Source organism: Oncorhynchus clarkii, chromosome 33 (genome assembly GCF_045791955.1).
Source record: "Oncorhynchus clarkii lewisi isolate Uvic-CL-2024 chromosome 33, UVic_Ocla_1.0, whole genome shotgun sequence".
Classification (NCBI taxonomy): Eukaryota; Metazoa; Chordata; class Actinopteri; order Salmoniformes; family Salmonidae; genus Oncorhynchus; species Oncorhynchus clarkii.
Genome location: NC_092179.1, coordinates 33,775,958 through 34,064,315, shown reverse-complemented (window position 1 = coordinate 34,064,315; position 288,358 = coordinate 33,775,958). Strand labels below are relative to the sequence as shown.

The following is a 288,358-nucleotide window of genomic DNA, read 5'->3' as shown; positions in this document are numbered from 1 at the left end:
ACAACCCTATAATGACAAAGTAAAAACAGGTTTCTAGAATGTTTGGCTAATTTATTCAAAATATACAACAGAAATACCACATTTACATAAGTATTCAGACTCTTTGCTGTCAGACAAAAAATGTAGCTCAGGTGCATCCTGTTTCCATTGATCATCCTTGAGTTGTTTCTACAACTTGATTGGAGAACACCTGTGATAAATTCAACTGATTGGACATGATTTGGAAAGGCTGTCTCCACCTGTCTATATAAGGTCCCACAGTTGACAGTGGATGTCAGAGCAAAAACCAAGCCATGAGGTCGAAGGAATCCCAACATATCCACCCATACTGCCCGTCTCACCTGCTCTGACCCACATGTTCCCAACATATACACCCATCCTGCCTGTCTCACCTGCTCTGACCCACATGTTCCCAACATATCCACCCATCCTGCCTGTCTCACCTGCTCTGACCCACATGTTCCCAACATATCCACCCATCCTGCCTGTCTCACCTGCTCTGACCCACATGTTCCCAACATATCCACCCATACTGCCCGTCTCACCTGCTCTGACCCACATGTTCCCAACATATACACCCATCCTGCCTGTCTCACCTGCTCTGACCCACATGTTCCCAACATATCCACCCATCCTGCCTGTCTCACCTGCTCTGACCCACATGTTCCCAACATATCCACCCATCCTGCCTGTCTCACCTGCTCTGACCCACATGTTCCCAACATATTCACCCATCCTGCCTGTCTCACCTGCTCTGACCCACATGATCCCAACATATCCACCCATCCTGCCTATCTCACCTGCTCTGACCGACATGTTCCCAACATATCCACCCATCCTGCCTGTCTCACCTGCTCTGACCCACATGTTCCTAACATATCCACCCATCCTGCCTGTCTCACCTGCTCTGACCCACATGTTCCCAACATATCCACCCATCCTGCCTGTCTCACCTGCTCTGACCCACATGTTCCCAACATATCCACCCATCCTGTCTGTCTCACCTGCTCTGACCCACATGATCCCAACATATCCACCCATCCTGCCTGTCTCACCTGCTCTGACCCACATGTTCCCAACATATCCACCCATCCTGCCTGTCTCACCTGCTCTGACCCACGTTCCCAACATATCCACCCATCCTGCCTGTCTCACCTGCTCTGACCCACATGTTCCCAACATATCCACCCATCCTGCCTGTCTCACCTGCTCTGACCCACATGATCCCAACATATCCACCCATCCTGCCTGTCTCACCTGCTCTGACCCACATGTTCCCAACATATCCACCCATCCTGCCTGTCTCACCTGCTCTGACCCACATGATCCCAACATATCCACCCATCCTGCCTGTCTCACCTGCTCTGACCCACATGTTCCCAACATATCCACCCATCCTGGCTGTCTCACCTGCTCTGACCCACATGTTCCCAACATATCCACCCATCCTGCCTGTCTCACCTGCTCTGACCCACATGTTCCCAACATATCCACCCATCCTGCCTGTCTCACCTGCTCTGACCCACATGTTCCCAACATATTCACCCATCCTGCCTGTCTCACCTGCTCTGACCCACATGATCCCAACATATCCACCCATCCTGCCTATCTCACCTGCTCTGACCGACATGTTCCCAACATATCCACCCATCCTGCCTGTCTCACCTGCTCTGACCCACATGTTCCTAACATATCCACCCATCCTGCCTGTCTCACCTGCTCTGACCCACATGTTCCCAACATATCCACCCATCCTGCCTGTCTCACCTGCTCTGACCCACATGTTCCCAACATATCCACCCATCCTGTCTGTCTCACCTGCTCTGACCCACATGTTCCCAACATATCCACCCATCCTGTCTGTCTCACCTGCTCTGACCCACATGATCCCAACATATCCACCCATCCTGCCTGTCTCACCTGCTCTGACCCACGTTCCCAACATATCCACCCATCCTGCCTGTCTCACCTGCTCTGACCCACATGTTCCCAACATATCCACCCATCCTGCCTGTCTCACATGTAGCTCCTTCCTCATCCTTTGAATATCTCCAGTGTTTGTAATATTTTATGCCATATAGCCCCATACTCAACTGGTGGACCGCGGACCAGATCCGGACCCAGAACAGGGTCAATACGGACTGCTGTTTTTTACTGTTTTTCTCGGCCCTTCTTCGACACCTGGTATTATATAAACACACATAAGACATGGAAGCATGCGTAGAGTTGCAGGAAATTAGCTTTAAAAAAGCAAAAAATATATCTGCCCCATGGAAAATGTGTAGAATTGTGGGAAATTGTCTTTAAAATTGCAACATTTTCTCTCCTCGAACAAAAGGGATGTGAACAGTTTGGGGTCACATGAGTTGCTAGGTGGGGGTTTGTTACTATGCTGATAAATTAGATTTATCAGCATGGGTTGCGAGGTAGCAATGGCACTGTTTCCACCAAGGAAATTTGTGTGACGGACCTTCTCAAATGGTACTTGAGTACCCCTTCAATATGGCTTCAAATTGTACTATTTCCCAATTTTGTTCCATATTTAGATAATAAGAGTCTTTTGATTCATCCACTGTCTTAACGATGGAGGATCATTTGATTCATCCACTGTCTTACCGATGGAGAGTAATTTGATTCATCCACTGTCTTACCGATGGAGAGTCATTTGATTCATCCACTGTCTTAACGATGGAGGATCATTTGATTCATCCACTGTCTTAACGATGGAGAGTCATTTGATTCATCCACTGTCTTAACGATGGAGGGTAATTTGATTCATCCACTGTCTTAACGATGGAGAGTAATTTGATTCATCCACTGTCTTACCGATGGAGAGTCATTTGATTCATCCACTGTCTTAACGATGGAGGATCATTTGATTCATCCACTGTCTTAACGATGGAGAGTCATTTGATTCATCCACTGTCTTAACGATGGAGGGTAATTTGATTCATCCACTGTCTTAACGATGGAGGGTAATTTGATTAATCCACTGTCTTAACGATGGAAAGTCATTTGATTCATCCACTGTCTTAACGATGGAGGATCATTTGATTAATACACTGTCTTAACGATGGAGGGTAATTTGATTCATCCACTGTCTTACCGATGGAGAGTCATTTGATTCATCCACTGTCTTAACGATGGAAAGTCATTTGATTCATCCACTGTCTTAACGATGGAAAGTCATTTGATTCATCCACTGTCTTAACGATGGAAAGTCATTTGATTCATCCACTGTCTTAACGATGGAGGGTCATTTGATTCATCCACTGTCTTAACGATGGAGGGTCATTTGATTCATCCACTGTCTTAACGATGGAGGATCATTTGATTCATCCACTGTCTTATTGATGGAGGATCATTTGATTCATCCACTGTCTTAACGATGGAGAGTCATTTGATTCATCCACTGTCTTAACGATGGAAAGTCATTTGATTCATCCACTGTCTTAACGATGAAGGGTCATTTGATTCATCCACTGTTTTAACGATGGAAAGTCATTTGATTCATCCACTGTTTTAACGATGGAAAGTCATTTGAAACCCATTGGGTATCTCGCCGCGCCCCCAAATGACCCGTCTTGAAATATGCAGATAGACGGATTAAAAGTAAACTTCTGACAGGCATCTTTCCACCTCCACCCATAACTTATAGTTGTATATCAAGAAAATTAGATCTGAAATATTTTAGACATCCGCAATGTTGAGGGAATTCTATTTGAGTCAGAAAACATTACTCATATGATAGGTAAGATATCCTCACTAGGGTACTTGGGACACTAGCATCCCACCTGGCCAACATCCAGTGAAATTGCAGTGCGCCAAATTCAAAAACAGAAATACTCATTATAAAAATTCATGAAACTTACAAGTGTTATAGATCGGTTTAAAGATTAACTTCTTGTTAATCCAACCGTGGTGTCAGATTTCAAAAAAGCTTTACGGCGAAAGCAAACCATGCGATTATCTGAGAACAGCGCCCAGCAGAACAATAATTACAAACAGTAACCAGCCAAGTAGAAGAGTTTTACAAGGCAGAAATAGAGAGAACATTAATCACTTACCTTTGATTCTCTCTTTATATCCAAAAACCTCAGTTTTGTTTGCGTGTTTTCTTCAGTAATCCACAGGCTCAAACACAGTCACAGGCTGAAGAAAAATCCAAATAGTATCCGTAAAGTTCATAGAAACATGTCAAACGATGTTCATAATCAATCCTCAGGTTGTTTTTAGCCTAAATAATCAATAATATTTCAACCGGACAATAACGTCGTCAATATAAAAGGTAAACAAGAAAGGCGCGCGCTTGGGTCTCACGCATGAAAAAGCTCTGGGACACTGTAGTGTCCACACATTCAGAGAGGTCTTACTCCCTCATTTTTCAGAATACAAGCCTGAAATAATTCCTAAAGACTGTTGACATCTAGTGGAAGGCATAGGAAGTGCAATTTGAGTCAATGGATACTGTAAAGGCATTCAAAATAAAAATAAAAAATGAAAATAAATCTTACTTCCTGGATGGATTTTTCTCAGGTTTTCGCCTGCCAAATCAGTTCTGTTATACTCACAGACATTATTTTTAACAGTTTTTGAAACTTTAGAGTGTTTTCTATCCAAATCTACCAATTACATGCACATCCTAGCGTCTGGGCCTGAGTAGCAGGCAGTTTATTTTGGGCACGCTTTTCATCCGGAGGTGAAAATAGTGCCCCCTACCTAGAGAAGATACAACATCCTGCAGAGAGCCAATCCACCTGACAATCTCTTAGAAAAAATATAAACTATTGGAAGCAAAACTAAAAAATAACTGATATTGGCACAAGGTGGAGGAGTGTTGGAACATAACTAATGGAATTACAGTTAATGACAATTTATGATTATAAACTAATGTACAGAATTGATTATACAAGAGACAACATTCACAAATTCCAGAGTACAACGGCAGAGTCATGTCTGATGTGTAAAACGAATAGTTACTCAATGATTCATGCCTTCTGGGATGCTATTTAGCAGCTGGTGTTTCTAAAAGCTTCCCTCCTGTTGTTTATGTGGTTTAGCTGGGACATACAGTATTCCTGCTAGTAGAGCTGACAGCCTGGTAACTGTGTCAGTATTCCTGTTAGTAGAGCTGACAGCCTGGTAACTGTGTCAGTATTCCTGCTAGTAGAGCTGACAGCCTGGTAACTGTGTGTCAGTATTCCTGTTAGTAGAGCTGATAGCCTGGTAACTGTGTGTCAGTGTTCCTGCTAGTAGAGCTGATAGCCTGGTAACTGTGTCAGTATTCCTGCTAGTAGAGCTGACAGCCTGGTAACTGTGTGTCAGTATTCATGTTAGTAGAGCTGATAGCCTGGTAACTGTGTGTCAGTGTTCCTGCTAGTAGAGCTGATAGCCTGGTAACTGTGTCAGTATTCCTGCTAGTAGAGCTGATAGCCTGGTAACTGTGTCAGTATTCCTGTTAGTAGAGCTGACAGCCTGGTAACTGTGTCAGTATTCCTGCTAGTAGAGCTGATAGCCTGGTAACTGTGTGTCAGTACTCCTGTTAGTAGAGCTGATAGCCTGGTAACTGTGTCAGTATTCCTGCTAGTAGAGCTGATAGCCTGGTAACTGTGTCAGTATTCCTGCTAGTAGAGCTGATAGCCTGGTAACTGTGTGTCAACAAACCACAAAGCTCTGATCCTTCTTTTGTCTCCAGCAGAAAGGTTCTCCAGCAGGCAGGTGATGTTGTTTTCAACAAACTAGTCTAACTGGCCGTCTGTCTGAGCGCTTTAAACCCTGCAGCTTCCCTCCATATACTTCTATATCTCTGGGATCAACTCTAATAGTCTGAACAGACAGAGGAACATATCAGGGGGTTTTGTTACGGAATTACACCTGTACTTATGGACTTATGTAGCGAGCAGTGAACAGGCCGCCTGTGTGTGTGTTTAGGTAGCAGGCAGCCTGTGTGTGTGTTTAGGTAGCAGGCAGCCAGTGTGTGTGTTAAGGTAACAGACATCCAGTGTGTGTGTTTAGGTAGCAGGCAGCCAGTGTGTGTGTTTAGGTAGCAGGCAGCCAGTGTGTGTTTAGGTAACAGGCAGCCAGTGTGTGTTTTCGGGTAACAGGCAGCCTGTGTGTGTTTAGGTAACAGGCAGCCTGTGTGTGTGTTTAGGTAACAGGCAGCCAGTCTGTGTGTTTAGGTAGCAGGCAGCCAGTGTGTGTGTTCAGGTAGCAGGCAGCCAGTGTGTGTGTTTAGGTAGCAGGCAGCCTGTGTGTGTGTTTAGGTAACAGGCAGCCAGAGTGTGTTTAAGTAGCAGGCAGCCAGTGTGTGTGTTTAGGTAGCAGGCAGCCTGTGTGTGTGTTTAGGTAACAGGCAGCCAGTGTGTGTGTTTAGATAGCAGGCAGCCAGTGTGTGTGTTCAGGTAGCAGGCAGCCAGTGTGTGTGTTCAGGTAGCAGGCAGCCAGTGTGTGTGTTTAGGTAGCAGGCAGCCAGTGTGTGTGTGTGTGTGTGTGTTTAGGTAGCATGCAGCCAGTGTGTGTGTGTGTGTGTGTTTAGGTAGCAGGTAGCCAGTGTGTGTGTGTGTGTGTGTGTGTGTGTGTTTGTGTGTTTAGGTATTTTACAGCCAATGTGTGTGTGTGTGTGTGTGTGTGTGTGTGTGTGTGTGTGTGTGTGTGTGTGTGTGTGTGTGTGTGTGTGTGTGTGTGTGTGTGTGTGTGTGTGTGTGTGTGTGTGTGTGTGTGTGTGTGTGTGTGTGTGTGTGTATGTGTGTGTGTGTGTTTAGGTATTTTACAGCCAGTGTGTAATCTCCACCTGCTACTCCAGAGACTGTTGGTGGACAGCTGTCCAGACTCTCACTGCCAGGAGATCTGTTTTAATTCTGTTTTAAGTCTGTTTTAGTGACTGTGTCTAAGGGACTGCTGTATGCTGTGCTCTATGGGACTGCTGTATGCTGTACTCCATGGGACTGCTGTATGCTGTGCTCTATGGGACTGCTGTATGCTGTACTCCATGGGACTGCTGTATGCAGTGCTCTATGGGACTGCTGTTTGCTGTATGCTGTGCTCTAAGGGACTGCTGTTTGCTGTATGCTGTGCTCTATGGGACTGCTGTATGCTGTACTCTAAGGGACTGCTGTATGCTGTATGATGTGCTCTATAGGACTGCTGTATGCTGTGCTCTATGGGACTGCTGTATGCTGTATGCTGTGCTCTATGGGACTGCTGTATGCTGTACTCTAAGGGACTGCTGTATGCTGTAAGATGTGCTCTATAGGACTGCTGTATGCTGTGCTCTATGGGACTGCTGTATGCTGTACTCTAAGGGACTGCTGTATGCTGTATGTTGTGCTCTAAGGGACTGCTGTATGCTGTGCTCTATGGGACTGCTGTATGCTGTACTCTAAGGGACTGCTGTATGCTGTGCTCTATGGGACTGCTGTATGCTGTGCTCTATGGGACTGCTGTATGCTGTGCTCTATGGGACTGCTGTATGCTGTATGCTGTGCTCTAAGGGACTGCTGTATGCTGTATGCTGTGCACTAAGGGACTGCTGTATGCTGTACTCTATGGGACTGCTGTATGCTGTGCTCTATAGGACTGCTGTATGCTGTGCTCTATAGGACTGCTGTATGCTGTGCTCTATGGGACTGCTGTATGCTGTGCTCTAAGGGACTGCTGTATGCTGTGCTCTATGAGACTGCTGTATGCTGTGCTCTATAGGACTGCTGTATGCTGTGCTCTAAGGGACTGCTGTATGCTGTACTCTAAGGGACTGCTGTATGCTGTTTTCTAAGGGACTGCTGTATGCTGTGCTCTATGGGACTGCTGTATGCTGTGCTCTATGGGACTGCTGTATGCTGTGCTCTATGGGACTGCTGTATGCTGTGTCTAAGGGACTGCTGTATGCTGTATGCTGTGTTCTAAGGGACTGCTGTATGCTGTGCTCTATGGGACTGCTGTATGCTGTATGCTGTGCTCTATGGGACTGCTGTATGCTGTACTCCATGGGACTGCTGTATGCTGTACTCTAAGGGACTGCTGTATGCTGTATGCTGTGCTCTATGGGACTGCTGTATGCTGTGCTCTATGGGACTGCTGTATGCTGTGCTCTAAGGGATTGCTGTATGCTGTACTCTAAGTGACTGCTGTATGCTGTACTCTAAGGGACTGCTGTATGCTGTACTCTAAGGGACTGCTGTATGCTGTACTCTAAGGGACTGCTGTATGCTGTATGCTGTGCTCTATAGGACTACTGTATGCTGTGCTCTATGGGACTGCTTTATTCTGTGCTCTAAGGGACTGCTGTATGCTGTACTCTAAGGGACTGCTGTATGCTGTATGCTGTGCTCTATAGGACTGCTGTATGCTGTGCTCTATGTTAGCAGGGCAACAAGGTTAAGGGTTAAGGTTCAAACAGAAACAACTCAACAGTTCAGGCATTAATTCAGAGCGGTTCAGGTTTAGGATTCAGGTTTAGGGTTCAGGTGTAGGGTTCAGGTTTAGGGTTCAGGTGTAGGGTTAAGGTTTAGGTTTAAGGTAAGGGTTAAGGTTTAGGGTTAAGGTAAGGGTTAAGGTTTAGGGTTAGGGTTAAGGGTTAGAGTTAAGGTTTAGGGTTTAGGGTTTAGGGTTAGGGTTAAGGTTTAGGGTTTAGGGTTAAGGTTTAGGGTTTAGGGTTTAGGGTTTAGGGTTAGGGTTAAGGTTTAGGGTTTATGGTTAATGTTTAGGGTTAAGGGTTATAGTTTGGGGTAAGGTTTAGGGTTAAGGTTTAGGGTTCAGGTTTAGGGTTCAGGTTTAGGGTTAAGGTTTAGGGTAAAGGTTTAGGGTAAAGGTTTAGGATTAAGGTTTAGGGTTAAGGTTTAGGATTAAGGTTTAGGGTTAAGGGTTAGGGTTAAGGTTAAGGGTAAAGGTAGGTGTTTAGGGTAAAGGTTTAGGGTTAAGGTTTAGGGTTAAGGTTTAGGGTTAAGGTTTAGTGTTAAGGTTTAGTGTTAAGGTTTAGGGTTAAGGGTTAGGGTTAAGGTTAAGGGTAAAGGTAGGTGTTTAGGGTTAAGGTTTAGGGTTAAGGTTTAGGGTTAAGGTTTAGTGTTAAGGTTTAGTGTTAAGGTTTAGGGTTAAGGGTTACAGTTTGGGGTTAAGGTTAAGGTAGGTGTTAAGGTAAGGGTAAAGGTTTAGGGTTAAGGGTTATTGTTAAAATATATCCAATATCCTAACCACCAACCCTGTCCACAAAGCACTAGCAAGCCCCAAGCCTACTTGATGGTAATAGTGCTCACCGTTGCCCCTATAGTGGCCGGTTTTGAAGGCGATTCTCGACGTCCTGGGGATCTGGATGGACGTTAGATTTCTCCTTTGAACTGATGCGACCTGGCTGCGCAGGGAGTTCACCTGAGCCTAGAGCTGAGAGGGGGTGGGGGCAGTAGAGCTGAGAGGGGGTGGGGGCAGTAGAGCTGAGAGGGGGTGGGGGCAGTAGAGCTGAGAGGGGGTGGGGGCAGTAGAGCTGAGAGGGGGTGGGGGCAGTAGAGCTGAGAGGGGGTGGGGGCAGTAGAGCTGAGAGGGGGTGGGGCAGTAGAGCTGAGAAGGGGGGGTGGGGCAGTAGAGCTGAGAGGGGGTGGGGGCAGTAGAGCTGAGAGGGGGTGGGGCAGTAGAGCTGAGAGGGGGTGGGGGCAGTAGAGCTGAGGGGGGGTGGAGGCAGTAGAGTTGAGAGGGGGGGGTGGGGCAGTAGAACTGAGAGGGGGTGGGGCAGTAGAGCTGAGAGGGGGTGGGGCAGTAGAGCTGAGAGGGGGTGGGGCAGTAGAGCTGAGAGGGGGTGGGGGCAGTAGAGCTGAGAGGGGGGGTGGGGCAGTAGAGCTGAGAGGGGGTGGGGCAGTAGAACTGAGAGGGGGTGGGGCAGTAGAGCTGAGAGGGGGTGGGGGCAGTAGAGCTGAGAGGGGGTGGGGGCAGTAGAGTTGAGAGGGGGGGTGGGGCAGTAGAGCTGAGAGGGGGTGGGGCAGTAGAACTGAGAGGGGGTGGGGCAGTAGAGCTGAGGGGGGGTGGGGGCAGTAGAGCTGAGATGGGGTGGAGGCAGTAGAGTTGAGAGGGGGGGGTGGGGCAGTAGAACTGAGATGGGGTGGGGCAGTAGAGCTGAGAGGGGGTGGGGCAGTAGAGCTGAGAGGGGGTGGGGCAGTAGAGCTGAGAGGGGGGGTGGGGCAGTAGAGCTGAGAGGGGGTGGGGCAGTAGAACTGAGAGGGGGTGGGGCAGTAGAGCTGAGGGGGGGTGGGGGCAGTAGAGCTGAGGGGGGGTGGAGGCAGTAGAGTTGAGAGGGGGGGTGGGGCAGTAGAACTGAGAGGGGGTGGGGCAGTAGAGCTGAGAGGGGGTGGGGCAGTAGAGCTGAGAGGGGGTGGGGGTAGTAGAGTTGAGAGGGGGTGGGGGCAGTAGAGCTGAGAGGGGGTGGGGCAGTAGAGCTGAGAGGGGGTGGGGGCAGTAGAGCTGAGAGGGGGTGGGGTCAGTAGAGCTGAGAGGGGGTGGGGGCAGTAGAGCTGAGGGGGGGTGGAGGCAGTAGAGCTGAGAGGGGGGGTGGGGCAGTAGAGCTTTGAGGGCGGTGGAGGCAGTAGAGTTGAGAGAGGGGGTGGGGCAGTAGAACTGAGAGGGGGTGGGGCAGTAGAGCTGAGAAGGGGGGTGGGGGCAGTAGAGCTGAGAGGGGGGGTGGGGCAGTAGAGCTGAGGGGGGGTGGGGCAGTAGAGCTGAGAGGGGGTGGGTGCAGTAGAGCTGAGAGGGGGGGTGGGGCAGTAGAGCTGAGGGGGGGTGGGGCAGTAGAGCTGAGAGGGGGTGGGTGCAGTAGAGCTGAGAGGGGGTGGGGGCAGTAGAGCTGAGAGGGGGTGGGGCAGTAGAGCTGAGAAGGGGGGTTGCGCAGTAGAGCTGAGAGGGGGGTGGGGCAGTAGAGCTGAGAGGGGGTGGGGCAGTAGAGCTGAGAGGGGGTGGGGGCAGTAGAGCTGAGGGGGGGTGGAGGCAGTAGAGTTGAGAGAGGGGGTGGGGCAGTAGAACTGAGAGGGGGTGGGGCAGTAGAGCTGAGAGGGGGGGTGGGGCAGTAGAGCTGAGAGGGGGGGGCAGTAGAGCTGAGGTGGGGTGGGGCAGTAGAGTTGAGAGGGGGTGGGGCAGTAGAGCTGAGAGGGGGTGGGGGCAGTAGAGCTGAGGGGGGGTGGAGGCAGTGGAGTTGAGAGGGGGGGGTGGGGCAGTAGATCTGAGAGGGGGTGGGGCAGTAGAGCTGAGAGGGGGTGGGGCAGTAGAGCTGAGAGGGGGTGGGCAGTAGAGCTGAGAGGGGGTGGGGCAGTAGAGCTGAGAGGGGGTGTGGCAGTAGAGCTGAGATGGGGTGAGGCAGTAGAGCTGAGAGGGGGTGGGGCAGTAGAGCTGAGAGGGGTGGGGCAGTAGATCTGAGAGGGGGTGGGGCAGTAGAGCTGAGAGGGTGTGGGGCAGTAGAGCTGAGAGGGGGTGGGCAGTAGAGCTGAGAGGGGGTGGGGCAGTAGAGCTGAGAGGGGGTGTGGCAGTAGAGCTGAGAGGTGGTGAGGCAGTAGAGCTGAGAGGGGGTGGGGCAGTAGAGCTGAGAGGGGGTGGGGCAGTAGAGCTGAGAGGGGGTGGGGCAGTAGAGCTGAGAGGGGGTGAGGCAGTAGAGCTGAGAGGGGGTGAGACAGTAGAGCTGAGAGGGAGTTGGGGGTAGTAGAGCTGAGGGGGAGTGGGGGTAGTACAGCTGAGGGGGGGGGGGAAGTAGAGCTGAGAGGGAGTGGGGGTAGTAGAGCTGAGGGGGGGGGGGGCAGTAAGGATGAGAACAGGGAGACATATGTGGTATGTGTGTGTGGCTGTGATAACAGCCCCTGTGTCAGTGAGTAGTGGACTGGAGCAGGGGAGGAGGAGAGAGGGAGGGAGGAGGTTTCAGTGAGTAGTGGACTGGAGCAGGGGAGGAGGAGGAGAGAGGGAGTAGGTGTCAGTGAGTAGTGGACTGGAGCAGGGGAGGAGGAGAGAGGGAGGGAGGAGGTTTCAGTTTCATCGGTCATTGGCCCAAACTGAATGTTTTACTTAATCTTTATTTAACTACACAAGTCATTTAAGAACACATTCTTATTCATGCTCGGCCCTCCTATGTTGAACATAATAAGCGTCTCTCTATCCACCGGATGTGTACCAAACTCACTAAAAGTGGTAGTAATAAAGCCTCTCCTGAAAAAGCCAAACCTTGAACCGGAAAATCAACAACAAAAAAGATTGGCTCTGCATCTGTCATCGTGCTCCTAGATCTTAGTGAAGCCTTCGACACCATCGATCACCACATTCTTCTGGAGAGATTGTAAACCCTAATTGGTCTCCAAGAACAAGTTCTGGCCTGGTTCAGATCTTATCTGTCGGAGAGATATCAGTTAGTCTCTGTGGATGGTTTGTCCTCTGACATATCAATGGTAAGTTGTGGTGCTCTAGTAAAGAACAAGTTCTGGCCTGGTTCAGATCATCTCAGTCGGAGAGATATCAGTTAGTCTCTGTGGAAGGTCTGTCCTCTGACATATCAATGGTAAGTTTTGTTACTCTAGTAAAGAACAAGAAGGCCCACAGACTGTTAAAGCTCCCAACTCACTGCTTTACTGACAACGTTTCCATCTGAAACGGATCTTCATCCGGTCAAACAAACAAACCGAGTTTTCACATCCCAAAATATACACATTTCACCTCTTGACACACAGTGGGTGCAAAACAAATGTGTTTCTCTCTAATAATTGGATCAATGAGATGGACACATGTAGTATTTACAGAAAATAATATATATATATATACACAACATGACCCCCGCGGGTGATCTTCAGACGAGTCCCCAACATCAGTCACATGGTGCTGAGGTCTGATCTTCCAACAGTGAAACACAGTACCTTTCTAGACAATGTGCCGGATGGTAACTATAGATGTGGTCAATGTACCCCGTGTAACTTTACCAACAAATGCACAATGTTGAATCACCCTATCACGGGCAAGACAGTCTCCAGTCTCCAGTATCTATGCTGCAATAGTCTATGTGCCGGGGGGCCAGGGTCAGTCTGTCTTATCTGGTGTAATTCTCCAGTCTTATCTGTTGTCCTGTGTGATCTTAGATACGCTCCCTCTAATTCTCCCATCTCTCTCTCTCCGTCCTCCCGAGGGCCTGAGCCCTGGGACCGTGTCGCCGGACTACCTGGCCTGACGACTTCTGGCTGTCCCATCCTGACCTCTCCACCAGAACCCCCCCCTCCCCAGAACCCTGACCTCTTCACCTTCACCTTCACCAGAACCCCCCCCCCCCCCCAGAACCCTGACCTCTTCACCAGAATCGCCCCCCCCCCAGAACCCTGAGCTCTTCACCAGAACCCCCCCCCGAACCATGACCTCGTCACCAGAACCCCCTCCCCCAGAACCCTGACCTCTTCACCAGAACCCCCCCCCCCCCCCCCCCAGAACCCTGACCTCTTCACCAGAATCGCCCCCCCCCCAGAACCCTGAGCTCTTCACCAGAACCCCCCCCGAACCATGACCTCGTCACCAGAACCCCCCCCCCCAGAACCCTGACCTCTTCACCAGAACCCCCCCCCCCCCCCCGAACCCTGACCTCTTCACCAGAACCCCCTCCCCCAGTGCTACAGTTGCTGGCCCAGTGCCAGTGTCTTGATAGATGTGGAGGGTCAACTCCTTTAGTCGGCTTGATAGATGTAGAGGGTCAACACCTTTAGTTGTCTTGATAGATGTGGAGGGTCAACTCCTTTAGTTGTCTTGATAGATGTGGAGGGTCAACACCTTTAGTTGGATTGATAGATGTGGAGGGTCAACTCCTTTAGTTGTCTTGATGGATGTGGAGGGTCATCTCCCTTAGTTGTCTTGATAGATGTGGAGGGTCATCTCCTTTAGTTGTCTTGATAGATGTGGAGGGTCAACTCCTTTAGTTGTCTTGATAGATGTGGAGGGTCAACTCCTTTTGTTGGCTTGATAGATGTGGAGGGTCAACTCCTTTAGTTGTCTTGATAGATGTGGAGGGTCAAAACCTTTAGTTGTCTTGATAGATGTGGAGGGTCAACTCCTTTAGTTGTCTTGATAGATGTGGAGGGTCAACTCCTTTAGTTGTCTTGATAGATGTGGAGGGTCAACTCCTTTTGTTGGCTTGATAGATGTGGAGGGTCAACACCTTGAGTTGTCTTGATAGATGTGGAGGGTCAACACCTTTAGTTGTCTTGATAGATGTGGAGGACAACACCTTTAGTTGTCTTGATAGATGTGGAGGGTCAACACCTTTAGTTGTCTTGATAGATGTGGAGGGTCAACTCCTTTAGTTGTCTTGATAGATGTGGAGGGTCAACTCCTTTAGTTGTCTTGATAGATGTGGAGGGTCAAAACCTTTAGTTGTCTTGATAGATGTGGAGGGTCAACTCCTTTAGTTGTCTTGATAGATGTGGAGGGTCAACTCCTTTAGTTGTCTTGATAGATGTGGAGGGTCAACACCTTTAGTTGTCTTGATAGATGTGGAGGGTCAACTCCTTTAGTTGTCTTGATAGATGTGGAGGGTCAACTCCTTTTGTTGGCTTGATAGATGTGGAGGGTCAACACCTTGAGTTGTCTTGATAGATGTGGAGGGTCAACACCTTTAGTTGTCTTGATAGATGTGGAGGACAACACCTTTAGTTGTCTTGATAGATGTGGAGGGTCAACACCTTTAGTTGTCTTGATAGATGTGGAGGGTCAACTCCTTTAGTTGTCTTGATAGATGTGGAGGGTCAACTCCTTTAGTTGTCTTGATAGATGTGGAGGGTCAAAACCTTTAGTTGTCTTGATAGATGTGGAGGGTCAACTCCTTTAGTTGTCTTGATAGATGTGGAGGGTCAACTCCTTTAGTTGTCTTGATAGATGTGGAGGGTCAACTCCTTTTGTTGGCTTGATAGATGTGGAGGGTCAACACCTTTAGTTGTCTTGATAGATGTGGAGGGTCAACTCCTTTAGTTGTCTTGATAGATGTGGAGGGTCAACTCCTTTTGTTGGCTTGATAGATGTGGAGGGTCAACACCTTTAGTTGTCTTGATAGATGTGGAGGGTCAACACCTTTAGTTGTCTTGATAGATGTGGAGGACAACACCTTTAGTTGTCTTGATAGATGTGGAGGGTCAACACCTTTAGTTGTCTTGATAGATGTGGAGGGTCAACTCCTTTAGTTGTCTTGATAGATGTGGAGGGTCAACACCTTTAGTTGTCTTGATAGATGTGGAGGGTCAACTCCTTTTGTTGGCTTGATAGATGTGGAGGGTCAACACCTTTAGTTGTCTTGATAGATGTGGAGGGTCAACTCCTTTAGTTGTCTTGATAGATGTGGAGGGTCAACTCCTTTTGTTGGCTTGATAGATGTGGAGGGTCAACACCTTTAGTTGTCTTGATAGATGTGGAGGGTCAACACCTTTAGTTGTCTTGATAGATGTGGAGGACAACACCTTTAGTTGTCTTGATAGATGTGGAGGGTCAACACCTTTAGTTGTCTTGATAGATGTGGAGGGTCAACTCCTTTAGTTGTCTTGATAGATGTGGAGGGTCAACTCTTTTAGTTGTCTTGATAGATGTGGAGGGTCAAAACCTTTAGTTGTCTTGATAGATGTGGAGGGTCAACTCCTTTAGTTGTCTTGATAGATGTGGAGGGTCAACTCCTTTAGTTGTCTTGATAGATGTGGAGGGTCAACTCCTTTTGTTGGCTTGATAGATGTGGAGGGTCAACACCTTTAGTTGTCTTGATATATGTGGAGGGTCAACTCCTTTAGTTGTCTTGATAGATGTGGAGGGTCAACTCCTTTTGTTGGCTTGATAGATGTGGAGGGTCAACACCTTTAGTTGTCTTGATAGATGTGGAGGGTCAACACCTTTAGTTGTCTTGATAGATGTGGAGGACAACACCTTTAGTTGTCTTGATAGATGTGGAGGGTCAACACCTTTAGTTGTCTTGATAGATGTGGAGGGTCAACTCCTTTAGTTGTCTTGATAGATGTGGAGGGTCAACTCCTTTAGTTGTCTTGATAGATGTGAAGGGTCAAAACCTTTAGTTGTCTTGATAGATGTGGAGGGTCAACTCCTTTAGTTGTCTTGATAGATGTGGAGGGTCAACTCCTTTTGTTGGCTTGATAGATGTGGAGGGTCAACACCTTTAGTTGTCTTGATAGATGTGGAGGGTCAACTCCTTTAGTTGTCTTGATAGATGTGGAGGGTCAACTCCTTTAGTTGTCTTGATAGATGTGGAGGGTCAACACCTTTAGTTGTCTTGATAGATGTGGAGGGTCAACACCTTTAGTTGTCTTGATAGATGTGGAGGGTCAACACCTTTAGTTGTCTTGATAGATGTGGAGGGTCAATACCTTTAGTTGTCTTGATAGATGCACAGGTCAACTCCTTTAGTTGTCTTGATAGATGTGGAGGGTCAACACCTTTAGTTGTCTTGATAGATGTGGAGGGTCAACAACTTTAGTTGTCTTGATAGATGTGGAGGGTCAACACCTTTAGTTGTCTTGATAGATGTGGAGGGTCAACAACTTTAGTTGTCTTGATAGATGTGGAGGGTCAACACCTTTAGTTGTCTTGATAGATGCACAGGTCAACTCCTTTAGTTGTCTTGATAGATGTGGAGGGTCAACACCTTTAGTTGTCTTGATAGATGTGGAGGGTCAACACCTTTAGTTGTCTTGATAGATGTGGAGGGTCAACACCTTTAGTTGTCTTGATAGATGTGGAGGGTCAACTCCTTTACCTGACTCCCGATTTGATTTCTAGAAAAACAAACCCTTTTATCTGATCTTCCCTGTTTTTGTGTTGCTCCACCTTTTTGGTTTGCTTCCGGTCATTAAGTGTGGTGTGTGTTTTTCTTTAGGTTGCCTCTAAGTGAGCAGATTTACTGGGTTTCATGGTGGGTGTCTTTTACGTCCCAGTTGTTGTTGCTAGTCAGCTTTCAGTGGACGCCCTCATGAAAACCCCTCCTAAAACTCCACTTGTTTGGTTCTGGTTGTTGGTCAGTGACTCTTTGTTCCTTCGTCCATCTGTCTGAGAGTCTTTTTGTCTTTCTTGCTGGGGAATGTTACAAGATATCACAATACCTCTCTGTTTTACATTGATGTTGAACCTTCTGCTCTGAGGCCCTGGAGGCATTAGGCTCATTTAGATGTTATTGGGATCCCCATTAGCTGTTGAAGAAGCAGCAGCTATTCTACCTGAGAGCATGACCAAATACAGAATGCTAATGGCCAGGAAAACAACACTAACAATGTGTCTCTTCAGTCTGCGTTGTTCCTTGAGGTGTCGTTTTATCGGTTTTAAACTGATTTTATTGCTTGCCTGAGTAGGTGAGGTGGAAGAGAATTCCATGAGGTCATTAGTCTACACAGTACTATGTGTCTCCCAGTCTGCTCTGGAATTGGAGACTGTGAAGAGACCCCTGAATGCATGTCTTGTGGGATATGTATGGGTTTCTGAGTGACAACTGGCTGAACAGGAAATTCTGGACTTTCAACACGTCAATACTTATTACAAAGACCAGCAGTGTTGCAGTCGATCTCCACTCTGAACCAGGAGAGACTGACATGCATGTTATTGGCCCTCCATGTAATTGACATTGGCCCTCCATGTAATTGACATTGGCCCTCCATGTAATTGACATTGGCCCTCCATGTTATTGACATTGGCCCTCCATGTTATTGACATTGGCCCTCCATGTTATTGACATTGGCCCTCCATGTTATTGACATTGGCCCTCCATGTTATTGACATTGGCCCTCCATGTTATTGACATTGGCCCTCCATGTTATTGACATTGGCCCTCCATGTTATTGACATCGGCCCTCCATGTTATTGACATTGGCCCTCCATGTTATTGACATTGGCCCTCCATGTAATTGACATTGGCCCTCCATGTTATTGACATTGGCCCTCCATGTTATTGACATTGGCCCTCCATGTTATTGACATCGGCCCTCCATGTTATTGACATTGGCCCTCCATGTTATTGACATTGGCCCTCCATGTTATTGACATTGGCCCTCCATGTTATTGACATTGGCCCTCCATGTTATTGACATTGGCCCTCCATGTTATTGACATTGGCCCTCCATGTTATTGACATCGGCCCTCCATGTTATTGACATTGGCCCTCCATGTTATTGACATTGGCCCTCCATGTTATTGACGTTGGCCCTCCATGTTATTGACATTGGCCCTCCATGTTATTGACGTTGGCCCTCCATGTTATTGACATTGGCCCTCCATGTTATTGACATCGGCCCTCCATGTTATTGACATTGGCCCTCCATGTTATTGACATTGGCCCTCCATGTAATTGACATTGGCCCTCCATGTTATTGACATTGGCCCTCCATGTTATTGACATTGGCCCTCCATGTTATTGACATTGGCCCTCCATGTTATTGACATTGGCCCTCCATGTTATTGACATTGGCCCTCCATGTTATTGACATTGGCCCTCCATGTTATTGACGTTGGCCCTCCATGTTATTGACATTGGCCCTCCATGTTATTGACGTTGGCCCTCCATGTTATTGACATTGGCCCTCCATGTTATTGACATCGGCCCTCCATGTTATTGACATTGGCCCTCCATGTAATTGACATTGGCCCTCCATGTTATTGACATTGGCCCTCCATGTTATTGACATTGGCCCTCCATGTTATTGACATCGGCCCTCCATGTTATTGACATTGGCCCTCCATGTTATTGACATTGGCCCTCCATGTAATTGACATTGGCCCTCCATGTTATTGACATTGGCCCTCCATGTTATTGACATTGGCCCTCCATGTTATTGACATTGGCCCTCCATGTAATTGACATTGGCCCTCCATGTTATTGACATTGGCCCTCCATGTTATTGACATCGGCCCTCCATGTAATTGACATCGGCCCTCCATGTTATTGACATTGGCCCTCCATGTTATTGACATTGGCCCTCCATGTTATTGACATTGGCCCTCCATGTTATTGACATTGGCCCTCCATGTTATTGACATTGGCCCTCCATGTTATTGACATTGGCCCTCCATGTTATTGACATTGGCCCTCCATGTTATTGACATTGGCCCTCCATGTTATTGACATTGGCCCTCATGTTATTGACATGTAATTGACATTGGCCCTCCATGTTATTGACATTGGCCCTCCATGTTATTGACCATGGCCCTCCATGTTATTGACATTGGCCCTCCATGTTATTGACATTGGCCCTCCATGTTATTGACATTGGCCCTCCATGTTATTGACATTGGCCCTCCATGTTATTGACATTGGCCCTCCATGTTATTGACCATGGCCCTCCATGTACATTCCAAATGTGCTGCATCTTTTCTAGGTCCTTTTTTGCCGCACCTGACCGAACAACTAGGCCATAGTGTAGTTGATGAGGAGACAAAACCAGAGCTTGTAGGACTAGTTTGGTTGGCTAATGTTAAAAAAAACATTCCTCCTAATGCAAGACAATGCTAGACCTCATGGCTAATGTTAAAAAGCAGAGCATCTCTTTATGACAAACAAACCTCTCCCCATCTTTACAAATATATATTAAAAAGCAGAGCGTCTCTTTATAACAGACAAACCTCTCCCCATCTTTACAAATATAAATTAAAAAGCAGAGCATCTCTTGGTGACGGACAAACCTCTCCTCATTTGTACAATAATATAATTAATCTTCTTTGACAACGTCAGTTCACAATCTAAGGTAACACCAAGTAATTTAGTCCTCTCAACTTCTTCAACAGCCACACCATTCATTACTAGATTCAGATGTACTTAGGGAGTGATTGGTACCAAATACAATGATTTTGATGTTAAATATGTTCAGTACCAGTTTATTACTGGCCCCCCATTCTAAAACTGACTGCAACTCTTTGTTTAGGGTTGCAGTGTTTTCACTAGCTGCGGGTGCTGACATGTATAGTGTTGAATTCTCTGTGTACATTGGCTTGCGAAAGTATTCACCCTTATTGGCAGTTTTTATATTTTGTTGCCTTACGACCTGGAATTAAAATATATATATATTTTTTTTTGGGGGGGGGGGGGGATTGTATTATTTGATTTACACAACATGCCTACCACTTTGAAGATGCAAAATATGTTTTATTGTGAAGCAAACAAGACATTAGACACAAAAAAACTAAAAACTTGAGTGTGCATAACTATTTACCCCCCCCACCCAAAGTCAAAACTTTGTAGAGCCACCTTTTGCAGCAATTACAGCTGCAAGTCTCTTGGGGTATGTCTCTATAAGCATGGCACATCTAGACATTGATATTTCTGCCCATTCTTCAAGGCAAAACTGCTCCAGCTCCTTCAAGTTGGTTGGGTTCCGCTGGTGTACAGCAATCTTTAAGTCATACCACAGCTTCTCAATTGGATTGAAGTCTGAGCTTTAACTTGGCCATTCCAAGACATTTATTTAAGATTTTCCCTGTATTTAGTGCCACCCATCATTCCTTCAGTTCTGACCAGTTTCCTAGTCCCTGCAGATGACAAACATCCCCACAACACGATGCTGCCACCACCATGCTTCACTGTGGGGATGGTGTTCTCGAGGTGATGAGAGGTGTTGGGATTGCGTCAGACATAGCGTTTTCCCTGATGGCCAAAACGCTCAATTTTAGTCTCATCTGACCAGAGTACCTTCTTCCATATGTTTGACAAACACCAAACATATTTGCTTATTTTTTATTTAAGCAATAGCTTTTTTCTGCCCACTCTTCCGTAAAGCCCAGCTCTGTGGAGTGTACGGCTTAAAGTGGTCCTATGGACAGATTCTCCCATCTCTGCTGTAGAGCTTTGCAGCTCCTTCAGGGTTATCTTTGGTCTCTTTGTTGCCTCTCTGATTAATGCCCTCCTTGCCTGGTGGGGAGTTTTGGTGGGCGGCCCTCTCTTGACAGGTTTGTTGTGGTGCCATAGTCTTTCCATTTTTTAATAATGAATTTAATGGTGCTCCGTGGGATGTTCAAAGTTTTGGATATTTTTGTATGACCCAACCCTGATCTGTGCATCTCCACCAGTTTGTCTCTGACCTGTTTGGAGAGCTCCTTGGTCTTCATAGTGCTGCTTGCTTGGTGGTGCCTCTTCCTTAGTGGTGTTGCAGACTCTGGGGCCTTTCAGAACAGGTGTATATATACTGAGGTCATGTGACAGCTCATGTGACACTTAGATTGCACACAGGTGGACTTTATTTAACTAATGATGTGACTTCTGAAGGTAATTGGATCTTATCCAACCACTTTTTTTTTTTTTTTTTTAAACAAGTAATTATTTTCATTTCACTTCACCAATTTGGACTATTTTGTGTATGTCCTTTACATGGAATCTAAATAAATATCCATTTCAAATCCAGGTTGTTGGGCAACAAAATAGGAAAAACGCCAAGGGGGGTGAATATTTTTGCAAGGCACTGTGTTTGTGTAAGGCTAGTGGTAGATCTAGTAACAATAGAGAAGAGTAAAGGACTAAGACAGCTCCCTTGTGGAATACCACAGTTTCCATGCTTTAAGTTAGAGAAGCTTCCATTAACCAAAACCCTCTGTGTGCTGTTAGATGGATCTCTACCCATGACATAGCAGAGAAAGCAGAGAATCCATAACACTTAAATTTTTCTCAAAAACAGGTTATAGTCAATAATATCAAAGGCTGCAGGGAAATCTAACAGCTCCCACAATCTTCTAATTATCCATTAATTTCAGCCAATCATCAGTCATTTGTGTCAGTGCAGTACATTTTGAGTGCCCTTCTCTATAAGTGTGTTGAATGTCAGTTGTTCAATTGTTCACAGAGAAATGACACTGTATGTGGTCAAACACAATCTTTTCCATGAGCTTGCTAAGAACTGTCAGCAAGCAGATTGGTCGGCTGTTAGAGCCAGCAAAGGGAGCTTTACAATTTTTGGGAAGCTTTTTTTTCTTCATAATGACTTTAGCTTTTTGTTCTTCTTTATTCAGCTTGGCAAGTCAGTTAAGAACAAAATCTATTTTCAATGACGGCCTAGAAACAGTGGGTTAACTGGTCTAGGAACAGTGGGTTAACTGATCTAGGAACAGTGGGTTAACTTCCTTGTTCAGGGGCAGAACGAAAGATTTTTACCTTGTCAGCTCAGGGATTCGATCTTGCAACCTTTCGGTTACTAGTCCTGGCCCTTCTTTGGACACTGTGTTAACTAACCTCCAAACGAGCTTCAATGCCAGACAACTCTCCTTCCGTGGCCTCCAACTGCTCTTAAATGCTAGTAAAACTAAATGCATGCTTTTCAACCGTTAGCTGCCCGCACCCGCTCGCCCGACCAGCATCACTACTCTGGACGGCTCTGACTTAGAATACGTGGACAACTACAAATACCTAGGTGTCTGGCTAGACTGTAAAAGCTCCTTCCAGACTCATATTAAACATCTACAATCTAAATTAGATCTAGAATTGGCTTCCTATTTCGCAACAAAGTCTCCTTCACTCATGCTGCCAAACATACCCTCGTAAAACTGACCATCCTACCGATCCTCGACTTCGGCGATGTAATTTACAAAATAGCCTCCAGTCCTCTACTAAGCAAACTGAATGCAGTATATCACAGTGCCATCCGTTTTGTTACCAAAGCCCCATATACCACCCACCACTGCGACATGTATGGCCCTCGCTACATATTCGTCGCCAGACCCACTGGCTCCAGGTCATCTATAAGTCTATGCTAGGTAAAGCGTCGTCTTATCTCAGCTCACTGGTCACGATAACAACACCCACCCGTAGCACGCTCTCCAGCAGGTCTCACTGGTCATCCCCAAAGCCAACACCTCCTTTGGCCTTTCCTTCCAGTTCTCTGCTGCCAAAAACTGGAACAAATTGCAAAATCAATGAAGCTGGAGACTTATATTTCCCTCACTAACTTTAAGCATCAGCTGTCAGAGCAGCTAACCGATCGCTGTAGCTGTACACAGCCCATCTGTAAATAGCCCACCCAATCTACCTACCTCATCCCCATATTGTTTTTGTTTACTTTTCTGCTCTTTTGCACACCAGTATTTCCACTTGCACATCGTCATCTGCTCATCTATCACTCCAGTGTTAATCTGCTAAACTGTAATTACTTCGCTACTATGGCCTATTTATTGCCTTACCTCCTCATACCATTTGCACACACTGTATATATACTTTCTTTTTTTCTATTGTGTTATTGACTGTACACATGTTATTTCCATGTGTAACTTTGTAACCATTAGGCTACCTGCCACCTTCTACACACTAACCACTGTGCTACCTACCTCCCCTACACTCTAACCACTATGCTACCTGCCGTCTCTACCCTCTAACCACTGGGCTACCTGCCTCCCTAACACTCTAACAACTAGGCTGCCTGCCTCCCCTACACTCTAACCACTAGACTACCTGCCTCCCCTACACTCTAACCACTAGACTACCTGCCTCCCCTACACTCTAACCACTAGGCTACCTGCCGTCTCTACCCTCTAACCACTGGGCTACCTGCCTCCCCTAAACTCTAACCACTAGGCTTCCTGCTGCCACTACACTCTAACCACTAGGCTACCTGCAGCCCCTACACTCTAACCACTAGGCTACCTGCCTCCTCTACACTCTAACCACTAGGTTACCCTGCCTTCCCTACACTCAAACCACTAGGCTACCTGCAGCCCCTACACTCTAACCACTAGGCTACCTGCCTCCTCTACACTCTAACCACTAGGCTACTCTGCTGCCCCTACACTCTAACCACTAGGCTACCCTGCCTTCCCTACACTCTAACCACTAGGCTACCTGCCGCCCCTCCACTCTAACCACTAAGCTAACTGCCGCCCCTCCACTCTAACCACTAGGCTGCCTGCCGCCCCTCCACTCTAACCACTAGGCTACCTGCAGCCCCTAGACTCTAACCACTAGGCTACCTGCAGCCCCTACACTCTAACCACTAGGCTACCTGCAGCCCCTACACTCTAACCACTAGGCTACCTGCCCCCCCCTACCCTCTAACCACTAGGCTACCTGCCGTCTCTACACTCTAACCACTAGGCTACCTGCCGCCCCTACCCTCTAACCACTAGGCTACCTGCCCCCCCCTACCCTCTAACCACTAGGCTACCTGCCTCCTCTACACTCTAAACACAAGGTTACCTGCCTCCTCTACACTCTAACCCCTAGGGTACCTGCCGTCCCTACCCTCTAACCACTAGGCTACTTACCTCTTCTACACTCTAACCACTAGGCTACCTGCCTCCTCTACACTCTAACCACTAGGTTACCTGCCTCCTCTACACTCTAACAACTAGGCTACCTGCCTCCTCTACCCTCTAACCACTAGGATACCTGCCGCCCCTCCACTCCAGAGAGAGTGACTAAATCATTCAATATGGTTACTGGGCTGTCTGATCACAATCTGACACTTCTAGCCAGAAAGCTGTCTAAGAGCAGGTTTAACCTCTCTACTGTTAGAAAGCCGGATCAACTCAGAATACCTAAGAGTGAATTAAACTATTTTGAAAAATCAATTAAGGGAATAAACTGGAATGATCTCTTGTCCTATACAGACGTGGAAGCTGACAGTCAGGTTGTTCTATCCACAATCCAGACTACAATAAATGGCTTCCTAAAGAAAATCAAATCCAAACCTGGCCAAAAGAGCACTCTTCCTTGGCTAAATGGAGAAATCTGGAAATTGATGAAAGAACGAGATTATGCTCTAAAAATAGCCCTAAAATCTAAATTAGAGCATGACAGACGTAGGTTTACCATGTTGAGAAATACGGTGATGAAAGAAATTAGACAGGCCAAGGCAAACTTCTTTATTAACATAATTGGTGAAGCAAAGGGAAATTCTAAATTGATATGGGAGAATCTAAAAAAGTTAACAGGGAAAGACCATAGTAACACTGCAAAAAGACTAGAAATCATGGTGAATAACAATCTAACACAGGATGCAGTCGAAATAGCAATAGCCTTCAATTCCTACTTTATTGACTCTGTCAGGGCACTGACACAGAACCCCTCCATTTGTTTCCTGGGCCCAGTGCTAGTGAATGACACTCAACCTGTCTTCATCATAAGGGAGGTTTCTGAGTCAAAGGTGAACAAGGTGATTAGCTCACTAAAGAACTCTAAAGCCAAAGATGTGTTTGGGATGGACTCTACCTTTCTTAAAAACTACAAAGAGTCACTCATTGGCCCCATTACTAAGGTCACCAACACATCTATTGGTCTCGGTGTGTTTCCAAGGGTATGGAAGTCGGCCATAATAACGGCCATCTTTAAATCAGGCGACCCTGCTGACGTGAGTAACTACAGGCCCATTAGTATACTACCTGTGGTGTCAAAGGTTGTTGAAAAGTGTGTAGCAGAACAACTGATTGCCCACCTCAACAACAGCCCCTTCACATTACACTCCATGCAGTTTGGCTTCAGAGCGAAACACTCCACAGAAACGGCCAACTGCTTTCTTCTGGAAAATGTGAAGTCCAAGATGGACAAAGGGGGTGTTGTGGGGGCTGTGTTTCTGGATCTAAGGAAGGCTTTTGATACTGTTAACCATGAGATTCTCATCACAAAATTGTCCAAGTTCAACTTTTCCCCTGATGCCTTGAGATGGATGAAATCATACCTTGAAGGCAGAACTCAGTGTGTCAGAGTGAGCAATGAGCTGTCGCCCACTCGTAGCTATGATGTGGGCGTGCCCCAAGGGTCAATACTGGGGCCCCTCCTGTTCAGCCTGTACATTAATGATCTGCCTTCTGTCTGTACTGGGTCTGAAGTTCAAATGTATGCAGATGATACAGTGATATGTGCATGCAAAGAGCAAACAACAAGCTGCACAAGAACTCACTACTGTAATGGTCCAGGTTACAAAGTGGCTCAGTGACTCGTGTTTGCATCTCAATGTGAAAAAAACTGTTTGCATGTTCTTCACAAAGAGGGCAACAGATGCTACTGAGCCAGATGTCTATGTGTCAGGGGAGAAGCTCCAGGTGGTATCCGATTTTAAGTACCTTGGCATCATACTTGATTCCAACCTCTCTTTTAAAAAGCATGTGAAAAAAGTAATTCAAATAACCAAATTCAACCTAGCTAATTTCCGATTTATACGAAATTGTTTGACTACAGAGGTAGCAAAACTGTACTTCGAAACTATGATACTCCCCCACTTAACATACTGCTTGACTAGTTGGGCCCAAGCTTGCTGTACAACATTAAAACCTATTCAGTCTGTCTACAAACAGGCTCTCAAAGTGCTTGATAGGAAGCCCAATAGCCATCATCATTGTCACATTCTTAGAAAGCATGAGCTCTTGAGTTGGGAAAATCTTGTGCAATACACCGACGCATGTCTTGTATTCAAGATCCTTAATGGCCTGGCTCCCCCTCCACTCAACATTTTTGTTAAACAGAAAACCCAGACATATGGCAGCAGATCCACAAGGTCTGCCATGAGAGGTGACTGTATAGTTCCCCTAAGGAAAAGCACCTTTAGTAAATCTGCATTCTCTGTGAGAGCTTCCCATGTCTGGAATACACTGCCATCAGACACACATAACTGCACCACATATCACACTTTCACAAAATGCTTGAAGACATGGCTAAAGGTCAATCAGATTTGTGAACATGGTCCCTAGCTGTGTGTTGCCGCTTTCCATGTTGTCTGTTGTCTGTAGCTTGTGAGGTGTGGAAACACTTTGTTGCTTTTATGAATTTTGTCTTGCTGCTTTTTGTTTTATGTTGCTCTGTCTGTATGCTACGTCTTGCTTGTCCTATGTTGCTCTGTATGCTATGTCTTGCTTGTCCTATGTTGCTATGTCTTGCTTGTTCTATGCTGCTATTGTCTATATTGTAATTGTTTTTAATAACCTGCCCAGGGACTGCGGTTGAAAATTAGCCGGCTGGCTAAAACCGGCACTTTTACTGAAACGTTGATTAATGTGCACTGTCCCTGTAAAAATAAAAATAAACTCAACTCAACTCAACACTCTAACCACTAGGTTACCTGCCTCCTCTACACTCTAACCACTAGGCTACCTGCCTCCTCTACACTCTAACCACTAGGCTACCTGCCGCCCCTCCACTCTAACCACTAGGCTACCTGCAGCCCCTCCACTCTAACCACTAGGCTACCTGCCTCCCCCTCAAACCACTTGGCTACCTGCCGCCCCTACCCTCTAACCACTAAGCTACCTGCCGTCTCTACACTCAAACCACTAGGTTACCTGCCGCCCCTACCCTCTAACCACTTGGCTACCTGCCGCCCCTACCCTCTAACCACTAAGCTACCTGCCGTCTCTACACTCTAACCACTAGGCTACGTGTCTCCCCTACCCTCTAACCACTAGGCTACCTGCCGCCCCTACACTCTAACCACTAGGCTACCTGCCGCCCCTCCTCTCTAACCACTAGGCTACCTGCCGCCCCTACCGTCTAACCACTAGGCTACCTGCCACCCCCCCTACCCTCAAACCACTAGGCTACCTGCCTCCCCTACACTCTAACCACTAGGCTACCTGCCGCCCCTACCCTCTAACCACTAGGCTACCTGCCGCCCCTACCCTCTAACCACTAGGCTAGCTGCCGTCTCTACACTCTAACCACTAGGCTACCTGCCACCTCTACACTCTAACCACTAGGCTACGTGCCTCCCCTACCCTCTAACCACTAGGCTACCTGCCGTCCCTACACTCTAACCACTAGGCTACCTGCCACCTCTACACTCTAACCACTAGGCTACCACTAGGCTACCTGCAACCAAGGAAGAGTAACTGCTGCCTTGGCAGGAACTAATGGGGATCCATAATAAACCCCAGGAAGAGTAGCTGCTGCCTTGGCAGGGACTAATGGCGATTCATAATAAACCCCAGGAAGAGTAGCTGCTGCCTGGGTAGGAACTAATGGGGATCCATAATAAACCATAGGAAGAGTAGCTGCTGCCTTGACAGGAACTAATGGGGATCCATAATAAACTCCAGGAAGAGTAGCTGCTGCCTTGGCAGGAACTAATGGGGATCCATAATAAACTCCAGGAAGAGTAGCTGCTGCCTGCCTTGGGGATCCATAATAAACCCCAGGAAGAGTAGCTGCTGCCTTGGCAGGAACTAATGGGGATTCATAATAAACCACAGGAAGAGTAGCTGCTGCCTTGGCAGGAACTAATGGGGATCCATAATAAACCCCAGGAAGAGTAGCTGCTGCCTTGGCAGGAACTAACGGGGATCCATAATAAACCCCAGGAAGAGTAGCTGCTGCCTTGGCAGGGACTAATGGGGATCCATAATAAACCCCAGAAGAGTTGCTGCTGCCTGGGTAGGAACTAATGGGGATCCATAATAAACCCCAGGAAGAGTAGCTGCTGCCTGGGTAGGAACTAATGGGGATCCATAATAAACTCAAGGAAGAGTAGCTGCTGCCTTGCCAGGAACTAATGGGAACCCATAATAAACCCCAGGAAGGATCCATAATAAATACAATACAAATCTAAGTAATAATATAGCCATATTAACAACTGTGCAATGACATGTCTTGAATGGCCTTTTGTGTTCAAAACTTTGGTAGCTTTCATCTTCCTAGCTGAAATAATACATGTAATAAAAATATTACATAAATGTCCTAAAGCTAAATATACACAAATAATACATTATCTGATTAAATCGCTTCATAAAAAGGGGCACAAGACAGGGATGTCCCCTCTCCCCCCTCCTGTTTGCACTGACAATTGAACAGCATAAAAAATGAAACAGGACCCAAACGTAACAGTTCTACGTCAGTGGCGGTCAGTGCCGTGTAAGATGAGGGAGGACCATTTTTTTTTCATGACCATGGCCTTCACCCAGTTCAATATAACAGTGATAGGTTTAGGCTACTACATGATACTCTAATGTTCCCTATACCCATCATGAGGTTGCTACAACCTAGCCTATGGATGACAGTTTACAACATAGGTGCACACAGATCGAGAGAAACATTTTAGGTGACAGACACATTCAATACCACCTTACACACTCTTACCTGCATCTAGCTGATCTAGGCTGTAATCATTAGTCCAACAGCTGCAAACGAGAGTTTCTATTGGACAAATTCAGGTATGTTTGGTCACAGCCGGCCATGACCGGGAGACCCATGAGACGGCGCACAATTGGACCAGCGTCATCCAGGTTAGTGAAGGGTTTGGCCAGCCGAGATTTCCTTGTCCCATCGCACTCTTGCGACTCCTTGTGGCGGGTCGGGCTCCTGCAAGCTGACTTCGGTCGCCTGGACAGTGTTTCCTCCAACAAGTTGGTGCGGCTGGCTTCCGGGTTAAGCGAGCAGTGTGCCAAGAAGCAGTGCGGCTTGGTAGGGTCATGTTTCAGAGGACGCACGGCTCTCTACAGAGGGTAGTGCGTACGGCCCAGTACATCACTGGGGCTAAGCTGCCTGCCATCCAGGACCTCTACACCAGGCCGTGTCAGAGGAAGGCCCTAAAAATTGTCAAAGACGCCAGCCACCCCAGTCATAGACTGTGCTTTCTACTACCGCATGGCAAGTGGTACCGGAGTGCCAAGCAAGTCTAGGACAAAAATTACTTTCAACAGTTTTTTCCCCCAAGCCATAAGACTCCTGAACAGGTAATCAAATGGCTACCCAGACTATTTGCACCGTGTTCCCCCAAACCCCTCTTTTTACGCTGCTGCTACTCTCTGTTTATCATAAATGCACAGTCACTTTAACTATACATTCATTTACATATATACATACTACCTCAATTGGCCTGACCAATCAGTGCTCCACTGTAAGTAAGCATTTCACTGTTGTATTTGGCGCACGTGACAAAGAAACTTTGACTTGATTTAGGGCAGCGATTGGTTATCATGAAATTGGGGAGGAAAGAAATCTTCCGATTCTCCTTCATTTTTGAAGAAATTAATTTGTTCAAAACTGTTCAACTATTGTCTTCCTCTCTCTTTGAGCCAACTACTCACCACATTTTATGCACTGCAGTCCTAGCTAGCTGTAGCTTGTGCTTTCATTACTAGATTCATTCTCTGATCCTTTGATTGGGTGGAAAACATGTCAATTCATGCTGCAAGAGCTCTGATAGGTTGGAGGACGTGCTCCGGAAGTTGTCATAATTGCTGTGTAAGTCTATGGAAGGGGGTGAGAACCATGAGCCTCCTAGGTTTTGTATTAAAGTCAATGTACCCAGAGGAGGATGGAAGCTAGCTGTCCTCCGGCTACACCATTGTGCTACCCTACAGAGTGCTGTTGAGGCTACTGTAGACCGTCATTGCAGAATACTGTGTTTTAATCAATTATTTGGTGACATGATTTTATTTAGTATAGTTTTATCTAAAAATCACTACTTTATAGATAAAAATCACTGAGGAGTTTGGTCCTCCCCTTCCTGTTCTGAGTTGCCTCCACTGGTCTACTCATTGGTAAACATGATGGTCTGGCGATAGAAACAGCTGACTAGTGGTGTCTATTCAGCAGCCTGATGGTCTTGGGGTAGAAACAGCTGACTAGTGGTGTCTATTCAGCAGTCTGATGGCCTGGGGGTAGAAACAGCTGACTAGTGGTGTCTATTCAGCAGCCTGATGGTTGAAACAGATGACTAGTGGTGTCTATTCAGAAGTCTGATGGTCTGGGGGTAGAAACAGCTGACCTAGTGGTGTCTATTCAGCAGTCTGATGGTCTGGGGGTAGAAACAGCTGACTAGTGGTGTCTATTCAGCAGCCTGATGGTCTGGGGTAGAAACAGCTGACTAGTGGTGTCTATTCAGCAGCCTGATGGTCTGGGGTAGAAACAGCTGACTAGTGGTGTCCATTCAGCAGCCTGATGGTCTGGGGGTAGAAACAGCTGACTAGTGGTGTCTATTCAGCAGTCTGATGGTAGAAACAGCTGACTAGTGGTGTCTACTCAGCAGCCTGATGGTCTGGGGGTAGAAACAGCTGACTAGTGGTGTCTATTCAGCAGCCTGATGGTCTGGGGGTAGAAACAGCTGACTAGTGGTGTCTATTCAGCAGTCTGATGGTAGAAACAGCTGACTAGTGGTGTCTACTCAGCAGCCTGATGGTCTGGGGGTAGAAACAGCTGACTAGTGGTGTCTATTCAGCAGTCTGATGGTCTGGGGGTAGAAACAGCTGACTAGTGGTGTCTATTCAGCAGCCTGATGGTCTGAGGGTAGAAACTATTGGCCAGTCTGTTAGTTTTAGTCATGATGCTCCTGTACTGCCCATGTCTGAGTGATGGACGTGGGGAGAACCGTGGCTCGGGTGGATGAGGTCACTGATCTTCTTGGCCTTCCTGTGACACCTGGTGTTACCACCCTCTGTAGAGCCTTGAGGTCAGCGGCGGTGGAGTCGCTGGACCTGGCTGATGTGTAGGAGAGCAGTGGTGTGGAGCAGCAGAGTGTGTGTGTGTGGTGTGTAGCAGAGTGTGTGTGTGTGTGGTGTGTAGCAGAGTGTTATTGTGTTGTAATGAACCAGTGTGTTATGTAGGGTGGATGTTCTGAGGGGTAACTTCCTCTATAATCACATTTAATCATATTTATTCTAATGATCGTCATCAACTAACCCGTCAGCTCAGAGAACGTCATCAGAGCAACATCTGTCCCCAGCATTAGGTTAGGACCGAGAGGAGGATCCGTCATAAATTATCTTTATATTAAAATGACTGACTGTATCAATCTGATGAAGGAAACAAAGTGTTGTCTATCGGTTGGATGGCTTCAGTCTGTATTTAGAAGGGTGCTGTACAGTAGGAACATTCCTAGTTGTTATCACACTGTCTTTCTCATTTTAAAAAACTGTTCCTCACTCTCATTCCGAGAATCAGGTCGAGAGTCAACAACTGTGGCAGTTCTGTGTGTAGCTAATAGTATTACCATGTTCAATCTACTCAGTCCTGCATCAGTACTGTATATCTGTGTGTCCTCCACAGGAAGGTCCTCACTACCTCATGCTACTGTCCTAATGTATTCCTTATTAAAAGGTATCAAACGGAACATTGGGATAGCATTATACCAACATTGAATTGAAAAGGTATCAAACGGAACATTGGGAGAGCATTCTGCCAACATTGAATTGAAAAGGTATCAAACAGAACATTGGGATAGCATTCTGCCAACATTGAATTTAAAAGGTATCAAACGGAACATTGGGATAGCATTCAGCCAACATTGAATTTAAAAGGTATCAAACGGAACATTGGGAGAGCATTCCGCTAACATTGAATTTAAAAGGTATCAAACGGAACATTGGGATAGCATTCTGCCAGCATTGAATTTAAAAGGTATCAAACGGAACATTGGGATAGCATTCTGCCAGCATTGAATTTAAAAGGTATCAAACGGAACATTGGGAGAGCATTCTGCCAACATTGAATTTAAAAGGTATCAAACGGAACATTGGGAGAGCATTCCGCTAACATTGAATTTAAAAGGTATCAAACGGAACATTGGGATAGCATTCTGCCAACATTGAATTTAAAAGGTATCAAACGGAACATTGGGATAGCATTCTGCCAACATTGAATTTAAAAGGTATCAAACGGAACATTGGGATAGCATTCTGCCAACATTGATTTTAAAAGGGATCAAACGGAACATTGGGATAGCATTCTACCAACAAGAATTTCATCCGTTGGAATGAAGGCTACCTATGACTTCATTTCCACTGTGGGGATTCATCAACTTCTACTGAACTAGAACAATGGTTCCCAAATGTACTATTGTCCCGTACCCCTTCCAACATTCAACCTCCAGCTGTACCACTTCCAACATTCAACCTCCAGCTGCCTACCCCCTCTATTCAACCTCCAGCTATCTACCCCCTCTATTCAACCTCCAGCTGTCTACCCCCTCTACTCAACCCCCTCTATTCACCCCCCCCCCCCATTCAACCTCCAGCTGTCTACCCCCTCTATTCAACCTCCAGCTGCCTACCCCTTCTATTCAACCTCCAGCTGCCTACCCCTTCTATTCAACCTCCAGCTGCCTACCCCTTCTATTCAACCTCCAGCTGCCTACCCCTTCTATTCAACCTCCAGCTGCCTACCCCCTCTATTCAACCTCTAGCTGTCAACCCCCTCTATTCAACCTCCAGCTGCCTACCCCCTATATTCAACCTCCAACTGTCTACCCCCTCTATTCAACCTCTAGCTGTCAACCCCCTCTATTCAACCTCCAACTGCGTACCCCCTCTATTCAACCTCCAGCTGTCTACCCCCTCTATTCAATCTCCAGCTGCCTATCCCCTCTATTCAACCTCCAGCTGTCTACCCCCTCTATTCAACCTCTAGCTGTCAACCCCCTCTATTCAACCTCCAGCTGCGTACCCCCTCTATTCAACCTCCAGCTGTCTACCCCCTCTATTCAATCTCCAGCTGCCTACCCCCTCTATTCAACCTCCAGCTGCCTACCCCCTCTATTCATCCTCCAGCTGTGTACCCCCTCTATTAAATTTCCAGCTGTGTACTCCCTCTATTCAACCCCCTTTATTCAACCTCCAGCTGCGTACCCCCTTCTATTCAAAATCCAGCTGCTTACCCCCTCTATTCAACCCCCTCTATTCAAACTCCAGCTGCCTACCCCTTCTGTTCAACCTCCAGCTGCCTACCCCTTCTATTCAACCTCCAGCTGCCTACCCCCTCTATTCAACCTCTAGCTGTCAACCCCCTCTATTCAACCTCCAGCTGCCTACCCCCTCTATTCAACCTCCAGCTGTCTACCCCCTCTATTCAACCTCTAGCTGTCAACCCCCTCTATTCAACCTCCAGCTGCGTACCCCCTCTATTCAACCTCCAGCTGTCTACCCCCTCTATTCAATCTCCAGCTGCCTACCCCCTCTATTCAACCTCCAGCTGTATACCCCCTCTATTCAAGCTCCAACTGTCTACCCCCTCTATTCAACCTCCAGCTGTCTACCCCCTCTATTCAACCTCTAGCTGTCAACCCCCTCTATTCAACCTCCAGCTGCGTACCCCCTCTATTCAACCTCCAGCTGTCTACCCCCTCTATTCAAACTCCAGCTGCCTACCCCTTCTATTCAACCTCCAGCTGCCTACCCCTTCTATTCAACCTCCAGCTGCCTACCCCTTCTATTCAACCTCCAGCTGCCTACCCCCTCTATTCAACCTCTAGCTATCAACCCCCTCTATTCAACCTCCAGCTGCCTACCCCCTCTATTCAACCTCCAGCTGTCTACCCCCTCTATTCAACCTCTAGCTGTCAACCCCCTCTATTCAACCTCCAGCTGCGTACCCCCTCTATTCAACCTCCAGCTGTCTACCCCCTCTATTCAATCTCCAGCTGCCTACCCCCTCTATTCAACCTCCAGCTGTATACCCCCTCTATTCAAGCTCCAACTGTCTACCCCCTCTATTCAACCTCCAGCTGTCTACCCCCTCTATTCAACCTCTAGCTGTCAACCCCCTCTATTCAACCTCCAGCTGCGTACCCCCTCTATTCAACCTCCAGCTGTCTACCCCCTCTATTCAATCTCCAGCTGCCTACCCCCTCTATTCAACCTCCAGCTCCAACCTCCAGCTACCCTCTATTAAATTTCCAGCTGTGTACCCCCTCTATTCAACCCCCTTTATTCAACCTCCAGCTGCGTACCCCCTTCTATTCAACCTGCAGCTGCTTACCCCCTCTATTCAACCCCCTCTATTCAAACTCCAGCTGTGTAACCCTTCCAACATTCAACCTCCAGCTGCCTACCCCTTCTATTCAACCTCCAGCTGTGTACCCCCTCTATTCAACCCCCTCTATTCAACCTCCAGCTGCCTACCCCCTCTATTCAACCTCCAGCTGCGTACCCCCTCTAGCACCAGGATCAGCATACTCCCAAATGTTGTTTTTTGCAATCATTGAAAGCCTGCCACACACAATACAATACATTTATTAAACATATGAATGAGTTTGTCACAACCCGGCTCGTGGGAAGTGACAAAGAGCTCTTATAGGACCAGGGCACAAATAATATAAAGGGCATCAGTGTCTTAACAGCGCGATTTGCCAAGGCAAGAAACTCTGAGCGCAGCCCTATCCAGAAATCTGGCAGTGGCTCATGATTAAATAACATTTTCACAGAACTGCTTGTTGCAATTTGGATGAGGCTCTTTTGATCAGATCTCGGTAAGTGGACTGGAGGCTCTCTTGATCAGATATCGGTAAGTGGACTGGAGGCAGGGCATGAAAGGCATAACAAATCCAGTTGTTTTTGTCATCTGTTTCAGGAAAATACCTGCGTAATTGAGCACCTAACTCACTCAGGTGCTTCGCTGTATCACATTTGACATAGTTCGTAAGCTTGAGTTCATTTGCACACAAAAAATCATACAATGATGGAAAGACCTGTGTGTTGTCCTTGTTAATGCAGACAGAGAAGAGCTCCAACTTCTTAATCATAGCCTCAATTTTGTCCCTCACATTGAATATAGTTGCGGAGAGTCCCTATAATCCCAGATTCAGATCATTCAGGTGAGAAACAACATCACCCAGACAGGCCAGTCCTGTGAGAAACTCATCATCATGTAATGAAAAATGTTTTTCATGCTGTCACGCATTCCCTTGGCAGCAAGAGCCTCTAGGTGGATGCTGCAGTCTACCCAAGAGCCTCTCGGTGGATGATGCAGTGTACCCAAGAGCCTCTCGGTGGAGGCTGCAGTGTACCCAAGAGCCTCTCGGTGGATGCTGCAGTGTACCCAAGAGCCTCTCGGTGGATGTTGCAGTGTACCCAAGAGCCTCTCGGTGGAGGCTGCAGTGTACCCAAGAGCCTCTCGGTGGATGCTGCAGCGTACCCAAGAGCCTCTCGGTGGACGCTGCAGTGTACCCAAGAGCCTCTCGGTGGATGCTGCAGCGTACCCAAGAGCCTCTCGGTGGATGCTGCAGTGTACCCAAGAGCCTCTCGGTGGATGCTCCAATCTACCCAAGAGCCTCTCGTGGATGATGCAGTGTACCCAAGTGGAATCGGTAGCAACTGCTTGCACGCACATTACCACTCCACTATGTCTCCCTGTCATGGCTTTTGCTCCATCAGTACAGATACCAACACATCTTGACCACCAAAGGCCATATGATGTCACAAAGCTGTCCAGTACTTTAAAAATATCCTCTCCTGTTGTCCTGGTTTCCAGTGGTTTGCAGAAAGAGGATGTCTTCCTTAATTGACCCCCCCATAAACGTAACAGATATATACCAGGAGCTGTGTCAGGCCCTCCACGTCTGTTGACTCATCCAGCTGTAACAGATATATACCAGGAGCTGTGTCAGGCCCTCCACGTCTGGTGACTCATCCAGCTGTAACAGATATATACCAGGAGCTGTGCCAGGCCCTCCACGTCTGGTGACTCATCCAGCTGTAACAGACATATACCAGGAGCTGTGCCAGGCCCACCATGTCTGTTGACTCATCCAGCTGTAACAGACATATACCAGGAGCTGTGCCAAGCCTGTTGACTCATCCAGCTGTAACAGACATATACCAGGAACTGTACCAGGATCGCCATGTCTGTTGACTCATCCAGCTGTAACAGACATATACCAGGAGCTGTGCCAGGCCCTCCTCGTCTGTTGACTCATCCAGCTGTAACAGACATATACCAGGAGCTGTGCCAGGCCCTCCTCGTCTGTTGACTCATCCAGCTGTAACAGACATATACCAGGAGCTGTGCCAGGCCCGCCACATCTGTTGACTCATCCAGCTGTAACGCATATAATTCACTGGCTTGTATGTGAAGCAGTAATTGTTTCAAAACATCTCCTGCCATGTCACTGATGCGTCGGGAAACAGTGTTGTTTGATGGAGCCATTGTCTGTATAGTTTTTTGGGGCCTTTTCCCCCAGCATTGTCCCAGCCAACAGGAAGAATGAAGTCCTCCACAATAGTATGGGGCTTGCCTGTCCCAGCCACTCCTCCACAATAGTATGGGGCTTGCCTGTCCCAGCCACTCCTACACAATAGTATGGGTCTTGTCTGTCCTAGCCACTCCTCCACAATAGTATGGGGCTTGCCTGTCCCAGCCACTCCTCCACAATAGTATGGGGCTTGCCTGTCCCAGCCACTCCTCTACAATAGTATGGGGCTTGCCTGTCCCAGCCACTCGGTAGCTCACCATATAAGACGCTTCTAACCCCTTCTTATTAATGGTATCTGTTGCTTTTATACATGTCTTACTACTCAAAAGTCTTGATTTTCACTCAAAAAACTCTTGTGGCTAATTTTTCAAATTGACATGTTTTGTTTCTAAATGTCTTCGCAAGAGTGAAGGTTTCATTGAGTTGTGAGATAGCACTTTAGCACATATAAAACACTGTGGCTGAGGAAAGGCACTACTCCCAATATCAGTGAACCCCAAATCAATGTAGTTCTTGTCATATTCGTGCTCTTCGATGGTCCAACGTCCCTGTCTGTTGTTCGGTGCTTTCCTGGGTAAGGGGCAGTAGCTTGGTGTTTTCCTGGGTAAGGGGCAGTAGCTTGGTGTATTCCTGGGTAAGGGACAGTAGCTTGGTGTTTTCCTGGGTAAGGGACAGTAGCTTGGTGTTTTCCTGGGTAAGGGGCAGTAGCTTGGTGTTTTCCTGAGTAAGGGGGGCAGTAGCTTGGTGTTTTCCTGGGTAAGGGGGCAGTAGCTTGGTGTTTTCCTGAGTAAGGGGGGCAGTAGCTTGGTGCTTTCCTGGGTAAGGGGGCAGTAGCTTGGTGTTTTCCTGGGTAAGGGGCCAGTAGCTTGGTGCTTTCCTGGGTAAGGGGGGCAGTAGATTGGTGTTTTCCTGGGTAAGGGGGCAGTAGCTTGGTGTTTTCCTGGGTAAGGGGGCAGTAGTTTGGTGTTTTCCTGGGTAAGGGGGGCAGTAGCTTGGTGTTTTCCTGGGTAAGGGGCAGTAGCTTGGTGTTTTCCTGGGTAAGGGGGCAGTAGCTTGGTGTTTTCCTGGGTAAGGGGCAGTAGCTTGGTGTTTTCCTGAGTAAGGGGGGCAGTAGCTTGGTGCTTTCCTGGGTAAGGGGCAGTAGCTTGGTGTTTTCCTGGGTAAGGGGGCAGTAGCTTGGTGTTTTCCTGGGTAAGGGGCAGTAGCTTGGTGTTTTCCTGAGTAAGGGGGGCAGTAGCTTGGTGCTTTCCTGGGTAAGGGGGCAGTAGCTTGGTGCTTTCCTGGGTAAGGGGCAGTAGCTTGGTGTTTTCCTGGGTAAGGGGCAGTAGCTTGGTGTTTTCCTGGGTAAGGGGGCAGTAGCTTGGTGTTTTCCTGGGTAAGGGGCCAGTAGCTTGGTGCTTTCCCGGGTAAGGGGACAGTAGTTTGGTGTTTTCGTGGGTAAGGGGCAGTAGCTTGGTGTTTTCCTGGGTAAGGGGACAGTAGTTTGGTGTTTTCGTGGGTAAGGGGCAGTAGCTTGGTGTTTTCCTGGGTAAGGGGCAGTAGCTTGGTGTTTTCCTGGGTAAGGGGTCAGTAGCTTGGTGTTTTCCTGGGTAAGGGGGGCAGTAGCTTGGTGTTTTCCTGGGTAAGGGGCAGTAGCTTGGTGTTTTCCTGGGTAAGGGGGCAGTAGCTCAGTGTTTTCCTGGGTAAGGGGCAGTAGCTTGGTGTTTTCCTGAGTAAGGGGGGCAGTAGCTTGGTGCTTTCCTGGGTAAGGGGGCAGTAGCTTGGTGCTTTCCTGGGTAAAAGGCAGTAGCTTGGTGTTTTCCTGGGTAAGGGGGCAGTAGCTTGGTGTTTTCCTGGGTAAGGGGCAGTAGCTTGGTGTTTTCCTGGGTAAGGGGCAGTAGCTTGGTGTTTTCCTGGGTAAGGGGCAGTAGCTTGGTGCTTTCCTGGGTAAGGGGGCAGTAGCTTGGTGTTTTCCTGGGTAAGGGGGCAGTAGTTTGGTGTTTTCCTGGGTAAGGGGGCAGTAGCTTGGTGTTTTCCTGAGTAAGGGGGGCAGTAGCTTGGTGCTTTCCTGGGTAAGGGGGCAGTAGCTTGGTGCTTTCCTGGGTAAGGGGCAGTAGCTTGGTGTTTTCCTGGGTAAGGGGCAGTAGCTTGGTGTTTTCCTGGGTAAGGGGGCAGTAGCTTGGTGTTTTCCTGGGTAAGGGGTCAGTAGCTTGGTGTTTTCCTGGGTAAGGGGGGCAGTAGCTTGGTGTTTTCCTGGGTAAGGGGCAGTAGCTTGGTGTTTTCCTGGGTAAGGGGTCAGTAGCTTGGTGTTTTCCTGGGTAAGGGGCAGTAGCTTGGTGTTTTCCTGGGTAAGGGGGCAGTAGCTTGGTGTTTTCCTGGGTAAGGGGCAGTAGCTTGGTGTTTTCCTGAGTAAGGGGGGCAGTAGCTTGGTGCTTTCCTGGGTAAGGGGCAGTAGCTTGGTGTTTTCCTGGGTAAGGGGGCAGTAGCTTGGTGTTTTCCTGGGTAAGGGGCAGTAGCTTGGTGTTTTCCTGAGTAAGGGGGGCAGTAGCTTGGTGCTTTCCTGGGTAAGGGGTCAGTAGCTTGGTGCTTTCCTGGGTAAGGGGCAGTAGCTTGGTGTTTTCCTGTGTAAGGGACAGTAGCTTGGTGTTTTCCTGGGTAAGGGGGCAGTAGCTTGGTGTTTTCCTGGGTAAGGGGCCAGTAGCTTGGTGCTTTCCTGGGTAAGGGGGGCAGTAGCTTGGTGTTTTCCTGGGTAAGGGGACAGTAGTTCGGTGTTTTCCTGGGTAAGGGGCAGTAGCTTGGTGTTTTCCTGGGTAAGGGGCAGTAGCTTGGTGTTTTCCTGGGTAAGGGGCAGTAGCTTGGTGTTTTCCTGGGTAAGGGGTCAGTAGCTTGGTGTTTTCCTGGGTAAGGGGGGCAGTAGCTTGGTGTTTTCCTGGGTAAGGGGCAGTAGCTTGGTGTTTTCCTGGGTAAGGGGTCAGTAGCTTGGTGTTTTCCTGGGTAAGGGGGGCAGTAGCTTGGTGTTTTCCTGGGTAAGGGGCAGTAGCTTGGTGTTTTCCTGGGTAAGGGGGCAGTAGCTTGGTGTTTTCCTGGGTAAGGGGCAGTAGCTTGGTGTTTTCCTGAGTAAGGGGGGCAGTAGCTTGGTGCTTTCCTGGGTAAGGGGGCAGTAGCTTGGTGCTTTCCTGGGTAAAAGGCAGTAGCTTGGTGTTTTCCTGGGTAAGGGGGCAGTAGCTTGGTGTTTTCCTGGGTAAGGGGCAGTAGCTTGGTGTTTTCCTGAGTAAGGGGGGCAGTAGCGTGGTGCTTTCCTGGGTAAGGGGGCAGTAGCTTGGTGCTTTCCTGGGTAAGGGGCAGTAGCTTGGTGTTTTCCTGGGTAAGGGGCAGTAGCTTGGTGTTTTCCTGGGTAAGGGGGCAGTAGCTTGGTGTTTTCCTGGGTAAGGGGCAGTAGCTTGGTGTTTTCCTGAGTAAGGGGGGCAGTAGCTTGGTGCTTTCCTGGGTAAGGGGCAGTAGCTCGGTGTTTTCCTGGGTAAGGGGGCAGTAGCTTGGTGTTTTCCTGGGTAAGGGGCAGTAGCTTGGTGTTTTCCTGAGTAAGGGGGGCAGTAGCTTGGTGCTTTCCTGGGTAAGGGGGCAGTAGCTTGGTGCTTTCCTGGGTAAGGGGCAGTAGCTTGGTGTTTTCCTGGGTAAGGGGCAGTAGCTTGGTGTTTTCCTGGGTAAGGGGGCAGTAGCTTGGTGTTTTCCTGGGTAAGGGGCCAGTAGCTTGGTGCTTTCCTGGGTAAGGGGGGCAGTAGCTTGGTGTTTTCCTGGGTAAGGGGACAGTAGTTTGGTGTTTTCCTGGGTAAGGGGCAGTAGCTTGGTGTTTTCCTGGGTAAGGGGCAGTAGCTTGGTGTTTTCCTGGGTAAGGGGTCAGTAGCTTGGTGTTTTCCTGGGTAAGGGGGGCAGTAGCTTGGTGTTTTCCTGGGTAAGGGGCAGTAGCTTGGTGTTTTCCTGGGTAAGGGGGCAGTAGCTTGGTGTTTTCCTGGGTAAGGGGCAGTAGCTTGGTGTTTTCCTGAGTAAGGGGGGCAGTAGCTTGGTGCTTTCCTGGGTAAGGGGGCAGTAGCTTGGTGCTTTCCTGGGTAAAAGGCAGTAGCTTGGTGTTTTCCTGGGTAAGGGGGCAGTAGCTTGGTGTTTTCCTGGGTAAGGGGCAGTAGCTTGGTGTTTTCCTGGGTAAGGGGACAGTAGCTTGGTGTTTTCCTGGGTAAGGGGCAGTAGCTTGGTGTTTTCCTGGGTAAGGGGCAGTAGCTTGGTGTTTTCCTGGGTAAGGGGTCAGTAGCTTGGTGTTTTACTGGGTAAGGGGGGCAGTAGCTTGGTGTTTTCCTGGGTAAGGGGCAGTAGCTTGGTGTTTTCCTGGGTAAGGGGGCAGTAGCTTGGTGTTTTCCTGGGTAAGGGGCAGTAGCTTGGTGTTTTCCTGAGTAAGGGGGGCAGTAGCGTGGTGCTTTCCTGGGTAAGGGGCAGTAGCTTGGTGTTTTCCTGGGTAAGGGGCAGTAGCTTGGTGTTTTCCTGGGTAAGGGGGCAGTAGCTTGGTGTTTTCCTGGGTAAGGGGCAGTAGCTTGGTGTTTTCCTGAGTAAGGGGGGCAGTAGCTTGGTGCTTTCCTGGGTAAGGGGCAGTAGCTTGGTGTTTTCCTGGGTAAGGGGGCAGTAGCTTGGTGTTTTCCTGGGTAAGGGGCAGTAGCTTGGTGTTTTCCTGAGTAAGGGGGGCAGTAGCTTGGTGCTTTCCCTGGGTAAGGGGGCAGTAGCTTGGTGCTTTCCTGGGTAAGGGGCAGTAGCTTGGTGTTTTCCTGGGTAAGGGGCAGTAGCTTGGTGTTTTCCTGGGTAAGGGGGCAGTAGCTTGGTGTTTTCCTGGGTAAGGGGCCAGTAGCTTGGTGCTTTCCTGGGTAAGGGGGGCAGTAGCTTGGTGTTTTCCTGGGTAAGGGGACAGTAGTTTGGTGTTTTCCTGGGTAAGGGGCAGTAGCTTGGTGTTTTCCTGGGTAAGGGGCAGTAGCTTGGTGTTTTCCTGGGTAAGGGGTCAGTAGCTTGGTGTTTTCCTGGGTAAGGGGGGCAGTAGCTTGGTGTTTTCCTGGGTAAGGGGCAGTAGCTTGGTGTTTTCCTGGGTAAGGGGGCAGTAGCTTGGTGTTTTCCTGGGTGAGGGGCAGTAGCTTGGTGTTTTCCTGAGTAAGGGGGGCAGTAGCTTGGTGCTTTCCTGGGTAAGGGGGCAGTAGCTTGGTGTTTTCCTGGGTAAGGGGGCAGTAGTTTGGTGTTTTCCTGGGTAAGGGGCAGTAGCTTGGTGTTTTCCTGAGTAAGGGGGGCAGTAGCTTGGTGCTTTCCTGGGTAAGGGGGCAGTAGCTTGGTGCTTTCCTGAGTAAGGGGCAGTAGCTTGGTGTTTTCCTGTGTAAGGGACAGTAGCTTGGTGTTTTCCTGGGTAAGGGGCAGTAGCTTGGTGTTTTCCTGAGTAAGGGGGGCAGTAGCTTGGTGCTTTCCTGGGTAAGGGGGCAGTAGCTTGGTGCTTTCCTGGGTAAGGGGCAGTAGCTTGGTGTTTTCCTGGGTAAGGGGCAGTAGCTTGGTGTTTTCCTGGGTAAGGGGGCAGTAGCTTGGTGTTTTCCTGGGTAAGGGGCCAGTAGCTTGGTGCTTTCCTGGGTAAGGGGGGCAGTAGATTGGAGTTTTCCTGGGTAAGGAGACAGTAGATTGGTGTTTTCCTGGGTAAGGGGCAGTAGCTTGGTGTTTTCCTGGGTAAGGGGCAGTAGCTTGGTGTTTTCCTGGGTAAGGGGGGCAGTAGCTTGGTGTTTTCCTGGGTAAGGGGCAGTAGCTTGGTGTTTTCCTGAGTAAGGGGGGCAGTAGCGTGGTGCTTTCCTGTGTAAGGGGGCAGTAGCTTGGTGCTTTCCTGGGTAAGGGGAAGTAGCTTGGTGTTTTCCTGGGTAAGGGGACAGTAGTTTGGTGTTTTCCTGGGTAAGGGGCAGTAGCTTGGTGTTTTCCTGGGTAAGGGGCAGTAGCTTGGTGTTTTCCTGGGTAAGGGGTCAGTAGCTTGGTGTTTTCCTGGGTAAGGGGGGCAGTAGCTTGGTGTTTTCCTGGGTAAGGGGGCAGTAGCTTGGTGTTTTCCTGGGTAAGGGGCAGTAGCTTGGTGTTTTCCTGGGTAAGGGGCAGTAGCTTGGTGTTTTCCTGGGTAAGGGACAGTAGATTGGTGCTTTCCTGGGTAAGGGGCAGTAGCTTGGTGCTTTCCTGGGTAAGGGGTCAGTAGTTTGGTGTTTTCCTGGGTAAGGGGCAGTAGCTTGGTGTTTTCCTGGGTAAGGGGCAGTAGCTTGGTGTTTTCCTGGGTAAGGGGCAGTAGCTTGGTGTTTTCCTGGGTAAGGGGACAGTAGCTTGGTGTTTTCCTGGGTAAGGGGCAGTAGCTTGGTGTTTTCCTGGGTAAGGGGACAGTAGCTTGGTGCTTTCCCAGGTAAGGGGCAGTAGCTTGGTGTTTTCCCAGCTAAGGGGCAGTAGCTTGGTGTTTTCCTGGGTAAGGGGCAGTAGCTTGGTGTTTTCCTGTGTAAGGGACAGTAGCTTGGTGTTTTCCTGGGTAAGGGGCAGTAGCTTGGTGTTTTCCTGGGTAAGGGGGCAGTAGCTTGGTGTTTTCCTGTGTAAAGGACATTAGCTTGGTGTTTTCCTGTGTAAGGGACAGTAGCTTGGTGTTTTCCTGGGTAAGGAGGCAGTAGCTTGTTGCTTTCCCGGGCAAGGGGCAGTAGCTTGGGGCTTTCCTGGGTAAGGGGCAGTAGCTTGGTGTTTTCCTGGGTAAGGGGCAGTAGCTTGGTGTTTTCCTGGGTAAGGGGCAGTAGCTTGGTGTTTTCCTGGGTAAGGGGACAGTAGCTTGGTGCTTTCCTGGGTAAGGGGCCAGTAGCTTGGTGTTTTCCCAGCTAAGGGGCAGTAGCTTGGTGTTTTCCTGGGTAAGGGGCAGTAGCTTGGTGCTTTCCTGGGTAAGGGGCAGTAGCTTGGTGCTTTCCTGGGTAAGGGGACAGTAGCTTGGTGTTTTCCTGGGTAAGGGGGCAGTAGCTTGGTGTTTTCCTGGGTAAGGGGACAGTAGCTTGGTGCTTTCCTGGGTAAGGGGCAGTAGCTTGGTGTTTTCCTGGGTAAGGGGGCAGTAGCTTGGTGCTTTCCTGGGTAAGGGCAGTAGCTTGGTGTTTTCCTGGTTAGGGGGGCAGTAGCTTGGTGTTCTCCCAGGTAAGGAGGCAGTAGCTTGGTGCTTTCCCAGGTAAGGAGGCAGTATCTTGGTGTTTTCCTGGGTAAGGGGCAGTAGCTTGGTGCTTTCCTGGGTAAGGGGCAGTAGCTTGGTGTTTTCCCAGCTAAGGGGCAGTAGCTTGGTGTTTTCCTGGGTAAGGGGACAGTAGCTTGGTGCTTTCCTGGGTAAGGGGCAGTAGCTTGGTGTTTTCCTGGGTAAGGGGGCAGTAGCTTGGTGTTCTCCCAGGTAAGGAGGCAGTAGCTTGGTGCTTTCCCAGGTAAGGAGGCAGTAGCTTGGTGCTTTCCTGGGTAAGGGGCAGTACTTTGGTGCTTTCCTGGGTAAGGGGCAGGATGCTTGGTGTATTCCCAGCTAAGGGGCAGTAGCTTGGTGTTTTCCTGGGTAAGGGGCCAGTAGCTTGGTGATTTCCTGAGTAAGGGGCAGTAGCTTGGTGTTTTCCTGGGTAAGGGGCAGTAGCTTGGTGCTTTCCTGGGTAAGGGGCAGTAGCTTGGTGCTTTCCTGGGTAAGGGGCAGTAGCTTGGTGTTTTCCCAGCTAAGGGGCAGTAGCTTGGTGTTTTTCTGGGTAAGGGGCAGTAGCTTGGTGCTTTCCTGGGTAAGGGGCAGTAGCTTGGTGTTTTCCTGGGTAAGGGGCAGTAGCTTGGTGCTTTCCTGGATAAGGGACAGTAGCTTGGTGTTTTCCTGGGTAAGGGGGCAGTAGCTTGGTGCTTTCCTGGGTAAGGGACAGTAGCTTGGTGTTTTCCTGGGTAAGGGGGCAGTAGCTTGGTGTTTTCCTGGGTAAGGGGGCAGTAGCTTGGTGCTTTCCTGGGTAAGGGACAGTAGCTTGGTGTTTTCCTGGGTAAGGGGCAGTAGCTTGGTGCTTTCCTGGGTAAGGGGGCAGTAGCTTGGTGTTTTCCTGGGTAAGGGGGCAGTAGCTTGGTGCTTTCCTGGGTAAGAGGGGCAGTAGCTTGGTGTTTTCCTGGGTAAGGGGACAGTAGCTTGGTGCTTTCCTGGGTAAGGGACAGTAGCTTGGTGTTTTCCTGGGTAAGGGGACAGTAGCTTGGTGCTTTCCTGGGTAAGGGGGGCAGTAGCTTGGTGCTTTCCTGGGTAAGGGGTCAGTAGCTCCGTGTTTTCCTGGGTAAGAGGGGCAGTAGCTTGGTGCTTTCCTGGGTAAGGGGGTAGTAGCTTGGTGTTTTCCTGGGTAAGGGGCAGTAGCTTGGTGCTTTCCTGGGTAAGGGGGGCAGTAGCTCTTCGGCTGCAACAGATTCACAGCTGTCAGTGTCCATGCTAGCTGGCCTAACAACAAATGTAGAATTACTGATGCTGGAATTGGATGTGGTCGTGGAAGCAGAACAACTTGTGTCGTCGACATGTGCAGGTGTACTACTGCTGGTAGTAGCAGTACTAGTATCAGTAATACCAGTAGAGCTGGTCTGTGTCTCTAACGACGCAGGTCTTTATTTTTTTTAACCATTTATCCATTTTCAAGCAAACGGAATGAGCAACAGCTACATTTGGCTACATAAGTACCGTTAGTGGAATTCCCGCGAGAGAACAACGGTTAATGTGATTGGATGTTAGTTATTTGACTAGGATACCTGGTTAATGTGATTGGATGTTAATTATTTGACTAGGATACCTGGTTAATGTGATTGGATGTTAGTTATTTGACTAGGATACCTGGTTAATGTGATTGGATGTTAGTTATTTGACTAGGATACCTGGTTAATGTGATTGGATGTTAATCATTTGACTAGGATACCTGGTTAATGTCATTGGATGTTAGTTATTTGACTAGTATACCTGGTTAATGTGATTGGATGTTAAGTATTTGACTAGGATACCTGTATTTGACATTGTGTTGTTATTTCACTGAACACTAGATGATTTGATTTTTGACAGTGAAATGAGGCTGATCAGGCAAGAGGAAAAATGTCACCCAAATGTATAGCCCCTTCGGAAAATAGAAATGGACTGTTTGAAAATGTCAAGAATGGTTACATTTCTAAAAATAAAATACAAATAATTTTTTGTTTTTTTATGTGAATCACATCTTAATTTGGCATACCCCCGACGGCATTGCATGTTCCCCAGTTTGGGAACACCTGAAGATAAAACAACAGAATGCAGAGCTGATATGGAGGAGCCCAACCACTTCATCCCCCTCTTCCCCCTCTCTCTCCTTCCCCTCTTCCTCCTCTCTCTCCTTCCCCCTCTTCCTCCTCTTCCCCCCTCTCCCTTTTCACACTGTCTCAGTTTCACTCTCTTCCAGTTCCCAGGGGTAAGCTTCCTCCTCTCTGCTATGGCCCTGCTTCAGAACAAGAGGCTGGGTAACCTCAGGAGCTCCCCCCCTTCCGACCCCCTACCCACACCCTGTATCACTTACTACAGTACATTAAGACTACTGAGGAGTGGGGCAACAGAGACAGACAGAGAGATCTTCAGATCTCTGCTAAGGTCAGCAAACTAGACCAGGTGAACAGACTATTGTCCTCCTCTAAAGACATGATTGTCTCTCCCTCCCTCCCTCCCTCCCCCCTTCCCCCCCTTCCTCCCTCTCTCTCTCTCTCCCTCCCTCCCTCCCTCCCTCCCTCTCTCCCTCTCTCCCTCCCTCCCTCCCTCCCTCCCTCCCTCTCCACCTTCTCTCCCCCTCTCCCCCTCCCAGTATATAGAGCACTATGTTACATATAGAAAGAGTTTATCAGTGTAAAGTGAATTCTGACCTCGTAACTAACCTCCCAGGAGTATAGACTGTTCTCCATAAAACACCTGGGTCATGTTCAGTGTTGACTGACTCCATAAAACACCTGGGTCATGTTGACTGACTCCATAAAACACCTGGGTCATGTTCAGTGTTGACTGACTCCATAAAACACCTGGGTCATGTTGACTGACTCCATAAAACACCTGGGTCATGTTCAGTGTTGACTGACTCCATAAAACACTTGGGTCATGTTGACTGGCTCCATAAAACACCTGGGTCATGTTGACTGGCTCCATAAAACACCTGGGTCATGTTGACTGACTCCATAAAACACCTGGGTCATGTTGACTGACTCCATAAAACACCTGGGTCATGTTCAGTGTTGACTGACTCCATAAAACACCTGGTTCATGTTGACTGACTCCATAAAACACCTGGGTCATATTCAGTGTTGACTGACTCCATAAAACACCTGGGTTATGTTGACTGGCTCCATAAAACACCTGGGTCATGTTGACTGGCTCCATAAAACACCTGGGTCATGTTGACTGGCTCCATAAAACACCTGGATCATGTTCAGTGTTGACTGACTCCATAAAACACCTGGGTCATGTCCAGTGTTGACTGGCTCCATAAAACACCTGGGTCATGTTGACTGACTCCATAAAACACCTGGGTCATGTTGACTGGCTCCATAAAACACCTGGGTCAGGTTGACTGACTCCATAAAACACCTGGGTCATGTTCAGTGTTGACTGACTCCATAAAACACCTGGGTCATGTTCAGTGTTGACTGACTCCATAAAACACCTGGGTTATGTTGACTGACTCGATAAAACACCTGGGTCATGTTCAGTGTTGATTGACTCCATAAAACACCTGGGTCATGTTGACTGACTCCATAAAACACCTGGGTCATGTTCAGTGTTGACTGACTCCATAAAACACCTGGGTCATGTTGACTGGCTCCATAAAACACTTGGGTCATGTTGACTGGCTCCATAAAACACCTGGGTCATGTTGACTGGCTCCATAAAACACCTGGGTCATGTTGACTGACTCCATAAAACACCTGGGTCATGATGACTGATTCCATAAAACACCTGGGTCATATTCAGTGTTGACTGTCTCCATAAAACACCTGGGTCATGTTGACTGACTCCATAAAACACCTGGGTCATGTTCAGTGTTGATTGACTCCATAAAACACCTGGGTCATGTTGACTGACTCCATAAAACACCTGGGTCATGTTCAGTGTTGACTGACTCCATAAAACACCTGGGTCATGTTGACTGGCTCCATAAAACACTTGGGTCATGTTGACTGACTCCATAAAACACCTGGGTCATGTTGACTGGCTCCATAAAACACCTGGGTCATGTTGACTGACTCCATAAAACACCTGGGTCATGATGACTGACTCCATAAAACACCTGGGTCATATTCAGTGTTGACTGACTCCATAAAACACCTGGGTCATGTTGACTGACTCCATAAAACACCTGGGTCATGTTCAGTGTTGACTGGCTCCATAAAACACCTGGGTTCAACCCATAGTTACAGAGCCAGAACCAGAAGTGTTTAGAGGATATTAGAGGTTATCAGAGACATGTTTAGAGGTTGGTAGAGACGTGTTTAGAGGTTGGTAGAGACAGGTTTAGAGGTTGGTAGAGACGTGTTTAGAGGTTGGTAGAGACTTGTTTAGAGGTTGGTAGAGACAGGTTTAGAGGTTGGTAGAGACGTGTTTAGAGGTTAGAGACGTGTTTAGAGGTTAGAGACGTGTTTCAAGGTTAGGCGTGTTTCAGTCATATTAAGAGATCTCATCCCTTAGTGGCCCTCACCCTAAACATCTTGAGCAGTGCTGTCGTATTCACTCCCATCCACCAGGCATGTAACACGCACTTCGTTCAGATTGACTGATCGGACTTCTGGAAATAGAAAATACATTCTTTCCCATCGACAGTCAGCAGAGCCGTGTTCCCCACTGCTTCCATGGTGGTAGTAGTGGTCCTTAGTGGAGCTCCAGCCTGTTTAAGACTTCAGACAGAGAGGCAGTAAGGCTGGGGACAGAGGTCCACGAAGACAGAGAGGCAGTAAGGCTGGGGACAGAGGTCCACTAAGACAGAGAGGCAGTAAGGCTGGGGACAGAGGTCCACTAAGACAGAGAGGCAGTAAGGCTGGGGACAGAGGTCCACGAAGACAGAGAGGCAGTAAGGCTGGGGACAGAGGTCCACGAAGACAGAGAGGCAGTAAGGCTGGGGACAGAGGTCCACTAAGACAGAGAGGCAGTAAGGCTGGGGACAGAGGTCCACGAAGACAGAGAGGCAGTAAGGCTGGGGACAGAGGTCCACGAAGACAGAGAGACAGTAAGGCTGGGGACAGAGGTCCACTAAGACAGAGAGGCAGTAAGGCTGGGGACAGAGGTCCACGAAGACAGAGAGGCAGTAAGGCTGGGGACAGAGGTCCACTAAGACAGAGAGGCAGTAAGGCTGGGGACAGAGGTCCACGAAGACAGAGAGATGCAGGTTGTCTGAATACAGGCTGAAGGGCAGAGATGGTGTAGGGGGGTAGAGTGGGGGCAGAGATGGTGTAGGGGGTAGAGTGGGGGCAGAGATGGTGTAGGGGGGTAGAGTGGGGGCAGAGATGGTGTAGGGGGTAGAGTGGGGGCAGAAGGTGATGTGATTGGAGGAGTGGGGGCAGAAGGTGATGTGATTGGAGGAGTGGGGGCAGAAGGTGATGTGATTGGAGGAGTGGGGGCAGAAGGTGATGTGATTGGAGGAGTGGGGGCAGAAGGTGATGTGATTGGAGGAGTGGGGGCAGAAGGTGATGTGATTGGAGGAGTGGGGGCAGAAGGTGATGTGATTGGAGGAGTGGGGGCAGAAGGTGATGTGATTGGAGGAGTGGGGGCAGAAGGTGATGTGATTGGAGGAGTGGGGGCAGAAGGTGATGTGATTGGAGGAGTGGGGGCAGAAGGTGATGTGATTGGAGGAGTGGGTAGCTCTCAGAGTATAGATATTTATTTCTGGGTGTTTTGTTTTTTAATTGCCTGCCTCCTTCTACATCTCTGCCTCTTCAGAGGGCTCTATCTCTGTCAGTCAGTCAGGGTACAGCACCATCTCAGCCTGTCAGTCAGTCAGGGTACAGCACCATCTCAGCCTGTCAGTCAGTCAGGGTACAGCACCATCTCAGCCTGTCAGTCAGTCAGGGTACAGCACCATCTCAGCCTGTCAGTCAGTCAGGGTACAGCACCATCTCAGCCTGTCAGTCAGTCAGGGTACAGCACCATCTCAGCCTGTCAGTCAGTCAGGGTACAGCACCATCCCAGTCAGTCAGTCTGTCAGGGTACAGCACCATCTCAGCCTGTCAGTCAGTCAGGGTACAGCACCATCTCAGCCTGTCAGTCAGTCAGGGTACAGCACCATCTCAGCCTGTCAGTCAGTCAGGGTACAGCACCATCCCAGTCAGTCAGTCTGTCAGGGTACAGCACCATCCCAGTCTATCAGTCAGTCAGGGTACAGCACCATCCCAGTCTGTCAGGGTACAGCACCATCCCAGCCTGTCAGGGTACAGCACCATCCCAGCCTGTCAGTCAGATGGATGGATGGATGGATGGATGAAGGGGATTTAGAGGTATAGGTCTTTCTGTACTGACATCCACCCAAGCTGTGTTCAGAGCACCGAGGCACACTCCCTTTAACCCCCCCCCCCCCCCCCCACACACACACACACACACACACACACACACACACACACACACACACACACACTCCTGAGCTGGGTGTGTCTCTATAGTGAAAAGCTCCATAATTGGAGACTTCCTCTTGGGGACGGCTTCTCTACGCATCACTCTGTAATCCACAGGAAATAATCTGGAACATAAATCACACTATCCTGCTCTACTTTTCTCTCTGCTCATTCACCATCTCTCTCTACCTCTCTCATTCACTCTTTCGTTCTCTCTCCAATTCACTCAGTCCCCCCCCCTTACGCTATAATTCTCCCTCTCTCTCTCTGATTCACTCAGTCCCCCCCCTTACCCTATAATTCTCCCTCTCTCTCTGTGATTCACTCAGCCCCCCCCCCCCCCTTACCCTATAATTCTCCCTCTCTCTCTGATTCACTCAGTCCCCACCCCCCTTACGCTATAATTATCCCTCTCTCTCTCCAATTCACTCAGTCCCCCCCCCTTACCCTATAATTCTCCCTCTCTCTCTCTGATTCACTCAGTCCCCCCCTTACGTTATAATTCTCCCTCTCTCTCTGTGATTCACTCAGTCCCCCCCCTTACCCTATAATTCTCCCTCTCTTTCTGTGATTCACTCAGTCCCCCCCCCCCCCTTACGCTATAATTCTCCCTCTCTCTCTCTGATTCACTCAGTCTCCCCCCCCTTACGTTATAATTCTCCCTCTCTCTCTCCAATTCACTCAGTCCCCCCCCTTACGCTATAATTCTCCCTCTCTCTCTCTGATTCACTCAGCCCCCCCCCCCCTTACGCTATAATTCTCCCTCTCTCTCTCTGATTCACTCAGTCCCCCCCCTTACCCTATAATTCTCCCTCTCTCTCTGTGATTCACTCAGTCCCCCCCCCCCCTTACCCTATAATTCTCCCTCTCTCTCTGATTCACTCAGTCCCCACCCCCCTTACGCTATAATTATCCCTCTCTCTCTCCAATTCACTCAGTCCCCCCCCCTTACGTTATACTTCTCCCTCTCTCTCTGTGATTCACTCAGTCCCCCCCCCTTACCCTATAATTCTCCCTCTCTCTCTGTGATTCACTCAGTCCCCCCCCCCTTACGCTATAATTCTCCCTCTCTCTCTCTGATTCACTCAGTCTCCCCCCCCCCCTTACGTTATAATTCTCCCTCTCTCTCTCCAATTCACTCAGTCCCCCCCCTTACGCTATAATTCTCCCTCTCTCTCTCTGATTCACTCAGCCCCCCCCCCTTACCCTATAATTCTCCCTCTCTCTCTCTGATTCACTCAGTCCCCCCCCTTACGCTATAATTCTCCCTCTCTCTCTCCAATTCACTCAGTCCCCCCCTTACGCTATAATTCTCCCTCTCTCTCTCTGATTCACTCAGACCTTCACTTTCTCTCTCTGCAGTCCTGCACGTATGCAGGGATTATCGCCCCCTCTCACCCACACAGCAGGACTGGCCCTGAGCAGAGAGATATGAGAAGGGGGGTGTGAGATGGAGGAGAGGACTGTAGTGTATATGATGTGTGTAGCCCGTTGGGTTAGGGTTTATCTGTCTGTCCTAATGTAGAGATCATCTATCAGAGAGGTGGTGGTGGGCCGTAATCCCAGCGTGACATCGCAGGGAACACTTCCTGCCTTCCACTCCGAAGAGACAGAGCGGTTAAACACGCTCTGATCGGAGAGGTGGTGGTGGGCCGTAATCCCAGCGTGACATCACAGGGAACACTTCCTGCCTTCCTCTCTGAAGAGACAGAGCGGTTAAACACGCTCTGATCAGAGAGGTGGTGGTGGGCCGTAATCCCAGCGTGACATCACAGCGACATCACACAGGGAACACTTCCTGCCTTCCACTCCGAAGAGACAGAGCGGTTAAACACGCTCTGATCGGAGAGGTGGTGGTGGGCCGTAATCCCAGCGTGACATCACAGGGAACACTTCCTGCCTTCCTCTCTGAAGAGACAGAGCGGTTAAACACGCTCTGATCAGAGAGGTGGTGGTGGGCCGTAATCCCAGCGTGACATCACAGCGACATCACACAGGGAACACTTCCTGCCTTCCTCTCTGAAGAGACAGAGCGGTTAAACACGCTCTGATCGGAGAGGTGGTGGTGGGCCGTAATCCCAGCGTGACATCACAGGGAACACTTCCTGCCTTCCTCTCCGAAGAGACAGAGCGGTTAAACACGCTCTGATCAGAGAGGGTGTGTGTGTTCACGTGTCTGCTGTTCAATCCCACTAGTTGGTTACGACTCGTGATGTTAACCCAACAGTTCTGTAACGACTTCCTGTCTCTCTATCTGAGGGTCACAATCTCTGAACCAAGGCCTCCTAGTTCTAGCCTGGGTTCTAGTTTTACACTGACAGCAATTGAGTTAGAGCACAAACAGGTCAGGGACCGGGCAATCCTCGTTCTGTTTCAGACCTGGGACCAGGCTATCCTCGTTCTGTTTCAGACCTGGGACCAGGCTATCCTTGTTCTGTTTCAGACCTGGGACCAGGCTATCCTTGTTCTGTTTCAGACCTGGGACCAGGCTATCCTTGTTCTGTTTCAGACCTGGGACCAGGCTATCCTCGTTCTGTTTCAGACCTGGGACCAGGCTATCCTTGTTCTGTTTCAGACCTGGGACCAGGCTATCCTCGTTCTGTTACAGACCTGGGACCAGGCTATCCTCGTTCTGTTTCAGCCCCGGGACCAGGCTATCCTCGTTCTGTTTCAGACCTAGGACCAGGCTATCCTTGTTCTGTTTCAGACCTGGGACCGGGCTATACTCGTTCTGTTTCAGCCCCGGGACCAGGCTATCCTCGTTCTGTTTCAGACCTAGGACCAGGCTATCCTTGTTCTGTTTCAGCCCTGGGACCAGGTTATCCTCGTTCTGTTTCAGACCTGGGACCAGGCTATCCTCGTTCTGTTTCAGACCTGTGACCGGGCTATCCTCGTTCTGTTTCAGACCTGGGACCGGGCTATCCTTGTTCTGTTTCAGACCTGTGACCGGGCTATCCTCGTTCTGTTTCAGACCTGGGACCGGGCTATCCTCGTTCTGTTTCAGCCCTGGGACCAGGCTATCCTTATTCTGTTTCAGCCCTGGGACCAGGCTATCCTCGTTCTGTTTCAGACCTGGGACCGGGCTATCCTTGTTCTGTTTCAGACCTGGGACCAGGCTATCCGCATTCTGTTTCAGAACTGGGACCAGGCTATCCTCGTTCTGTTTCAGACCTGGGACCAGGCTATCCTTATTCTGTTTCAGCCCTGGGACCAGGCTATCCTTATTCTGTTTCAGACCTGGGACCGGGCTATCCTTGTTCTGTTTCAGACCTGGGACCAGGCTATCCTCGTTCTGTTTCAGAACTGGGACCAGGCTATCCTCGTTCTGTTTCAGACCTGGGACCGGGCTATCCTTATTCTGTTTCAGACCTGGGACCGGGCTATCCTTGTTCTGTTTCAGACCTGGGACCGGGCTATCCTTATTCTGTTTCAGACCTGGGACCAGGCTATCCTCGTTCTGTTTCAGACCTGGGACCAGGCTATCCTAGTTCTGTTTCAGACCTGGAACCGGGCTATCCTTATTCTGTTTCAAACCTGGGACCGGGCTATCCTTGTTCTGTTTCAGACCTGGGACCGGGCTATCCTTGTTCTGTTTCAGACCTGGGACCAGGCTATCCTCGTTCTGTTTCAGAACTGGGACCAGGCTATCCTCGTTCTGTTTCAGACCTGGGACCAGGCTATCCTCGTTCTGTTTCAGACCTGGGACTGGGCTATCCTCGTTCTGTTTCAGACCTGGGACCAGGCTATCATCGTTCTGTTTCTCACGTCAGTTTGTTGTTTTCCTTCCAGTCCTGATTTAGACTGTCCTAAATGGTCCTCTATTGACCAGAGCCTGTGCACTATGAAGGGAATAAGGTGCCATTTGGGATGTGGGCCTACCTGACTGTATCATCCTTATCTGATGTAGTAGCTACATAGCTTGCTAGTGGAACATGTATTTTCTTGGGAACGACAGAGCTGATGGAGAAAACAGGGCTGATGTGGTTCATTATGGTCACAGAATGTAGAAACGAGGGGGAGAAGAGAGAGAACCAGAGAGAAGCTGGACGAGGTTCAACTATGTGTGTGTGATTACTCAACTGAAACAAAGACATCTGGCCCTGAGCCAATACAGCTGTCAAACAACCGAACCAATCAGACGAGGAGCCCTAGGATCCCTGCCTTGATATGAACTGTTCAGATCATTTCCAGGTTTTTCTTCTCTCCCAAGGAAGCATTTTGTGTTTTTATGAAAATAGTTTGTTTTGTTCACAATGAAGTGTTAATTGAATCCAAGCGTGGGTTCTGTGACTCTCTCTCCGTGCAACAGCAAGATTATCTCTGTCTAACGCTGGAAACAGTTTTAATAGAACATAATGAATTCCTAGGTTTGGCTTCAACAACTAGTCTAGAAACCCCCAGCCCCTCTCCCTGCCTCTAATATATACTATAGTCTGTAGAAACCCTCAGCCCCTCTCCCTGCCTCTAATATATACTATAGTCTGTAGAAACCACCAGGCCCTCTCCCTGCCTCTAATATATACTATAGTCTGTAGAAACCCTCAGGCCCTCTCCCTGCCTCTAATATATACTATAGTCTGTAGAAACCCTCAGGCCCTCTCCCTGCCTCTAATATATACTATAGTCTGTAGAAACCCTTAGGCCCTCTCCCTGCCTCTAATATATACTATAGTCTGTAGAAACCCCCAGGCCCTCTCCCTGTCTCTAATATATACTATAGTCTGAAGAAACCCTCAGCCCCTCTCCCTGCCTCTAATATATACTATAGTCTGTAGAAACCCCCAGCCCCTCTCCCTGGCTCTAATATATACTATAGTCTGTAGAAACCACCAGGCCCTCTCCCTGTCTCTAATATATACTATAGTCTGTAGAAACCACCAGGCCCTCTCCCTGCCTCTAATATATACTATAGTCTGTAGAAACCCCCAGGCCCTCTCCCTGCCTCTAATATATACTATAGTCTGTAGAAACCCTCAGCCCCTCTCCCTGTCCCTTACTAGACACTGCAGTCTGTAGAATCCCCCAGCCCATCTCCCTGGCTCTTACTAGACACTACAGTCGTTAGAAACCCCCAGCCCCTCTCCCTCCCTGCCTCTAATATATACTATAGTCTGTAGAAACCATCAGGCCCTCTCCCTGGCTCATACTAGACCCTACAGTCTGTAAAAACCCCCAGCCCCTCTCCGTCCCTTACTAGACACGACAGTCTGTAGAAACCCCCAGCCCCTCTCCCTCCCTGCCTCTAATAGATACTACAGTCTGTAGAAACCCCCAGCCCCTCTCCCTGTCTCTAATAGATACTACAGTCTGTAGAAACCCTCAGCCCCTCTCCCTGTCTCTAATAGATACTACAGTCTGTAGAAACCCTCAGCCCCTCTCCCTGTCTCTAATAGACACTACAGTCTGTAGAAACCCCCAGCCCCTCTCCCTGTCTCTAATAGACACTACAGTCTGTAGAAACCCTCAGCCCCTCTCCCTGTCTCTAATAGACACTACAGTCTGTAGAAACCCTCAGCCCCTCTCCCTGTCTCTAATAGACACTACAGTCTGTAGAAACCCTCAGCCCCTCTCCCTGTCCCTTACTCAACACTACAGTCTGCAGAAACCATCACCCCCTCTCCCTCCCTGCCTCCTACTAGACACTAGTCTATAGACCCAACCTCAGCCCCTCTCCCTGTCTCCTTCTATACACTAGTCTATAGACCCAACCTCAGTCCCTCTCCCTGTCTCCTTCTAGACACTAGTCTATAGACCCAACCTCAGTCCCTCTCCCTGTCTCTAATAGATACTACAGTCTGTAGAAACCCCCAGCCCCTCTCCCTGTCTCCTTCTAGACCCTACAGTCTGTAGAAACCCCCAGCCCCTCTCCGTCCCTTACTAGACACTACAGTCTGTAGAAACCCCCAGACCCTCTCCCTATCTCTAATAGATACTACAGTCTGTAGAAACCCCCAGCCCCTCTCCCTGTCTCCTTCTAGACCCTACAGTCTGTAGAAACCCCCAGCCCCTCTCCGTCCCTTACTAGACACTACAGTCTGTAGAAACCCCCAGACCCTCTCCCTGTCTCTAATAGATACTACAGTCTGTAGAAACCCTCAGCCCCTTCCCCTGTTTCTAATAGGTACTACAGTCATTTTAAAACCCTCAAAACCTCTCCCTGTCTCTAATAGATACTACAGTCTGTAGAAACCCTCAGCCCCTGTCCCTGTCTCTAATAGACACTACAGTCTGTAGAAACCCCCATCCCCTCTCCCTATCCCTTACTCGACACTACAGTCTTCAGAAACCATCAGCCCTCTCCCTCCCTGCCTCCTACTAGACACTAGTCTATAGACCCAACCTCAGCCCCTCTCCCTGTCTCCTTGTAGACATTAGTCTATAGACCCAACCTCACTCCCTCTCCCTGTCTCCTACTAGACACTAGTCTATAGACCCAACCTCAGCCCCTCTCCCTGTCTCCTTGTAGACACTAGTCTATAGACCCAACCTCACTCCCTCTCCCTGTCTCCTTCTAGACACTAGTCTATAGACCCAACCTCAGTCCCTCTCCCTGTCTCCTAGACACTAGTCTATAGACCCAACCTCAGCCCCTCTCCCTGTCTCCTTGCAGACACTAGTCTATAGACCCAACCTCAGCCCCTCTCCCTGTCTCCTTCTAGACACTAGTCTATAGACCCAACCTCAGTCCCTCTCCCTGTCTCCTAGACACTAATGTCTCTAAACCCAACTAGGGTTTAATATTTTCCAGAGAATCTACCAATTGCAAGTTATTTTGGGATTTCCCTGTTCAAACCTGAAGCGCTATTTAAAAGCATATAATACAGGGAAAAATAATCAGACATGATTATATCAAATGGAGAAATATACTCATTAATCTAATGGTTGCATGTTGCATTTATTACAATGTAATACAGTTCTCCCATAGTGACCATACTATTCTGTTGGTGTAGTCTGGTTTAACAGGCCTATGGAGCCCTGCTGTCCCACTGGGGAAACATGATTACAGTCTAGTGAAATTCACTGTCGATTTAGCCTTTAACCTTTGACTACAAGATGCAGCCTGGTCCTTTTCTCTCCTCTTGTACCTGGCTACTGGGGGAATATGGGAAGTTCATCATGAAAAACAGATTGTTTCTGAGTACCTATAGTGAATTGTATGTAGGCCATATCTAATTGTAGCAGACTGGTTCTCAAGACCCAGCCAAACAAATGTATAATAGCATTTTACACACACATTTAGGCTATAGGCTATGTAAAATAATCTGGTAGGCCTAACCTTGCAAACAAAAGAACAAACAAGTCATTTTTATAGACTATAGGCCACACCTGTTTAACTTTCATTTTTCCTGCATTGACTCATAAAAAGCACAATGCTTCAGCGCTTCCCGGACTCTGATCTTCCTCACAAATTGGCCACTTTTGACCTCCCACAGAGGGGGCCTGGACTCAGGCAGTTTCTGATCTTCCTCACAAATTGGCCACTCTCAGCCTCCCACAGAGGGGGCCTGAACTCAGGCAGTTTCTGATCTTCCTCACAAATTGGCCACTCTCAGCCTCCCACAGAGGGGGCCTGGACTCAGGCAGTTTCTGATCTTCCTCACAAATTGGCCACTGTCGGTCTCTTACGAATGGGGCCTGAACTCAGGCAGTTTCTGATTTTCCTCACAAATTGGCCACTGTCGGTCTCTTACGAAGGGGGCCTGAACTCCGGCAGTTTCTGATTTTCCTCACAAATTGGCCACTGTCGGTCTCTTACGAAGGGGGCCTGGATTGTGGCGAGAACCTCAAACAGGGGCTGCAGGTATTTTGGTCTAATTGTTGCTTCAGGCTGAATTTTGAAGGTTGAGGGTTCGCCGACCACCACAGACGAGGTCCCACTTCTTGCTTGTTTCATTACACTATGTTCTGTTATAATCTCCACCCGGCACAGCCAGAAGAGGACTGGCCATCCCACATATGCTCTCTCTAATTCTCTCTTTCTTTCTCTCTCTCGGAGGACCTGAGCCATAGGACCATGCCCCAGGAATACCTGACATGATGACTCCTTGCTGTCCCCAGTCCACCTGACTGTGCTGCTGCTCCAGTTTCAACTATTCTGCCTTATTATTATTCGACCATGCTGGTCATTTATGAACATTTGAACATCTTGACCATGTTTTGTTATAATCTCCACCCGGCACAGCCAGAAGAGGACTGGCCACCCCACATAGCCTGGTTCCTCTCTAGGTTTCTTCCTAGGTTTTGGCCTTTCTAGGGAGTTTTTCCTAGCCACCGTGCTTCTACACCTGCATTGCTTGCTGTTTGGGGTTTTAGGCTGGGTTTCTGTACAGCACTTTGAGATATCAGCTGATGTACGAAGGGCTATATAAATACATTTGATTTGATTTGATTTTGATTTGATCAATGATCAGCTAGGGGAAAAATCTGATTTCCAACATTGATGCCATATTTATAATTAAATTAAATATATCCAAAGAATTTCCCCACCAACAGGTTTCTGAGCCAATGCATCACACAACCAATAAACAAAGCATGATGTCTACTGGAACTTTAATATCATGGTTTGTATTTGTACCTTGTAGGCCCATCGAAGGCTTGGCAATCTCCAACAACAGACAAAAGGCTGTGATGACAGTCTGCAGGTAAAAGGCTGTGATGACAGTCTGCAGGTAAAAGGCTGTGATGACAGTCTGCAGGTAAAAGGCTGTGATGACAGTCTGCAGGTAAAAGGCTGTGATGACAGTCTGCAGGTAAAAGGCTGTGATGACAGTCTGTAGATAAAAGGCTGTGGTGACAGTCTGTAGATAAAAGGCTGTGATGACATGATGACAGTCTGCAGGTAAAAGGCTGTAATGACAGTCTGCAGGTAAAAGGCTGTGATGACAGTCTGTAGATAAAAGGCTGTGATGACAGTCTGCAGGTAAAAGGATGTGATGACATGATGACAGTCTGCAGGTAAAAGGCTGTGATGACAGTCTGTAGGTAAAAGGCTGTGATGACAGTCTGCAGGTAAAAGGCTGTGATGACATGATGACAGTCTGCAGGTAAAAGGCTGTGATGACAGTCTGCAGGTAAAAGGCTGTGATGACAGTCTGCAGATAAAAGGCTGTGATGACAGTCTGCAGGTAAAAGGCTGTGATGACAGTCTGCAGGTAATAGGCTGTGATGACAGTCTGCAGATAAAAGGCTGTGATGACAGTCTGCAGGTAAAAGGCTGTGATGACAGTCTGCAGGTAAAAGGCTGTGATGACAGTCTGCAGATAAAAGGCTGTAATGACAGTCTGCAGGTAAAAGGCTGTGATGACAGTCTGCAGGTAAAAGGCTGTGATGACAGTATGCAGGTAAAAGGCTGTGATGACAGTCTGCAGGTAAAAGGCTGTGATGACAGTCTGCAGGTAAAAGGCTGTGATGACAGTCTGCAGGTAAAAGGCTGTGATGACAGTCTGCAGGTAAAAGGCTGTGATGACATGATGAAAGTCTGCAGGTAAAAGGCTGTGATGACAGTCTGCAGGTAAAAGGCTGTGATGACAGTCTGCAGGTAAAAGGCTGTGATGACATGATGACAGTCTGCAGGTAAAAGGATGTGATGACAGTCTGCAGGTAAAAGGCTGTGATGACATGATGACAGTCTGTAGATAAAAGGCTGTGATGACAGTCTGCAGGTAAAAGGCTGTGATGACAGTCTGCAGGTAAAAGGATGTGATGACAGTCTGCAGGTAAACGGCTGTGATGACAGTCTGCAGATAAAAGGCTGTGATGACAGTCTGCAGGTAAAAGGCTGTGATGACAGTCTGCAGGTAAAAGGCTGTGATGACAGTCTGCAGGTAAAAGGCTGTGATGACATGATGACAGTCTGTAGATAAAAGGCTGTAATGACAGTCTGCAGGTAAAAGGCTGTGATGACAGTCTGCAGATAAAAGGCTGTGATGACAGTCTGCAGGTAAAAGGCTGTGATGACAGTCTGCAGGTAAAAGGCTGTGATGACAGTCTGCAGGTAAAAGGCTGTGATGACATGATGACAGTCTGTAGGTAAACGGCTGTGATGACAGTCTGCAGATAAAAGGCTGTGATGACATGATGACAGTCTGCAGGTAAAATACACATGTTTAGTAGATGTTATTGGTCTCATACACGTGGTTAGTAGATGTTATTGGTCTCATACACATGGTTAGTAGATGTTATTGGTCTCATACACGTGGTTAGTAGATGTTATTGGTCTCATACACATGTTTAGTAGATGTTATTGGTCTCATACACGTGTTTAGTAGATGTTATTGGTCTCATACACGTGGTTAGTAGATGTTATTGGTCTCATACATGTGGTTAGTAGATGTTATTGGTCTCATACACATGGTTAGTAGATGTTATTGGTCTCATACACATGGTTAGTAGATGTTATTGGTCTCATACATGTGTTTAGTAGATGGCATTGGTCTCATACATGTGTTTAGTAGATGGCATTGGTCTCATACACGTGGTTAGTAGATGTTATTGGTCTCATACACGTGTTTAGTAGATGTTATTGGTCACATACACATGTTTAGTAGATGGCATTGGTCTCAAACACGTGGTTAGTAGATGTTATTGGTCTTATACACATGTTTAGTAGATGGCATTGAGCCTCTGGTCCAAATGGAATGAAACATTCAAATCACAGGGCCATTATTCAAATGACATTTTAACTGCCTCCTAAAGTAGAATTGTATACTCACTTGAAAACAACATTCATTGTATTGTAGTGTTGTAGGATAGTCTAGGTAGGAGAACTGTATTGTAGTGTAGACTAGTCTAGGTAGGGAGAACTGTATTGTAGTGTTGTAGGATAGTCTAGGTAGGGAGAACTGTATTGTAGTGTTGTAGGATAGTCTAGGTAGGGAGAACTGTATTGTAGTGTAGACTAGTCTAGGTAGGGAGTACTGTATTGTAGTGTTGTAGGATAGTCTAGGTAGGGAGTACTGTATTGTAGTGTAGACTAGTCTAGGTAGGGAGAACTGTATTGTAGTGTTGTAGGATAGTCTAGGTAGGGAGTACTGTATTGTAGTGTAGACTAGTCTAGGTAGGGAGAACTGTATTGTAGTGTAGACTAGACTAGGTAGGGAGTACTGTATTGTAGTGTTGTAGGATAGTCTAGGTAGGGAGTACTGTATTGTAGTGTAGACTAGTCTAGGTAGGGAGAACTGTATTGTAGTGTTGTAGGACAGTCTAGGTAGGGAGTACTGTATTGTAGTGTAGACTAGTCTAGGTAGGGAGTACTGTATTGTAGTGTAGACTAGTCTAGGTAGGGAGTACTGTATTGTAGTGTTGTAGGATAGTCTAGGTAGGGAGTACTGTATTGTAGTGTTGTAGGATAGTCTAGGTAGGAGAACTGTATTGTAGTGTTGTAGATTAGTCTAGGTAGGAGAACTGTATTGTAGGGTTGTAGGATAGTCTAGGTAGGAGAACTGTATTGTAGTGTTGTAGGATAGTCTAGGTAGGGAGTACTGTATTGTAGTGTTGTAGACTAGTCTAGGTAGGGAGAACTGTATTGTAGTGTTGTAGATTAGTCTAGGTAGGAGAACTGTATTGTAGGGTTGTAGGATAGTCTAGGTAGGAGAACTGTATTGTAGGGTTGTAGACTAGTCTAGGTAGGGAGAGCTGTATTGTAGGGTTGTAGACTAGTCTAGGTAGGAGAACTGTATTGTAGTGTAGACTAGTCTAGGTAGGATAACTGTATTGTAGTGTTGTAGGATAGTCTAGGTAGGAGAACTGTATTGTAGTGTTGTAGGATAGTCTAGGTAGGGATAACTGTATTGTAGTGTTGTAGGATAGTCTAGGTAGGGAGAACTGTATTGTAGTGTAGACTAGTCTAGGTAGGGAGAACTGTATTGTAGTGTAGACCAATCTAGGTAGGAGAACTGTATTGTAGTGTTGTAGGATAGTCTAGGTAGGGAGTACTGTATTGTAGTGTAGACTAGTCTAGGTAGGAGAACTGTATTGTAGTGTTGTAGGATAGTCTAGGTAGGGAGAACTGTATTGTAGTGTTGTAGGATAGTCTAGGTAGGAGAACTGTATTGTAGTGTAGATTAGTCTAGGTAGGGAGAACTGTATTGTAGTGTTGTAGACTAGTCTAGGGAGGGAGAACTGTATTGTAGTGTAGACTAGTCTAGGGAGGGAGAACTGTATTGTAGTGTAGACTAGTCTAGGTAGGAGAGCTGTATTGTAGTGTTGTAGGATAGTCTAGGTAGGAGAACTGTATTGTAGTGTAGACTAGTCTAGGTAGGGAGAACTGTATTGTAGTGTTGTAGGATAGTCTAGGTAGGGAGAACTGTATTGTAGTGTTGTAGGATAGTCTAGGTAGGGAGAACTGTATTGTAGTGTTGTAGGATAGTCTAGGTAGGGAGAACTGTATTGTAGTGTAGACTAGTCTAGGTAGGGAGTACTGTATTGTAGTGTTGTAGGATAGTCTAGGTAGGGAGTACTGTATTGTAGTGTAGACTAGTCTAGGTAGGGAGAACTATATTGTAGTGTTGTAGGATAGTCTAGGTAGGGAGTACTGTATTGTAGTGTAGACTAGTCTAGGTAGGGAGAACTGTATTGTAGTGTAGACTAGTCTAGGTAGGGAGTACTGTATTGTAGTGTTGTAGGATAGTCTAGGTAGGGAGTACTGTATTGTAGTGTAGACTAGTCTAGGTAGGGAGAACTGTATTGTAGTGTTGTAGGATAGTCTAGGTAGGGAGTACTGTATTGTAGTGTAGACTAGTCTAGGTAGGGAGTACTGTATTGTAGTGTAGACTAGTCTATGTAGGGAGTACTGTATTGTAGTGTTGTAGGATAGTCTAGGTAGGGAGTACTGTATTGTAGTGTTGTAGGATAGTCTAGGTAGGAGAACTGTATTGTAGTGTTGTAGATTAGTCTAGGTAGGAGAACTGTATTGTAGGGTTGTAGGATAGTCTAGGTAGGAGAACTGTATTGTAGTGTTGTAGGATAGTCTAGGTAGGGAGTACTGTATTGTAGTGTTGTAGACTAGTCTAGGTAGGGAGAACTGTATTGTAGTGTTGTAGATTAGTCTAGGTAGGAGAACTGTATTGTAGGGTTGCAGGATAGTCTAGGTAGGAGAACTGTATTGTAGGGTTGTAGACTAGTCTAGGTAGGGAGAGCTGTATTGTAGGGTTGTAGACTAGTCTAGGTAGGAGAACTGTATTGTAGTGTAGACTAGTCTAGGTAGGATAACTGTATTGTAGTGTTGTAGGATAGTCTAGGTAGGAGAACTGTATTGTAGTGTTGTAGGATAGTCTAGGTAGGGAGAACTGTATTGTAGTGTTGTAGGATAGTCTAGGTAGGGAGAACTGTATTGTAGCGTAGACTAGTCTAGGTAGGGAGAACTGTATTGTAGTGTAGACCAGTCTAGGTAGGAGAACTGTATTGTAGTGTTGTAGGATAGTCTAGGTAGGGAGTACTGTATTGTAGTGTAGACTAGTCTAGGTAGGAGAACTGTATTGTAGTGTTGTAGGATAGTCTAGGTAGGGAGAACTGTATTGTAGTGTTGTAGGATAGTCTAGGTAGGAGAACTGTATTGTAGTGTAGATTAGTCTAGGTAGGGAGAACTGTATTGTAGTGTTGTAGACTAGTCTAGGGAGGGAGAACTGTATTGTAGTGTAGACTAGTCTAGGGAGGGAGAACTGTATTGTAGTGTAGGATAGTCTAGGTAGGGAGTACTGTATTGTAGTGTTGTAGGATAGTCTAGGTAGGAGAACTGTATTGTAGTGTTGTAGATTAGTCTAGGTAGGAGAACTGTATTGTAGTGTTGTAGGATAGTCTAGGTAGGAGAACTGTATTGTAGTGTTGTAGGATAGTCTAGGTAGGGAGTACTGTATTGTAGTGTTGTAGACTAGTCTAGGTAGGGAGAACTGTATTGTAGTGTTGTAGATTAGTCTAGGTAGGAGAACTGTATTGTAGGGTTGTAGGATAGTCTAGGTAGGAGAACTGTATTGTAGGGTTGTAGACTAGTCTAGGTAGGGAGAGCTGTATTGAAGGGTTGTAGACTAGTCTAGGTAGGAGAACTGTATTGTAGTGTAGACTAGTCTAGGTAGGATAACTGTATTGTAGTGTTGTAGGATAGTCTAGGTAGGAGAACTGTATTGTAGTGTTGTAGGATAGTCTAGGTAGGGAGAACTGTATTGTAGTGTTGTAGGATAGTCTAGGTAGGGAGAACTGTATTGTAGTGTAGACTAGTCTAGGTAGGGAGAACTGTATTGTAGTGTAGACCAGTCTAGGTAGGAGAACTGTATTGTAGTGTTGTAGGATAGTCTAGGTAGGGAGTACTGTATTGTAGTGTAGACCAGTCTAGGTAGGAGAACTGTATTGTAGTGTTGTAGGATAGTCTAGGTAGGGAGAACTGTATTGTAGTGTTGTAGGATAGTCTAGGTAGGAGAACTGTATTGTAGTGTAGATTAGTCTAGGTAGGGAGAACTGTATTGTAGTGTTGTAGACTAGTCTAGGGAGGGAGAACTGTATTGTAGTGTAGACTAGTCTAGGGAGGGAGAACTGTATTGTAGTGTAGACTAGTCTAGGTAAGGAGAACTGTATTGTAGTGTAGACCAGTCTAGGTAGGAGAACTGTATTGTAGTGTTGTAGGATAGTCTAGGTAGGAGAACTGTATTGTAGTGTAGATTAGTCTAGGTAGGGAGAACTGTATTGTAGTGTTGTAGACTAGTCTAGGTAGGGAGTACTGTATTGTAGTGTAGACTAGTCTAGGTAGGGAGTACTGTATTGTAGTGTAGACTAGTCTAGGTAGGGAGTACTGTATTGTAGTGTAGACTAGTCTAGGTAGGGAGTACTGTATTGTAGTGTAGACTAGTCTAGGTAGGGAGTACTGTATTGTAGTGTAGACTAGTCTAGGTAGGGAGAACTGTATTGTAGTGTAGACTAGTCTAGGTAGGGAGTACTGTATTGTAGTGTAGACTAGTCTAGGTAGGGAGTACTGTATTGTAGTGTAGACCAGTCTAGGTAGGAGAGCTGTATTGTAGTGTTGTAGGATAGTCTAGGTAGGAGAACTGTATTGTAGTGTAGATTAGTCTAGATAGGGAGAACTGTATTGTAGTGTTGTAGACTAGTCTAGGGAGGGAGAACTGTATTATAGTGTAGACTAGTCTAGGGAGGGAGAACTGTATTGTAGTGTAGACTAGTCTAGGTAAAGAGAACTGTATTGTAGTGTAGACCAGTCTAGGTAGGAGAACTGTATTGTAGTGTTGTAGGATAGTCTAGGTAGGAGAACTGTATTGTAGTGTAGATTAGTCTAGGTAGGGAGAACTGTATTGTAGTGTTGTAGACTAGTCTAGGTAGGGAGTACTGTATTGTAGTGTAGACCAGTCTAGGTAGGAGAGCTGTATTGTAGTGTTGTAGGATAGTCTAGGTAGGAGAACTGTATTGTAGTGTAGATTAGTCTAGGTAGGGAGAACTGTATTGTAGTGTTGTAGACTAGTCTAGGGAGGGAGAACTGTATTGTAGTGTAGACTAGTCTAGGGAGGGAGAACTGTATTGTAGTGTAGACTAGTCTAGGTAAAGAGAACTGTATTGTAGTGTAGACCAGTCTAGGTAGGAGAACTGTATTGTAGTGTTGTAGGATAGTCTAGGTAGGAGAACTGTATTGTAGTGTAGATTAGTCTAGGTAGGGAGAACTGTATTGTAGTGTTGTAGACTAGTCTAGGTAGGGAGTACTGTATTGTAGTGTAGACTAGTCTAGGTAGGGAGTACTGTATTGTAGTGTAGACTAGTCTAGGTAGGGAGTACTGTATTGTAGTGTAGACTAGTCTAGGTAGGGAGTACTGTATTGTAGTGTAGACTAGTCTAGGTAGGGAGTACTGTATTGTAGTGTAGACTAGTCTAGGTAGGGAGTACTGTATTGTAGTGTAGACCAGTCTAGGTAGGAGAGCTGTATTGTAGTGTTGTAGGATAGTCTAGGTAGGAGAACTGTATTGTAGTGTAGACCAGTCTAGGTAGGAGAACTGTATTGTAGTGTAGACTAGTCTAGGTAGGGAGAGCTGTATTGTAGGGTTGTAGACTAGTCTAGGTAGGAGAACTGTATTGTAGTGTAGACTAGTCTAGGTAGGATAACTGTATTGTAGTGTTGTAGGATAGTCTAGGTAGGAGAACTGTATTGTAGTGTTGTAGGATAGTCTAGGTAGGGAGAACTGTATTGTAGTGTTGTAGGATAGTCTAGGTAGGGAGAACTGTATTGTAGCGTAGACTAGTCTAGGTAGGGAGAACTGTATTGTAGTGTAGACCAGTCTAGGTAGGAGAACTGTATTGTAGTGTTGTAGGATAGTCTAGGTAGGGAGTACTGTATTGTAGTGTAGACTAGTCTAGGTAGGAGAACTGTATTGTAGTGTTGTAGGATAGTCTAGGTAGGGAGAACTGTATTGTAGTGTTGTAGGATAGTCTAGGTAGGAGAACTGTATTGTAGTGTAGATTAGTCTAGGTAGGGAGAACTGTATTGTAGTGTTGTAGACTAGTCTAGGGAGGGAGAACTGTATTGTAGTGTAGACTAGTCTAGGGAGGGAGAACTGTATTGTAGTGTAGGATAGTCTAGGTAGGGAGTACTGTATTGTAGTGTTGTAGGATAGTCTAGGTAGGAGAACTGTATTGTAGTGTTGTAGATTAGTCTAGGTAGGAGAACTGTATTGTAGTGTTGTAGGATAGTCTAGGTAGGAGAACTGTATTGTAGTGTTGTAGGATAGTCTAGGTAGGGAGTACTGTATTGTAGTGTTGTAGACTAGTCTAGGTAGGGAGAACTGTATTGTAGTGTTGTAGATTAGTCTAGGTAGGAGAACTGTATTGTAGGGTTGTAGGATAGTCTAGGTAGGAGAACTGTATTGTAGGGTTGTAGACTAGTCTAGGTAGGGAGAGCTGTATTGAAGGGTTGTAGACTAGTCTAGGTAGGATAACTGTATTGTAGTGTAGACTAGTCTAGGTAGGATAACTGTATTGTAGTGTTGTAGGATAGTCTAGGTAGGAGAACTGTATTGTAGTGTTGTAGGATAGTCTAGGTAGGGAGAACTGTATTGTAGTGTTGTAGGATAGTCTAGGTAGGGAGAACTGTATTGTAGTGTAGACTAGTCTAGGTAGGGAGAACTGTATTGTAGTGTAGACCAGTCTAGGTAGGAGAACTGTATTGTAGTGTTGTAGGATAGTCTAGGTAGGGAGTACTGTATTGTAGTGTAGACCAGTCTAGGTAGGAGAACTGTATTGTAGTGTTGTAGGATAGTCTAGGTAGGGAGAACTGTATTGTAGTGTTGTAGGATAGTCTAGGTAGGAGAACTGTATTGTAGTGTAGATTAGTCTAGGTAGGGAGAACTGTATTGTAGTGTTGTAGACTAGTCTAGGGAGGGAGAACTGTATTGTAGTGTAGACTAGTCTAGGGAGGGAGAACTGTATTGTAGTGTAGACTAGTCTAGGTAAGGAGAACTGTATTGTAGTGTAGACCAGTCTAGGTAGGAGAACTGTATTGTAGTGTTGTAGGATAGTCTAGGTAGGAGAACTGTATTGTAGTGTAGATTAGTCTAGGTAGGGAGAACTGTATTGTAGTGTTGTAGACTAGTCTAGGTAGGGAGTACTGTATTGTAGTGTAGACTAGTCTAGGTAGGGAGTACTGTATTGTAGTGTAGACTAGTCTAGGTAGGGAGTACTGTATTGTAGTGTAGACTAGTCTAGGTAGGGAGTACTGTATTGTAGTGTAGACTAGTCTAGGTAGGGAGTACTGTATTGTAGTGTAGACTAGTCTAGGTAGGGAGAACTGTATTGTAGTGTAGACTAGTCTAGGTAGGGAGTACTGTATTGTAGTGTAGACTAGTCTAGGTAGGGAGTACTGTATTGTAGTGTAGACCAGTCTAGGTAGGAGAGCTGTATTGTAGTGTTGTAGGATAGTCTAGGTAGGAGAACTGTATTGTAGTGTAGATTAGTCTAGATAGGGAGAACTGTATTGTAGTGTTGTAGACTAGTCTAGGGAGGGAGAACTGTATTATAGTGTAGACTAGTCTAGGGAGGGAGAACTGTATTGTAGTGTAGACTAGTCTAGGTAAAGAGAACTGTATTGTAGTGTAGACCAGTCTAGGTAGGAGAACTGTATTGTAGTGTTGTAGGATAGTCTAGGTAGGAGAACTGTATTGTAGTGTAGATTAGTCTAGGTAGGGAGAACTGTATTGTAGTGTTGTAGACTAGTCTAGGTAGGGAGTACTGTATTGTAGTGTAGACCAGTCTAGGTAGGAGAGCTGTATTGTAGTGTTGTAGGATAGTCTAGGTAGGAGAACTGTATTGTAGTGTAGATTAGTCTAGGTAGGGAGAACTGTATTGTAGTGTTGTAGACTAGTCTAGGGAGGGAGAACTGTATTGTAGTGTAGACTAGTCTAGGGAGGGAGAACTGTATTGTAGTGTAGACTAGTCTAGGTAAAGAGAACTGTATTGTAGTGTAGACCAGTCTAGGTAGGAGAACTGTATTGTAGTGTTGTAGGATAGTCTAGGTAGGAGAACTGTATTGTAGTGTAGATTAGTCTAGGTAGGGAGAACTGTATTGTAGTGTTGTAGACTAGTCTAGGTAGGGAGTACTGTATTGTAGTGTAGACTAGTCTAGGTAGGGAGTACTGTATTGTAGTGTAGACTAGTCTAGGTAGGGAGTACTGTATTGTAGTGTAGACTAGTCTAGGTAGGGAGTACTGTATTGTAGTGTAGACTAGTCTAGGTAGGGAGTACTGTATTGTAGTGTAGACTAGTCTAGGTAGGGAGTACTGTATTGTAGTGTAGACCAGTCTAGGTAGGAGAGCTGTATTGTAGTGTTGTAGGATAGTCTAGGTAGGAGAACTGTATTGTAGTGTAGACCAGTCTAGGTAGGAGAACTGTATTGTAGTGTAGACTAGTCTAGGTAGGGAGTACTGTATTGTAGTGTAGACCAGTCTAGGTTGGAGAGCTGTATTGTAGTGTTGTAGGATAGTCTAGGTAGGAGAACTGTATTGTAGTGTAGACCAGTCTAGGTAGGAGAACTGTATTGTAGTGTAGATTAGTCTAGGTAGGAGAACTGTATTGTAGTGTAGACTAGTCTAGGTAGGAGAACTGTATTGTAGTGTAGATTAGTCTAGGTAGGGAGAACTGTATTGTAGTGTTGTAGACTAGTCTAGGTAGGGAGTACTGTATTGTAGTGTAGACTAGTCTAGGTAGGGAGTACTGTATTGTAGTGTAGACTAGTCTAGGTAGGGATAACTGTATTGTAGTGTAGACTAGTCTAGGTAGGGAGTACTGTATTGTAGTGTAGACTAGTCTAGGTAGGGAGTACTGTATTGTAGTGTAGACCAGTCTAGGTAGGAGAGCTGTATTGTAGTGTTGTAGGATAGTCTAGGTAGGAGAACTGTATTGTAGTGTAGACCAGTCTAGGTAGGAGAACTGTATTGTAGTGTAGACTAGTCTAGGTAGGGAGTACTGTATTGTAGTGTAGACCAGTCTAGGTAGGAGAGCTGTATTGTAGTGTTGTAGGATAGTCTAGGTAGGAGAACTGTATTGTAGTGTAGACCAGTCTAGGTAGGAGAACTGTATTGTAGTGTAGATTAGTCTAGGTAGGAGAACTGTATTGTAGTGTAGACTAGTCTAGGTAAGGAGAACTGTATTGTAGTGTAGACTAGTCTAGGTAGGGAGAACTGTATTGTAGTGTAGATTAGTCTAGGTAGGGAGAACTGTATTGTAGTGTAGACCAGTCTAGGTAGGAGAACTGTATTGTAGTGTTGTAGGATAGTCTAGGTAGGAGAACTGTATTGTAGTGTAGATTAGTCTAGGTAGGGAGAACTGTATTGTAGTGTTGTAGACTAGTCTAGGTAGGGAGTACTGTATTGTAGTGTAGACTAGTCTAGGTAGGGATTACTGTATTGTAGTGTAGACTAGTCTAGGTAGGGAGTACTGTATTGTAGTGTAGACTAGTCTAGGTAGGGAGTACTGTATTGTAGTGTAGACTAGTCTAGGTAGGGAGTACTGTATTGTAGTGTAGACTAGTCTAGGTAGGGAGAACTGTATTGTAGTGTAGACTAGTCTAGGTAGGGAGTACTGTATTGTAGTGTAGACTAGTCTAGGTAGGGAGTACTGTATTGTAGTGTAGACTAGTCTAGGTAGGGAGAACTGTATTGTAGTGTAGACTAGTCTAGGTAGGGAGTACTGTATTGTAGTGTAGACTAGTCTAGGTAGGGAGTACTGTATTGTAGTGTAGACCAGTCTAGGTAGGAGAGCTGTATTGTAGTGTTGTAGGATAGTCTAGGTAGGAGAACTGTATTGTAGTGTAGATTAGTCTAGATAGGGAGAACTGTATTGTAGTGTTGTAGACTAGTCTAGGGAGGGAGAACTGTATTGTAGTGTAGACTAGTCTAGGGAGGGAGAACTGTATTGTAGTGTAGACTAGTCTAGGCAAAGAGAACTGTATTGTAGTGTAGACCAGTCTAGGTAGGAGAACTGTATTGTAGTGTTGTAGGATAGTCTAGGTAGGAGAACTGTATTGTAGTGTAGATTAGTCTAGGTAGGGAGAACTGTATTGTAGTGTTGTAGACTAGTCTAGGTAGGGAGTACTGTATTGTAGTGTAGACCAGTCTAGGTAGGAGAGCTGTATTGTAGTGTTGTAGGATAGTCTAGGTAGGAGAACTGTATTGTAGTGTAGTAGTCTAGGTAGGGAGTGTTGTGTAGACTAGTCTAGGGAGGGAGAACTGTATTGTAGTGTAGGGAGTACTGTATTGTAGTGTAGACCAGTCTAGGTAGGAGAGCTGTATTGTAGTGTTGTAGGATAGTCTAGGTAGGAGAACTGTATTGTAGTGTAGATTAGTCTAGGTAGGGAGAACTGTATTGTAGAACTGTATTGTAGTGTAGAGTCTAGGGAGGGAGAACTGTATTGTAGTGTAGTCTAGGTAAAGAGAACTGTATTGTAGTGTAGACCAGTCTAGGTAGGAGAACTGTATTGTAGTGTTGTAGGATAGTCTAGGTAGGAGAACTGTATTGTAGTGTAGATTAGTCTAGGTAGGGAGAACTGTATTGTAGTGTTGTAGACTAGTCTAGGTAGGGAGTACTGTATTGTAGTGTAGACTAGTCTAGGTAGGGAGTACTGTATTGTAGTGTAGACTAGTCTAGGTAGGGAGTACTGTATTGTAGTGTAGACTAGTCTAGGTAGGGAGTACTGTATTGTAGTGTAGACTAGTCTAGGTAGGGAGTACTGTATTGTAGTGTAGACTAGTCTAGGTAGGGAGTACTGTATTGTAGTGTAGACCAGTCTAGGTAGGAGAGCTGTATTGTAGTGTTGTAGGATAGTCTAGGTAGGAGAACTGTATTGTAGTGTAGACCAGTCTAGGTAGGAGAACTGTATTGTAGTGTAGACTAGTCTAGGTAGGGAGTACTGTATTGTAGTGTAGACCAGTCTAGGTAGGAGAGCTGTATTGTAGTGTTGTAGGATAGTCTAGGTAGGAGAACTGTATTGTAGTGTAGACCAGTCTAGGTAGGAGAACTGTATTGTAGTGTAGATTAGTCTAGGTAGGAGAACTGTATTGTAGTGTAGACTAGTCTAGGTAAGGAGAACTGTATTGTAGTGTAGACTAGTCTAGGTAGGGAGAACTGTATTGTAGTGTAGATTAGTCTAGGTAGGGAGAACTGTATTGTAGTGTAGACCAGTCTAGGTAGGAGAACTGTATTGTAGTGTTGTAGGATAGTCTAGGTAGGAGAACTGTATTGTAGTGTAGATTAGTCTAGGTAGGGAGAACTGTATTGTAGTGTTGTAGACTAGTCTAGGTAGGGAGTACTGTATTGTAGTGTAGACTAGTCTAGGTAGGGAGTACTGTATTGTAGTGTAGACTAGTCTAGGTAGGGATAACTGTATTGTAGTGTAGACTAGTCTAGGTAGGGAGTACTGTATTGTAGTGTAGACTAGTCTAGGTAGGGAGTACTGTATTGTAGTGTAGACCAGTCTAGGTAGGAGAGCTGTATTGTAGTGTTGTAGGATAGTCTAGGTAGGAGAACTGTATTGTAGTGTAGACCAGTCTAGGTAGGAGAACTGTATTGTAGTGTAGACTAGTCTAGGTAGGGAGTACTGTATTGTAGTGTAGACCAGTCTAGGTAGGAGAGCTGTATTGTAGTGTTGTAGGATAGTCTAGGTAGGAGAACTGTATTGTAGTGTAGACCAGTCTAGGTAGGAGAACTGTATTGTAGTGTAGATTAGTCTAGGTAGGAGAACTGTATTGTAGTGTAGACTAGTCTAGGTAAGGAGAACTGTATTGTAGTGTAGACTAGTCTAGGTAGGGAGAACTGTATTGTAGTGTAGATTAGTCTAGGTAGGGAGAACTGTATTGTAGTGTAGACCAGTCTAGGTAGGAGAACTGTATTGTAGTGTTGTAGGATAGTCTAGGTAGGAGAACTGTATTGTAGTGTAGATTAGTCTAGGTAGGGAGAACTGTATTGTAGTGTTGTAGACTAGTCTAGGTAGGGAGTACTGTATTGTAGTGTAGACTAGTCTAGGTAGGGAGTACTGTATTGTAGTGTAGACTAGTCTAGGTAGGGAGTACTGTATTGTAGTGTAGACTAGTCTAGGTAGGGAGTACTGTATTGTAGTGTAGACTAGTCTAGGTAGGGAGTACTGTATTGTAGTGTAGACTAGTCTAGGTAGGGAGAACTGTATTGTAGTGTAGACTAGTCTAGGTAGGGAGTACTGTATTGTAGTGTAGACTAGTCTAGGTAGGGAGTACTGTATTGTAGTGTAGACCAGTCTAGGTAGGAGAGCTGTATTGTAGTGTTGTAGGATAGTCTAGGTAGGAGAACTGTATTGTAGTGTAGACCAGTCTAGGTAGGAGAACTGTATTGTAGTGTAGACTAGTCTAGGTAGGGAGTACTGTATTGTAGTGTAGACCAGTCTAGGTAGGAGAGCTGTATTGTAGTGTTGTAGGATAGTCTAGGTAGGAGAACTGTATTGTAGTGTAGACCAGTCTAGGTAGGAGAACTGTATTGTAGTGTAGATTAGTCTAGGTAGGAGAACTGTATTGTAGTGTAGACTAGTCTAGGTAGGAGAACTGTATTGTTGTGTTGTAGGATAGTCTAGGTAGGAGAACTGTATTGTAGTGTTGTAGACTAGTCTAGGTAGGGAGAACTGTATTGTAGTGTTGTAGGATAGTCTAGGTAGGAGAACTGTATTGTAGTGTTGTAGACTAGTCTAGGTAGGAGAACTGTATTGTAGTGTTGTAGACTAGTCTAGATAGGAGAACTGTATTGTAGTGTAGACCAGTCTAGGTAGGGAGAACTGTATTGTAGTGTAGACTAGTCTAGGTAGGGAGAGCTGTATTGTAGTGTAGACCAGTCTAGGTAGGGAGAACTGTATTGTAGTGTAGACTAGTCTAGGGAGGGAGAGTTGTATTGTAGTGTAGACTAGTCTAGGTAGGAGAACTGTATTGTAGGGTTGTAGACTAGTCTAGGTAGGGAGAACTGTATTGTAGTGTAGACTAGTCTAGGTAGGGAGAACTGTATTGCAGTGTAGACTAGTCTAGTTAGGGAGAACTGTATTGTAGTGTAGACTAGTCTAGGGAGGGAGAACTGTATTGTAGTGTAGACTGGTCTAGGTAGGAGAACTGTATTGTAGGGTTTTAGACTGGTCTAGGTAGGATAACTGTATTGTTGTGTAGACTAGTCTAGGTAGGATAACTGTATTGTAGTGTAGACTAGTCTAGGTAGGGAGAACTGTATTGTAGAGTAAACTAGTCTAGTCTAGGTAGGAGAACTGTATTGTAGTGTTATAGACTAGTCTAGTCTAGGAAGGAGAACTGTATTGTAGTGTAGACTAGTCTAGGTAGGGTGAACTGTATTGTAGTGTTGTAGACTAGTCTAGGTAGGGAGAACTGTATTGTAGTGTAGACTAGTCTGGTCTAGGTAGGAGAACTGTATTGTAGTGTTGTAGACTAGTCTAGGTAGGGAGAGTTGTATTGTAGTGTAGACTAGTCTAGGGAGGGAGAACTGTATTGTAGTGTAGACTAGTCTAGGGAGGGAGAACTGTATTGTAGTGTAGATTAGTCTAGGTAGGGAGAACTGTATTGTAGTGTAGACTAGTCTAGGTAAGGAGAACTGTATTGTAGTGTTGTAGACTAGTCTAGGTAGGGAGAACTGTATTGCAGTGTAGACTAGTCTAGGGAGGGAGAACTGTATTGTAGTGTAGACTAGTCTAGTTAGGGAGAACTGTATTGTAGTGTAGACTAGTCTAGGGAGGGAGAACTGTATTGTAGTGTAGACTAGTCTAGTTAGGGAGAACTGTATTGTAGTGTTGTAGACTAGTCTAGGTAGGGAGAACTGTATTGTAGTGTAGACTAGTCTAGGTAGGGAGAACTGTATTGTAGTGTAGACTAGTCTAGGTAGGGAGAACTGTATTGTAGTGTAGACTAGTCTAGGTAAGGAGAACTGTATTGTAGTGTAGACTAGTGTAGGTTGGGAGAACTGTATTGTAGTGTTGTAGACTAGTCTAGGTAAGGAGAACTGTATTGTAGTGTAGACTAGTCTAGGTAGGATAACTGTATTGTAGTGTAGATTAGTCTAGGTAGGAGAACTGTATTGTAGTGTAGACTAGTCTAGGTAAGGAGAACTGTATTGTAGTGTAGACTAGTCTAGGTAGGGAGAACTGTATTGTAGTGTAGATTAGTCTAGGTAGGGAGAACTGTATTGTAGTGTAGACCAGTCTAGGTAGGAGAACTGTATTGTAGTGTTGTAGGATAGTCTAGGTAGGAGAACTGTATTGTAGTGTAGATTAGTCTAGGTAGGGAGAACTGTATTGTAGTGTTGTAGACTAGTCTAGGTAGGGAGTACTGTATTGTAGTGTAGACTAGTCTAGGTAGGGAGTACTGTATTGTAGTGTAGACTAGTCTAGGTAGGGATAACTGTATTGTAGTGTAGACTAGTCTAGGTAGGGAGTACTGTATTGTAGTGTAGACTAGTCTAGGTAGGGAGTACTGTATTGTAGTGTAGACCAGTCTAGGTAGGAGAGCTGTATTGTAGTGTTGTAGGATAGTCTAGGTAGGAGAACTGTATTGTAGTGTAGACCAGTCTAGGTAGGAGAACTGTATTGTAGTGTAGACTAGTCTAGGTAGGGAGTACTGTATTGTAGTGTAGACCAGTCTAGGTAGGAGAGCTGTATTGTAGTGTTGTAGGATAGTCTAGGTAGGAGAACTGTATTGTAGTGTAGACCAGTCTAGGTAGGAGAACTGTATTGTAGTGTAGATTAGTCTAGGTAGGAGAACTGTATTGTAGTGTAGACTAGTCTAGGTAAGGAGAACTGTATTGTAGTGTAGACTAGTCTAGGTAGGGAGAACTGTATTGTAGTGTAGATTAGTCTAGGTAGGGAGAACTGTATTGTAGTGTAGACCAGTCTAGGTAGGAGAACTGTATTGTAGTGTTGTAGGATAGTCTAGGTAGGAGAACTGTATTGTAGTGTAGATTAGTCTAGGTAGGGAGAACTGTATTGTAGTGTTGTAGACTAGTCTAGGTAGGGAGTACTGTATTGTAGTGTAGACTAGTCTAGGTAGGGAGTACTGTATTGTAGTGTAGACTAGTCTAGGTAGGGAGTACTGTATTGTAGTGTAGACTAGTCTAGGTAGGGAGTACTGTATTGTAGTGTAGACTAGTCTAGGTAGGGAGTACTGTATTGTAGTGTAGACTAGTCTAGGTAGGGAGAACTGTATTGTAGTGTAGACTAGTCTAGGTAGGGAGTACTGTATTGTAGTGTAGACTAGTCTAGGTAGGGAGTACTGTATTGTAGTGTAGACCAGTCTAGGTAGGAGAGCTGTATTGTAGTGTTGTAGGATAGTCTAGGTAGGAGAACTGTATTGTAGTGTAGACCAGTCTAGGTAGGAGAACTGTATTGTAGTGTAGACTAGTCTAGGTAGGGAGTACTGTATTGTAGTGTAGACCAGTCTAGGTAGGAGAGCTGTATTGTAGTGTTGTAGGATAGTCTAGGTAGGAGAACTGTATTGTAGTGTAGACCAGTCTAGGTAGGAGAACTGTATTGTAGTGTAGATTAGTCTAGGTAGGAGAACTGTATTGTAGTGTAGACTAGTCTAGGTAGGAGAACTGTATTGTAGTGTTGTAGGATAGTCTAGGTAGGAGAACTGTATTGTAGTGTTGTAGACTAGTCTAGGTAGGAGAACTGTATTGTAGTGTTGTAGGATAGTCTAGGTAGGAGAACTGTATTGTAGTGTTGTAGACTAGTCTAGGTAGGAGAACTGTATTGTAGTGTTGTAGACTAGTCTAGATAGGAGAACTGTATTGTAGTGTAGACCAGTCTAGGTAGGGAGAACTGTATTGTAGTGTATACTAGTCTAGGTAGGGAGAACTGTATTGTAGTGTAGACTAGTCTAGGTAGGGAGAGTTGTATTGTAGTGTAGACTAGTCTAGGTAGGAGAACTGTATTGTAGGGTTGTAGGATAGTCTAGGTAGGAGAACTGTATTGTAGTGTAGACCAGTCTAGGTAGGAGAACTGTATTGTAGTGTAGACTAGTCTAGGTAGGGAGTACTGTATTGTAGTGTAGACTAGTCTAGGTAGGGATAACTGTATTGTAGTGTAGACTAGTCTAGGTAGGGAGTACTGTATTGTAGTGTAGACTAGTCTAGGTAGGGAGTACTGTATTGTAGTGTAGACCAGTCTAGGTAGGAGAGCTGTATTGTAGTGTTGTAGGATAGTCTAGGTAGGAGAACTGTATTGTAGTGTAGACCAGTCTAGGTAGGAGAACTGTATTGTAGTGTAGACTAGTCTAGGTAGGGAGTACTGTATTGTAGTGTAGACCAGTCTAGGTAGGAGAGCTGTATTGTAGTGTTGTAGGATAGTCTAGGTAGGAGAACTGTATTGTAGTGCAGACCAGTCTAGGTAGGAGAACTGTATTGTAGTGTAGATTAGTCTAGGTAGGAGAACTGTATTGTAGTGTAGACTAGTCTAGGTAAGGAGAACTGTATTGTAGTGTAGACTAGTCTAGGTAGGGAGAACTGTATTGTAGTGTAGATTAGTCTAGGTAGGGAGAACTGTATTGTAGTGTAGACCAGTCTAGGTAGGAGAACTGTATTGTAGTGTTGTAGGATAGTCTAGGTAGGAGAACTGTATTGTAGTGTAGATTAGTCTAGGTAGGGAGAACTGTATTGTAGTGTTGTAGACTAGTCTAGGTAGGGAGTACTGTATTGTAGTGTAGACTAGTCTAGGTAGGGAGTACTGTATTGTAGTGTAGACTAGTCTAGGTAGGGAGTACTGTATTGTAGTGTAGACTAGTCTAGGTAGGGAGTACTGTATTGTAGTGTAGACTAGTCTAGGTAGGGAGTACTGTATTGTAGTGTAGACTAGTCTAGGTAGGGAGAACTGTATTGTAGTGTAGACTAGTCTAGGTAGGGAGTACTGTATTGTAGTGTAGACTAGTCTAGGTAGGGAGTACTGTATTGTAGTGTAGACCAGTCTAGGTAGGAGAGCTGTATTGTAGTGTTGTAGGATAGTCTAGGTAGGAGAACTGTATTGTAGTGTAGACCAGTCTAGGTAGGAGAACTGTATTGTAGTGTAGACTAGTCTAGGTAGGGAGTACTGTATTGTAGTGTAGACCAGTCTAGGTAGGAGAGCTGTATTGTAGTGTTGTAGGATAGTCTAGGTAGGAGAACTGTATTGTAGTGTAGACCAGTCTAGGTAGGAGAACTGTATTGTAGTGTAGATTAGTCTAGGTAGGAGAACTGTATTGTAGTGTAGACTAGTCTAGGTAGGAGAACTGTATTGTAGTGTTGTAGGATAGTCTAGGTAGGAGAACTGTATTGTAGTGTTGTAGACTAGTCTAGGTAGGGAGAACTGTATTGTAGTGTTGTAGGATAGTCTAGGTAGGAGAACTGTATTGTAGTGTTGTAGACTAGTGTTGGTAGGAGAACTGTATTGTAGTGTTGTAGACTAGTCTAGATAGGAGAACTGTATTGTAGTGTAGACCAGTCTAGGTAGGGAGAACTGTATTGTAGTGTATACTAGTCTAGGTAGGGAGAACTGTATTGTAGTGTAGACTAGTCTAGGTAGGGAGAGCTGTATTGTAGTGTAGACCAGTCTAGGTAGGGAGAACTGTATTGTAGTGTAGACTAGTCTAGGGAGGGAGAGTTGTATTGTAGTGTAGACTAGTCTAGGTAGGAGAACTGTATTGTAGGGTTGTAGACTAGTCTAGGTAGGGAGAACTGTATTGTAGTGTAGACTAGTCTAGGTAGGGAGAACTGTATTGCAGTGTAGACTAGTCTAGTTAGGGAGAACTGTATTGTAGTGTAGACTAGTCTAGGGAGGGAGAACTGTATTGTAGTGTAGACTGGTCTAGGTAGGAGAACTGTATTGTAGGGTTTTAGACTGGTCTAGGTAGGATAACTGTATTGTAGTGTAGACTAGTCTAGGTAGGATAACTGTATTGTAGTGTAGACTAGTCTAGGTAGGGAGAACTGTATTGTAGAGTAAACTAGTCTAGTCTAGGTAGGAGAACTGTATTGTAGTGTTATAGACTAGTCTAGTCTAGGTAGGAGAACTGTATTGTAGTGTAGACTAGTCTAGGTAGGGTGAACTGTATTGTAGTGTTGTAGACTAGTCTAGGTAGGGAGAACTGTATTGTAGTGTAGACTAGTCTGGTCTAGGTAGGAGAACTGTATTGTAGTGTTGTAGACTAGTCTAGGTAGGGAGAGTTGTATTGTAGTGTAGACTAGTCTAGGGAGGGAGAACTGTATTGTAGTGTAGATTAGTCTAGGTAGGGAGAACTGTATTGTAGTGTAGACTAGTCTAGGTAAGGAGAACTGTATTGTAGTGTTGTAGACTAGTCTAGGTAGGGAGAACTGTATTGCAGTGTAGACTAGTCTAGGGAGGGAGAACTGTATTGTAGTGTAGACTAGTCTAGTTAGGGAGAACTGTATTGTAGTGTAGACTAGTCTAGGGAGGGAGAACTGTATTGTAGTGTAGACTAGTCTAGTTAGGGAGAACTGTATTGTAGTGTTGTAGACTAGTCTAGGTAGGGAGAACTGTATTGTAGTGTAGACTAGTCTAGGTAGGGAGAACTGTATTGTAGTGTAGACTAGTCTAGGTAGGGAGAACTGTATTGTAGTGTAGACTAGTCTAGGTAAGGAGAACTGTATTGTAGTGTAGACTAGTGTAGGTTGGGAGAACTGTATTGTAGTGTTGTAGACTAGTCTAGGTAAGGAGAACTGTATTGTAGTGTAGACTAGTCTAGGTAGGATAACTGTATTGTAGTGTAGATTAGTCTAGGTAGGAGAACTGTATTGTAGTGTAGACTAGTCTAGGTAAGGAGAACTGTATTGTAGTGTAGACTAGTCTAGGTAGGGAGAACTGTATTGTAGTGTAGATTAGTCTAGGTAGGGAGAACTGTATTGTAGTGTAGACCAGTCTAGGTAGGAGAACTGTATTGTAGTGTTGTAGGATAGTCTAGGTAGGAGAACTGTATATTAGTGTAGATTAGTCTAGGTAGGGAGAACTGTATTGTAGTGTTGTAGACTAGTCTAGGTAGGGAGTACTGTATTGTAGTGTAGACTAGTCTAGGTAGGGAGTACTGTATTGTAGTGTAGACTAGTCTAGGTAGGGATAACTGTATTGTAGTGTAGACTAGTCTAGGTAGGGAGTACTGTATTGTAGTGTAGACTAGTCTAGGTAGGGAGTACTGTATTGTAGTGTAGACCAGTCTAGGTAGGAGAGCTGTATTGTAGTGTTGTAGGATAGTCTAGGTAGGAGAACTGTATTGTAGTGTAGACCAGTCTAGGTAGGAGAACTGTATTGTAGTGTAGACTAGTCTAGGTAGGGAGTACTGTATTGTAGTGTAGACCAGTCTAGGTAGGAGAGCTGTATTGTAGTGTTGTAGGATAGTCTAGGTAGGAGAACTGTATTGTAGTGTAGACCAGTCTAGGTAGGAGAACTGTATTGTAGTGTAGATTAGTCTAGGTAGGAGAACTGTATTGTAGTGTAGACTAGTCTAGGTAGGAGAACTGTATTGTAGTGTTGTAGGATAGTCTAGGTAGGAGAACTGTATTGTAGTGTTGTAGACTAGTCTAGGTAGGGAGAACTGTATTGTAGTGTTGTAGGATAGTCTAGGTAGGAGAACTGTATTGTAGTGTTGTAGACTAGTCTAGGTAGGAGAACTGTATTGTAGTGTTGTAGACTAGTCTAGATAGGAGAACTGTATTGTAGTGTAGACCAGTCTAGGTAGGGAGAACTGTATTGTAGTGTATACTAGTCTAGGTAGGGAGAACTGTATTGTAGTGTAGACTAGTCTAGGTGGGGAGAGCTGTATTGTAGTGTAGACCAGTCTAGGTAGGGAGAACTGTATTGTAGTGTAGACTAGTCTAGGGAGGGAGAGTTGTATTGTAGTGTAGACTAGTCTAGGTAGGAGAACTGTATTGTAGGGTTGTAGACTAGTCTAGGTAGGGAGAACTGTATTGTAGTGTAGACTAGTCTAGGTAGGGAGAACTGTATTGCAGTGTAGACTAGTCTAGTTAGGGAGAACTGTATTGTAGTGTAGACTAGTCTAGGGAGGGAGAACTGTATTGTAGTGTAGACTGGTCTAGGTAGGAGAACTGTATTGTAGGGTTTTAGACTGGTCTAGGTAGGATAACTGTATTGTAGTGTAGACTAGTCTAGGTAGGATAACTGTATTGTAGTGTAGACTAGTCTAGGTAGGGAGAACTGTATTGTAGAGTAAACTAGTCTAGTCTAGGTAGGAGAACTGTATTGTAGTGTTATAGACTAGTCTAGTCTAGGTAGGAGAACTGTATTGTAGTGTAGACTAGTCTAGGTAGGGTGAACTGTATTGTAGTGTTGTAGACTAGTCTAGGTAGGGAGAACTGTATTGTAGTGTAGACTAGTCTGGTCTAGGTAGGAGAACTGTATTGTAGTGTTGTAGACTAGTCTAGGTAGGGAGAGTTGTATTGTAGTGTAGACTAGTCTAGGGAGGGAGAACTGTATTGTAGTGTAGACTAGTCTAGGGAGGGAGAACTGTATTGTAGTGTAGATTAGTCTAGGTAGGGAGAACTGTATTGTAGTGTAGACTAGTCTAGGTAAGGAGAACTGTATTGTAGTGTTGTAGACTAGTCTAGGTAGGGAGAACTGTATTGCAGTGTAGACTAGTCTAGGGAGGGAGAACTGTATTGTAGTGTAGACTAGTCTAGTTAGGGAGAACTGTATTGTAGTGTAGACTAGTCTAGGGAGGGAGAACTGTATTGTAGTGTAGACTAGTCTAGTTAGGGAGAACTGTATTGTAGTGTTGTAGACTAGTCTAGGTAGGGAGAACTGTATTGTAGTGTAGACTAGTCTAGGTAGGGAGAACTGTATTGTAGTGTAGACTAGTCTAGGTAAGGAGAACTGTATTGTAGTGTAGACTAGTGTAGGTTGGGAGAACTGTATTGTAGTGTTGTAGACTAGTCTAGGTAAGGAGAACTGTATTGTAGTGTAGACTAGTCTAGGTAGGATAACTGTATTGTAGTGTAGATTAGTCTAGGTAGGAGAACTGTATTGTAGTGTAGACTAGTCTAGGTAAGGAGAACTGTATTGTAGTGTAGACTAGTCTAGGTAGGGAGAACTGTATTGTAGTGTAGATTAGTCTAGGTAGGGAGAACTGTATTGTAGTGTAGACCAGTCTAGGTAGGAGAACTGTATTGTAGTGTTGTAGGATAGTCTAGGTAGGAGAACTGTATTGTAGTGTAGATTAGTCTAGGTAGGGAGAACTGTATTGTAGTGTTGTAGACTAGTCTAGGTAGGGAGTACTGTATTGTAGTGTAGACTAGTCTAGGTAGGGAGTACTGTATTGTAGTGTAGACTAGTCTAGGTAGGGATAACTGTATTGTAGTGTAGACTAGTCTAGGTAGGGAGTACTGTATTGTAGTGTAGACCAGTCTAGGTAGGAGAGCTGTATTGTAGTGTTGTAGGATAGTCTAGGTAGGAGAACTGTATTGTAGTGTAGACCAGTCTAGGTAGGAGAACTGTATTGTAGTGTAGACTAGTCTAGGTAGGGAGTACTGTATTGTAGTGTAGACCAGTCTAGGTAGGAGAGCTGTATTGTAGTGTTGTAGGATAGTCTAGGTAGGAGAACTGTATTGTAGTGTAGACCAGTCTAGGTAGGAGAACTGTATTGTAGTGTAGATTAGTCTAGGTAGGAGAACTGTATTGTAGTGTAGACTAGTCTAGGTAAGGAGAACTGTATTGTAGTGTAGACTAGTCTAGGTAGGGAGAACTGTATTGTAGTGTAGATTAGTCTAGGTAGGGAGAACTGTATTGTAGTGTAGACCAGTCTAGGTAGGAGAACTGTATTGTAGTGTTGTAGGATAGTCTAGGTAGGAGAACTGTATTGTAGTGTAGATTAGTCTAGGTAGGGAGAACTGTATTGTAGTGTTGTAGACTAGTCTAGGTAGGGAGTACTGTATTGTAGTGTAGACTAGTCTAGGTAGGGAGTACTGTATTGTAGTGTAGACTAGTCTAGGTAGGGAGTACTGTATTGTAGTGTAGACTAGTCTAGGTAGGGAGTACTGTATTGTAGTGTAGACTAGTCTAGGTAGGGAGTACTGTATTGTAGTGTAGACTAGTCTAGGTAGGGATAACTGTATTGTAGTGTAGACTAGTCTAGGTAGGGAGTACTGTATTGTAGTGTAGACTAGTCTAGGTAGGGAGTACTGTATTGTAGTGTAGACCAGTCTAGGTAGGAGAGCTGTATTGTAGTGTTGTAGGATAGTCTAGGTAGGAGAACTGTATTGTAGTGTATACCAGTCTAGGTAGGAGAACTGTATTGTAGTGTAGACTAGTCTAGGTAGGGAGTACTGTATTGTAGTGTAGACCAGTCTAGGTAGGAGAGCTGTATTGTAGTGTTGTAGGATAGTCTAGGTAGGAGAACTGTATTGTAGTGTAGACCAGTCTAGGTAGGAGAACTGTATTGTAGTGTAGATTAGTCTAGGTAGGAGAACTGTATTGTAGTGTAGACTAGTCTAGGTAGGAGAACTGTATTGTAGTGTTGTAGGATAGTCTAGGTAGGAGAACTGTATTGTAGTGTTGTAGACTAGTCTAGGTAGGGAGAACTGTATTGTAGTGTTGTAGGATAGTCTAGGTAGGAGAACTGTATTGTAGTGTTGTAGACTAGTCTAGGTAGGAGAACTGTATTGTAGTGTTGTAGACTAGTCTAGATAGGAGAACTGTATTGTAGTGTAGACCAGTCTAGGTAGGGAGAACTGTATTGTAGTGTATACTAGTCTAGGTAGGGAGAACTGTATTGTAGTGTAGACTAGTCTAGGTGGGGAGAGCTGTATTGTAGTGTAGACCAGTCTAGGTAGGGAGAACTGTATTGTAGTGTAGACTAGTCTAGGGAGGGAGAGTTGTATTGTAGTGTAGACTAGTCTAGGTAGGAGAACTGTATTGTAGGGTTGTAGACTAGTCTAGGTAGGGAGAACTGTATTGTAGTGTAGACTAGTCTAGGTAGGGAGAACTGTATTGCAGTGTAGACTAGTCTAGTTAGGGAGAACTGTATTGTAGTGTAGACTAGTCTAGGGAGGGAGAACTGTATTGTAGTGTAGACTGGTCTAGGTAGGAGAACTGTATTGTAGGGTTTTAGACTGGTCTAGGTAGGATAACTGTATTGTAGTGTAGACTAGTCTAGGTAGGATAACTGTATTGTAGTGTAGACTAGTCTAGGTAGGGAGAACTGTATTGTAGAGTAAACTAGTCTAGTCTAGGTAGGAGAACTGTATTGTAGTGTTATAGACTAGTCTAGTCTAGGTAGGAGAACTGTATTGTAGTGTAGACTAGTCTAGGTAGGGTGAACTGTATTGTAGTGTTGTAGACTAGTCTAGGTAGGGAGAACTGTATTGTAGTGTAGACTAGTCTGGTCTAGGTAGGAGAACTGTATTGTAGTGTTGTAGACTAGTCTAGGTAGGGAGAGTTGTATTGTAGTGTAGACTAGTCTAGGGAGGGAGAACTGTATTGTAGTGTAGACTAGTCTAGGGAGGGAGAACTGTATTGTAGTGTAGATTAGTCTAGGTAGGGAGAACTGTATTGTAGTGTAGACTAGTCTAGGTAAGGAGAACTGTATTGTAGTGTTGTAGACTAGTCTAGGTAGGGAGAACTGTATTGCAGTGTAGACTAGTCTAGGGAGGGAGAACTGTATTGTAGTGTAGACTAGTCTAGTTAGGGAGAACTGTATTGTAGTGTAGACTAGTCTAGGGAGGGAGAACTGTATTGTAGTGTAGACTAGTCTAGTTAGGGAGAACTGTATTGTAGTGTTGTAGACTAGTCTAGGTAGGGAGAACTGTATTGTAGTGTAGACTAGTCTAGGTAGGGAGAACTGTATTGTAGTGTAGACTAGTCTAGGTAAGGAGAACTGTATTGTAGTGTAGACTAGTGTAGGTTGGGAGAACTGTATTGTAGTGTTGTAGACTAGTCTAGGTAAGGAGAACTGTATTGTAGTGTAGACTAGTCTAGGTAGGATAACTGTATTGTAGTGTAGATTAGTCTAGGTAGGAGAACTGTATTGTAGTGTAGACTAGTCTAGGTAAGGAGAACTGTATTGTAGTGTAGACTAGTCTAGGTAGGGAGAACTGTATTGTAGTGTAGATTAGTCTAGGTAGGGAGAACTGTATTGTAGTGTAGACCAGTCTAGGTAGGAGAACTGTATTGTAGTGTTGTAGGATAGTCTAGGTAGGAGAACTGTATTGTAGTGTAGATTAGTCTAGGTAGGGAGAACTGTATTGTAGTGTTGTAGACTAGTCTAGGTAGGGAGTACTGTATTGTAGTGTAGACTAGTCTAGGTAGGGAGTACTGTATTGTAGTGTAGACTAGTCTAGGTAGGGATAACTGTATTGTAGTGTAGACTAGTCTAGGTAGGGAGTACTGTATTGTAGTGTAGACCAGTCTAGGTAGGAGAGCTGTATTGTAGTGTTGTAGGATAGTCTAGGTAGGAGAACTGTATTGTAGTGTAGACCAGTCTAGGTAGGAGAACTGTATTGTAGTGTAGACTAGTCTAGGTAGGGAGTACTGTATTGTAGTGTAGACCAGTCTAGGTAGGAGAGCTGTATTGTAGTGTTGTAGGATAGTCTAGGTAGGAGAACTGTATTGTAGTGTAGACCAGTCTAGGTAGGAGAACTGTATTGTAGTGTAGATTAGTCTAGGTAGGAGAACTGTATTGTAGTGTAGACTAGTCTAGGTAAGGAGAACTGTATTGTAGTGTAGACTAGTCTAGGTAGGGAGAACTGTATTGTAGTGTAGATTAGTCTAGGTAGGGAGAACTGTATTGTAGTGTAGACCAGTCTAGGTAGGAGAACTGTATTGTAGTGTTGTAGGATAGTCTAGGTAGGAGAACTGTATTGTAGTGTAGATTAGTCTAGGTAGGGAGAACTGTATTGTAGTGTTGTAGACTAGTCTAGGTAGGGAGTACTGTATTGTAGTGTAGACTAGTCTAGGTAGGGAGTACTGTATTGTAGTGTAGACTAGTCTAGGTAGGGAGTACTGTATTGTAGTGTAGACTAGTCTAGGTAGGGAGTACTGTATTGTAGTGTAGACTAGTCTAGGTAGGGAGTACTGTATTGTAGTGTAGACTAGTCTAGGTAGGGAGAACTGTATTGTAGTGTAGACTAGTCTAGGTAGGGAGTACTGTATTGTAGTGTAGACTAGTCTAGGTAGGGAGTACTGTATTGTAGTGTAGACCAGTCTAGGTAGGAGAGCTGTATTGTAGTGTTGTAGGATAGTCTAGGTAGGAGAACTGTATTGTAGTGTAGACCAGTCTAGGTAGGAGAACTGTATTGTAGTGTAGACTAGTCTAGGTAGGGAGTACTGTATTGTAGTGTAGACCAGTCTAGGTAGGAGAGCTGTATTGTAGTGTTGTAGGATAGTCTAGGTAGGAGAACTGTATTGTAGTGTAGACCAGTCTAGGTAGGAGAACTGTATTGTAGTGTAGATTAGTCTAGGTAGGAGAACTGTATTGTAGTGTAGACTAGTCTAGGTAGGAGAACTGTATTGTAGTGTTGTAGGATAGTCTAGGCAGGAGAACTGTATTGTAGTGTTGTAGACTAGTCTAGGTAGGAGAACTGTATTGTAGTGTTGTAGGATAGTCTAGGTAGGAGAACTGTATTGTAGTGTTGTAGACTAGTCTAGGTAGGAGAACTGTATTGTAGTGTTGTAGACTAGTCTAGATAGGAGAACTGTATTGTAGTGTAGACCAGTCTAGGTAGGGAGAACTGTATTGTAGTGTATACTAGTCTAGGTAGGGAGAACTGTATTGTAGTGTAGACTAGTCTAGGTAGGGAGAGTTGTATTGTAGTGTAGACTAGTCTAGGTAGGAGAACTGTATTGTAGGGTTGTAGACTAGTCTAGGTAGGGAGAGCTGTATTGTAGTGTAGACCAGTCTAGGTAGGGAGAACTGTATTGTAGTGTAGACTAGTCTAGGGAGGGAGAGTTGTATTGTAGTGTAGACTAGTCTAGGTAGGAGAACTGTATTGTAGGGTTGTAGACTAGTCTAGGTAGGGAGAACTGTATTGTAGTGTAGACTAGTCTAGGTAGGGAGAACTGTATTGCAGTGTAGACTAGTCTAGTTAGGGAGAACTGTATTGTAGTGTAGACTAGTCTAGGGAGGGAGAACTGTATTGTAGTGTAGACTGGTCTAGGTAGGAGAACTGTATTGTAGGGTTTTAGACTGGTCTAGGTAGGATAACTGTATTGTAGTGTAGACTAGTCTAGGTAGGATAACTGTATTGTAGTGTAGACTAGTCTAGGTAGGGAGAACTGTATTGTAGAGTAAACTAGTCTAGTCTAGGTAGGAGAACTGTATTGTAGTGTTATAGACTAGTCTAGTCTAGGTAGGAGAACTGTATTGTAGTGTAGACTAGTCTAGGTAGGGTGAACTGTATTGTAGTGTTGTAGACTAGTCTAGGTAGGGAGAACTGTATTGTAGTGTAGACTAGTCTGGTCTAGGTAGGAGAACTGTATTGTAGTGTTGTAGACTAGTCTAGGTAGGGAGAGTTGTATTGTAGTGTAGACTAGTCTAGGGAGGGAGAACTGTATTGTAGTGTAGACTAGTCTAGGGAGGGAGAACTGTATTGTAGTGTAGATTAGTCTAGGTAGGGAGAACTGTATTGTAGTGTAGACTAGTCTAGGTAAGGAGAACTGTATTGTAGTGTTGTAGACTAGTCTAGGTAGGGAGAACTGTATTGCAGTGTAGACTAGTCTAGGGAGGGAGAACTGTATTATAGTGTAGACTAGTCTAGGTAAGGAGAACTGTATTGTAGTGTTGTAGACTAGTCTAGGTAGGGAGAACTGTATTGTAGTGTAGACTAGTCTAGGTAAGGAGAACTGTATTGTAGTGTAGACTAGTGTAGGTTGGGAGAACTGTATTGTAGTGTTGTAGACTAGTCTAGGTAAGGAGAACTGTATTGTAGTGTAGACTAGTCTAGGTAGGGAGAACTGTATTGTAGTGTAGACTAGTCTAGGTAAGGAGAACTGTATTGTAGTGTAGACTAGTCTAGGTAGGGAGAACTGTATTGTAGTGTAGACTAGTCTAGGTAGGGAGAACTGTATTGTAGTGTTGTAGACTAGTCTAGGTAAGGAGAACTGTATTGTAGTGTAGACTAGTCTAGGTAGGGAGAACTGTATTGTAGTGTAGACTAGTCTAGGTAAGGAGAACTGTATTGTAGTGTAGACTAGTCTAGGTAGGGAGAACTGTATTGTAGTGTAGACTAGTCTAGGTAGGGAGAACTGTATTGTAGTGTAGACTAGTCTAGGTAAGGAGAACTGTATTGTAGTGTTGTAGACTAGTCTAGGTAGGGAGAACTGTATTGTAGTGTAGACTAGTGTAGGTAGGAGAACTGTATTGTAGTGTAGACTAGTCTAGGTAGGGAGAACTGTATTGCAGTGTTGTAGACTAATCTAGGTAAGGAGAACTGTATTGTAGTGTAGACTAGTCTAGGTAGGGAGAACTGTATTGTAGTGTAGACTGGTCTAGGTAAGGAGAACTGTATTGTAGTGTAGACTAGTATAGGTAAGGAGAACTGTATTGTAGTGTAGACTAGTCTAGGTAGGGAGAACTGTATTGTAGTGTAGACTAGTCTAGGTAAGGATAACTGTATTGTAGTGTAGACTAGTCTAGGTAGGGAGAACTGTATTGTAGTTTAGACTAGTCTAGGGAGGGAGAACATTATTGTAGTGTAGACTGGTCTAGGTAGGAGAACTGTATTGTAGTGTTGTAGACTAGTCTAGGGAGGGAGAACTGTATTGTGGTGTAGACTAGTCTAGGGAGGGAGAACTGTATTGTAGTGTAGACTAGTCTAGGTAGGGAGAACTGTATTGTAGTGTAGACTAGTCTAGGTAGGGAGAACTGTATTGTAGTGTAGACTAGTCTAGGTAGGGAGAATTGTATTGTAGTGTAGACTAGTCTAGGTAGGGAGAGCTGTATTGTAGTGTTGTAGACTAGTCTAGGGAGGGAGAACTGTATTGTAGTGTTGTAGACTAGTCTAGGTAGGGAGAGCTGTATTGTAGGGTTGTAGACTAGTCTAGGTAGGAGAACTGTATTGTAGTGTAGACTAGTCTAGGTAGGAGAACTGTATTGTAGTGTAGACTAGTCCAGGTAGGAGAACTGTATTGTAGTTTAGACTAGTCTAGGGAGAGAGAACTGTATTGCAGTGTAGACTAGTCTAGGTTGGAGAACTGTATTGTAGTGTAGACTAGTCTAGGTAGGAGAACTGTATTGCAGTGTAGACTAGTCTAGGTAGGGAGAACTGTATTGTAGTGTAGACTAGTCTAGGTAGGGAGAACTGTATTGTAGGGTTGTAGACTAGTCTAGGTAGGAGAACTGTATTGTAGTGTAGACTAGTCTAGGTAGGGAGAACTGTATTGTAGGGTTGTAGACTAGTCTAGGTAGGAGAACTGTATTGTAGTGTAGACTAGTCTAGGTAGGGAGAGCTGTATTGTAGGGTTGTAGACTAGTCTAGGTAGGAGAAGTGTATTGTAGTGTAGACTAGTCTAGGTAGGAGAACTGTATTGTAGTGTAGACTAGTCTAGGTAGGAGAACTGTATTGTAGTGTAGACTAGTCTAGGGAGGGAGAATTGTATTGCAGTGTAGACTAGTCTAGGGAGGGAGAACTGTATTGTAGTGTAGACTAGTCTAGGTAGGGAGAGCTGTATTGTAGTGTAGACTAGTCTAGGTAAGGAGAACTGTATTGTAGTGTTGTAGACTAGTCTAGGTAGGGAGAACTGTATTGTAGTGTAGACTAGTCTAGGTACGGAGAGCTGTATTGTAGTGTAGACTAGTCTAGGTAGGGAGAGCTGTATTGTAGTGTAGACTAGTCTAGGGAGGGAGAACTGTATTGTAGTGTAGACTAGTCTAGGGAGGAAGAGCTGTATTGTAGTGTAGACTAGTCTAGGTAGGAGACATGTGTCTCATGTCTTCACTGTTCTTTCATGGTGCCCCTTGACCTCTGCTGCCTATCAGCTTTTGCCATTGGTTCTTGTGGATTCATATTGAAAATTGATGCAGATTTGAATGCTTTCATGAGAGGTATGATTGGTGGATAGACAGACTGGTAGTCTATATTGTTACTCTGAATGGTGGATAGACAGACTGGCAGACTATATTGTTACTATGAATGGTGGATAGACAGACTGGTAGTCTATATTGTTACTCTGAATGGTGGATAGACAGACTGGTAGTCTATATTGTTACTCTGAATGGTGGATAGACAGACTGGTAGTCTATATTGTTACTCTGAATGGTGGATAGACAGACTGGTAGTCTATATTGTTACTCTGAATGGTGGATAGACAGACTGGTAGTCTATATTGTTACTCTGAATGGTGGATAGACAGACTGGTAGTCTATATTGTTACTCTGAATGGTGGATAGACAGACTGGTAGTCTATATTGTTACTATGAATGGTGGATAGACAGACTGGTAGTCTATATTGTTACTATGAATGGTGGATAGACAGACTGGCAGACTATATTGTTACTATGAATGGTGGATAGACAGACTGGTAGTCTATATTGTTACTATGAATGGTGGATAGACAGACTGGCAGACCATATTGTTACTATGAATGGTGGATAGACAGACTGGCAGACTATATTGTTACTATGAATGGTGGATAGACAGACTGGTAGTCTATATTGTTACTATGAATGGTGGATAGACAGACTGGCAGACCATATTGTTACTATGAATGGTGGATAGACAGACTGGTAGTCTATATTGTTACTATGAATGGTGGATAGACATACTGGTAGTCTATATTGTTACTATGAATGGTGGACAGAGGACAGACTGGTAGTCTATATTGTCACTATGAATGGTGGATAGACAGACTGGTAGTCTATATTGTTACTATGAATGGTGGACAGAGGACAGACTGGTAGTCTATATTGTCACTATGAATGGTGTATAGACAGACCGGTAGACTATATTGTCTTATGGTCTTGCCATATATTTTCAAGCAGATGTAAGTCAAATTGTAACTCATGGTCTTCTTTGTAAACAACCCCAGTGTATATTTGGCCTTGTGTTTCAGGTTATAGTCCTGCTGAAAGGTGCATTCATCTCCCAGTGTATATTTGGCCTTGTGTTTCAGGTTATAGTCCTGCTGAAAGGTGCATTCATCTCCCAGTGTATATTTGGCCTTGTGTTTCAGGTTATAGTCCTGCTGAAAGGTGCATTCATCTCCCAGTGTATATTTGGCCTTGTGTTTCAGGTTATAGTCCTGCTGAAAGGTGCATTCATCTCCCAGTGTATATTTGGCCTTGTGTTTCAGGTTATAGTCCTGCTGAAAGGTGCATTCATCTCCCAGTGTATATTTGGCCTTGTGTTTCAGGTTATAGTCCTGCTGAAAGGTGCATTCATCTCCCAGTGTATATTTGGCCTTGTGTTTCAGGTTATAGTCCTGCTGAAAGGTGCATTCATCTCCCAGTGTATATTTGGCCTTGTGTTTCAGGTTATAGTCCTGCTGAAAGGTGCAGTCATCTCCCAGTGTATATTTGGCCTTGTGTTTCAGGTTATAGTCCTGCTGAAAGGTGCATTCATCTCCCAGTGTAAATTTGGCCTTGTGTTTCAGGTTATTGTCCTGCTGAAAGGTGCATTTTTCTCCCAGTGTCTGGTGGACTGAACCAAGTTTCCTCTAGGATTTTTCATGTGCTTAGTTTAATTCCGTTTTGTTTTTATCCTGAAAAACTCCCCAGTCCTTAACGATTACAAGCATACCCATAACATGATGCAGCCACCACTTTCCTTGAAAATATGGAGAGTGGTACTCAGTAAGGTGTTGTATTGGATTTACCCCAAAGACAACAGTTTGTATTCAGAACAAAAAATGTATTGCTTTGCCACGTTTTTTGCAGTAGTGCTTTAGTGCCTTGTTGCAAACAAGAGAGAGAGAATGACTGCCGTTAGTGTCTATTGTGTCAGTGTCCATCCTGGTTCAGACAAAGAGTAGTTAGTGTCTGTAGGGTCTTTAGGGTCTGTAGCTGTGTTTAATGTCTGTTGTTTCTCCTGGCCCAGACAGAGACTGCCGTTAGTGTCTATTGTGTCAGTGTCCATCCTGGCCCAGACAGAGACTGTCGTTAGTGTCTGTAGGATCTGTTGTTTCTCCTGGACCAGACAGAGAGGCTGTCATTAGTGTCTGTAGGGTCTGTTGTTTCTCCTGGACCAGACAGAGAGGCTGTCATTAGTGTCTGTAGGGTCTGTTGTTTCTCCTGGTCCAGACAGAGGGGCTGTCGTTAGTGTCTGTAGGGTCTGTTGTTTCTCCTGGACCAGACAGAGAGGCTGTCATTAGTGTCTGTAGGGTCTGTTGTTTCTCCTGGACCAGACAGAGAGGCTGTCATTAGTGTCTGTAGGGTCTGTTGTTTCTCCTGGACCAGACAGAGAGGCTGTCGTTAGTGTCTGTAGGGTCTGTTGTTTCTCCTGGACCAGACAGAGAGGCTGTAGTGTTAATTGGGTCCATGTGGTCTGTTAGGGTTAGGGTTGTTTCTCCTGGTCCAGACAGAGTGGCTGTAGTGTTAATTGGGTCCATGTGGTCTGTTAGGGTTAGGGTTGTTTCTCCTGGTCCAGACAGAGAGGCTGTAGTGTTAATTGGGTCCATGTGGTCTGTTAGGGTTAGGGTTGTTTCTCCTGGACCAGACAGAGAGGCTGTAGTGTTAATTGGGTCCATGTGGTCTGTTAGGGTTAGGGTTGTTTCTCCTGGTCCAGACAGAGAGGCTGTAGTGTTAATTGGGTCCATGTGGTCTGTTAGGGTTAGGGTTGTTTCTCCTGGTCCAGACAGAGAGGCTGTAGTGTTAATTGGGTCCATGTGGTCTGTTAGGGTTAGGGTTGTTTCTCCTGGACCAGACAGAGAGGCTGTAGTGTTAATTGGGTCCATGTGGTCTGTTAGGGTTAGGGTTGTTTCTCCTGGACCAGACAGAGAGGCTGTAGTGTTAATTGGGTCCATGTGGTCTGTTAGGGTTAGGGTTGTTTCTCCTGGACCAGACAGAGAGGCTGTAGTGTTAATTGGGTCCATGTGGTCTGTTAGGGTTAGGGTTGTTTCTCCTGGTCCAGACAGAGAGGCTGTAGTGTTAATTGGGTCCATGTGGTCTGTTAGGGTTAGGGTTGTTTCTCCTGGTCCAGACAGAGAGGCTGTAGTGTTAATTGGGTCCATGTGGTCTGTTAGGGTTAGGGTTAGGGTTGTTTCTCCTGGACCAGACAGAGAGGCTGTAGTGTTAATTGGGTCCATGTGGTCTGTTAGGGTTAGGGTTGTTTCTCCTGGTCCAGACAGAGAGGCTGTAGTGTTAATTGGGTCCATGTGGTCTGTTAGGGTTAGGGTTGTTTCTCCTGGACCAGACAGAGAGGCTGTAGTGTTAATTGGGTCCATGTGGTCTGTTAGGGTTAGGGTTGTTTCTCCTGGACCAGACAGAGAGGCTGTCATTAGTGTCTGTAGGGTCTGTTGTTTCTCCTGGACCAGACAGAGAGGCTGTCGTTAGTGTCTGTAGGGTCTGTTGTTTCTCCTGGTCCAGACAAAGAGGCTGTTGTTAGTGTCTGTAGGGTCTGTTGTTTCTCCTGGTCCAGACAGAGAGGCTGTAGTGTTAATTGGGTCCATGTGGTCTGTTAGGGTTAGGGTTAACCCATGTGGTCTGTTATAAGAGCTGTGACCTCATCACTCTCCGTCCCGCCAGCAGCCAGCCCCTGCTACAAATAGCATTCTATTCCCTATGGGCCCTGGTCAAAAGTAGTGCACTATATAGAGAATAGGTTGCCTTTTGGGACCAGCCCAATCCACATCCAGCCCCTCTATAACAATTCTCCCATTGTCCACCAGCATCCCCCGATAGACTGGTGGTGGTACGTACACTGAGGAACACTGATATAAAACACCACAAGACGCTCTGAGGAACACAGCAATGTATGGAGATAGTAGTGTAGAACACAGTAATGTATGGAGACAGTAATGTATGGAGACAGTAGTGTAGAACACAGTAATGTATGGAGACAGTAGAGTAGAACACAGTAATATATGGAGACAGTAGTGTAGAACACAGTAATGTATGGAGACAGTAGTGTAGAACACAGCAATGTATGGAGATAGTAGTGTACAACACAGTAATGTATGGAGACAGTAGTGTATGGAGACAGTAGTGTAGAACACAGTAATATATGGAGACAGTAGTGTAGAAAACAGTAATGTATGGAGACAGTAATGTATGGAGACAGTAGTGTAGAACACAGTAATGTATGGAGACAGTAGAGTAGAACACAGCAATGTATGGAGACAGTAGTGTAGAACACAGCAATGTATGGAGACAGTAGTGTAGAACACAGCAATGTATGGAGACAGTAGTGTAGAACACAGTAATGTATGGAGATAGTAGTGTAGAACACAGTAATGTATGGAGACAGTAATGTATGGAGATAGTAGTGTAGAACACAGTAATGTATGGAAACAGTAGAGTAGAACACAGTAATATATGGAGACAGTAGTGTAGAACACAGCAATGTATGGAGACAGTAGTGTAGAACACAGTAATGTATGGAGACAGTAGTGTAGAACACAGCAATGTATGGAGACAGTAGTGTAGAACACAGTAATGTATGGAGACAGTAGTGTAGAACACAGTAATGTATGGAGACAGTAGTGTAGAACACAGCAATGTATGAAGACAGTAATGTATGGAGACAGTAGTGTAGAACACAGCAATGTATGGAGACAGTAATGTATGGAGACAGTAGTGTAGAACACAGTAATGTATGGAGACAGTAGTGTAGAACACAGTAATGTATGGAGACAGTAGTGTAGAACACAGCAATGTGTGGAGACAGTAGTGTAGAACACAGTAATGTATGGAGACAGTAGTGTAGAACACAGCAATGTATGGAGACAGTAGTGTAGAACACAGCAATGTATGGAGACAGTAGTGTAGAACACAGTAATGTATGGAGACAGTAGTGTAGAACACAGCAATGTATGGAGACAGTAGTGTAGAACACAGCAATGTATGGAGACAGTAGTGTAGAACACAGTAATGCACGGAGACAGTAGAGTAGAACACAGTAATGTATGGAGACAGTAGTGTAGAACACAGCAATGTACGGAGACAGTAGTGTAGAACACAGTAATGTACAAGAGACAGTCGTGTAGAACAAAGTAATGTATGGAGACAGTAATGTAGAACACAGTAATGTACAGAGACAGTAGAGTAGAACACATTAATGTACAGAGACAGTAGAGTAGAACACAGTAATGTATGTCTGGTCTGGGTGTAGTCTCTCTTCCCTGTAGATATCTGCGTCCCTCGGTGCCACTATGTCTCTCTATGTGAGAGTGTCTAGGAGTCTTGTTAAATGTTTGAGAAACAGCTGGAGACAGCTCTCCCATGAGACTCCTGATGCCTCTCTGTTACCATCTCCTCTCCAGAGTCAGGTCTTTACGGGATATTTACTGGATGGGACTGGCTAGGGGCCACTCAGGGTTGTGGGAATATGTAAGGGTGTGTGTGTTTGTGTGACTAGCTAGAAGCTGTCTCTGGGAGTCTGACTGGCTAGGAGCTCTGTAGGGCTGTGTCTGACTGGCTAGGAGCTCTGTAGGGCTGTGTCTGACTGGCTAGAAGCTCTGTAGGGCTGTGTGTGACTGGCTAGAAGCTCCGTAGGGCTGTGTGTGACTGGCTAGAAGCTCTGTAGGGATGTGTGTGACTGGCTAGGAGCTCTGTAGGGCTGTGTGTGACTGGCTAGGAGCTCCGTAGGGCTGTGTGTGACTGGCTAGGAGCTCTGTAGGGCTGTGTGTGACTGGCTAGAAGCTCTGTAGGGCTGTGTCTGACTGGCTAGAAGCTCTGTAGGGCTGTGTGTGACTGGCTAGAAGCTCCGTAGGGCTGTGTGTGACTGGCTAGAAGCTCTGTAGGGCTGTGTGTGACTGGCTAGGAGCTCTGTAGGGCTGTGTCTGACTGGCTAGAAGCTCTGTAGGGCTGTGTCTGACTGGCTAGAAGCTCTGTAGGGCTGTGTGTGACTGGCTAGAAGCTCTGTAGGGCAATGTGTGACTGGCTAGGGGCTCTGTAGGGCTGTGTGTGACTGGCTAGGGGCTCTGTAGGGCTGTGCAGGACTGGCTAGGAGCAATCTAGGGCTGTGCGGGACTGGCTAGGAGCTATCTAGGGTTGTGTGGGACTGGCTAGGAGCTATCTAGGGTTGTGTGTGACTGGCAAGGAGCTGTCTAGGGTTGTGTGAGACTGGCTAGGAGCTATCTAGGGTTGTGTGTGACTGGCAAGGAGCTATCTAGGGTTGTGTGTGACTGACAAGGAGCTGTCTAGGGTTGTGTGAGACTGGCTAGGAGCTATCTAGGGCTGTGTGTGACTGGCTAGAAGCTCTGTAGGGCTGTGTGTGACTGGCTAGGAGCTCTGTAGGGCTGTGTCTGACTGGCTAGAAGCTCTGTAGGGCTGTGTCTGACTGGCTAGAAGCTCTGTAGGGCTGTGTGTGACTGGCTAGAAGCTCTGTAGGGCAATGTGTGACTGGCTAGGGGCTCTGTAGGGCTGTGTGTGACTGGCTAGGGGCTCTGTAGGGCTGTGCGGGACTGGCTAGGAGCAATCTAGGGCTGTGCGGGACTGGCTAGGAGCTATCTAGGGTTGTGTGGGACTGGCTAGGAGCTATCTAGGGTTGTGTGTGACTGGCAAGGAGCTGTCTAGGGTTGTGTGAGACTGGCTATGAGCTATCTAGGGTTGTGTGTGACTGGCAAGGAGCTATCTAGGGTTGTGTGTGACTGGCAAGGAGCTATCTATGGCTGTGTGTGACTGGCTAGGAGCTATCTATGGCTGTGTGGGACTGGCTAGGAGCTGTCTAGGGTTGTGTGTGACTGGCAAGGAGCTATCTAGGGCTGTGTGTGACTGGCTAGGAGCTATCTATGGCTGTGTGGGACTGGCTAGGAGCTGTCTAGGGTTGTGTGTGACTGGCTAGGAGCTATCTATGGCTGTGTGGGACTGACTAGGAGCTGTCTAGGGTTGTGTGGGACTGGCTAGGAGCTGTCTAGGGTTGTGTGTGACTGGCTAGGAGCTGTCTAGGGTTGTGTGGGACTGGCTAGGAGCTGTCTAGGGTTGTGTGTGACTGGCTAGGAGCTGTCTAGGGTTGTGTGTGACTGGCTAGGAGCTGTCTATGGTTGTGTGGGACTGGCTAGGAACTGTCTAGGGTTGTGTGGGACTGGCTAGGAGCTGTCTAGGGTTGTGTGTGACTGGCTAGGAGCTATCTAGGGCTGTGTGGGACTGGCTAGGAGCTGTCTAGGGTTGTGTGGGTCAGATTAGAAACAGCTTAATGGTTTAATTAGATCTCAGTGAAGAATCCTCCAGAACAGAACAGACGGACTGGCAAGGTTAGTGAGATGAAGATGTCCTCAGAAAGAGGACAGGGTGGTAGTAGTTCTACCCATCAGTCAGACAGGGTGGAGGTAGTTCTACCCATCAGTCAGACAGGGTGGTAGTAGTTCTACCCATCAGTCAGACAGGGTGGTAGTAGTTCTACCCATCAGTCAGACAGGGTGGTAGTAGTTCTACCCATCAGTCAGACAGGGTGGTAGTAGTTCTACCCATGCTAACATTACTTTGCTAACTGCCAACTTTACGGTTTTTACTTTATAATTACCGTTTTATATTTTTATTTTTTCCCCTCGCTCAACTTTTTTTTCATTCAACTTTTTCACTCCGGACGCTTTATCTGGACATGGTTCGTCAGGACCTCCAACAGTAACATTAACATGATGCCTTCTAATTGCAGTCGCTGTACTCATAATATACAGGAGTACGATCGCCTTACGGCGAGGATAGCTGTGCTGCAAGCCCAGCTTCAGACGCAATCGTTAGGCAAGGGTAATTTCAGTGTAGGAAAGGATGAAACAGCGTCTGTGCCACCAGTAAGTACAGATACAGTGCCTTGCGAAAGTATTCGGCCCCCTTGAACTTTGTGACTTTTTGCCACATTTCAGGCTTCAAACATAAAGATATAAAACTGTATTTTTTTGTGAAGAATCAACAACAAGTGGGACACAATCATGAAGTGGAACGACATTTATTGGATATTTCAAACTTTTTTAACAAATCAAAAACTGAAAAATTGGGCGTGCAAAATTATTCAGCCCCTTTACTTTCAGTGCAGCAAACTCTCTCCAGAAGTTCAGTGAGGATCTCTGAATGATCCAATGTTGACCTAAATGACTAATGATGATAAATACAATCCACCTGTGTGTAATCAAGTCTCCGTATAAATGCACCTGCACTGTGATAGTCTCAGAGGTCCGTTAAAAGCGCAGAGAGCATCATGAAGAACAAGGAACACACCAGGCAGGTCCGAGATACTGTTGTGAAGAAGTTTAAAGCCGGATTTGGAAACAAAAAGATTTCCCAAGCTTTAAACATCCCAAGGAGCACTGTGCAAGCGATAATATTGAAATGGAAGGAGTATCAGACCACTGCAAATCTAGCAAGACCTGGCCGTCCCTCTAAACTTTCAGCTCATACAAGGAGAAGACTGATCAGAGATGCAGCCAAGAGGCCCATGATCACTCTGGATGAACTGCAGAGATCTACAGCTGAGGTGGGAGACTCTGTCCATAGGACAACAATCAGTCGTATATTGCACAAATCTGGACTTTATGGAAGAGTGGCAAGAAGAAAGCAATTTCTTAAAGATATCCATAAAAAGTGTTGTTTAAAGTTTGCCACAAGCCACCTGGGAGACACACCAAACATGTGGAAGAAGGTGCTCTGGTCAGATGAAACCAAAATTGAACTTTTTGGCAACAATGCAATGGCGTAAAAGCAACACAGCTCATCACCTTGAACACACCATCCCCACTGTCAAACATGGTGGTGGCAGCATCATGGTTTGGGCCTGCTTTTCTTCAGCAGGGACAGGGAAGATGGTTAAAATTGATGGGAAGATGGATGGAGCCAAATACAGGACCATTCTGGAAGAAAACCTGATGGAGTCTGCAAAAGACCTGAGACTGGGACGGAGATTTGTCTTCCAACAAGACAATGATCCAAAATATAAAGCAAAATCTACAATGGAATGGTTCAAAAATAAACATATCCAGGTGTTAGAATGGCCAAGTTAAAGTCCAGACCTGAATCCAATCGAGAATCTGTGAAAAGAACTGAAAACTGCTGTTCACAAATGCTCTCCATCCAACCTCACTGAGCTCGAGCTGTTTTGCAAGGAGGAATGGGAAAAAATGTCAGTCTCTCGATGTGCAAAACTGATAGAGACATACCCCAAGCGACTTACAGCTGTAATCGCAGCAAAAGGTGGCGCTACAAAGTATTAACTTAAGGGGGCTGAATAATTTTGCACGCCCAATTTTTCAGTTTTTGATTTGTTAAAAAAGTTTGAAATATTCAATAAATGTCGTTCCACTTCATGATTGTGTCCCACTTGTTGTTGATTCTTCACAAAAAAATACAGTTTTATATCTTTATGTTTGAAGCCTGAAATGTGGCAAAAGGTCGCAAAGTTCAAGGGGGCCGAATACTTTCGCAAGGCACTGTAGTTGTAGAAATCTTCTCGCAGCCGGACAACTTTCTCATGGTTTCTGGAGGGAAATGCTGTAGGGATGCTCAACCGGTGTCGCTCATTCAGCCGACAGAAACTTTCAACCGGTTTTCCCCATTAAGCAGCGAGTCGGAGTCAGAGGCAGAGCCTTCTCTGATCTCTACTCCTCCCGTTACGGGTTCTGAGACGCCGAAGATTCCCACCATTAGCTCTGACAAATTGAAAACCCTAGTCATTGGCGACTCCATTACCCGCAGTATTAGACTTAAAACGAATCATCCAGCGATCATACACTGTTTACCAGGGGGCAGAGCTACCGACGTTAAGGCTAATCTGAAGATGGTGCTGGCTAAAGCTAAAACTGGCGAGTGTAGAGAGTATTGAGATGTTATCCTCATCGGCACCAACGATGTTAGAATGAAACAGTCAGAGGTCACCAAGCGCAACATAGCTTCAGCGTGTAAATCAGCTAGAAAGATTTGTCGGCATCGAGTAATTGTCTCTGGCCCCCTCCCAGTTATAGGGAGTGATGAGCTCTACAGCAGAGTCTCACAACTCAATCGCTGGTTGAAAACTGTTTTCTGCCCCTCCCAAAAGATAGAATTTGTAGATAATTGGCCCTCTTTCTGGGACTCACCCACAAACAGGACCAAGCCTGACTTGCTTGAGGAGTGCCGGGCTCCATCCTAGCTGGAGGGGTGCTCTCATCTTATCTACCAACATAGACAGGGCTCTAACTCCTCTAGCTCCACAATGAGATAGGGTGCAGGCCAGGCAGCAGGCTGTTAGCCAGCCTGCCAGCTTAGTGGAGTCTGCCACTAGCACAGTCAGTGTAGTCAGCTCAGCTATCTCCATTGAGACCGTGTCTGTGCCTCGACCTAGGTTGGGCAAAACTAAACATGGAGGTGTTCGCCTTAGCAATCTCACTAGGATAAAGACCTCCTCCAGTCCTGCCATTATTGAAAGAGATTGTGATACCTAACATCTCAAAATAGGGCTACTTAATGTTAGATCCCTCACTTCCAAGGCAGTTATAGTCAATGAACTAATCACTGATCATAATCTTGATGTGATTGGCCTGACTGAAACATGGCTTAAGCCTGATGAATTTACTGTGTTAAATGAGGCCTCACCTCCTGGCTACACTAGTGACCATACCCCCCACGCATCCCACAAAGGCGGAGGTGTTGCTAACATTTACGATAGCAAATTTCAATTTACAAAAAAAAAAAAGACTGCGTTTTCGTCTTTTGAGCTTCTAGTCATGAAATCTATGCAGCCTACTCAATCACTTTTTATAGCTACTGTTTACAGGCCTCCTGGGCCATATACAGCGTTCCTCATTGAGTTCCCTGAATTCCTATCGGACCTTGTAGTCATAGCAGATAATATTCAAATTTTTGGTGACTTTAAAATTCACATAGAAAAGTCCACAGACCCACTCCAAAAGGCTTTGGGAGCCATCGTCGACTCAGTGGGTTTTGTCCAACATGTCTCTGGACCTACTCACTGTCCTGTGGAATAAATGTTGTGGATCTTAATGTTTTTCCTCATAATCCTGGACCATCGGACCACCATTTTATTACGTTTGCAATTGCAACAAATAATCTGCTCAGAACCCAACCAAGGATCATCAAAAGATGTGCTATAAATTCTCAAACAACCCAAAGATTCCTTGATGCCCTTCAAGATTCCCTCCACCTACCCAAGGACGTCAGAGGACAAAAGTCAGTTAACCACCTAACTGAGGAATTCAATTTAACCTTGCACAATACCCTAGATGCAGTCGCACCCCTAAAAACCAAAAACATTTGTCATAAGAAACTAGCTCCATGGTACACAGAAAATACCCGAGCTCTGAAGCAAGCTTCCAGAAAATTGGAACGGAAATGGCGCCACACCAAACTGGAAGTCTTCCGACTAGCTTGGAAAGACAGTACCGTGCAGTATCGAAGAGCCCTCACTGCTGCTCGATCATCCTATTTTACCAACTTAATTGAGGAAAATAAGTACAATCCAAAATGTATTTTTGATACTGTCGCAAAGCTAACTAAAAAGCAGTATTCCCCAAGAGAGGATGGCTTTCATTTCAGTAGTGATCAATTCATTAACTTCTTTAAGGAAAAGATCATGATCATTAGAAAGCAAATTATGGACTCCTCTTTAAATCTGCGTAGTCCTGAGTCTGCACAACTCTGCCAGGACCTAGGATCAAGAGAGACACTCACATTTTTTAATACTATATCTCTTGACACAATGATGAAAATGATTATGGTCTCTAAACCTTCAAGCTGCATACTGGACCCTATTCCAACTAAACTACTGAAAGAGCTGCTTCCTGTGCATGGCCCTCCTATGTTGAACATAATAAACGGCTCTCTAAACACCGGATGTGTACCAAACTCACTAAAAGTGGCAGTAATAAAGCCTCTCTTGAAAAAGCCAAACCTTGACCCAGAAAACATAAAAACGAATCAGCCTATATCGAATCTCCCATTCCTCTTAAAAATGTTAGGAAAAGCTGTTGTGCAGCAACTCATTGCCTTCCTGAAGACAAACAATGTATACGATGGGGTTTTAGACCCCATCACGGCTCTGTTTTAGGACCACTAGTGTTTTCACTATATATTTTACCTCTTGGTGATGTCATTCGGAAACCTAATGTTAACTTTCACTGCTATGCGGATGACACACAGCTGTACATTTCAGTGTTCCTCAAGGCTTTGTTTTAGGACCACTATTGTTTTCATTATATATTCTACCTCTTTGATGTCATTCAGAAACCTAATGTTACCTTTCACTGCTATTCGGATGACACACAGCTGTACATTTCGATGAAACATGGTGAAGCCCCAAAATTACCCTCCCTGGAAGCCTGTGTTTCAGACATAAGGAAGTGGATGGCGGCAAATGCTCTACTTTTATACTCAGACAAAACAGAGATACCTGACATGATGACTCCTTGCTGTCCCCAGTCCACCTGGCCGTGCTGCTGCTCCAGTTTCAACTGTTCTGCCTTATTATTATTCGACCATGCTGGTCATTTATGAACATTAGAACATCTTGGCCATGTTCTGTTATAATCTCCACCCGTCACAGCCAGAAGAGGACTGGTCACCCCACATATGCTCTCTCTAATTCTCTCTTTCTTTCTCTCTCTCGGAGGACCTGAGTGGGGTTGGGGTGGGGTTATATCCTGCCTGGCCCTGTCCGGGGTATCATCGGATGGGGCCACAGTGTCTCCTGACCCCTCCTGTCTCAGCCTCCAGTATTTATGCTGCAGTAGTTAATGTGTCGGGGGGCTAGGGTCAGTTTGTTATATCTGGAGTATTTCTCCGGTCTTATCAGGTGTCCTGTGTGAATTTAAGTATGCTCTCTCTAGTTCTCTCTGTCTTTCTTTCTCTCGGAGGACCTGAGCCCTAGGACCATTCCTCAGGACTACCTGGCATGATGACTTCTTGTTGTCCCCAGTCCACCTGGCCGTGCTGCTGCTCCAGTTTCAACTGTTCTGCCTGCGGCTATGGAATCCTGACCTGTTCATCGGACGTGCTACCTTGTCCAGGACCTGCTGTTTTCAACTCTCTAGAGACAGCAGGAGCGGTGGAGATACTATCAATGCTCAGCTATGAAATGCCAACTGACATTTATTCGAGGTGCTGACCTGTTGCACCCTCAACAACCACTGAGATTATTATTATTTGACCCTGCTGGTCATCTATGAACATTTGAACATCTTGGCCATGTTCTGTTATAATCTCCACCCGGCACAGCCAGAAGAGGACTGGCTACCCCTCATAGCCTGGTTCCTCTCTAGGTTTCTTCCTAGGTTCTGGCCTTTCTAGGGAGTAGTCAGTTTTACGAGGGTATGTTTGGCAGCATGAGTGAAGGATGCTTTGTTTCAAAATAGGAAGCCGATTCTAGATGTAATTTTGGATTGGAGATGCTTAATGTGAGTCTGGAAGGAGAGTTTACAGTCTAACCAGACACCTAGGTATTTGTAGTTGTCCACATATTCAGAACCGAGTCAGAACCGTCCAGAATAGTGATGCTAGACAGGCGGCAGTAATACCCATTATAACCATGTAGAGTACAGCAGTAATACCCATTATAACCATGTAGAGTACAGCAGTAATACCCATTATAACCATGTAGAGGACAGCAGTAATACCCATTATAACCATGTAGCAGTAATACCCGTTATAACCATGTAGAGGACAGCAGTAATACCCATTATAACCATGTAGAGTACAGCAGTAATACCCATTATAACCATGACGAGTACAGCAGTAATACCCATTATAACCATGTAGCAGTAATACCCGTTATAACCATGTAGAGGACAGCAGTAATACCCATATTAACCATGTAGAGTACAGCAGTAATACCCATTATTACCATGTAGAGTACAGCAGTAATACCCATTATAACCATGTAGCAGTAATACCCGTTATAACCATGTAGAGGACAGCAGTAATACCCATTATAACCATGTAGAGTACAGCAGTAATACCCATTATAACCATGTAGAGGACAGCAGTAATACCTATTATAACCATGTAGCAGTAATACCCGTTATAACCATGTAGAGGACAGCAGTAATACCCATTATAACCATGTAGAGTACAGCAGTAATACCCATTATAACCATGTAGAGGACAGCAGTAATACCCATTATAACCATGTAGAGTACAGCAGTAATACCTATTATAATCATGTAGAGTACAGCAGTAATACCCATTATAACCACGAGGAGGACAGCAGTGATATGCATTATAACCATGAGGAGGACAGCAGTAATATCCATTATAACCATGTAGAGTACAGCAGTAATATCCATTATAACCATGAGGAGGACAGCAGTAATACCCATTATAACCAGTATGTGGACAGAAGAGGTTAATGACTTTCCATGTTTAATGACCCCTCATCATCTAGATGGGACATTCCTTTGGTTAATGAAATGCTACAGACACTGGCACACACTCTTTACCCTGGGAAGTTCCTCTTGCTAATGTTTCTCCTGTCCCCATCTGGCTCCCTCCCTTGACCACCCTGGCTCCTCCCTAGACCACCCTGGTTCCTCCCTAGACCACCCTGGCTCCCCCCTAGACCACCCTGGTTCCTCCCTAGACCACCCTGGTTCCTCCCTAGACCACCCTGGTTCCTCCCTAGACCACCCTGGCTCCCTCCCTAGACCACCCTGGTTCCTCCCAAGACCACCCTGGCTCCCTCCCTAGACCACCCTGGTTCCTCCCTAGACCACCCTGGCTCCCTCCCTAGACCACCCTGGCTCCTCCCTAGACCACCCTGGCTCCTCCCTAGACCACCCTGGCTCCTCCCTAGACCACCCTGGCTCCCTCCCTAGACCACCCTGGCTCCCTCCCTACACCACCCTGGTTCCTCCCTAGACCACCCTGGCTCCCTCCCTAGACCACCCTGGCTCCTCCCTAGACCACCCTGGCTCCTCCCTAGACCACCCTGGCTCCTCCCTAGACCACCCTGGCTCCTCCCTACACCACCCTGGCTCCCTCCCTAGACCACCCTGGCTCCCTCCCTAGACCACCCTGGCTCCCTCCCTAGACCACCCTGGTTCCCTCCCTAGACCACCCTGGCTCCCTCCCTAGACCACCCTAGACCACCCTGGCTCCCTCCCTAGACCACCCTGGTTCCTCCCTAGACCACCCTGGTTCCTCCCTAGACCACCCTGGCTCCCTCCCTAGACCACCCTGGCTCCTCCCTAGACCACCCTGGCTCCTCCCTAGACCACCCTGGCTCCTCCCTAGACCACCCTGGCTCCCTCCCTACACCACCCTGGTTCCTCCCTAGACCACCCTGGCTCCCTCCCTAGACCACCCTGGCTCCTCCCTAGACCACCCTGGCTCCTCCCTAGACCACCCTGGCTCCTCCCTAGACCACCCTGGCTCCTCCCTACACCACCCTGGCTCCCTCCCTAGACCACCCTGGCTCCCTCCCTAGACCACCCTGGCTCCCTCCCTAGACCACCCTGGTTCCCTCCCTAGACCACCCTGGCTCCCTCCCTAGACCACCCTAGACCACCCTGGCTCCCTCCCTAGACCACCCTGGTTCCCCCCTAGACAACCCTGGCTCCCTCCCTAGACCACCCTGGTTCCCCCCTAGACCACCCTGGTTCCTCCCTAGACCACCCTGGTTCCTCCCTAGACCACCCTGGTTCCGCCCTAGACCACCCTGGTTCCTCCCTAGACCACCCTGGCTTCCTCCCTAGACCACCCTGGCTCCCCCCTAGACCACCCTGGCTCCCTAGACCACCCTAGACCACCCTGGCTCCCTCCCTAGACCACCCTGGTTCCCCCCTAGACCACCCTGGTTCCCCCCTAGACCACCGTGGCTCCCCCCCTAGACCACCTTGGTTCCGCCCTAGACCGCCCTGGTTCCTCCCTAGACCACCCTGGTTCCTCCCTAGACCACCCTGGCTCCCTCCCTAGACCACCCTGGCTCCCCCCCTAGACCACCCTGGTTCCGCCCTAGACCACCCTGGTTCCTCCCTAGACCACCCTGGTTCCTCCCTAGACCACTCTGGCTCCCTCCCTAGACCACCCTGGTTCCCCCCTAGACCACCCTGGTTCCCACCTAGACCACCGTGACTCCCCCCCTAGACTACCCTGATTCCACCCAGGTTCCTCCCTAGACCACCCTGGTTCCTCCCTAGACCACCCTGGCTCCCTCCCTAGACCACCCTGGTTCCACCCTAGACCACCCTGGCTCCTCCCTAGGCCACCCTGGCTCCTCCCCTAGACCACCCTGGCTCCGCCCTAGACCACCCTGGCTCCGCCCTAGACCACCCTGGCTCCGCCCTAGGCCACCCTGGCTCCTCCCTAGGCCACCCTGGCTCCTCCCTAGGCCACCCTGGCTCCTCCCTAGACCACTCTGGTTCCTCCCTAGACCACCCTGGCTCCCTCCCTAGACCACCCTGGCTCCCTCCCTAGACCATCCTGGCTCCTCCCTAGACCACCCTGGCTCCTCCCTAGACCACCCTGGCTCCTCCCTAGACCACCCTGGCTCCTCCCTACACCACCCTGGCTCCCTCCCTAGACCACCCTGGCTCCCTCCCTAGACCACCCTGGCTCCCTCCCTAGACCACCCTGGTTCCCTCCCTAGACCACCCTGGCTCCCTCCCTAGACCACCCTAGACCACCCTGGCTCCTCCCTACACCACCCTGGCTCCCTCCCTAGACCACCCTGGCTCCCTCCCTAGACCACCCTGGTTCCCCCCTAGACAACCCTGGCTCCCTCCCTAGACCACCCTGGTTCCCGCCTAGACCACCCTGGTTCCTCCCTAGACCACCCTGGTTCCTCCCTAGACCACCCTGGTTCCACCCTAGACCACCCTGGTTCCTCCCTAGACCACCCTGGCTTCCTCCCTAGACCACCCTGGCTCCCCCCTAGACCACCCTGGCTCCCTCCCTAGACCACCCTGGCTCCCTCCCTAGACCACCCTAGACCACCCTGGCTCCCTCCCTAGACCACCCTGGTTCCCCCCTAGACCACCCTGGTTCCCCCCTAGACCACCGTGGCTCCCCCCCTAGACCACCTTGGTTCCGCCCTAGACCGCCCTGGTTCCTCCCTAGACCACCCTGGTTCCTCCCTAGACCACCCTGGCTCCCTCCCTAGACCACCCTGGCTCCCCCCCTAGACCACCCTGGTTCCGCCCTAGACCACCCTGGTTCCTCCCTAGACCACCCTGGTTCCTCCCTAGACCACTCTGGCTCCCTCCCTAGACCACCCTGGTTCCCCCCTAGACCACCCTGGTTCCCACCTAGACCACCGTGACTCCCCCCCTAGACTACCCTGATTCCACCCAGGTTCCTCCCTAGACCACCCTGGCTCCCTCCCTAGACCACCCTGGTTCCACCCTAGACCACCCTGGCTCCTCCCTAGGCCACCCTGGCTCCTCCCCTAGGCCACCCTGGCTCCGCCCTAGACCACCCTGGCTCCGCCCTAGACCACCCTGGCTCCGCCCTAGACCACCCTGGCTCCTCCCTAGACCACCCTGGCTCCTCCCTAGGCCACCCTGGCTCCTCCCTAGGCCACCCTGGCTCCTCCCTAGACCACCCTGGTTCCTCCCTAGACCACCCTGGCTCCTCTATAGGCCACCCTGGCTTCTCCCTAGACCACCCTGGTTCCTCCCTAGACCACCCTGGCTCCCTCCCTAGACCACCCTGGTTCCGCCCTAGGCCACCCTGGCTCCTCCCTAGACAACCCTGGCCCCTCCCCTAGACCACCCTGGCTCCTCCCTAGACCACTCTGGCTCGGACAGGAATGTGCTTTGTAGTTGTGGTGTTCCGTCCTAGACCACCCTGGCTCCTCCCTAGGCCACCCTGGCTCCTCCCTAGACCACCCTGGCTCCTCCCTAGGCCACCCTGGTTCCTCCCTAGACCACCCTGGCTCCTCCCCTAGGCCACCCTGGCTCCTCCCCTAGGCCACCCTGGCTCCTCCCCTAGACCACCCTGGCTCCTCCCCTAGACCACCCTGGCTCGGACAGGAATGTGCTTTGTAGTTGTGGTGTTCCGTCCTAGACCACCCTGGCTCCCCCCTAGACCACCCTGGCTCGCCCCCTAGACCACCCTGGCTCCTCCCCTAGACCACCCTGGCCCCTCCCCTAGACCACCCTGGCCCCCCCCCTAGACCACCCTGGCTCCTCCCCTAGACCACCCTGCCCCCCCCCCCCCTAGACCACCCTGGCTCCTCCCCTAGACCACCCTGGCTCCTCCCCTAGACCACCCTGGCTCCTCCCCTAGACCACCCTGGCTCCTCCCCTAGACCACCCTGGCTCCTCCCCTAGACCACCCTGGCTCCACCAGTGTTTTTAAACAGCAGCGACGTATCATTCTGGGGTTGGAAACAGTTACCAGGGTCCTGTTTCAATACATCACAAATTAAATGCATCCTACCTTCTCGGAGGTAATCACAGAGCCTTACACCGATCCAATCACTGGTAAATCTGTACCTTCCTTTTGGCCTGAACCTTTTTACAGTCGCCCAGGTTGAGACACATGATGCACTCTGGAAAAATAGATATCTCAAGGAGACGGAGAGCTCGATTCAATCCGTACAGAGCTACAGTGTAATAACCCTGAGTTCAGAGCTACAGTGTAATAACCCTGAGTTCAGAGCTACAGTGTTATATGGTCTGAGTTCAGAGCTACAGTGTTATATGGTCTGAGTTCAGAGCTACAGTGTAATAACCCTGACTTCAGAGCTACAGTGTAATAACCCTGAGTTCAGAGCTACAGTGTTATATGGTCTGAGTTCAGAGCTACAGTGTAATAACCCTGAGATCAGTGCTACAGTGTTTAACCCTGAGTTCAGAGCTACAGTGTATTAACCCTGAGATCAGAGCTACAGTGTTTAACCCTGAGTTCAGAGCTACAGTGTAATAACCCTGAGTTCAGAGCTACAGTGTTATATGGTCTGAGTTCAGAGCTACAGTGTAATAACCCTGAGATCAGTGCTACAGTGTTTAACCCTGAGTTCAGAGCTACAGTGTAATAACCCTGAGATCAGTGCTACAGTAATTAACCCTGAGTTCAGAGCTACAGTGTAATAACCCTGAGATCAGAGCTACAGTGTTTAACCCTGAGTTCAGAGCTACAGTGTAATAACCCTGAGTTCAGAGCTACAGTGTAATAACCCTGAGTTCAGAGCTACAGTGTTATATGGTCTGAGTTCAGAGCTACAGTGTAATAACCCTGACTTCAGAGCTACAGTGTAATAACCCTGAGTTCAGAGCTACAGTGTTATATGGTCTGAGTTCAGAGCTACAGTGTAATAACCCTGAGATCAGTGCTACAGTGTTTAACCCTGAGTTCAGAGCTACAGTGTATTAACCCTGAGATCAGAGCTACAGTGTTTAACCCTGAGTTCAGAGCTACAGTGTAATAACCCTGAGTTCAGAGCTACAGTGTTATATGGTCTGAGTTCAGAGCTACAGTGTAATAACCCTGAGATCAGTGCTACAGTGTTTAACCCTGAGTTCAGAGCTACAGTGTAATAACCCTGAGTTCAGAGCTACAGTGTTATATGGTCTGAGTTCAGAGCTACAGTGTAATAACCCTGAGTTCAGAGCTACAGTGTTTAACCCTGAGTTCAGAGCTACAGTGTATTAACCCTGAGTTCAGAGCTACAGTGTTTAACCCTGAGTTCAGAGCTACAGTGTAATAACCCTGAGTTCAGAGCTACAGTGTTATATGGTCTGAGTTCAGAGCTACAGTGTAATAACCCTGAGTTCAGAGCTACAGTGTTATATGGTCTGAGTTCAGAGCTACAGTGTAATAACCCTGAGTTCAGAGCTACAGTGTTATAACCCTGAGTTCAGAGCTACAGTGTAATAACCCTGAGTTCAGAGCTACAGTGTAATAACCCTGAGTTCAGAGCTACAGTGTAATAACCCTGAGTTCAGAGCTACAGTGTAATAACCCGAGTTCAGAGCTACAGTGTTATAAGGTCTGAGTTCAGAGCTACAGTGTTATATGGTCTGAGTTCAGAGCTACAGTGTTATATGGTCTGAGTTCAGAGCTACAGTGTTATATGGTCTGAGTTCAGAGCTACAGTGTTATATGGTCTGAGTTCAGAGCTACAGTGTTATATGGTCTGAGTTCAGAGCTACAGTGTTATATGGTCTGAGTTCAGAGCTACAGTGTTATATGGTCTGAGTTCAGAGCTACAGTGTTATATGGTTTGAGTTCAGAGCTACAGTGTTATATGGTCTGAGTTCAGAGCTACAGTGTTATATGGTCTGAGTTCAGAGCTACAGTGTTATATGGTCTGAGTTCAGAGCTACAGTGTTATAACCCTGAGTTCAGAGCTACAGTGTTATAACCCTGAGTTCAGAGCTACAGTGTTATAACCCTGAGTTCAGAGCTACAGTGTTATAACCCTGAGTTCAGAGCTACAGTGTAATAACCCTGAGTTCAGAGCTACAGTGTAATAACCCTGAGTTCAGAGCTACAGTGTAATAACCCTGAGTTCAGAGCTACAGTGTTATAACCCTGAGTTCAGAGCTACAGTGTAATAACCCTGAGTTCAGAGCTACAGTATTATATGGTCTGAGTTCAGAGCTACAGTGTAATAACCCTTAGTTCAGAGCTACAGTGTAATAACCCTGAGATCAGAGCTGCAGTGTTTAACCCTGAGTTCAGAGCTACAGTGTTATAACCCTGAGTTCAGAGCTACAGTGTTATAACCCTGAGTTCAGAGCTAAAGTGTTATAACCCTGAGTTCAGAGCTACAGTGTAATAACCCTGAGTTCAGAGCTACAGTGTAATAACCCTGAGTTCAGAGCTACAGTGTTATATGGTCTGAGTTCAGAGCTACAGTGTAATAACCCTGAGATCAGTGCTACAGTGTTTAACCCTGAGTTCAGAGCTACAGTGTATTAACCCTGAGATCAGAGCTACAGTGTTTAACCCTGAGTTCAGAGCTACAGTGTAATAACCCTGAGTTCAGAGCTACAGTGTTATATGGTCTGAGTTCAGAGCTACAGTGTAATAACCCTGAGATCAGTGCTACAGTGTTTAACCCTGAGTTCAGAGCTACAGTGTAATAACCCTGAGATCAGTGCTACAGTGTTTAACCCTGAGTTCAGAGCTACAGTGTAATAACCCTGAGATCAGAGCTACAGTGTTTAACCCTGAGTTCAGAGCTACAGTGTAATAACCCTGAGTTCAGAGCTACAGTGTTATATGGTCTGAGTTCAGAGCTACAGTGTAATAACCCTGAGATCAGTGCTACAGTGTTTAACCCTGAGTTCAGAGCTACAGTGTTATATGGTCTGAGTTCAGAGCTACAGTGTTATATGGTCTGAGTTCAGAGCTACAGTGTTATATGGTCTGAGTTCAGAGCTACAGTGTTATATGGTCTGAGTTCAGAGCTACAGTGTTATATGGTCTGAGTTCAGAGCTACAGTGTTATATGGTCTGAGTTCAGAGCTACAGTGTTATATGGTCTGAGTTCAGAGCTACAGTGTTATATGGTCTGAGTTCAGAGCTACAGTGTTATATGGTCTGAGTTCAGAGCTACAGTGTTATAACCCTGAGTTCAGAGCTACAGTGTTATAACTCTGAGTTCAGAGCTACAGTGTTATAACCCTGAGTTCAGAGCTACAGTGTTATAACCCTGAGTTCAGAGCTACAGTGTTATAACCCTGAGTTCAGAGCTACAGTGTTATAACCCTGAGTTCAGAGCTACAGTGTAATAACCCTGAGTTCAGAGCTACAGTGTAATAACCCTGAGTTCAGAGCTACAGTGTTATAACCCTGAGTTCAGAGCTACAGTGTTTAACCCTGAGTTCAGAGCTACAGTGTTATATGGTCTGAGTTCAGAGCTACAGTGTAATAACCCTGAGTTCAGAGCTACAGTGTAATAACCCTGAGATCAGAGCTACAGTGTTTAACCCTGAGTTCAGAGCTATAGTTATAACCCTGAGTTCAGAGCTACAGTGTTTAACCCTGAGTTCAGAGCTAAAGTGTTATAACCCTGAGTTCAGAGCTACAGTGTAATAACCCTGAGTTCAGAGCTACAGTGTAATAACCCTGAGTTCAGAGCTACAGTGTAATAACCCTGAGTTCAGAGCTACAGTGTTATAACCCTGAGTTCAGAGCTACGGTGTTATAACCCTGAGTTCAGAGCTACAGTGTTATATGGTCTGAGTTCAGAGCTACAGTGTAATAACCCTGAGTTCAGAGCTACAGTGTAATTACCCTGAGATCAGAGCTACAGTGTTTAACCCTGAGTTCAGAGCTACAGTGTTATAACCCTGAGTTCAGAGCTACAGTGTTATAACCCTGAGTTCAGAGCTAAAGTGTTATAACCCTGAGTTCAGAGCTACAGTGTAATAACCCTGAGTTCAGAGCTACAGTGTAATAACCCTGAGTTCAGAGCTACAGTGTTATATGGTCTGAGTTCAGAGCTACAGTGTTATAACCCTGAGTTCAGAGCTACAGTGTTATATGGTCTGAGTTCAGAGCTACAGTGTTATAACCCTGAGTTCAGAGCTACAGTGTTATATATCTGCTCAACGGTCAACCTGTAGCATGGAAGGTCTGCGTTATCGTCTCAGAACATTGACATTTTATAGGCAGATTGAATGGAGCTCTTACCAAGATAAAATGTAACAGCCGACAGCAACCTTTCACCTTCTTTATTAGGAGTGCAGTGACCTCTGACACCAGGATGGTGGGGGTTCATTTACCAACAATACAATCAGATCATTGGCAGACTGTAGAGAACAATACAATCAGATCATTGGCAGACTGTAGAGAACAATACAATCAGATCATTGGCATGATATGGTCTATGGATCTTTTAGTATCGAGTCTTACTGTGGAGAGACATTGACAGGAAGTAACAGGCAGACAGGAAGTGGTAACAGAAATCAGCTGAGAGGAGGAAGGAGCTTTAAGGGTTCAACATTGTGTTATGGTGATGAGAACTTGACCTGGAAGAGAAGGTGAGTGGACAGAGATGTCCCATGATGACATTCAGCCAGACAGACCCAGTTTACAGCTTCCTGCAGGGAGATGACTACAACATAGTGGGTTTCATAGCAGCTCTTCCTCTCCCAGTGGTTGAGAGGGTGACCTACACTGTGAAGAGTTAAGGGCCTAACTACAGCAGTGGATCAGACCATAGCTGATACTGTCCCTGCCTGTTCCTCTCAGGTACAGTCCCCTGTCCCAATGCCACAGATCCAGACCATCAGAGAGAATCAGGCTGTATATTTTCCAGAGCCAGTCAGTCAGTGAAGAGTGGCCTCTAGCGCTTCCTGGTGGAGAGAGTGGAGGAGGGACGGTTCAGGCTGAGCTGAGGGAAGTGAACTGTGGGGGTTCTGGCTGTGGGACCGTAGAGACCCAGGTTACGGGCTGCAGCTGACCTCCTGTGCGGTTTCACACTCGGGAAGGGAGAGAACACCTGCTGGGGGGTGGCCCTGGGTTGGTCCTGGGGCGTGGAGGGGCAGGAGAGAGGGAGGGAGGGGGATAGCGGTGTACCAGGAGTATGGAGGTTAGAGAGGGGAGGAGGGGAGTTAGTGAGGGTAACAGGGGGTGGGGGGTTAGTGATGGTAACAGGGGGAGGGGGGTTAGTGATGGTAACAGGAGGAGGGGGGTTAGAGAGGGGAGTAGGGGGGTTAGTGAGGGTACCAGGGGGAGGGGGGTTAGAGAGGGGAGTAGGGGAGTTAGAGAGGGGAGGAGGAGGAGGGGGGTTAGTGAGGTTACCAGGGGAAGGGGGGTTAGAGAGGGGAGTAGGGGGGTTAGAGAGGGTAACAGGGGGAGGGGGGTTAGAGAGGGTAACAGGGGGAGGGGGGTTAGAGAGGGTAACAGGGGGAGGGGGGTTAGAGAGGGTAACAGGGGGAGGGGGGTTAGAGAGGGTAACATGGGGAGGGGGGTTAGAGAGGGTAACATGGGGAGGGGGGTTAGAGAGGGTAACAGGGGGAGGGGGGTTAGAGAGGGTAACAGGGGGAGGGGGGTTAGTGAGGGTAACAGGGGGAGGGGGGTTAGGGAGGGTAACAGGGGGAGGGGGGTTAGGGAGGGTAACAGGGGGAGGGGGGTTAGAGAGGGTAACAGGGGGAGGGGGGTTAGAGAGGGTAACAGGGGGAGGGGGATTAGAGAGGGTAACAGGGCTACCAGGAGAGAGTCTCATACAGTAGATGTTCTGAGAGGAGATTGAAGGGTCAGACTGTTGATGGTGGTGGTGGTGTGATGAGGGTGGTCGAGGAAGAGGAGGCAGGACAGACAGCTCTGGGATGGTGGGAGAAGAGGGTAGTGTGTCTGGGTCAGTCCCTCTAGGAGAGGAGGGTAGTGTGTCTGGGTCAGTCCCTCTAGGAGAGGAGGGTAGTGTGTCTGGGTCAGTCCCTCTAGGAGAGGAGGGTAGTGTGTCTGGGTCAGTCCCTCTAGGAGAGGAGGGTAGTGTGTCTGGGTCAGTCCCTCTAGGAGAGGAGGGTAGTGGGTCAGTCTCTCTAGGAGAGGAGGGTAGTGGGTCAGTCTCTCTAGGAGAGGAGGGTAGTGGGTCAGTCTCTCTAGGAGAGGAGGGTAGTGTGTCTGGGCCAGTCTCTCTAGGAGAGGAGGGTAGTGGGTCAGTCTCTCTAGGAGAGGAGGGTAGTGTGTCTGGGCCAGTCTCTCTAGGAGAGGAGGGTAGTGTGTCTGGGCCAGTCTCTCCAGGAGAGGAGGGTAGTGGAGGTTGGTCAGTCTCTCTAGGAGAGGAGGGTAGTGGAGGTTGGTCAGTCTCTCTAGGAGAGGAGGGTAGTGGAGGTTGGTGAGTCTCTCTAGGAGAGGAGGGTAGTGTGTCTGGGTCAGTCTCTCTAGGAGAGGAGGGTAGTGGAGGTTGGTCAGTCTCTCTAGGAGAGGAGGGTAGTGTGTCTGGGTCAGTCTCTCCAGGAGAGGAGGGTAGTGGAGGTGGGGTCTGGTTTAGTTCTGATCCAGAGTCAGGCTCTAGAGACAACAGGTGCTCCTCCTCATCCACCACAGCTGGCACCTCCTTACTGGAGGCCTGGGCAGGAGACACAGGGAGGTGACTACCCTCATCATCATCAGCCTTTCCCTCACCCACTCCATCTCTCTCCTCCGTCTGATGAGGGTGTCCGTCCTCCGCCGCCTGATGAGGGTGTCCGTCCTCCGCCGCCTGATGAGGGTGTCCGTCCTCCGCCGCCTGATGAGGGTGTCCGTCCTCCTCCGACTGATGAGGGTGTCCGTCCTCCTCCGACTGATGAGGGTGTCCGTCCTCCTCCGACTGATGAGGGTGTCCGTCCTCCTCCGACTGATGAGGGTGTCCGTCCTCCTCCGACTGATGAGGGTGTCCGTCCTCCTCCGACTGATGAGGGTGTCCGTCCTCCTCCGACTGATGAGCGTGTCTGTCCTCCATGTCTCCAAACCCTAGCTGTACCCGTGCCCGGGCTATGTTCCTGCGGTGGGCACGTACGTGGGCGCGCCAGGGGGACCCCACCCTGCTCTGACAGTCTTCAGCCTGAGATACCAGTCTGTTCCTCCCCCTCTCCCCGCTAGGGGTGGGGTTAGGGGCGGGGCCAGGGGTGGCAGGGCTGGACTGTGCCTGAGGCAGGGGGACACCTCGCAGGCTGGAGGGAGAGGAGGGAGGGTGTTTCAGGCTGTTCCTGGGCTTCCTGCCTAGCAACAGGTGGTTGACGACAGGAGAAGGATGTAGCTGAGATGCTAACACGCTGGTGGCTGGACATCTATCTACAGAGAGAACAAACACAGGTCAATGTTCTGTCTGCCTACTGCAGCAGCAGGACAATAATAACACCATAGCATTACGTGATCATAAAGAGGATTCCACATGCAGCAATAAGAAACATCTAGCATTAAGACAACAATCTGGCTCTGCCCCAACCTCAGACCTCAGCACAGAGCTTACATTTATCATGGGAACAAGATGAAGAAGCTTACAGAGTTACATAAAATACTGCTTTGGGTTATAAGGAGCTTTGAGTCCTGATTACTGAAGTCAGACACATCTGGGAGTTAGAAAAATAGTTTGGGGAATAGAAGCTCGGGAGCCAAATCCAATGGAAGTCTGTTACACAAGTAGTAGATTCCTATTAGGTAATGCCGCGTTTAGATGGGGAGCCAACAGGCCAGACAGACTGACACTCTCCTGTCAGTCACAGAGAAGAGCCAGCACCATCCAACCCCAGACCAGCACCATCCAACCCCAGACCAGCTAACAGCAGATCCTGACCCCAGACCAGCTAACAGCAAATCCTGACCCCAGACCAGCACCATCCAACCCCAGACCAGCACCATCCAACCCCAGACCAGCACCATCCAACCCCAGACCAGCTACCAGCAGATCCTCACCCCAGACCAGCTAACAGCAGATCCTCACCCCAGACCAGCTACCAGCAGATCCTCACCCCAGACCAGCTACCAGCAGATCCTCACCCCAGACCAGCTAACAGCAGATCCTCACCCCAGACCAGCTAACAGCAGATCCTCACCCCAGACCAGCACCATCCAACCCCAGACCAGCTACCAGCAGATCCTCACCCCAGACCAGCTACCAGCAGATCCTCACCCCAGACCAGCTACCAGCAGATCCTCACCCCAGACCAGCTAACAGCAGATCCTGACCCCAGACCAGCTAACAGCAGATCCTGACCCCAGACCAGCTAACAGCAGATCCTGACCCCAGACCAGCTAACAGCAGATCCTGACCCCAGACCAGCTAACAGCAGATCCTAACCCCAGACCAGCTAACAGCAGATCCTGACCCCAGACCAGCACCATCCAACCCCAGACCAGCTAACAGCAGATCCTCACCCCAGACCAGCACCATCCAACCCCAGACCAGCTAACAGCAGATCCTCACCCCAGACCAGCTACCAGCAGATCCTCACCCCAGACCAGCTAACAGCAGATCCTGACCCCAGACCAGCTAACAGCAGATCCTGACCCCAGACCAGCTAACAGCAGATCCTGACCCCAGACCAGCTAACAGCAGATCCTCACCCCAGACCAGCTAACAGCAGATCCTGACCCCAGACCAGCTAACAGCAGATCCTAACCCCAGACCAGCTAACAGCAGATCCTGACCCCAGACCAGCACCATCCAACCCCAGACCAGCTAACAGCAGATCCTCACCCCAGACCAGCACCATCCAACCCCAGACCAGCTAACAGCAGATCCTGACCCCAGACCAGCACCATCCAACCCCAGACCAGCTAACAGCAGATCCTGACCCCAGACCAGCTAACAGCAGATCCTGACCCCAGACCAGCTAACAGCAGATCCTGACCCCAGACCAGCTAACAGCAGATCCTCACCCCAGACCAGCTAACAGCAGATCCTAACCCCAGACCAGCTAACAGCAGATCCTCACCCCAGACCAGCTAACAGCAGATCCTAACCCCAGACCAGCTAACAGCAGATCCTGACCCCAGACCAGCTAACAGCAAATCCTGACCCCAGACCAGCTAACAGCAGATCCTGACCCCAGACCAGCTAACAGCAGATCCTCACCCCAGACCAGCTAACAGCAGCCCAGAAACCCCCCTCCGTTCCAGAGCCTGCTGCTTCCTGACAGACAGGTCACAAACACCTCCTCAATCTGTCCATCTACAGACACCACCACCTCCTCAATCTATCCATCTATAGACACCACCACCTCCTCAATCTATCCATCTATGGACACCACCACCTCCTCAATCTATCCATCTATGGACACCACCACCTCCTCAATCTATCCATCTATGGACACCACCACCTCCTCAATCTATCCATCTATGGACACCACCACCTCCTCAATCTATCCATCTATGGACACCACCACCTCCTCAATCTATCCATCTACGGACACCACCACCTCCTCAATCTATCCATCTACGGACACCACCACCTCCTCAATCTATCCATCTACCGACACCACCACCTCCTCAATCTATCCATCTACGGACACCACCACCTCCTCAATCTATCCATCTATCGACACCACCACCTCCTCCATCTACAGTTGGTGTGACCATCTGTCTGTATAGATTTGATGGTGTATAGATCTGTCTGTATAGGTGTGACCACCTGTCTGTATAGGTGTGACCACCTGTCTGTATAGGTGTGACCACCTGTCTGTATAGGTGTGACCACCTGTCTGTATAGGTGTGACCACCTGTCTGTATAGGTGTGACCATCTGTCTGTATAGGTGTGACCATCTGTCTGTATAGGTGTGACCATCTGTCTGTATAGGTGTGACCATCTGTCTGTATAGATGTACGGATCAATATACGTGTGTGTGTGTGTATGTACAGCTGCCTGGCCTGTTGTGGTGTAGAGTTGACAGCGTGTTACCTGTGTGTACAGTGGGGCAAAAAAGTATTTAGTCAGCCACCAATTGTGCAAGTTCTCCCACGTAAAAAGACGAGAGGCCTGTAATTTTCATCATAGGTACACTTCAACTATGACAGACAAAAAGTGGAAAAAAATCCAGAAAATCGCATTGTAGGATTTTTAATGACTTTATTTGCAAATTATGGTGAAAATAAGTATTTGGTCAATAACAAAAGTTTCTCAATGCTTTGTTATATACCCTTTGTTGGCAATGACAGAGGTCAAATGTTTTCTGTAAGCCTTCACAAGGTTTTCACACTGTTGCTGGTATTTTGGCCCATTCCTCCATGCAGATCTCCTCTAGAGCAGAGATGTTTTGGGGCTGTTGCTGGGCATTACAGATTTTCAACTCCCTCCAAAGATTTTCTATGGGTTTGAGATCTGGAGACTGGCTAGGCCACTCCAGGACCTTGAAATGCTTCTGACGAAGCCACTCCGTTGCCCGGGCGGTGTGTTTGGGATCATTGTCATGCTGAAAGACCAAGCCACGTTTCATCTTCAATGCCCTTGCTGATGGAAGGAGGTTTTCACTCAAAATCTCACGATACATGGCCCCATTCATTCTTTCCTTTACACGGATCAGTCGTCCTGGTCCCTTTGCAGAAAAACAGCCCCAAAGCATGATGTTTCCACCCCATGCTTCACAGTAGGTATGGTGTTCTTTGGATGCAACTCAGCATTCTTTGTCCTCCTAACACGACGAGTTGAGTTTTTACCAAAAAGTTATATTTTGGTTTCATCTGACCATATGACATTCTCCCAATCTTCTTCTGGATCATCCAAATGCTCTCTAGCAAACTTCAGACGGGCCTGGACATGTACTGGCCTAAGCAGGGGGACACGTCTGGCACTGCAGGATTTGAGTCCTTGGCGGCGTAGTGTGTTACTGATGGTAGGCTTTGTTACTTTGGTCCCAGCTCTCTGCAGGTCATTCACTAGGTCCCCCCCATGTGGTTCTGGGATTTTTGCTCACCGTTCTTGTGATAATTTTGACCCCACGGGGTGAGATCTTGCGTGGAGCCCCAGATCGAGGGAGATTATCAGTGGTCTTGTATGTCTTCCATTTCCCAATAATTGCTCCCACAGTTGATTTCTTCAAACCAAGCTGCTTACCTATTGCAGATTCAGTCTTCCCAGCCTGGTGCTGGTCTACAATTTTGTTTATGGTGTCCTTTGACAGCTCTTTGGTCTTGGCCATAGTGGAGTTTGGAGTGGGACTGTTTGAGGTTGTGGACAGGTGTATTTTATACTGATAACAAGTTCAAACAGGTGCCATTAATACAGGTAACGAGTGGAGCCTCTTAAAGAAGAAGTTACAGGTCTGTGAGAGCCAGAAATCTTGCTTGTTTGTAGGTGACCAAATACTTATTTTCCACCATAATTTGCAAATAATTTCATTAAAAATCCTACAATGTGATTTTCTGGATTTTTTTTCCTCATTTTGTCTGTCATAGTTGAAGTGTACCTATGATGAAAATTACAGGCCTCTCATCTTTTTAAGTGGGAGAACATGCACAATTGGTGGCTGACTAAATATGTTTTTGCCCCACTATGTACAGCTGCCTGGCCTGTTGTTGTGTAGAGTTGACAGTGTGTGTGTGTAGAGTTGTGTGGGGGATTAATCAGAATTAGTTGGGTAACATAGATAAGATGTTTTATTTTCATTATATGCTTGTGAGTTACTTCTCATCAGAACGTCTATTTTTGGATAATACTGTTGGCCGGTTGCAGTTATCTGTTCTCTGTCAGGGTTCAGTTACTTGGGCCGCAGAGAGGGGAGAGGTCAAGCTTGTCTTCATATGTAAACATATCTTTTAAACCAATTATCTCTTGGCTCCACAATGTCTGTGTGCCAGTCACTGTGTCTCTGTGATCTTGTCAAGATAGGATGGATTTGATACATGCCTGTTGATAGGTTTTGTTTTATGGTTCTGAGTTTGAGAAAATAACATAGTTTAGGAAACAAAGCTGAACGATAATTTATAGCCAATGCTGTCTGGCTATGTGTGTCTTTGCTATAAAGGATCTCAGTTGCAATGTGTAAGGACTCTCAGAGAATTCATTTATAGACACTGAATTGATCTGAGAGTCACAGGGTTGTGATGGAGCTCATATAATTAAAGATGGACTTTATGATAACTCTGACTTGTGTGTGGTTTGCTCTCATGATTTGGTAAATACAGGAAATTTCCATGACATTTGACAGTGTGTGTGTGTTATCTGTGTGTATGTACAGCTGCCTGGCCTGTTGTTGTGTAGAGTTGACAGTGTGTTACCTGTGTGTATGTACTGCTGCCTGGCCTGTTGTGTAGAGTTGACAGTGTGTGTGTAGAGTTGACAGTGTGTGTGTAGAGTTGACAGTGTGTGTGTGTAGAGTTGACAGTGTGTTACCTGTGTGTATGTACAGCTGCCTGGCCTGTTGTTGTGTAGAGTTGACAGTGTGTTACCTGTGTGTTACCTGTGTGTATGTACAGCTGCCTGGCCTGTTGTTGTGTAGAGTTGACAGTGTGTGTGTGTAGAGTTGACAGTGTGTTACCTGTGTGTATGTACTGCTGCCTGGCCTGTTGTTGTGTAGAGTTGACAGTGTGTGTGTGTGTTACCTGTGTGTATGTACAGCTGCCTGGCCTGTTGTTGTGTAGAGTTGACAGTGTGTGTGTGTAGAGTTGACAGTGTGTTACCTGTGTGTATGTACAGCTGCCTGGCCTGTTGTTGTGTAGAGTTGACAGTGTGTTACCTGTGTGTATGTACAGCTGCCTGGCCTGTTGTTGTGTAGAGTTGACAGTGTGTTACCTGTGTGTATGTACAGCTGTCTGGCCTGTTGTTGTGTAGAGTTGACAGTGTGTTACCTGTGTGTATGTACTGCTGCCTGGCCTGTTGTGTAGAGTTGACAGTGTGTTACCTGTGTGTATGTACTGCTGCCTGGCCTGTTGTGTAGAGTTGACAGTGTGTTACCTGTGTGTATGTACTGCTGCCTGGCCTGTTGTGTAGAGTTGACAGTGTGTTACCTGTGTGTTACCTGTGTGTATGTACAGCTGTCTGGCCTGTTGTTGTGTAGAGTTGACAGTGTGTTACCTGTGTGTATGTACAGCTGCCTGGCCTGTTGTTGTGTAGAGTTGACAGTGTGTGTGTGTAGAGTTGACAGTGTGTTACCTGTGTGTATGTACTGCTGCCTGGCCTGTTGTTGTGTAGAGTTGACAGTGTGTGTGTGTGTTACCTGTGTGTATGTACAGCTGCCTGGCCTGTTGTTGTGTAGAGTTGACAGTGTGTGTGTGTAGAGTTGACAGTGTGTTACCTGTGTGTATGTACAGCTGCCTGGCCTGTTGTTGTGTAGAGTTGACAGTGTGTTACCTGTGTGTATGTACAGCTGCCTGGCCTGTTGTTGTGTAGAGTTGACAGTGTGTGTGTGTGTAGAGTTGACAGTGTGTTACCTGTGTGTATGTACAGCTGCCTGGCCTGTTGTTGTGTAGAGTTGACAGTGTGTTACCTGTGTGTATGTACAGCTGCCTGGCCTGTTGTTGTGTAGAGTTGACAGTGTGTGTGTGTAGATTTGACAGTGTGTTACCTGTGTGTATGTACAGCTGCCTGGCATGTTGTTGGGTAGAGTTGACAGTGTGTGTGTGTAGAGTTGACTGTGTGTTACCTGTGTGTATGTACAGCTGCCTGGCCTGTTGTTGCTGATGTCTCTTGATACGTGAGTATTGTTTCTTCAGAGCGGTGATGTCAGTACTCATCCTCTCCTGCAGCATGCTGTTGATGGCCGCTTGATGCTCCGCTCTGCCGCCACCATCCACCGCCCCGGGACTCAGGTCTGCCATGTTACCGCCCTGCTCCCCCCCACGCTGGTCTGGAGAGGAGAGATTCAAATATCACCTCGGAAATTACCTCAGTGTTGACACCATGTAGAGACACAGCTGTTCCTGTGTTTTCAGGTCTGACATCAACAGCAGCTGACATGACACCTTCCCAGATAACCCTGTCTACCACTACATTAAACTAATGGACCTGGCTGGAGGAGAGAGCAGAGCAGGACTCTAGGTCTACATACACTGCACTGTAAAAGTATGTGGAGACCTGCTCAGCCATTATCTCATTACAAAGTCATGGGCATTAATATGGAGTTGGTCCCTCCTTTGCTGCTATAACAGCCCCCAAAGGCTTCCCACTAGATGTTGGAACATTGCTGCTATAACAGCCTCTACTCTTCTGGGAAGGCTTTCCACTAGATGTAGGAACATTGCTGCTATAACAACCTCCACTCTTCTGGGAAGGCTTTCCACTAGATGTTGGAACATTGCTGCTATAACAGCCTCCACTCTTCTGGGAAGGCTTTCCACTAGATGTAGGAACATTGCTGCTATAACAACCTCCACTCTTCAGGGAAGGCTTTCCACTAGATGTAGGAACATTGCTGCTATAACAGCCTCCACTCTTCTGGGAAGGCTTTCCACTAGATGTAGGAACATTGCTGCTATAACAGCCTCCACTCTTCTGGGAAGGCTTTCCACTAGATGTTGGAACATTGCTGCTATAACAGCCTCCACTCTTCTGGGAAGGCTTTCCACTAGATGTAGGAACATTGCTGCTATAACAACCTCCACTCTTCTGGGAAGGCTTTCCACTAGATGTTGGAACATTGCTGCTATAACAACCTCCACTCTTCTGGGAAGGCTTTCCACTAGATGTTGGAACATTGCTGCTATAACAGCCTCCACTCTTCTGGGAAGGCTTCCCACTAGATGTTGGAACATTGCTGCTATAACAACCTCCACTCTTCTGGGAAGGCTTTCCACTAGATGTTGGAACATTGCTGCTATAACAGCCTCCACTCTTCTGGGAAGACTTTCCACTAGATGTAGGAACATTGCTGCTATAACAGCCTCCACTCTTCTGGGAAGGCTTTCCACTAGATGTTGGAACATTGCTACTATAACAGCCTCCACTCTTCTGGGAAGGCTTTCCACTAGATGTTGGAACATTGCATGGCTGTGTGCTCGATTTTATGCACCTGTCAGAGATGGGTGTGGCTCAAATAGCCGAACCCACTAATTTGAAGGGTATTCAGTTATTTTATATAGACACAGTGGATCTACTCTGTCCAGCCTTTATTTTGTATATACAGGTCACCTACTCTGTCCAGTCTTTATTCTGTATATACAGGTCACCTACTCTGTCCAGTCTTTATTCTGTATATACAGGTCACCTACTCTGTCCAGTCTTTATTCTGTATATACAGGTCATCTACTCTGTCCAGTCTTTATTCTGTATATACGGGTCACCTACTCTGTCCAGTCTTTATTCTGTATATACAGGTCACCTACTCTGTCCAGTCTTTATTCTGTATATACAGGTCACCTACTCTGTCCAGTCTTTATTCTGTATATACAGGTCACCTACTCTGTCCAGTCTTTATTCTGTATATACAGGTCACCTACTCTGTCCAGTCTTTATTCTGTATATACACAGTGGATCTACTCTGTCCAGTCTTTATTCTGTATATACAGGCCATCTACTCTGTCCAGTCTTTATTCTGTATATACAGGCCATCTACTCTGTCCAGTCTTTATTCTGTATATACAGGTCACCTACTCTGTCCAGTCTTTATTCTGTATATACAGGCCATCTACTCTGTCCAGTCTTTATTCTGTATATACGGGTCACCTACTCTGTCCAGTCTTTATTTTATATATACAGGTCACCTACTCTGTCCAGTCTTTATACTGTATATACAGGCCATCTACTCTGTCCAGTCTTTATTCTGTATATACGGGTCACCTACTCTGTCCAGTCTTTATTCTGTATATACAGGTCACCTACTCTGTCCAGTCTTTATTCTGTATATACAGGCCATCTACTCTGTCCAGTCTTTATTCTGTATATACAGGTCACCTACTCTGTCCAGTCTTTATTCTGTATATACAGGTCACCTACTCTGTCCAGTCTTTATTCTGTATATATACAGTGCATCTACTCTGTCCAGTCTTTATTCTGTATATACACAGTGGATCTACTCTGTCCAGTCTTTATTCTGTATATACACAGTGCATCTACTCTGTCCAGTCTTTATTCTGTATATACACAGTGCATCTACTCTGTCCAGTCTTTATTCTGTATATACACAGTACATCTACTCTGTCCAGTCTTTATTCTGTATATACAGGTCACCTACTCTGTCCAGTCTTTATTCTGTATATACAGGTCACCTACTCTGTCCAGTCTTTATTCTGTATATACACAGTGGATCTACTCTGTCCAGTCTTTATTCTGTATATACACAGTGGACCTACTCTGTCCAGTCTTTATTCTGTATATACAGGTCACCTACTCTGTCCAGTCTTTATTCTGTATATACAGGTCACCTACTCTGTCCAGTCTTTATTCTGTATATACAGGTCACCTACTCTGTCCAGTCTTTATTCTGTATATACAGGTCACCTACTCTGTCCAGTCTTTATTCTGTATATACAGGCCATCTACTCTGTCCAGTCTTTATTCTGTATATACAGGTCACCTACTCTGTCCAGTCTTTATTCTATATATACAGGTATACAGTCTTAATTCTGTATATACGGGTCACCTACTCTGTCCAGTCTTTATTCTGTATATACAGGTCTGTCCAGTCTTTATTCTGTATATACGGGTCACCTACTCTGTCCAGTCTTTATTCTGTATATACGGGTCACCTACTCTGTCCAGTCTTTATTCTGTATATACAGGTCACCTACTCTGTCCAGTCTTTATTCTATATATACAGGTCATCTACTCTGTCCAGTCTTTATTCTGTATATACAGGTCACCTACTCTGTCCAGTCTTTATTCTGTATATACAGGTCACCTACTCTGTCCAGTCTTTATTCTGTATATACAGGTCACCTACTCTGTCCAGTCTTTATTCTGTATATACAGGTCACCTACTCTGTCCAGTCTTTATTCTGTATATACAGGTCACCTGTAGAGACACTGGTACAAACATTAACTCTTGATGAGGATTAAATCACATGTTATTTGTCACATTCTTGGTAAACAACAGGTGTAGACTAACAGTGAGATGCTGACTTATGGGTCCTGTACATGATAATAGGTAAGAGGTCAGGGGTCAGACCAACCTTTAATGTGTCTCTGGTACCGCTGTAGTTCTGGAGCTAACAGCCCCCCCAGTGGACCCAAACATCCCAACGCTGCTGTCACCACTGCATCTTCATCTTCATCCTCGTCTTCATCACCCTCCCAGCCACCTAGACCACCACTGGAATACATTATCATCATCATCACTTCACCAGCCCCAGAGACCTCCTCTGGGATACAACATCATCATCACTTTACCAGCCCCAGAGACCTCCTCTGGGATACATCATCACTATACCAGCCCCAGAGACCTCCTCTGGGATACAACATCATAACTTTATCAGCCCCAGAGACCTCCTCTGGGATACAACATCATCACTTTACCAGCCCCAGAGACCTCCTCTGGGATACAACATCATCACTTTACCAGCCCCAGAGACCTCCTCTGGGATACATCATCATCACTTCAACAGCCCCAGAGACCTCCTCTGGGATACAACATCATCACTTTACCAGCCCCAGAGACCTTCTCTGGGATACAACATCACTATACCAGCCCCAGAGACCTCCTCTGGGATACATCATCACTATACCAGCCCCAGAGACCTCCTCTGGGATACAACATCATCACTATACCAGCCTCAGAGACCTCCTCTGGGATACAACATCACTTTACCAGCCTCAGAGACCTCCTCTGGGATACAACATCACTATACCAGCCCCAGAGACCTCCTCTGGGATACAACATCACTTTACCAGCCCCAGAGACCTCCTCTGGGATACAACATCATCACTTTACCAGCCCCAGAGACCTCCTCTGGGATACAACATCATCACTTTACCAGCCCCAGAGACCTCCTCTGGGATACATCATCATCACTTTATCAGCCCCAGAGACCTCCTCTGGGATACAACATCATCACTTTACCAGCCCCAGAGACCTCCTCTGGGATACATCATCATCACTTTACCAGCCCCAGAGACCTCCTCTGGGATACATCATCATCACTTTACCAGCCCCAGAGACCTCCTCTGGGATACAACATCACTTTATCAGCCCCAGAGACCTCCTCTGGGATACATCATCACTTTACCAGCCCCAGAGACCTCCTCTGGGATACAACATCACTATACCAGCCCCAGAGACCTCCTCTGGGATACAACATCATCACTTTACCAGCCCCAGAGACCTCCTCTGGGATACAACATCACTTTATCAGCCCCAGAGACCTCCTCTGGGATACATCATCACTTTACCAGCCCCAGAGACCTCCTCTGGGATACATCATCATCACTTTACCAGCCCCAGAGACTTCCTCTGGGATACAACATCATCATCATCACTTTACCAGCCCCAGAGACCTCCTCTGGGATACAACATCATCATCACTTTACCAGCCCCAGAGACCTCCTCTGGGATACAACATCATCACTATACCAGCCCCAGAGACCTCCTCTGGGATACAACATCATCATCACTTTACCAGCCCCAGAGACCTTCTCTGGGATACAACATCATCATCACTTTATCAGCCCCAGAGACCTCCTCTGGGATACATCATCACTTTACCAGCCCCAGAGACCTCCTCTGGGATACATCATCATCACTTTACCAGCCCCAGAGACCTCCTCTGGGATACAACATCATCATCACTTTACCAGCCCCAGAGACCTCCTCTGGGATACAACATCATCATCACTTTACCAGCCCCAGAGACCTCCTCTGGGATACAACATCATCACTATACCAGCCCCAGAGACCTCCTCTGGGATACAACATCATCATCACTTTACCAGCCCCAGAGACCTCCTCTGGGATACAACATCATCACTTTACCAGCCCCAGAGACCTCCTCTGGGATACAACATCACTTTACCAGCCTGTAGATATCAGCTGATAGACACACTACGGGACATTGACTAACCTGCCGTTGGGGTTGGAGGTGGGGAAGGGGGTGATGCTGTAGGGACATTGACCAACCTGCCGTTGGGGTTGGAGGTGGGGAAGGGGGTGATGCTGTAGGGACATTGACCAACCTGCCGTTGGGGTTGGAGGTGGGGAAGGGGGTGATGCTGTAGGGACATTGACCAACCTGCCGTTGGGGTTGGAGGTGGGGAAGGGGGTGATGTTGTAGGGACATTGACCAACCTGCCGTTGGGGTTGGAGGTGGGGAAGGGGGTGATGTTGTAGGGACATTGACCAACCTGCCGTTGGGGTTGGAGGTGGGGAAGGGGGTGATGTTGTAGGGACATTGACCAACCTGCCGTTGGGGTTGGAGACCTGCCGTTGGGGTTGGAGGTGGGGAAGGGGGTGATGCTGTAGGGACATTGACCAACCTGCCGTTGGGGTTGGAGGTGGGGAAGGGGGTGATGCTGTAGGGACATTGACCAACCTGCCATTGGGGTTGGAGGTGGGGAAGGGGGTGATGCTGTAGGGACATTGACCAACCTGCCGTTGGGGTTGGAGGTGGGGAAGGGGGTGATGCTGTAGGGACATTGACCAACCTGCCGTTGGGGTTGGAGGTGGGGAAGGGGGTGATGCTGTAGGGACATTGACCAACCTGCCATTGGGGTTGGAGGTGGGGAAGGGGGTGATGTTGTAGGTGTATTTCTCTCGGAGTTCAGCCAGCTGAGGGAATGGAAACACAGCCATGGAGTACACCGTCTGGAGAGAAAAGAGGGATCAGGGTGGCAGTTTAAACAGCTGGGAAACACAGAGGAGGAGAAAGGGCTTTTTCCTCCGATATTACATCCATGCATTCTGATTGGTCCCGTGTGGCTCAGTTGGCAGTTGCAGCGGCAGGGTTGTGGGTTCGATTCCCACGAGGGACCAGTACCAACAAATTTGAAAATGTCTCTCTGGATCAGAGAGTCTGCTAAATGACTCACTACTGTAGTGGCTATGAATCAAAGAGTCTGCTAAATGACTCACTACTATAGTGGCTCTGGATCAGAGAGTCTGCTAAATGACTCACTACTGTAGTGTCTCTGAATCAGTGAGTATGTTAAATGATTCACTACTAAGTCTCCCTGGATAAGAGTCTGCTAAATGACTCACTACTGTAGTGGCTCTGGATAAGAGAGTCTGCTAAATGACTCACTACTGTAGTGGCTCTGGATAAGAGAGTCTGCTAAATGACTCACTACTGTAGTGGCTCTGGATAAGAGAGTCTGCTAAATGACTCACGTAACATTTGTGGATGTAAATAAAGCCTGTGTGTTAGAGTGGATACACAGTGCGTTCAGAATAGATAGATGACTACTGAATTTACAATGGATGAAATAAAGGTTTTGTTACTGGCCTACACACACAAAAACTCAGACAAATTATATATTTTGAAATGTTTACAAATTACGTTAAAATATATATAAAAGTTGAAATGTCTTCAGTAAATAAGTAAATAATAATAAGTTCAGGAGTCAAAAAGTTCAGGAGTCAAAATGTGCTAAACAAGTCACAAGTTGCCTGGACTCTGTGTGCAATAATAGTGTTCAACATGATTTCTGAATGACTACCTCATGTCTGTTCTCCACACATACAATTATCTGTCAGGTCACTCAGTCAAGCACAGAATTTCCAAACACAAAGACCAGGGAGGTTTTCCAATGTCTCGCAAAGGGCACCTATTGTTAGATGGGTAAAAAAATCAAATAAAAAGCAGACATTGAATATCTGTTAGAGCATGGTGTAGTTACTACACTATTGATGGTGTATCAATACACCCAGTTACTACAACGATACAGGCTTCCTTAACTCAGTTGCCAGAGAGGAAGGAAACCGCTCAGGGATTTCACCACGAGGCCAATGGTGACTTTAAAACAGTTAGAGTTTAATGGCTGTGATAGTAAACTGAGGATGGATTAACATTGTAGTTACTCCACAATAGTAATCTATAAGACAAAGTGGAAAGAACATGCATCCTGTTTCCAACAAGCCACTGAAGTAAAACGACCTAAAACACAAGGCCAGATATACACTGGAGTGGCTGACCAAGAAGACATTGTGAATGTTCCTGAGCAACCTAGTTACAGTTTTGACTTAAAATAAAATGTAAAAAAATATATATATATATTAAAAAATATATATTTTATTGTCTTGAAAATCTATGGCAAGACTTGAAAATTGCTGTCTAGCAATGATCAACAACCAACTTGACAGAGCTTGAAGAATAATGTACAAATATTGTACAATCCAGGTGTGCAAAGCTCTTAGAATCTCACTCAGAAAAACTCACAGCTGTAAACGCTGCCAAAGGTGCTTCTACCAAGTATTTGTATTTGGCGGAAGCGTAGCCTAGTGGTTAGAGCGTTGGACTAGTAACTGAAAGGTTGAAAGATCAAATCCCCGAGCTGACAAGGTACAACTCTGTCATTCTGCCGCTGAACAAGGCAGTTAGCCAACTGTTCCAAAGCAATCATTGAAAATAAGAATGTGTTCTTCACTGACTTGCCTAGCTAAGGTAAAAAAAAATAAAAAAAATAAAGTTTAAATAAAGGTGTGGTTGAATTATAGATCCCCATTAGTTCCTGCCAAGGCAGCAGCTACTCTTCCTGGGGTTTATTATGGATCCCCATTAGTTCCTGCCAAGGCAGCAGCTACTCTTCCTGGGGTTTATTATGGATCCCCATTAGTTCCTGCCAAGGCAGCAGCTACTCTTCCTGGGGTTTATTATGGATCCCCATTAGTTCCTGCCAAAGCAGCAGCTAGTCTTCCTGGGGTTTATTATGGATCCCCATTAGTTCCTGCCAAAGCAGCAGCTAGTCTTCCTGGGGTTTATTATGGATCCCCATTAGTTCCTGCCAAGGCAGCAGCTACTCTTCCTGGGGTTTATTATGGATCCCCATTAGTTCCTGCCAAAGCAGCAGCTACTCTTCCTGGGGTTTATTATGGATCCCCATTAGTTCCTGCCAAAGCAGCAGCTACTCTTCCTGGGGTTTATTATGGATCCCCATTAGTTCCTGCCAAGGCAGCAGCTACTCTTCCTGGGCTTTATTATGGATCCCCATTAGTTCCTGCCAAGGCAGCAGCTACTCTTCCTGGGGTTTATTATGGATCCCCATTAGTTCCTGCCAAGGCAGCAGCTACTCTTCCTGGGGTTTATTATGGATCCCCATTAGTTCCTGCCAAAGCAGCAGCTAGTCTTCCTGGGGTTTATTATGGATCCCCATTAGTTCCTGCCAAAGCAGCAGCTAGTCTTCCTGGGGTTTATTATGGATCCCCATTAGTTCCTGCCAAGGCAGCAGCTACTCTTCCTGGGGTTTATTATGGATCCCCATTAGTTCCTGCCAAGGCAGCAGCTACTCTTCCTGGGGTTTATTATGGATCCCCATTAGTTCCTGCCAAAGCAGCAGCTACTCTTCCTGGGGTTTATTATGGATCCCCATTAGTTCCTGCCAAAGCAGCAGCTACTCTTCCTGGGGTTTATTATGGATCCCCATTTGTTCCTGCCAAGGCAGCAGCTACTCTTCCTGGGCTTTATTATGGATCCCCATTAGTTCCTGCCAAGGCAGCAGCTACTCTTCCTGGGGTTTATTATGGATCCCCATTAGTTCCTGCCAAAGCAGCAGCTACTCTTCCTGGGGTTTATTATGGATCCCCATTACTTCCTGCCAAGGCAGCAGCTACTCTTCCTGGGGTTTATTATGGATCCCCATTAGTTCCTGCCAAAGCAGCAGCTACTCTTCCTGGGGTTTATTATGGATCCCCATTAGTTCCTGCCAAAGCAGCAGCTACTCTTCCTGGGGTTTATTATGGATCCCCATTAGTTCCTGCCAAAGCAGCAGCTACTCTTCCTAATGCAGTTTATACAATTTTTAAAACATTACAATACATTCATAGATTTCACAAGACACTGTTTGCCCTCAGGCCCCTCCTCCACCACTACCACATATCTACAGTACTAAATCCATGTGTGTGTGTGTGTGTGTATAGTGCGTATGCTAGCATGTGTGTGTGTGTGTGTGTATAGTGCGTATGCTAGCATGTGTGTGTGTGTTATCATGTGTCTGTGCCAATGTTTGTGTTGCTTCAAAGTCCCCGCTGTTCCATAAGGTGTTTTTTATCTGGTTTTTTAAAACTGATTCTACTGCTGCATCAGTTACCTGATGTGGAATAGAGTTCCATGTAGTCATGGCTCTATGTAGTACTGTGGAATAGAGTTCCATGTAGTCATGGTTCTATGTAGTACTGTGGAATAGAGTTCCATGTAGTCATGGCTCTATGTAGTACTGTGGAATAGAGTTCCATGTAGTCATGGCTCTATGTAGTACTGTGGAATAGAGTTCCATGTAGTCATGGCTCTATGTAGTACTGTGGAATAGAGTTCCATGTAGTCATGGTTCTATGTAGTACTGTGGAATAGAGTTCCATGTAGTCATGGCTCTATGTAGTACTGTGGAAGAGTTCCATGTAGTCATGGTTCTATGTAGTACTGTGGAATAGAGTTCCATGTAGTCATGACTCTATGTAGTACTGTGGAATAGAGTTCCATGTAGTCATGACTCTATGTAGTACTGTGGAATAGAGTTCCATGTAGTCATGACTCTATGTGGTACTGTGGAATAGAGTTCCATGTAGTCATGGCTCTACGTAGTACTGTGGAATAGAGTTCCATGTAGTCATGGCTCTATGTAGTACTGTGGAATAGAGTTCCATGTAGTCATGGCTCTATGTAGTACTGTGGAATAGAGTTCCATGTAGTCATGGCTCTATGTAGTACTGTGGAATAGAGTTCCATGTAGTCATGGCTCTATGTAGTACTGTGGAATAGAGTTCCATGTAGTCATGGCTCTATGTAGTACTGTGGAAGAGTTCCATGTAGTCATGGTTCTATGTAGTACTGTGGAATAGAGTTCCATGTAGTCATGGCTCTATGTAGTACTGTGGAATAGAGTTCCATGTAGTCATGGCTCTATGTAGTACTGTGGAATAGAGTTCCGTGTAGTCATGGTTCTAAGTAGTACTGTGGAATAGAGTTCCATGTAGTCATGGTTCTAAGTAGTACTGTGGAATATAGTTCCATGTAGTCATGGCTCTATGTAGTACTGTGCGCCTCCCATAGTCTGTTCTGGACTTGGGGACTGTGAAGAGACTTCTGGTGGCATGTCTTGTGGGGTATGTATGGGTGTCTGAGCTGTGTGCCAGTAGTTCGAACAGACAACTCGGTGCATTCAACATGTCAATACCTCTCATAAATACAAGTAGTGATGAAGTCAATCTCTCCTGCACTTTGAGCCAGGATAAATTGACATGCATATTATTAATATTAGCGCTCTGTGTACATCCAAGGGCCAGCCGTGCTGTCCTGAGACAATTGCAATTTTTTAAGTCCTTTTTTGTGGTACCTGACCACGTGACTGAACAGTAGTCCAGGTGTGACAAAACTAGGGCCTGTAGGACCTGCCTTGTTGATAGTGTTGTTAAGGTAGAAACTAGGGCCTGTAGGACCTGCCTTGTTGATAGTGCTGTTAAGAAGGTAGAAACTAGGGCCTGAAGGACCTGCCTTGTTGATAGTGTTGTTAATTAAGAAGGTAGAAACTAGGGCCTGTAGGACCTGCCTTGTTGATAGTGATGTTAAGAAGGTAGAGCAGAGCTTTCTTATGGACAGACTTCGACCCATCTTAGCTACTACTGCATCAACATGTTTTGACCATGGCAGTTTACAATCCACGGTAACTCCAAGAAGTTTAGTCACCTCAACTTGCTCAATTTCCACATTATCTATTACAAGATTTAGTTGAGGTTTAGTGAGTGTTTTGTTCCAAATACAATGCTTTTAGTTTTATCAATATTTAGGGCTAACTTATTCCTTGCCACCCACTCTGAAACTAACTGCAGCTCTTTGTTGAGTGTTGCTGTCATTTCAGTCGCTGTAGTAGCTGATGTGTATAATGAGTCATCCGCATACATAGAAACTCTGGCTTTACTCAGTCAGTGGCATGTCGTTAGTAAACATTGAAAACAGCAAGGGTCCTAAACAGCTGCCCTGGAGAATGCCTGATTCTACCTGGATTATGTTGGAGAGGCTTCCATTCTAGAACACCCTCTGTGTTCTGTTAGACAGGTAACTCTTCATCCACATTATAGCGGGGGGGGGGGGGGGGGGGGGGGGTGTAAAACCATAACACATATCTTTCCAGCAGCAGACTATGATCAATCATGTCCAAATCTGCACTGAAGTCTAACAAGACAACGTATTGACTCAGGGGTGTGAATACTTATGTAAATGAGATATTTCGGCTTTTCATTCTCAAAGATTTTTCAAAAATGTTTAGACATGTTTTCACCTTATTCATTACAGGATATTGTGTGTAGATGAGTGAGAAGGAAATCTATTTAACACTTTTTTAAATAAGGCCGCTCTCCAACCCGTGTTAGGTGGCTACAGTCTACGAGGCCGCTCTCCAACCCGCGTGAGGTGGCTACAGTCTACGAGGCCGCTCTCCAACCCGCGTGAGTTGGCTACAGTCTGCGAGGCCCCTCTCCAACCCACGTGAGGTGGCTACAGTCTACGAGGCCGCTCTCCAACCCGCGTTAGGTGGCTACAGTCTACGAGGCCACTCTCCAACCCGCGTTACGTGGCTACAGTCTACGAGGCCGCTCTCCAACCCGCGTGAGGTGGCTACAGTCTACGAGGCCGCTCTCCAACCCACGTGAGGTGGCTACAGTCTGCGAGGCCCCTCTCCAACCCACGTGAGGTGGCAACAGTCTGCGAGGCCCCTCTCCAACCCACGTGAGGTGGCTACAGTCTGCGAGGCCCCTCTCCAACCCACGTGAGGTGGCTACAGTCCGCGAGGCCCCTCTCCAACCCGCGTGAGTTGGCTACAGTCTGCGAGGCCGCTCTGCAACCCGCGTGAGTTGGCTACAGTCTACGAGGCCGCTCTCCAACCCGCGTTAGGCTACAGTCTACGAGGCCGCTCTCCAACCCGCGAGAGGTGGCTACAGTCTGCGAGGCCGCTCTCCAACCCGCGAGAGGTGGCTACAGTCTGCGAGGCCGCTCTCCAACCCGCGTGAGGTGGCTACAGTCTGCGAGTCCGCTCTCCAACCCACGTGAGGTGGCTACAGTCTACGAGGCCGCTCTCCAACCCGCGTGAGGTGGCTACAGTCTACGAGGCCGCTCTCCAACCCGCGTGAGGTGGCTACAGTCTGCGAGGCCGCTCTCCAACCCGCGTGAGGTGGCTACAGTCTACGAGGCCCCTCTCCAACATCTCTCACCTGCATGAGGTGGCTACAGTCTACGAGGCCCCTCTCCAACCCGCGTGAGGTGGCTACAGTCTACGAGGCCCCTCTCCAACATCTCTCACCTGCATGAGGTGGCTACAGTCTATGAGGCTGTTCTCCAACATCTCCTGAGTGATCCATCCCATGGTGCTGTAGAACTCGTCTGCTGTCTGACAGTACTCTATATGCCTGGGGGATACAGTGTGTAGGGGTTAGAGATACAGTGTGTAGGGGTTAGGGTTACAGTGTGTAGGGGTTAGGGTACTCACTCCCCCAGGTGAGACCAGATGGCCAGAGCCACCCTCAGCAGAACCTCAGAACCTTCGAAGAACACAGAGTCCCAGATCTTCAGCACGGTGTTGGGGGGCAGGCACGTAGCAAACATGGTCAGAAACCACTGCATCGTGAATACGTTGGTCAGGGGAGGCTCGTAGCTGCCTGTAAGACACACACTGGCGTTAGTCAGGGGAGTTGTAGAGGTCCGTATCACACGCTGGCGTTAGTCTGGTCCGTATCACACGCTGGCGTTAGTCTGGTCCGTATCACACGCTGGCGTTAGTCAGGGGAGTTGTAGAGGTCCGTATCGCACGCTAGCGTTAGTCAGGTCCGTGTCGCACGCTGGCGTTAGTCAGGTCCGTGTCGCACGCTGGCGTTAGTCAGGTCCGTGTCGCACGCTGGCGTTAGTCAGGTCCGTGTCGCACGCTGGCGTTAGTCAGGTCCGTGTCGCACGCTGGCGTTAGTCAGGTCCGTGTCGCACGCTGGCGTTAGTCAGGTCCGTGTCGCACGCTGGCGTTAGTCAGGTCCGTGTCGCACGCTGGCGTTAGTCAGGTCCATGTCACACGCTGGCGTTAGTCAGGTCCGTGTCACACGCTGGCGTTAGTCAGGTCCGTGTCACACGCTGGCGTTAGTCAGGTCCGTGTCACACGCTGGCGTTAGTCTGGTCCGCGTCACACTCTGGCGTTTGTCATACGGACCTCTACAACTCTCCTGACTGAGACAGACCCACCTCCAGCCTCTCTATCAGCAGTCTTCTGCAAGAGGTGTAGGTGCTGTGAGAGATGAGGCAGCTTCATCCTCAGGAGATCTCTAAACACAGCCATGTCCACAGACAGAGAACGCAGGTTGTTGGCAAAATAACTCTCTGGTAGCACCTTGTCTATCAGGTAGATCATCACCTGGAGGAGACGGAGGATCAGTTAGAATGAGTACAACAGATAAATCATCCCCTTTCACAGCAGTGTTGTTGTAATAAATCATCCCCTTTCAGAGCAGTGTTGTTGTAATAAATCATCCCCTTTCAGAGCAGTGTTGTTGTAATAAATCATCCCCTTTCACAGCAGTGTTGTTGTAATAAATCATCCCCTTTCACAGCAGTGTTGTTGTAATAAATCATCCCCTTTCACAGCAGTGTTGGAGTGTAATAAATCATCCCCTTTCACAGCAGTGTTGTAATAAATCATCCCCTTTCAGAGCAGTGTTGTAATAAATCATCCCCTTTCAGAGCAGTGTTGGAGTGTAATAAATCATCCCCTTTCAGAGCATTGTTGTAATAAATCATCCCCTTTCAGAGCAGTGTTGGAGTGTAATAAATCATCCCCTTTCAGAGCAGTGTTGGAGTGTAATAAATCATCCCCTTTCACAGCAGTGTTGGAGTGTAATAAATCATCCCCTTTCAGAGCAGTGTTGGAGTGTAATAAATCATCTCCTTTCACAGCAGCGTTGTAATAAATCATCCCCTTTCACAGCAGTGTTGGAGTGTAATAAATCATCCCCTTTCACAGCAGTGTTGTAATAAATCATCCCCTTTCACAGCAGTGTTGGAGTGTAAATCATCCCCTTTCACAGCAGTGTTGTAATAAATCATCCCCTTTCACAGCAGTGTTGGAGTGTAACAAATCATCCCCTTTCAGAGCAGTGTTGTAATAAATCATCCCCTTTCAGAGCAGTGTTGGAGTGTACCTTGAGTGCGTGGCTCTCGTTGCCCTCTGTAACCTCCAGTATGAGCGCCGCCAGTACGTTGAAGCCCTGACAGTATCCTACAGCCTTATTCCAGCGAGCGTACGCCAGGAGCACCCTCTTCAGCACCACCCGGTCCTGCTCCCCCTCCTGGCCGGAGTAAGAACTACAACCTGTCCTGTGTAGGTCCTAATGAACAACAAGACTTAATTCAACCAAACCAGAGGACTGCATTTAATGATATAACACAACAGTTTTACAGAGACACAGAGAGACAGAGAGACAGAGACACAGAGACACAGAGACACAGAGACAGAGAGACAGAGAGACAGAGAGACAGAGAGACAGAGAGACAGAGAGACAGAGAGACAGAGAGACAGAGAGACAGAGAGACAGAGAGACAGAGACACAGAGACACAGAGACACAGAGACACAGAGACACAGAGAGACAGAGAGACAGAGAGACAGAGAGACAGAGAGACAGAGAGACAGAGAGACAGAGAGACAGAGAGACAGAGAGACAGAGAGACAGAGAGACAGACACAGAGACACAGAGACACAGAGACACAGAGACACAGAGACACAGAGACACAGAGACACAGAGAGACAGAGAGACAGAGAGACAGAGAGACAGAGAGACAGAGAGACAGAGACACAGAGAGACAGAGAGACAGAGAGACATGGACCTTGTCCTGCTAATTCATGGTTCTCTCTGAACAAGGGAAGGAGGGAACAGCTGTTGTTTTCCATGATGCATTCCATGTACAAATATCCTGCTACACAAACATCAGTCTGGGTGTTACCTTAACAATCTGGATGCCCAGTGAGTCATCGTCTGGGTTACTGCGTTCGTTGAAAGCGAAGCGGAGAGTTTTGTCCCAGTCGATAGAGATACTGTGGAGGTACTGATCAGCTAGAGTCAGCCATACCTGGAGAACACAGAGTATTCATATATAGTTATACTGTACACACTAGTGCTTAGACGACACACAGCAAAGAGTCCTGACAGAGGAGACACACAGTAAAGAGTCCTGTCCTGACAGAGGAGACCCACAGTAAAGAGTCCTGTCCTGACAGAGGAGACCCACAGTAAAGAGTCCTGTCCTGACAGAGGAGACCCACAGTAAAGAGTCCTGTCCTGACAGAGGAGACCCACAGTAAAGAGTCCTGTCCTGACAGAGGAGACACAGTAAAGTGCCTTTGAAAGGGGTATGGTAGTAGGGGCCTTTGAAAGGGGTATGGTAGTAGGTGGTAGTAGGTGCCAGGTGCACCGGTTTGTGTCAGGAACTTGTCAAAAGGGGGTGCAACTCAATATTAGGAAGGTGCTCCTAATGTTTGATACACTCAGTGTATGTGTATGGTTGGTCACCTGTTAGATATTTGGTGGTAGATATACATAAAAATACAAAACACAACAAGTTATAGTTCACAGAAGGAAATCAGTCAACTGAAATAAATGAATTAGGGCCTAATCTATGGATTTCACATGACTGGGCAGGCGCACAGCAATGGGTGGGCCTGGGAGGGCATAGGGCCACCCACAGGGGAGCCAGGCCCAGCCAATCAGAATTACTCTGTTCCCACAATGGGGCTTTATTACAGACAGAAATCCTCCTCAGTTTCATCAGTTGTTCGGCTGGTCTCAGACGATCCAGCAGGTGAAGAAGCCAGGGGCCGTCTCTGAAGGAGAGAGATGGTGCTTCGGACAAGGTGACCAGAGACACTAGTTTGGTTAAACAGAACAAATACGATCTACGCAGATTGATCAAGATGGCAAAGCAGAAGTATAGGACAAAGTGGAGGAGCAATTGAGCGGGTCGGACACGAGGCGTTTGTGGCAGGGGCTCCTAACTTTCACGGATTACAATAAAAGCCAGCCATGTCCCGGACGCCAATGCCGCCCTACCGGACGAGCTAAACCCCTCGTTCTCCCACTTTGAGCAAAACAACTGCAGAGGACAACGAGGGCTACCTACAGTTGAAGTGGGAAGTTCACATACACTTAGGTTGGAATCATTAAAACTCGTTTTTCAACCACTCCATAAATGTATTGTTAACAAACTATAGTTTTGTTAAAATTATTATTTTTCCAACTGTTGTTTACAGACAAACAATGTCACATATAATTCACTGTATCACAATTCCAGTGGGTCAGAAGTTTACATACACTAAGTTGACTGTGCCTTTAAACAGCTTGGAAAATTTTAAAAAAATGTCATGTCTTTAGAAGCTTCTGATAGGCTAATTGACATCATTTGAGTTAATTGGAGGTTTACCTGTGGATGTATTTCAAGGCCTACCTTCAAACTCAGTGTCTCTTTGCTTGACATCATGGAAAAATCTAAAGAAATCAGCCAAGACCTAAAAAAAAAAAAAAATTGTAGACCTCCACAAGTCTGGTTCATCCTTGGGAGCAATTTCCAAACGCCTGAGGGTACCACATTCATCTGTACAAACAATAGTACGCAAGTAGGGACACCATGGGACCACGCAGCCGTCATACCGCTCAGGAGGGAGACGCGTTCTGTCTCCTAGAGATGAACGTACTTTGGTGCGAAAAGTGCAAATCAATCCCAGAACAACAGCAAAGGACCTTGTGAAGATTCTGGAGGAAACAGGTACAAAAGTATCTATATCCACGGTAAAAACAAGTCCTATATCGACATAACCTGAAAGGCCGCTCAGCAAGGAAGAAGCCACTGCTCCAGAACCTCTAGAAAAAAAAGCCAGACTACGGTTTGCAAATGGGGACAAAGATTGTACTTTTTGGAGAAATGTCCTCTGGTCTAATGAAACAAAAATATAACTGTTTGGCCATAATGACCATCGTTATGTGTGGAGGAAAAAAGGGGAGGCTTGCAAGCCGAAGAACACCTTCCCAACCGTGAAGCACGGGGGTGGCAGCATCATGTTGTGGGGGTGCTTTGCTGCAGGAGGGACTGGAGCACTTCACAAAATAGACGTGATAGTGTCAAGGGAAGTTTAAAAAAATCCCCACTGTCTCTCTGCCACTTTAGGTCTGGACTAAGCCATTTATTTTCACCTCTCTGACACTTCAGGTCTGGACTAAGCCATTTCTTTTCACCTCTCTGACACTTCAGGTCTGGACTAAGCCATTTCTTTTCACCTCTCTGCCACTTCAGGTCTGGACTAAAGCCATTTCTTTTCACCTCTCTGCCTACTGTATGTCGTGGGCGGCGTTTCCTGTCGGACAGAGTGGTGAATGAACGAGCTGCTAACAAGGCAAATCCAGGGGAACACGAGCACATGAATCATTCATGATTCAGAGGGAGCAGTCGAACATAACCAGCACATATTATTCATGATTCAGAGGGAGCAGTCGAACATAACCAGCACATATTATTCATGATTCAGAGGGAGCAGACGAACATAATGAGCACATATTATTCATGATTCAGAGGGAGCAGACGAACATAATGAGCACGCATGAATCATTCATGATTCCACTTGTTCATAATGAGCCACTCAGAGGTAGGCACGATTAGAACTTCTGGGCGTTGATCAACGATTAGAACTCAGGTCAAGAAGCCTTCTGGGCGTTGATCAACGATTAGAACTCGGGTCAAGAAGCCTTCTGGGCGTTGATCAACGATTAGAACTCAGGTCAAGAAGCCTTCTGGGCGTTGATCAACGATTAGAACTCAGGTCAAGAAGCCTTCTGAGTATTGATCAACGATTAGAACTCAGGTCAAGAAGCCTTCTGAGCGTTGATCAACGATTAGAACTCAGGTCAAGAAGCCTTCTGGGCGTTGATCAACGATTAGAACTCAGGTCAAGAAGCCTTCTGGGCGTTGATCAACGATTAGAACTCAGGTCAAGAAGCCTTCTGGGCGTTGATCAACGATTAGAACTCAGGTCAAGAAGCCTTCTGAGTATTGATCAACGATTAGAACTCAGGTCAAGAAGCCTTCTGAGCGTTGATCAACGATTAGAACTCAGGTCAAGAAGCCTTCTGGGCGTTGGTCAACGATTAGAACTCAGGTCAAGAAGCCTTCTGGGCGTTGATCAACGATTAGAACTCAGGTCAAGAAGCCTTCTGGGCGTTGATCAACGATTAGAACTCAGGTCAAGAAGCCTTCTGGGCGTTGATCAACGATTAGAACTCAGGTCAAGAAGCCTCCTGGGCGTTGATCAACGATTAGAACTCAGGTCAAGAAGCCTTCTGAGTATTGATCAACGATTAGAACTCAGGTCAAGAAGCCTTCTGAGTATTGATCAACGATTAGAACTCAGGTCAAGAAGCCTTCTGGGCGTTGATCAACGATTAGAACTCAGGTCAAGAAGCCTTCTGGGCGTTGATCAACGATTAGAACTCAGGTCAAGAAGCCTTCTGGGCGTTGGTCAACGATTAGAACTCAGGTCAAGAAGCCTTCTGGGCGTTGATCAACGATTAGAACTCAGGTCAAGAAGCCTTCTGGGCGTTGATCAACGATTAGAACTCAGGTCAAGAAGCCTTCTGAGTATTGATCAACGATTAGAACTCAGGTCAAGAAGCCTTCTGGGCGTTGATCAACGATTAGAACTCAGGTCAAGAAGCCTTCTGGGCGTTGATCAACGATTAGAACTCAGGTCAAGAAGCCTTCTGGGCGTTGATCAACGATTAGAACTCAGGTCAAGAAGCCTTCTGGGCGTTGATCAACGATTAGAACTCAGGTCAAGAAGCCTTCTGGGCGTTGATCAACGATTAGAACTCAGGTCAAGAAGCCTTCTGGGCGTTGATCAACGATTAGAACTCAGGTCAAGAAGCCTTCTGGGCGTTGATCAACGATTAGAACTCAGGTCAAGAAGCCTTCTGGGCGTTGATCAACGATTAGAACTCAGGTCAAGAAGCCTTCTGGGCGTTGATCAACGATTAGAACTCAGGTCAAGAAGCCTTCTGAGCGTTGATCAACGATTAGAACTCAGGTCAAGAAGCCTTCTGAGCGTTGATCAACGATTAGAACTCAGGTCAAGAAGCCTTCTGGGCGTTGATCAACGATTAGAACTCAGGTCAAGAAGCCTTCTGGGCGTTGATCAACGATTAGAACTCAGGTCAAGAAGCCTTCTGAGTATTGATCAATGCAATAAATGGGTAAACGATAATTAACTAAACTGGTTAATTAACAGGTCTGGCAAAACCCATTCATAAAAATCAATATCCTGCCAGGCAAGATTGAATCTACATTTGCCTATCGATGTGACGTTTGCCAGCAGCCAAGTGAGTCAGCTCTGTACCTACCTGGCTGAGTGGCAGTGTGGGCAGAATGAGCGAGCTCGCCTGGCAACCAGAGCTCGAAACACGTGAGGAAATATAACTCTAGTCTGCCTGGAAATGAATTCACAAGACCAATACATTTTTCATATTAACATTTGATAATATTCTGTTCTCTTCATTTTAATTCAAGTACATTTCATGTACCAACTGGAGAAAATGTCAGATTTTCAAGATATTCCAGTACTTGAACTTCAGAGCACAACATTTAAGCACATCAACCACCTTGTGTACTCCCTGTACACACACACACGACTGGCCTCACACAGTTCCATCATCAAGTTCACTGACGACGAGACAGTAGACCTGATTACCAACGAGACAACCTACAGAGAGGAGGTAGGCACTCTGACGGTGTGGTGTCAGGTAAACAACCTCTCCCTGAACAACGAGACAACCTACAGAGAGGAGGTAGGCACTCTGATGGTGTGGTGTCAGGTAAACAACCTCCCCCTGAACAACGACCAGACAACCTACAGAGAGGAGGTAGGCACTCTGACGGTGTGGTGTCAGGTAAACAACCTCCCCCTGAACAACGACCAGACAACCTACAGAGAGGAGGTAGGCACTCTGACGGTGTGGTGTCAGGTAAACAACCTCTCCCTGAACAACGACCAGACGGTCTACAGAGAGGAGGTAGGCACTCTGACGGTGTGGTGTCAGGTAAACAACCTCTCCCTGAACATCAGCAAAGCAAAGAAGCTGATTGTGGACTTCAGGAGGAACCAGGCTGGGTATGTCCACGTCCTCATCATTCGGGCAGCAGTGGAGACTGTCAAAAACCTCAAGTTCCTCTGCGTACCCATCTCAGAGGAGCTGAAATGGTCAAACCACACTGACACCGTAGCGAAGACTGCGACTCTTCAACCTCAGGAAGCTGAAGAAATTCAGCCTGTCCCAGTGGGCCCTCACAGTGTTCTACAGGAGAGAGTTAGCTAGCATGCTCTAGTTGTAATTGCTGCATTACCACCTGGCTAATGCACAGGTATTTCCATGGTAACAGAAATCTACAGCCATCAAAATACTGCTTGTCCTGCACATCTGATGTGTTTCCTTCTGTCTACAGTCAGAATAAACACCAATCAACTGGGGCCCCTGGCTGGCAAGTCAGAATAAACACCAATCAACTGGGACCGCTGGCTGGCCAGTCAGAATAAACACCAATCAACTGGGACCGCTGGCTGGCCAGTCAGAATAAACACCAATCAACTGGGACCGCTGACTGGCCAGTCAGAATAAACACCAATCAACTGGGACCGCTGGCTGGCCAGTCAGAATAAACACCAATCAACTGGGACCGCTGGCTGGCCAGTCAGAATAAACACCAATCAACTGGGACCGCTGGCTGGCAAGTCAGAATAAACACCAATCAACTGGGACCGCTGACTGGCCAGTCAGAATAAACACCAATCAACTGGGACCGCTGGCTGGCAAGTCAGAATAAACACCAATCAACTGGGACCGCTGGCTGGCAAGTCAGAATAAACACCAATCAACTGGGACCGCTGGCTGGCCAGTCAGAATAAACACCAATCAACTGGGACCGCTGGCTGGCCAGTCAGAATAAACACCAATCAACTGGGACCGCTGGCTGGCAAGTCAGAATGAACACCAATCAACTGGGACCGCTGACTGGCCAGTCAGAATAAACACCAATCAACTGGGACCGCTGGCTGGCCAGTCAGAATAAACACCAATCAACTGGGACCGCTGGCTGGCCAGTCAGAATAAACACCAATCAACTGGGACCGCTGGCTGGCCAGTCAGAATAAACACCAATCAACTGGGACCGCTGGCTGGCAAGTCAGAATAAACACCACTAGAGAGATGGGAAGAACCATCACATCTGTTATATCAGTAGCACTACTATAACGTACCCTCTTCCTCCACTCTTTAGGGATGCCTGTAGGAAGTCTGACCACAGCCTTCAGAGCATCATACCACTGGGGAGAGAGAGAACACACAGATCAGATTCACACAGATCAGATCCACATAAATATGATACACACACAGACACCTGAAACAGGGCTAAAGATGTGATGGGACACGACCATACTGACCTGTTGGAAGCCGTTCTTGCCCAGAGAAGGTTCGATGGTGAACTTTAACCTGGTGTCCACTCCTACAGAGAACAGTGTACAGACTGAAGAACTCCACTGTAGCAGAACGGTCAGTCACCACACACACAGAAAGCTCTCTAACGAGGCCTACTGACTAATCAGGTACATCATATCATCAGTCTAAGTACAGTGACATGCGGGGAGGAAAATAAGCACATCCATTACTAATGACATCACTGCTATCCGTGTGCACCTGGGCTAAACAAATCACATGTAATGACGTCACTGCTATCCGTGTGCACCTGGGCTAAACAAATCACCTGTAATGACGTCACTGCTATCCGTGTGCACCTGGGCTAAACAAATCACATGTAATGACGTCACTGCTATCCGTGTGCACCTGGGCTAAACAAATCACATGTAATGACGTCACTGCTATCCGTGTGCACCTGGGCTAAACAAATCACATGTAATGACGTCACTGCTATCCGTGTGCACCTGGGCTAAACAAATCACCTGTAATGACGTCACTGCTATCCGTGTGCACCTGGGCTAAACAAATCACCTGTAATGACGTCACTGCTATCCGTGTGCACCTGGGCTAAACAAATCACCTGTAATGACGTCACTGCTATCCGTGTGCACCTGGGCTAAACAAATCACATGTAATGACGTCACTGCTATCCGTGTGCACCTGGGCTAAACAAATCACATGTAATGACGTCACTGCTATCCGTGTGCACCTGGGCTAAACAAATCACCTGTAATGACGTCACTGCTATCCGTGTGCACCTGGGCTAAACAAATCACCTGTAATGACGTCACTGCTATCCGTGTGCACCTGGGCTAAACAAATCCCCTGTAATGACGTCACTGCTATCCGTGTGCACCTGGGCTAAACAAATCACCTGTAATGACGTCACTGCTATCCGTGTGCACCTGGGCTAAACAAATCACATGTAATGACGTCACTGCTATCCGTGTGCACCTGGGCTAAACAAATCACCTGTAATGACGTCACTGCTATCCGTGTGCACCTGGGCTAAACAAATCCCCTGTAATGACGTCACTGCTATCCGTGTGCACCTGGGCTAAACAAATCACATGTAATGACGTCACTGCTATCCGTGTGCACCTGGGCTAAACAAATCACATGTAATGACGTCACTGCTATCCGTGTGCACCTGGGCTAAACAAATCACATGTAATGACGTCACTGCTATCCGTGTGCACCTGGGCTAAACAAATCACATGTAATGAGGTCACTGTTATCCGTGTGCACCTGGGCTAAACAAATCACATGTAATGACGTCACTGCTATCCGTGTGCACCTGGGCTAAACAAATCACATGTAATGACGTCACTGCTATCCGTGTGCACCTGGGCTAAACAAATCACATGTAATGACGTCACTGCTATCCGTGTGCACCTGGGCTAAACAAATCACATGTAATGAGGTCACTGCTATCCGTGTGCACCTGGGCTAAACAAATCCCCTGTAATGACGTCACTGCTATCCGTGTGCACCTGGGCTAAACAAATCACATGTAATGACGTCACTGCTATCCGTGTGCACCTGGGCTAAACAAATCACCTGTAATGACGTCACTGCTATCCGTGTGCACCTGGGCTAAACAAATCACATGTAATGACGTCACTGCTATCCGTGTGCACCTGGGCTAAACAAATCACATGTATCATGGTACTGAAACATGGCGATGTGGAAATATATTAGTGACAATGACTTTGCGTTCTTCCAATGATTTACTCTTAATCTATTTTCAGCACCACCGAACAGCTGTGAGGTGCTAGGCTCTCTGGGGCTATTCATTAAGCCAATTCTGTTGCAAAACGTTTCTTAAAACGGGAGCAAACAGAACTAAAACAGGGTGGCATCTACCCGGATTTGTCCAATAAAAACTATAGTTTTGCTCTGTTTGCCTCCGTTTGGTTCTTAAACGGTAAACGTTTCCATGACGAATTCGCCCCAGGTTGTGTTTTATTAGATGTTGCTGTCCGCCACTGTGGTGCTGAATCCTTTCCGGTTTCGCTCTCGAGTTACACTACAACAAGTCCTAACGACCACAACCTGACGCTCTGAAACTCACACAACGGAAGTAACGAAACTATAACCCAGATCAGAGCATCCTTAAATGAAACAAACGGGAAAGAGAATGATTCAGACTGAACCCGTTCCTCCAGCCCTAACCTGTCTGGCGGCCAGCCAGCGACCACACAGCCGCCATTTGCCCCGCTCTGCACGGCTTCATGCTACCAGCTCACACCGGTCTCTCTAACTCTCCCCACCTACACTAACCTTTTATACAGTTTAGAGTATAGCTCCAACCTGGGTCTCTCTGAGCGCTGTCTGTCTCCTCCATGTTGAGATCTGGTCAGGTCTTCTATAGCTGGTCAGCTGCAGGCCACCAGAGTCGCCCCCGACACTGTGTTTACATTACAGCGACCATGACACCCTCCTCCTAGAGATAGATATGACTAGACCTATGGGCTAGGCTACATGTAGCTAGGCTACATCGGACAGCTGCATCCACTACAAGACGACATGAAGGAATTCAACTACAGGGCTTTAGTTATATCAGTCCTATCAGCCCTAACACAAGGTTGACGGGGAATCACATGAATGAAACGCCTTGTAAACTATCGCCATGATTTCAGAACCACAATGAATGAACAACCCCCATGACGCCACCACAACTAGCAGTGACATGTTATTCTGTACAGACAAGACCACAGCGCTCCCTCCCCTGAGACAAAAACGAACAGAGTAGCAATCAGGCCGGAGCTGAACGGGCTCCGTTCGGTCACCTGGCTCGAGCGTGCAGAGCAGACGGGGCGCTCTCCGCGAGATTCCGTTCCTTTTCTTCAGGACGTTACTGATGATGTTACCGACACCGCTCGAACCCTGCCGCAACACACACGGCCCAGACCGAGCCCTCCTCCCCGCGTTAAACCGGGCCTGCTTCATTTCCCAATCAAACCGAAACACGCACCATGTAGCCTAAAAGTAATTGTCGGTAGATTACATTGATGTTTATTCCCCTTTGTGCGCTGCTTCAATCTAAAAATGTCTGTTATTCCCTCCGTCCCACGCGAATCCCGTCGCCCAGCTGCTCCACGACAGCCCGATGTCTTCCAGGGAGCAGGGAGGTTGATCAATCACATTGATCTTTCCGTCTCCGGTCCAACCCAAGAACTGTCAACAGTCTCGCGCACACAGGAAATGGCCTTGATATCCGATCCATCCAGGAGGAAATCACGCGCAATTATGCCTTTAAAACATTGATTCAAGAGTTGCTAGAAGATATAGATCTGTCTTAATCGATGATCAGTTGTCCCTCCCTCCCTAACCATATGGAGGAGATGCGGCTCTGCAGCGGTCTCAGGAGCTGCTGCCCCGGTATACACCCCTACCCAGCGTCACAGGGAGGGAGGGAGGGATGGATGGATGGATGCGGTATGGTGGCGGAGGAGAAGAAAGCCGTGATGAAGTAATGTGAAGGGAGGGGTGGAGAGGGGAAGCTCGGCAGAGCAACAACCCCAAAAAGAGAGCCATTGTGAATGGAGAGACTGTCATCGCTGCTACATCACTAGATAACAAGGCATGTATGAGTCTCAGCCAGATGACTTCAGGTAGAGGTACTGTAACATGCTGCTGGTCCTGTGAGAAGACAAGTCCCACTTTACACCCTGTTACTACATACTATACCTCCATGGTAGGTGCCATGTTGATCCCTGTTACTACATACTATACCTCCATGGTAGGTGCCATGTTGATCCCTGTTACTACATACTATACCTCCATGGTAGGTGCCATGTTGATCCCTGTTACTACATACTTTACCTCCATGGTAGGTGCCATGTTGATCCCTGTTACTACATACTATACCTCCATGGTAGGTGCCATGTTGATCCCTGTTACTACATACTTTACCTCCATGGTAGGTGCCATGTTGATCCCTGTTACTACATACACTATACCTCCATGGTAGGTGCCATGTTGATCCCTGTTACTACATACTTTACCTCCATGGTAGGTGCCATGTTGATCCCTGTTACTACATACTTTACCTCCATGGTAGGTGCCATGCTGCATGGTGATTGAACAGAGAAGGACATTAAGAAAAGTGAGCTGTAAGAATGGAGTAACCAGATGTACAGATCCTGCACTTGCCTGTCTACAGTTCCACATCTACTGTAGATCATGGAGCCCTGCTGGAAAGTACTGTGTGAAAACAACCTATCCAAGCAGACATAGATCACTGTCTGGTTGGGCACTGGGCAGGATATTGAGGAATGGTGTTGGTAGGTTATAATATGGTGCTGAGACGTGGAGCATGCTAGTCTACTCAGCTCTCTGGGGGAAACACCCATACCACTTCCTGGTTAATAAGAGCAAACCTGCACAGCCAACATCCATCCACCCTGAAGACAATGACATCACCAACTGAAGGGGGGGGGGGGGGGGGGGGGGTTAACTGGGTGGGTGGGGGCAGAGAACAGACAACAGAACATATTCATACCCCTTGACTTAATCCACATTTTGTCGTGTTACAGCATTAATCCCCCCCATTTACCCACAAAACCCCATAATGACAAAGTGAAAACATGTTTTAAGAAATGTTAGCACATTTTTAAAAAAATTAAAAAAATCAAAAGTATAAAAATAAATAAAAAAATCAACAAGTATTCACACCCCTGAGTCAATACATAAGTATTCACACCCCTGAGTCAATACATAAGTATTCACACCCCTGAGTCAATACATAAGTATTCACACCCCTGAGTCAATACATAAGTATTCACACCCCTGAGTCAATAAATAAGTATTCACACCCCTGAGTCAATACATCAGTATTCACACCCCTGAGTCAATAAATAAGTATTCACACCCCTGAGTCAATACATCAGTATTCACACCCCTGAGTCAATAAATAAGTATTCACACCCCTGAGTCAATACATCAGTATTCACACCCCTGAGTCAATACATCAGTATTCACACCCCTGAGTCAATACATCAGTATTCACACCCCTGAGTCAATACATAAGTATTCACACCCCTGAGTCAATAAATAAGTATTCACACCCCTGAGTCAATACATAAGTATTCACACCCCTGAGTCAATACATCAGTATTCACACCCCTGAGTCAATACATCAGTATTCACACCCCTGAGTCAATACATAAGTATTCACACCCCTGAGTCAATACATAAGTATTCACACACCTGAGTCAATACATAAGTATTCACACCCCTGAGTCAATACATAAGTATTCACACCCCTGAGTCAATACATAAGTATTCACACCCCTGAGTCAATACATAAGTATTCACACACCTGAGTCAATACATAAGTATTCACACCCCTGAGTCAATACATAAGTATTCACACCCCTGAGTCAATACATAAGTATTCACACCCCTGAGTCAATAAATAAGTATTCACACCCCTGAGTCAATACATCAGTATTCACACCCCTGAGTCAATACATCAGTATTCACACCCCTGAGTCAATACATCAGTATTCACACCCCTGAGTCAATACATAATCACCTTTGACAGCGATTACAGCTGTGGGTCGTTATGGGTAAATCTCAGAGCTTTACAGCTGTGGGTCGTTATGGGTAAATCTCATAGAGCTTCCTACAGCTGTGGGTCGTTATGGGTAAATCTCATAGAGCTTCCTACAGCTGTGGGTCGTTATGGGTAAATCTCAAAGAGCTTCCTACAGCTGTGGGTCGTTATGGGTAAATCTCAGAGCTTCCTACAGCTGTGGGTCGTTATGGGTAAATCTCAAAGAGCTTCCTACAGCTGTGGGTCGTTATGGGTAAATCTCAAAGAGCTTTCTACAGCTGTGGGTCGTTATGGGTAAATCTCAAAGAGCTTCCTACAGCTGGATTATACAACATTTGAAAACTTGTTTTTTTTTTGTTCAAACTCAAGTTGGTTGTTGATCATTGTCAGACAGCCCTTTTCAAGTCTTGCTACAGATCTTCAAACAGAATTAAGTCAAAACGGTAACTAGGACCCTCAGGAACATTCAATGTCTAATTGGTAAGCAAACTCCAGTCTATATCTGAGCTTGTGTTTCAGGTTATTGTCCAGCTGAAAAGGTGAATTTAACTCCCAGTGTCTGGTGGAAAGCAGAGATGAGGAAGTCATTAAAAAAAAACATGTTAAACACTATTATTGTCCATGCAACTTATTATGTGACTTGTTAAGCAAATGTTTACTCCTGAACTTATTTAGGCTCGTCATAACAAAGGGATCCAATGTTTATGAAAAGACATTTAAGATTTTCATTAAGTAATTTGTAAAAATTTCAAAAAGCATAATCCCGTTGACATTATGGTTTATCGTTTGTTGTAGGCAACAATGCGGCTGCGCACTTCCTCCTGGACTGCTGGTTTAACGCCATGCTGCACGCAGAGACGCAAGAGACGGAAATTCACTCCATTAGTTTGCAGATCAACCATTTTTTTCTGTGATAAAATCAACATAATAAAATCAGGCCCTTTTCAATGAAACAAACCAAAACAAATGTAACTTCGCTAGATTGAATCTGTGATGTTGTTGTAGGCAGAGCCAGAGCGCAACTCTATTGGTGGGGGTTGTCCACCAGCGGTCTTCCCGTCACCAGCGAGTGAATGCGCTATTCAGACCAGTGCACTATCGTCGATATTCTTTGTTAGTTAGCGAGTTATTAGCCCAAGTATAGATCAGTATTAGGTCAGCAATGGGGAGTTACTGCTTCCAAAGCACAACACGTGTCGGCTACATTTCAAGCAGTCTGAAAAGACAGTCGACGTAAACAAGCGTATGTCTTAAAGGGGCAGTGTTGTATTTTGAGACAGGCTTGAATATGCAAATAAGCCAATAGGCGGAAGGGTAGCCCACAATGTGGTCTACTTTACTGCATGGTAATAACAATACGTGGTTTCTTGCATCATACAACACAATACAATTTACAGACCCATGGTGTTAAAGATCAAGTCAAATCTATCATTAATGTCAAGCCCATCAATGTAGGCCTGAATTGAACACCACATATAGACAGACTACTGTAGGCCATAGAAATCAGAAGCTATTGCCATGTGAAAATGTCATGGAATTTGTTCCATTGGTTTTGTTGGTAGGACTACATTATGCTCAAAATAGCCACAATAGCCTATTGGCTACTCTCTAAAACTATAAGGGCACAGCCTATTGGCTACTGTCTAAAACAGTAAGGGTACAGCCTATTGGCTACTGAAACTGTAAGGGTACATACAGCCTATTGGCTACTGTCTAAACGGTAAGGGCACAGCCTATTGGCTACTGAAACTGTAAGGGTACAGCCTATTGGCTACTGAAACTGTAAGGGTACATACAGCCTATTGGCTACTGTCTAACACTGTAAGGGCACAGCCTATTGGCTACTGTCTAAAACTGTAAGGGTACAGCCTATTGGCTACTGAAACTGTAAGGGCACAGCCTATTGGCTACTGTCTAAAACTAAGGGCACCGCCTATTGGCTACTGTCTAAAACTGTAAGGGTACAGCCTATTGGCTACTGAAACTGTAAGGGCACAGCCTATTGGCTACTGTCTAAAACTAAGGGCACCGCCTATTGGCTACTGTCTAAAACTGTAAGGGTACAGCCTATTGGCTACTGAAACTGTAAGGGTACAGCCTATTGGCTACTGTCTAACACTGTGAACGTGCACCGGAAGTTGCACAACTTTCTCAATGTTCAAGTTTCCGCTCACAAGACATAAAATGTGCTCATTGCCCCCCCAAAATATATAAATATAGGGAACACCAGTACGCAGCAACAAAAACACTACATTGAATCCATTTTAAATTCAGGCTGTAACAATAAAATGTGGAAAAAGTGGAGGGGTGTGAACACCGTCTGGAGGCCCTGGGCACACCGTCTGGAGGCCCTGGGCACACCGTCTGGAGGCCCTGGGCACACCGTCTGGAGGCCCTGGGCACACCGTCTGGAGGCCCTGGGCACACCGTCTGGAGGCCCTGGGCACACCGTCTGGAGGCCCTGGGCACACCGTCTGGAGGCCCTGGGCACACCGTCTGGAGGCCCTGGGCACACCGTCTGGAGGGTGTGGTCAGGGTAATATAGGGAATAGGAGCACGACACTACACAGGGAATAGGAGCACGACACTACACAGGGAATAGGGAGCACGACACTACACAGGGAATAGGGAGCACGACACTACACAGGGAATAGGGAGCACGACACTACACAGGGAATAGGGAGCACGACACTACACAGGGAATAGGAGCACGACACTACACAGGGAATAGGAGCACGACACTACACAGGGAATAGGGAGCACGACACTACACAGGGAATAGGAGCACGACACTACACAGGGAATAGGAGAACCACACTACACAGGGAATAGGGAGCACGACACTACACAGGGAATAGGAGCACGACACTACATAGGGAATAGGGAGCACGACACTACACAGGGAATAGGGAGCACGACACTACATAGGGAATAGGGAGCACGACACTACATAGGGAATAGGGAGCACGACTACACAGGGAATAGGGAGCACGACACTACATAGGGAATAGGGAGCACGACACTACATAGGGAATAGGGAGCACGACACTACACAGGGAATAGGGAGCACGACACTACACAGGGAATAGGGAGCACGACACTACATAGGGAATAGGGAGCACGACACTACACAGGGAATAGGGAGCACGACACTACACAGGGAATAGGAGAACCACACTACACAGGGAATAGGGAGCACGACACTACACAGGGAATAGGAGCACGACACTACACAGGGAATAGGGAGCACGACACTACATAGGGAATAGCACGACACTACATAGGGAATAGGGAGCACGACTACACAGGGCACTACCGCGTCTCCTTACTTCTCTTCTGGGACACGGCCTGCAGACAGGCGGTGATGATGTCATAGTTCTTCTGGAGCTTGTGACTGAGGCGGTCTCTCCTCTTCAGCTGGCGCAGCAGCTTGGCTGACTGGAGACCTGTCCTGTAGCGTACCTCTCCTATGATACAGCTCAACTCTTCTGGTGCTGAAACACAATATAGATACATAGATATAGATATATAGATCAGCTTGGCTGACTGGAGACCGGTCCTGTAGCGTACCTCTCCCCTATGATACAGCTCAACTCTTCTGGTGCTGAAACAATATAGATATATAGATATAGATATATAGATCAGCTTGGCTGACTGGAGACCGGTCCTGTAGCTGGAACACTATAGATACTGTATATCAGCTCCTCAGAGTAGTAATAATAATCAGGCTGTCATGTATATTTGTATTTATTATGGATCTCCATTAGTTCCTGCCAAGGCAGCAGCTACTCTTCCTGGGGTTTATTATGGATCCCCATTAGTTCCTGTCAAGACAGCAGCTACTCTTCCTGGGGTTTATTATGGATCCCCATTAGTTCCTGCCAAGGCAGCAGCTACTCTTCCTGGGGTTTATTATGGATCCCCATTAGTTCCTGTCAAGGCAGCAGCTACTCTTCCTGGGGTTTATTATGGATCCTCATTAGTTCCTGCCAAGGCAGCAGCTACTCTTCCTGGGGTTTATTATGGATCCTCATTAGTTCCTGTCAAGGCAGCAGCTACTCTTCCTGGGGTTTATTATGGATCCCCATTAGTTCCTACCCAGGCAGCAGCTACTCTTCCTGGGGTTTATTATGGATCCCCATTAGTTCCTGTCAAGGCAGCAGCAACTCTTCCTGGGGTTTATTATGGATCCTCATTAGTTCCTGTCAAGGCAGCAGCTACTCTTCCTGGGGTTTATTATGGATCCCCATTAGTTCCTGCCAAGGCAGCAGCTACTCTTCCTGGGGTTTATTATGGATCCCCATTAGTTCCTGTCAAGGCAGCAGCTACTCTTCCTGGGGTTTATTATGGATCCCCATTAGTTCCTGTCAAGGCAGCAGCTACTCTTCCTGGAGTTTATTATGGATCCCCATTAGTTCTTGTCAAGGCAGCAGCTACTCTTCCTGGGGTTTATTATGGATCCCCATTAGTTCCTGTCAAAGCAGCAGCTACTCTTCCTGGAGTTTATTATGTATCCCCATTAGTTCCTGTCAAGGCAGCAGCTAGTCTTCCTGGGGTTTATTATGGATCCCCATTAGTTCCTGTCAAGGCAGCAGCTAGTCTTCCTGGGGCTTATTATGGATCCCCATTAGTTCCTGTCAAGGCAGCAGCTAGTCTTCCTGGGGTTTATTATGGATCCCCATTAGTTCCTACCCAGGCAGCAGCTACTCTTCCTGGGGTTTATTATGGATCCTCATTAGTTCCTGCCAAGGCAGCAGCTACTCTTCCTGGGGTTTATTATGGATCCTCATTAGTTCCTACCCAGGCAGCAGCTACTCCTCCTGGGGTTTATTATGGATCCCCATTAGTTCCTGTCAAGGCAGCAGCTAGTCTTCCTGGGGTTTATTATGGATCCCCATTAGTTCCTGTCAAGGCAGCAGCAACTCTTCCTGGGGTTTATTATGGATCCTCATTAGTTCCTGTCAAGGCAGCAGCTACTCTTCCTGGGGTTTATTATGGATCCCCATTAGTTCCTGCCAAGGCAGCAGCTACTCTTCCTGGGGTTTATTATGGATCCCCATTAGTTCCTGTCAAGGCAGCAGCCACTCTTCCTGGGGTTTATTATGGATCCCCATTAGTTCCTGTCAAGGCAGCAGCTACTCTTCCTGGGGTTTATTATGGATCCCCATTAGTTCCTGCCAAGGCAGCAGCTACTCTTCCTGGGGTTTATTATGGATCCCCATTAGTTCCTGTCAAGGCAGCAGCCACTCTTCCTGGGGTTTATTATGGATCCCCATTAGTTCCTGTCAAGGCAGCAGCTACTCTTCCTGGAGTTTATTATGGATCCCCATTAGTTCCTGTCAAGGCAGCAGCTACTCTTCCTGGGGTTTATTATGGATCCCCATTAGTTCCTGTCAAGGCAGCAGCTAGTCTTCCTGGGGTTTATTATGGATCCTCATTAGTTCCTGTCAAGGCAGCAGCTAGTCTTCCTGGGGCCAGCAACATTAAGGCAGTAATATACATTATAAAACCATTTTTAAACATTAAAATGCATTTTATAACAGACTTCAAAATACATTACGTGTGTGGGAGTGACAGACTGGCAGTAGTAGCTGTAATGTGATTTTATCATTCAGAGTAAAATTGGCCCGCAGTAGACCCCACGGCCCGCAGTAGACCCCACTGCCCGCAGTAGACCCCACGGCCCGCAGTAGACCCCACGGCCCGCAGTAGACCCCACGGCCCGCAGTAGACCCTACGGCCCGTCGTAGACCACGTTTCCAGCCACAGTGTATATGTCAGTAAAGCCATACCATACAAACAATTAACAACATTTCAGTACAATTTTATAAAATGGTTACAGATCATGTTCATATTACATGGGATCTTTGTGTGTCCGTAAAATGTATTATGGGAGATATGGCCGTGGAAACGCCTATATACACAAATACATTTATACAGACATTTATATTTGACCTTTATTTAACCAGGTAGGCTAGCTGAGAAGAAGTCCTCATTTACAACTGCGACCTGGCCAAGATAAAGCTCAGATCAAATGTTGGAGTCACATGATGATAAGGTGTGCAGTCCCTCCACTACGACCATGTCGTTTCTTAGGCTACAGATTAAAATACATGATGGTCAACTTCACAGGGTGTTCAAAGTGCACGCTATGAGTTTGATGCCGATTTTCAATAAACAATGAGTTTCCCCCCCCCCCCACTGTACCCTAGAGCTGGACTCACCCCCCCCCCCCCCACTGTACCCTAGAGCTGGACCCCCCCGCCCCCCACCACTGTATCCTAGAGCTGGACTCCCCCCCACTGTACCCTAGGGCTGGACTCCTCCCAACTGTACCCTAGAGCTGGACTCCCCCCCCAATGTACCCTAGAGTTGTACCCCCCCCCCCCCCCCCCACTGTATCCTAGAGCTGGACTCCCCACCCCCCACTGTACCCTAGAGCTGGACTCAATCCCACTGTACCCTAGAGCTGGACTCAACCCCACTGTACCCTAGTGCTGGACTCCCCCCCCCCCCCGTATCCTAGAGCTGGACTCCCCACCCCCCACTGTACCCTAGAGCTGGACTCCCCACCCCCCACTGTACCCTAGAGCTGGACTCCCCACCCCCCACTGTACCCTAGAGCTGGACTCAATCCCACTGTACCCTAGAGCTGGACTCAACCCCACTGTACCCTAGAGCTGGACCCCCCCCCCCCCACTGTACCCTAGAGCTGGACTGCCCCCCCACTGTACCCTAGAGCTGGACTCCCCTCCCCCCCACTATACCCTAGAGCTGGACTCCTCCCCACTGTACCCTAGAGCTGGACTCCCCCCCACTGTACCCTAGAGCTGGACTCCCCCCCCCACTGTACAATAGAGCTGGACTCCCCCCCCCCCCCGTATCCTAGAGCTGGACTCCCCACCCCCCACTGTACCCTAGAGCTGGACTCCCCACCCCCCACTGTACCCTAGAGCTGGACTCCCCACCCCCCACTGTACCCTAGAGCTGGACTCAATCCCACTGTACCCTAGAGCTGGACTCAACCCCACTGTACCCTAGAGCTGGACCCCCCCCCCCCCCACTGTACCCTAGAGCTGGACTGCCCCCCCACTGTACCCTAGAGCTGGACTCCCCTCCCCCCCACTATACCCTAGAGCTGGACTCCTCCCCACTGTACCATAGAGCTGGACTCCCCTCCCCCCCACTATACCCTAGAGCTGGACTCCTCCCCACTGTACCCTAGAGCTGGACTGCCCCCCCACTGTACCCTAGAGCTGGACTCCCCTCCCCCCCCCACTATACCCTAGAGCTGGACTCCTCCCCACTGTACCCTAGAGCTGGACTCCCCCCACTGTACCCTAGAGCTGGACTCCCTCCCCCCCCCCACACACTGTACCCTAGAGCTGGACTCCCCCCACTGTACCCTAGAGCTGGACTCCCCCCCCCACTGTACCCTAGAGCTGGACTCAACCCCTACTGTACCCTAGAGCTGGACTCAACCCCTACTGTACCCTAGAGCTGGACTCCCCCCCCACTGTACCCTAGAGCTGGACTCCCCCCCCCACTGTACCCTAGAGCTGGACTCCCCCCCCCACTGTACCCTAGAGCTGGACTCCCCCCCCCACTGTACCCTAGAGCTGGACTCCCCCCCCCACTGTACCCTAGAGCTGGACTCCCCCCCCACTGTACCCTAGAGCTGGACTCCCCCCCCCCCCCACTGTACCCTAGAGCTGGACTCCCCCCCCCCCCCCCACACTGTGACCTAGAGCTGGACTCCCCCCCCCACTGTACCCTAGAGCTGGACTCCCCCCCACTGTACCCTAGAGCTGGACTCCCCCCCCACTGTACCCTAGAGCTGGACTCTCCCCCCCACTGTACCCTAGAGCTGGACTCCCCCCCCCCACTGTACCCTAGAGCTGGACTCCCCCCCCCCCCCCACCCACTGTACCCTAGAGCTGGACTGCCCCCCCCCCCCCCCCCACTGTACCCTAGAGCTGGACTCCCCACCCCCCACTGTACCCTAGAGCTGGACTCAATCCCACTGTACCCTAGAGCTGGACTCAACCCCACTGTACCCTAGAGCTGGACTCCCCCCCACTGTACCCTAGAGCTGGACACTCAACCCCACTGTACCCTAGAGCTGGACTCCCCCCCACTGTACCCTAGAGCTGGACCCCCCCGCCCCCCACCACTGTATCCTAGAGCTGGACTCCCCCCCACTGTACCCTAGGGCTGGACTCCCCCCCACTGTACCCTAGAGCTGGACCCCCCCGCCCCCCACCACTGTATCCTAGAGCTGGACTCCCCCCCACTGTACCCTAGGGCTGGACTCCTCCCAACTGTACCCTAGAGCTGGACTCCCCCCCAATGTACCCTAGAGTTGTACCCCCCCCCCCCCCCACTGTATCCTAGAGCTGGACTCCCCACCCCCCACTGTACCCTAGAGCTGGACTCCCCACCCCCCACTGTACCCTAGAGCTGGACTCCCCACCCCCCACTGTACCCTAGAGCTGGACTCAATCCCACTGTACCCTAGAGCTGGACTCAACCCCACTGTACCCTAGAGCTGGACTGCCCCCCCCCCCCCCCCACTGTACCCTAGAGCTGGACTCCCCTCCCCCCCACTATACCCTAGAGCTGGACTCCTCCCCACTGTACACCCCCCACTGAACCCTAGAGCTGGACTCCCCCCCCCCCACTGTACCCTGGAGCTGGACTCCCCCCCCCCCCCACTGTATCCTAGAGCTGGACTCCCCCCCACTGTACCCTAGAGCTGGACTCCCCCCTACTGTACCCTAGAGCTGGACTCCCCCCCACTGTACCCTAGAGCTGGACTCCCCCCCCCACTGTACCCTAGAGCTGGACTCCCCCCCCCACTGTACCCTAGAGCTGGACTCCCCCCCCACTGTACCCTAGAGCTGGACTCCCCCCCCACTGTACACCCCCCACTGAACCCTAGAGCTGGACTCCCCCCCCCCCCCCACTGTACCCTGGAGCTGGACTCCCCCCCCCCCCCACTGTATCCTAGAGCTGGACTCCCCCCCACTGTACCCTAGAGCTGGACTCCCCCCTACTGTACCCTAGAGCTGGACTCCCCCCCACTGTACCCTAGAGCTGGACTCCCCCCCCACTGTACCCTAGAGCTGGACTCCCCCCCCCACTGTACCCTAGAGCTGGACTCCCCCCCAACTGTACCCTAGAGCTGGACTCCCCCCCAACTGTACCCTAGAGCTGGAATTCCCCCCCCCCCCCACTGTACCCTAGAGCTGGACTCCCCCCCCCCACTGTACACTAGAGCTGGACTCCCCCCCCCCCCCCACTGTACCCTAGAGCTGGACACTCAACCCCACTGTACCCTAGAGCTGGACTCCCCCCCACTGTACCCTAGGGCTGGACTCCCCCCCACTGTACCCTAGAGCTGGACCCCCCCCGCCCCCCACCACTGTATCCTAGAGCTGGACTCCCCCCCACTGTACCCTAGGGCTGGACTCCTCCCAACTGTACCCTAGAGCTGGACTCCCCCCCACTGTACCCTAGAGCTGGACCCCCCCGCCCCCCACCACTGTATCCTAGAGCTGGACTCCCCCCCACTGTACCCTAGGGCTGGACTCCCCCCCACTGTACCCTAGAGCTGGACCCCCCCCGCCCCCCACCACTGTATCCTAGAGCTGGACTCCCCCCCACTGTACCCTAGGGCTGGACTCCTCCCAACTGTACCCTAGAGCTGGACTCCCCCCAATGTACCCTAGAGTTGTACCCCCCCCCCCCACTGTATCCTAGAGCTGGACTCCCCACCCCCCACTGTACCCTAGAGCTGGACTCCCCACCCCCCACTGTACCCTAGAGCTGGACTCCCCACCCCCCACTGTACCCTAGAGCTGGACTCAATCCCACTGTACCCTAGAGCTGGACTCAACCCCACTGTACCCTAGAGCTGGACTCCCCCCCACTGTACCCTAGAGCTGGACTCCCCCCCACTGTATCCTAGAGCTGGACTCCCCCCCACTGTACCCTAGAGCTGGACTCCCCCCCACTGTACCCTAGAGCTGGACTCCCCCCCACTGTACCCTAGAGCTGGACTCCCCCCCACTGTATCCTAGAGCTGGACTCCCCCCCACTGTATCCTAGAGCTGGACTCCCCCCCCAATGTACCCTAGAGCTGGACCCCCCCCCCCCCACTGTACTCTAGAGCTGGACTCAACCCCACTGTACCCTAGAGCTGGACTCAACCCCACTGTACCCTAGAGCTGGACTCAACCCCTACTGTACCCTAGAGCTGGACTCAACCCCTACTGTACCCTAGAGCTGGACTCAACCCCTACTGTACCCTAGAGCTGGACTCGCCCCCCCCCCCCCCCACACTGTATCCTAGAGCTGGACTCCCCCCCCACTGTACCCTAGAGCTGGACTCCCCCACCCACTGTACCCTAGAGCTGGACTCCCCCCCCCACTGTACCCTAGAGCTGGACTCCCCCCCCCACTGTACCCTAGAGCTGGACCCCCCCCCCCCACTGTACCCTAGAGCTGGACTCCCCTCCCCCCCACTATACCCTAGAGCTGGACTCCTCCCCACTGTACACCCCCCACTGAACCCTAGAGCTGGACTCCCCCCCCCCCCACTGTACCCTGGATCTGGACTCCCCCCCCACTGTATCCTAGAGCTGGACTCCCCCCCATTGTACCCTAGAGCTGGACTCCCCCCTACTGTACCCTAGAGCTGGACTCCCCCCTACTGTACCCTAGAGCTGGACTCCCCCCCACTGTACCCTAGAGCTGGACCCCCCCCACTGTACCCTAGAGCTGGACTCACCCCCCCACTGTACCCTAAAGCTGGACTCCCCAGCCCACTGTACCCTAGAGCTGGACTCCCCAGCCCACTGTACCCTAGAGCTGGACTCCCCCCCCCACTGTACCCTAGAGCTGGACTCCCCCCCCCACTGTACCCTAGAGCTGGACTCCCCCCCCCACTGTACCCTAGAGCTGGACTCCCCCCCCACTGTACCCTAGAGCTGGACTCCCCCCCCACTGTACCCTAGAGCTGGACTCAACCCCACTGTACCCTAGAGCTGGACTCAACCCCACTGTACCCTAGAGCTGGACTCAACCCCACTGTACCCTAGAGCTGGAATTCCCCCCCCCACTGTACCCTAGAGCTGGACTCCCCCCCCCCACTGTACCCTAGAGCTGGACTCCCCCCCCCCCCACTGTACCCTAGAGCTGGACACTCAACCCCACTGTAACCTAGAGCTGGACTCAACCCCACTGTAACCTAGAGCTGGACTCAACCCCACTGTACCCTAGAGCTGGACTCAACCCCACTGTACCCTAGAGCTGGACTCAACCCCACTGTACCCTAGAGCTGGACTGAACCCCACTGTACCCTAGAGCTGGACTCAACCCCACTGTACCCTAGAGCTGGACTCAACCCCACTGTACCCTAGAGCTGGACTCAACCCCACTGTACCCTAGAGCTGGACTCAACCCCACTGTACCCTAGAGCTGGACTCAACCCCACTGTACCCTAGAGCTGGACTCAACCCCACTGTACCCTAGAGCTGGACTCAACCCCACTGTACCCTAGAGCTGGACTCAACCCCACTGTACCCTAGAGCTGGACTCAACCCCACTGTACCCTAGAGCTGGACTCAACCCCACTGTACCCTAGAGCTGGACTCAACCCCACTGTACCCTAGAGCTGGACTCAACCCCACTGTACCCTAGAGCTGGACTCCACCCCCCCCTCCCCACTGCACCCTAGAGCTGGACTCCCCCCCCCCACTGTACCCTAGAGCTGGACTCCCCCCCCCACTGTACCCTAGAGCTGGACTCAACCCCACTGTACCCTAGTGCTGGACTCAACCCCACTGTACCCTAGTGCTGGACTCCCCCTCCCACTGTACCCTAGAGCTGGACTCCCCCCCACTGTACCCTAGAGCTGGACTCCCCCCCCCACTGTACCCTAGAGCTGGACTCCCCCCCCACTGTACCCTAGAGCTGGACTCCCAACCCCATTGTACCCTAGAGCTGGACTCAACCCCACTGTACCCTAGAGCTGGACTCAACCCCACTGTACCCTAGAGCTGGACTCAACCCCACTGTACCCTAGAGCTGGACTCAACCCCACTGTACCCTAGAGCTGGACTAACCCCCCCCACTGTACCCTAAAGCTGGACTCCCCCCCACTGTATCCTAGAGCTGGACTCCCCCCCACTGTACCCTAGAGCTGGACTCCCCCCCACTGTACCCTAGAGCTGGACTCTCCCCCACTGTACCCTAGAGCTGGACTCTCCCCCACTGTACCCTAGAGCTGGACTCTCCCCCACTGTACCCTAGAGCTGGACTCCCCCCCCACTGTACCCTAGAGCTGGACTCCCCCCCCCCCACTGTACCCTAGAGCTGGACTCCCCCCCCCCCCCCCCCCACTGTACCCTAGAGCTGGACTCCCCCCCCCCCACTGTACCCTAGAGCTGGACTCCCCCCCCCCCACTGTACCCTAGAGCTGGACTCCCCCCCCCCCCACTGTACCCTAGAGCTGGACTCCCCCCCACTGTACCCTAGAGCTGGACCCCCCCCCCCCACTGTACCCTAGAGCTGGACCCCCCCCCCCCCCCCCCCCACTGTACCCTAGAGCTGGACTCCCCCCCCCACTGTACCCTAGTGCTGGACTCAACCCCACTGTACCCTAGTGCTGGACTCCCCCTCCCACTGTACCCTAGAGCTGTTTACTCCCCCCCACTGTACCCTAGAGCTGGACTCCCCCCCCCACTGTACCCTAGAGCTGGACTCCCCCCCCCACTGTACCCTAGAGCTGGACTCCCAACCCCACTGTACCATAGAGCTGGACTCAACCCCACTGTACCCTAGAGCTGGACTCAACCCCACTGTACCCTAGAGCTGGACTCAACCCCACTGTACCCTAGAGCTGGACTCAACCCCACTGTACCCTAGAGCTGGACTAACCCCCCCCCACTGTACCCTAAAGCTGGACTCCCCCCCACTGTATCCTAGAGCTGGACTCCCCCCCCACTGTACCCTAGAGCTGGACTCCCCCCCACTGTACCCTAGAGCTGGACTCTCCCCCACTGTACCCTAGAGCTGGACTCCCCCCCACTGTACCCTAGAGCTGGACTCCCCCCCCCCCCCCCCACTGTACCCTAGAGCTGGACTCCCCCCCCCCCCCACTGTACCCTAGAGCTGGACTCCCCCCCCCCCCCCCCCCCACTGTACCCTAGAGCTGGACTCCCCCCCCCCCCCCACTGTACCCTAGAGCTGGACTCCCCCCCCCCCCACTGTACCCTAGAGCTGGACTCCCCCCCCCCCCCACTGTACCCTAGAGCTGGACTCCCCCCCCCCACTGTACCCTAGAGCTGGACTCCCCCCCCCCACTGTACCCTAGAGCTGGACTCAACCCCACTGTACCCTAGAGCTGGACTCAACCCCCCCCCACTGTACCCTAGAGCTGGACTCCCCCCCCCCCACTGTACCCTAGAGCTGGACTCCCCCCCCCACTGTACCCTAGAGCTGGACTCCCCCCCACTGTACCCTAGAGCTGGACTCCCCCCCACTGTACCCTAGAGCTGGACTCCCCCCCACTGTACCCTAGAGCTGGACTCCCCCCCACTGTACCCTAGAGCTGGACTCCCCCCCCACTGTACCCTAGAGCTGGACTCCCCCCCACTGTACCCTAGAGCTGGACTGCCACCTCCACTGTACCCTAGAGCTGGACTTTCCCCCCACTATACCCTAGAGCTGGACTCCCCCCACTGTACCCTAGAGCTGGACTCCCCCCACTGTACCCTAGAGCTGGACTCCCCCCCTCTGTATCCTAGAGCTGGACTACCCCAACTGTAACCTAGAGCTGGACACCCCCCCCCCCCCTTGTACCCTAGAGCTGGAGTCCCCCCCCCCCCCCCACTGTACCCTAGAGCTGGAGTCCCCCCCCCCCCCACTGTACCCTAGAGCTGGACTCCCCCCCCCCCCACTGAACCCTAGAGCTGGGCTCCCCACCCCACTGTACCCTAGAGCTGGACTCCCCCCCCCCCCCCCCACTGAACCCTAGAGCTGGGCTCCCCCCCCCACTGTACCCTAGAGCTGGACTCCCCCTCCCACTGTACCCTAGAGCTGGACTCCCCCCACTGTACACTAGAGCAGGTCTCCCCCCCGCAACTGTACCCTAGATCAGGTCTCCCCCCCCCCGCCACTGTACCCTACAGCAGGTCTCCCCCCCGCCACTGTACCCTAGAGCAGGTCTCCCCCCCGCCACTGTACCCTAGAGCTGGACTCCCCCCCACTGTACCCTAGAGCTGGACCCCCCCCAGTGTATCTTAGAGCTGGACCCCCCCTACTGTACCCTAGAGCTGGACTCCCCCCCCCACTGTACCCTAGAGCTGGACTCCCCCCACACTGTACCCTAGAGCTGGACTCCCCCCACTGTACTCTAGAGCTGGACTCCCCCCCACTGTACCCTAGAGCTGGACTCCCCCCCCCCCCCCCCACTGTACCCTAGAGCAGGTCTCCCCCCCGCCACTGTACCCTAGAGCAGGTCTCCCCCCCGCCACTGTACCCTAGAGCAGGTCTCCCCCACGCCACTGTACCCTAGAGCAGGTCTCCCCCCCGCCACTGTACCCTAGAGCTGGACTCCCCCACGCCACTGTACCCTAGAGCTGGACTCCCCCACTGTACCCTAGAGCTGGACTCCCCCACTGTACCCTAGAGCTGGACTCCCCCACTGTACCCTAGAGCTGGACTCCCCCCCCCCCCCCCCCCCACTTTACCCTAGAGCTGGACTCCCCCCCCCCCACCCACTGTACCCTAGAGCTGGACCCCCCCCCCCCCCACTGTACCCTAGAGCAGGACTCCCCCCACTGTACCCTAGAGCTGGACTCAACCCCACTGTACCCTAGAGCTGGACTCCCCCTCCCACTGTACCCTAGAGCTGGACTCCCCCCCACTGTACCCTAGAGCTGGACTCCCCCCCCACTGTACCCTAGAGCTGGACTCCCCCCCACTGTACCCTAGAGCTGGACTCCCAACCCCACTGTACCCTAGAGCTGGACTCAACCCCACTGTACCCTAGAGCTGGACTCAACCCCACTGTACCCTAGAGCTGGACTCAACCCCACTGTACCCTAGAGCTGGACTCAACCCCACTGTACCCTAGAGCTGGACTCAACCCCACTGTACCCTAAAGCTGGACTCCCCCCCACTGTACCCTAGAGCTGGACTCAACCCCACTGTACCCTAGAGCTGGACTCAACCCCACTGTACCCTAGAGCTGGACTCAACCCCACTGTACCCTAGAGCTGGACTCAACCCCACTGTACCCTAGAGCTGGACTCAACCCCACTGTACCCTAAAGCTGGACTCCCCCCCACTGTATCCTAGAGCTGGACTCCCCCCCACTGTACCCTAGAGCTGGACTCCCCCCCACTGTACCCTAGAGCTGGACTCCCCCCCACTGTACCCTAGAGCTGGACTCCCCCCCACTGTACCCTAGAGCTGGACTCCCCCCCACTGTACCCTAGAGCTGGACTCCCCCCCCACTGTACCCTAGAGCTGGACTCCCCCCCCCCCCCACTGTACCCTAGAGCTGGACCCCCCCCCCACTGTACCCTAGAGCTGGACTCCCCCCCCCCACTGTACCCTAGAGCTGGACTCCCCCCCCCCCCACTGTACCCTAGAGCTGGACTCCCCCCCCCCCCCCCCCCACTGTACCCTAGAGATGGACTCCCCCCCCCCACTGTACCCTAGAGCTGGACTCAACCCCACTGTACCCTAGAGCTGGACTCAACCCCCCCCCACTGTACCCTAGAGCTGGACTCCCACATACCCCCACACTGTATCCTAGAGCTGGACTCCCCCCCCACTGTACCCTAGAGCTGGACTCCCCCCCACTGTACCCTAGAGCTGGACTCCCCCCCACTGTACCCTAGAGCTGGACTCCCCCCCACTGTACCCTAGAGCTGGACTCCCCCCCCCCCCCCCCACTTTACCCTAGAGCTGGACTCCCCACTGTACCCTAGAGCTGGATTACCCCTCCCACTGTACCCTAGAGCTGGACTCCCCCCCACTGTACCCTAGAGCTGGACCCCCCCCCACTGTACCCTAGAGCTGGACTCCCCTCCCCCCCCCACTGTACCCTAGAGCTGGACTCCCCTCCCCCCCACACTGTACCCTAGAGCTGGACTCCCCCCCCACTGTACCCTAGAGCAGGACTCCCCCCACTGTATCCTAGAGCAGGACTCCCCCCACTGTATCCTAGAGCTGGACCCCCCCACTGTACCCTAGAGCAGGACTCCCCCCACTATCCTAGAGCTGGACCCCCCCACTGTACCCTAGAGCTGGACTCCCCCCCCACTGTACCCTAGAGCTGGACTCCCCTCCCCCCCCCACAGTACCCTAGAGCTGGACCCCCCCCCCACAGTACCCTAGAGCTGGACTCCCCCCCGCCCCACTGTACCCTAGAGCTGGACTCCCCCCCCCCCCCCCCCCCCACTGTACCCTAGAGCTGGACTCCCCCCCCCACTGTACCATAGAGCAGGACTCCCCCCCACTGTACCCTAGAGCTGGACTCCCCCCACTGTACCCTAGATCTGGACTACCCCCCCACTGTACCCTAGAGCTGGGCTCCCCCCACTGTATCCTAGAGCTGGACTACCCCTACTGTACCCTAGAGCTGGACACCCCCCCCCCAACTGCACCCTAGAGCTGGACTGCCCCCTCACTGCACCCTAGAGCTGGACTCCCCCCCGCTGCACCCTAGAGCTGGACTCCCCCCCACTGTACCCTAGAGCTGGACTCACCCCCCCCCCACTGTACCCTAGAGCTGGACTCCCCACTGTACCCTAGAGCTGGACTCCCCCCCACTGTACCCAAGAGCTGGACCCCCCCCCCAGTGTATCTTAGAGCTGGACCCCCCCCAGTGTATCCTAGAGCTGGACCCCCCCCCACTGTACCCTAGAGCTGGACTCCCCCACCCCCACTGTACCCTAGAGCTGGACTCCCCCCACTGTACCCTAGAGCTGGAATCCCCCCACTGTACCCTAGAGCTGGACTCCCCCCCACTGTACCCTAGAGCTGGACTCCCCCCCCACTGTACCCTAGAGCAGGACTCCCCCCCACTGTACCCTAGAGCTGGACTCCCCCCCGCCACTGTACCCTAGATCAGGTCTCCCCCCCGCCACTGTACCCTAGAGCAGGTCTCCCCCCCGCCACTGTACCCTAGAGCAGGTCTCCCCCCCGCCACTGTACCCCCCCCCCCCCCCCCCACACTTTACCCTAGAGCTGGACTCCCCACTGTACCCTAGAGCTGGATTACCCCTCCCACTGTACCCTAGAGCTGGACTCCCCCCCACTGTACCCTAGAGCTGGACCCCCCCCCACTGTACCCTAGAGCTGGACTCCCCTCCCCCCCCCACTGTACCCTAGAGCTGGACTCCCCTCCCCCCCACACTGTACCCTAGAGCTGGACTCCCCCCCCACTGTACCCTAGAGCAGGACTCCCCCCACTGTATCCTAGAGCAGGACTCCCCCCACTGTATCCTAGAGCTGGACCCCCCCACTGTACCCTAGAGCAGGACTCCCCCCACTATCCTAGAGCTGGACCCCCCCACTGTACCCTAGAGCTGGACTCCCCCCCCACTGTACCCTAGAGCTGGACTCCCCTCCCCCCCCCACAGTACCCTAGAGCTGGACCCCCCCCCCACAGTACCCTAGAGCTGGACTCCCCCCCGCCCCACTGTACCCTAGAGCTGGACTCCCCCCCCCCCCCCCCCCCCACTGTACCCTAGAGCTGGACTCCCCCCCCACTGTACCATAGAGCAGGACTCCCCCCCACTGTACCCTAGAGCTGGACTCCCCCCACTGTACCCTAGATCTGGACTACCCCCCCACTGTACCCTAGAGCTGGGCTCCCCCCACTGTATCCTAGAGCTGGACTACCCCTACTGTACCCTAGAGCTGGACACCCCCCCCCCAACTGCACCCTAGAGCTGGACTGCCCCCTCACTGCACCCTAGAGCTGGACTCCCCCCCGCTGCACCCTAGAGCTGGACTCCCCCCCACTGTACCCTAGAGCTGGACTCACCCCCCCCCCCACTGTACCCTAGAGCTGGACTCCCCACTGTACCCTAGAGCTGGACTCCCCCCCACTGTACCCAAGAGCTGGACCCCCCCCCCCAGTGTATCTTAGAGCTGGACCCCCCCCAGTGTATCCTAGAGCTGGACCCCCCCCACTGTACCCTAGAGCTGGACTCCCCCACCCCCACTGTACCCTAGAGCTGGACTCCCCCCACTGTACCCTAGAGCTGGAATCCCCCCACTGTACCCTAGAGCTGGACTCCCCCCCACTGTACCCTAGAGCTGGACTCCCCCCCCACTGTACCCTAGAGCAGGACTCCCCCCCACTGTACCCTAGAGCTGGACTCCCCCCCGCCACTGTACCCTAGATCAGGTCTCCCCCCCGCCACTGTACCCTAGAGCAGGTCTCCCCCCCGCCACTGTACCCTAGAGCAGGTCTCCCCCCCGCCACTGTACCCTAGGGCTGGACTCCCCCACTGTACCCTAGAGCTGGACTCCCCCCCCCCCCCACTTTACCCTAGAGCTGGACTCCCCCCCCCCACTTTACCCTAGAGCTGGACTCCCCACTGTACCCTAGAGCTGGACTCCCCCTCCCACTGTACCCTAGAGCTGGACTCCCCCCCCCTGTACCCTAGAGCTGGACTCCCCTCCCCCCCCACTGTACCCTAGAGCTGGACTCCCCTCCCCCCCACACTGTACCCTAGAGCTGGACTCCCCTCCCCCCCCCACTGTACCCTAGAGCAGGACTCCCCCCACTGTACCCTAGAGCAGGACTCCCCCCACTGTATCCTAGAGCTGGACCCCCCCACTGTACCCTAGAGCTGGACTCCCCTCCCACTGTACCCTAGAGCTGGACTCCCCCCCCCTGTACCCTAGAGCTGGACTCCCCTCCCCCCCACTGTACCCTAGAGCTGGACTCCCCTCCCCCCCACACTGTACCCTAGAGCTGGACTCCCCTCCCCCCCCCACTGTACCCTAGAGCAGGACTCCCCCCACTGTACCCTAGAGCAGGACTCCCCCCACTGTATCCTAGAGCTGGACCCCCCCACTGTACCCTAGAGCAGGACTCCCCCCCCTGTATCCTAGAGCTGGACCCCCCCACTGTACCCTAGAGCTGGACTCCCCCCCACTGTACCCTAGAGCAGGACTCACCCCCCCCCCCCCCACTGTACCCTAGAGCTGGACCCCCCCCCCCCACTGTACCCTAGAGCTGGACTCCCCCCCCCCCCCCCCACACTGTATCCTAGAGCTGGACTCCCCTCCCCCCCCCCACTGTACCCTAGAGCAAGACTCCCCCCACTGTACCCTAGAGCAGGACTCCCCCCACTGTATCCTAGAGCTGGAACCCCCCACTGTATCCTAGAGCTGGACCCCCCCACTGTACCCTAGAGCAGGACTCCCCCCACTGTATCCTAGAGCTGGACCCCCCCACTGTACCCTAGAGCTGGACTCCCCCCCACTGTACCCTAGAGCAGGACTCCCCCCCACTGTACCCTAGAGCTGGACTCCCCCCACTGTACCCTAGAGCTGGACTACCCCCCCACCCCCCCCCACTGTACCCTAGAGCTGGGCTCCCCCCACTGTATCCTAGAGCTGGACTACCCCTACTGTACCCTAGAGCTGGACCCCCCCCCACTGCACCCTAGAGCTGGATCCCCCCCCCCCCACTGCACCCTAGAGCTGGACTCCCCCCCCCACTGTACCCTAGAGCTGGACTCACACCCCCCCCCCCACTGTACCCTAGAGCTGGACTCCCCACTGTACCCTAGAGCTGGACCCCCCCCCCCCCCCCCCCACTGTACCCTAGAGCTGGACTACCCCCCCACCCCCCCCACTGTACCCTAGAGCTGTGCTCCCCCCACTGTATCCTAGAGCTGGACTACCCCTACTGTACCCTAGAGCTGGACCCCCCCCCCCCCACTGCACGCTAGAGCTGGATCCCCCCCCCCCACTGCACCCTAGAGCTGGACTCCCCCCCCCCCCCCACTGCACCCTAGAGCTGGACTCACCCCCCCCCCCCCCCCCCACTGTACCCTAGAGCTGGACTACCCCCCCACCCCCCCCACTGTACCCTAGAGCTGTGCTCCCCCCACTGTATCCTAGAGCTGGACTACCCCTACTGTACCCTAGAGCTGGACCCCCCCCCCCAACTGCACCCTAGAGCTGGATCCCCCCCCCCCACTGCACCCTAGAGCTGGACTCCCCCCCCCCCCACTGTACCCTAGAGCTGGACTCACCCCCCCCCCCCCCCCCACTGTACCCTAGAGCTGGACTCCCCACTGTACCCTAGAGCTGGACCCCCCCCCCCACTGTATCCTAGAGCTGGACCCCCCCCCCCCCACTGTACCCTAGAGCAGGACTCCCCCACTGTACCCTAGACCAGGACTCCCCCCACTGTATCCTAGAACTGGACCCCCCCACTGTATCCTAGAGCTGGACCCCCCCACTGTACCCTAGAGCAGGACTCCCCCCACTGTATCCTAGAGCTGGACCCCCCCACTGTACCCTAGAGCTGGACTCCCCACTGTATCCTAGAGCTGGACCCCCCCCCCCCACTGTACCCTAGAGCTGGACCCCCCCCCCCCCCCCACTGTACCCTAGAGCTGGACTCCCCTCCCCCCCCCCCTACTGTACCCTAGAGCTGGACTCCCCCCCCCCCCCCCCCCACTGTACCCTAGAGCTGGACTCCCCCCCACTGCACCCTAGAGCAGGTCTTCCCCCCCCCACTGTACCCTAGAGCTGGACTCCCCCCCACTGTACCCTAGAGCTGGACTCCCCCCCCCCACTGTACCCTAGAGCTGGACTCCCCCCCCCCCCCACTGTAACCTAGAGCTGGACTCCCCCCCCCCCCCCCCACTGTACCCTAGAGCAGGTCTCCCCCCCGCCACTGTACCCTAGAGCTGGACTCCCCCCCCACTGTACCCTAGAGCAGGACTCACCCCCCCACTGTACCCTAGAGCTGGACTCCCCCCCCCTCCCCACTGTATCCTAAAGCTGGACTCCCCCCCCCCCCCCACTGCACCCTAGAGCTGGACTCCCCCCCCCCACTGCACCCTAGAGCAGGCCCCCCCCCCCCCACTGCACCCTAGAGCTGGACTCCCCCCCCCCCCCCCACTGCACCCTAGAGCTGGACTCCCCCCCACTGTACCCTAGAGCTGGACTCCCCCCCACTGTACCCTAGAGCTAGACTCCCCCCCACTATACCCTAGAGCTGGACCCCCCCCCCCCCACTGTACCCTAGAGCAGGTCTTCCCCCCACCACTGTACCCTAGAGCAGGTCTTCCCTCCCCGCCACTGTACCCTAGAGCTGGACTCCCCCCACTGTACCCTAGAGCTGGACTCCACCCCCCCCTCCCCACTGCACCCTAGAGCTGGACTCCCCCCCCCCACTGTACCCTAGAGCTGGACTCCCCCCCCACTGTACCCTAGAGCTGGACTCCCCCCCCACTGTACCCTAGAGCTGGACTCCCCCCCACTGTACCCTAGAGCTGGACTCCCCCCCCCACTGTACCCTAGAGCTGGACTCCCCCCCCCCACTGTACCCTAGAGCTGGACTCCCCCCCCCCCCCACTGTACCCTAGAGCTGGACTCCCCCCCCCCACTGTACCCTAGAGCTGGACTCCCCCCCCCACTGTACCCTAGAGCTGGACTCCCCCCCCACTGTACCCTAGAGCTGGACTCCCCCCCCACTGTACCCTAGAGCTGGACTCCCCCCGCCACTGTACCTTAGAGCAGGACTCCCCCCGCCACTGTACCCTAGAGCAGGACTCCCCCCACTGTACCCTAGAGCTGGACTCCCCCCACTGTACCCTATAGCTGGACTAACCCCCCCCCCCACCACCCCCCCACTGTACCTTAAAGCTGGACTCCCCCCCCCCGACTGTACCCTAGTGCTGGACTCCCCCCACTGTACCCTAGAGCAGGACTCCCCCCCACTGTACCCTAGAGCTGGACTAACCCCCCCACTGTACCCTAAAGCTGGACTCCCCCCCCCACTGTACCCTAGAGCTGGACTCCCCCCCACTGTACCCTAGAGCTGGACTCCCCCCCCACTGTACCCTAGAGCTGGACTCCCCCCCACTGTACCCTAGAGCTGGACTCCCCCCGCCACTGTACCCTAGAGCAGGACTCCCCCCCACTGTACCCTAGAGCTGGACTCCCCCCACTGTACCCTAGAGCTGGACTCCACCCCCCCTCCCCACTGCACCCTAGAGCTGAACTCCCCCCCCACTGTACCCTAGAGCTGGACTCCCCCCCCCCACTGTACCCTAGAGCTGGACTCCCCCCCCCCACTGTACCCTAGAGCTGGACTCCCCCCCCGACTGTACCCTAGAGCTGGACTCCCCCCCCACTGTACCCTAGAGCTGGACTCCCCCCCCACTGTACCCTAGAGCTGGTATCCCCCCCCCCACTGTACCCTAGAGCTGGACTCCCCCCCCCCACTGTACCCTAGAGCTGGACCCCCCCCCCCACTGTACCCTAGAGCTGGACTCCCCCCCCACTGTACCCTAGAGCTGGACTCCCCCCCCACTGTACCCTAGAGCTGGACTCCCCCCGCCACTGTACCCTAGAGCAGGACTCCCCCCGCCACTGTACCCTAGAGCAGGACTCCCCCCACTGTACCCTAGAGCTGGACTTCCCCCACTGTACCCTAGAGCTGGACTAACCCCCCCCCCACCACCCCCCCACTGTACCCTAAAGCTGGACTCCCCCCCCCCACTGTACCCTAGTGCTGGACTCCCCCGACTGTACCCTAGAGCAGGACTCCCCCCCACTGTACCCACTAGTCAAGGACCATATCACCTCCACCCTACCTGACACCCTAGACCCACTCCAATTTGCTTACCGCCCAAATAGGTCCACAGACGATGCAATCTCAACCACACTGCACACTGCCCTAACCCATCTGGACAAGAGGAATACCTATGTGAGAATGCTGTTCATCGACTACAGCTCGGCATTCAACACCATAGTACCCTCCAAGCTCGTCATCAAGCTCGAGACCCTGGGTCTCGACCCCGCCCTGTGCAACTGGGTACTGGACTTCCTGACGGGCCGCCCCCAGGTGGTGAGGGTAGGCAACAACATCTCCTCCCCGCTGATCCTCAACACTGGGGCCCCACAAGGTTGCGTTCTGAGCCCTCTCCTGTACTCCCTGTTCACCCACGACTGCGTGGCCACGCACGCCTCCAACTCAATCATCAAGTTTGCGGACGACACAACAGTGGTAGGCTTGATTACCAACAACGATGAGACGGCCTACAGGGAGGAGGTGAGGGCCCTCGGAGTGTGGTGTCAGGAAAACAACCTCACACTCAACGTCAACAAAACTAAGGAGATGATTGTGGACTTCAGGAAACAGCAGAGGGAACACCCCCCTATCCACATCGATGGAACAGTAGTGGAGAGGGTAGCAAGTTTTAAGTTCCTCGGCATACACATCACAGACAAACTGAATTGGTCCACTCACACAGACAGCATCGTGAAGAAGGCGCAGCAGCGCCTCTTCAACCTCAGGAGGCTGAAGAAATTCGGCTTGTCACCAAAAGCACTCACAAACTTCTACAGATGCACAATCGAGAGCATCCTGGCGGGCTGTATCACCGCCTGGTATGGCAACTGCACCGCCCTCAACCGTAAGGCTCTCCAGAGGGTAGTGAGGTCTGCACAACGCATCACCGGGGGCAAACTACCTGCCCTCCAGGACACCTACACCACCCGATGTCACAGGAAGGCCATAAAGATCATCAAGGACATCAACCACCCGAGCCACTGCCTGTTCACCCCGCTATCATCCAGAAGGCGAGGTCAGTACAGGTGCATCAAAGCTGGGACCGAGAGACTGAAAAACAGCTTCTATCTCAAGGCCATCAGACTGTTAAACAGCCACCACTAACACTGAGTGGCTGCTGCCAACACACTGACACTGACTCAACTCCAGCCACTTCAATAATGGGAATTGATGGGAAATGATGTAAATATATCACTAGCCACTTTAAACAATGCTACCTTATATAAATGTTACTTACCCTACATTATTCATCTCATACGCATACGTATATACTGTACTCTATATCATCGACGGTATCCTTATGTAATACATGTATCACTAGCCACTTTATACTATACTATGCCACTTTGTTTACATACTCATCTCATTTGTACATACTGTACCCGATACCATCTACTGTATCTTGCCTATGCTGCTCTGTACCATCACTCATTCATATATCCTTATGTACATATTCTTTATCCCCTTACACTGTGTACAAGACAGTAGTTTTGGAATTGTTAGTTAGATTACTTGTTATTACTGCATTGTCGGAACTAGAAGCACAAGCATTTCGCTACACTCGCATTAACATCTGCTAACCATGTGTATGTGACAAATAAAATTTGATTTGATTTGATTTGATTTGATTTGATTAGAGCTGGACTAACCCCCCCACTGTACCCTAAAGCTGGACTCCCCCCCCACTGTACCCTAGAGCTGGACTCCCCCCCACTGTACCCTAGAGCTGGACTCCCCCCCACTGTACCCTAGAGCTGGACTCCCCCCCACTGTACCCTAGAGCTGGACTCCCCCCGCCACTGTACCCTAGAGCAGGACTCCCCCCCACTGTACCCTAGAGCTGGACTCCCCCCCCCCCCACTGTACCCTAGAGCAGGTCTTCCCCCCACCACTGTACCCTAGAGCAGGTCTTCCCCCCCCGCCACTGTACCCTAGAGCTGGACTCCCCCCACTGTACCCTAGAGCTGGACTCCACCCCCCCCTCCCCACTGCACCCTAGAGCTGGACTCCCCCCCCCCACTGTACCCTAGAGCTGGACTCCCCCCCCCACTGTACCCTAGAGCTGGACTCCCCCCCCCACTGTACCCTAGAGCTGGACTCCCCCCCCACTGTACCCTAGAGCTGGACTCCCCCCCCCACTGTACCCTAGAGCTGGTATCCCCCCCCCCACTGTACCCTAGAGCTGGACTCCCTCCCCACTGTACCCTAGAGCTGGACTCCCCCCCCCACTGTACCCTAGAGCTGGACTCCCCCCCCACTGTACCCTAGAGCTGGACTCCCCCCACTGTACCCTAGAGCTGGACTAACCCCCCCCCCACCACCCCCCCACTGTACCCTAAAGCTGGACTCCCCCCCCCCCCCCACTGTACCCTAGTGCTGGACTCCCCCCACTGTACCCTAGAGCAGGACTCCCCCCCACTGTACCCTAGAGCTGGACTAACCCCCCCACTGTACCCTAAAGCTGGACTCCCCCCCCCACTGTACCCTAGAGCTGGACTCCCCCCCACTGTACCCTAGAGCTGGACTCCCCCCGCCACTGTACCCTAGAGCAGGACTCCCCCCCACTGTACCCTAGAGCTGGACTCCCCCCCCACTGCACCCTAGAGCTGGACTCCCCCCCCCCCCCCCCCACTGTACCCTAGAGCAGGACTCCCCCCCACTGTACCCTAGAGCTGGACTCCCCCCCCACTGTACCCTAGAGCTGGACTAACCCCCCCCACCACCCCCCCACTGTACCCTAAAGCTGGACTCCCCCCCCCCCCCCCACTGTACACTAGTGCTGGACTCCCCCCACTGTACCCTAGAGCAGGACTCCCCCCCACTGTACCCTAGAGCTGGACTAACCCCCCCACTGTACCCTAAAGCTGGACTCCCCCCCACTGTACCCTAGAGCTGGACTAACCCCCCCACAGTACCCTAAAGCTGGACTCCCCCCCCCACTGTACCCTAGTGCTGGACTCCCCCCACTGTACCCTAGAGCAGGACTCCCCCCCACTGTACCCTAGAGCTGGACTAACCCCCCCACTGTACCCTAAAGCTGGACTCCCCCCCCCACTGTACCCTAGAGCTGGACTCCCCCCCACTGTACCCTAGAGCTGGACTCCCCCCCACTGTACCCTAGAGCTGGACTCCCCCCCACTGTACCCTAGAGCTGGACTCCCCCCCACTGTACCCTAGAGCTGGACTCCCCCCGCCACTGTACCCTAGAGCAGGACTCCCCCCCACTGTACCCTAGAGCTGGACTCCCCCCCCCACTGCACCCTAGAGCTGGACTCCCCCCCCCCCCCCCCCCCACTGTACCCTAGAGCAGGACTCCCCCCCACTGTACCCTAGAGCTGGACTCCCCCCCCACTGTACCCTAGAGCTGGACTAACCCCCCCACCACCCCCCCACTGTACCCTAAAGCTGGACTCCCCCCCCCCCCCCCCACTGTACACTAGTGCTGGACTCCCCCCACTGTACCCTAGAGCAGGACTCCCCCCCACTGTACCCTAGAGCTGGACTAACCCCCCCACTGTACCCTAAAGCTGGACTCCCCCCCACTGTACCCTAGAGCTGGACTAACCCCCCCACTGTACCCTAAAGCTGGACTCCCCCCCCACTGTACCCTAGAGCTGGACTCCCCCCCACTGTACCCTAGAGCTGGACTCCCCCCCACTGTACCCTAGAGCAGGACTCCCCCCACTGTATCCTAGAGCTGGACTCCCCCCCACTGTACCCTAGAGCTGGACTCCCCTCCCCCCCTACTGTACCCTAGAGCTGGACTCCACTCCCCCCCACACTGTACCCTAGAGCAGGACTCCCCCCACTGTACCCTAGAGCAGGACTCCCCCCACTGTATCCTAGAGCTGGACTCCCCCCCCACTGTACCCTAGAGCTTGACTCCCCCCCACTGTACCCTAGAGCTGGACTCCCCCCGCCACTGTACCCTAGAGCTGGACTCCCCCCCACTGTACCCTAGAGCTGGACTCCCCCCCCCCCCCCCCCCCCACTGTAACCTAGAGCTGGACTCCCCCCCCCCCCCCCCCCCCCACTGTAACCTAGAGCTGGACTCCCCCCCCCCCCCCCCCCACTGTACCCTAGAGCAGGTCTCCCCCCCGCCACTGTACCCTAGAGCTGGACTCCCCCCCACTGTACCCTAGAGCAGGACTCACCCCCCCACTGTACCCTAGAGCTGTACTCCCCCCCCCCCTCCCAACTGTATCCTAAAGCTGGACTCCCCCCCCCCCCCCACTGCACCCTAGAGCTGGACTCCCCCCCCCCCCCCACTGCACCCTAGAGCTGGACTCCCCCCCCCCCCCCCCCCCCACTGTACCCTAGAGCAGGTCTCCCCCCCGCCACTGTACCCTAGAGCTGGAATCCCCCCACTGTACCCTAGAGCTGGACTCCCCCCCACTGTACACTAGAGCTGGACTCCCCCCCCCCCCACTGTACCCTAGAGCTGGACTCCCCCCCCCCCCACTGTACCCTAGAGCTGGACTCCCCCCCCCCCCACACTGTACCTTAGAGCTGGACTCCCCCCCCCACTGTACCCTAGAGCAGGACTCCCCCCACTGTACCCTAGAGCTGGACTACCCCCCCACTGTACCCTAGAGCTGGGCTCCCCCCACTGTATCCTAGAGCTGGACTACCCCTACTGTACCCTAGAGCTGGACTCCCCTCCCCCCACACTGTACCCTAGAGCTTGACCCCCCCCCCCCCACTGTACCCTAGAGCAGGACTCCCCCCACTGTACCCTAGAGCAGGACTCCCCCCACTGTATCCTAGAGCTGGACCCCCCACTGTACCCTAGAGCAGGACTCCCCCCACTGTATCCTAGAGCTGGACCCCCCACTGTACCCTAGAGCAGGACTCCCCCCACTGTATCCTAGAGCTGGACTACCCCTACTGTACCCTAGAGCTGGACTCCCCTCCCCCCCACACTGTACCCTAGAGCTTGACTCCCCCCCCCCACTGTACCCTAGAGCAGGACTCCCCCCACTGTACCCTAGAGCAGGACTCCCCCCACTGTATCCTAGAGCTGGACCCCCCACTGTACCCTAGAGCAGGACTCCCCCCACTGTATCCTAGAGCTGGACCCCCCACTGTACCCTAGAGCAGGACTCCCCCCACTGTATCCTAGAGCTGGACCCCCCACTGTACCCTAGAGCTGGACTCCCCCCCCCCCACTGTACCCTAGAGCAGGTCTCCCCCCCGCCACTGTACCCTAGAGCTGGAATCCCCCCCACTGTACCCTAGAGCTGGACTCCCCTCCCCCCCCCACTGTACCCTAGAGCTGGACTCCCCTCCCCCCCACACTGTACCCTAGAGCTGGACTCCCCTCCCCCCCCACTGTACACTAGAGCAGGACTCCCCCCACTGTATCCTAGAGCAGGACTCCCCCCACTGTATCCTAGAGCTGGACCCCCCCACTGTACCCTAGAGCAGGACTCCCCCCACTATCCTAGAGCTGGACCCCCCCACTGTACCCTAGAGCAGGACTCCCCCCCACTGTACCCTAGAGCAGGACTCACACCCCCCCCCCCCCCCCACTGTACCCTAGAGCTGGACCCCTCCCCCACTGTACCCTAGAGCTGGACTCCCCCCCCCCCCACTGTACCCTAGAGCTGGACTCCCCCCCCCCCCACTGTACCTTAGAGCTGGACTCCCCCCCCCCACTGTACCCTAGAGCAGGACTCCCCCCACTGTATCCTAGAGCAGGACTCCCCCCACTGTATCCTAGAGCTGGACCCCCCCACTGTACCCTAGAGCAGGACTCCCCCCACTATCCTAGAGCTGGACCCCCCCACTGTACCCTAGAGCTGGACTCCCCCCCACTGTACCCTAGAGCTGGACACCCCCCCCCCACTGTACCCTAGAGCTGGACTCCCCCCCACTGTACCCTAGAGCTGGACCCCCCCCCACTGTACCCTAGAGCTGGACTCCCCCCCCACTGTACCCTAGAGCAGGACTCCCCCCACTGTACCCTAGAGCAGGACTCCCCCCACTGTACCCTAGAGCTGGACTCCCCCCCACTGTACCCTAGAGCAGGACTCACCCCCCCCCCACTGTACCCTAGAGCTGGACCCCCCCCCACTGTACCCTAGAGCTGGACTCCCCCCCCCCACTGTACCCTAGAGCTGGACTCCCCCCCCCCCCCCCACTGTACCTTAGAGCTGGACTCCCCCCCCCACTGTACCCTAGAGCAGGACTCCCCCCACTGTACCCTAGAGCAGGACTCCCCCCACTGTATCCTAGAGCTGGACCCCCCCACTGTACCCTAGAGCAGGACTCCCCCCACTGTATCCTAGAGCTGGACCCCCCCACTGTACCCTAGAGCTGGACTCCCCCCCACTGTACCCTAGAGCTGGACACCCCCCCCCCAACTGCACCCTAGAGCTGGACTCCCCCCCCCACTGCACCCTAGAGCTGGACTCCCCCCCCCCGCTGCACCCTAGAGCTGGACTCCCCCCCCACTGTACCCTAGAGCTGGACTCACCCCTCCCCCCCCACTGCACCCTAGAGCTGGACTCCCCCCCCGCTGCACCCTAGAGCTGGACTCCCCACCCCACTTTACCCTAGAGCTGGACTCACCCCTCCCCCCCCACTGTACCCTAGAGCTGGACTCCCCTCCCACACTGTACCCTAGAGCAGGACTCCCCCCACTGTATCCTAGAGCTGGACCCCCCCACTGTACCCTAGAGCTGGACTCCCCCCCACTGTACCCTAGAGCAGGTCTCCCCCCCGCCACTGTACCCTAGAGCTGGACTCCCCCCCACTGTACCCTAGAGCAGGACTCCCCCCCACTGTACCCTAGAGCTGGACTAACCCCCCCACTGTACCCTAAAGCTGGACTCCCCCCCACTGTACCCTAGAGCTGGACTAACCCCCCCACTGTACCCTAAAGCTGGACTCCCCCCCCACTGTACCCTAGAGCTGGACCCCCCCCCACTGTACCCTAGAGCTGGACTCCCCCCCCACTGTACCCTAGAGCAGGACTCCCCCCACTGTACCCTAGAGCAGGACTCCCCCCACTGTACCCTAGAGCTGGACTCCCCCCCACTGTACCCTAGAGCAGGACTCACCCCCCCCCCACTGTACCCTAGAGCTGGACCCCCCCCCACTGTACCCTAGAGCTGGACTCCCCCCCCCCACTGTACCCTAGAGCTGGACTCCCCCCCCCCCCCACTGTACCTTAGAGCTGGACCCCCCCCCCCCACTGTACCCTAGAGCAGGACTCCCCCCACTGTACCCTAGAGCAGGACTCCCCCCACTGTATCCTAGAGCTGGACCCCCCCACTGTACCCTAGAGCAGGACTCCCCCCACTGTATCCTAGAGCTGGACCCCCCCACTGTACCCTAGAGCTGGACTCCCCCCCACTGTACCCTAGAGCTGGACACCCCCCCCCCAACTGCACCCTAGAGCTGGACTCCCCCCCCCACTGCACCCTAGAGCTGGACTCCCCCCCCCGCTGCACCCTAGAGCTGGACTCCCCCCCCACTGTACCCTAGAGCTGGACTCACCCCTCCCCCCCCACTGCACCCTAGAGCTGGACTCCCCCCCCGCTGCACCCTAGAGCTGGACTCCCCACCCCACTTTACCCTAGAGCTGGACTCACCCCTCCCCCCCCACTGTACCCTAGAGCTGGACTCCCCTCCCACACTGTACCCTAGAGCAGGACTCCCCCCACTGTATCCTAGAGCTGGACCCCCCCACTGTACCCTAGAGCTGGACTCCCCCCCACTGTACCCTAGAGCAGGTCTCCCCCCCGCCACTGTACCCTAGAGCTGGACTCCCCCCCACTGTACCCTAGAGCTGGACTCCCCCCCACTGTACCCTAGAGCAGGACTCCCCCCCACTGTACCCTAGAGCTGGACTAACCCCCCCACTGTACCCTAAAGCTGGACTCCCCCCCACTGTACCCTAGAGCTGGACTAACCCCCCCACTGTACCCTAAAGCTGGACTCCCCCCCCACTGTACCCTAGAGCTGGACTCCCCCCCACTGTACCCTAGAGCTGGACTCCCCCCCACTGTACCCTAGAGCAGGACTCCCCCCACTGTATCCTAGAGCTGGACTCCCCCCCCACTGTACCCTAGAGCTGGACTCCCCTCCCCCCCTACTGTACCCTAGAGCTGGACTCCACTCCCCCCCACACTGTACCCTAGAGCAGGACTCCCCCCACTGTACCCTAGAGCAGGACTCCCCCCACTGTATCCTAGAGCTGGACTCCCCCCCCACTGTACCCTAGAGCTTGACTCCCCCCCACTGTACCCTAGAGCTGGACTCCCCCCCACTGTACCCTAGAGCTGGACTCCCCCCCCCCCCCCCCCACTGTAACCTAGAGCTGGACTCCCCCCCCCCCCCCCCCACTGTAACCTAGAGCTGGACTCCCCCCCCCCCCCCCCACTGTACCCTAGAGCAGGTCTCCCCCCCGCCACTGTACCCTAGAGCTGGACTCCCCCCCACTGTACCCTAGAGCAGGACTCACCCCCCCACTGTACCCTAGAGCTGTACTCCCCCCCCCCCCTCCCAACTGTATCCTAAAGCTGGACTCCCCCCCCCCCCCACTGCACCCTAGAGCTGGACTCCCCCCCCCCCCCCACTGCACCCTAGAGCTGGACTCCCCCCCCCCCCCCCACTGTACCCTAGAGCAGGTCTCCCCCCCGCCACTGTACCCTAGAGCTGGAATCCCCCCACTGTACCCTAGAGCTGGACTCCCCCCCACTGTACACTAGAGCTGGACTCCCCCCCCCCCACTGTACCCTAGAGCTGGACTCCCCCCCACTGTACCCTAGAGCTGGACTCCCCCCCCCCCCCCACACTGTACCTTAGAGCTGGACTCCCCCCCCCACTGTACCCTAGAGCAGGACTCCCCCCACTGTACCCTAGAGCTGGACTACCCCCCCACTGTACCCTAGAGCTGGGCTCCCCCCACTGTATCCTAGAGCTGGACTACCCCTACTGTACCCTAGAGCTGGACTCCCCTCCCCCCACACTGTACCCTAGAGCTTGACCCCCCCCCCCCCCCACTGTACCCTAGAGCAGGACTCCCCCCACTGTACCCTAGAGCAGGACTCCCCCCACTGTATCCTAGAGCTGGACCCCCCACTGTACCCTAGAGCAGGACTCCCCCCACTGTATCCTAGAGCTGGACCCCCCACTGTACCCTAGAGCAGGACTCCCCCCACTGTATCCTAGAGCTGGACTACCCCTACTGTACCCTAGAGCTGGACTCCCCTCCCCCCCACACTGTACCCTAGAGCTTGACTCCCCCCCCCCACTGTACCCTAGAGCAGGACTCCCCCCACTGTACCCTAGAGCAGGACTCCCCCCACTGTATCCTAGAGCTGGACCCCCCACTGTACCCTAGAGCAGGACTCCCCCCACTGTATCCTAGAGCTGGACCCCCCACTGTACCCTAGAGCTGGACTCCCCCCACTGTACCCTAGAGCAGGTCTCCCCCCCGCCACTGTACCCTAGAGCTGGAATCCCCCCCACTGTACCCTAGAGCTGGACTCCCCCCCCACTGTACACTAGAGCTGGACTCCCCCCCCCCCCACTGTACCCTAGAGCTGGACTCCCCTCCCCCCCACACTGTACCCTAGAGCTGGACTCCCCTCCCCCCCCACTGTACACTAGAGCTGGACTCCCCTCCCCCCCCACTGTACCCTAGAGCTGGACTCCCCTCCCCCCCCCACTGTACCCTAGAGCAGGACTCCCCCCACTATCCTAGAGCTGGACCCCCCCACTGTACCCTAGAGCTGGACTCCCCCCCACTGTACCCTAGAGCAGGACTCACCCCCCCCCCCCCCCACTGTACCCTAGAGCTGGACCCCCCCCCACTGTACCCTAGAGCTGGACTCCCCCCACTGTACCCTAGAGCAGGACTCCCCCCACTGTACCCTAGAGCTGGACTCCCCCCCACTGTACCCTAGAGCAGGACTCCCCCCCACTGTACCCTAGAGCAGGACTCACACCCCCCCCCCCCCCCACTGTACCCTAGAGCTGGACCCCTCCCCCACTGTACCCTAGAGCTGGACTCCCCCCCTCCCCCACTGTACCCTAGAGCTGGACTCCCCCCCCCCCACTGTACCTTAGAGCTGGACTCCCCCCCCCCACTGTACCCTAGAGCAGGACTCCCCCCACTGTATCCTAGAGCAGGACTCCCCCCACTGTATCCTAGAGCTGGACCCCCCCACTGTACCCTAGAGCAGGACTCCCCCCACTATCCTAGAGCTGGACCCCCCCACTGTACCCTAGAGTTGGACTCCCCCCCACTGTACCCTAGAGCTGGACACCCCCCCCCCACTGTACCCTAGAGCTGGACACCCCCCCCCCACTGTACCCTAGAGCTGGACCCCCCCCCACTGTACCCTAGAGCTGGACTCCCCCCCCACTGTACCCTAGAGCAGGACTCCCCCCACTGTACCCTAGAGCAGGACTCCCCCCACTGTACCCTAGAGCTGGACTCCCCCCCACTGTACCCTAGAGCAGGACTCACCCCCCCCCCACTGTACCCTAGAGCTGGACCCCCCCCCCACTGTACCCTAGAGCTGGACTCCCCCCCCCCACTGTACCCTAGAGCTGGACTCCCCCCCCCCCCCCACTGTACCTTAGAGCTGGACTCCCCCCCCCACTGTACCCTAGAGCAGGACTCCCCCCACTGTACCCTAGAGCAGGACTCCCCCCACTGTATCCTAGAGCTGGACCCCCCCACTGTACCCTAGAGCAGGACTCCCCCCACTGTATCCTAGAGCTGGACCCCCCCACTGTACCCTAGAGCTGGACTCCCCCCCACTGTACCCTAGAGCTGGACACCCCCCCCCCCAACTGCACCCTAGAGCTGGACTCCCCCCCCCACTGCACCCTAGAGCTGGACTCTCCCCCCCGCTGCACCCTAGAGCTGGACTCCCCCCCCACTGTACCCTAGAGCTGGACTCACCCCTCCCCCCCCACTGCACCCTAGAGCTGGACTCCCCCCCCGCTGCACCCTAGAGCTGGACTCCCCACCCCACTTTACCCTAGAGCTGGACTCACCCCTCCCCCCCCACTGTACCCTAGAGCTGGACTCCCCTCCCACACTGTACCCTAGAGCAGGACTCCCCCCACTGTATCCTAGAGCTGGACCCCCCCACTGTACCCTAGAGCTGGACTCCCCCCCACTGTACCCTAGAGCAGGTCTCCCCCCCGCCACTGTACCCTAGAGCTGGACTCCCCCCCACTGTACCCTAGAGCTGGACTCCCCCCCACTGTACCCTAGAGCTGGACTCCCCCCGCCACTGTACCCTAGAGCTGGACTCCCCCCCACTGTACCCTAGAGCAGGACTCACCCCCCCACTGTACACTAGAGCTGTACTCCCCCCCCCCCCCCTCCCAACTGTATCCTAAAGCTGGACTCCCCCCCCCCCCCCCCACTGCACCCTAGAGCTGGACTCCCCCCCCCCCCCCCCCCACTGCACCCTAGAGCTGGACTCCCCCCACCCCCCCCACTGCACCCTAGAGCTGGACTCCCCCCACTGTACCCTAGAGCTGGACTCCCCCCCACTGTACCCTAGAGCTGGACTCCCCCCCACTGTACCCTAGAGCTGGACCCCCCCCCCCCCACTGTACCCTAGAGCAGGTCTTCCCCCCCACCACTGTACCCTAGAGCAGGTCTCCCCCCCCCGCCACTGTACCCTAGAGCTGGACTCCCCCCACTGTACCCTAGAGCTGGACTCCACCCCCCCCCCCTCCCCACTGCACACTAGAGCTGGACTCCCCCCCACTGTACCCTAGAGCTGGACTCCCCCCCCACTGCACCCTAGAGCTGGACTCCCCCCGCCACTGTACCCTAGAGCAGGACTCCCCCCGCCACTGTACCCTAGAGCAGGACTCCCCCCCCCCCCCCCCCCCCCCCCCCCCCACTGCACCCTAGAGCTGGACTCCCCCCCCCCACTGTACCCTAGAGCTGGACTCCCCCCGCCACTGTACCCTAGAGCAGGACTCCCCCCCACTGTACCCTAGAGCTGGACTCCCCCCCCCCCCCCCCCACTGCACCCTAGAGCTGGACTCCCCCCCCACTGTACCCTAGAGCTGGACTCCCCCTGCCACTGTACCCTAGAGCAGGACTCCCCCCCCCACTGTACCCTAGAGCTGGACTCCCCCCCCCCCCCCCCACTGCACCCTAGAGCTGGACTCCCCCCCCCCCCCCCCCACTGTACCCTAGAGCAGGTCTCCCCCACGCCACTGTACCCTAGAGCTGGAATCCCCCCCACTGTACCCTAGAGCTGGAATCCCCCCCACTGTACCCTAGAGCTGGACTCCCCCCCACTGTACACTAGAGCTGGACTCCCCCCCCCCCCACTGTACCCTAGAGCTGGACTCCCCCCACTGTACCCTAGAGCAGGACTCACCCCCCCCCCACTGTACCCTAGAGCTGGACCCCCCCCCCACTGTACCCTAGAGCTGGACTCCCCCCCCCCCCCACTGTACCCTAGAGCTGGACTCCCCCCCCCCCCCCCCCCCCCCCCCCCCCCCCCCCACTGTACCTTAGAGCTGGACTCCCCCCCCCACTGTACCCTAGAGCTGGACTACCCCCCCACTGTACCCTAGAGCTGGGCTCCCCCCACTGTACCCTAGAGCTGGACTACCCCTACTGTACCCTAGAGCTGGACTCCCCTCCCCCCCACACTGTACCCTAGAGCTTGACCCCCCCCCCCCCCACTGTACCCTAGAGCAGGACTCCCCCCACTGTACCCTAGAGCAGGACTCCCCCCACTGTATCCTAGAGCTGGACCCCCCACTGTACCCTAGAGCAGGACTCCCCCCACTGTATCCTAGAGCAGGACTCCCCCCACTGTACCCTAGAGCAGGACTCCCCCCACTGTATCCTAGAGCTGGACTACCCCTACTGTACCCTAGAGCTGGACTCCCCTCCCCCCCACACTGTACCCTAGAGCTTGACTCCCCCCCCCCACTGTACCCTAGAGCAGGACTCCCCCCCACTGTACCCTAGAGCTGGACTCCCCCCCCCCCCCCACTGCACCCTAGAGCTGGACTCCCCCCCCCCACTGTACCCTAGAGCTGGACTCCCCCCGCCACTGTACCCTAGAGCAGGACTCCCCCCCACTGTACCCTAGAGCTGGACTCCCCCCCCCCCCCCCCACTGCACCCTAGAGCTGGACTCCCCCCCCACTGTACCCTAGAGCTGGACTCCCCCTGCCACTGTACCCTAGAGCAGGACTCCCCCCCCCACTGTACCCTAGAGCTGGACTCCCCCCCCCCCCCCCACTGCACCCTAGAGCTGGACTCCCCCCCCCCCCCCCCCACTGTACCCTAGAGCAGGTCTCCCCCACGCCACTGTACCCTAGAGCTGGAATCCCCCCCACTGTACCCTAGAGCTTGACCCCCCCCCCCCCACTGTACCCTAGAGCAGGACTCCCCCCACTGTACCCTAGAGCAGGACTCCCCCCACTGTATCCTAGAGCTGGACCCCCCACTGTACCCTAGAGCAGGACTCCCCCCACTGTATCCTAGAGCTGGACCCCCCACTGTACCCTAGAGCAGGACTCCCCCCACTGTATCCTAGAGCTGGACTACCCCTACTGTACCCTAGAGCTGGACTCCCCTCCCCCCCACACTGTACCCTAGAGCTTGACTCCCCCCCCCCACTGTACCCCCCCCACTGTACCCTAGAGCAGGACTCCCCCCACTGTATCCTAGAGCTGGACCCCCCACTGTACCCTAGAGCAGGACTCCCCCCACTGTATCCTAGAGCTGGACCCCCCACTGTACCCTAGAGCTGGACTCCTCCCCCCCCCCCCCCCACTGTACCCTAGAGCAGGTCTCCCCCCCGCCACTGTACCCTAGAGCTGGAATCCCCCCCACTGTACCCTAGAGCTGGACTCCCCCCCCCCACTGTACACTAGAGCTGGACTCCCCTCCCCCCCACACTGTACCCTAGAGCTGGACTCCCCTCCCCCCCCACTGTACACTAGAGCAGGACTCCCCCCACTGTATCCTAGAGCAGGACTCCCCCCACTGTATCCTAGAGCTGGACCCCCCCACTGTACCCTAGAGCAGGACTCCCCCCACTATCCTAGAGCTGGACCCCCCACTGTACCCTAGAGTTGGACTCCCCCCCACTGTACCCTAGAGCTGGACACCCCCCCCACTGTACCCTAGAGCTGGACTCCCCCCCACTGTACCCTAGAGCAGGACTCACCCCCCCCCCACTGTACCCTAGAGCTGGACCCCCCCCCCACTGTACCCTAGAGCAGGACTCCCCCCACTGTACCCTAGAGCAGGACTCCCCCCACTGTACCCTAGAGCTGGACTCCCCCCCACTGTACCCTAGAGCAGGACTCACCCCCCCCCCCCCCCCCCCACTGTACCCTAGAGCTGGACCCCTCCCCCACTGTACCCTAGAGCTGGACTCCCCCCCCCCACTGTACCCTAGAGCTGGACTCCCCCCCCCCCCCCCCACTGTACCTTAGAGCTGGACTCCCCCCCCCACTGTACCCTAGAGCAGGACTCCCCCCACTGTATCCTAGAGCAGGACTCCCCCCACTGTATCCTAGAGCTGGACCCCCCCACTGTACCCTAGAGCAGGACTCCCCCCACTATCCTAGAGCTGGACCCCCCCACTGTACCCTAGAGTTGGACTCCCCCCCACTGTACCCTAGAGCTGGACACCCCCCCCCCCACTGTACCCTAGAGCTGGACTCCCCCCCCACTGTACCCTAGAGCTGGACCCCCCCCCCACTGTACCCTAGAGCTGGACTCCCCCCCCACTGTACCCTAGAGCAGGACTCCCCCCACTGTACCCTAGAGCAGGACTCCCCCCACTGTACCCTAGAGCAGGACTCCCCCCACTGTATCCTAGAGCTGGACCCCCCACTGTACCCTAGAGCAGGACTCCCCCCACTGTATCCTAGAGCTGGACCCCCCCACTGTACCCTAGAGCTGGACTCCCCCCCACTGTACCCTAGAGCTGGACTCCCCCCACTGTACCCTAGAGCAGGACTCCCCCCACTGTATCCTAGAGCTGGACTCCCCCCCCCCCCCACTGTACCCTAGAGCAGGACTCCCCCCACTGTACCCTAGAGCTGGACTCCCCCCCACTGTACCCTAGAGCAGGACTCACCCCCCCCCCCCCCCCCACTGTACCCTAGAGCTGGACCCCCCCCCCCACTGTACCCTAGAGCTGGACTCCTCCCCCCCACTGTACCCTAGAGCTGGACTCCCCCCCCCCCCCCCCACTGTACCTTAGAGCTGGACTCCCCCCCCCACTGTACCCTAGAGCAGGACTCCCCCCACTGTATCCTAGAGCAGGACTCCCCCCACTGTATCCTAGAGCTGGACCCCCCCACTGTACCCTAGAGCAGGACTCCCCCCACTATCCTAGAGCTGGACCCCCCCACTGTACCCTAGAGTTGGACTCCCCCCCACTGTACCCTAGAGCTGGACACCCCCCCCCCACTGTACCCTAGAGCTGGACTCCCCCCCCACTGTACCCTAGAGCAGGACTCACCCCCCCCCCACTGTACCCTAGAGCTGGACCCCCCCCCCCACTGTACCCTAGAGCTGGACTCCCCCCCCCACTGTACCCTAGAGCAGGACTCCCCCCACTGTACCCTAGAGCAGGACTCCCCCCACTGTACCCTAGAGCTGGACTCCCCCCCACTGTACCCTAGAGCTGGACTCCCCTCCCCCCCACACTGTACCCTAGAGCTTGACTCCCCCCCCCCCCCCCACTGTACCCTAGAGCAGGACTCCCCCCACTGTACCCTAGAGCTGGACTCCCCCCACTGTACCTTAGAGCTGGACTCCCCCCCACTGTACCCTAGAGCAGGACTCCCCCCCCACTGTACCCTAGAGCAGGACTCCCCCCACTGTATCCTAGAGCTGGACCCCCCCACTGTACCCTAGAGCTGGACTTCCCCCCCCCACTGTACCCTAGAGCTGGACTACCCCCCCACTGTACCCTAGAGCTGGGCTCCCCCCACTGTATCCTAGAGCTGGACTACCCCTACTGTACCCTAGAGCTGGACTCCCCTCCCCCCCACACTGTACCCTAGAGCTTGACTCCCCCCCCCCCCCACTGTACCCTAGAGCAGGACTCCCCCCACTGTACCCTAGAGCAGGACTCCCCCCACTGTATCCTAGAGCTGGACCCCCCACTGTACCCTAGAGCAGGACTCCCCCCACTGTATCCTAGAGCTGGACCCCCCCACTGTACCCTAGAGCTGGACTCCCCCCCACTGTACCCTAGAGCTGGACTCCCCTCCCCCCCACTGTACCCTAGAGCTGGACTCCCCTCCCCCCCACACTGTACCCTAGAGCTGGACTCCCCTCCCCCCCCCACTGTACCCTAGAGCAGGACTCCCCCCACTGTACCCTAGAGCAGGACTCCCCCCACTGTATCCTAGAGCTGGACCCCCCCACTGTACCCTAGAGCTGGACTCCCCCCCACTGTACCCTAGAGCTGGACACCCCCCCCCCAACTGCACCCTATAGCTGGATTCCCCCCCACTGCACCCTAGAGCTGGACTCCCCCCCCCCCCCCCCCGCTGCACCCTAGAGCTGGACTCCCCCCCCACTGTACCCTAGAGCTGGACTCACCCCCCCCCACTGTACCCTAGAGCTGGACTCCCCACTGTACCCTAGAGCTGGACTCCCCTCCCCCCCCACTGTACCCTAGAGCTGGACTCCCCTCCCCCCCACACTGTATCCTAGAGCTGGACTCCCCTCCCCCCCCCCACTGTACCCTAGAGCAGGACTCCCCCCACTGTACCCTAGAGCAGGACTCCCCCCACTGTATCCTAGAGCTGGACCCCCCCACTGTACCCTAGAGCAGGACTCCCCCCACTGTATCCTAGAGCTGGACCCCCCCACTGTACCCTAGAGCTGGACTCCCCCCCACTGTACCCTAGAGCTGGACACCCCCCCCCCCAACTGCACCCTAGAGCTGGACTCCCCCCCCCACTGCACCCTAGAGCTGGACTCCCCCCCCCGCTGCACCCTAGAGCTGGACTCCCCCCCCACTGTACCCTAGAGCTGGACTCACCCCTCCCCCCCACTGCACCCTAGAGCTGGACTCCCCCCCCGCTGCACCCTAGAGCTGGACTCCCCACCCCACTTTACCCTAGAGCTGGACTCACCCCTCCCCCCCCACTGTACCCTAGAGCTGGACTCCCCTCCCACACTGTACCCTAGAGCAGGACTCCCCCCACTGTATCCTAGAGCTGGACCCCCCCACTGTACCCTAGAGCTGGACTCCCCCCCACTGTACCCTAGAGCAGGACTCACCCCCCCCCACCACTGTACCCTAGAGCTGGACTCCCCCCCACTGTACCCTAGAGCTGGACTCCCCCCCACTATACCCTAGAGCTGGACCCCCCCCCCCCCCCACTGTACCCTAGAGCAGGTCTTCCCCCCCCACTGTACCCTAGAGCAGGTCTTCCCCCCCCCGCCACTGTACCCTAGAGCTGGACTCCACCCCCCCCCCCCTCCCCACTGTACCCTAGAGCTGGACTCCCCCCCCACTGTACCCTAGAGCTGGACTCCCCCCCCACTGTACCCTAGAGCTGGACTCCCCCCCCACTGTACCCTAGAGCTTGACTCCCCCCCACTGTACCCTAGAGCTGGACTCCCCCCCCACTGTACCCTAGAGCAGGTCTCCCCCCGCCACTGTACCCTAGAGCAGGACTCCCCCCCACTGTGCCCTAGAGCTGGACTCCCCCCCACTGTACCCTAGAGCTGGACTCCCCCCGCCACTGTACCCTAGAGCAGGACTCCCCCCCCCACTGTACCCTAGAGCTGGACTCCCCCCCCCCCCCCCACTGCACCCTAGAGCTGGACTCCCCCCCCCCCCCCCCCCCCACTGTACCCTAGAGCAGGTCTCCCCCCCGCCACTGTACCCTAGAGCTGGACTCCCCCCCACTGTACCCTAGAGCTGGACTCCCCCCCACTGTACCCTAGAGCTGGACTCCCCCCCCCACTGTACCCTAGAGCTGGACTCCCCCCCACTGTACCCTAAAGCTGGACTCCCCCCCCCACTGTACCCTAGAGCTGGACTCACCCCCCCACTGTACCCTAAAGCTGGACTCCCCCCCCCACTGTACCCTAGAGCTGGACTCCCCCCGCCACTGTACCCTAGAGCTGGACTCCCCCCCACTGTACCCTAAAACTGGACTCCCCCCCCACTGTACCCTAGAGCTGGACTCACCCCCCCACTGTACCCTAGAGCTGGACTCCCCCCCCTCCCCACTGTATCCTAAAGCTGGACTCCCCCCGCCACTGTACCCTAGAGGTGGACTCCCCCCCACTATACCCTAGAGCTGGACCCCCCCCCCCCCCACTGTACCCTAGAGCAGGTCTTCCCCCCCCACTGTACCCTAGAGCAGGTCTTCCCCCCCCCCGCCACTGTACCCTAGAGCTGGACTCCACCCCCCCCCCCCCTCCCCACTGTACCCTAGAGCTGGACTCCCCCCCCACTGTACCCTAGAGCTGGACTCCCCCCCCACTGTACCCTAGAGCTGGACTCCCCCCCACTGTACCCTAGAGCTTGACTCCCCCCCACTGTACCCTAGAGCTGGACTCCCCCCCCACTGTACCCTAGAGCAGGTCTCCCCCCGCCACTGTACCCTAGAGCAGGACTCCCCCCCACTGTGCCCTAGAGCTGGACTCCCCCCCACTGTACCCTAGAGCTGGACTCCCCCCGCCACTGTACCCTAGAGCAGGACTCCCCCCCCACTGTACCCTAGAGCTGGACTCCCCCCCCCCCCCACTGCACCCTAGAGCTGGACTCCCCCCCCCCCCCCACTGTACCCTAGAGCAGGTCTCCCCCCCGCCACTGTACCCTAGAGCTGGACTCCCCCCCCACTGTACCCTAGAGCTGGACTCCCCCCCACTGTACCCTAGAGCTGGACTCCCCCCCCCACTGTACCCTAGAGCTGGACTCCCCCCCACTGTACCCTAAAGCTGGACTCCCCCCCCCACTGTACCCTAGAGCTGGACTCACCCCCCCACTGTACCCTAAAGCTGGACTCCCCCCCCCACTGTACCCTAGAGCTGGACTCCCCCCGCCACTGTACCCTAGAGCTGGACTCCCCCCCACTGTACCCTAAAACTGGACTCCCCCCCCACTGTACCCTAGAGCTGGACTCACCCCCCCACTGTACCCTAGAGCTGGACTCCCCCCCCTCCCCACTGTATCCTAAAGCTGGACTCCCCCCGCCACTGTACCCTAGAGGTGGACTCCCCCCACTGTACCCTAGAGCTGGACTAGACCAGACCAGTTAACCCACCGTTCCTAGACCAGTTTAACCCACCGTTCCTAGGGAGGCCGTCATTGTAAATACGAATTTGTTCTTAACTGTTCTGAACTGACTCGTTAAATTAAAAAAGGTATACAAATTAAATTAAACTCACTCACCTTTCTGAGACAGGTAGTTGACCTGGTGTCTCCTGGTGTGTTTCTCCTGTAGTTCCTGGAGGAAGCTGGATCCAGTATTACTGCGGCAGAACAGCTCAGAGCTGGACGCCTCGGTACTGCTATCCGGGCTGTCAACACTGAGCCGAGCGCTGCTGTAGGTGTCATAGAGCTCCACCAACAGACAGTCCACTATGGAGGAGCGGGGGGCTCGGAGATCCTGACCCTGGAGCTCGCCAAGGGTCACACGATCACCGGCTCCAGACCCCAGGCCGTTCTGGGGATACAGACTCGGGGATGATGTTTCTCTCGGTCTCTTTGAGACAAAGTCTGTGTTGTTGTGGCCTGAAGAGGAACGAGAACTAGGTCCGGTCCACTGCTGAAACGCCGAGAAGCCGTCTAAGAGTGACGCACCTGTACCTGAGTTGATGAACACTCCGCTCTCCCCCTCCGAGCAGATGTCGCCGTCACATATGTCTATTTCTAAAAGTTCCGCCACGTTCTCAGCCTGGGACGACATTACAACACGCTGTCCCGTTCGCTACTGTTATTCTTGTGCTTGTCAAGTTGCCATCTCTCCAAACATGAACGTTTCATGGGAACAGGTGCAACTACTTTCTTAATTCAACACTCGTCTTCAAGAGGAAGTGAGTTCCGGGTGCATTCCATTCCACTACTCAGGAGGCAGGGCTGTGACCGGGAGCTACTAGTTTCCTTCCTGAAAGTTCGCAATCTGCCGCCCCTCCGGAGTGAATAGTCCAGCCCACTGGAAACATCTTCTGTCCATGCTAACCGATATCTTTGGGACGTGCCTCCCATTGAATTTGATGGTTAAATGGTTAGGTAGGGGGTTAAGGTTAGGGACGTCCCATTGAGTTTGACATGTTAAATGGTTAGGTAAGGGTTAAGGTTAGGGACGTCCCAAGGGTTTCGAAAAGCACTGATCAACTTTATTCAGCCGCAACCGCCACAGTTCCCCAGTGCTGCGGCGCTCCTCCACATCAACACCCCCGAACACTCAGAGAGGAGCCGAACTGACCGGTCATCTCAGCAGAGCGGTGTACGGTGACAATGTAGAATTACAGCGCAGATAATAACCGTCTATTGATGAGGATTTAGAGGACTCTTAAAGCCTAGTCCTCATGTTACAATCAAGTAATAAATATGTCAGTAAGACAATATCAAGCTGTTTTCTCCCTCTTTTGTAGCCCGGTGATATAAACAACTGTTTAAACTGTATATTTCCGTTACTATAGCTATGTTTTCATCCAATTGGAGATAGATTTTCATGTGAATATTCAACATTCTGGATTATGAAATGATGCGTTTTCCCCCACCAGTGCGGGTAGGCTAGTCTACATGATGAGATTGTTATGGATAATAGCGAGAATATTTGTATTTGTCAGTGAAGCGTTGATCATCATGTCACCAGAATGAGACCCAGTATATGTGTCGGAAAAGAGCATCAAGCTCATCACCATGACTTTCACTACCCTGTGAAGTTGATCATATAATTCATTTCACCTGTAGCCTGATGAACCGCACCGTTTTCCGAGTCGTAGTGGGAGATGATGTCGTGGGAGACAACATGTAATCGCGTCGCTCCAAGTTTACTTTGATACAGTATGACGGTTATTATATTAATATGTTAAACATAAAGGCGTTTCCACCGCCATTTCTCACATAATATATTTTACCATCACAAAACGATTCCACCCTGTTGAACGAACAAATGACCTGTCAACATGTATACAATTGTACCGAAACTTCCTGTTTTCATCACAGCTATCATTATGTTATTTTTTAATATGGTATGACTTTACTCGCATAAAAAAGGTAGATGGAAACGTGGTTTGTGACACAGAAATATTAAACTATACAGTCCAAATAAAGTCAATTTTATAGGAATACCTCAATGTAGGTCATAAAATAGACCTATCAACAAGTTCCAATGAAACATTTATTTTTGGATTAACATGTTTTTAAAATGCAAAAAGTACATGGGGGAACACAAGAGTATATGTAAAGAATATACTGTATAAAGGACATAGGCTGTGGGTGGGGCTGGGGGCGGGGCTGGGGGCGGGGCTAGGGGGTACAATATCACATTACACAAGGCCCTTAAGGGAAATAAACACATTTATCATCTAACAGAGTATTCCATTGTCTTAGAATATTGTTCAATTTATTTTTGTAAGGTAAGTAAATGTGATGTTTGTAAATTTACATTTGTGAATATGAAATTTGGCCAAAATAATTGATGAAATGAATTACATAAAATTGTTTCAAATGATTTCTATCATAGGTAAAGATTCCAAGCAGTACATCTCTCCATAATAGTGTAAAATCTTCATAAATGTGTTCAATTATAAATCTACTGATGTCTTGCCACAGATTCCTTACATGAACACAATGCCACACTGTTTCTGGGTGGTCATTACAAAAGGTACAGTTTGAATTGATGCTTTCCTTAAACTTCTTCATATAGTGGTTGGCAGGATAATATTTATAAATCATTTAAAAATAAACTTCCTTCATGTTGTTAATAAGTAGGTATGTGTGGAGAAACATCCAAACTTTTCCCCAACAGATATTATCAATAAAACCGTTCCAATAGGGCATGACATGAGATATAGAATCAACATCCTGTTGAAACAAGGTTCCTATAGCTCTAATGTTGTTGAATGGACCAACATGACATGAGATATAGAATCAACATCCTGTTGAAACAAGGTTCCTATAGCTCTATTGTTGTTGAATGGACCAACATGACATGAGATATAGACACAACATCCTGTTGAAACAAGGTTCCTATAGCTCTATTGTTGTTGAATGGACCAACATGACATGAGATATAGACACAACATCCTGTTGAAACAAGGTTCCTATAGCTCTATTGTTGTTGAATGGACCAACATGACATGAGATATAGACACAACATCCTGTTGAAACAAGGTTCCTATAGCTCTATTGTTGTTGAATGGACCAACATGACATGAGATATAGACACAACATCCTGTTGAAACAAGGTTCCTATAGCTCTATTGTTGTTGAATGGACCAACATGACATGAGATATAGACACAACATCCTGTTGAAACAAGGTTCCTATAGCTCTAATGTTGTTGAATGGACCAAAATAAAAACAAATCTTTCCTACTGATGACTCAACAGGGTCAACGGAAGGTCAATAGAAGGTCAATAGAAGGTCAATAGAAGGTAGGCTCTGAGAGTCACGTTCCTGAATAACAGAGCAACACCCGAGGGAATGGCATCTAAAACAATGGCAACATCTTCAGGTGTTACAGGGACCTTGTAAAGGGATAAGAATTCCTTATAACTGAGTAAAAGAGCCTCTGCATTTACCAGTTGGCACCAATAGGATATTATTTCGGAACCAATATTCTAAAAACAAAGAAGTATTTATATACAGTATGTCCCGATTATTCCATATATAATATCTGTGTGGAGAAAAACGAAGGAACATGATAATGAAACCTGCCGACTATATTGACATGTTTATTTTATTTATTTTTTATACTGACATGTTTTTATTTTTTTACTTTTATATTGACATGTTATTTATTTTCTTGTATTTTTTTATATTGACATGTTCAATTGAACGTTTTCCTCATTTTGACGTCATACCCCAAGTCGTGCGGTGCACATGGTAGATCAGCTGATCCGTTGTCAGGCAGCACATGACCACTGAGCAGCAAATTAACCATTATCCTTCAAAATAATAGTCTCGAACTGACGATTGTAAAAAATAATACAAATGGTCGAAATGTGGTACATTTTATTAGGAAATGTTACCAGACTTAGAATTTTGTTAACCAATATAAAAAATGGAAAATAGATAATAGCCTTAATAGCACAAATAATATTATAGCATTTACCATATTGACAAGAGCATTGACAGTATTAACAATAGCATTGGCACTTCAGTCTCCTTTTCTACCTAATTTAACACCTGGTTTACTTAAAAGGCACATCTCATAAGGTGGTCCAGGTAAGTCCAGTCAAGCACAAGTGTCGGAGAGGGAGGGGGGGGGGGGGCTTTTGTTCTCTGTTGCTCCTCTATTGTTCGTCAAGCAACGGAGGAGCCCAATGACATCATGGACTCCCATCAGACCAACCAGTGGTGTAAAGTACTACTTAAGTAATGTACTTTACTATACTATTTACTTTACACTTATCAAGAGAACATCCCTGGTCGTCTCTACTGCCTCTGATCTGGTGGACTCACTAAACAGAGAACATCCCTGGTCATCCCTACTGCTGCTGATCTGGAGGACTCACTAAACGGAGAACATCCCTGGTCATCCCTACTGCCTCTGATCTGGAGGACTCACTAAACAGAGAACATCCCTGGTCATCCCTACTGCCTCTGATCTGGTGGACTCACTAAACAGAATATCCCTGGTCATCCCTACTGCCTCTGATCTGGTGGACTCACTAAACAGAATATCCCTGGTCATCCCTACTGCCTCTGATCTGGAGGACTCACTAAACAGAGAACATCCCTGGTCATCTCTACTGCCTCTGATCTGGAGGACTCACTAAACAGAGAACATCCCTGGTAATCCCTACGGCCTCTGATCTGGAGGACTCAGTAAACAGAGAACATCCCTGGTAATCCCTACTGCCTCTGATCTGGAGGACTCAGTAAACAGAGAATATCCCTGGTCATCCCTACTGCCTCTGATCTGGAGGACTCACTAAACAGAATATCCCTGGTCATCCCTACTGCCTCTGATCTGGAGGACTCAGTAAACAGAGAACATCCCTGGTCATCTCTACTGCCTCTGATCTGGTGGACTCCCTAAACAGAGAACATCCCTGGTCATCCCTACTGCCTCTGATCTGGAGGACTCACTAAACAGAGAACATCCCTGGTCATCCCTACTGCTGCTGATCTGGAGGACTCACTAAACAGAGAACATCCCTGGTCATCCCTACTGCCTCTGATCTGTTGGACTCCCTAAACAGAGAACATCCCTGGTCATCCCTACTGCCTCTGATCTGGTGGACTCACTAAACGGAGAACATCCCTACTGCCTCTGATTTGGAGGACTCACTAAACAGAGAACATCCCTGGTCATCCTTACTGCCTCTGATCTGGTGGACTCACTAAACAGAACATCCCTGGTCATCTCTACTGCATCTGATCTGGTGGACTCCCTAAACAGAGAACATCCCTGGTCATCTCTACTGCATCTGATCTGGTGGACTCCCTAAACAGAGAACATCCCTGGTCATCCCTACTGCCTCTGATCTGGAGGACTCAGTAAACAGAGAACATCCCTGGTCATCTCTACTGCATCTGATCTGGTGGACTCCCTAAACAGAGAACATCCCTGGTCATCCCTACTGCCTCTGATCTGGAGGACTCACTAAACAGAGAACATCCCTGGTCGTCCCTACTGCCTCTGATCTGGAGGACTCACTAAACAGAGAACATCCCTGGTCGTCCCTACTGCCTCTGACTATCTGTAATGATGTCTGTGTGTTGGAGCGTGCCGCTGGCTATCTGTAATGATGTCTGAGTGTTGGAGTGTGCCCCTGGCTATCTGTAATGATGTCTGAGTGTTGGAGCGTGCCCCTGGCTATCTGTAATGGTGTCTGAGTGTTGGAACGTGCCCCTGGCTATCTGTAATGGTGTCTGAGTGTTGGAGTGTGCCCCTGGCTATCTGTAATGATCTCTGAGTGTTGGAGCGTGCCCCTGGCTATCTGTAATGACGTCTGAGTGTTGGAGCTTGCCCCTGGCAGTCTGTAATGATGTCTGAGTGTTGGAGCATGCCCCTGGCTATCTGTAATGATGTCTGAGTGTTGGAGCGTGCCCCTGGCTATCTGTAATGATCTCTGAGTGTTGGGGTGTGTCCCTGGCTATCTGTAATGATCTCTGAGTGTTGGAGTGTGCCCCTGGCTATCTGTAATGATGTCTGAGTGTTGGAGCGTGCCCCTGGCTATCTGTAATGATCTCTGAGTGTTGGAGTGTGCCCCTGGCTATCTGTAATGATCTCTGAGTGTTGGAGTGTGCCCCTGGCTATCTGTAATGATCTCTGAGTGTTGGAGTGTGCCCCTGGCTATCTGTAATGATCTCTGAGTGTTGGAGTGTGCCCCTGGCTATCTGTAATGATGTCTGAGTGTTGGAGCGTGCCCCTGGCTATCTGTAATGATCTCTGAGTGTTGGGGTGTGTCCCTGGCTATCTGTAATGATCTCTGAGTGTTGGAGTGTGCCCCTGGCTATCTGTAATGATGTCTGAGTGTTGGAGTGTGCCCCTGGCTATCTGTAATGATCTCTGAGTGTTGGAGTGTGCCCCTGGCTATCTGTAATGATCTCTGAGTGTTGGAGTGTGCCCCTGGCTATCTGTAATGATCTCTGAGTGTTGGAGTGTGCCCCTGGCTATCTGTAATGATCTCTGAGTGTTGGAGTGTGCCCCTGGCTATCTGTAATGATCTCTGAGTGTTGGAGTGTGCCCCTGGCTATCTGTAATGATGTCTGAGTGTTGGAGTGTGCCCCTGGCTATCTGTAATGATCTCTGAGTGTTGGAGTGTGCCCCTGGCTATCTGTAATGATGTCTGAGTGTTGGAGTGTGCCCCTGGCTATCTGTAATGATCTCTGAGTGTTGGAGTGTGCCCCTGGCTATCTGTAATGATCTCTGAGTGTTGGAGTGTGCCCCTGGCTATCTGTAATGATGTCTGAGTGTTGGAGCGTGCCCCTGGCTATCTGTAATGATGTCTGAGTGTTGGAGCGTGCCCCTGGCTATCTGTAATGATGTCTGAGTGTTGGGTTTTGGCGGGAAAGACCGGGTTAACCAGCGAGAAAAGTGATTTATTCTCAGGATGGACCATTTGTAAAATACCGGGAAAATATTAAATCCTGATTTAGACAGATATGATTGAAGCCTGGGCTGTAATAGTTTACATAGTTAATTGTTGTTTGAAACCCCAGCAGTTTTTGGCAAGCATGCTGTTGGAAATGTTGATTTAAATGTGTAAATGGCTTTTCTAACAATCAATATGATGATCTAGCTAATTAGAAGGGAAAGGGGAAGAGGATACCTAGCCAGTTGAACAACTGAATGCACTCAACCGAAAAGTGTTTTGCATTTAACCCTGCAACATCCGCAAGTCACATTGTCCTAGAGATTTACACTGTTATCAAAACAGACATTATTTTAGGTGTTTCTAAAATCTCTTATGGGAAAAATGAATAATGAAAAAATGACTGGAACTATTTCCTTGTTTGACCACTAGGTTTTATGGGTAATATGACTCATACTATGGTACTCCACTGCGTTGCATTCTGTCTGAAATGTGCTGTATAAATAAAGCTTGATTTGACTCTTATTCTGAAGGTGTATACAAATCCGTGACCCGAAAGCGCTTACTTATTCGTGCGTACTTTACAACGGAGTCATTCTAACCCCCTCACAGGAGCATTTTCCTAACTACGTTTCACGCTTTTATCAATTTAGGAGTCGCAGCGAGAAGACACCGTCTTTAATTTCACAGTGAAACATGACCTCGATTCGGTTAAATCTGCCAACGTTATTGAATTGTCTCTTAATCTGCGTCACCTTGCTGTTGAATAACCGCTGCTGTGTCGTTGCCAAGTGGTATCACAGACCCAACGTTGTTTTGATCCTCACCGATGACCTGGATGTCGTTATTGGGGGCATGGTAAATCACTTTACAACATTAGTTTAATATATTGGTGGTGTGTTTGAAGAACTAACGTTAGGTTGGAACTGCTAAGGGCTGATGCGCGCAGTGTTTCGCTTTAGTTAACGGTTAGGCTGCGGAGTTAGTTAGATACATAGATAGCCATCACATATAGCCCAGCTATGTTGAGGGTGTGTTGTTGTTTTGCAAAAGTTGATCATGACCTGCTAGGTTATCTACCCCCTCAAGCCAACCTAGCCTAATCATGTCCCCGATCTCACCAGCCTACAGAACAATCATATCATGACTGGATGTGTCAAATGTCAGGAGTCCTGCTGATCCCTGATCAGTTTAGATGTTCTTCCATAATGGATAATATTACATGGACCTGATCCCTGATCAGCAATCCTACTTCTGAGAGTCTTGATACACACGACTACAGCAATAGCTAAAGCTGATGGACTGGGCCCTTCATAAACCCGTGATCAGTTCCTCCTCTCTAAACTAGCCTAAATCCCAAGGCAGACATGTTTTCAGTAGGTTCTATTCTCACCTTATTGTTTAGCAGGGCCCTGCTCTCACAGTCCAGGTCTTTGGCAGCCAGTCTGAACTAGTTCAGTATGCTCAGTAGGTATACTAGAAGTCTGGCCAGGAGAATCTTATGATACTGTTTGATGCTGTAATCCAGGTACATTTTTCAGATTGTTATTATTGTAAAGTTTAGAACCGGCAGATGTTGATGACAGATCAGTGTGAAATAAGTTACCGGGACAGGTGTGTCTGTGAGCTGAGGTTTCAGGATGGGACATCCATTCTAAAACCCGCATTGTGTTTCTTCAGACCCCACTGAACAAGACCAAGAAACTGATTGGTGAAGCAGGGATCACCTTTACCAACGCTGTGAGTATCCTGTTCAGGGTTAGGGGTTGGTCTCCAACGCTGTGAGTATCCTGTTCAGGGTTAGGGTTGGTCTCCAACGCTGTGAGTATCATATTCAGGGGCAGGATGGGAGATGAATGCATGATGAGGGTTTCAGGGGCAGGACGGGAGATGAATGCATGATGAGGGTTTCAGGGGCAGGACGGGAGATGAATGCATGATGAGGGTTTCAGGGGCAGGACGGGAGATGAATGCATGATGAGGGTTTCAGGGGCAGGATGGGAGATGAATGCATGATGAGGGTTTCAGGGGCAGGATGGGAGATTAATGCATGATGAGGGTTTCAGGGGCAGGATGGGAGATTAATGCATGATGAGGGTTTCAGGGGCAGGATGGGAGATGAATGCATGATGAGGGTTTCAGGGGCAGGATGGGGAGATGAATGCATGATGAGGGTTTCAGGGGCAGGATGGGGAGATGAATGCATGATGAGGGTTTCAGGGGCAGGATGGGAGATGAATGCATGATGAGGGTTTCAGGGGCAGGATGGGAGATGAATGCATGATGAGGGTTTCAGGGGCAGGATGGGAGATGAATGCATGATGAGGGTTTCAGGGGCAGGATGGGAGATGAATGCATGATGAGGGTTTCAGGGGCAGGATGGGAGATGAATGCATGATGAGGGTTTCAGGGGCAGGATGGGAGATGAATGCATGATGAGGGTTTCAGGGGCAGGACGGGAGATGAATGAGTGTAGTGTCACTGCACCAGGAGACATGCTGATGGGAGTATGTTGTTGTGTTTATCCCAGTTTGTAGCCAGCCCACTGTGCTGTCCCAGCAGAGCCAGCATCCTAACAGGAAAGTATCCTCATAACCACCATGTGATCAACAACACTCTGGAGGGGAACTGCAGCAGCACGGCCTGGCAGAAGACCCAGGAGCCCAAGACCTTCCCTGCTCTACTGCAGGCCTATGCTGGCTACCAGACCTTCTTCGCTGGGAAGTACCTCAACCAGGTAGATATACCTCACCAACTCTACCACTAACCCTACGCTGGTTACCAGACCTTCTACACTGGGAAGCACCTCAACCAGGTAGATATACCTCACCAACTCTACCACCTAACTCTACCACTAACCCTACGCTGGTTACCAGACCTTCTACACTGGGAAGTACCTCAACCAGGTAGATATACCTCACCAACTCTACCACCTAACTCTACCACTAACCCTACGCTGGCTACCAGACCTTCTACACTGGGAAGTACCTCAACCAGGTAGATATACCTCACCAACTCTACCACTAACCCTACGCTGGCTACCAGACCTTCTACACTGGGAAACACCTCAACCAGGTAGATATACCTCACCAACTCTACCACCTAACTCTACCACTAACTCTACGCTGGCTACCAGACCTTCTACACTGGGAAGCACCTCAACCAGGTAGATATACCTCACCAACTCTACCACCTAACTCTACCACTAACCCTACGCTGGCTACCAGACCTTCTACACTGGGAAGTACCTCAACCAGGTAGATATACCTCACCAACTCTACCACCTAACTCTACCACTAACCCTACGCTGGCTACCAGACCTTCTACACTGGGAAGCACCTCAACCAGGTAGATGTACCTCACCAACTCCACCACTAACCCTACGCTGGCTACCAGACCTTCTACACTGGGAAGCACCTCAACCAGGTAGCTATACCTCACCAACTCTACCACCTAACTCTACCACTAACCCTACGCTGGTTACCAGACCTTCTACACTGGGAAGTACCTCAACCAGGTAGATATACCTCACCAACTCTACCACTAACCCTACGCTGGCTACCAGACCTTCTACACTGGGAAGCACCTCAACCAGGTAGATATACCTCACCAACTCTACCACCTAACTCTACCACTAACCCTACGCTGGCTACCAGACCTTCTACACTGGGAAGTACCTCAACCAGGTAGATATACCTCACCAACTCTACCACCTAACTCTACCACTAACCCTACGCTGGCTACCAGACCTTCTACACTGGGAAACACCTCAACCAGGTAGATATACCACCCAACTCTACCACCTAACTCTACCACTAACCCTACGCTGGCTACCAGACCTTCTACACTGGGAAGCACCTCAACCAGGTAGATATACCTCACCAACTCTACCACCTAACTCTACCACTAACCCTACGCTGGTTACCAGACCTTCTACACTGGGAAGTACCTCAACCAGGTAGATATACCTCACCAACTCTACCACCTAACTCTACCACTAACCCTACGCTGGTTACCAGACCTTCTACACTGGGAAGTACCTCAACCAGGTAGATATACCACCTAACTCTACCACTAACCCTACGCTGGTTACCAGACCTTCTACACTGGGAAGCACCTCAACCAGGTAGATATACCTCACCAACTCTACCACCTAACTCTACCACTAACCCTACGCTGGTTACCAGACCTTCTACACTGGGAAGTACCTCAACCAGGTTATTCAATTCAAAACAGCATTTACTTTGGACAAGTCTTCAGCAATATGACAGTATGCCACAACCATACCACACACAGCATCTTCACAGCATCATGTCATGTCATGTATGTAGGTTACACTAGACAGCATCATGTCCTGTCATGTATGTAGGTTACACTAGACAGCATCATGTCCTGTCATGTATGTAGGTTACACTAGACAGCATCGTGTCATGTATGTAGGTTACACTAGACAGCATCATGTCATGTATGTAGGTTACACTAGACAGCATCATGTCATGTATGTAGGTTACACTAGACAGCATCATGTCATGTATGTAGGTTACACTAGACAGCATCATGTCATGTATGTAGGTTACACTAGACAGCATCATGTCCTGTCATGTATGTAGGTTACACTAGACAGCATCATGTCCTGTCATGTATGTAGGTTACACTAGACAGCATCGTGTCATGTATGTAGGTTACACTAGACAGCATCATGTCATGTATGTAGGTTACACTAGACAGCATCATGTCCTGTCATGTATGTAGGTTACACTAGACAGCATCATGTCCTGTCATGTATGTAGGTTACACTAGACAGCATCGTGTCATGTATGTAGGTTACACTAGACAGCATCATGTCCTGTCATGTATGTAGGTTACACTAGACAGCATTGTGTCATGTATGTAGGTTACACTAGACAGCATCATCATGTCCTGTCATGTATGTAGGTTACACTAGACAGCATCGTGTCATGTATGTAGGTTACACTAGACAGCATCGTGTCATGTATGTAGGTTACACTAGACAGCATCGTGTCATGTATGTAGGTTACACTAGACAGCATCATGTCCTGTCATGTATGTAGGTTACACTAGACAGCATCGTGTCATGTATGTAGGTTACACTAGACAGCATCATGTCCTGTCATGTATGTAGGTTACACTAGACAGCATCGTGTCATGTATGTAGGTTACACTAGACAGCATCATGTCCTGTCATGTATGTAGGTTACACTAGACAGCATCGTGTCATGTATGTAGGTTACACTAGACAGCATCATGTCCTGTCATGTATGTAGGTTACACTAGACAGCATCGTGTCATGTATGTAGGTTACACTAGACAGCATCATGTCCTGTCATGTATGTAGGTTACACTAGACAGCATCGTCATGTATGTTCCTAGTCACCCGGTCTGTTCCTGTATGTTTCTATGTCCCTAACTCTCTGTCTGTTCCTAACCCTTACCACTGAGTCACACACTATGCATCTATGTAGAGGAAGTAAAGATGTATGTCCCTAACTCTCTGTCTGAATGTCTTTATCTCAGAGTCGCAGTACTCTGTCTGTTCCTAACCCTCTAACCCTAACCCTCTCCGTCTGTTCCTATGTCCCTAACCCTGACCCTAACCTTAACCCTAACCCCGACCCTAACCCTACCCTAACCCTCTCTGTCTGTTCCTATGTCCCTAACCCTAACCCTAACCCTTCCCTTACCCTAACTTCCTGTCTGCTCCTAACCCTAACCCTCTAACCCCCAACCCTAACCACTGAGTCACTGTCTCTGTTTCAGTATGGGAACCCAGATGCAGGAGGAGTGGAGCACGTTCCTCTGGGATGGGACTACTGGGTCGGACTGGTGAGACTACATTTATACACTATATTACTAACGTCACAACATCAGTCTAGACTCTGGTGAGAGCAACATGTCACCTCAGCAGTCTAGTGAGTCTAATCTAATGGTCCACTTTGACCCCCAGAGACGTATTTCTGCCAGTATTCCTGACTCCATCATTAATCAACGATGCTGCGTCTGCTGCTCGCTCTGGCCTGGTTTTTCCTCTGGGAAGGAAAATCACATCAATCAAAGATTGTTGACATACCTGGTTTACTATATCTGCAAGGGTAACTGAGGTTAGAGGTCACTAAAGGTCAGGATCAGGGGGAAGTTGAGAATGTTCCGGCAGAAACACGACAGACAACTTTATCTCCTCTGTGGTCTACTGAATCTAGAAACACGACAGACAACTTTATCTCCTCTAGTCTACTGAATCTAGATACGACGGTCAACTTTATCTCCTTCACTTATTCATTTAATAATATTAAAATACTGTAGTGACATAGATACACTGTCTGTGTTCTATTCAGGAGAGGAACTCTAGGACCTACACTGTCTGTTCTATTCAGGAGAGGAACTCTAGGACCTACACTGTCTGTTCTATTCAGGAGAGGAACTCTAGGACCTACACTGTCTGTTCTATTCAGGAGAGGAACTCTAGGACCTACACTGTCTGTGTTCTATTCAGGAGAGGAACTCTAGGACCTACACTGTCTGTTCTATTCAGGAGAGGAACTCTAGGTACTACACTGTCTGTGTTCTATTCAGGAGAGGAACTCTAGGACCTACACTGTCTGTTCTATTCAGGAGAGGAACTCTAGGACCTACACTGTCTGTTCTATTCAGGAGAGGAACTCTAGGACCTACACTGTCTGTGTTCTATTCAGGAGAGGAACTCTAGGTACTACACTGTCTGTGTTCTATTCAGGAGAGGAACTCTAGGACCTACACTGTTCTATTCAGGAGAGGAACTCTAGGTACTACACTGTCTGTTCTATTCAGGAGAGGAACTCTAGGACCTACACTGTTCTATTCAGGAGAGGAACTCTAGGTACTACACTGTCTGTGTTCTATTCAGGAGAGGAACTCTAGGACCTACACTGTTCTATTCAGGAGAGGAACTCTAGGTACTACACTGTCTGTGTTCTATTCAGGAGAGGAACTCTAGGACCTACACTGTTCTATTCAGGAGAGGAACTCTAGGTACTACACTGTCTGTTCTATTCAGGAGAGGAACTCTAGGACCTACACTGTTCTATTCAGGAGAGGAACTCTAGGTACTACACTGTCTGTGTTCTATTCAGGAGAGGAACTCTAGGACCTACACTGTTCTATTCAGGAGAGGAACTCTAGGTACTACACTGTCTGTGTTCTATTCAGGAGAGGAACTCTAGGACCTACACTGTTCTATTCAGGAGAGGAACTCTAGGTACTACACTGTCTGATCTATTCAGGAGAGGAACTCTAGGTACTACAACTACACACTGTCTGTGTTCTATTCAGGAGAGGAACTCTAGGTACTACAACTACACACTGTCTGTGAATGGGAAGCCTAAGAAGCATGGAGGGAACTACAGTGAAGACTACCTGACAGACGTACTGGTAAGAAGATCTGCTAGTAGTCCTACTGAAGGACACAGAACATATCCTGTCTAACCACCTCTATCTCTGTCCACTAACTCCTGGTCTGATCACTACAGCATCAGTCTGGGATCAACACCAGTCTAACTACCTCTGTCTCTGTCCTCTCTAGACTTCCTCCAGTCTAACTACCTCTGTCTCTGTCCTCTCTAGACTTCCTCCAGTCTAACTACCTCTGTTTCTGTCCTCTCTAGACTTCCTCCAGTCTAACTACCTCTGTCTCTGTCCTCTCTAGACTTCCTCCAGTCTAACTACCTCTGTTTCTGTCCTCTCCAGACCAACATGTCTCTAGACTTCCTCCAGTATAAGTCTAACTACCGTCCGTTTTTCATGATGGTTTCGACCCCCGCCCCCCACGCCCCCTGGACCCCCGCCCCGCAGTACCAGGACCGCTTCAAGGACCTCAAGGCCCCTCGAGACCCCAACTTCAACGTCCATGGGAAGGTAGGCTCCAAACATGGAAACAACCACACCAACCATACCACACCACACCAACCACACCAACCACACCATACCACACCACACCAACCATACCACACCACACCAACCACACCACACCAACCATACCACACCACACCAACCACACCACACCAACCATACCACACCACACCAACCATACCACACCAACCATACCACACCACACCAACCATACCACACCAACCACACCACACACCAACCATACCACACCACACACCAACCATACCACACCACACACCAACCATACCACACCACACACCAACCATACCACACACCAACCATACCACACACCAACCATACCACACACCAACCATACCCCACACCACACCTACCACACCACACCACACCAACCATACCACACCAACCATACCACACCACACCAACCATACCACACCAACCACACCACACCAACCATACCACACCACACCAACCACACCACACCAACCATACCACACCAACCACACCACACCAACCATACCATACACCAACCATACCCCACACCAACCATACCCCACACCAACCACACCACCAACCATACCACACCAACCATACCACACCAACCATACCACACCACACCAACCACACACCTACCACACCATACCACACCAACCATACCACACCACACCATACCACACCACACCAACCACACACCAACCATACCACACCACACCAACCATACCACACACCAACCACACCACAACAACCATACCATACCACAACAACCATACCACAACAACCACACCACAACAACCATACCACACCACACCAACCATACCACACCACACCAACCACACCACACACCAACCATACCACACCACACCAACCATACCACACACCAACCATACCACACACCAACCATACCAACCATACCACACCACACCTACCACACCACACACCAACCATACCAACCACACCAACCATACCACACCACACCAACCATACCACACCACACCACACCAACCATACCACCCACACCAACCATACCACACCAACCATACCAACCATACCACACCAACCATACCACACCAACCACACCACACCAACCACACCACACCAACCATACCACACCACAACAACCACACCACACCAACCATACCACACCAACCATACCACACCACACCAACCATACCACACCAACCATACCACACCACACCAACCATACCACACCACACCAACCATACCACACCACAACAACCACACCACACCACACCAACCATACCACACACCAACCATACCAACCACACCACACCACACACCAACCATACCAACCACACCACACCAACCATACCACACCAACCATACCACACCACACCAACCACACACCAACCATACCACACACCAACCATACCACACCACACCACACCAACCATACCACACACCAACCATACCAACCACACCAACCACACCACACCTACCATACCACACACCAACCATACCATACCACAACACACCACACCAACCATACCACAACACACCACACCAACCATACCACACACCAACCATACCACACCACAACACACCACACCAACCATACCACACCACACCACAACACACCAACCATACCACACCAACCACACCAACCATACCACACCACACCAACCATACCACACCAACCACACCAACCATACCACACCAACCATACCACACACCAACCACACCACAACAACCATACCACACACCAACCATACCACACCAACCATACCACACCACACCAACCATACCACACCAACCATACCACACCAACCATACCACACACCAACCATACCACACCACACCAACCATACCACACCACACCAACCACACCACACCGTCTCTTCGTTCTCACTAACGTTTTAGGGGTGACGTGTAGCCTAGCGTAGGGCCAGTAATCGAAAGATTTCTGGTTCGAACCCCCGAGACGTTCTTCTCTTGAGCAAGGCAGTTACCCCTAACAATAATGCTTTACGGGAGCTGATGTCGTTGACGTGGATTAAGGGGTTGGGTTAAATGCTGAAGACACATTTCAGTGCTTTCAGACTAGGTATCCCCTCTCCTTTCCCACTGTCTGATGGCCACGTCTGACCTCTCAACACACCACAGAGACCTACCAGTTAATTAGTGCTCTGTCTTTCCCATAATGACCTTCTCCAGGACAAGCACTGGCTGATCAGACAGGCCAAGACTCCCATGACCAACTCCTCTATCGAGTTGCTGGACGAGGCCTACAGGAAACGGTTAGTAGTACCTCCTCTTCTCTCTCCTCCCATCTTCTCTCACAACACCCCCCTATCCTTTGAGTGATAATGTATCCCCCCCTATCCTTTATGAGTTATAATGTATCCCCCCCTATCCTTTATGAGTTATAATGTATCCCCCCCTATCCTTTATGAGTTATAATGTATCCCCCCCTATCCTTTATGAGTTATAATGTATCCCCCCCTATCCTTTATGAGTTATAATGTATCCCCCCCATCCTTTATGAGTTATAATGTATCCTTTATGAGTTATAATGTATCCCCCTATCCTTTATGAGTTATAATGTATCCCCCCCATCCTTTATGAGTTATAATGTATCCTTTATGAGTTATAATGTATCCCCCCCTATCCTTTATGAGTTATAATGTATCCCCCCCTATCCTTTATGAGTTATAATGTATCCCCCCCTATCCTTTGAGTAATGTTTGCCCTCCCCCCCACTAGGTGGCGTACTCTGCTGTCAGTGGATGACTTGGTGGAGAAGGTGGTGAAGAGGTTAGAGGTCAGAGGGGAACTGGACAACACTTACATCATCTTTACCTCAGACAACGGATACCACACAGGTACACAACACACCTGACGCAGGTACACAACACACCTGACGCAAGTACACAACACACCTGACGCAGGTACACAACACACCTGACGCAGGTACACAACACACCTGACACAGGTACACAACACACCTGACACAGGTACACAACACACCTGACACAGGTACACAACACACCTGACACAGGTACACAACACACCTGACACAGGTACACAACACACCTGACACAGGTACACAACGCACCTGACACAGGTACACAACACACCTGACACAGGTACACAACACACCTGACACAGGTACACAACACACCTGACGCAGGTACACAACACACCTGACGCAGGTACACAACACACCTGACGCAGGTACACAACACACCTGACGCAAGTACACAACACACCTGACGCAAGTACACAACACACCTGACACAGGTACACAACACACCTGACACAGGTACACAACACACCTGACGCAGGTACACAACGCACCTGACGCAGGTACACAACGCACCTGACGCAGGTACACAACGCACCTGACGCAGGTACACAACACACCTGACACAGGTACACAACACATACACATACACTGCCTTTTATTTTTTTATTTTATTTTTATTTTTATTTTTTTTACCTTTATTTAACCAGGCAAGTCAGTTAAGAACAAATTCTTATTTTCAATGACGGCCTGGGAACAGTGGGTTAACTGCCTGTTCAGGGGCAGAACGACAGATTTGTACCTTGTCAGCTCGGGGGTTTGAACTCACAACCTTCCGGTTACTAGTCCAACGCTCTAACCACTAGGCTACCCTGCCGCCTTCAGAAAAGTAAAGCTCCACCCCTCCTAAGAGGATAGCTACCACTCCGCTGACCCCCTCCTCCTCCTCCCACCCCCCCAGGTCAGTTCTCTCTCCCCCTGGATACCACTCCGCTGACCCCCCCCTCTCCTCCTCCCACCCCCCCAGGTCAGTTCTCTCTCCCCCTGGATACCACTCCGCTGACCCCCCCCCTCTCCTCCTCCCACCCCCCTAGGTCAGTTCTCTCTCCCCCTGGATAAGAGGCAGCTGTATGAGTCTGATATAAGAGTTCCTCTGCTGATCCGAGGGCCCAACATCAAGCCTAACCAGACCACCGGGCTGGCGGTCCAGAACGTTGACCTGGGTCCTACCATCCTGGACATGGCCGGTTACAACGTCAGCAAGACTACCATGGATGGCATGTCCTTCCTGTCTGTACTGGTGAGAACCCACTATACTATATATAACACGTAGTACAACGTCATGTCCTTCCTGTCTGTACTGGTGAGAACCCACAATACTATCCATAACACATAGTACAACGTCATGTCCTTCCTGTCTGTACTGGTGAGAACCCACTATACTATATATAACACGTAGTACAACGTCATGTCCTTCCTGTCTGTACTGGTGAGAACCCATACAGAACCCACTATACTATATATAACACCTAGTACAACGTCATGTCCTTCCTGTCTGTACTGGTGAGAACCCATACAGAACCCACTATACTATATATAACACCTAGTACAACGTCATGTCCTTCCTGTCTGTACTGGTGAGAACCCACAATACTATATATATATAACACATAGTACAACGTCATGTCCTTCCTGTCTGTACTGGTGAGAACCCACAATACTATATATATATAACACATAGTACAACGTCATGTCCTTCCTGTCTGTACTGGTGAGAACCCATACAGAACACACTATACTATATATAACACCTAGTACAACGTCATGTCCTTCCTGTCTGTACTGGTGAGAACCCACTATACTACATATAACACCTAGTACAACGTCATGTCCTTCCTGTCTGTACTGGTGAGAACCCATACAGAACCCACTATACTATATATAACACCTAGTACAACGTCAACGCAGCCTAGTAGCCTAGCACAACGTAGCCTAGTAGCCTAGCACAACGTAGCCTAGTAGCCTAGCACAACGTAGCCTAGCACAACGTAGCCTAGTAGCCTAGCACAACGTAGCCTAGCACAACGTAGCCTAGTAGCCTAGCACAACGTAGCCTAGTAGCCTAGCACAACGTAGCCTAGTAGCCGAGCACAACGTAGCCTAGCACAACGTAGCCTAGTAGCCTAGCACAACGTAGCCTAGTAGCCTAGCACAACGTAGCCTAGTAGCCTAGCACAACGTAGCCTAGTAGCCTAGCACAACGTAGCCTAGTAGCCTAGCACAACGTAGCCTAGCACAACGTAGCCTAGTAGCCTAGCACAACGTAGCCTAGCACAACGTAGCCTAGTAGCCTAGCACAACGTAGCCTAGTAGCCTAGCACAACGCAGCCTAGCACAACGTAGCCTAGCACAACGTAGCCTAGCACAACGTAGCCTAGCACAACGTAGCCTAGTAGCCTAGCACAACGTAGCCTAGTAGCCTAGCACAACGTAGCCTAGTAGCCTAGCCTAGCGCAACGCAGCCCAGTAGCCTAGCGCAACGTAGCCTAGCGCAACGTAGCCTAGCGCAACGTAGCCTAGCGCAACGCAGCCCAGTAGCCTAGCGCAACGCAGCCCAGTAGCCTAGCGCAACGCAGCCCAGTAGCCTAGCGCAACGCAGCCCAGACATGGTGGCAGTTGTGTGTATTCTCTGTGTCAGGAGGGATCAGTGTTTAACTGGTGTGTGTGTATTCTCTGTGTCAGGAGGGATCTGTGAACAGCACTACGTGGAGAACAGACTTCCTGGTGGAGTATGAAGGGGAGGGGTCTAATGTGTCTGATCCCGCCTGCCCCCTGCTGGGTCCTGGGGTCTCCGTATGTTTCCCTGACTGTGTGTGTGAGGACTCCTTCAACAACACGTACGCCTGCGTTCGTACCGTCGCCCCCTCTGCCAACCTCCAGTACTGCGAGTTTGATGACAACGAGGTAAAAGGGAGAGAACTGTTTAGTCACTAGGGATGTGTAGACATGTCTCACCAGCTAATATCTCTCTCTGTGTTCCCCAGGTGTATAACATTTCATTAGACCCCTACCAGGTCATTAGTAATAACTAACTCTCTCTCTGTGTTCCCCAGGTGTATAACATTACAGTAGACCCCTACCAGGTCATTAGTAATAACTAACTCTCTCTCTGTGTTCCCCAGGTGTATCACATTACAATAGACCCCTACCAGGTCATTAGTAATAACTAACTCTCTCTCTGTGTTCCCCAGGTGTATCACATTACAATAGACCCCTACCAGGTCATTAGTAATAACTAACTCTCTCTCTGTGTTCCCCAGGTGTATAACATTACAGTAGACCCCTACCAGGTCATTAGTAATAACTAACTCTCTCTGTGTTCCCCAGGTGTATCACATTACAATAGACCCCTACCAGGTCATTAGTAATAACTAACTCTCTCTCTGTGTTCCCCAGGTGTATAACATTACAGTAGACCCCTACCAGGTCATTAGTAATAACTAACTCTCTCTCTGTGTTCCCCAGGTGTATAACATTACAATAGACCCCTACCAGGTCATTAGTAATAACTAACTCTCTCTCTGTGTTCCCCAGGTGTATAACATTACAGTAGACCCCTACCAGGTCATTAGTAATAACTAACTCTCTCTCTGTGTTCCCCAGGTGTATAACATTACAATAGACCCCTACCAGGTCATTAGTAATAACTAACTCTCTCTCTGTGTTCCCCAGGTGTTTGTGGAGGTATATAACATTACAGTTGACCCCTACCAGCTCATTAACCTGGCTAAGACCATCGACCAGGAAGTCCTGGAGAAGATGAACCACAGACTGATGATGCTCCAGTCCTGTTCTGGACAGTCCTGTAGGACCCCTGGGGTCTACGATACACGGTATGCACGGTACACTGACCAACCACCCAGCTCTAACCCCCCCCCCCCTCTCCTCTATACAGACCACCCAGCTCTAGCCCCCCACCCCTCTCTTCTCCCCAGACCACCCAGCTCTAACCCCCCCCCCTCCTCTCTACAGACCACCCAGCTCTAACCCCCCCGCTCCTCTCCCCAGACCACCCAGCTCTAACCCTCTCTCCAGACCACCCAGCTCTAACCCTCTCCCCAGACCACCCAGCTCTAACCCTCTCTCCAGACCACCCAGCTCTAACCCTCTCCCCAGACCACCCAGCTCTAACCCTCTCCCCAGACCACCCAGCTCTAACCCTCTCCCCAGACCACCCAGCTCTAACCCTCTCCCCAGACCACCCAGAACTAACCACCCCTCTGTTCTTCTCTCTGCAGATATACGTTTGACCCTCACCTGATGTTCAGCAACAGGAGCCACCGGAGCAACAGGCTGAGACGGGCCTGAAATGAGAAGAGCAGGAGGAGAGGAGGGCTGTCTGAGCCCGTGCTGCTGTTCCCTAGTGTCTGAGACCTCAGCCCTGTAGGGGTTGGAGGGGGACCTTCTGTAAACTCCACACTACAGCACTTTTAACAGTCTGTACACAACACCCTGTGTTTGGACACAGTATCACCCATTGATTGGTTATTTTAAGACATTGTTTGACTGATTTTAATTTTACATGTTGTGTTTGTTAATTACGTGAGGAAAATCAATTACCTCAAATCAGCTGTTTTTCAAATATTTAACAAGTTTTGACCTGCTACAGTAGGACTAGAAACCATACCTATTGTTCCTCTTTCTCCCAGTAGGACTAGAAACCATTCTGGTTGTTCCTCTTTCTCCCAGTAGGACCAGAAACAGGTCATTTTGGAGTCACTTTTATTGTATATAAGAATAGAATATGTTTCTGAAGGCTTCTACATTAATGTGGATGCTACCATGGTTACGGATAATCCTGAATGAATCCACTTTTAATGTAGAAGTGTTCAGAAACATGTTCTATTCTTATTTAAAAAGGTAAAAGTGACTCCAAATGACCATTATTTACCGTTCATTTGTATTGGGCACAAAATGATCTGCTCTATAACCAAAACAACCAGCCAATGCATCCACGTTCATAGAGTCCCAGCTGGAGGATCTGGGACATCCACGTTCATAGAGTCCCAGCTGGAGGTCGTCATTGTGTTCTAAGAATCTGGGACATCCACGTTCATAGAGTCCCAGCTGGAGGTCGTCATTGTGTTCTAAGAATCTGGGACATCCACGTTCATAGAGTCACAAGCTGGAGGTCGTCATTGTGTTCTAAGAATCTGGGACATCCACGTTCATAGAGTCACAAGCTGGAGGTCGTCATTGTGTTCTAAGAATCTGGGACATCCACGTTCATAGAGTCACAAGCTGGAGGTCGTCATTGTGTTCTAAGAATCTGGGACATCCACGTTCATAGAGTCACAAGCTGGAGGTCGTCATTGTGTTCTAAGAATCTGGGACATCCACGTTCATAGAGTCACAAGCTGGAGGTCGTCATTGTGTTCTAAGAATCTGGGACATCCACGTTCATAGAGTCACAAGCTGGAGGTCGTCATTGTGTTCTAAGAATCTGGGACATCCACGTTCATAGAGTCACAAGCTGGAGGTCGTCATTGTGTTCTAAGAATCTGGGACATCCACGTTCATAGAGTCACAAGCTGGAGGTCGTCATTGTGTTCTAAGAATCTGGGACATCCACGTTTCTAGAGTCCCAGCTAGAGGTCGTCATTGTGTTCTAAGAATCTGGGACATCCACGTTCATAGAGTCCCAGCTGGAGGTCGTCATTGTGTTCTAAGAATCTGGGACATCCACGTTCATAGAGTCCCAGCTGGAGGTCGTCATTGTGTTCTAAGAATCTGGGACTTCCACGTTTCTAGAGTCCCAGCTGGAGGTCGTCATTGTGTTCTAAGAATCTGGGACATCCACGTTCATAGAGTCACAGCTGGAGGTCGTCATTGTGTTCTAAGAATCTGGGACAACATATGTTCTACTACTTTAATATACACCAGTGAATTTGTCCCAAAACTTTTGGTCCCTTAAAATAGGGGGACTATGTACAAAAAGTGGTGTAATTTCTAAGCGGTTCACCCAATATGGATGAAAATACCCTCAAATTAAATCTGACAGTCTGCACTTTAACCTCAGTCACTGTCTCATTTCCAATCCACAGTGCTGGAGTACAGAGCCAAAACAACCAACATGGGTCCCTAGTGGTACGGGCAGAAACAGTGGAGGGGGAGTCTGTAGTGGTATGGACAGAAACAGTGGAGGGGGAGGAGTCTAGTGGTACGGACAGAAACAGTGGAGGGGGAGGAGTCTAGTGGTACTGCCAGTAACAGTGGAGGGGGAGGAGTCTAGTGGTACGGACAGAAACAGTGGAGGGGGAGGAGTCTAGTGGTATGGACAGAAACAGTGGAGGGGGAGTCTGTAGTGGTACGGACAGTAACAGTGGAGGGGGAGGAGTCTAGTGGTACGGACAGTAACAGTGGAGGGGGAGGAGTCTAGTGGTACGGACAGAAACAGTGGAGGGGGAGGAGTCTAGTGGTACGGTCAGAAACAGTGGAGGGGGAGTCTGTAGTGGTACGGACAGTAACAGTGGAGGGGGAGTCTGTAGTGGTACGGACAGTAACAGTGGAGGGGGAGTCTGTAGTGGTACGGACAGTAACAGTGGAGGGGGAGTCTGTAGTGGTACGGACAGTAACAGTGGAGGGGGAGGAGTCTAGTGGTACGGACAGTAACAGTGGAGGGGGAGGAGTCTAGTGGTACGGACAGTAACAGTGGAGGGGGAGGAGTCTAGTGGTACGGACAGAAACAGTGGAGGGGGAGGAGTCTAGTGGTACGGACAGAAACAGTGGAGGGGGAGGAGTCTAGTGGTACGGACAGAAACAGTGGAGGGGGAGGAGTCTAGTGGTACGGACAGAAACAGTGGAGGGGGAGGAGTCTAGTGGTACGGACAGAAACAGTGGAGGGGGAGGAGTCTAGTGGTACGGACAGAAACAGTGGAGGGGGAGGAGTCTAGTGGTACGGACAGAAACAGTGGAGGGGGAGGAGTCTAGTGGTACGGACAGAAACAGTGGAGGGGGAGGAGTCTAGTGGTACGGCCAGAAACAGTGGAGGGGGAGGAGTCTAGTGGTACGGCAAGAAACAATGGAGGGGGAGGAGTCTAGTGGTACGGTAAGAAACAATGGAGGGGTCAGGGAGACTGAGGGCTTTAACTGAACATCTTCTGATGTGTTGCCATGGCAGCACATCAACCAGCATCAACTTTGTGTGTAATTCCAAAGGGTTTCTTGTTGATTATAACTGATCTTATAGATATCTATCTACAGGGTGCATTTAGTTACGTTACAGAAATAAATGTCCACTTTACCTTCCGTTAACCTGTTTCTCTACACAGTCAGACTAATCACACACAGCGAACCTGCCAATCATATAATTCAACCGTATCCATTGGCCAGTCTCTGATGCTTTCCAATCTGTCAAAATGTTTCCATGGTTTTGCACATTTTTTTTATTTTTCGATAGTAGTTTTTTGTTATGCGGTTCCATTTCTGGGTGTTTTGTCCAATAAACTAACGGTATTCTGAAATCACTTCCTGGTTTGTGGTGTTTAAAATGTACTGTCGGGAAAACAGAGATCTGACCACAGTCGTAGTACAACATGTTACCCCAGTGGTCACTAACCCTGGTTCTAGAGAAGGGGTGCAGGGGTTTGTTCCAGCACAGCACTAACTTACCTCAAACAGGAACACTGCCAGATCAAGGTTGATTCGTCCAGGTGTTCCCAAACTGGGGTACGGGGTGCTGTCGGGGGTACGCTAAATACAAATGTGATTCACATTTTCAAACGGTCCGTTTATATTGTCCAATGTTGTTTTTTTTTCTTGCCTGATTAGCCTCGTTTCACTGCCAAAAATACAATGACCATCTACTGTTCAGTGAAATAAAAGTCAAATACAGGTAGCCTAGTCAAATAATTAACATCCAATCACATTAACCGTTACTCATCCAATCACGTTAACCGTTACTCATCCAATCACGTTAACCGTTACTCATCCAATCACGTTAACCGTTACTCTCTCACAGGAAACCTTCCCTCTTCCACAGACATTCAGAAACAAAACATGTCAATTTGAAAGATAATCCACAGGAGTTTTTTGAGTGAAAATCAAGACTTTTGAGTAGTAAGACATGTATAAAAGCAACAGATACCATTAATAAGAAGGAGTTAGAAGCGTCTTATATGGGGAGCTACCAAGTGGCTGGGACAGGCAAACCCCATACTATTGTGGAGGAGTGGCTGGGACAGGCAAGCCCCATACTATTGTGGAGGACTTCATTCTTCCTGTTGGCTGGGACAGGCAAGCCCCATACTATTGTGGAGGACTTCATTCTTCCTGTTGGCTGGGACAGGCAAGCCCCATACTATTGTGGAGGACTTCATTCTTCCTGTTGGCTGGGACAATGCTGGGGGAAAAGGCCCCAAAAAACTATACAGACAATGGCTCCATCAAACAACACTGTTTCCCGACGCATCAGTGACATGGCAGGAGATGTTTTGAAACAATTACTGCTTCACATACAAGCCAATGAATTATATGTCTGTTACAGCTGGATGGGTCAACAGACCTGGCACAGCTCCTGGTATATGTCTGTTACAGCTGGATGAGTCAACAGACGTAGCGGGCCTGGCACAGCTCCTGGTATATGTCTGTTACAGCTGGATGAGTCAACAGACGTAGCGGGCCTGGCACAGCTCCTGGTATTTGTCTGTTACAGCTGGATGAGTCAACAGGGCCTGGCACAGCTCCTGGTATATGTATGTTACAGCTGGATGAGTCAACAGACCTGGCACAGCTCCTGGTATTTGTCTGTTACAGCTGGATGGGTCAACAGACCTGGCACAGCTCCTGGTATATGTCTGTTACAGCTGGATGAGTCAACAGACGTAGCGGGCCTGGCACAGCTCCTGGTATATGTCTGTTACAGCTGGATGAGTCAACAGACGTAGCGGGCCTGGCACAGCTCCTGGTATTTGTCTGTTACAGCTGGATGAGTCAACAGGGCCTGGCACAGCTCCTGGTATATGTCTGTTACAGCTGGATGAGTCAACAGACGTGGTGGGCCTGACACAGCTCCTGGTATATGTCTGTTACAGCTGGATGAGTCAACAGACCTGGCACAGCTCCTGGTATATGTCTGTTACAGCTGGATGAGTCAAGTCCTGGTATATGTCTGTTACAGCTGGATGAGTCAACAGATGTGGAGGGCCTGACACAGCTCCTGGTATTTGTCCGTTACGTTTATGGGGGGTCAATTAAGGAAGACATTCTCTTCTGAAAATCCAGAAAATCACATTGTAGGATTTTTAATAAATGTATTTGCAAATTATGGTGGAAAATAAGTATTTTGTCAGCTACAAACAAGCAAGATTTCTGGCTCTCACAGACCTGTAACTTCTTCTTTAAGAGGCTCCTCTGTCCTCCATTCGTTACCTGTATTAAATGTTTTGCCCCACTGTACCTATGTGAGAGTGGATTCTCGGCCCTCATTAGCATGAAAACTAAATAGACACAGACTGTGTGTGGAAAATGATTTAAGACTGAGACTCTCCAATACAACCCAACATTAATATGTGGTGATCTATTCACCATTTTCAATGAACAAATAGGGTTTTATATGTAACATGGTTAATTAAATAAAGAGCTAAATTGATTATTATTATTTGTGCCCTGGTCTGATAAGAGCTCTTTTCTCACTTCCCACGAGTCGGGTTGTGACAAATTCAGGTTGAATAGAGGGGGTAGACAGCTGGAGGTTGAATAGAGGGGGTAGACAGCTGGAGGTTGAATAGAGGGGGTAGGCAGCTGGAGGTTGAATAGAGGGGGTAGGCAGCTGGAGGTTGAATAGAGGGGGTAGGCAGCTGGAGGTTGAATAGAGGGGGTAGACAGCTGGAGGTTGAATAGAGGGGGTAGGCAGCTGGAGGTTGAATAGAGGGGGTAGGCAGCTGGAGGTTGAATAGAGAGGGTAGGCAGCTGGAGGTTGAATAGAGAGGGTAGACAGCTGGAGGTTGAATAGAGGGGGTAGGCAGCTGGAGGTTGCATAGAGGGGGTAGGCAGCTGGAGGTTGAATAGAGGGGATTGAATAGTGTTCTGTGTCTCTACTGGTCCTAGTGGAGAACCTGTCAGAGCAGGGTTGGAGGAGGGGACCACTGCTGTTCTGTGTCTCTACTGGTCCTAGTGGAGAACCTGTCAGACCACTGCTGTTCTGTGTCTCTGCTGGTCCTAGTGGAGAACCTGTCAGAGCAGGGTTGGAGGAGGGGACCTCTGCTGTTCTGTGTCTCTGCTGCCCTCTTCTGATCCTAATGGAGAACCTAGTGTCTCTACTGGTCCTAGTGGAGAACCTGTCAGAGCAGGAAATCATGAGGCAGAGCTCCTAGCCCCGTTTATACCTGGTCCTAGGGGAGAACCTGTCAGAGCAGGGTTGGAGGAGGGGACCTCTGCTGTTCTGTGTCTCTGCTGCCCTCTTCTGGTCCTAGTGGAGAACCTGTCAGACCACTGCTGTTCTGTGTCTCTGCTGGTCCTAGTGGAGAACCTGTCAGAGCAGGAAATCATGAGGCAGAGCTCCTAGCCCCGTTTATACCTGGTTCTAACTTGTGTCCTTTGTCCTGATCCTGTCCACATTTTTAGACCCGGTGAAGACAATCAGTCAGATCATCCTGCCCCCCTCTGGAGGTCATCACACACACATCTTTAGACAGATCAGATGCATCTTTAGACAGATCAGATCATCCTGACCCCTCTGGAGGTCGTCACACACACATCTTTAGACAGATCAGATCATCCTGCCCCCCTCGGGAGGTCATCAGATGCATCTTTAGACAGATAAGATCATCCTGACCCCCTCTGGATGTCGTCAGGTGCATCTTTAGACAAATCAGATGCATCTTTAGACAGATCAGATGCATCTTTAGACAGATCAGATCATCCTGACCCCTCTGGAGGTCGTCACACACACATCTTTAGACAGATCAGATCATCCTGCCCCCCTCGGGAGGTCATCAGATGCATCTTTAGACAGATAAGATCATCCTGACCCCCTCTGGATGTCGTCAGGTGCATCTTTAGACAAATCAGATGCATCTTTAGACAGATCAGATGCATCTTTAGACAGATCAGATCATCCTGACCCCCTCGGGAGGTCATCAGATGCATCTTTAGACAGATCAGATCATCCTGACCCCCTCGGGAGGTCATCAGATGCATCTTTAGACAGATCAGATCATCCTGACCCCCTCGGGAGGTCATCAGATGCATCTTTAGACAGATCAGATCATCCTGACCCCCTCGGGAGGTCATCAGATGCATCTTTAGACAGATCAGATCATCCTGACCCCCTCGGGAGGTCATCAGATGCATCTTTAGACAGATCAGATCATCCTGACCCCCCCCCCCCCGGAGGTCGTCAGATGCATCTTTAGACAGATCAGATCATCATCAGATCCTGACAGATCTGGACAGAGAAACCATTCAGAACATTATGCAGCTCTCTAAAATCAGTGACAGGTGACACCATTGACTGTCTTCAGATCAGCGGAGTCCAATATTAGAACAGTATTACAGACTATTGCAGAGATGATTTATGAGTCCACAGAACAGTATTACAGACTATTACAGAGATGATTTATGAGTCCACAGAACAGTATTACAGACTATTACAGAGATGATTTATGAGTCCACAGAACAGTATTACAGACTATTATAGAGATGCTTTATGAGTCCACAGAACAGTATTACAGAGATGATTTATGAGTCCACAGAACAGTATTACAGAGATGATTTATGAGTCCACAGAACAGTATTACAGACTATTATAGAGATGCTTTATGAGTCCACAGAACAGTATTACAGAGATGATTTATGAGTCCTGTCGTGGAAATTTCCTGTATTTACCAAATCATGAGAGCAAACCACACACAAGTCAGAGTTAGTTATCATAAAGTCCATCTTTAATTATATGAGCTCCATCACAACCCTGTGACTCTCAGATCGATTCAGTGTCTATAAATGAATTCTCTGAGAGTGCTTACACATTGCAACTGAGATCCTTTATAGCAAAGACACACATAGCCAGACAGCATCGGCATAATTTATCGTTCAGCTTTGTCTCCTAAACTATGTTATTTTCTCAAACTCAGAACCATAAAACAAATCCTCCATATCAACAGGCATATATCAAATCCATCCTATCTTGACAAGATCACAGAGACACAGTGACTGGCACACAGACATTGTGGAGCCAAGAGATACACGCTTGACCTCTCCCTTCTCTGCGGCCCAAACAACTTAGTCTTGACAGAGAACAGATACTGCAACCCGGCCACAGTATTATACAAAAATAGACATTCTGATGAGAAGTAACTTAGTCCTGACAGAGAACAGATGACTGCAACCCCGCCACAGTATTATACAAACACATTCTGATGAGAAGTAACTTACAAACATATGATGAATATAAAACATCTATGTTACCAACTAATTCTGATTATTCCCCAACAGTCCACAGAACAGTATTACAGACTATTACAGAGATGATTTATGAGTCCACAGAACAGTATTACAGACTATTACAGAGATGATTTATGAGTCCACAGAACAGTATTACAGACTATTACAGAGATGATTTATGAGTCCACAGAACAGTATTACAGACTATTACAGAGATGATTTATGAGTCCACAGAACAGTATTACAGACTATTACAGAGATGATTTATGAGTCCACAGAACAGTATTAAAGACTATTATAGAGATGCACTGACCACTACTAACTACAGCTGGGTTAGACAGACCCCTACAACAGCATCTGGCTCCTGTATGGGTCTGAGGAGACACTGACCACTACTAACTACAGCTGGGTTAGACAGACCCTACACAGCATGGCTAGTTACAACAGAATCTGGCCCCTGTATGGGTCTGAGGAGGCACTGACCACTACTAACTACAGCTGGGTTAGACAGACCCCTACAACAGCATCTGGCCCCTGTATGGGTCTGAGGAGACACTGACCACTACTAACTACAGCTGGGTTAGACAGACCCTACACAGCATGGCTAGTTACAACAGAATCTGGCCCCTGTATGGGTCTGAGGAGGCACTGACCACTACTAACTACAGCTGGGTTAGACAGACCCCTACAACAGTATCTGGCCCCTGTATGGGTCTGAGGAGGCACTGACCACTACTAACTACAGCTGGGTTAGACAGACCCCTACAACAGCATCTGGCCCCTGTATGGGTCTGAGGAGGCACTGACCACTACTAACTACAGCTGGGTTAGACAGACCCCTACAACAGCATCTGCCCCTGTATGGGTCTGAGGAGGCACTGTGGAACCACATATGAACTAACTGAAGACATATTCAGTTTAACAGTCTCCTGGTCAATCAGTGCACTGTGGAACCACATATGAACTAACTGAAGACATATTCAGTTTAATAGTCTCCTGGCCAATCAGTGCACTGTGGAACCACATATGAACTAACTGAAGACATATTCAGTTTAACAGTCTCCTGGTCAATCAGTGCACTGTGGAACCACATATGAACTAACTGAAGACATATTCAGTTTAACAGTCTCCTGGTCAATCAGTGCACTGTGGAACCACATATGAACTAACTGAAGACATATTCAGTTTAACAGTCTCCTGGCCAATCAGTGCACTGTGGAACCACATATGAACTAACTGAAGACATATTCAGTTTAATAGTCTCCTGGCCAATCAGTGCACTGTGGAACCACATATGAACTAACTGAAGACATATTCAGTGTAACAGTCTCCTGGCCAATCAGTGCACTGTGGAACCACATATGAACTAACTGAAGACATATTCAGTTTAACAGTCTCCTGGCCAATCAGTGCACTGTGGAACCACATATGAACTAACTGAAGACATATTCAGTGTAACAGTCTCCTGGCCAATCAGTGCACTGTGGAACCACATATGAACTAACTGAAGACATATTCAGTTTAACAGTCTCCTGGCCAATCAGTGCACTGTGGAAACACATATGAACTAACTGAAGACATATTCAGTTTAACAGTCTCCTGGTCAATCAGTGCACTGTGGAACCACATATGAACTAACTGAAGACATATTCAGTTTAACAGTCTCCTGGCCAATCAGTGCACTGTGGAACCACATATGAACTAACTGAAGACATATTCAGTTTAACAGTCTCCTGGCCAATCAGTGCACTGTGGAACCACATATGAACTAACTGAAGACATATTCAGTTTAACAGTCTCCTGGTCAATCAGTGCACTGTGGAACCACATATGAACTAACTGAAGACATATTCAGTTTAATAGTCTCCTGGCCAATCAGTGCACTGTGGAACCACATATGAACTAACTGAAGACATACTCAGTTTAACAGTCTCCTGGCCAATCAGTGCACTGTGGAACCACATATGAACTAACTGAAGACATACTCAGTTTAACAGTCTCCTGGCCAATCAGTGCACTGTGGAACCACATATGAACTAACTGAAGACATATTCAGTTTAACAGTCTCCTGGCCAATCAGTGCACTGTGGAACCACATATGAACTAACTGAAGACATATTCAGTTTAATAGTCTCCTGGCCAATCAGTGCACTGTGGAACCACATATGAACTAACTGAAGACATATTCAGTTTAACAGTCTCCTGGCCAATCAGTGCACTGTGGAACCACATATGAACTAACTGAAGACATACTCAGTTTAACAGTCTCCTGGTCAATCAGTGCACTGTGGAACCACATATGAACTAACTGAAGACATATTCAGTTTAACAGTCTCCTGGCCAATCAGTGCACTGTGGAACCACATATTAACTAACTGAAGACATATTCAGTTTAACAGTCTCCTGGACAATCAGTGCACTGTGGAACCACATATGAACTAACTGAAGACATATTCAGTTTAACAGTCTCCTGGCCAATCAGTGCACTGTGGAACCACATATGAACTAACTGAAGACATATTCAGTTTAACAGTCTCCTGGCCAATCAGTGCACTGTGGAACCACATATGAACTAACTGAAGACATACTCAGTTTAACAGTCTCCTGGCCAATCAGTGCACTGTGGAACCACATATGAACTAACTGAAGACATATTCAGTTTAACAGTCTCCTGGCCAATCAGTGCACTGTGGAACCACATATGAACTAACTGAAGACATATTCAGTTTAACAGTCTCCTGGCCAATCAGTGCACTGTGGAACCACATATGAACTAACTGAAGACATATTCAGTTTAATAGTCTCCTGGTCAATCAGTGCACTGTGGAACCACATATGAACTAACTGAAGACATATTCAGTTTAACAGTCTCCTGGTCAATCAGTGCACTGTGGAACCACATATGAACTAACTGAAGACATATTCAGTTTAACAGTCTCCTGGTCAATCAGTGCACTGTGGAACCACATATGAACTAACTGAAGACATATTCAGTTTAACAGTCTCCTGGCCAATCAGTGCACTGTGGAACCACATATGAACTAACTGAAGACATATTCAGTTTAACAGTCTCCTGGTCAATCAGTGCACTGTGGAACCACATATGAACTAACTGAAGACATATTCAGTTTAACAGTCTCCTGGTCAATCAGTGCACTGTGGAACCACATATGAACTAACTGAAGACATATTCAGTTTAACAGTCTCCTGGTCAATCAGTGCACTGTGGAACCACATATGAACTAACTGAAGACATATTCAGTTTAACAGTCTCCTGGTCAATCAGTGCACTGTGGAACCACATATGAACTAACTGAAGACATATTCAGTTTAACAGTCTCCTGGCCAATCAGTGCACTGTGGAACCACATATGAACTAACTGAAGACATATTCAGTTTAACAGTCTCCTGGCCAATCAGTGCACTGTGGAACCACATATGAACTAACTGAAGACATATTCAGTTTAACAGTCTCCTGGCCAATCAGTGCACTGTGGAACCACATATGAACTAACTGAAGACATATTCAGTTTAACAGTCTCCTGGCCAATCAGTGCACTGTGGAACCACATATGAACTAACTGAAGACATATTCAGTTTAACAGTCTCCTGGCCAATCAGTGCACTGTGGAACCACATATGAACTAACTGAAGACATATTCAGTTTAACAGTCTCCTGGTCAATCAGTGCACTGTGGAACCACATATGAACTAACTGAAGACATATTCAGTGTAACAGTCTCCTGGTCAATCAGTGCACTGTGGAACCACATATGAACTAACTGAAGACATATTCAGTTTAACAGTCTCCTGGCCAATCAGTGCACTGTGGAACCACATATGAACTAACTGAAGACATATTCAGTTTAACAGTCTCCTGGCCAATCAGTGCACTGTGGAACCACATATGAACTAACTGAAGACATATTCAGTTTAACAGTCTCCTGGCCAATCAGTGCACTGTGGAACCACATATGAACTAACTGAAGACATATTCAGTTTAACAGTCTCCTGGCCAATCAGTGCACTGTGGAACCACATATGAACTAACTGAAGACATATTCAGTTTAACAGTCTCCTGGCCAATCAGTGCACTGTGGAACCACATATGAACTAACTGAAGACATATTCAGTTTAACAGTCTCCTGGTCAATCAGTGCACTGTGGAACCACATATGAACTAACTGAAGACATATTCAGTTTAACAGTCTCCTGGCCAATCAGTGCACTGTGGAACCACATATGAACTAACTGAAGACATATTCAGTTTAACAGTCTCCTGGCCAATCAGTGCACTGTGGAACCACATATGAACTAACTGAAGACATATTCAGTTTAACAGTCTCCTGGCCAATCAGTGCACTGTGGAACCACATATGAACTAACTGAAGACATATTCAGTTTAACAGTCTCCTGGTCAATCAGTGCACTGTGGAACCACATATGAACTAACTGAAGACATATTCAGTTTAACAGTCTCCTGGCCAATCAGTGCACTGTGGAACCACATATGAACTAACTGAAGACATATTCAGTTTAACAGTCTCCTGGCCAATCAGTGCACTGTGGAACCACATATGAACTAACTGAAGACATATTCAGTTTAACAGTCTCCTGGTCAATCAGTGCACTGTGGAACCACATATGAACTAACTGAAGACATATTCAGTTTAACAGTCTCCTGGTCAATCAGTGCACTGTGGAACCACATATGAACTAACTGAAGACATATTCAGTTTAACAGTCTCCTGGTCAATCAGTGCACTGTGGAACCACATATGAACTAACTGAAGACATATTCAGTTTAACAGTCTCCTGGCCAATCAGTGCACTGTGGAACCACATATGAACTAACTGAAGACATATTCAGTTTAACAGTCTCCTGGCCAATCAGTGCACTGTGGAACCACATATGAACTAACTGAAGACATATTCAGTTTAACAGTCTCCTGGTCAATCAGTGCACTGTGGAACCACATATGAACTAACTGAAGACATATTCAGTTTAACAGTCTCCTGGCCAATCAGTGCACTGTGGAACCACATATGAACTAACTGAAGACATATTCAGTGTAACAGTCTCCTGGCCAATCAGTGCACTGTGGAACCACATATGAACTAACTGAAGACATATTCAGTGTAACAGTCTCCTGGCCAATCAGTGCACTGTGGAACCACATATGAACTAACTGAAGACATATTCAGTTTAATAGTCTCCTGGCCAATCAGTGCACTGTGGAACCACATATGAACTAACTGAAGACATATTCAGTTTAACAGTCTCCTGGTCAATCAGTGCACTGTGGAACCACATATGAACTAACTGAAGACATATTCAGTTTAACAGTCTCCTGGCCAATCAGTGCACTGTGGAACCACATATGAACTAACTGAAGACATATTCAGTTTAACAGTCTCCTGGCCAATCAGTGCACTGTGGAACCACATATGAACTAACTGAAGACATATTCAGTTTAACAGTCTCCTGGCCAATCAGTGCACTGTGGAACCACATATGAACTAACTGAAGACATTCAGTTTAACAGTCTCCTGGCCAATCAGTGCACTGTGGAACCACATATGAACTAACTGAAGACATATTCAGTTTAACAGTCTCCTGGTCAATCAGTGCACTGTGGAACCACATATGAACTAACTGAAGACATATTCAGTTTAACAGTCTCCTGGTCAATCAGTGCACTGTGGAACCACATATGAACTAACTGAAGACATATTCAGTTTAACAGTCTCCTGGCCAATCAGTGCACTGTGGAACCACATATGAACTAACTGAAGACATATTCAGTTTAACAGTCTCCTGGCCAATCAGTGCACTGTGGAACCACATATGAACTAACTGAAGACATATTCAGTTTAACAGTCTCCTGGCCAATCAGTGCACTGTGGAACCACATATGAACTAACTGAAGACATATTCAGTTTAACAGTCTCCTGGCCAATCAGTGCACTGTGGAACCACATATGAACTAACTGAAGACATATTCAGTTTAACAGTCTCCTGGTCAATCAGTGCACTGTGGAACCACATATGAACTAACTGAAGACATACTCAGTTTAACAGTCTCCTGGCCAATCAGTGCACTGTGGAACCACATATGAACTAACTGAAGACATATTCAGTGTAACAGTCTCCTGGCCAATCAGTGCACTGTGGAACCACATATGAACTAACTGAAGACATATTCAGTTTAACAGTCTCCTGGCCAATCAGTGCACTGTGGAACCACATATGAACTAACTGAAGACATATTCAGTTTAACAGTCTCCTGGCCAATCAGTGCACTGTGGAACCACATATGAACTAACTGAAGACATATTCAGTTTAACAGTCTCCTGGCCAATCAGTGCACTGTGGAACCACATATGAACTAACTGAAGACATATTCAGTTTAACAGTCTCCTGGCCAATCAGTGCACTGTGGAACCACATATGAACTAACTGAAGACATATTCAGTGTAACAGTCTCCTGGCCAATCAGTGCACTGTGGAACCACATATGAACTAACTGAAGACATATTCAGTGTAACAGTCTCCTGGCCAATCAGTGCACTGTGGAACCACATATGAACTAACTGAAGACATATTCAGTGTAACAGTCTCCTGGCCAATCAGTGCACTGTGGAACCACATATGAACTAACTGAAGACATATTCAGTGTAACAGTCTCCTGGCCAATCAGTGCACTGTGGAACCAAATGATCTGTATTAAAAATGTCCCAGATCAACAGGAATCTGTCCGTATATGGAGTGAAAAGGATACCTGGTTATGATTGGCAGTAGAGCCAGGACCAAGTGTCTGAGGATCTCTGCTGCAGTCTGGACACGTCACAGTCAGTTAACTCCCCACCCCCCCAGGCCTAGTATGAGAGGCCTGCTGCAGTCTGGACACGTCACAGTCAGTTAACTCCCCCCCCCAGGCCTAGTATGAGAGGCCTGCTGCAGTCTGGACACGTCACAGTCAGTTAACTCCCCCCCCAGGCCTAGTATGAGAGGCCTGCTGCAGTCTGGACACGTCACAGTCAGATAACTCCCCCCCCCAGGCCTAGTATGAGAGGCCTGCTGCAGTCTGGACACGTCACAGTCAGTTAACTCCCCCCCCCAGGCCTAGTATGAGAGGCCTGCTGCAGTCTGGACACGTCACAGTCAGTTAACTCCCCCCCCCAGGCCTAGTATGAGAGGCCTGCTGCAGTCTGGACACGTCACAGTCAGATAACTCCCCCCCCCAGGCCTAGTATGAGAGGCCTGCTGCAGTCTGGACACGTCACAGTCAGTTAACTCCCCCCCCCAGGCCTAGTATGAGAGGCCTGCTGCAGTCTGGACACGTCACAGTCAGATAACTCCCCCCCAGCCACCCCCCAGGCCTAGTATGAGAGGCCTGCTGCAGTCTGGACACGTCACAGTCAGATAACTCCCCCCCAGCCACCCCCCAGGCCTAGTATGAGAGGCCTGCTGCAGTCTGGACACGTCACAGTCAGTTAACTTTAACTCCCCCCCCAGCCACCCCCCAGGCCTAGTATGAGAGGCCTGCTGCAGTCTGGACACGTCACAGTCAGTTAACCCCCCCGCCCCCCCAGGCCTAGTATGAGAGGCCTGCTGCAGTCTGGACACGTCACAGTCAGTTAACCAGCCCCCCCCAGGCCTAGTATGAGAGGCCTGCTGCAGTCTGGACACGTCACAGTCAGTTAACTTTAACTCCCACCCAGCCCCCCCCAGGCCTAGTATGAGAGGCCTGCTGCAGTCTGGACACGTCACAGTCAGTTAACTCCCCCCCAGCCACCCCCCCCCAGGCCTAGTATGAGAGGCCTGCTGCAGTCTGGACACGTCACAGTCAGTTAGCTTTAACTCCCCCCCCAGCCACCCCCCCCAGGCCTAGTATGAGAGGCCTGCAGCAGAAGTTAGTGGTTAGCTCCAGTCCTCCAGGACAGGAAGGAAGGGCAGGTCGGTGCTACCCAGGTAGAGTCTCCCCTGGTGGGAGAACACGTCGCTGACGGCCCAGGTCAGGCTGCCTGTAGGGTCATGGAGACTCCCCAGCACCTCCCCTTCCCCGTCCAACTCCAACACCAGGCCGTATCTAGGCAACAGCATGTTGTACCAGCTCAGAGGAACCACCTGGAAGAAAACAGAACACAAGCTCCGGGCTTTAATATGTCATTTTCTCATAGAAATACACTGGACAAAACATTAAGAACACCTTCCTCATATTGAGTTGCTCCTCCCCTTTAGCCCTCAGAACAGCCTCAATTCGTCGGGCGTGGACTACAAGGTGTTGAAAGCGTTCCACAGGGATGCTGGCCCATGTCGACTCCAATGCTTCCCACTGTTGTGTCACGTCGGATGTGCTTAAGGTGGTGGATGATGGTTGATACACACGGGACACTGTTGAGAGTGTGAACCAGCAACGTTCAGACACTTCAACATGTTGTCTTGTCTATTCACCCTCTGAATGGCACACAGACACAATCCATGTCTCCATTGTCTCAAGGCTTAAAAATCCTTCTTCAACCCGTCTCCTCCCCTTCATCTACACTGATTGAAGTGGATTTAACAGGTGACATCGATAAGGGATCATAGACTGACCAGGTGAATCCAGGTGAAAGCTATGTCATGGAAAGAGCAGGTGTTCTTAATGTTTTGTCCACTAAGTGTATATTCCTGGAAACATCCACCAGAACACAAAGGGAACAGACTTTACTATTAGTATTATACCACTGTACTATAATATTACTATAGCATCGTACATTCCAGAACAGTACTGTTTACATACATTATCTCCTCTAGAACACCATATATTATCGCTTGCACAGTGCTCCTTGGGATGTTTAAAGCTTGGGAAATCTTTTTGTATCCAAATCCGGCTTTAAACTTCTTCACAACAGTATCTCAGACCTGCCTGGTGTGTTCCTTGTTCTTCATGATGCTCTCTGCGCTTTTAACGGACCTCTGAGACTATCACAGTGCAGGTGCATTTATACGGAGACTTGATTACACACAGGTGGATTGTATTTATCATCATTAGTCATTTAGGTCAACATTGGATCATTCAGAGATCCTCACTGAACTTCTGGAGAGAGTTTACTGCACTGAAAGTAAAGGGGCTGAATAATTTTGCACGCCCAATTTTTCAGTTTTTGATTTGTTAAAAAAGTTTGAAATATCCAATAAATGTCGTTCCACTTCATGATTGTGTCCCACTTGTTGTTGATTCTTCACAAAAAAATACAGTTTTATATCTTTATGTTTGAAGCCTGAAATGTGGCAAAAGGTCGCAAAGTTCAAGGGGGCCGAATACTTTCGCAAGGCACTGTATCTCTGCTAGAACACCATGTTGCTGTCTGAATTATCTCTTGTATTTATCTCTGCTAGAACACCATGTTGCTGTCTGAATTATCTCTTGTATTTATCTCTGCTAGAACACCATGTTGCTGTCTGAATTATCTCTTGTATTTATCTCCTCTAGAACACCATGTTGCTGTCTGAATTATCTCTTGTATTTATCTCTACTAGAACACCATGTTGCTGTCTGAATTATCTCTTGTATTTATCTCTCCTAGAACACCATGTTGCTGTCTGAATTATCTCTTGTATTTATCTCTGCTAGAACACCATGTTGCTGTCTGAATTATCTCTTGTATTTATCTCTACTAGAACACCATGTTGCTGTCTGAATTATCTCTTGTATTTATCTCTGCTAGAACACCATGTTGCTGTCTGAATTATCTCTTGTATTTATCTCTGCTAGAACACCATGTTGCTGTCTGAATTATCTCTTGTATTTATCTCTCCTAGAACACCATGTTGCTGTCTGAATTATCTCTTGTATTTATCTCTGCTAGAACACCATGTTGCTGTCTGAATTATCTCTTGTATTTATCTCTCCTAGAACACCATGTTGCTGTCTGAATTATCTCTTGTATTTATCTCTCCTAGAACACCATGTTGCTGTCTGAATTATCTCTTGTATTTATCTCTACTAGAACACCATGTTGCTGTCTGAATTATCTCTTGTATTTATCTTTACTAGAACACCATGTTGCTGTCTGAATTATCTCTTGTATTTATCTCCTCTAGAACACCATGTTGCTGTCTGAATTATCTCTTGTATTTATCTCTACTAGAACACCATGTTGCTGTCTGAATTATCTCTTGTATTTATCTCCACTAGAACACCATGTTGCTGTCTGAATTATCTCTTGTATTTATCTCTCCTAGAACACAATGTTGCTGTCTGAATTATCTCTTGTATTTATCTCTGCTAGAACACCATGTTGCTGTCTGAATTATCTCTTGTATTTATCTCTACTAGAACACCATGTTGCTGTCTGAATTATCTCTTGTATTTATCTCCTCTAGAACACCATGTTGCTGTCTGAATTATCTCTTGTATTTATCTCTACTAGAACACCATGTTGCTGTCTGAATTATCTCTTGTATTTATCTCTACTAGAACACCATGTTGCTGTCTGAATTATCTCTTGTATTTATCTCTGCTAGAACACCATGTTGCTGTCTGAATTATCTCTTGTATTTATCTCTACTAGAACACCATGTTGCTGTCTGAATTATCTCTTGTATTTATCTCTACTAGAACACCATGTTGCTGTCTGAATTATCTCTTGTATTTATCTCTCCTAGAACACCATGTTGCTGTCTGAATTATCTCTTGTATTTATCTCTGCTAGAACACCATGTTGCTGTCTGAATTATCTCTTGTATTTATCTCTACTAGAACACCATGTTGCTGTCTGAATTATCTCTTGTATTTATCTCCTCTAGAACACCATGTTGCTGTCTGAATTATCTCTTGTATTTATCTCTACTAGAACACCATGTTGCTGTCTGAATTATCTCTTGTATTTATCTCTACTAGAACACCATGTTGCTGTCTGAATTATCTCTTGTATTTATCTCCTCTAGAACACCATGTTGCTGTCTGAATTATCTCTTGTATTTATCTCCTCTAGAATACCATGTTGCTGTCTGAATTATCTCTTGTATTTATCTCTGCTAGAACACCATGTTGCTGTCTGAATTATCTCTTGTATTTATCTCCTCTAGAACACCATGTTGCTGTCTGAATTATCTCTTGTATTTATCCTCTCTAGAACACCATGTTGCTGTCTGAATTATCTCTTGTATTTATCTCTGCTAGAACACCATGTTGCTGTCTGAATTATCTCTTGTATTTATCTCTGCTAGAACACCATGTTGCTGTCTGAATTATCTCTTGTATTTATCTCCTCTAGAACACCATGTTGCTGTCTGAATTATCTCTTGTATTTATCTCTACTAGAACACCATGTTGCTGTCTGAATTATCTCTTGTATTTATCTCTACTAGAACACCATGTTGCTGTCTGAATTATCTCTTGTATTTATCTCCTCTAGAACACCATGTTGCTGTCTGAATTATCTCTTGTATTTATCTCTACTAGAACACCATGTTGCTGTCTGAATTATCTATTGTATTTATCTCTACTAGAACCCCATGTTGCTGTCTGAATTATCTCTTGTATTTATCTCTGCTAGAATACCATGTTGCTGTCTGAATTATTTCTTGTATTTATCTCTGCTAGAACACCATGTTGCTGTCTGAATTATCTCTTGTATTTATCTCCTCTAGAACACCATGTTGCTGTCTGAATTATCTCTTGTATTTATCTCTACTAGAACACCATGTTGCTGTCTGAATTATCTCTTGTATTTATCTCTGCTAGAACACCATGTTGCTGTCTGAATTATCTCTTGTATTTATCTCTGCTAGAACACCATGTTGCTGTCTGAATTATCTCTTGTATTTATCTCTACTAGAACACCATGTTGCTGTCTGAATTATCTCTTGTATTTATCTCTGCTAGAACACCGTGTTGCTGTCTGAATTATCTCTTGTATTTATCTCTGCTAGAACACCATGTTGCTGTCTGAATTATCTCTTGTATTTATCTCTACTAGAACACCATGTTGCTGTCTGAATTATCTCTTGTATTTATCTCCTCTAGAACACCATGTTGCTGTCTGAATTATCTCTTGTATTTATCTCTGCTAGAACACCATGTTGCTGTCTGAATTATCTCTTGTATTTATCTCCTCTAGAACACCATGTTGCTGTCTGAATTATCTCTTGTATTTATCTCCTCTAGAACACCATGTTGCTGTCTGAATTATCTCTTGTATTTATCTCTGCTAGAACACCATGTTGCTGTCTGAATTATCTCTTGTATTTATCTCCTCTAGAACACCATGTTGCTGTCTGAATTATCTCTTGTATTTATCTCCACTAGAACACCATGTTGCTGTCTGAATTATCTCTTGTATTTATCTCTGCTAGAACACCATGTTGCTGTCTGAATTATCTCTTGTATTTATCTCCTCTAGAACACCATGTTGCTGTCTGAATTATCTCTTGTATTTATCTCCACTAGAACACCATGTTGCTGTCTGAATTATCTCTTGTATTTATCTCTGCTAGAACACCATGTTGCTGTCTGAATTATCTCTTGTATTTATCTCCTCTAGAACACCATGTTGCTGTCTGAATTATCTCTTGTATTTATCTCTGCTAGAACACCATGTTGCTGTCTGAATTATCTCTTGTATTTATCTCCTCTAGAACACCATGTTGCTGTCTGAATTATCTCTTGTATTTATCTCTGCTAGAACACCATGTTGCTGTCTGAATTATCTCTTGTATTTATCTCCTCTAGAACACCATGTTGCTGTCTGAATTATCTCTTGTATTTATCTCTGCTAGAACACCATGTTGCTGTCTGAATTATCTCTTGTATTTATCTCCTCTAGAACACCATGTTGCTGTCTGAATTATCTCTTGTATTTATCTCCACTAGAACACCATGTTGCTGTCTGAATTATCTCTTGTATTTATCTCTGCTAGAACACCATGTTGCTGTCTGAATTATCTCTTGTATTTATCTCTACTAGAACACCATGTTGCTGTCTGAATTATCTATTGTATTTATCTCTACTAGAACACCATGTTGCTGTCTGAATTATCTCTTGTATTTATCTCTGCTAGAATACCATGTTGCTGTCTGAATTATTTCTTGTATTTATCTCTGCTAGAACACCATGTTGCTGTCTGAATTATCTCTTGTATTTATCTCCTCTAGAACACCATGTTGCTGTCTGAATTATCTCTTGTATTTATCTCTACTAGAACACCATGTTGCTGTCTGAATTATCTCTTGTATTTATCTCTGCTAGAACACCATGTTGCTGTCTGAATTATCTCTTGTATTTATCTCTGCTAGAACACCATGTTGCTGTCTGAATTATCTCTTGTATTTATCTCTACTAGAACACCATGTTGCTGTCTGAATTATCTCTTGTATTTATCTCTGCTAGAACACCGTGTTGCTGTCTGAATTATCTCTTGTATTTATCTCTGCTAGAACACCATGTTGCTGTCTGAATTATCTCTTGTATTTATCTCTACTAGAACACCATGTTGCTGTCTGAATTATCTCTTGTATTTATCTCCTCTAGAACACCATGTTGCTGTCTGAATTATCTCTTGTATTTATCTCTGCTAGAACACCATGTTGCTGTCTGAATTATCTCTTGTATTTATCTCCTCTAGAACACCATGTTGCTGTCTGAATTATCTCTTGTATTTATCTCCTCTAGAACACCATGTTGCTGTCTGAATTATCTCTTGTATTTATCTCTGCTAGAACACCATGTTGCTGTCTGAATTATCTCTTGTATTTATCTCCTCTAGAACACCATGTTGCTGTCTGAATTATCTCTTGTATTTATCTCTGCTAGAACACCATGTTGCTGTCTGAATTATCTCTTGTATTTATCTCCTCTAGAACACCATGTTGCTGTCCGAATTATCTCTTGTATTTATCTCCACTAGAACACCATGTTGCTGTCTGAATTATCTCTTGTATTTATCTCTGCTAGAACACCATGTTGCTGTCTGAATTATCTCTTGTATTTATCTCCTCTAGAACACCATGTTGCTGTCTGAATTATCTCTTGTATTTATCTCTGCTAGAACACCATGTTGCTGTCTGAATTATCTCTTGTATTTATCTCCTCTAGAACACCATGTTGCTGTCTGAATTATCTCTTGTATTTATCTCCTCTAGAACACCATGTTGCTGTCTGAATTATCTCTTGTATTTATCTCTGCTAGAACACCATGTTGCTGTCTGAATTATCTCTTGTATTTATCTCCTCTAGAACACCATGTTGCTGTCTGAATTATCTCTTGTATTTATCTCCACTAGAACACCATGTTGCTGTCTGAATTATCTCTTGTATTTATCTCTGCTAGAACACCATGTTGCTGTCTGAATGATCTCTTGTATTTATCTCCTCTAGAACACCATGTTGCTGTCTGAATTATCTCTTGTATTTATCTCTGCTAGAATACAGCGGCTTGACCAAGTATTCACCCCTTGGTGTTTTTCCCATTTCGTTGCCTTACAACCTGGAATTAAAATAGATTTTTGGTGGGTTTTGTGTCATTTGATTTACACAACATGCCGCCCACTTTGAAGATGCAAAATATTTGTTATTGTGAAAGAAACAAGAAATAAGACAAAAAAAAACAGAACTTGAACGTGCAAAACTATTCATCCCCCCCAAGGTCAAAACTTTGTAGAGCCACCTTTTGCAGCAATTACAGCTGCAAGTCCCTTGGGGTATGTCTCTATAAGCTTGGCACATCTAGCCACTGGGATTTCTGCCCATTCTTCAAGGCAAAACTGTTCCAGCTCCTTCAAGTTGGATGGGTTCCGCTGGTGTACAGCAATCTTTAAGTCATACCACAGATTCTCAAATGGATTGAGGCCTGGGATTTGACTAGGCATGTAAAAATGTTTAAATGTTAAATGTTACATTTAAATGTTTCCACTTAAACCACCCAAGTGTTGCTTTAGCAGTATGCTTAGGGTCATTGTCCTGCTGGAAGGTGAACCTCTGTCCCAGTCTCAAATCTCTGGAAGACTGTAACAGGTTTCCCTCAAGAATTTCCCTGTATTTAGCGCCATCCATCATTCCTTCAATTCTGACCAGTTTTCCTGCTGATGAAAAACATCCCCACAGCATGATGCTGCCACCACCATGCTTCACTGTGGGGATGGTGTTCTCGGATGATGAGAGGTGTTGGGATTGCGCCAGGCATAGCGTTGTCCTTGATGGCCAAAAAGCTACATTTTAGTCTCATCTAGCCAGAGTACCTTCTTCCATATGTTTGGGGAGTCTCCCACATGCTTTGTGGCAAACACCAAACATATTTGCTTATTTTTTCTTTAAGCAATGGCTTTTTTTCTGACCACTCTTCCGTAAAGCCCAGCTCTGTGGAGTGTACGGCTTAAAGTGGTCCTATGGACAGATTCTCCCATCTCTGCTGTAGAGCTTTGCAGCTCCTTCAGGGTTATCTTTGGTCTCTTTGTTGCCTCTCTGATTAATGCCCTCCTTGCCTGGTCTGTGAGTTTTGGTGGGAGGCCCTCTCTTGGCAGGTTTGTTGTGGTGTGGTGCCATATTCATGTTTTAATAATGGATTTAATGGAGCTCCGTGGGATGTTCAAAGTTTCTGATATTGTTTTATAATCCAACCGTGATCAGTACTTCTCCACAACTTTGTCCCTGACCTGTTTGGAGAGCTCCTTGGTCTTCATGGTGCCCCTTGCTTAGTGGGGCCTTTCAGAGCAGGTGTATATATACGTAGATCATGTGACACTTAGATTGCACACAGGTGGACTTTATTGAACTAATGATGTGACTCCTGAAGGTGATTGGCTGCACCAGATCTTATGTAGGGGCTTCATAGCAAAGGGGCTGAATACATATGTACCCACCACTTTTCCGTTTTAATTTCTGTTACATTTATTGAAGTTATTTTCGTTTCACCGATTTGAACTAGTTTGTGTAGGTCCATTACATCCAAATACAAATCCATTGAAATTACAGGTTGGAATGGAACAAAATAGGAAAAACGCCAAGGGGGGTGAATATTTTAACAAGGCACTGTATCATGTTGCTGTCTGAATCATCTCTCGATGGAGGCTCTCTGTCCTCTCAGATTACTCTCTCTAGTCTCACTGCAGCCTGGAACAAAGAACACACAGGGGCCTGGGAGAGAGGGCTACAACACAGGGGCCTGGGAGAGAGGTCTACAACACAGGGGCCTGGGAGAGAGGTCTACAACACAGGGGCCTGGGAGAGAGGTCAACAACACAGGGGCCTGGGAGAGAGGTCTACAACACAGGGGCCTGGGAGAGAGGTCAACAACACAGGGGCCTGGGAGAGAGGTCTACAACACAGGGGCCTGGGAGAGAGGTCTACAACACAGGGGCCTGGGAGAGAGGTCTACAACACAGGGGCCTGGGAGAGAGGTCTACAACACAGGGGCCTGGGAGAGAGGTCTACAACACAGGGGCCTGGGAGAGAGGTCTACAACACAGGGGCCTGGGAGAGAGGTCTACAACACAGGGGCCTGGGAGAGAGGTCTACAACACAGGGGCCTGGGAGAGAGGTCTACAACACAGGGGCCTGGGAGAGAGGTCTACCACACAGGGGCCTGGGAGAGAGGTCTACAACACAGGGGCCTGGGAGAGAGGTCTACAACACAGGGGCCTGGGAGAGAGGTCAACAACACAGGGGCCTGGGAGAGAGATCTACAACACAGGGGCCTGGGAGAGAGGTCTACAACACAGAGGCCTGGGAGAGAGGTCTACAACACAGGGGCCTGGGAGAGAGGTCAACAACACAGGGGCCTGGGAGAGAGGTCTACAACACAGGGGCCTGGGAGAGAGGTCTACAACACAGGGGCCTGGGAGAGAGATCTACAACACAGGGGCCTGGGAGAGAGGTCTACAACACAGAGGTGTGGGAGAGAGGTCTACAACACAGGGGCCTGGGAGAGAGGTCTACAACACAGAGGTGTGGGAGAGAGATCAACAACACAGAGGCCTGTGAGAGAGATCAACAACACATGGGCCTGGGAGAGAAGTCTACAACACATTGATGATGATGATGATGGTGAAACTAACCTTAGCCAGAAAGCGTTTGACCGCTGGGTACGGACCAATCAGGTCCAGGAATGGAGGCATGAGCTTCCTGAAGCGTGTGGTCGTTAGGCCAACCAGGAAGGTTCCACGGTCGCTAAGGCGGATGTTGTCAGGGTAACCGGGCATATTGTTCATGATGACCTCCTTGGTGCCAGCCTTGGGGCCTTTCAGCCAGTACCTACAGAGGTAGAGAGAGAAAAGGAACCATGAGTCATTCAAACAAAAGCCCTTTCAGCCAGTATCTGGAGGGAGGGAGGGAGGGAGGGAGGGAGGGAGGGAGGGAGGGAGGGAGGGAGGGAGGACAATGATTGTCATAGAACAAAAAAGGCCTTTCTGTACTGTGAGGGTTAGGGTTCCTCTGTCCTGCTGATCAGCCACCTCTGATAACACAATGATATTTACATGTTAAAAGGAAAAACACAGGAAGGACAGTTAGTATGGAAAACACTGTCCTCCGTTGGTGTGTGTGTGTGTGTGTGTGTGTGTGTGTACCTGAGGATACACCCGATGCTGGTTTCGGCCAGCAGCAGGAAGCTCTCGTCAGGTGACAGGGCGATGCCATTGGGCATGTAGAGACCATCCAGTAGGACACCCACATGCCCTGACACGGGGTCAAAGGTCAGGAGTCGACCCAGAGCGTTGGTCTCTATCACCTAGACGTTAGAGGTCAGGGGTTACAGAGCGTATAAAGAAGAAGGGTGATTTGTAGGAGTACAGAGCGACAGACCTCTAGTTTGACGTGTCGTCGTCCCCAGCGAGAGGAGGAGTCTGTAAAGTAAATGATCCCAGTCTGAGAGGAGATCTCCAACCCGTTCAGGAACGCAAACGGAACCCCGTCAGCTCCTAGAGCACAAAGATATTACATTTGTTAACTGGATATATATTAGCCTCACAAGCCTGACTTACCACATTTTGTTGCTTTATAGCCTTATTATAAAATATATATATCTTTTTTTAAATCCACTCAATCAACACACAATACCCCATAATGACATCACAATACCCCATAATGACATCACAATACCCTATAATGACATCACAATACCCTATAATGACACCACAATAACCCATAATGACACCACAATAACACATAATGACATCACAATAACCCATAATGACATCACAATAACCCATAATAACATCACAATACCCCATAATGACAAAGCAAAAACATTTTTGATAATTTACTACAAATAAAATATGGAAATATCACATTTACATAAGTATTCAGACCCTTTATTCAGTACTTTGTTGAAGCACCTTTGTCAGAGATTACAGCCTTGAGTCTTCTTAGATATGATGCTACAAGCTTGGCACACCTGTATTTGGGGAGGATCTCCCATTCTTCTCTGCAGATCCTCTCAAGCGCTGTCAGGTTGGATGGGGAGCGTCGCTGCACAGCTATTTTCAGGTCTCTCCAGAGATATGCTTCGTTCTGTATTTTGCTCCGTTCATCTTTCCCTCGATCCTGACTAGTCTCCCAGTCCCTATAGCTGTAAAACACCCCCACAGCATGATGCTGCCACCACCATGCTTCACCGTAAGGATTGTGCCAGGTTTCCTCCAGATGTGACGCTTGGCATTCAGGCCAAAGAGTTCAATCTTGGTTTCATCAGACCAGAGAATCTTGTTTCTCATGGTCTCAGAGTCCTTTAGGTGCCTTTTTGCAAACTCCATAAGGCCTGATTGGTGGAGTGCTGCAGAGATGGTTGTCCTTCTGGAAGGTTATTTCCACAGAGGAACTCTGGAGCTCTGTCAGAGTGACCATTGGGTTCTCAGTCACCTCCCTGACCAAGGCCCTTCTCCCGATTGCTCAGTTTGGCCGGGCAGCCAGCTCTAGGAAGAGTCTTGGTGGTTCCAAACTTCTTCCATTTAAGAATGATGGAGACTGTGTTCTTGGAGACATTACTTAAAAAACATACAATGTGATTTTCTGGATTTTTGATTCCGTCTCTCACAGTTGAAGTGTACCTATGATGAATATTATAGACCTCTACATGCTTTGTAAGTAGGAAACACTGCCGATTTTTCAAATACTTGTTCTCACCACTGTATGTTTATATTTATATATTTCTATATGTTAGAACCTGGGTTAGACTGTCTGACCTGCTGTCCAGTCAGAGTTAAGGTTAGGGGTTAGACTGTCTGACCTGCTGTCCAGTCAGAGTTAAGGTTAGGGGTTAGACTGTCTGACCTGCTGTCCAGTCAGAGTTAAGGTTAGGGGTTAGACTGTCAGACCTGCTGTCTAGTCAGAGTTAAGGTTAGACTGTCAGACCAGCTGTCTAGTCAGAGTTAAGGTTAGGGGTTAGACTGTCAGACCTGCTGTCCAGTCAGAGTTAAGGTTAGGGGTTAGACTGTCAGACCTGCTGTCCAGTCAGAGATAAGGTTAGACTGTCAGACCTGCTGTCCAGTCAGAGTTAAGGTTAGACTGTCAGACCAGCTGTCTAGTCAGAGTTAAGGTTAGGGGTTAGACTGTCAGACCTGCTGTCCAGTCAGAGTTAAGGTTAGGGGTTAGACTGTCAGACCTGCTGTCTAGTCAGAGTTAAGGTTAGACTGTCAGACCAGCTGTCTAGTCAGAGTTAAGGTTAGGGGTTAGACTGTCAGACCTGCTGTCCAGTCAGAGTTAAGGTTAGACTGTCAGACCTGCTGTCTAGTCAGAGTTAAGGTTAGACTGTCAGACCTGCTGTCCAATCAGAGTTAAGGTTAGGGGTTAGACTGTCAGACCTGCTGTCTAGTCAGAGTTAAGGTTAGGGGTTAGACTGTCAGACCTGCTGTCCAGTCAGAGATAAGGTTAGGGGTTAGACTGTCAGACCTGCTGTCTAGTCAGAGTTAAGGTTACAGGTTAGACTGTCAGACCTGCTGTCCAGTCAGAGTTAAGGTTAGGGGTTAGACTGTCAGACCTGCTGTCTAGTCAGAGTTAAGGTTAGACTGTCTGACCTGCTGTCCAGTCAGAGTTAAGGTTAGGGGTTAGACTGTCAGACGTGCTGTCCAGACAGAGTCAAGGTTAGACTGTCAGACCTGATGTCCAGTCAGAGTTAAGGTTAGACTGTCAGACCTGCTGTCCAGTCAGAGTTAAGGTTAGGGGTTAGACTGTCAGACCTGCTGTCCAGTCAGAGATAAGGTTAGACTGTCAGACCTGCTGTCCAGTCAGAGTTAAGGTTAGACTGTCAGACCAGCTGTCTAGTCAGAGTTAAGGTTAGGAGTTAGACTGTCAGACCTGCTGTCCAGTCAGAGTTAAGGTTAGGGGTTAGACTGTCAGACCTGCTGTCCAGTCAGAGTTAAGGTTAGACTGTCAGACCTGCTGTCTAGTCAGAGTTAAGGTTAGACTGTCAGACCTGCTGTCCAATCAGAGTTAAGGTTAGGGGTTAGACTGTCAGACCTGCTGTCTAGTCAGAGTTAAGGTTAGGGGTTAGACTGTCAGACCTGCTGTCCAGTCAGAGATAAGGTTAGGGGTTAGACTGTCAGACCTGCTGTCTAGTCAGAGTTAAGGTTACAGGTTAGACTGTCAGACCTGCTGTCCAGTCAGAGTTAAGGTTAGGGGTTAGACTGTCAGACCTGCTGTCTAGTCAGAGTTAAGGTTAGACTGTCTGACCTGCTGTCCAGTCAGAGTTAAGGTTAGGGGTTAGACTGTCAGACGTGCTGTCCAGACAGAGTCAAGGTTAGACTGTCAGACCTGATGTCCAGTCAGAGTTAAGGTTAGACTGTCAGACCTGCTGTCCAGTCAGAGTTAAGGTTAGGGGTTAGACTGTCAGACCTGCTGTCCAGTCAGAGATAAGGTTAGACTGTCAGACCTGCTGTCCAGTCAGAGTTAAGGTTAGACTGTCAGACCAGCTGTCTAGTCAGAGTTAAGGTTAGACTGTCAGACCTGCTGTCCAGTCAGAGTTAAGGTTAGACTGTCAGACCAGCTGTCTAGTCAGAGTTAAGGTTAGACTGTCAGACCTGCTGTCCAGTCAGAGTTAAGGTTAGACTGTCAGACCTGCTGTCCAGTCAGAGTTAAGGTTAGGGGTTAGACTGTCAGACTTGCTGTCCAGTCAGAGATAAGGTTAGGGGTTAGACTGTCAGACCTGCTGTCCAGTCAGAGTTAAGGTTAGGGGTTAGACTGTCAGACCTGCTGTCTAGTCAGAGTTAAGGTTAGACTGTCTGACCTGCTGTCCAGTCAGAGTTAAGGTTAGGGGTTAGACTGTCAGACCTGCTGTCCAGTCAGAGATAAGGTTAGGGATTAGACTGTCAGACCTGCTGTCCAGTCAGAGATAAGGTTAGGGGTTAGACTGTCAGACCTGCTGTCCAGTCAGAGTTAAGGTTAGGGGTTAGACTGTCAGACCTGCTGTCTAGTCAGAGTTAAGGTTAGGGGTTAGACTGTCAGACCTGCTGTCTAGTCAGAGTTAAGGTTAGACTGTCAGACCAGCTGTCTAGTCAGAGTTAAGGTTAGGGGTTAGACTGTCAGACCTGCTGTCCAGTCAGAGTTAAGGTTAGGGGTTAGACTGTCAGACCTGCTGTCTAGTCAGAGTTAAGGTTAGACTGTCAGACCAGCTGTCTAGTCAGAGTTAAGGTTAGGGGTTAGACTGTCAGACCTGCTGTCCAGTCAGAGTTAAGGTTAGACTGTCAGACCTGCTGTCTAGTCAGAGTTAAGGTTAGACTGTCAGACCTGCTGTCCAATCAGAGTTAAGGTTAGGGGTTAGACTGTCAGACCTGCTGTCTAGTCAGAGTTAAGGTTAGGGGTTAGACTGTCAGACCTGCTGTCCAGTCAGAGATAAGGTTAGGGGTTAGACTGTCAGACCTGCTGTCTAGTCAGAGTTAAGGTTACAGGTTAGACTGTCAGACCTGCTGTCCAGTCAGAGTTAAGGTTAGGGGTTAGACTGTCAGACCTGCTGTCTAGTCAGAGTTAAGGTTAGACTGTCTGACCTGCTGTCCAGTCAGAGTTAAGGTTAGGGGTTAGACTGTCAGACGTGCTGTCCAGACAGAGTCAAGGTTAGACTGTCAGACCTGATGTCCAGTCAGAGTTAAGGTTAGACTGTCAGACCTGCTGTCCAGTCAGAGTTAAGGTTAGGGGTTAGACTGTCAGACCTGCTGTCCAGTCAGAGATAAGGTTAGACTGTCAGACCTGCTGTCCAGTCAGAGTTAAGGTTAGACTGTCAGACCAGCTGTCTAGTCAGAGTTAAGGTTAGGGGTTAGACTGTCAGACCTGCTGTCCAGTCAGAGTTAAGGTTAGGGGTTAGACTGTCAGACCTGCTGTCTAGTCAGAGTTAAGGTTAGACTGTCAGACCAGCTGTCTAGTCAGAGTTAAGGTTAGGGGTTAGACTGTCAGACCTGCTGTCCAGTCAGAGTTAAGGTTAGACTGTCAGACCTGCTGTCTAGTCAGAGTTAAGGTTAGACTGTCAGACCTGCTGTCCAATCAGAGTTAAGGTTAGGGGTTAGACTGTCAGACCTGCTGTCTAGTCAGAGTTAAGGTTAGGGGTTAGACTGTCAGACCTGCTGTCCAGTCAGAGATAAGGTTAGGGGTTAGACTGTCAGACCTGCTGTCTAGTCAGAGTTAAGGTTACAGGTTAGACTGTCAGACCTGCTGTCCAGTCAGAGTTAAGGTTAGGGGTTAGACTGTCAGACCTGCTGTCTAGTCAGAGTTAAGGTTAGACTGTCTGACCTGCTGTCCAGTCAGAGTTAAGGTTAGGGGTTAGACTGTCAGACGTGCTGTCCAGACAGAGTCAAGGTTAGACTGTCAGACCTGATGTCCAGTCAGAGTTAAGGTTAGACTGTCAGACCTGCTGTCCAGTCAGAGTTAAGGTTAGGGGTTAGACTGTCAGACCTGCTGTCCAGTCAGAGATAAGGTTAGACTGTCAGACCTGCTGTCCAGTCAGAGTTAAGGTTAGACTGTCAGACCAGCTGTCTAGTCAGAGTTAAGGTTAGGGGTTAGACTGTCAGACCTGCTGTCCAGTCAGAGTTAAGGTTAGGGGTTAGACTGTCAGACCTGCTGTCCAGTCAGAGTTAAGGTTAGACTGTCAGACCTGCTGTCTAGTCAGAGTTAAGGTTAGACTGTCAGACCTGCTGTCCAATCAGAGTTAAGGTTAGGGGTTAGACTGTCAGACCTGCTGTCTAGTCAGAGTTAAGGTTAGGGGTTAGACTGTCAGACCTGCTGTCCAGTCAGAGATAAGGTTAGGGGTTAGACTGTCAGACCTGCTGTCTAGTCAGAGTTAAGGTTACAGGTTAGACTGTCAGACCTGCTGTCCAGTCAGAGTTAAGGTTAGGGGTTAGACTGTCAGACCTGCTGTCTAGTCAGAGTTAAGGTTAGACTGTCTGACCTGCTGTCCAGTCAGAGTTAAGGTTAGGGGTTAGACTGTCAGACGTGCTGTCCAGACAGAGTCAAGGTTAGACTGTCAGACCTGATGTCCAGTCAGAGTTAAGGTTAGACTGTCAGACCTGCTGTCCAGTCAGAGTTAAGGTTAGGGGTTAGACTGTCAGACCTGCTGTCCAGTCAGAGATAAGGTTAGACTGTCAGACCTGCTGTCCAGTCAGAGTTAAGGTTAGACTGTCAGACCAGCTGTCTAGTCAGAGTTAAGGTTAGACTGTCAGACCTGCTGTCCAGTCAGAGTTAAGGTTAGACTGTCAGACCAGCTGTCTAGTCAGAGTTAAGGTTAGACTGTCAGACCTGCTGTCCAGTCAGAGTTAAGGTTAGACTGTCAGACCTGCTGTCCAGTCAGAGTTAAGGTTAGGGGTTAGACTGTCAGACTTGCTGTCCAGTCAGAGATAAGGTTAGGGGTTAGACTGTCAGACCTGCTGTCCAGTCAGAGTTAAGGTTAGGGGTTAGACTGTCAGACCTGCTGTCTAGTCAGAGTTAAGGTTAGACTGTCTGACCTGCTGTCCAGTCAGAGTTAAGGTTAGGGGTTAGACTGTCAGACCTGCTGTCCAGTCAGAGATAAGGTTAGGGATTAGACTGTCAGACCTGCTGTCCAGTCAGAGATAAGGTTAGGGGTTAGACTGTCAGACCTGCTGTCCAGTCAGAGTTAAGGTTAGGGGTTAGACTGTCAGACCTGCTGTCTAGTCAGAGTTAAGGTTAGGGGTTAGACTGTCAGACCTGCTGTCCAGTCAGAGTTAAGGTTAGACTGTCAGACCTGCTGTCCAGTCAGAGTTAAGGTTAGGGGTTAGACTGTCAGACCTGCTGTCCAGTCAGAGTTAAGGTTAGGGGTTAGACTGTCAGACCTGCTGTCCAGTCAGAGTCAAGGTTAGACTGTCAGACCTGCTGTCCAGTCAGAGTTAAGGTTAGACTGTCAGACCTGCTGTCCAGTCAGAGATAAGGTTAGGATGTCAGACCTGCTGTCCAATCAGAGATAAGGTTAGGGGTTAGACTGTCAGACCTGCTGTCCAGTCAGAGTTAAGGTTAGGGGTTAGACTGTCAGACCTGCTGTCCAGTCAGAGTTAAGGTTAGGGGTTAGACTGTCAGACCTGCTGTCTAGTCAGAGTTAAGGTTAGGGGTTAGACTGTCAGACCTGCTGTCTAGTCAGAGTTAAGGTTAGACTGTCAGACCAGCTGTCTAGTCAGAGTTAAGGTTAGGCTGTCAGACCTGCTGTCTAGTCAGAGTTAAGGTTAGGGGTTAGACTGTCAGACCTGCTGTCCAGTCAGAGATAAGGTTAGGGGTTAGACTGTCAGACCTGCTGTCCAGTCAGAGATAAGGTTAGGGATTAGACTGTCAGACCTGCTGTCCAGTCAGAGTTAAGGTTAGACTGTCTGACCTGCTGTCCAGTCAGAGTTAAGGTTAGGGGTTAGACTGTCAGACCTGCTGTCTAGTCAGAGTTAAGGTTAGACTGTCTGACCTGCTGTCCAGTCAGAGTTAAGGTTAGGGGTTAGACTGTCAGACGTGCTGTCCAGACAGAGTCAAGGTTAGACTGTCAGACCTGATGTCCAGTCAGAGTTAAGGTTAGACTGTCAGACCTGCTGTCCAGTCAGAGTTAAGGTTAGGGGTTAGACTGTCAGACCTGCTGTCCAGTCAGAGATAAGGTTAGACTGTCAGACCTGCTGTCCAGTCAGAGTTAAGGTTAGACTGTCAGACCAGCTGTCTAGTCAGAGTTAAGGTTAGACTGTCAGACCAGCTGTCTAGTCAGAGTTAAGGTTAGACTGTCAGACCTGCTGTCCAGTCAGAGTTAAGGTTAGACTGTCAGACCTGCTGTCCAGTCAGAGTTAAGGTTAGGGGTTAGACTGTCAGACTTGCTGTCCAGTCAGAGATAAGGTTAGGGGTTAGACTGTCAGACCTGCTGTCCAGTCAGAGTTAAGGTTAGGGGTTAGACTGTCAGACCTGCTGTCTAGTCAGAGTTAAGGTTAGACTGTCTGACCTGCTGTCCAGTCAGAGTTAAGGTTAGGGGTTAGACTGTCAGACCTGCTGTCCAGTCAGAGTTAAGGTTAGGGGTTAGACTGTCAGACCTGCTGTCCAGTCAGAGTTAAGGTTAGGCTGTCAGACCTGCTGTCCAGTCAGAGTTAAGGTTAGGGGTTAGACTGTCAGACCTGCTGTCCAGTCAGAGTTAAGGTTAGGCTGTCAGACCTGCTGTCTAGTCAGAGATAAGGTTAGGGGTTAGACTGTCAGACCTGCTGTCCAGTCAGAGATAAGGTTAGGGGTTAGACTGTCAGACCTGCTGTCCAGTCAGAGATAAGGTTAGGGATTTGACTGTCAGACCTGCTGTCCAGTCAGAGATAAGTTTAGGGGTTAGACTGTCAGACCTGCTGTCCAGTCAGAGTTAAGGTTAGGGGTTAGACTGTCAGACCTGCTGTCTAGTCAGAGTTAAGGTTAGGGGTTAGACTGTCAGACCTGCTGTCCAGTCAGAGATAAGGTTAGGGGTTAGACTGTCAGACCTGCTGTCTAGTCAGAGTTAAGGTTAGGGGTTAGACTGTCAGACCTGCTGTCCAGTCAGAGATAAGGTTAGGGGTTAGACTGTCAGACCTGCTGTCCAGTCAGAGATAAGGTTAGGGATTAGACTGTCAGACCTGCTGTCCAGTCAGAGTTAAGGTTAGACTGTCTGACCTGCTGTCCAGTCAGAGTTAAGGTTAGGGGTTAGACTGTCAGACCTGCTGTCTAGTCAGAGTTAAGGTTAGACTGTCTGACCTGCTGTCCAGTCAGAGTTAAGGTTAGGGGTTAGACTGTCAGACGTGCTGTCCAGACAGAGTCAAGGTTAGACTGTCAGACCTGATGTCCAGTCAGAGTTAAGGTTAGACTGTCAGACCTGCTGTCCAGTCAGAGTTAAGGTTAGGGGTTAGACTGTCAGACCTGCTGTCCAGTCAGAGATAAGGTTAGACTGTCAGACCTGCTGTCCAGTCAGAGTTAAGGTTAGACTGTCAGACCAGCTGTCTAGTCAGAGTTAAGGTTAGACTGTCAGACCAGCTGTCTAGTCAGAGTTAAGGTTAGACTGTCAGACCTGCTGTCCAGTCAGAGTTAAGGTTAGGGGTTAGACTGTCAGACTTGCTGTCCAGTCAGAGATAAGGTTAGGGGTTAGACTGTCAGACCTGCTGTCCAGTCAGAGTTAAGGTTAGGGGTTAGACTGTCAGACCTGCTGTCTAGTCAGAGTTAAGGTTAGACTGTCTGACCTGCTGTCCAGTCAGAGTTAAGGTTAGGGGTTAGACTGTCAGACCTGCTGTCCAGTCAGAGTTAAGGTTAGGGGTTAGACTGTCAGACCTGCTGTCCAGTCAGAGTTAAGGTTAGGCTGTCAGACCTGCTGTCCAGTCAGAGTTAAGGTTAGGGGTTAGACTGTCAGACCTGCTGTCCAGTCAGAGTTAAGGTTAGGCTGTCAGACCTGCTGTCTAGTCAGAGATAAGGTTAGGGGTTAGACTGTCAGACCTGCTGTCCAGTCAGAGATAAGGTTAGGGGTTAGACTGTCAGACCTGCTGTCCAGTCAGAGATACGGTTAGGGATTTGACTGTCAGACCTGCTGTCCAGTCAGAGATAAGTTTAGGGGTTAGACTGTCAGACCTGCTGTCCAGTCAGAGTTAAGGTTAGGGGTTAGACTGTCAGACCTGCTGTCTAGTCAGAGTTAAGGTTAGGGGTTAGACTGTCAGACCTGCTGTCCAGTCAGAGTTAAGGTTAGACTGTCAGACCTGCTGTCCAGTCAGAGTTAAGGTTAGGGGTTAGACTGTCAGACCTGCTGTCCAGTCAGAGTTAAGGTTAGGGGTTAGACTGTCAGACCTGCTGTCCAGTCAGAGTTAAGGTTAGGGGTTAGACTGTCAGACCTGCTGTCTAGTCAGAGTTAAGGTTAGACTGTCTGACCTGCTGTCCAGTCAGAGTTAAGGTTAGGGGTTAGACTGTCAGACCTGCTGTCCAGTCAGAGTTAAGGTTAGGGGTTAGACTGTCAGACCTGCTGTCCAGTCAGAGTTAAGGTTAGGCTGTCAGACCTGCTGTCTAGTCAGAGTTAAGGTTAGACTGTCTGACCTGCTGTCCAGTCAGAGTTAAGGTTAGGGGTTAGACTGTCAGACCTGCTGTCCAGTCAGAGTTAAGGTTAGGGGTTAGACTGTCAGACCTGCTGTCCAGTCAGAGTTAAGGTTAGGCTGTCAGACCTGCTGTCCAGTCAGAGTTAAGGTTAGGGGTTAGACTGTCAGACCTGCTGTCCAGTCAGAGTTAAGGTTAGGCTGTCAGACCTGCTGTCTAGTCAGAGTTAAGGTTAGGGGTTAGACTGTCAGACCTGCTGTCCAGTCAGAGATAAGGTTAGGGGTTAGACTGTCAGACCTGCTGTCCAGTCAGAGATAAGGTTAGGGATTAGACTGTCAGACCTGCTGTCCAGTCAGAGATAAGGTTAGGGGTTAGACTGTCAGACCTGCTGTCCAGTCAGAGTTAAGGTTAGGGGTTAGACTGTCAGACCTGCTGTCTAGTCAGAGTTAAGGTTAGGGGTTAGACTGTCAGACCTGCTGTCCAGTCAGAGTTAAGGTTAGACTGTCAGACCTGCTGTCCAGTCAGAGTTAAGGTTAGGGGTTAGACTGTCAGACCTGCTGTCCAGTCAGAGTTAAGGTTAGGGGTTAGACTGTCAGACCTGCTGTCCAGTCAGAGTCAAGGTTAGACTGTCAGACCTGCTGTCCAGTCAGAGTTAAGGTTAGACTGTCAGACCTGCTGTCCAGTCAGAGATAAGGTTAGGATGTCAGACCTGCTGTCCAATCAGAGATAAGGTTAGGGGTTAGACTGTCAGACCTGCTGTCCAGTCAGAGTTAAGGTTAGGGGTTAGACTGTCAGACCTGCTGTCCAGTCAGAGTTAAGGTTAGGGGTTAGACTGTCAGACCTGCTGTCCAGTCAGAGTTAAGGTTAGACTGTCAGACCTGCTGTCCAGTCAGAGTTAAGGTTAGACTGTCAGACCTGCTGTCCAGTCAGAGTTAAGGTTAGGGGTTAGACTGTCAGACCTGCTGTCTAGTCAGAGTTAAGGTTAGGGGTTAGACTGTCAGACCTGCTGTCTAGTCAGAGTTAAGGTTAGACTGTCAGACCAGCTGTCTAGTCAGAGTTAAGGTTAGGCTGTCAGACCTGCTGTCTAGTCAGAGTTAAGGTTAGGGGTTAGACTGTCAGACCTGCTGTCCAGTCAGAGATAAGGTTAGGGGTTAGACTGTCAGACCTGCTGTCCAGTCAGAGATAAGGTTAGGGATTAGACTGTCAGACCTGCTGTCCAGTCAGAGTTAAGGTTAGACTGTCTGACCTGCTGTCCAGTCAGAGTTAAGGTTAGGGGTTAGACTGTCAGACCTGCTGTCTAGTCAGAGTTAAGGTTAGACTGTCTGACCTGTTGTCCAGTCAGTGTTAAGGTTAGGGGTTAGACTGTCAGACCTGCTGTCTAGTCAGAGTTAAGGTTAGACTGTCTGACCTGCTGTCCAGTCAGAGTTAAGGTTAGGGGTTAGACTGTCAGACGTGCTGTGCTGTCCAGACAGAGTCAAGGTTAGACTGTCAGACCTGATGTCCAGTCAGAGTTAAGGTTAGACTGTCAGACCTGCTGTCCAGTCAGAGTTAAGGTTAGGGGTTAGACTGTCAGACCTGCTGTCCAGTCAGAGATAAGGTTAGACTGTCAGACCTGCTGTCCAGTCAGAGTTAAGGTTAGACTGTCAGACCAGCTGTCTAGTCAGAGTTAAGGTTAGACTGTCAGACCAGCTGTCTAGTCAGAGTTAAGGTTAGACTGTCAGACCTGCTGTCCAGTCAGAGTTAAGGTTAGACTGTCAGACCTGCTGTCCAGTCAGAGTTAAGGTTAGGGGTTAGACTGTCAGACTTGCTGTCCAGTCAGAGATAAGGTTAGGGGTTAGACTGTCAGACCTGCTGTCCAGTCAGAGTTAAGGTTAGGGGTTAGACTGTCAGACCTGCTGTCTAGTCAGAGTTAAGGTTAGACTGTCTGACCTGCTGTCCAGTCAGAGTTAAGGTTAGGGGTTAGACTGTCAGACCTGCTGTCCAGTCAGAGTTAAGGTTAGGCTGTCAGACCTGCTGTCCAGTCAGAGTTAAGGTTAGGGGTTAGACTGTCAGACCTGCTGTCCAGTCAGAGTTAAGGTTAGGCTGTCAGACCTGCTGTCTAGTCAGAGTTAAGGTTAGGGGTTAGACTGTCAGACCTGCTGTCCAGTCAGAGATAAGGTTAGGGGTTAGACTGTCAGACCTGCTGTCCAGTCAGAGATAAGGTTAGGGATTTGACTGTCAGACCTGCTGTCCAGTCAGAGATAAGTTTAGGGGTTAGACTGTCAGACCTGCTGTCCAGTCAGAGTTAAGGTTAGGGGTTAGACTGTCAGACCTGCTGTCTAGTCAGAGTTAAGGTTAGGGGTTAGACTGTCAGACCTGCTGTCCAGTCAGAGTTAAGGTTAGACTGTCAGACCTGCTGTCCAGTCAGAGTTAAGGTTAGGGGTTAGACTGTCAGACCTGCTGTCCAGTCAGAGTTAAGGTTAGGGGTTAGACTGTCAGACCTGCTGTCCAGTCAGAGTTAAGGTTAGGGGTTAGACTGTCAGACCTGCTGTCTAGTCAGAGTTAAGGTTAGACTGTCTGACCTGCTGTCCAGTCAGAGTTAAGGTTAGGGGTTAGACTGTCAGACGTGCTGTCCAGACAGAGTCAAGGTTAGACTGTCAGACCTGATGTCCAGTCAGAGTTAAGGTTAGACTGTCAGACCTGCTGTCCAGTCAGAGTTAAGGTTAGGGGTTAGACTGTCAGACCTGCTGTCCAGTCAGAGATAAGGTTAGACTGTCAGACCTGCTGTCCAGTCAGAGTTAAGGTTAGACTGTCAGACCAGCTGTCTAGTCAGAGTTAAGGTTAGACTGTCAGACCAGCTGTCTAGTCAGAGTTAAGGTTAGACTGTCAGACCTGCTGTCCAGTCAGAGTTAAGGTTAGACTGTCAGACCTGCTGTCCAGTCAGAGTTAAGGTTAGGGGTTAGACTGTCAGACTTGCTGTCCAGTCAGAGATAAGGTTAGGGGTTAGACTGTCAGACCTGCTGTCCAGTCAGAGTTAAGGTTAGGGGTTAGACTGTCAGACCTGCTGTCTAGTCAGAGTTAAGGTTAGACTGTCTGACCTGCTGTCCAGTCAGAGTTAAGGTTAGGGGTTAGACTGTCAGACCTGCTGTCCAGTCAGAGTTAAGGTTAGGCTGTCAGACCTGCTGTCCAGTCAGAGTTAAGGTTAGGGGTTAGACTGTCAGACCTGCTGTCCAGTCAGAGTTAAGGTTAGGCTGTCAGACCTGCTGTCTAGTCAGAGTTAAGGTTAGGGGTTAGACTGTCAGACCTGCTGTCCAGTCAGAGATAAGGTTAGGGGTTAGACTGTCAGACCTGCTGTCCAGTCAGAGATAAGGTTAGGGATTTGACTGTCAGACCTGCTGTCCAGTCAGAGATAAGTTTAGGGGTTAGACTGTCAGACCTGCTGTCCAGTCAGAGTTAAGGTTAGGGGTTAGACTGTCAGACCTGCTGTCTAGTCAGAGTTAAGGTTAGGGGTTAGACTGTCAGACCTGCTGTCCAGTCAGAGTTAAGGTTAGACTGTCAGACCTGCTGTCCAGTCAGAGTTAAGGTTAGGGGTTAGACTGTCAGACCTGCTGTCCAGTCAGAGTTAAGGTTAGGGGTTAGACTGTCAGACCTGCTGTCCAGTCAGAGTTAAGGTTAGGGGTTAGACTGTCAGACCTGCTGTCTAGTCAGAGTTAAGGTTAGACTGTCTGACCTGCTGTCCAGTCAGAGTTAAGGTTAGGGGTTAGACTGTCAGACCTGCTGTCCAGTCAGAGTTAAGGTTAGGGGTTAGACTGTCAGACCTGCTGTCCAGTCAGAGTTAAGGTTAGGCTGTCAGACCTGCTGTCTAGTCAGAGTTAAGGTTAGACTGTCTGACCTGCTGTCCAGTCAGAGTTAAGGTTAGGGGTTAGACTGTCAGACCTGCTGTCCAGTCAGAGTTAAGGTTAGGGGTTAGACTGTCAGACCTGCTGTCCAGTCAGAGTTAAGGTTAGGCTGTCAGACCTGCTGTCCAGTCAGAGTTAAGGTTAGGGGTTAGACTGTCAGACCTGCTGTCCAGTCAGAGTTAAGGTTAGGCTGTCAGACCTGCTGTCTAGTCAGAGTTAAGGTTAGGGGTTAGACTGTCAGACCTGCTGTCCAGTCAGAGATAAGGTTAGGGGTTAGACTGTCAGACCTGCTGTCCAGTCAGAGATAAGGTTAGGGATTAGACTGTCAGACCTGCTGTCCAGTCAGAGATAAGGTTAGGGGTTAGACTGTCAGACCTGCTGTCCAGTCAGAGTTAAGGTTAGGGGTTAGACTGTCAGACCTGCTGTCTAGTCAGAGTTAAGGTTAGGGGTTAGACTGTCAGACCTGCTGTCCAGTCAGAGTTAAGGTTAGACTGTCAGACCTGCTGTCCAGTCAGAGTTAAGGTTAGGGGTTAGACTGTCAGACCTGCTGTCCAGTCAGAGTTAAGGTTAGGGGTTAGACTGTCAGACCTGCTGTCCAGTCAGAGTCAAGGTTAGGGGTTAGACTGTCAGACCTGCTGTCCAGTCAGAGTTAAGGTTAGGGGTTAGACTGTCAGACCTGCTGTCCAGTCAGAGTTAAGGTTAGACTGTCAGACCTGCTGTCCAGTCAGAGTTAAGGTTAGGGGTTAGACTGTCAGACCTGCTGTCCAGTCAGAGATAAGGTTAGGGGTTAGACTGTCAGACCTGCTGTCCAGTCAGAGATAAGGTTAGGGATTAGACTGTCAGACCTGCTGTCCAGTCAGAGTTAAGGTTAGACTGTCTGACCTGCTGTCCAGTCAGAGTTAAGGTTAGGGGTTAGACTGTCAGACCTGCTGTCTAGTCAGAGTTAAGGTTAGACTGTCTGACCTGTTGTCCAGTCAGTGTTAAGGTTAGGGGTTAGACTGTCAGACCTGCTGTCTAGTCAGAGTTAAGGTTAGGGGTTAGACTGTCAGACGTGCTGTCCAGACAGAGTCAAGGTTAGACTGTCAGACCTGCTGTCCAGTCAGAGTTAACCTGCTGTCCAGTCAGAGTTAAGGTTAGACTGTCAGACCTGCTGTCTAGTCAGAGTTAAGGTTAGGGGTTAGACTGTCAGACCTGCTGTCTGTCAGTCAGAGTTAAGGTAGACTGTCCAGTCAGAGTTAAGGTTAGGGGTTAGACTGTCAGACCTGCTGTCTAGTCAGAGTTAAGGTTAGACTGTCTGACCTGTTGTCCAGTCAGTGTTAAGGTTAGGGGTTAGACTGTCAGACCTGCTGTCTGCTGTCCAGACAGAGTCAAGGTTAGACTGTCAGACCTGATGTCCAGTCAGAGTTAAGGTTAGACTGTCAGACCTGCTGTCCAGTCAGAGTTAAGGTTAGGGGTTAGACTGTCAGACCTGCTGTCCAGTCAGAGATAAGGTTAGACTGTCAGACCTGCTGTCCAGTCAGAGTTAAGGTTAGACTGTCAGACCAGCTGTCTAGTCAGAGTTAAGGTTAGACTGTCAGACCAGCTGTCTAGTCAGAGTTAAGGTTAGACTGTCAGACCTGCTGTCCAGTCAGAGTTAAGGTTAGACTGTCAGACCTGCTGTCCAGTCAGAGTTAAGGTTAGGGGTTAGACTGTCAGACTTGCTGTCCAGTCAGAGATAAGGTTAGGGGTTAGACTGTCAGACCTGCTGTCCAGTCAGAGTTAAGGTTAGGGGATAGACTGTCAGACCTGCTGTCTAGTCAGAGTTAAGGTTAGACTGTCTGACCTGCTGTCCAGTCAGAGTTAAGGTTAGGGGTTAGACTGTCAGACCTGCTGTCCAGTCAGAGTTAAGGTTAGGGGTTAGACTGTCAGACCTGCTGTCCAGTCAGAGTTAAGGTTAGGCTGTCAGACCTGCTGTCCAGTCAGAGTTAAGGTTAGGGGTTAGACTGTCAGACCTGCTGTCCAGTCAGAGTTAAGGTTAGGCTGTCAGACCTGCTGTCTAGTCAGAGATAAGGTTAGGGGTTAGACTGTCAGACCTGCTGTCCAGTCAGAGATAAGGTTAGGGGTTAGACTGTCAGACCTGCTGTCCAGTCAGAGATAAGGTTAGGGATTTGACTGTCAGACCTGCTGTCCAGTCAGAGTTAAGGTTAGGGGTTAGACTGTCAGACCTGCTGTCTAGTCAGAGTTAAGGTTAGGGGTTAGACTGTCAGACCTGCTGTCCAGTCAGAGTTAAGGTTAGACTGTCAGACCTGCTGTCCAGTCAGAGTTAAGGTTAGGGGTTAGACTGTCAGACTTGCTGTCTAGTCAGAGTTAAGGTTAGGGGTTAGACTGTCAGACCTGCTGTCCAGTCAGAGTTAAGGTTAGACTGTCAGACCTGCTGTCCAGTCAGAGTTAAGGTTAGGGGTTAGACTGTCAGACCTGCTGTCCAGTCAGAGTTAAGGTTAGGGGTTAGACTGTCAGACCTGCTGTCCAGTCAGAGTTAAGGTTAGGGGTTAGACTGTCAGACCTGCTGTCTAGTCAGAGTTAAGGTTAGACTGTCTGACCTGCTGTCCAGTCAGAGTTAAGGTTAGGGGTTAGACTGTCAGACCTGCTGTCCAGTCAGAGTTAAGGTTAGGGGTTAGACTGTCAGACCTGCTGTCCAGTCAGAGTTAAGGTTAGGCTGTCAGACCTGCTGTCTAGTCAGAGTTAAGGTTAGACTGTCTGACCTGCTGTCCAGTCAGAGTTAAGGTTAGGGGTTAGACTGTCAGACCTGCTGTCCAGTCAGAGTTAAGGTTAGGGGTTAGACTGTCAGACCTGCTGTCCAGTCAGAGTTAAGGTTAGGCTGTCAGACCTGCTGTCCAGTCAGAGTTAAGGTTAGGGGTTAGACTGTCAGACCTGCTGTCCAGTCAGAGTTAAGGTTAGGCTGTCAGACCTGCTGTCTAGTCAGAGTTAAGGTTAGGGGTTAGACTGTCAGACCTGCTGTCCAGTCAGAGATAAGGTTAGGGGTTAGACTGTCAGACCTGCTGTCCAGTCAGAGATAAGGTTAGGGATTAGACTGTCAGACCTGCTGTCCAGTCAGAGATAAGGTTAGGGGTTAGACTGTCAGACCTGCTGTCCAGTCAGAGTTAAGGTTAGGGGTTAGACTGTCAGACCTGCTGTCTAGTCAGAGTTAAGGTTAGGGGTTAGACTGTCAGACCTGCTGTCCAGTCAGAGTTAAGGTTAGACTGTCAGACCTGCTGTCCAGTCAGAGTTAAGGTTAGGGGTTAGACTGTCAGACCTGCTGTCCAGTCAGAGTTAAGGTTAGGGGTTAGACTGTCAGACCTGCTGTCCAGTCAGAGTCAAGGTTAGACTGTCAGACCTGCTGTCCAGTCAGAGTTAAGGTTAGACTGTCAGACCTGCTGTCCAGTCAGAGATAAGGTTAGGATGTCAGACCTGCTGTCCAATCAGAGATAAGGTTAGGGGTTAGACTGTCAGACCTGCTGTCCAGTCAGAGTTAAGGTTAGGGGTTAGACTGTCAGACCTGCTGTCCAGTCAGAGTTAAGGTTAGGGGTTAGACTGTCAGACCTGCTGTCCAGTCAGAGTTAAGGTTAGACTGTCAGACCTGCTGTCCAGTCAGAGTTAAAGTTAGACTGTCAGACCTGCTGTCCAGTCAGAGTTAAGGTTAGGGGTTAGACTGTCAGACCTGCTGTCTAGTCAGAGTTAAGGTTAGGGGTTAGACTGTCAGACCTGCTGTCTAGTCAGAGTTAAGGTTAGACTGTCAGACCAGCTGTCTAGTCAGAGTTAAGGTTAGGCTGTCAGACCTGCTGTCTAGTCAGAGTTAAGGTTAGGGGTTAGACTGTCTGACCTGCTGTCCAGTCAGAGATAAGGTTAGGGGTTAGACTGTCAGACCTGCTGTCCAGTCAGAGATAAGGTTAGGGATTAGACTGTCAGACCTGCTGTCCAGTCAGAGTTAAGGTTAGACTGTCTGACCTGCTGTCCAGTCAGAGTTAAGGTTAGGGGTTAGACTGTCAGACCTGCTGTCTAGTCAGAGTTAAGGTTAGACTGTCTGACCTGTTGTCCAGTCAGTGTTAAGGTTAGGGGTTAGACTGTCAGACCTGCTGTCTAGTCAGAGTTAAGGTTAGACTGTCTGACCTGCTGTCCAGTCAGAGTTAAGGTTAGGGGTTAGACTGTCAGACGTGCTGTCCAGACAGAGTCAAGGTTAGACTGTCAGACCTGATGTCCAGTCAGAGTTAAGGTTAGACTGTCAGACCTGCTGTCCAGTCAGAGTTAAGGTTAGGGGTTAGACTGTCAGACCTGCTGTCCAGTCAGAGATAAGGTTAGACTGTCAGACCTGCTGTCCAGTCAGAGTTAAGGTTAGACTGTCAGACCAGCTGTCTAGTCAGAGTTAAGGTTAGACTGTCAGACCAGCTGTCTAGTCAGAGTTAAGGTTAGACTGTCAGACCTGCTGTCCAGTCAGAGTTAAGGTTAGACTGTCAGACCTGCTGTCCAGTCAGAGTTAAGGTTAGGGGTTAGACTGTCAGACTTGCTGTCCAGTCAGAGATAAGGTTAGGGGTTAGACTGTCAGACCTGCTGTCCAGTCAGAGTTAAGGTTAGGGGTTAGACTGTCAGACCTGCTGTCTAGTCAGAGTTAAGGTTAGACTGTCTGACCTGCTGTCCAGTCAGAGTTAAGGTTAGGGGTTAGACTGTCAGACCTGCTGTCCAGTCAGAGTTAAGGTTAGGGGTTAGACTGTCAGACCTGCTGTCCAGTCAGAGTTAAGGTTAGGCTGTCAGACCTGCTGTCCAGTCAGAGTTAAGGTTAGGGGTTAGACTGTCAGACCTGCTGTCCAGTCAGAGTTAAGGTTAGGCTGTCAGACCTGCTGTCTAGTCAGAGTTAAGGTTAGGGGTTAGACTGTCAGACCTGCTGTCCAGTCAGAGATAAGGTTAGGGGTTAGACTGTCAGACCTGCTGTCCAGTCAGAGATAAGGTTAGGGATTTGACTGTCAGACCTGCTGTCCAGTCAGAGATAAGTTTAGGGGTTAGACTGTCAGACCTGCTGTCCAGTCAGAGTTAACGTTAGGGGTTAGACTGTCAGACCTGCTGTCTAGTCAGAGTTAAGGTTAGGGGTTAGACTGTCAGACCTGCTGTCCAGTCAGAGTTAAGGTTAGACTGTCAGACCTGCTGTCCAGTCAGAGTTAAGGTTAGGGGTTAGACTGTCAGACCTGCTGTCCAGTCAGAGTTAAGGTTAGGGGTTAGACTGTCAGACCTGCTGTCTAGTCAGAGTTAAGGTTAGACTGTCTGACCTGCTGTCCAGTCAGAGTTAAGGTTAGGGGTTAGACTGTCAGACCTGCTGTCCAGTCAGAGTTAAGGTTAGGGGTTAGACTGTCAGACCTGCTGTCCAGTCAGAGTTAAGGTTAGGCTGTCAGACCTGCTGTCTAGTCAGAGTTAAGGTTAGACTGTCTGACCTGCTGTCCAGTCAGAGTTAAGGTTAGGGGTTAGACTGTCAGACCTGCTGTCCAGTCAGAGTTAAGGTTAGGGGTTAGACTGTCAGACCTGCTGTCCAGTCAGAGTTAAGGTTAGGCTGTCAGACCTGCTGTCCAGTCAGAGTTAAGGTTAGGGGTTAGACTGTCAGACCTGCTGTCCAGTCAGAGTTAAGGTTAGGCTGTCAGACCTGCTGTCTAGTCAGAGTTAAGGTTAGGGGTTAGACTGTCAGACCTGCTGTCCAGTCAGAGATAAGGTTAGGGGTTAGACTGTCAGACCTGCTGTCCAGTCAGAGATAAGGTTAGGGATTAGACTGTCAGACCTGCTGTCCAGTCAGAGATAAGGTTAGGGGTTAGACTGTCAGACCTGCTGTCCAGTCAGAGTTAAGGTTAGGGGTTAGACTGTCAGACCTGCTGTCTAGTCAGAGTTAAGGTTAGGGGTTAGACTGTCAGACCTGCTGTCCAGTCAGAGTTAAGGTTAGACTGTCAGACCTGCTGTCCAGTCAGAGTTAAGGTTAGGGGTTAGACTGTCAGACCTGCTGTCCAGTCAGAGTTAAGGTTAGGGGTTAGACTGTCAGACCTGCTGTCCAGTCAGAGTCAAGGTTAGACTGTCAGACCTGCTGTCCAGTCAGAGTTAAGGTTAGACTGTCAGACCTGCTGTCCAGTCAGAGATAAGGTTAGGATGTCAGACCTGCTGTCCAATCAGAGATAAGGTTAGGGGTTAGACTGTCAGACCTGCTGTCCAGTCAGAGTTAAGGTTAGGGGTTAGACTGTCAGACCTGCTGTCCAGTCAGAGTTAAGGTTAGGGGTTAGACTGTCAGACCTGCTGTCCAGTCAGAGTTAAGGTTAGACTGTCAGACCTGCTGTCCAGTCAGAGTTAAGGTTAGGGGTTAGACTGTCAGACCTGCTGTCCAGTCAGAGATAAGGTTAGGGGTTAGACTGTCAGACCTGCTGTCCAGTCAGAGATAAGGTTAGGGATTAGACTGTCAGACCTGCTGTCCAGTCAGAGTTAAGGTTAGACTGTCTGACCTGCTGTCCAGTCAGAGTTAAGGTTAGGGGTTAGACTGTCAGACCTGCTGTCTAGTCAGAGTTAAGGTTAGACTGTCTGACCTGTTGTCCAGTCAGTGTTAAGGTTAGGGGTTAGACTGTCAGACCTGCTGTCTAGTCAGAGTTAAGGTTAGGGGTTAGACTGTCAGACGTGCTGTCCAGACAGAGTCAAGGTTAGACTGTCAGACCTGCTGTCCAGTCAGAGTTAAGGTTAGGGGTTAGACTGTCAGACCTGCTGTCCAGTCAGAGATAAGGTTAGACTGTCAGACCAGCTGTCTAGTCAGAGTTAAGGTTAGACTGTCAGACCTGCTGTCCAGTCAGAGTTAAGGTTAGACTGTCAGACCAGCTGTCTAGTCAGAGTTAAGGTTAGACTGTCAGACCTGCTGTCCAGTCAGAGTTAAGGTTAGACTGTCAGACCTGCTGTCCAGTCAGAGTTAAGGTTAGGGGTTAGACTGTCAGACTTGCTGTCCAGTCAGAGATAAGGTTAGGGGTTAGACTGTCAGACCTGCTGTCCAGTCAGAGTTAAGGTTAGGGGTTAGACTGTCAGACCTGCTGTCTAGTCAGAGTTAAGGTTAGACTGTCTGACCTGCTGTCCAGTCAGAGTTAAGGTTAGGGGTTAGACTGTCAGACCTGCTGTCCAGTCAGAGTTAAGGTTAGGCTGTCAGACCTGCTGTCCAGTCAGAGTTAAGGTTAGGGGTTAGACTGTCAGACCTGCTGTCCAGTCAGAGTTAAGGTTAGGCTGTCAGACCTGCTGTCTAGTCAGAGTTAAGGTTAGGCTGTCAGACCTGCTGTCTAGTCAGAGTTAAGGTTAGGGGTTAGACTGTCAGACCTGCTGTCCAGTCAGAGATAAGGTTAGGGGTTAGACTGTCAGACCTGCTGTCCAGTCAGAGATAAGGTTAGGGATTTGACTGTCAGACCTGCTGTCCAGTCAGAGATAAGTTTAGGGGTTAGACTGTCAGACCTGCTGTCCAGTCAGAGTTAAGGTTAGGGGTTAGACTGTCAGACCTGCTGTCTAGTCAGAGTTAAGGTTAGGGGTTAGACTGTCAGACCTGCTGTCCAGTCAGAGTTAAGGTTAGACTGTCAGACCTGCTGTCCAGTCAGAGTTAAGGTTAGGGGTTAGACTGTCAGACCTGCTGTCCAGTCAGAGTTAAGGTTAGGGGTTAGACTGTCAGACCTGCTGTCCAGTCAGAGTTAAGGTTAGGGGTTAGACTGTCAGACCTGCTGTCTAGTCAGAGTTAAGGTTAGACTGTCTGACCTGCTGTCCAGTCAGAGTTAAGGTTAGGGGTTAGACTGTCAGACCTGCTGTCCAGTCAGAGTTAAGGTTAGGGGTTAGACTGTCAGACCTGCTGTCCAGTCAGAGTTAAGGTTAGGCTGTCAGACCTGCTGTCTAGTCAGAGTTAAGGTTAGACTGTCTGACCTGCTGTCCAGTCAGAGTTAAGGTTAGGGGTTAGACTGTCAGACCTGCTGTCCAGTCAGAGTTAAGGTTAGGGGTTAGACTGTCAGACCTGCTGTCCAGTCAGAGTTAAGGTTAGGCTGTCAGACCTGCTGTCCAGTCAGAGTTAAGGTTAGGGGTTAGACTGTCAGACCTGCTGTCCAGTCAGAGTTAAGGTTAGGGGCTAGACTGTCAGACCTGCTGTCTAGTCAGAGTTAAGGTTAGACTGTCTGACCTGCTGTCCAGTCAGAGTTAAGGTTAGGGGTTAGACTGTCAGACCTGCTGTCCAGTCAGAGTTAAGGTTAGGCTGTCAGACCTGCTGTCCAGTCAGAGTTAAGGTTAGGGGTTAGACTGTCAGACCTGCTGTCCAGTCAGAGTTAAGGTTAGGCTGTCAGACCTGCTGTCTAGTCAGAGTTAAGGTTAGACTGTCAGACCTGCTGTCCAGTCAGAGATAAGGTTAGGGATTTGACTGTCAGACCTGCTGTCCAGTCAGAGATAAGTTTAGGGGTTAGACTGTCAGACCTGCTGTCCAGTCAGAGTTAAGGTTAGGGGTTAGACTGTCAGACCTGCTGTCTAGTCAGAGTTAAGGTTAGGGGTTAGACTGTCAGACCTGCTGTCCAGTCAGAGTTAAGGTTAGACTGTCAGACCTGCTGTCCAGTCAGAGTTAAGGTTAGGGGTTAGACTGTCAGACCTGCTGTCCAGTCAGAGTTAAGGTTAGGGGTTAGACTGTCAGACCTGCTGTCCAGTCAGAGTTAAGGTTAGGGGTTAGACTGTCAGACCTGCTGTCTAGTCAGAGTTAAGGTTAGACTGTCTGACCTGCTGTCCAGTCAGAGTTAAGGTTAGGGGTTAGACTGTCAGACCTGCTGTCCAGTCAGAGTTAAGGTTAGGGGTTAGACTGTCAGACCTGCTGTCCAGTCAGAGTTAAGGTTAGGCTGTCAGACCTGCTGTCTAGTCAGAGTTAAGGTTAGACTGTCTGACCTGCTGTCCAGTCAGAGTTAAGGTTAGGGGTTAGACTGTCAGACCTGCTGTCCAGTCAGAGTTAAGGTTAGGGGTTAGACTGTCAGACCTGCTGTCCAGTCAGAGTTAAGGTTAGGCTGTCAGACCTGCTGTCCAGTCAGAGTTAAGGTTAGGGGTTAGACTGTCAGACCTGCTGTCCAGTCAGAGTTAAGGTTAGGCTGTCAGACCTGCTGTCTAGTCAGAGTTAAGGTTAGGGGTTAGACTGTCAGACCTGCTGTCCAGTCAGAGATAAGGTTAGGGGTTAGACTGTCAGACCTGCTGTCCAGTCAGAGATAAGGTTAGGGATTAGACTGTCAGACCTGCTGTCCAGTCAGAGATAAGGTTAGGGGTTAGACTGTCAGACCTGCTGTCTAGTCAGAGTTAAGGTTAGGCTGTCAGACCTGCTGTCTAGTCAGAGTTAAGGTTAGGGGTTAGACTGTCAGACCTGCTGTCCAGTCAGAGATAAGGTTAGGGGTTAGACTGTCAGACCTGCTGTCCAGTCAGAGATAAGGTTAGGGATTAGACTGTCAGACCTGCTGTCCAGTCAGAGTTAAGGTTAGACTGTCTGACCTGCTGTCCAGTCAGAGTTAAGGTTAGGGGTTAGACTGTCAGACCTGCTGTCTAGTCAGAGTTAAGGTTAGACTGTCTGACCTGCTGTCCAGTCAGAGTTAAGGTTAGGGGTTAGACTGTCAGACGTGCTGTCCAGACAGAGTCAAGGTTAGACTGTCAGACCTGATGTCCAGTCAGAGTTAAGGTTAGACTGTCAGACCTGCTGTCCAGTCAGAGTTAAGGTTAGGGGTTAGACTGTCAGACCTGCTGTCCAGTCAGAGATAAGGTTAGACTGTCAGACCTGCTGTCCAGTCAGAGTTAAGGTTAGACTGTCAGACCAGCTGTCTAGTCAGAGTTAAGGTTAGACTGTCAGACCAGCTGTCTAGTCAGAGTTAAGGTTAGACTGTCAGACCTGCTGTCCAGTCAGAGTTAAGGTTAGACTGTCAGACCTGCTGTCCAGTCAGAGTTAAGGTTAGGGGTTAGACTGTCAGACTTGCTGTCCAGTCAGAGATAAGGTTAGGGGTTAGACTGTCAGACCTGCTGTCCAGTCAGAGTTAAGGTTAGGGGTTAGACTGTCAGACCTGCTGTCTAGTCAGAGTTAAGGTTAGACTGTCTGACCTGCTGTCCAGTCAGAGTTAAGGTTAGGGGTTAGACTGTCAGACCTGCTGTCCAGTCAGAGTTAAGGTTAGGCTGTCAGACCTGCTGTCCAGTCAGAGTTAAGGTTAGGGGTTAGACTGTCAGACCTGCTGTCCAGTCAGAGTTAAGGTTAGGGGTTAGACTGTCAGACCTGCTGTCCAGTCAGAGTTAAGGTTAGGCTGTCAGACCTGCTGTCCAGTCAGAGTTAAGGTTAGGGGTTAGACTGTCAGACCTGCTGTCTAGTCAGAGTTAAGGTTAGACTGTCTGACCTGCTGTCCAGTCAGAGTTAAGGTTAGGGGTTAGACTGTCAGACCTGCTGTCCAGTCAGAGTTAAGGTTAGGCTGTCAGACCTGCTGTCCAGTCAGAGTTAAGGTTAGGGGTTAGACTGTCAGACCTGCTGTCCAGTCAGAGTTAAGGTTAGGGGTTAGACTGTCAGACCTGCTGTCCAATCAGAGTTAAGGTTAGGGGTTAGACTGTCAGACCTGCTGTCTAGTCAGAGTTAAGGTTAGGCTGTCAGACCTGCTGTCTAGTCAGAGTTAAGGTTAGGGGTTAGACTGTCAGACCTGCTGTCCAGTCAGAGATAAGGTTAGGGGTTAGACTGTCAGACCTGCTGTCCAGTCAGAGATAAGGTTAGGGATTAGACTGTCAGACCTGCTGTCCAGTCAGAGTTAAGGTTAGACTGTCTGACCTGCTGTCCAGTCAGAGTTAAGGTTAGGGGTTAGACTGTCAGACCTGCTGTCTAGTCAGAGTTAAGGTTAGACTGTCTGACCTGTTGTCCAGTCAGTGTTAAGGTTAGGGGTTAGACTGTCAGACCTGCTGTCTAGTCAGAGTTAAGGTTAGACTGTCTGACCTGCTGTCCAGTCAGAGTTAAGGTTAGGGGTTAGACTGTCAGACGTGCTGTCCAGACAGAGTCAAGGTTAGACTGTCAGACCTGATGTCCAGTCAGAGTTAAGGTTAGACTGTCAGACCTGCTGTCCAGTCAGAGTTAAGGTTAGGGGTTAGACTGTCAGACCTGCTGTCCAGTCAGAGATAAGGTTAGACTGTCAGACCTGCTGTCCAGTCAGAGTTAAGGTTAGACTGTCAGACCAGCTGTCTAGTCAGAGTTAAGGTTAGACTGTCAGACCTGCTGTCCAGTCAGAGTTAAGGTTAGACTGTCAGACCAGCTGTCTAGTCAGAGTTAAGGTTAGACTGTCAGACCTGCTGTCCAGTCAGAGTTAAGGTTAGACTGTCAGACCTGCTGTCCAGTCAGAGTTAAGGTTAGGGGTTAGACTGTCAGACTTGCTGTCCAGTCAGAGATAAGGTTAGGGGTTAGACTGTCAGACCTGCTGTCCAGTCAGAGTTAAGGTTAGGGGTTAGACTGTCAGACCTGCTGTCTAGTCAGAGTTAAGGTTAGACTGTCTGACCTGCTGTCCAGTCAGAGTTAAGGTTAGGGGTTAGACTGTCAGACCTGCTGTCCAGTCAGAGTTAAGGTTAGGCTGTCAGACCTGCTGTCCAGTCAGAGTTAAGGTTAGGGGTTAGACTGTCAGACCTGCTGTCCAGTCAGAGTTAAGGTTAGGCTGTCAGACCTGCTGTCTAGTCAGAGTTAAGGTTAGGGGTTAGACTGTCAGACCTGCTGTCCAGTCAGAGATAAGGTTAGGGGTTAGACTGTCAGACCTGCTGTCCAGTCAGAGATAAGGTTAGGGATTTGACTGTCAGACCTGCTGTCCAGTCAGAGTTAAGGTTAGGGGTTAGACTGTCAGACCTGCTGTCTAGTCAGAGTTAAGGTTAGGGGTTAGACTGTCAGACCTGCTGTCCAGTCAGAGTTAAGGTTAGACTGTCAGACCTGCTGTCCAGTCAGAGTTAAGGTTAGACTGTCAGACCTGCTGTCCAGTCAGAGATAAGGTTAGGATGTCAGACCTGCTGTCCAATCAGAGATAAGGTTAGGGGTTAGACTGTCAGACCTGCTGTCCAGTCAGAGTTAAGGTTAGGGGTTAGACTGTCAGACCTGCTGTCCAGTCAGAGTTAAGGTTAGGGGTTAGACTGTCAGACCTGCTGTCCAGTCAGAGTTAAGGTTAGACTGTCAGACTTGCTGTCCAGTCAGAGTTAAGGTTAGACTGTCAGACCTGCTGTCCAGTCAGAGTTAAGGTTAGGGGTTAGACTGTCAGACCTGCTGTCTAGTCAGAGTTAAGGTTAGGGGTTAGACTGTCAGACCTGCTGTCCAGTCAGAGTTAAGGTTAGGGGTTAGACTGTCAGACCTGCTGTCTAGTCAGAGTTAAGGTTAGGGGTTAGACTGTCAGACCTGCTGTCCAGTCAGAGTTAAGGTTAGGAGTTAGACTGTCAGACCTGCTGTCCAGTCAGAGTTAAGGTTAGGGGTTAGACTGTCAGACCTGCTGTCCAGTCAGAGTTAAGGTTAGACTGTCAGACCTGCTGTCCAGTCAGAGTTAAGGTTAGGGGTTAGACTGTGAATGATCAGACCTTGTTTGCTGTCCAGTAGCAGACTATGGTGTCCAGTCTGGGGGTTAGGGGTCAGGGGTCAACAGTGTTGCTGTCCAGTAGCAGGGTCTTGTGTCCAGTCTGGGGGTTACCTGTCAACTGTGTTGCTGTCCAGTAGCAGGGTCTTGTGTCCAGTCTGGAGGTTAGGGGTCAGGGGTTAACCGTGTTTCTGTCCAGTAGCAGGGTCTTGTGTCCAGTCTGGGGATAGGGGATGTTACCTGTCTTGCTGTCCAGTAGCAGGGTCTTGTGTCCAGTCTGGGGGTCAACAGAAAACAGCCCAAAGTAGGAGTCCGCTACGATCAGCTGACCACCACTGTCCAACCGCACACCATGAGGACGACCACAGACTGGCTCATAGTCTGTCCTGCTACCTAGTGGACCAACAGAGATAACATCACAGTCTGTCCTGCTACCTAGAGGACCAACAGAGATAACATCACAGTCTGTCCTGCTACCTAGATGACCAACAGAGATAACATCACAGTCTGTCCTGCTACCTAGAGGACCAACAGAGATAACATCACAGTCTGTCCTGCTACCTTGAGGACCAACAGAGATAACATCACAGTCTGTCCTGCTACCTAGTGGACCAACAGAGATAACATCACAGTCTGTCCTGCTACCTAGTGGACCAACAGAGATAACATCACAGTCTGTCCTGCTACCTAGAGGACCAACAGAGATAACATCACAGTCTGTCCTGCTACCTTGGAGGACCAACAGAGATATCACAGTCTGTCCTGCTACCTAGAGGACCAACAGAGATAACATCACAGTCTGTCCTGCTACCTTGGAGGACCAACAGAGATATCACAGTCTGTCCTGCTACCTAGAGGACCAACAGAGATAACATCAGTCTGTCCTGCTACCTAGAGGACCAACAGAGATAACATCACAGTCTGTCCTGCTACCTAGAGGACCAACAGAGATAACATCACAGTCTGTCCTGCTACCTTGGAGGACCAACAGAGATATCACAGTCTGTCCTGCTACCTAGAGGACCAACAGAGATAACATCAGTCTGTCCTGCTACCTAGAGGACCAACAGAGATATCACAGTCTGTCCTGCTACCTAGAGGACCAACAGAGATAACATCACAGTCTGTCCTGCTACCTAGAGGACCAACAGAGATAACATCACAGTCTGTCCTGCTACCTAGAGGACCAACAGAGATAACATCAGTCTGTCCTGCTACCTAGAGGACCAACAGAGATAACATCACAGTCTGTCCTGCCCTCTTTCGGTCTCTCCATCTCCCGTCTGGAACAACATCAGAGGATTTCTAGAGATTTACTAGACCGTCTCTAACACAACCTGACACCAACACACAACCTGACACACACACACACAACCTGGCACACACACACAACCTGGCACACACACACACACAACCTGACACACACACACACACACAACCTGACACACACACACACACACACAACCTGGCACACACACACAACCTGGCACACACACAAACGTCTGTTTTGGCCAGAGCTCCGAGGAAGACAATCGGCTGCCGGCCACATCAACAGAGATCTGAACAGAACACGTTCCCACAGCTAAACACTTCCCAACAGAAGAGTCAGTGTTCCACACCACGGGTCACAGAACATCTGTAATATTCAGGTCCTCCTCCTTTTCTAAATGTTTTCTCACCTGTTTCATACCTACTGAACTGAACACAGCCCTGTAGACCCCAGACAGATTCCATCATACATCAATAAGCCTGCTATAATTACTGACCACACTCCTACTACTGTCAGCTAGCCAGATAGCCATGAAGAACTGTGAGCTAGCCAGATAGCCATGAAGAACTGTGAGCTAGCCAGATAGCCACGAAGAATTGTTAGCTAGCCAGATAGCCACGAAGAATTGTTAGCTAACCAGATAGCCACGAAGAATTGTTAGCTAGCCAGATAGCCATGAAGAACTGTGAGCTAGCCAGATAGCCACAAATAATTGTTAGCTAGCCAGATAGCCACAAAGAATTGTTAGCTAGCCAGATAGCCACGAAGAATTGTTAGCTAGCCAGATAGGGGGAGTGCTGCTCAGCGTGAGGTAATACAGTAGGGGGAGTGCTGCTCAGCGTGAGGTAATACAGTAGGGGGAGTGCTGCTCAGCGTGAGGTAATACAGTATGGGGCGTGCTGCTCAGCGTGAGGTAATACAGTATGGGGCGTGCTGCTCAGCGTGAGGTAATACAGTAGGGGGAGTGCTGCTCAGCGTGAGGTAATACAGTAGGGGCGCGCTGCTCAGCGTGAGGTAATACAGTAGGGGGAGTGCTGCTCAGCGTGAGGTAATACAGTATGGGGCGTGCTGCTCAGCGTGAGGTAATACAGTAGGGGGAGTGCTGCTCAGCGTGAGGTAATACAGTAGGGGCGCGCTGCTCAGCGTGAGGTAATACAGTAGGGGCGCGCTGCTCAGCAGGAGGTAATACAGTAGGGGGAGTTAGTTACTGACCACACTCCTGTAAGTCCTGTCCCATGTGGGTGATGAGTTAGGGTTAGTTAGTTACTGACCACACTCCTGTAAGTCCTGTCCCACGTGGGTGATGAGTTAGGGTGGGTGATGAGTTAGGGTTAGTTAGTTAGTTAGTTAGTTACTGACCACATTCCTGTAAGTCCTGTCCCACGTGGGTGATGCGTTAGGGTTAGTTAGTTACTGACCACTCTTGTAAGTCATGTCCCACGTGGGTGATGAGTTAGTTAGTTAGTTAGTTAGTTAGTTAGTCAGTTAGTTACGTGGGTGATGAGTTAGGGTTAGTTAGTTAGTTACTGACCGCACTCCTGTAAGTCCTGTCCCACGTGGGTGATGAGTTAGGGTAAGTTAGTTAGTTAGTTAGTTAGTTAGTTAATTACTGACCACACTCCTGTAAGTCCCGTCCCACGTGGGTGATGAGTTAGGGTTAGTTAGCGTTGGTTCGTTAGTTAGCGTTAGGGTTGGGTAGTTAGTTAGCGTTAGGGTTGGTTAGTTAGTTAGTTAGTTAGTTACTGACCACACTCCTGTAAGTCCTGTCCCATGTGGGTGATGAGGGTTAGAGTCTCCTGATGGATCCTCCACAGCTTCCCATCCACCGTCCCTGTGTACACGTTACCTAGGAGACACCAGAGGTTAGAGGTCAGGGGTCAGACAGGCCACATAGTTCTAAAAAGGTATTTCCACTCAAAGGTCATATAAACACTGAGGAGGCGGATGAAAGACCAACAGACAGGATTCAATTAAAACATGCTGAATGAAAGACCAACAGACAGGATTCAATTAAAACATGCTGAATGAAAGACCAACAGACAGGATTCAATTAAAACATGCTGAATGAAAGACCAACAGACAGGATTCAATTAAAACATGCTGAATGAAAGACCAACAGACAGGATTCAATTAAAACATGCTGAATGAAAGACCAACAGACAGGATTCAATTAAAACATGCTGAATGAAAGACCAACAGACAGGATTCAATTAAAACATGCTGAATGAAAAACAACTCAGACAAGAGTTCTTACCCTCCGGGTCCGCAGTGAAGGATTCTGGTCCATGCAGTTGTCCAGTGAACAGCCTGCGTCCGTTCTGTAGTCTGGTGTTGACAGCCAGCGGGCCCTCCAGGAGCGGAGGGGGTCCCTTGAATCTGACAGACAATAATTATTTAACCCTTTACCCCCTAAACTGACAGACAATAACCTTTAACCCCTAAACTGACAGACAATAACCTTTACCCCCTAAACTGACAGACAATAACATTTAACCCCTAAACTGACAGACAATAACCTTTAACCCCTAAACTGACAGACAATAACCTTTAACCCCTAAACTGACAGACAATAATCTTTAACCCCTAAACTGACAGACAATAACCTTTAACCCTTAACCCCTAAACTGTTTCCCTCTGATAACACCAACCTGTCTCAAAACACAACTCTTCAACTCCAATAATCCTTAACCCCCTACACAATAAAATAACAATAACGAGGCTATATACAGGTGGTACCTGTACCGAGTCAATGTGTGGGGGTACAGGTTAGTAATGAGGCTATATACAGGTGGTACCTGTACCGGGGTCAATGTGTGGGGGTACAGGTTAGTAATGAGGTTATATGTACATGTGACTATGCATAGATAATAAACAGCAAGTAACAACAGCGTAAACACGAAGGGGATCAATGTAAATAGTCCAGTGGCCGTTTGATTAACTGTTTAGAAGCTGTTCAGGAGTCTGATGGCTTGGGGGTAGAAGCTGTTCAGGAGTCTGATGGCTTGGGGGTAGAAGCTGTTCAGCAGTCTGATGGCTTGGGGGTGGAAGCTGTTCAGCAGTCTGATGGCTTGGGGGTAGAAGCTGTTCAGCAGTCTGATGGCTTGGAGGTAGAAGCTGTTCAGCAGTCTGATGGCTTGGTGGGTAGAAGCTGTTCAGCAGTCTGATGGCTTGGGGGTAGAAGCTGTTCAGCAGTCTGATGGTTTGGGGGTAGAAGCTGCTCAGCAGTCTGATGGTTTGGGGGTAGAAGCTGTTCAGCAGCCTGATGGCTTGGGGGTAGAAGCTGTTCAGCAGTCTGATGGTTTGGGGGTAGAAGCTGCTCAGCAGTCTGATGGTTTGGGGGTAGAAGCTGTTCAGCAGTCTGATGGCTTGGTGGGTAGAAGCTGTTCAGCAGTCTGATGGCTTGGGGGTAGAAGCTGTTCAGCAGTCTGATGGTTTGGGGGTAGAAGCTGCTCAGCAGTCTGATGGTTTGGGGGTAGAAGCTGTTCAGCAGTCTGATGGCTTGGAGGTAGAAGCTGTTCAGCAGTCTGATGGCTTGGAGGTAGAAGCTGTTCAGCAGTCTGATGGCTTGGGGGAAGAAGCTGTTCAGCAGTCTGATGGCTTGGGGGTAGAAGCTGTTCAGCAGTCTGATGGCTTGGGGGTAGAAGCTGTTCAGCAGTCTGATGGCTTGAGGGTGGAAGCTGTTCAGCAGTCTAATGGCTTGTGGGTAGAAGCTGTTCAGCAGTCTGATGGCTTGGGGGTAGAAGCTGTTCAGCAGCCTGATGGCCTGGGGGTAGAAGCTGTTAAGGAGCCTGATGGCTTGGGGGTAGAAGCTGTTAAGGAGCCTGATGGCTTGGGGGTAGAAGCTGTTCAGGAGCCTGATGGCTTGGGGGTAGAAGCTGTTAAGGAGCCTGATGGCTTGGGGGGAGAAGCTGTTCAGCAGTCTGTTGGCTTGGGGGTAGAAGCTGTTTAGCAGCCTGATGGCTTGGAGGTAGAAGCTGTTTAGCAGCCTGATGGCTTGGAGGTAGAAGCTGTTCAGCAGTCTGATGGCTTGGGGGTAGAAGCTGTTAAGGAGCCTTTTGGATCCAGACTTGCTATTCTGGTACCGCTTGCCGTGCGGTAGCAGAGAGAACAGTCTGTGACTAGGGTGGCTGGGGCCTTTGACCATTTTTAGGGCCTTCCTCTGGCATCGCCTGGTATAGAGGTCCTGGAAAGCAGGAAGCTTGGCCCCAGTGATGTACTAGGTCGTACGCACTACCCTCTGTAGTGCCTTGTGGTCGGAAGTCGAGCAGTTGCATTACCAGGCGGTGATGAAACCAGTCACCCTAGTCACAGACTGTTCTCTCTGCTACCGCACGGCAAGAGGTACCAGATTAGCAAGTCTGGCGGTGATGCAACTCTCAATGGTGCAGCTGTAGAACCTTTTGAGGATCTCAGGACCCATGCCAAATCTTTTCAGTTTCCTGAGGGGGAATAAGTTTTGTCGTGCCCGCTTCACGACTGTCATGGTGTGTTTGGACCATGATAGTTTGTTGGTGATGTGGACATCAAGGAACTTGAAGCTCTCAACCTGCTCCACTACAGCCCCGTCGATGAGAATGGGGGTGTGCTCGGTCCTCCTTTTCCTGTAGTCCACAATCATCTCCTTTGTCTTGATCACGTTGAGGGAGAGGTTGTTGTCCTGGCACCACACGGCCAGGTCTCTGATCTCCTCCCTATAGTCTGTCTCATCGTTGTCGGTGATCAGGCCTACCACCGTTGTGTCATCAGCAAACTTAATGATGGTGTAGGAGTCGTGCCTGGCAGTGCAGTCATGAGTGAACAGGGAGTACAGGAGGGGACTGAGCACGCACCCCTGAGGGGCCCCCGTGTTGAGGATCAGCGTGGCGGATGTGTTGTTAACTACCCTTACCACCTAGGGGCGGCCCGTCAGGAAGTCCAGGATCCAGTTGCAGAGGGAGGTGTTTAGTCCCAGGGTCCTTAGCTTAGTGATGAGCTTTGAGGGCGCTATGGTGTTGAACGCTGAGCTGTAGTCAATGAACAGCATTCTCACACAGGTGTTCCTTTTGTCCAGGTGGGAAAGAGCAGGGTGGAGTGCAATAGAGATTGCATCATCTGTGGATCTGTCGGGGCGGTATGCAAATGAGGGTGGCTCTAGTGTTTCTGGGATGATGGTGTTGATGTGAGCCATGACCAGCCTTTCAAAGCACTTCATGGCTACGGACGTGAGTATTAGTTTGCAAGCCGACGAGCATCAGAGCCGGTGTGGTGTGTCTGTACTTACATGTAAGGCTGAGGGTTTATGGGTGAGGGGAGGAGGTAGACCCCAACAGCCACCGATAGCAGGACCACTGATATCCCTCTCTTCCCTAGCCTGAAGACAAGAGACAACACAACAGATATCAGGACCACTAATATCCCTCTCTTCCCTAGCCTGAAGACAAGAGACAACACAACAGATATCAGGACCACTAATATCCCTCTCTTCCCTAGCCTGAAGACAAGAGACAACACAACAGATACAGTGCCTTGCGAAAGTATTCGGCCCCCTTGAACTTTGCGACCTTTTGCCACATTTCAGGCTTCAAACATAAAGATATAAAACTGTATTTTTTTGTGAAGAATCAACAACAAGTGGGACACAATCATGAAGTGGAACGACATTTATTGGATATTACAAACTTTTTTAACAAATCAAAAACTGAAAAATTGGGCGTGCAAAATTATTCAGCCCCTTTACTTTCAGTGCAGCAAACTCTCTCCAGAGGTTCAGTGAGGATCTTTGAATGATCCAATGTTGACCTAAATGACTAATGATGATAAATACAATCCACCTGTGTGTAATCAAGTCTCCGTATAAATGCACCTGCACTGTGATAGTCTCAGAGGTCCGTTAAAAGCGCAGAGAGCATCATGAAGAACAGGGAACACACCAGGCAGGTCCGAGATACTGTTGTGAAGAAGTTTAAAGCCGGATTTGGATACAAAAAGATTTCCCAAGCTTTAAACATCCCAAGGAGCACTGTGCAAGCGATAATATTGAAATGGAAGTAGTATCAGACCACTGCAAATCTACCATGACCTGGCCGTCCCTCTAAACTTTCAGCTCATACAAGGAGAAGACTGATCAGAGATGCAGCCAAGAGGCCCATGATCACTCTGGATGAACTGCAGAGATCTACAGCTAAGGTGGGAGACTCTGTCCATAGGACAACAATCAGTCGTATATTGCACAAATCTGGCCTTTATGGAAGAGTGGCAAGAAGAAAGCCATTTCTTAAAGATATCCATAAAAAGTGTTGTTTAAAGTTTGCCACAAGCCACCTGGGAGACACACCAAACATGTGAAAGAAGGTGCTCTGGTCAGATGAAACCAAAATTGAACTTTTTGTCAACAATGCAAAACGTTATGTTTGGCGTAAAAGCAACACAGCCCATCACCCTGAACACACCATCCCCACTGTCAAACATGGTAGTGGCAGCATCATGGTTTGGGCCTGCTTTTCTTCAGCAGGGACAGGGAAGATGGTTAAAATTGATGGGAAGATGGATGGAGCCAAATACAGGACCATTCTGGAAGAAAACCTGATGGAGTCTGCAAAAGACCTGAGACTGGGACGGAGATTTGTCTTCCAACAAGACAATGATCCAAAACATAAAGCAAAATCTACAATGGAATGGTTCAAAAATAAACATATCCAGGTGTTAGAATGGCCAAGTCAAAGTCCAGACCTGAATCCAATCGAGAATCTGTGGAAAGAACTGAAAACTGCTGTTCACAAATGCTCTCCATCCAACCTCACTGAGCTCGAGCTGTTTTGCAAGGAGGAATGGGAAAACATTTCAGTCTCTCGATGTGCAAAACTGATAGAGACATACCCCAAGCGACTTACAGCTGTAATCGCAGCAAAAGGTGGCGCTACAAAGTATTAACTTAAGGGGGCTGAATAATTTTGCACGCCCAATTTTTCAGTTTTTGATTTGTTAAAAAAGTTTGAAATATCCAATAAATGTCGTTCCACTTCATGATTGTGTCCCACTTGTTGTTGATTCTTCACAAAAAAATACAGTTTTATATCTTTATGTTTGAAGCCTGAAATGTGGCAAATGGTCGCAAAGTTCAAGGGGGCCGAATACTTTCGCAAGGCACTGTATCAGGACCACTAATATCCCTCTCTTCCCTAGCCTGAAGACAAGAGACAACACAACAGATATCAGGACCACTAATATCCCTCTCTTCCCTAGCCTGAAGACAAGAGACAACACAACAGATATCAGGACCACTAATATCCCTCTCTTCCCTAGCCTGAAGACAAGAGACAACACAACATATATCAGGACCACTAATATCCCTCTCTTCCCTAGCCTGAAGACAAGAGACAACACAACAGATATCACATGTACACTGACTGGACAAAACATTAAGAACACAGTCCTAACATTGAGTTGCACCACCCCCCACTCCACCACCACCCGCCACTCCACCAACACCCCCCACTCCACCAACACCCCCCACTCCACCACCCTGCTCCCCCACCACACCACCCTGCTACCCCACCACACCACCCTGCTACCCCACCACCCTGGCTACAGGGCAATGGTACAGTATCTTATCCCTTATCTGTCTGGCTACAGGGCAATGGTACAGTATGTTATCCCTTATCTGTCTGGCTACAGGGCAATGGTACAGTATGTTATCCCTTATCTGTCTTGCTACAGGACAATGGTACAGTATGTTATCCCTTATCTGTCTGGCTACAGGGCAATGGTACAGTATGTTATCCCTTATCTGACTGGCTACAGGGCAATGGTACAGTATGTTATCCCTTATCCCATATCTGACTGGCATTCATCCAGCAGTAGCCCATCTACCAAAACATGACTGTGGTCATTCATCCAGCAGTAGCCTATCTACCAAAACATGACTGTGGTCATTCATCTAGCAGTAGCCTATCTGCCAAAACATGACTGTGGTCATTCATCCAGCAGTAGCCTGTCTACCAAAACATGACTGTGGTCATTCATCCAGCAGTAGCCTATCTACCAAAACATGACTGTGGTCATTCATCCAGCAGTAGCCTATCTACCAAAACATGACTGTGGTCATTCATCTAGCAGTAGCCTATCTACCAAAACATGACTGTGGTCATTCATCTAGCAGTAGCCTATCTACCAAAACATGACTGTGGTCATTCATCTAGCAGTAGCCTATCTACCAAAACATGACTGTGGTCATTCATCTAGCAGTAGCCTATCTACCAAAACATGACTGTGGTCATTCATCCAGCAGTAGCCTGTCTACCAAAACATGACTGTGGTCATTCATCCAGCAGTAGCCTATCTACCAAAACATGACTGTGGTCATTCATCCAGCAGTAGCCTATCTACCAAAACATGACTGTGGTCATTCATCTAGCAGTAGCCTATCTACCAAAACATGACTGTGGTCATTCATCCAGCAGTAGCCTGTCTACCAAAACATGACTGTGGTCATTCATCCAGCAGTAGCCTATCTACCAAAACATGACTGTGGTCATTCATCCAGCAGTAGCCTATCTACCAAAACATGACTGTGGTCATTCATCTAGCAGTAGCCTATCTACCAAAACATGACTGTGGTCATTCATCTAGCAGTAGCCTATCTACCAAAACATGACTGTGGTCATTCATCTAGCAGTAGCCTATCTACCAAAACATGACTGTGGTCATTCATCTAGCAGTAGCCTATTTACCAAAACATGACTGTGGTCATTCATCCAGCAGTAGCCTGTCTACCAAAACATGACTGTGGTCATTCATCCAGCAGTAGCCTATCTACCAAAACATGACTGTGGTCATTCATCCAGCAGTAGCCTATCTACCAAAACATGACTGTGGTCATTCATCTAGCAGTAGCCTATCTACCAAAACATGACTGTGGTCATTCATCCAGCAGTAGCCTGTCTACCAAAACATGACTGTGGTCATTCATCCAGCAGTAGCCTATCTACCAAAACATGACTGTGGTCATTCATCCAGCAGTAGCCTGTCTACCAAAACATGACTGTGGTCATTCATCCAGCAGTAGCCTATCTACCAAAACATGACTGTGATCATTCATCTAGCAGTAGCCTGTCTACCAAAACATGACTGTGGTCATTCATCCAGCAGTAGCCTGTCTACCAAAACATGACTGTGGTCATTCATCCAGCAGTAGCCTGTCTACCAAAACATGACTGTGGTCATTCATCCAGCAGTAGCCTATCTACCAAAACATGACTGTGGTCATTCATCCAGCAGTAGCCTGTCTACCAAAACATGACTGTGGTCATTCATCCAGCAGTAGCCTATCTACCAAAACATGACTGTGGTCATTCATCCAGCAGTAGCCTGTCTACCAAAACATGACTGTGGTCATTCATCCAGCAGTAGCCTGTCTACCAAAACATGACTGTGGTCATTCATCCAGCAGTAGCCTGTCTACCAAAACATGACTGTGGTCATTCATCCAGCAGTAGCCTATCTACCAAAACATGACTGTGGTCATTCATCCAGCAGTAGCCTGTCTACCAAAACATGACTGTGGTCATTCATCCAGCAGTAGCCTGTCTACCAAAACATGACTGTGGTCATTCATCCAGCAGTAGCCTGTCTACCAAAACATGACTGTGGTCATTCATCCAGCAGTAGCCTGTCTACCAAAACATGACTGTGGTCATTCATCCAGCAGTAGCCTGTCTACCAAAAAGACAGTTACTCTACGAACTTGTTTTTGAGGGACAAGTAGACTCATGCTTAAAATCGTTCACGTAACTACATTATTGTTTTATCACAAAGCAAAACAACTCCGGTAAAAACTTACATAGTGAATCCCTCTGCAGCTCGCGCCCGTCCGGTTAGATCACAGTCCGGTTGGATCCTGTCTCCGGTGAGACTCGCCGCCATGAAGGAAAGTAGTTTTCTGTTCTGGTGAGCGACGCGGGAGAGAGGTAGTCTGTTTCAGCTGAGAGAGACTGAGAGTGAGTGTGTGTGTGTGGGGACTGAGAGTGAGTGATTTTAAAAAGAGTTCATCCAGAGGACAGAAGACTGGAAGGGGAGGAGTGAGACGGACTGGGGGAGGTTTATTTACCATGTTTTCTTCTTCCTCAACTATCATGATATTGTTTAGCCACTAGGGGGAGCCACCTGACAGGCCCTGGGACTGAACAGGCTGTTTCCAAGTCAACTTTTATTTGTCACATGCTTTGTAAACAACAGGTTGATGCTATACCCCCACACCAGCACGACCAGGACACACAGGTTGATATTATACCCCTACACCAGCACGACCAGGACACACAGGTTGATGTTATACCCCCACACCAGCACGACCAGGACACACAGGTTGATGTTATACCCCCACACCAGCACGAACAGGACACACAGGTTGATGTTATACCCCCACACCAGCACGACCAGGACACACAGGTTGATGTTATACCCCCACACCAGCACGACCAGGACACACAGGTTGATGTTATACCCCCACACCAGCACGACCAGGACACACAGGTTGATGTTATACCCCCACACTAGCACGACCAGGACACACAGGTTGATATTATACCCCCACACCAGCACGACCAGGACACACAGGTTGATGTTATACCCCCACACCAGCACGACCAGGACACACAGGTTGATATTATACCCCCACACCAGCATGACCAGGACACACAGGTTGACGTTACACCCCCACGCCAGCACGACCAGGACACACAGGTTGATGTTATACCCCCACACCAGCACGACCAGGACACACAGGTTGATATTATACCCCCACACCAGCACGACCAGGACACACAGGTTGATGTTATACCCCCACACCAGCACGACCAGGACACACAGGTTGATGTTATACCCCCACACCAGCACGACCAGGACACACAGATTGATATTATACCCCCACACCAGCACGACCAGGACACACAGGTTGATGTTATACCCCCACACCAGCACGACCAGGACACACAGGTTGATGTTATACCCCCACACCAGCACGACCAGGACAAACAGGTTGACGTTACACCCCCACGCCAGCACGACCAGGACACACAGGTTGATGTTATACCCCCACACCAGCACGACCAGGACACACAGGATGATATTATACCCCCACACCAGACGCCATCAGGACACACAGATTGATGTTATACCCCCACACCAGCACGACCAGGACACACAGGTTGATATTATACCCCCACACCAGCACGACCAGGACACACAGGTTGATATTATACCCCCACACCAGACGCCATCAGGACACACAGATTGATGTTATACCCCCACACCAGCACGACCAGGACACATAGGTTGATGTTATACCCCCACACCAGCACGACCAGGACACACAGGTTGATGTTATACCCCCACACCAGCACGACCAGGACACACAGGTTGATGTTATACCCCCACACCAGCACGACCAGGACACACAGATTGATATTATACCTCCACACCAGACGCCATCAGGACACAAAGGTTGATGTTATACCCCCACACCAGCACGACCAGGACACACAGGTTGATATTATACCCCCACACCAGCACGGCCAGGACACACAGGTTGATATTATACCCCCACACCAGACGCCATCAGGATACACAGGTTGATGTTATACTCCCACACCAGCACGACCAGGACACACAGGTTGATATTATACCCCCACACCAGCACGACCAGGACACACAGGTTGATATTATACCCCCACACCAGCACAACCAGGACACACAGGTTGATGTTATACCCCCACACCAGCACGACCAGGACAAACAGGTTGATGTTATACCCCCACACCAGCGCGACCAGGACACACAGGTTGATGTTATACCCCCACACCAGCACAACCAGGACACACAGGTTGATGTTATACCCCCACACCAGCACGACCAGGACACACAGGTTGATATTATACCCCCACACCAGACGCCATCAGGACACACAGGTTGATATTATACCCCCACACCAGCACGACCAGGACACACAGGTTGATATTATACCCCCACACCAGCACGACCAGGACACACAGGTTGATATTATACCCCCACACCAGCACAACCAGGACACACAGGTTGATGTTATACCCCCACACCAGCACGACCAGGACACACAGGTTGATGTTATACCCCCACACCAGCACGACCAGGACACACAGGTTGATGTTATACCCCCACACCATTACGACCAGGACACACAGGTTGATGTTATACCCCCACACCAGCACGACCAGGACACACAGGTTGATGTTATACCCCCACACCAGCACGACCAGGACACACAGGTTGATGTTATACCCCCACACCAGCACGACCAGGACACACAGGTTGATGTTATACCCCCACACCAGACGCCATCAGGACACACAGGTTGATGTTATACCCCCACACCAGCACGACCAGGACACACAGGTTGATGTTATACCCCCACACGAGCACGACCAGGACACACAGGTTGATATTATACCCCCACACGAGCACGACCAGGACACACAGGTTGATATTATACCCCCACACCAGCACGACCAGGACACACAGGTTGATGTTATACCCCCACACCAGCACGACCAGGACACACAGGTTGATGTTATACCCCCACACCAGCACGACCAGGACACACAGATTGATATTATACCCCCACACCAGACGCCATCAGGACACAAAGGTTGATGTTATACCAGCACGACCAGGACACACAGGTTGATATTATACCCCCACGCCAGCATGACCAGGACAAACAGGTTGATATTATACTCCCACACCAGATGCCATCAGGACACACAGGTTGATGTTATACCCCCACACCAGCACGATCAGGACACACAGGTTGATGTTATACCCCCACACCAGCACGACCAGGACACACAGGACACTGGGGCACATTCTAAACTGCTGTCCTAAAGCTCTGGGAGGGGGCCGTTATCGCTGGCGCCATGACCAGGTTCTCAAGACCATTCAGAAGTAATCTGCACAGGAATCAGCAAGAGTCAGCGAGCTCCGGCCCACCGGTCACAGGACCAATCAGAAGTAATCTGCACAGGAATCAGCAAGAGTCAGCGAGCTCCGGCCCACCGGTCACAGGACCAATCAGAAGTAATCTGCACAGGAATCAGCAAGAGTCAGCGAGCTCCGGCCCACCGGTCACAGGACCAATCAGAAGTAATCTGCACAGGAATCAGCAAGAGTCAGCGAGCTCCGGCCCACCGGTCACAGGACCATTCAGAAGTAATCTGCACAGGAATCAGCAAGAGTCAGCGAGCTCCGGCCCACCGGTCACAGGACCAATCAGAAGTAATCTGCACAGGAATCAGCAAGAGTCAGCGAGCTCCGGCCCACCGGTCACAGGACCAATCAGAAGTAATCTGCACAGGAATCAGCAAGAGTCAGCGAGCTCCGGCCCACCGGTCACAGGACCAATCAGAAGTAATCTGCACAGGAATCAGCAAGAGTCAGCGAGCTCCGGCCCACCGGTCACAGGACCAATCAGAAGTAATCTGCACAGGAATCAGCAAGAGTCAGCGAGCTCCGGCCCACCGGTCACAAGATCACTTTCATTCGAGCTGGAGAGCAACCCAAACCACCAGCGGGGATCCTAGCTACTGCTCAGGACTGGCAGCTGACAGCAGACCTGGAGAAGCAGCTGTTCCCGCAGCACATTGTCAAGACAACCCTGAGACCAGACATCACCCTGGTCTCAGAGTCCACAAAGACCATCATTATTCTGGAGCTGACAGTCCCTTCAGAAGATCGTCTTGAGGAGGCGTACGGGAGGAAGAGGGCCAAGGACGAGGGACTGACTGCAAACCCCTGGCGGAAGCAGGGTTGGAAGGCTAGGTGTATGCCTATCTAGGTAGGCTGCAGGGGTTTGCTGGGCGATCCCTCTACAGAGCCTACAGTACACTCGGCATCAATGGAGCGAAGAGGAGGAGATCCATCAGCAGCACCATCGAGGCAGCTGAAAAAGCCTCCAGATACCCCTGGATCAAGAGAGGAGATCCATGGGAAGCAGCATAATGCCTCCTGGACACAAGTCAGTGTCTGATCAACCTCGGGTGGATCACCTGGGCGAGGGCGTCTGATGTTGTAAGACCCAAAACACCCTATGACTCCGGGTCACATCACTCACGATGTGTCCAAGAGCATCAAGAGGTGTATTCATTCAGCCAGTCCAGTACACAGACGACCTGTTCACAGAGCTTCCTACTCAGGTCATCTATTTTGGTAAGGTGTTGAGGCCAGCAATTAAGTAGAATGAGAGGCTCAATTAAACATGTTGCAGAACTTGTGTATTTCAAGCACCACTCCCTTCTTCCCAGTTTCCCTGATGTTGCTACGGCAATCAAGATGTTTTACCATCCCTGTAACTGTTGCTTCTGCATAGTTCATTAGGAGTTTTAGTTTAGAAAACAATCTCTATCTAAAGCATTGGGCTCTCGGTCTGATTCGCGCTTTTGAACGCCTGAGTTAAGCCCTTCTCGTTGCGCTGGCGCGGTTGTTGCCTTGACAACAGTATTTGTTCACGGATGTCCCCTTATACGTTCAATCGGTTACAGCTGTTCTTTTTTCAAGGCCTGAGGCACTTTTTCTGTCACATTTCTGAAGCCCAACAAACAAACATTTATCTTCCAAATACAAATGGAAATGAAAACGGTTTATGTGTGACTTTTTGGAGGGTTACTCTCAAAATGATTGTGTCCTTTTTAAACACTATGATAGACATCAAGATGGGGTTTTAACGGGAAGTTCCAGCGACAGGGTGGATTTTATGACCTTTATTTAACTAGGCAAGTCAGTTATCATTGACAGACTAGGAACAGTGGGTTAACTGCTTGTTCAGGGACAGAACGACAGCATTGTAACTTGTCAGCTGGGGGATTTGAAACTTGCAACCTTTCAGTTCCTAGTCCAACGCTCTAACCACTAGGCTACCCTGCCGCCTCTACACTCTAACCACTAGGCTGCCCTGCCGCCTCTACACTCTAACCACTAGGCTACCCTGCCGCCTCTACACTCTAACCACTAGGCTACCCTGCCGCCTCTACACTCTAACCACTAGGCTACCCTGCCACCTCTACACTCTAACCACTAGGCTACCCTGCCGCCTCTACACTCTAACCACTAGGCTACCCTGCCGCCTCTACACTCTAACCACTAGGCTACCCTGCCGCCCCTTTAGAATCTAATCCAGAACATAACGGCAGACTACTGAAACGAACAAACCATTATGATAGACTGAGAAACTCTGTAGAAGATTCCTTCAAGTGAGATTATGGAGGAGGGGATAATCTGATCCAATGTTGTCTTCAAAAACCCTTTTCCATTCACTCCCAGGGATGTTCTGTGAAATAAAGAAATCAATATGATTTATTTTCCCTCAACATCCCTTTCTCAAAAGAAGAGCACAGACTACTGTAATGTAGGCGATTCATGTTATATAATATAGGCTCATCACCGGAGAGGGGGGGCATTCAATTAAATTAACACAATATTTTAATTTACACTGTTAATGTTGGAGGATTCAATTAGGGCCAATAGTCCAATAGCCTATTACCAAACCCTGTTAACCTGTTGTAACCCTGTTATAGCACTAAACATATTGATCTGAGCGCGGGGCAGATGCAGTCAATCAGCAGACATTAAACAGAGATCTCCGCTCCATCCCTCCCTCTCTCCATTCATCCTTCTATCTGATGGTGATAGTAGACTAGCTGGTGCTGTTCCTCCCTCTCTCTCTCCATTCATCCTTCTATCTGATGGTGATAGTAGCTAGCTGGTGCTGTTCCTCCCTCACTCCCTCTCTCCATTCATCATTCTATCTGATGGTGATAGTAGCTAGCTGGTGCTGTTCCCCCTCCCTCTCTCCATTCATCATTCTATCTGATGGTGATAGTAGCCTAGCTAGTAGACTAGCTGGTGCTGTTCCTCCCTCCCTCTCTCCATTCATCATTCTATCTGATGGTGATAGTAGCCTAGCTAGTAGACTAGCTGGTGCTGTTCCTCCCTCCCTCTCTCCATTCATCCTTCTATCTGATGGTGATAGTAGCCTAGCTAGTAGACTAGCTGGTGCTGTTCCTCCTTCCCTCTCTCCATTCATCATTCTATCTGATGGTGATAGTAGCTAGCTGGTGCTGTTCCTCCCTCCCTCTTTCCATTCATCCTTCTATCTGATGGTGATAGTAGCTAGCTGGTGCTGTTCCTCCCTCCCTCTCTCCATTCATCATTCTATCTGATGGTGATAGTAGCCTAGCTAGTAGACTAGCTGGTGCTGTTCCTCCCTCCCTCTCTCCATTCATCCTTCTATCTGATGGTGATAGTAGCTAGCTGGTGCTGTTCCTCCCTCCCTCTTTCCATTCATCCTTCTATCTGATGGTGATAGTAGCTAGCTGGTTCTGTTCCTCCCTCCCTCTCTCCATTCATCATTCTATCTGATGGTGATAGTAGCCTAGCTAGTAGACTAGCTGGTGCTGTTCCTCCCTCCCTCTCTCCATTCATCCTTCTATCTGATGGTGATAGTAGCTAGCTGGTGCTGTTCCAGTCTCCCTCTGTACAGATTTGGGCGGGGCGTTGGAGAAAGAGAAAGAGAGAGGGAAAGAGAAAGAGAGAGAGAGAGGAGAATGCAGCCTCTGTCTCTGCTCTCCTTCCGTTTGTAGGATCAGGCTGCCTCTGCTCGTTTCGTCCCTTAAATGATGGCCACTGCCGCGTTACTCCCTCCATCCATTTCGCCGACCCATCGCGGATGTTAGGACGGCTGTTGAAAAATCGACACCCTACGTTTCAGATATGGCCCATATCGGGGCGTTCTGACACAGGAACGGCACCAAGTGGATGATCTAAACGCACGTTTAGGAGGACCGAGAGGGGAGAGAGCGGAGACTATTGTGCACCCAGGGTCTGCGGAGAGAGAGAGGATAGCTCGATGGTCTGTTGGTGCAGAAAATTCGCCATTGTCTGGATGTGCAAATCTCCGGCGACCCCTGAGAACAGAAGCCAGATCGACTCCTTTCCATGAACAACAGTAGAGATACCATGATCTCATCGGTGCCTCGCGTTTTATATCTGCTGTGCTCTATCCAGGTAAGAACCCGTTTCTATTCAATAATTACTGATCAATAGAGAGAGAGATGGTCCGCATGTCTGACGGCACATGAAGCATGACTGTCTGGGTTGTAGCGGAACAGCCTCTGCTCTAATGTCCCGAGGATAACCTTTCAACGTGTATTTATGGATAAAACGCCACCGTTCTAATACTTTTATTCCTATTATCGTGCTAAATGTGGTCCACGTCTGGAGATAACACGGTATGGCATGCTGGGTCTGGTTTCTGTAATGTTTCTCCAGGCTAAATTGGGTCATTCGACTGTGAGGCTGTGTGTGTGTGTGTGTGTGTTTGTGTGTGTGATTCCACTTTATGTCAGCATCAGTAGACTGACATCATCATCGAGCAGAGGTAGAACGGAAGGATACAGCTTCTGGTATCATATATATCACAACTATAGACTTCCGATACAGTGTATCCAGCCCTGAAACAGGTTACATTCCGATCCCACCTGTCTGACTAGAATGAGATTCCCGTTCCATCCAGACTGAATTGGGCCTCGACTCGGGCACTACATCATTTCCAAACAGACAACAGGATGGGTACATGATGCTGCAGGCCCGAGGCTACGGCATAACAGCAGGGGTTCTCACACAGAACACATTGATACAAGAAACATCCTAGGGTCTTTTTAAACCATGTAGACTTGATACAATGTAACATCCTAGGGTCTTTTAAAACCATGTAGACTTGATACAATGTAACATCCTAGGGTCTTTTAAAACCATGTAGACTTGATACAATGTAACATCCTAGGGTCTTTTAAACCATGTAGACTTGATACAATGTAACATCCTAGGGTCTTTTAAACCATGTAGACTTGATACAATGTAACATCCTAGGGTCTTTTAAACCATGTAGACTTGATACAATGTAACATCCTAGGGTATTTTAAACCATGTAGACTTGATACAATGTAAATCAAATCATTATCATCATTAAATCAAATCAAATCAAATTTATTTATATAGCCCTTCGTACATCAGCTGATATCTCAAAGTGCTGTACAGAAACCCAGCCTAAAACCCCAAACAGCAAGCAATGCAGGTGTAGAAGCACGGTGGCTAGGAAAAACTCCCTAGAAAGGCCAAAACCTAGGAAGAAACCTAGAGAGGAACCAGGCTATGTGGGGTGGCCAGTCCTCTTCTGGCTGTGCCGGGTGGAGATTATAACAGAACATGGCCAAGATGTTCAAATGTTCATAAATGACCAGCATGGTCAAATAATAATAAGGCAGAACAGTTGAAACTGGAGCAGCAGCACAGTCAGGTGAACTGGGGACAGCAAGGAGTCATCATGTCAGGTATTCCTGGGGCATGGTCCTAGGGCTCAGGTCCTCCGAGAGAGAGAAAGAAAGAGAGAATTAGAGAGAGCATATGTGGGATGGCCAGTCCTCTTCTGGCTGTGCCGGGTGGAGATTATAACAGAACATGGCCAAGATGTTCAAATGTTCATAAATGACCAGCATGGTCGAATAATAATAAGGCAGAACAGTTGAAACTGGAGCAGCAGCACGGCCAGGTGGACTGGGGACAGCAAGGAGTCATCATGTCAGGTAGCCCTGGGGCATGGTCCTAGGGCTCAGGTCCTCCGAGAGAGAGAAAGAGAGAAGGAGAGAATTAGAGAACACACACTTAGATTCACACAGGACACCGAATAGGACAGGAGAAGTACTCCAGATATAACAAACTGACCCTAGCCCCCCGACACATAAACTACTGCAGAGTAAACACTGGAGGCTGAGACAGGATGGGTCAGGAGACACCATGTAGACTTGATACAATGTAACATCCTAGGGTCTTTTTAAACCATGTAGACTTGATACAATGTAACATCCTAGGGTCTTTTTAAACCATGTAGACTTGATACAATGTAACATCCTAGGGTCTTTTTAAACCATGTAGACTATCAAATAAGATTTCTTGTGCCTCAAGAAAGGAATCAACATTATTTTGAGTCGAAGACAAGACCTATTTTCACCAGTATCCTGACAGAAATTCTCTGTGTAAAATACATTCTGCGTTGTGTGTTGCCACCAGGGTTGGGGAGTAAAGGGTTAGATGTAATGGGTTAGATGTAACAGATTAGATGTAATGGGTTAGATGTAACAGATTAGATGTAAGGGGTTAGATGTAACAGATTAGATGTAACAGATTAGATGTAAGGGATTAGATGTGACATCGGGTGGTGTAGGAGGGCAGGTAGTTTGTCCCCGGTGATGTTGGTGTTAACCAACCTCTCCTTCCTGTTGTGATGTTGGTGTTTGATACGTTAACCAACCTCTCCTTCCTGTTGTGATGTTGGTGTTTGATACGTTAACCAACCTCTCCTTCCTGTTGTGATGTTGGTGTTTGATACGTTAACCAACCTCTCCTTCCTGTTGTGATGTTGGTGTTTGATACGTTAACCAACCTCTCCTTCCTGTTGTGATGTTGGTGTTTGATACGTTAACCAACCTCTCCTTACTGTTGTGATGTTGGTGTTTGATACGTTAACCAACCTCTCCTTCCTGTTCCTGTTGGTGTTTGATACGTTAACCAACCTCTCCTTCCTGTTCCTGTTGGTGTTTGATACGTTAACCAACCTCTCCTTCCTGTTCCTGTTGGTGTTTGATACGTTAACCAACCTCTCCTTCCTGTTGTGATGTTGGTGTTTGATACGTTAACCAACCTCTCCTTCCTGTTCTTGTTGGTGTTTGATACGTTAACCAACCTCTCCTTCCTGTTGTGATGTTGGTGTTTGATACGTTAACCAACCTCTCCTTCCTGTTGTGATGTTGGTGTTTGATACGTTAACCAACCTCTCCTTCCTGTTCCTGTTGGTGTTTGATACGTTAACCAACCTCTCCTTCCTGTTGTGATGTTGGTGTTTGATACGTTAACCAACCTCTCCTTCCTGTTCCTGTTGTGATGTTGGTGTTTGATACGTTAACCAACCTCTCCTTCCTGTTCTTGTTGGTGTTTGATACGTTAACCAACCTCTCCTTCCTGTTGTGATGTTGGTGTTTGATACGTTAACCAACCTCTCCTTCCTGTTGTGATGTTGGTGTTTGATACGTTAACCAACCTCTCCTTCCTGTTCTTGTTGGTGTTTGATACGTTAACCAACCTCTCCTTCCTGTTGTGATGTTGGTGTTTGATACGTTAACCAACCTCTCCTTCCTGTTGTGATGTTGGTGTTTGATACGTTAACCAACCTCTCCTTACTGTTGTGATGTTGGTGTTTGATACGTTAACCAACCTCTCCTTCCTGTTCCTGTTGGTGTTTGATACGTTAACCAACCTCTCCTTCCTGTTCCTGTTGTGATGTTGGTGTTTGATACGTTAACCAACCTCTCCTTCCTGTTGTGATGTTGGTGTTTGATACGTTAACCAACCTCTCCTTCCTGTTCCTGTTGGTGTTTGATACGTTAACCAACCTCTCCTTCCTGTTGTGATGTTGGTGTTTGATACGTTAACCAACCTCTCCTTCCTGTTCCTGTTGTGATGTTGGTGTTTGATACGTTAACCAACCTCTCCTTCCTGTTGTGATGTTGGTGTTTGATATGTTAACCAACCTCTCCTTCCTGTTGTGATGTTATTATTTGATACGTTAACCAACCTCTCCTTCCTGTTCCTGTTGTGATGTTGGTGTTTGATACGTTAACCAACCTCTCCTTCCTGTTCCTGTTGGTGTTTGATACGTTAACCAACCTCTCCTTCCTGTTCCTGTTGTGATGTTGGTGTTTGATACGTTAACCAACCTCTCCTTCCTGTTGTGATGTTGGTGTTTGATACGTTAACCAACCTCTCCTTCCTGTTGTGATGTTGGTGTTTGATACGTTAACCAACCTCTCCTTCCTGTTCCTGTTGGTGTTTGATACGTTAACCAACCTCTCCTTCCTGTTGTGATGTTGGTGTTTGATACGTTAACCAACCTCTCCTTCCTGTTCCTGTTGTGATGTTGGTGTTTGATACGTTAACCAACCTCTCCTTCCTGTTCTTGTTGGTGTTTGATACGTTAACCAACCTCTCCTTCCTGTTGTGATGTTGGTGTTTGATACGTTAACCAACCTCTCCTTCCTGTTGTGATGTTGGTGTTTGATACGTTAACCAACCTCTCCTTCCTGTTCTTGTTGGTGTTTGATACGTTAACCAACCTCTCCTTCCTGTTGTGATGTTGGTGTTTGATACGTTAACCAACCTCTCCTTCCTGTTGTGATGTTGGTGTTTGATACGTTAACCAACCTCTCCTTACTGTTGTGATGTTGGTGTTTGATACGTTAACCAACCTCTCCTTCCTGTTCCTGTTGGTGTTTGATACGTTAACCAACCTCTCCTTCCTGTTCCTGTTGTGATGTTGGTGTTTGATACGTTAACCAACCTCTCCTTCCTGTTGTGATGTTGGTGTTTGATACGTTAACCAACCTCTCCTTCCTGTTCCTGTTGGTGTTTGATACGTTAACC

General features: G+C 48.9%; 4 protein-coding genes across 5 annotated transcripts in view; 2 read left to right on the top strand and 2 right to left on the bottom strand.

Moving 5' to 3' along the window:
- Positions 1 to 112,600: 112,600 nt before the first annotated feature.
- LOC139393213 (TBC1 domain family, member 30) lies at positions 112,601 to 192,324 on the bottom strand. Its single transcript, XM_071141655.1, is given in 15 exon segments — positions 112,601 to 113,402; positions 115,004 to 115,201; positions 115,203 to 115,651; positions 121,937 to 122,140; positions 125,400 to 125,539; positions 127,920 to 128,023; positions 134,662 to 134,767; positions 134,848 to 135,016; positions 135,585 to 135,753; positions 136,538 to 136,723; positions 137,338 to 137,463; positions 143,684 to 143,749; positions 143,867 to 143,928; positions 152,793 to 152,957; positions 191,715 to 192,324. Coding segments are annotated over 15 exon segments (2,844 nt in total). The 5' UTR covers positions 192,232 to 192,324; the 3' UTR covers positions 112,601 to 113,219.
- A 6,781-nt stretch (positions 192,325 to 199,105) lies between these two features.
- Positions 199,106 to 216,727, top strand: LOC139393083 (glucosamine (N-acetyl)-6-sulfatase a). The gene is made up of 12 exons (XM_071141426.1): positions 199,106 to 199,399; positions 200,222 to 200,281; positions 201,072 to 201,278; positions 204,320 to 204,385; positions 205,868 to 205,966; positions 206,282 to 206,449; positions 208,613 to 208,695; positions 209,162 to 209,280; positions 210,296 to 210,501; positions 211,944 to 212,165; positions 212,934 to 213,094; positions 213,500 to 216,727. Exons 1-12 carry the CDS (start codon positions 199,238 to 199,240, stop codon positions 213,567 to 213,569), a joined length of 1,623 nt encoding a protein of 540 aa, XP_070997527.1. The 5' UTR covers positions 199,106 to 199,237; the 3' UTR covers positions 213,570 to 216,727.
- A 12,800-nt stretch (positions 216,728 to 229,527) lies between these two features.
- On the bottom strand, positions 229,528 to 276,801 carry LOC139393112 (adipocyte plasma membrane-associated protein). Its single transcript, XM_071141471.1, has 9 exons — positions 276,645 to 276,801; positions 272,088 to 272,177; positions 269,082 to 269,203; positions 268,575 to 268,673; positions 265,798 to 265,950; positions 239,430 to 239,545; positions 239,195 to 239,355; positions 238,685 to 238,880; positions 229,528 to 229,773 (listed from the first exon to the last, which is right to left on the bottom strand). Exons 1-9 carry the CDS (start codon positions 276,725 to 276,727, stop codon positions 229,567 to 229,569), a joined length of 1,227 nt encoding a protein of 408 aa, XP_070997572.1. The 5' UTR covers positions 276,728 to 276,801; the 3' UTR covers positions 229,528 to 229,566.
- Positions 276,802 to 283,598: 6,797 nt separating this feature from the next.
- Positions 283,599 to 288,358, top strand: part of LOC139392751 (protein tyrosine phosphatase receptor type O) — a 129,456-nt gene continuing 124,696 nt past the window's right edge. For both annotated transcript variants that reach the window (XM_071140995.1, XM_071140994.1), the window contains exon 1: positions 283,599 to 283,891. In XM_071140995.1, the coding sequence (XP_070997096.1) occupies positions 283,823 to 283,891 (69 nt within the window). In that variant the 5' untranslated portion in view covers positions 283,599 to 283,822. The remainder of the gene's footprint in view (positions 283,892 to 288,358) is intronic.

Excerpts from the sequence above, each read along its gene's own strand:
- LOC139393112 (XM_071141471.1), bottom strand. The coding sequence starts at position 276,727 with ATGGCGGCGAGTCTCACCGGAGACAGGATCCAACCGGACTGTGATCTA. Across the intron at positions 268,674-269,081 it reads CTTCACTGCGGACCCGGAGG|GTAACGTGTACACAGGGACG; the intron begins GTAAGAACTCTT and ends GGTGTCTCCTAG. Across the intron at positions 265,951-268,574 it reads ACAGGACTTACAGGAGTGTG|GTAGCAGGACAGACTATGAG; the intron begins GTCAGTAACTAA and ends TTGGTCCACTAG.
- LOC139393083 (XM_071141426.1), top strand. The coding sequence starts at position 199,238 with ATGACCTCGATTCGGTTAAATCTGCCAACGTTATTGAATTGTCTCTTA. Across the intron at positions 199,400-200,221 it reads ATGTCGTTATTGGGGGCATG|ACCCCACTGAACAAGACCAA; the intron begins GTAAATCACTTT and ends GTGTTTCTTCAG. Across the intron at positions 209,281-210,295 it reads AGACAACGGATACCACACAG|GTCAGTTCTCTCTCCCCCTG; the intron begins GTACACAACACA and ends CCACCCCCCTAG.